Raw genomic sequence first — 288,358 nt, 5'->3', positions numbered from 1 at the left:
GGTGGTTCACCGTGTCAAAGGCTGCACTTAGGTCTAGGAGGATGATGGCTGAGGATCCTCTGGCATCGAGAATCTTTTGTGACTCCTCCACCACCGCTATTAGTGCAGTCTCAGTGCCCTGGCCGGGACGAAAGTCAGTCTGGGAGGAGTGCAGCAGTTTGAAGGTTTCAAGGTGCGCGGAAAGTACGTGGTTTACGTATTTTTCTGCGGCCTTGCTAATTCCAGGGAGTAAGGAAATGGGGCGATAGTTGCCCAGTTCCGTGGGATCTAGATGTTTTTTTTTTTTTAATAGTGCCCTCACCATGGCGTTTTTCCAGTCCCGGGGGACTATTCTTGAAGCTAGAGAAGCATTGATTAAATTGGCGATAGGAGTGATTGGGTCTTACCTCTGGAGCTACATGACTGGGGCTTACCTCTGGAGCTACATGATTGGGGCTTACCTCTGGATCTAGATGATTGGGTCTTACCTCTGAAGCTGCATGATTGGGGCTTACCTCTGGAGTTGCATGATTGGGGCTTACCTCTGGAGCTGCATGATTGGGGCTTACCTCTGGAGCTGCATGATTGGGTCTTACCTCTGGAGCTACATGATTGGGTCTTACCTCTGGATCTACATGATTGGGGCTTACCTCTGGATCTACATGATTGGGGCTTACCTCTGGATCTACATGATTGGGGCTTACATCTGGAGCTGCATGATTGGGGCTTACCTCTGGATCTACATGATTGGGTCTTACCTCTGGAGCTACATGATTGGGGCTTACCTCTGGAGCTGCATGATGGGGCTTACCTCTGGATCTACATGATTGGGTCTTACCTCTGGAGCTACATGATTGGGGCTTACCTCTGGAGCTGCATGATTGGGGCTTACCTCTGGAGCTGCATGATTGGGGCTTACCTCTGGAGCTGCAGGATTGGGGCTTACCTCTGGAGCTGCATGATTGGGGCTTACCTCTGGAGCTGCATGATAGGGGCTTACCTCTGGAGCTGCATGATTGGGGCTTACTTACACAGCTCTTTGAAATGTTAAGTAGTTTGTTTATAGGTTTTGACTGCCAGGAGCACAGTGAGATCAAACAGACCAGGCTTACTCATGAATAGTGATGCAAGGTTGGAAACTCAGATACAATAAAGCCTTCTGTACACATTAACTCCATAGTGCAGACAGTGATGTCACTGTAGAATATGTGTAGAACTTTAATTCACTAAATGATAAGTCCGGTACAATGCAATGCCTCACAGTTTCAAATGCATTTTCTGCTATGAGCATGGATGTTCTCTGTTGCAGCTACCATGTACTCCTTAATGCATGTGTTGTAGCTTTCCTCTGTGCTGCTGGGAGGGGGGGGGGAGCGGCTAAATGCTGTAGTCAGTACGTTTAGGATGTTTGGTGTTTATCCTCTCCAAAAACATTGCAAGTATGTAGAATTATATGTTTTCAACACAAATACCCTGAAAATTGGAAACCGTATCATCAGGAATAGAGGTAGCTGAGAGTTCACATATTTTGTAAGGTCTCAGCTACACACCGCATTAGCTATTTGTGATTGAAGACTTATTTGCAATAATACAATATACACTTTTGTTCAGGCCCTTGCTTTTGATTGGATGGATTTCCGGTCTATCTTCGTTCCTTTTCCCAGTGTTTGTCCTACCCATGGAGCACAGCTTCTTCACTATCATTGTGATTGGCAGCCATGACTCCATCCACTACTGATGTGAGGGGACTACTGTTGTGAGAAGTTGGCCTGATGTATGATGTCACTAGTTCTAGTGTACACCTTATATCAGTCCAAATACCCTTATGGTGATTGGTTGTAAAGTCAACCTTATAGACCAGCTATCCTAGTGGTAGCATGGACAAGAGCAGTCTTAGGCTAAACTCTGAATGGCATGTGAAGCCAGCTGTGATACCATATATAATCCCTTGAATACCAAATGAAAGGACACCACAACAGATATATATATAAAATAAAGTGTATTTATTCTAAGAAAACCCTCAGCACTCTTTATGAGATTAGAGGTAAGTACAACACAGTCTTATTAATGCATACAGTAAGTCACACAGGTAAGTAATACAGTTAGGCCCTAGGGGCCACGCAAACCATATACTAAGTAAGTGGTATAAGAACCACTGTCACGGAAATAGAATAGGCCTAGGCCTTGGGAATCGCTGGGGCTACACTAGACTACCACAGGATAGGAAGTGGGAGGCCCACGGGATTCGTATGCAGAGTGGAAACACTCACGCGTAATGCGTAAAAGTCACTAGCAATAGTACAGTTTAGAAATAGATAGATTTAGGACACTTCCGGAGTAGCTAGGAAGTCGACACTTGAAACTTAGACACTAGGATAGTCACTACCCTGATGAGCACCGGAGTACCCAAGTTACCTAGCCCACAGGCTGCGGGTGCATAGGGTTGAAGTTGCGTCGGGTTTCGTCGTCGACTCCTATGGATGCCTGAAGAAAAGATGCTGACAGGCAGTCAGTGAAGAGTGTCCGGTGGATCCCAAGGCTGGGATCAAGAAGAGAGGAGACCTGCAAGCAGAGGGGACAGAGTCAAGATCACTAGCCAGTGATCACGTGGAACCAGGAAGGAACCAGACGATGTCGTGAAGAGTTGCAGGTGAAGGTGAAGCTTGTCGCTGCAGCCAGGAGGACCAGGAAGCGTCAAGGACGACCAGGACCAGGAGGCGAGCTGTCCCACGAAGGCTCTTGCTGTCGGCGGCGTCGAAGTTGGACTAGGACTCACCAAGCCTTGGCAAGCGGAACCCACGCAGAATGGAGGACTTGCTTCTGTCGCAGACCAGGAAGGTCTGGGGTGCTTCTCTTTTGCAGAGAAGCGGGAGCCAGTCTGGAGGAGCCAAACCAGCGCAGAAGATTTCAGGGTGCGTCGTCACAAAGGCCACTAGCCAGCGGGCAAGCAACCGGACAACGCGGCAAGCAGGAAAATGCTGAAGGGCCCCACGCAGGACTCGTGGAGTGTGGGGGGCTGATCTTCGGTGCAGATGGTGCTTGGGGGTGGGGCTTCTCAATCCCCGGTGCACAACTTCGAGGGTGCCTCAGAAGCTGCGCTTGAAGATACTAGCCACTTTTCCCAGGTAGCCGGTCCCACGTCGCTCGTCGCCTCCACGGATCTCAGCTCTGCTGCAGATGTGGATGAGGGTCGGAGAAGTCTGGAAATCAAGGCTCTGGTCGGGCTCTGCAGTCGGTTCCTCGTAGAACGTTTCACAAAGCAAAGGGTAGTCTCTTGATGGTGCCTGTTTGCACAGGGTAGCCACTCCTTGGCCACAAGGGAGATTCTTCAGTCTTCTTCTTTCGTCGAATGTCGAAGGTCCAGAGTTTCTGTTCAGTTTTGCAGGTTCAGGATAATCTAAAGTCTTGAGGCCCAACTCCCACTCTTATACTAATCTGGGGGGCTGGGATACCTGCTAGGTCACGCCTTATGGGTGGGACCTGGGAGGGGGTGGTTACACCCACTTCCCTTTGTCCAGTTTCGCGCCAGAGCTGGGGCTGGAGTGCCCCAGCACCGGTTTGAACTGGACTATGCAAGGAACACCTTGTGTGCCCCAGGCATGTCTCATTCCTTTCAGCCCACCCTGCCCCAAGACACTAAAGGCTGTCTGGGGAGGTGCTAGCACCTCCCAAGGCAGGAAACCTATTGTCCAGGCCTCCCTAGCTGGGATCACTCCCAGCTGCAGGAGGTCAGACTTGTGTCGTGGCAGCAGCATCCATTTTGTGATGCTGAGGCTTTGGTCAGAGGTTACACAGCAAAGTAGGATTTTAACATGTCTCTCCCTCTAGAAGGGAGGGATAATATCCTCATCACCAGAAATGGTATGGGGGTATTATTCCAAAGTGTTAGACACCTTACACGACATGTTTTGATACAGCCCAACCATAGTTACCATAACCGTTTAAGATTATAAGGCACTTTAAGAGTATATGGTAGGCTATATCATAGAACAGCTATAAGGACATGGTTCCGAAAGCTGCAGACAGGCTCAGCTCATGCTAGAGCACCATCTCACATGTTACCAAGCACTCTGCCTCCAGGATTGTTAAGGCCTGCCATAGGAGTGACTGATAGGTACACATGTGTCTATATATAAGGTAGGTATAGGAATACTACACCTAAGCAAGGGGTGATTACACGACCTTGCCCCAGCTGAGTGATCAGCCAGTTGTGTCTGATTGGAAGGCCAGGCCAGGGGTGGCATAATACATGCTGCAGCCCCTGGGAGGCCTAGGGTACACCTATGCCCTGGGTACCTAGGGTACACTGTACAGGGTCCAATAAGGTGATCCTTACCAATTGGGAATGTACCTAGGGTACATGGAATCCATTTTAAAGAGAGAGCAGACAGCCTGAGACCCTGAATGGCAGGATCTCAGGCCAACTAAGTCGAAAAACCAGCTAGACACTAGGCAAAAAGTTGGGGGTAACCATAGTCAGATATCCACCTTCCTACACAACCCCCCCCCCCCAAACGAAAGGAGATAAGGCTGGCCTTTACAAGGTAAGCCTCTATTGCCTGAGTGGCCATATAAGGAAGAACCAGCACTGGCATGGTTACCCCCTGTCTCATGGCCCACTAAGCAATCCCTCATCCTAAAGATATCATAGGGTCTCCACCATAGGGAATCTCTACCTTTGGTGTGTCTTTGCAAAGAAAAAGGCTGGTGTTGAGATGGAGTACTGAAGTGAGTGTCCTCAAAGTGAGGCCTCAGCTTCCTCCAATCATCCTCCACCATGGATGCCTTTCTTTCTCTAACTGAGTTGCACTGTGCTCTCAGGGTCAGCCTCTGGCTACCTAAAGCTGGAGGCTGGGTCCCTTTTGTGGGCTTACTGGAGGGACAGGTCAGGTTTGGGGCCCTAAGGTCCCAGGTTTGCCTGTGCCCAACAGAATCCCTCTGGGGGAGGTCCCTAACTACCTGTGAAGGGGATCCCTCAGGAATGTTTTTACCCATCACCTGGCTAGGGCAACTAACCAGGCAATCCTCCTTCTTTTGAAGGGGGGGTTCTTGTGGACAGGGGCCCTCTTGGGGTCCACTGGCCTCCCTGACCTCTGCAGCCCTGGGCTGACTGAGGCAGGGTAGAGAGAGGCAGGCTACCTGCACCAGACTGGGTCCCACCTTGGAAGGGGCCACTGACATCAGAGGCTCTGCCAGGCCAGGCCTGGCTACCTCTGGGGCAGTTCCTTCACAAGGGGTGAGGTCAGATCCCTGAGGAGGCTGACCTTTTCCTAATGTCTGGGGGGGGGGAGACTTTTCTTCCTCCCCACTACTCTCTGTCTGTGTGGAGTGATCCATTGTTTCAGGCTTCACTACACCTATATCAGTCTGAGTGTGGGCTGAGACCATTACAGCCTTGCCAACCTTTTCAGGAAGGCACTCAGTTTGTGTTAGAGCTGTGACTGTCACACCTCCGTCAGTCCCTACAGGGAAGTCTGTCTGTGCCTGGGCTGTGGCTACCACTGCCCTTCCAACCTTTTCAGGGAGGAAAGCTACTTGGACAGGGGTTGTGACTGGCACAACCCCACTACCCTTTTTGGAAAGTCCTACCATTTTGGAATGGGTGTCTTGTTCAACTCCAGCCCAAGCTGAGAGTTCTAAGTCATTCCCCAGCAAGCAGTCCACAGGCAAGGTTGGAGACACTGCCACCCTTTTAGGGCCAGTGACACCTCCCCAGCTGAGACATACCTCTGCCATGGGATGACTGGTCTGTTTGCCATCAATGTTAGTTACCTGGTATGAGAAACCAGGCAAAAGCTGCTCAGAGGGAACTAGCCTATGGGCCACCATAGTGATGCTAGCTCCAGTGTCTCTGTAGGCCTCAGCTTTTCTACCATTGATGTAGGGTTCCTGTCTGTACCTACCCAAAGTGTTGGGACAGGCAGTGAAGTTGGCAAACCCCATGCCACCATCACAGACAAGAGTAGCTGCTGCAGGGGAATTGGCTAAGCCAGGATCCCCCTGTGTTCCCCAAGAAAACCCAACCAAATTTTTGGGGGCACTCCCACCACCTGGGGGATTACTGCTGACAGTAATAGGTGGTGTGACAGGAGTAGTTGGAGGAACAGTTTTGTTTTTAGCCTGTGGACAACTGCTGTCAGTTTTCCAATGCCCAGGTGTTTTACACACATGGCAGTAAGGCTTTTTAACTGTGGTAGAGGAGGGAGCTTGGGACCCACCACCCTGTGTGGAGTTTTGGGGCCCTGAGGAAGATTTCTCTTTTGCTTTATCCCCACCCTTATCTTGAGGCTTGGTGGTATCTTTCTTTTGGTCACCACCCTGATTTTTAGGCCTAATCCTGGTCCTGACCCATTTATCTGCCCTCTTTCCCAATTCTTGGGGAGAGGTCAAATCTGAGTCTACCAGGTGTTGATGGAGAAGCTGGTTCTGACAATTATTAAGGATCTGCTCCCTCATAATCAAGTTGTACAATCCTGTATAGTCCTGCACCTTGCTGCCAGTTAACCAACCTTCCAAAGCCTTAGTGGCACAATCCACAAAATCAGACCAGTCCTGTGTCTGTGTCTTCTGGGTGTCTCTGAACAACAACCTATATTGCTCAGTGGTTAAGCCAAACCCATCTATCAGAGCACTCTTCAGGACTTTGTAATTGTTTGCATCCTCATCACTGACTGTGAGGAGCTTGTCTCTACCTTTATCAGAAAAGGAGAGCCACAAGATAGCTGCCCACTGACTTTGGGGTACCTGCTGTACTTTGCAGGCCCTCTCCAAAGCAGTCATCCATTTGTGGATGTCATCCCCATTCTGATATGGGGGGACTATCTTGCTTAGGTTTCTATGATCATAAGACCTATCCCTATCTCTAGGAATGTTGCTGCCACCAGTGGGTTCTGACCCACACAATTTTTGCTCTCTAGCCAGAGCAAGCTTCTCCTTGGCAAGGGCAAGTTCTTCCCTCTGAATCCTCAGATTAGCCTCCCTCATTCTGGCTTCATGCTCCTTTCTCTCAGGGGAAGTCATTCCCCTGTGAGAGGAAGCAGTAGAGATGCTAGAGACATGGGAGTGGATGGATTCCCTTGAAGGGGATCTGTCCCTCCTGCTTCTCTGTGAAAGCCTACTTGTGGGTCTGTATGGGGGGACCCCATGCAAACTCCCATGTAAACTTAAGTTTGCCTGGCTAAGTCTTCCTACTTGGCTCTGGCCGTCTACCTCTTCCTCTGAAGTCCCATCTGACTCCTCTGTGGTGGGTAGACCCCCTTCTGTACCTAGGGTACCTGCCTGAGAGGCCCTAAGAGTATCATGCTCCTCTAGGAGCTGTCTTAACTGAAGGAGGGTAGGGTTTGCACCCTGTTTTATTCCTCTGGAGGTACACAAATGTCTCATCTCCTGGAATGTGAAGGTATCATACCTAGAGGGGGTCTTCTGCAGACCTGCCCCTCCTGAGAGAGCATCTACTTGATCTCCTCCCAGAGGCATGATCTAGTGAGGGTGTGGTGTGTGCACCTACCTACACTAGTTGTTTCTACTAAACCTCTCTAGTAGTTGTAGTCAGGGTGTGTTACTCCCTTCAACCTACAACTACTAAGTCCAGTAGGACTTAAGTATAATAAACTATGTTATATGTACCTAGACAATATCTGTGTGATCTTTCAATTTAGTATCTCAAGATTACAATGGTATTACAACAGCAAGCTCAGATCCCAACCGCTGCTCACCAATGTGAGAAGTTGGCCTGATGTATGATGTCACTAGTTCTAGTGTACACCTTATATCAGTCCAAATACCCTTATGGTGATTGGTTGTAAAGTCAACCTTATAGACCAGCTATCCTAGTGGTAGCATGGACAAGAGCAGTCTTAGGCTAAACTCTGAATGGCATGTGAAGCCAGCTGTGATACCATATATAATCCCTTGAATACCAAATGAAAGGACACCACAACAGATATATATGTAAAATAAAGTGTATTTATTCTAAGAAAACCCTCAGCACTCTTTATGAGATTAGAGGTAAGTACAACACAGTCTTATTAATGCATACAGTAAGTCACACAGGTAAGTAATACAGTTAGGCCCTAGGGGCCACGCAAACCATATACTAAGTAAGTGGTATAAGAACCACTGTCACGGAAATAGAATAGGCCTAGGCCTTGGGAATCGCTGGGGCTACACTAGACTACCACAGGATAGGAAGTGGGAGGCCCACGGGATTCGTATGCAGAGTGGAAACACTCACGCGTAATGCGTAAAAGTCACTAGCAATAGTACAGTTTAGAAATAGATAGATTTAGGACACTTCCGGAGTAGCTAGGAAGTCGACACTTGAAACTTAGACACTAGGATAGTCACTACCCTGATGAGCACCGGAGTACCCAAGTTACCTAGCCCACAGGCTGCGGGTGCATAGGGTTGAAGTTGCGTCGGGTTTCGTCGTCGACTCCTATGGATGCCTGAAGAAAAGATGCTGACAGGCAGTCAGTGAAGAGTGTCCGGTGGATCCCAAGGCTGGGATCAAGAAGAGAGGAGACCTGCAAGCAGAGGGGACAGAGTCAAGATCACTAGCCAGTGATCACGTGGAACCAGGAAGGAACCAGACGATGTCGTGAAGAGTTGCAGGTGAAGGTGAAGCTTGTCGCTGCAGCCAGGAGGACCAGGAAGCGTCGAGGACGACCAGGACCAGGAGGCGAGCTGTCCCACGAAGGCTCTTGCTGTCGGCGGTGTCGAAGTTGGACTAGGACTCACCAAGCCTTGGCAAGCGGAACCCACGCAGAATGGAGGACTTGCTTCTGTCGCAGACCAGGAAGGTCTGGGGTGCTTCTCTTTTGCAGAGAAGCGGGAGCCAGTCTGGAGGAGCCAAACCAGCGCAGAAGATTTCAGGGTGCGTCGTCACAAAGGCCACTAGCCAGCGGGCAAGCAACCGGACAACGCGGCAAGCAGGAAAATGCTGAAGGGCCCCACGCAGGACTGGTGGAGTGTGGGGGGCTGATCTTCGGTGCAGATGGTGCTTGGGGATGGGGCTTCTCAATCCCTGGTGCACAACTTCGAGGGTGCCTCAGAAGCTGCGCTTGAAGATACTAGCCACTTTTCCCAGGTAGCCGGTCCCACGTCGCTCGTCGCCTCCACGGATCTCAGCTCTGCTGCAGATGTGGATGAGGGTCGGAGAAGTCTGGAAATCAAGGCTCTGGTCGGGCTCTGCAGTCGGTTCCTCGTAGAACGTTTCACAAAGCAAAGGGTAGTCTCTTGATGGTGCCTGTTTGCACAGGGTAGCCACTCCTTGGCCACAAGGGAGATTCTTCAGTCTTCTTCTTTCGTCGAATGTCGAAGGTCCAGAGTTTCTGTTCAGTTTTGCAGGTTCAGGATAATCTAAAGTCTTGAGGCCCAACTCCCACTCTTATACTAATCTGGGGGGCTGGGATACCTGCTAGGTCACGCCTTATGGGTGGGACCTGGGAGGGGGTGGTTACACCCACTTCCCTTTGTCCAGTTTCACGCCAGAGCTGGGGCTGGAGTGCCCCAGCACCGGTTTGAACTGGACTATGCAAGGAACACCTTGTGTGCCCCAGGCATGTCTCATTCCTTTCAGCCCACCCTGCCCCAAGACACTAAAGGCTGTCTGGGGAGGTGCTAGCACCTCCCCAAGCAGGAAACCTATTGTCCAGGCCTCCCTGGCTGGGATCACTCCCAGCTGCAGGAGGTCAGACTTGTGTCGTGGCAGCAGCATCCATTTTGTGATGCTGAGGCTTTGGTCAAAGGTTACACAGCAAAGTAGGATTTTAACATGTCTCTCCCTCTAGAAGGGAGGGATAATATCCTCATCACCAGAAATGGTATGGGGGTATTATTCCAAAGTGTTAGACACCTTACACGACATGTTTTGATACAGCCCAACCATAGTTACCATAACCGTTTAAGATTATAAGGCACTTTAAGAGTATATGGTAGGCTATATCATAGAACAGCTATAAGGACATGGTTCCGAAAGCTGCAGACAGGCTCAGCTCATGCTAGAGCACCATCTCACATGTTACCAAGCACTCTGCCTCCAGGATTGTTAAGGCCTGCCATAGGAGTGACTGATAGGTACACATGTGTCTATATATAAGGTAGGTATAGGAATACTACACCTAAGCAAGGGGTGATTACACGACCTTGCCCCAGCTGAGTGATCAGCCAGTTGTGTCTGATTGGAAGGCCAGGCCAGGGGTGGCATAATACATGCTGCAGCCCCTGGGAGGCCTAGGGTACACCTATGCCCTGGGTACCTAGGGTACACTGTACAAGGTGCAATAAGGTGATCCTTACCAATTGGGAATGTACCTAGGGTACATGGAATCCATTTTAAAGAGAGAGCAGACAGCCTGAGACCCTGAATGGCAGGATCTCAGGCCAACTAAGTCGAAAAACCAGCTAGACACTAGGCAAAAAGTTGGGGGTAACCATAGTCAGATATCCACCTTCCTACAACTGTTTTCTTGTCATGCCCAACACTCCATGGGAGTTTCTTCGTAGCTTTATGCTCAACCTACATCTACAGTGCTCTGTCGCCTGGTTTGTAGTTGAAAACACAATTTAATACCTACGTTATGTGTGTAATGGTGGATGTTTCGTTTTATATATCATTGTTGGGGCTGGTCAGCTGCACATGACTACAGTCAGTGTGACCCTGCATGCATGCATGTCCTCTAATGCATGGAGCTTGACATACCCACAGTTACATAGCAGGCTGCCTGTAGGAAGGTAGGATCTGACTGCATGGTTACCCCCCCTTTTTGCCTGGTGGTTTGCTGGTTTTTGACTAGTCTGACTGGGATCCTGCTAATCAGGACCCCAGTCTATCTGCTTTCTCTCTAAAATGTTATGTCATGTACTTATGTACTCTCCAGATTGGATATTGGGGTACCCTTGTCAGTCCCTTCTATATAATACACATGTACCCAGAGCATACATACCCCAGAGGCCTCCCATGGGCTGAAGCATGTATTATGCCACCCACAAGAGGCCATGCAAAATGAAAGTACAGGTCTGCCATTGCAGCCTATATAAGCTGGTGCTTGCACCACTTACTTTAGATATAGGTTTACTATATCTATAGGTCACTACACTTAAAACTAATAAGTCACCCCTAAAGCAGACCTTGACAATCCTTAAGGCAGGGTGCTGGGTTTTACGTGAGTGGGTGCTCCTGTATGAGCAGAGCCCCTCTGCAGCCTTAGGAGACCATTCTCCCGGGTTGTCTGTGACAAAGCCACAAATATAGGTAGAGGTGCATTATAAGCTAGCGGTAAATGCTATCTCGAAAACGGCTGAAACAAAACATGTTGTATTTGGTATCAAACACCTTTGAATCATACCTCAACACCGGTAACCGGTGTGGGAGGTATGATTCCACCCTTCTGAAGCAAGCTTTGTGGGGTCACTGGTCTTTCCAGTCCCAGCCTTCTCGACCCGGGCAGCACAATATGGTTGCTGCCGACCAGAGACCCATTTCTGCCCTCCTGCTGCTGAGACAAGCTTGAGCATGGGAAGGCAGGACCATAGGCATCCTGTCTCAGGGAGGTGTGACCACCTACCAGACAGGATTTACTGTATTAGGGCTGGGTGAGTCACTTCCAAAGTACCTAAAAGTCTGCATCTGGGGCACAATTGGTGTCCCAGTGCATAGTCCAGTTTAAACCAGTCCTGGGAGCCGTTTGCTCCTGCTCTGGCGCGAAACTGGACAAAGGACAGGGGAGTATCCTCCCCTCTGTCCTGACCCTCCTCTGGGAGGGCCCCCTGAATCTGTCCAACCCTCTCCCAAAAGGGCTTACCTGGCTGTAGGACCCTAGATTTGACATGGACAAGATTCTGAACAAGAAACCACTGAACTGCGACCGTCTGGACACTCTGGACTTCGCTAGACTTTGACTTGTCCCAACTTCGTCTCCCTCTCTGTCCAAAGCATCGTCTGTGCCCTTGCCCCATACAGGCTCCATGCAGGACCTGTAGAGCATCAAGGACATCTGAAGTATCTCCCTTGGAGTGAAGGAGTCACTCCCCTGCATTCGCGGCACCGTAACGCAACTGACCGGTCTGCCAATCCTGAGATCCTGCGGACTCCAAAGGCTCCAGCAACACTGGAGGTGGGTTCCAATGCTCCTTAAGGTCGAGCTGCCCTCACACCCAGTTTGAGGCCAGCATCCCTCGTGTGGACCGCATAACCCGAACCCCTGTACACCGTGTACATTTGCAAGTGCATATGCTTGTTGGAGTTCCCCAACTTCGTGCATGGGCTGTTGATAGCCCCAGCCTCTGCGCACATTTTGTACAAAGGACTCCGGCCTCCTCGCACTCTGTGCCCTGCTAGCCGTTGTTTTGTGAAACTGCTAGAGGTCCCCTTGTGACTCCTGTGCCTTTCCATTACAGGGAAAATCCTGATTTTCTTTGGCTCTCCTGGTTGCTCCAGGCCTGCCCTGACTCCCCTTGCTGTGGTGAGTCCTCTGGTCCTTGCTGGGCCAGACCGTAACCTTCTTTGACGTCCTTTGTGGGTTGCCGTTGCCAAGGCTTGTGGCTCAGCACTCAATATCCTTCGCGGGACAGCTCGTATCCGGCTCCTCGTAGTTTTCGACATCTCCTGGTCCCCGTGGCTGCAGAGTCAAGGTCTCCTTCTTTGCACCTGAAGCACCCGACATCGGTGGACATTTGCCTACCGAGCCCCTGCTCACTCCTGAGTGACTCAGACTCTGTCCCCTCTGCTTTCAGGTTCCTGCCATCAAGAATCCACCTGTGGGTTCCACCGGACACTTTTCTTCTTTCCAGCAGTGGCATTTCTTTGAAGCATTTCTTTGAAGACTCCCATTGAGAATGACAGCGGTATCTGACGCCACTTCAGCCCTATGAACCCATCTTCCCTGGGATAGGTAACTCTAGTACTTCGGTATCCATGGGTGGGGTGGCTCTTCAACCTTCTATGTTCCAAAGAGTTTCCTCGTAATCCTCTGGCAAGGGTCCTTAAACTTTAAAATTGCAACCGCTACTCTCCCATTGAATTGTACTTAGCACACAGTTGTATTTTTATACTGCACCCATCCTCAGTGGGGTCCCTATTTACTCACGGTGGGTGGTTCCTTGGGATCCCAGCAATTCTACACACTCTAGACATTGTCTTGAGTCGACTAGTGGTTCTTATACCACTAAATTAGTAAATGGTTTGGTCTCCCCCTGGAGCCCACTGTGTATTTGTGCTACTTACGATTGTTTCTGTGCCATAGTATTGTGTGCTATGTGTTTACCTGCGTGTAGCAGGTACTGTCAGGTATTTAAGGTGTTATAATAAATATATATTCTTATAACTACTGTGTGGTTCTCCTTTCATTTAACCAATACAATAAGGTTGCATTCTGGTATAACAAGCTACTTAACATTCCTTCAAGACTAAGTCTGAAGGCTGCTCTCCACAGCTACTACTTGGTTAGCTTTCTACGGTTACATTTGACATCTTAAATCACCATAAGGGTTGTTTGAACTGGTGCAAGACGCCCACTTTAATTAGTGGACATCATATACCAGGCTAACTTCTCACACTGCCAAAACGTGAATATGGCTCCAATGATGTATTGCAGGCACCCATGTTACTTTCAACCTATAGAAATATTGTGGTTCTATGTTTAAAGGTGATGTTGCAGACACTGTAGTACTTTATAAAAATTTGACTGCAAGTATTTAAAGTTGGTGTTTATCCTTGATGTCGTGGTAGTGACTGGTAGACAGGTTGTTGTGATTCGATCCTAATTAATACTGTAGTGGGAATGATCAGAGACCTCTTTACCAGCCTGTTCATTTTATACTTAAAATACTGTTTTTGTATGTTTCATGTTCAAAAGATAAAAACTTCTAGGTTTCCTATTTGTCACAATTAGTGTCTTTTATTTTTAACTCAAATTTACTCAAGTTTTTTCCCCAATCCTCAAGGTAACCGAAAAGCAGTATATGAAGCAAGAACATCAAACTTCTTTCTAATGCTTTCAAGAGTAAACATGAAGTACTGCTCAAAGAAAGGCCTTCTCAAGGCGGGTAAACTCACAGGAATGATATTGGTGGCACCAAGGATACCTAAACCATCTTGGAAACGTTGATCCTGTGAAAAAAGTTATACATAGAACTTTAAAATTTTAAACCTGTAGATGCACCAGTGGTTGTGGCGTGATAAAGAGCTTGCATTGCACACATTCTGCTCTCAAAAAACATCTGCGCACAAAAAACAATGCTTGAATATGGCACTGTTGGACCCGGCCTCGTGGCGTGGTCCTGACTTCCCTGGGATTGGGCCCGTTCCCCGCCCTGGCCTCCACGGGCCACCCGTTCGAGCCGCACGAGGTCACATACACCTCGGGGCTCCACCATTTTGTTGCCTGCCGCGTGACCCTGCACACCAGCCCACATTACCCCGCTCAACCCGGCCTCGGCCCCAGCAAGGCCCAGACATTGAGGCACCAAGAACTGGCCAGGGGGTATCACGTGAACGCTTCCTCGCCCCTGGCGGAGGGCGGTATCGATGGGACCCCCAACCGTCCCCACACACCGAGGTGCGATCAGCCTCCATCTCTCCTGGGCCGGGCGCCTCTCCTGCTGGGCGTCTGGCCGCTCCCAACCCGGCCTCTCCGCCCCCCGGGCGCAAGGGTCCGGACATCAAAGGGCTCCAGGCCTATATCTGGGGCGACCCCACAACAGACCGGCAGTTGTATCCCGGAGTCGAGAGCCCTGCTGATCGAATCGCGGGCGGCCCTACGGAGAAGAACTCTTGCTTGAAACCACCACGAGCCCTGCAGACTGCGTCGCGGCTCCTTCTTGCTGAAACCTTGAAGCCACCCGGAACATCGGGGCCCTGCTGACGCTGACGCGGCCCAACCTCGCTGAAACCTCCCTCGGAGCCCTGCTGACGACGTCGTGGCTCGAGCTGAGCAGAAACCATCTTGAGAGCCCCGCTGACCTGGTCGCGGCTCTCCACGAACTGAACGCCAGAGCCCTGCTGACGCCGTCGCGGCTCGACCCCTCCGAGATCCGGAGGCCCTCCAGCTTGAGGATAAGAACTGGGTCCCAGGTACCCTCGTACCAAGCTCCTGCCAAAGACTGTCCCGCTACCCCTTCCCTTCTAAAGAGACACTGAGACTTTTGTGGATCCCTTGATCCCTTTCGTGTAAATATTGATCCCGTAACCTTTAAGTGCTGATAAAGAATTGCTCGTCTTGAGACAACCTCCTTGAGTCCTGTGTGGTGGTGTTACTGTGCTAGTACATGATAGGAGAAGGACCTCCCTGGAGGCTTCTCAGCAGCGCTCGGCTACTTCGTACAGTGTGGGGGCCCCTCTGGGTGGTCTCTCCAACTCCCCGAGGTCCGCCTTCCAACATTTGGTGGCCAGCGACGGGATCCGAGCCGAACGCAGTACGTACAAGCCAGTAACCCACTAGCTACCCATCCAGACAAACGGAAGTCATGAGCAACCAAGAAAACAACGCGACCACGGAGTTCCAGCCCGAACGGTTGGAGGAATACACGCACAAAGAATTGAAACAGTTCTGCAAGGACAAGGGCATTGCAACCACCGGCCTAGGTACCAAAGAAGAGATGCAGAAAGCCCTGAGGACCTGGCTAGAGGCCGAGGCAGGCCCCTCCCAGAACGAAGGTCCCCTGCCCCTGACTGAGGCCACACCAACCGCACCGACTCCGGCAACCGGAGGAAGAAACAGCCTAGAAACCGGCCTCTCCGCAGAGGAGATACGAGAACGGGAGAAGGTCCGGAACCACGAACTAGAGCTCACACGACTGCGGCTGGACGGCGAACTCCAGCTGGCGGAAAAGAAAATGGCCCTAGAGCAGCAACGGCTACAAGAGGAAATAGAAGAGAAGAGACGGCATCAAGAGTTGGAAGAAAAGAGACTGACCCTTGAGCACGAGCGAAGTCTCAAAGAGCTCGAGCTCAAGGCACAGAAAGGGGGGACCGACACCCCCAGTAATAGAGACGCCCTACCGCCTGCCGAAGCCAAGGTACATATCCCTAAAGATGTCGTCAAGGAGTACTATAAAAATGACGACATCCAACAATGGTTCAAGGCATACGAGGTGGCCATGACCTCCCATCGGGTGCCCCGAAAGGACTGGGGTGCCGGCCTGTGGGGTCGGTTCCTTAGTGAAGGTCGAGACACACTGCTCCAGCTGCCAGAAGAGGTGATGACCTCCTACGACCACATGAAGGAGGCCCTGCTCACCCGCTACGGGCTAACCGCGGAAATGTACCGCCAGCGGTTCAGAGACTGCAAGAAGATCCCTGGTACCACCTGGGTGGAATATGTGGACTTTTTCAGCCGGGCCCTAGAAGGGTGGATCAAGGGTAGCAAGGTCACCACCTACGGGCAGCTAGTCGACCTCATTGTTTGGGAACATCTCTCCAACAACTGCTTCGTGGAGCTAAGGCAACACCTCCTCGACAGCAAGATGACCGACCCACGAAAACTCGCCGTCGAGGCCGATCAATGGGTCAACACCCGAGTCCCCCGGAACTCGATGGGGGAGTACCAGAGGAACCCCACCGGACCTCCCCGCCAACGCGGTGGAGGGGGAGGGCCGAACCGGAACCGGGACCCCCCCGCCGGGGCCCCCCGGAGCCCACCTCGAGGGCCGCCTCAGCAACACCTCTCCCCGAGCCTAGCCCGAAGAGGGGCAACCCCAGCCAGAACCGGACCACGGCCCCCAATAACCTGCTACGGCTGTCAACAAACCGGGCACTATGCCAGCGATCCGGTCTGCCCCCTGAACCGAAGAAGCGGGGCCGGCGGACCCCCGCCCCGACAGCTGGCGGCCGCCGCCCTGGGGGAAGAAGAGGAAGAACCCCTCGACCGAGGAACCACCGAGTGGGAGCCGGCGGCCATGTCCCTGGTCTGCCTGGGCAGCCGAGAAATGGTGCCCCGCACACCCATCCCAAGCAACACCCAGAAATACCAGCAGCAGGTCACCATCAATGGACGACGTGCCGAAGCCCTTCGCGACACCGGCGCCAGTGTCACCGCTGTCCGCTGCCACCTGGTGACCCCCGAACAAATCCTACCCAATGTGCTGTGCCCCGTCCGGACGGCCGACAACAGCGAAAGCCTGTGCCAGATGGCCCTGGTCCCCTTCGAGTGGGGAGGGGTGACAGGCCTACTAAAAGTGACTGTCCGCGACGACGCACCAGTGGACTGCCTCCTGGGGAACGACCTAGAGAGTTCCCCCTGGGCTCAAGTGGAGCGACGAGAGCACCTCCGAATGCTGGGACTATCTGAATGGGCCTGCGCCATCACCCGGTCCATGGCCGCCCAGGCCCCCCGCTCGTCCCTGGCCTCCGGTTCCGCCAAGCCCGCGGGGCTCGCACCACCCCCCGCCTGCAGCGAGGGGGAGGCGGACACCGACACTGGACCTACTGAACCCTCCCCCGAAGAGATCGCTTCCCTCGGCGCCCTACCAGAACTTGCACAATGGCGCCACGAAGGGGGCCCCACCCGAGAGCAGTTCCAGCAAGAACAGCAGTCCTGTCCCTCTCTCGAAGGGGTCCGACAACAGGCGTCCGCACAAGCCAACGGTGACAAGACCGGCACCCACTGGGTCTACTGGGCCGAGGGCCTATTGTACAGTGAACAGAAAGTGGCAGAACTCGGGGCCAGCCGCGTGTTGGTGGTCCCCCTCCGCTTCCGGGAGTTCATTCTCAACCTGGCACATGACGTGCCCCTCGCCGGACACCTAGGGCAAGACAAAACTTACAGCCGTCTGGTGACCCACTTCTACTGGCCCCGGATGCGGAGAGACGTGGACAACCACTGCCGGTCCTGCCAGACCTGCCAAGCCAGCGGGAAGACGGGGGGTCGGGTCAAGGACCCCCTCCAGCCCTTTCCAGCCGTCAGCACCCCGTTCGAACGGGTCGGGATCGACATTGTGGGGCCCCTGGACCCCTGGACCGCCCTGGGCCACCGCTTCATCCTGGTCCTTGTGGACCACGCCACCAGGTACCCGGAGGCTGTCCCGCTGAGAACTGTAACGGCCCCCGTGGTGGGCCGGGCCTTAATGGGAATCTTCTCAAGAGTGGGATTTCCCCGCGAAGTGGTGAGCGACCGGGGCACAAACTTCATCTCCAAGTACATGCGGTCCCTGTGGCAGCAGTGCGGAGTCACGTACAAATTCCCCACCCCCTATCACCCTCAGGGGAACGGACTGGTCGAGCGCTTTAACAGAACCCTAAAGGGGATGATTCAGGGCCTGGAAGAGCCCCTCCGGCGGAGATGGGATGTCCTACTACCATGCCTCCTGTTCGCCTATCGGGAGGTCCCGCAGAAGTCCCTGGGGTTCAGCCCGTTTGAACTGTTGTATGGGCATCCGGTCCGCGGACCCCTCAGCCTGGTCAAGGAGGGCTGGGAGACGAAGCTCCAAGGCGCCCCTCCTGACGTCTACCGATACCTCCTGACCCTACGAAACCAGACCCGCAAGTTCCGAGCCCTGGCCGAAGCCAACCTCGAGGCCAGCCAGGAGGACATGAAGCGGTGGTACGATCGGAACACCTCTACAATCGAGTTCGAGCCAGGCCAGCGAGTCTGGGTCATGGCCCCTGTTGAGCCCTGCGCCCTCCAGGACAAGTGGACCGGGCCCTTCAAGGTGGTGGAGAAGAAGAGCCCCGTCACCTACCTAGTCGACCTGGAGTCTCCCCGGAACCCCCTCCGGGTTCTACACGCTAACCGGCTCAAACCCCACTTTGCCCGCACCGAACTGAGCCTGCTACTGGCGACCGACGAGGGGGGCGAGGACGACTCCGAGCCCCTACCCGACCTCTTGCAGAACGACGTCCACGACGGATCCATCAAGGGTGTCCAGCTCGCCTCCTCCCTGACCCCGGAACAGCGTAACGACTGTCAACAACTGCTGCAGGACTACGCAGCCCTCTTCTCCCTCACCCCGGGGGTGACCCACTGGTGCGTCCACGACGTCGACACCGGGGACAGTCCCCCCGTGCGACACCGAGCCTACAGGGTACCCGACCGAGTACGGGCATGCATCCAGGCCAAAGTAGCGAAGATGTTGGCTCTCGGGGTCATCGAGCCCTCCGACAGCCCGTGGGCCAGCCCTGTCGTCCTGGTACCGAAGGCCGCCGCACAAGGCCATCCCCCGGAGTTACGATTTTGTGTAGACTACCGAGCTCTGAATGCTGTGACCAAGACGGACGCCCATCCTATACCCCGGGCCGACGAACTCATCGACCGCTTGGGGTCCGCCCACTACCTGAGCACGCTGGACCTCACCGCCGGGTACTGGCAGATCCAGCTCACCCCCGGCGCCCAAGAAAGATCCGCCTTTTCCACCCCTGATGGGCATTACCACTTTCGGGTGATGCCCTTCGGCATGAAGAATGCCCCGGCCACCTTTCAGAGACTCGTAAACAAGGTTTTGGCCGGGCTCGAGGCCTTCAGCGCGGCCTATTTGGATGACATTGCCGTGTACAGCAACCACTGGGCTGAGCACCTGGGTCACCTCAAAGCAGTCCTGGCCGCCCTCCAAAGGGCCGGGCTCACGATCAAGGCCAGCAAATGCCAGATCGGCCAAGGATCGGTGACCTACCTGGGCCATCAGGTGGGAAGCGGTCAGGTGGCCCCCCTCCAGCCAAAAGTCGATGCCATCCAGGCATGGGAACCCCCCACTACCCAGACCGCTGTACGGGCCTTCCTGGGCCTCACCGGATACTACCGGCGGTTCATCCGGGACTATGGGAGCATTGTTGGGCCTCTCACGGAGCTCACCTCAAAGAAACAGCCCAAGAAAGTGCACTGGACTCCCCGCTGCCAATCAGCTTTCGAGGCTCTCAAGGCAGCGATGTGCACTGCCCCTGTGCTCCAGGCCCCTGACTACAGTAAAGAGTTTATCGTGCAGACAGACGCCTCCGAATATGGGATCGGGGCCGTCCTGTCTCAGGCTGATGAGAAGGGACTCGACCGACCAGTGGCCTTCATCAGCCGACGGCTGCTGCCCCGGGAGCAACGATGGAGCACCATCGAGCGCGAGGCCTTCGCAGTAGTGTGGGCCCTTAAGAAGCTCCGGCCCTATCTCTTCGGTACCCACTTTCGGGTCCAGACCGACCACCGGCCCTTGCGGTGGTTAATGCAAATGAGAGGCGAGAATCCCAAGCTGCTGCGGTGGTCCATTGCCCTGCAAGGGATGGACTTCTCTGTTGAGCACCGGCCCGGCAATGACCACGCCAACGCTGACGGCCTATCCCGCTTCTTCCGCCTTGACGAGGAGAATCCCCAAGGAGATGGGTGACTCTCCCTGCCTTCGGCTGAGGGGGACGCCTGTTGGACCCGGCCTCGTGGCGTGGTCCTGACTTCCCTGGGATTGGGCCCGTTCCCCACCCTGGCCTCCACGGGCCACCCGTTCGAGCCGCACGAGGTCACATACACCTCGGGGCTCCACCATTTTGTTGCCTGCCGCGTGACCCTGCACACCAGCCCACATGACCCCGCTCAACCCGGCCTCGGCCCCAGCAAGGCCCAGACATTGAGGCACCAAGAACTGGCCAGGGGGTATCACGTGAACGCTTCCTCGCCCCTGGCGGAGGGCGGTATCGATGGGACCCCCAACCGTCCCCACACACCGAGGTGCGATCGGCCTCCATCTGTCCTGGGACGGGCGCCTCTCCTGCTGGGCTTCTGGCCGCTCCCAACCCGGCCTCTCCGCCCCCCGGGCGCAAGGGTCCGGACATCAAAGGGCTCCAGGCCTATATCTGGGGCGACCCCACAACAGACCGGCAGTTGTATCCCGGAGTCGAGAGCCCTGCTGATCGAATCGCGGCCGACCCTACGGAGAAGAACTCTTGCTTGAAACCACCACGAGCCCTGCAGACTGCGTCGCGGCTCCTTCTTGCTGAAACCTTGAAGCCACCCGGAACATCGGGGCCCTGCTGACGCTGTCGCGGCCCAACCTCGCTGAAACCTCCCTCGGAGCCCTGCTGACGACGTCGTGGCTCGAGCTGAGCAGAAACCATCTTGAGAGCCCCGCTGACCTGGTCGCGGCTCTCCACGAACTGAACGCCAGAGCCCTGCTGACGCCGTCGCGGCTCGACCCCTCCGAGATCCGGAGGCCCTCCAGCTTGAGGATAAGAACTGGGTCCCAGGTACCCTCGTACCAAGCTCCTGCCAAAGACTGTCCCGCTACCCCTTCCCTTCTAAAGAGACACTGAGACTTTTGTGGATCCCTTGATCCCTTTCGTGTAAATATTGATCCCGTAACCTTTAAGTGCTGATAAAGAATTGCTCGTCTTGAGACAACCTCCTTGAGTCCTGTGTGGTGGTGTTACTGTGCTAGTACATGATAGGAGAAGGACCTCCCTGGAGGCTTCTCAGCAGCGCTCGGCTACTTCGTACAGTGTGGGGGCCCCTCTGGGCGGTCTCTCCGACTCCCCGAGGTCCGCCTTCCAACAGGCACACAGCGGTTACACTAAACAGTCAGAAGATTTGCTTACCAAACAGGCCAAACCCACTGAATGTGATTGGGCCAGTCCTATAAAGCAAACTCTAAGACATCAGATTTTACAAAGCAGCCACTAACCAGGGGGAAAACGGAGCATGCTTAACTGAGAGAAGAGAAACGTGACCCAGAAGAGGACAAATAAATACACTTGCCTTCAACAATAAGTTTTGTGTAGCGGCATCAAACACTGCAGGATTTGACATGCGGTCATAAAAACAATGCTGCACACGCATGTTAGGCAGCTTACATAGGATTTGGAAGCTGTAGGCTCTGTATTTGTGTATAAACAATAAGTTGTAAATTCACTGCAAATTATCCTTCAGAGAGGCATAAACAGACCAGAATGGAGAAGTGTCATATAAAAGTTCTGAATCTGACTGTGCTTTCTTTTGAGTGGCAGAAATATTCCACAAAGCACTGTTACAAATCTTTTATTAGAAATTAAACCATGAAGATACATTAGATAAACAACTCTGAAGAAAAAACATTTAAATGTGCTGGATGTGACTGTTGCAGTTAGAGAACCCAATTTGTTGGAGCATCAGAGAACTTCCACTTCAGTAAAATCACATACATGTTATGACTAACATGGCTTTCATGACAATGGGTATGCTATTTGTGCATCAGACATCTCAAATAGTGGTAATACCATACACCTGCACAGAGCCTCGCACGACATTTAGTAGCAGGAACAATCTGGGGACACATAATCAAACCCACACTGGGTTAAAGCAGTATAACTGTACTGAATGTGGAAAGGTCTTTACTAGTAATAAAAATCTAAAAGTACATCATCGACACCACACTGACGAAAAACCACATAAATGTACCGAATGTGACAAGGCATTTGTTAGTCTGTCAGGTCTATCAAGCCATCATCGAACCCACACAGGAGTAAAGCCACATAATTGTACCGAATGTGACAAGGCATTTGTTAAAAAGGCATCTTTATTGGTACATCATATGACCCACACAGGGGAAAAACCCTATCTTTGTGGTGAATGTGACAAAGCTTTTACATCGGCTAGTTGTCTAAAGAAACACCAAGAACGCCACCTAGGGCTTAAGCCATATAAATGTACTGAATGTGACAAGGCATTCATTAGTAAGGTATCCTTATTGTTGCATCATATGACCCATGCAGGAGAAAAGCCCTACCTTTGTAGTGAATGTGACAAAGCTTTTACATTGGCTAGGTCTCTAAAGAAACACCAAGACCACCACATAGGGCTAAAACCATATCTATGTACTGAATGTGACAAGGCATTCATCAGAAAGGCATCTTTATTGGCACATCATATGACCCACACAGGGGAAAACCCCTATCTTTGTAGTTAATGCGGCAAAGCTTTTAAGTTAGCTAGTTCTCTAAAGAAACACCAAGAACACCACATAGGGCTTAAACCGCATAAATGTACTGAATGTCACAAAACTGTGTTTGGAAAGCGTGCACTCTTAGCACATAAGAGAACACACTGTCGGAACATATATTCATGTTCTGAATGCCCGAAATCTTTTCATCTAAGGTGTCTTCTCTTGTCACATTTGAAAGTCCACACTGGCGAAAAGCCGTATACTTGTAGTGAATGTCACAAATCTTTCAGTTCAAGAGATAGTTTAAAGGGGCACGAAGCCATCCACACAGGATTAAAACCCTATAAATGCACTGAATGTGAAGAAGCTTTTATTAAAAAGACAGCCTTAAATGTGCACCAGAGAATCCGCACCAGGGAAAAACCATATAAATGTACTGAACGTGAAGAGGCTTTCCTTCAAATGAGGACATTATTGAAACATCAAATTACATGTCATGGGAAAGAGCCATTTAGGTGTACAGAATGTTGCAAGTCATTTACTACAAATTGCAGCTTAAAGAGACATCCGTCAATCCACACAGGGATAAGACCATATAAATGTGCTAAATATGACAAGACTTTCACGAGAAAGCCGTTGCTGGAGGCAGATTGGAGAACACATTCTGGGGAAAAGCCATATAAATGTACTGAATGTGATAAGGCATACTTCGGTAAGTCAGGCCTAGTGAACCATCAGGTTACCCATGCTGCAGAAAAGGGTAGCTGTAGGAGAGTAGGGTCTGCTTTCTATGTTCACCCCCACTTTTTGCTTTTTGCTTTACTGGTTTTCGACTTAGATGTGGCTGTGGGCCTGCTGATCAGACCCACAGCCCTGCTGTTCTCTCTCTAAATTAATACTATGCACCTTAGGTGCATAACCCATTTGGATAGGATCACCTTATTGGCCCCTGTACAGTGTACCCTAGGTACCCAGGGCATAGGTGTACCCTAGGCCTACCAGGGGCTGCAGCATGTATTGTGCCACCCCTGGCCTGGCCTTCCATTATGACACAACTGGCTGATCACTCAGCTGGGGCAAGGTCGTGTAAGCACCCCTTGCTTAGGTGTAGTATTCCTATACCTACCCTATATATAGACACATGTGTACCTATCAGTCACTCCTATGGCAGGCCTTGACAATCCTGGAGGCAGAGTGCTTGGTAACATGTGAGATGGGGCTCTAGCATGAGCTGAGCCTGTCTGCAGCTTTCGGAACCATGTCCTTATAGCTGTTCTATGATATCGCCTACCATATACTCTTAAAGTACCTTATAATCTTAGACGGTTATGGTAACTATGGTTTGGCTTTATCAAAACATGTCGTGTAAGGTGTCTAACACTCGGGAATAATGCCCCCATGCCATTTCTGGACATGAGAATATTATTCCCTCCTCCTAGAGGGAAAGACATGTTAAAATCATACTTCACTGTTAGCCTCTGACCAAAGCCTCAGCATCACAAAATGGATGCTGCTGCCACGACACAAGTCTGACCTCCTGCAGCTGGGAGTGATCCCAGCCAGGGAGGCTTGGACAATAGGTTTCCTGCTTGGGGAGGTGCCAGCACCTCTCCAGACAGCCTTTAGTGTATTGGGGCAGGGTGGGCTGAAAGGAATGAGACATGCCTGGGGCACACAAGGTGTTCCTCGCATAGTCCAGTTCAAACCGGTGCTGGGGCTCTCCAGCCCCAGCTCTGGCGCGAAACTGGACAAAGGGAAGTGGGTGTAACCACCCCCTCCCAGGTCCCACCCATAAGGCGTGACCTAGCAGGTAGCCCCAGCCCCCCAGATTAGTATAAGAGTGGGAGTTGGGCCTCAAGACTTTAGATTATCCTGAACCTGCAAAACTGAACAGAAACTCTGGACCTTCGACATTCGACGAAAGAAGAAGACTGAAGAATCTCCCTTGTGGCCAAGGAGTGGCTACCCTGTGCAAACAGGCACCATCAAGAGACTACCCTTTGCTTTGCGACCGTTCTACGAGGAACCGACTGCCGAGCCTGACCAGAGCCCTGGTTTCCAGACTTCTCCGACCCTCATCCACATCTGCAGCAGAGCTGAGATCCGTGGAGGCGACGAGCGACGTGGGACCGGCTACTTGGGAAAAGTGGCTAGTAACTTACAGCGCAGCTTCTGAGGCACCCTCGAAGTTGTGCACCGGGGATTGAGAAGCCCCACCCCCAAGCACCATCTGCACCGAAGATCAGCCCCCCACACTCCACGAGTCCTGCGTGGGGCCCTTCAGCATTTTCCTGCTTGCCGCGTTGTCCGGTTGCTTGCCCGCTGGCTAGTGGCCTTGGTGACGACGCTCCCTGAAATCTTCTGCGCTGGTTTGGCTCCTCCAGACTGGCTCCCGCTTCTCTGCAAAGAAGAAGCACCCCAGACCCTCCTGGTCTGCACCAGAAGCAAGTCCTTTGTTCTTCGTGGGTTCCGCTTGCCAAGGCTTGGTGAGTCCTAGTCCAACTTCGACGCCGCCGACAGCAAGAGCCTTCGTGGGACAGCTCGCCTCCTGGTCCTGGTCGCCCTCGACGCTTCCTGGTCCTCCTGGCTGCAGCGACAAGCTTCACCTTCACCTGCAACTCTTCACGACATCGCCTGGTTCCTTCCTGGTTCCACGTGATCACTGGCTAGTGATCTTGACTCTGTCCCCTCTGCTTGCAGGTATCTTCTCTTCTTGATCCCAGGCTTGGGATCCACCGGACACTCTTCACTGACTGCCTGTCAGCATCTTTTCTTCAGGCATCCATAGGAGTCGACGACGAAACCCGACGCAACTTCACCCCTATGCACCCGCAGCCTGTGGGCTAGGTAACTTGGGTACTCCGGTGCTCATCAGGATAGTGACTATCCTAGTGTCTAAGTTTCAAGTCTCAACTTCCTAGCTACTCCGGAAGTGTCCTAAAACTGTCTAATTCTAAACTGTACTATTGCTAGTGACTTTTACGCATTACGCGTGAGTGTTTCCACTCTGCACACGAATCCCGTGGGCCTCTCACTGCCTATCCTGTGGTAGTCTAGTGTAGCCCCAGCGATTCCCTAGGCCTAGGCCTACTCTATTTCCGTGACAGTGGTTCTTATACCACTTACTTAGTATATGGTTTGCGTGGCCCCTAGGGCCTAACTGTATTACTTACCTGTGTGACTTACTGTATGCATTAATAAGACTGTGTTGTACTTACCTCTAATCTCATAAAGAGTGCTGAGGGTTTTCTTAGAATAAATACACTTTATTTTATATATATATCTGTTGTGGTGTCCTTTCATTTGGTATTCAAGGGATTATATATGGTATCACAGCTGGCTTCACATGCCATTCAGAGTTTAGCCTAAGACTGCTCTTGTCCATGCTACCACTAGGATAGCTGGTCTATAAGGTTGACTTTACAACCAATCACCATAAGGGTATTTGGACTGATATAAGGTGTACACTATAACTAGTGACATCATACATCAGGCCAACTTCTCACATTGGTGAGCAGCGGTTGGGATCTGAGCTTGCTGTTGTAATACCATTGTAATCTTGAGATACTAAATTGAAAGATCACACAGATATTGTCTAGGTACATATAACATAGTTTATTATACTTAAGTCCTACTGGACTTAGTAGTTGTAGGTTGAAGGGAGTAACACACCCTGACTACAACTACTAGAGAGGTTTAGTAGAAACAACTAGTGTAGGTAGGTGCACACACCACACCCTCACTAGATCATGCCTCTGGGAGGAGATCAAGTTGATACTCTCTCAGGAGGGGCAGGTCTGCAGAAGACCCCCTCTAGGTATGATACCTTTACATTCCAGGAGATGAGACATTTGTGTACCTCCAGAGGAATAAAACAGGGTGCAAACCCTACCCTCCTTCAGTTAAAACAGCTCCTAGAGGAGCATGATACTCTTAGGGCCTCTCAGGCAGGTACCCTAGGTACAGAAGGGGGTCTACCCACCACAGAAGAGTCAGATGGGACTTCAGATGGGGAGGTAGATGGCCAGAGCCAAGTAGGAAGACTTAGCCAGGCCAACCTAAGTCTACATGGGAGTTTGCATGGGGTCCCCCCATACAGACCCACAAGTAGGCTTTCAGAAAGAAACAGGAGGGACAGATCCCCTTCAAGGGAATCAGTCCACTCCCATGTCTCTAGCATCTCTACTGCTTCCTCTCACAGGGGAATGACTTCCCCTGAGAGAAAGGAGCATGAAGCCAGAATGAGGGAGGCTAATCTAAGGATTCAGAGGGAAGAACTTGCCCTTGCCAAGGAGAAGCTTGCTCTGGCTAGAGAGCAAAAGTTAAGTGGGTCAGAACCCACTGGTGGCAGCAACATTCCTAGAGATAGAGACAGGCACTATGATAATAGAAACCTGAGCAAGATTGTCCCTCCCTACAAGTGTGGGGATGACATCCACAAATGGATAACTGCTTTGGAGAGGGCTTGCAAAGTACAGCAGGTACCCCAAAGTCAGTGGGCAGCTATCTTGTGGCTCTCCTTCTCTGAGAAAGGAAGAGACAAGCTCCTCACAGTTAGTGATGAGGATGCAGATAATTACACTGTCCTGAAGAGTGCTCTGATTGATGGGTTTGGCCTAACCACTGAACAATACAGGTTGTTGTTCAGGGATACCCAGAAGACACAGACTCAGGACTGGACTGACTTTGTAGATTGTGCCACTAAGGCTCTGGAAGGCTGGCTATTGGGAAGTAAGGTTAAGGACTATACAGGATTGTATAATTTGATCATGAGAGAACAAATACTTAACAACTGTCAAAACCAGCTATTGCATCAACACCTGATTGATTCTGATCTGACTTCTCCCCAAGAATTGGGAAAGAAGGCAGATAGATGGGTCAGGACTAGAGTTAAGCAGAAAAACCAGAACCAGGGCGGTGATCAGAAAAAGGCAGACCAGAAGGGTAATGAGCAGAAACAAAAAGACCAGAAGTCTTCACCAGGCCCCCAAAAGGCTCAGGGGGAGGGTGGTTCCAAAAAGGATAAGAAGAAAGAAGGCCAAAAGAAACCATGGTGCAACTATTGTAAGTCTACCTCACATTGGTTTAGTGAGTGCACCAAAAAGGATAAGCCCCCAGCCACCACTGCCCCTAAGGCAACTGTACCCCCTAGTTCAGCTGTAAGTGGTGGTTCCCAGCAAAAGGGTGTAGTAGGGTTAACCCTGGGAACTGAGGAGGATTCTGGCCTAGTCAGAGTACCTACTCAGGCTGTTCTGATCTGTGATGGGGACTTAGCTTTGTCCTCTACTGTAGGCCCCAGTAACCTGGGCAAGTACAGACAGACGCCTTTTATCAACCAAAGAATGGCTCAGGCCTACAGGGACACTGGGGCTAGTGTCACAATGGTGACACCTGCTTTTGTGGACCCTGGACAGATCATACTAGGTGAAAATTACCTAGTGACCAACGCTAGCAATGCCACTACCTCCCATAGTGTGGCTATTGTTAACTTCTCCTGGGGAGGGGTAACTGGCCTCAAGAAAGTTGTTGTTAGTTCAGACCTTCCTGTGGAGTGTTTACTGGGCAATGATCTTGAAACTTCAGTTTGGTCTGAAGTGGAGTATAGGACCCATGCAGAAATGCTGGGGATAGATGCACATGTCCTTGCTGTGACCAGGTCACAGGCCAAAAAGTGCAACACTGAACAAGTGCTGGATCCTGAAACTATGGACCAGTCACAACCCAAGAGAAAGAGCAGTAGGGTTAAGGCTGTGCCTTCCCCCCTGCCTCAGGTGGTGGATCAGCCCTCCCAGGAGGATGATTCTGAGAGCCCTGAAGGAACTGTCCTAGAAGAACTTGAACCTGATCAGGTTGAGTTTCTTGGGACAGGGGGACCTTCAAGGGCAGATCTGAGGCAGGCTCAATTAGACTGCCCCTCTCTTGAACCCCTCAGACAGCTGGCTGCTGCTGAGGCTGCAGGGAATGCTCAAGGTACCCATAGAGTCTATTGGGATGAAGGGCTACTGTACTCAGAGGCTAGAGACCCCAAGCCTGGTGCGTCCAGGAGGTTGGTCATACCACTGAAGTTCAGGGGCTTCCTTCTCACCTTGGCCCATGATATTCCCCTTGCAGGACATTTAGGCCAGAACAAGACTTGGGACAGGCTTGTCCCTCACTTTCACTGGCCCCATATGTCAGAAGATACCAAGGAGTTTTGTCGCTCCTGTGTCACCTGCCAAGCCAGTGGCAAATCAGGTGGCACCACAAAGGCCCCCCTCATACCACTACCTGTGGTGGGGGTTCCCTTTGAAAGAGTGGGCATAGATATTGTAGGACCAATGGACCCACAAACAGCATCTGGGCACAGATTCATACTGGTGATAGTGGACCATGCCACCAGGTACCCAGAAGCAATTCCCCTGAGGACCACAACAGCTCCTGTTGTGGCAAGGGCCCTGCTTGGAGTATTCTCCAGAGTGGGCTTTCCAAAGGAGGTCATTTCTGACAGAGGTACCAACTTCATGTCAGGATACTTGACTGCAATGTGGAAGGAGTGTGGTGTTAACTACAAATTCACCACACCCTATCACCCACAGTGCAATGGGCTTGTTGAGAGATTCAACAAGACCCTAAAGGGAATGATAAAAGGATTACCAGATAAGCTTAGGCGAAGATGGGACATCCTTTTACCCTGCCTTCTGTTTGCTTACAGAGAGGTCCCACAAAAGGGGGTTGGCTACAGCCCTTTTGAGCTTTTGTTTGGGCACCCTGTAAGAGGACCCCTGTGTTTGGTGAAGGAAGGATGGGAGAGACCTCTCAGACAACCCAAACTAGACATAGTGGATTATGTACTTGGTCTCCGCTCCAGGATGGCAGAGTATATGAAGAAGGCTTCTAAAAACCTTGAGGCAAGCCAAGAACTCCAAAAAGCTTGGCATGACCAAAAGGCTGTACTGACTGTTTACCAGCCAGGACAGAAAGTGTGGGTGTTGGAGCCAGTGGCCCCAGCAGCACTCCAAGACAAATGGTCTGGACCCCACACTATTGTTGAGAAAAAGGGAGAAGTCACCTACTTGGTGGACCTTGGGACTCCCAGAAGCCCCCACAGGGTGCTTCATGTCAACAGATTGAAGGCATATGTTGACAGGGCAGACATGGGGCTACTCATGGCTACAGATGAGGGGCAGGAGGAAGAGAGTGACCCTCTCCCAGACCTGTTGACTCAGAACCCTGATGATGGCTCAGTTGATGGTGTGGTCTTCTCTGACAGCCTCACTGTCCATCAGCAACAGGACTGCAGACAGGTTCTGCAATCCTACAGACATATGTTCTCTCTGACCCCAAGTCAGACAAACTGGTGCACCCATGAGGTGGACACTGGTGACAGTCTGCCTGTGAAGAGTAAAATCTACAGGCAACCTGACCATGTCAGGGACTGCATAAAAGTTGAGGTACAAAAGATGTTGGAGTTGGGAGTCATTGAACCTTCAGAGAGCCCCTGGGCTAGTCCTGTAGTTCTTGTGCCAAAACCTCACACCCAGGGTGGTAAGAGAGAGATGAGGTTTTGCGTAGACTACAGAGGTCTCAATGCTGTCACTAGGACAGATGCCCACCCAATACCTAGGGCAGATGAGCTCATTGACAGACTGGCAGCTGCTAAGTTTTTGAGCACATTTGACCTAACAGCAGGCTACTGGCAAATCAGACTAGCTGAGAGTGCAAAGGCCAAAACTGCTTTCTCGACCCCAGGAGGACATTATCAATTTGTGATAATGCCCTTTGGGTTGAAGAATGCACCTGCCACTTTCCAAAGGCTGGTGAATCAAGTCCTTACTGGGTTGGATGACTATTGTGCAGCTTATCTGGATGATATTGCTGTCTTTAGCTCCACCTGGGAGGATCACCTGGTCCACCTGAGGAATGTTTTAGAGGCCCTGCACAAGGCAGGCCTCACTATCAAGGCCACTAAGTGCCAGATAGGGCAGAGCAAGGTTGTATACCTGGGCCACCTAGTTGGTGGGGGTCAGGTTCAACCACTGGAGAGCAAGATCCAGACCATAAAGGACTGGGCTCCTCCAACTACCCAGACTCAGGTCAGAGCTTTCTTGGGCCTGACTGGGTACTACAGAAAATTCGTTAAGAATTATGGGTCCATAGTGACACCACTTAATGACTTGACCTCCAAGAAGATGCCAAAGAAAGTTCAGTGGACAGTAAGCTGTCAAAGAGCATTTGATGACCTGAAGCAGGCCATGTGCAGTGCACCTATTCTGAAAAGTCCAGACTACTCCAAAGAGTTCATTGTCCAGACAGATGCTTCTGAGTTAGGTGTGGGAGCTGTTCTTTCACAACTGAATGTAGATGGTCAAGACCAGCCCATTGCTTTTATAAGTAGAAGGCTGACCCCTAGAGAGAAACGTTGGTCAGCTATTGAGAGGGAGGCCTTTGCTGTGGTTTGGGCCCTGAAGAAGCTGAGGCCATACTTGTTTGGCACTCACTTCAAGATTCAGACAGACCATAAGCCCCTCTTGTGGCTAAATCAGATGAAGGGTGAAAATCCCAAACTTCTTAGGTGGTCCATTTCCCTACAGGGGATGGACTTCACAGTGGAACATAGACCTGGGACTGACCATGCCAATGCAGATGGACTCTCCAGATATTTCCACTTAGAACATGAAGACTCAACTGGTCAAGGTTAGTTTAATGTCCCTAAGTTTGGGGGGGGGTTGTGTAGGAGAGTAGGGTCTGCTTTCTATGTTCACCCCCACTTTTTGCTTTTTGCTTTACTGGTTTTCGACTTAGATGTGGCTGTGGGCCTGCTGATCAGACCCACAGCCCTGCTGTTCTCTCTCTAAATTAATACTATGCACCTTAGGTGCATAACCCATTTGGATAGGATCACCTTATTGGCCCCTGTACAGTGTACCCTAGGTACCCAGGGCATAGGTGTACCCTAGGCCTACCAGGGGCTGCAGCATGTATTGTGCCACCCCTGGCCTGGCCTTCCATTATGACACAACTGGCTGATCACTCAGCTGGGGCAAGGTCGTGTAAGCACCCCTTGCTTAGGTGTAGTATTCCTATACCTACCCTATATATAGACACATGTGTACCTATCAGTCACTCCTATGGCAGGCCTTGACAATCCTGGAGGCAGAGTGCTTGGTAACATGTGAGATGGGGCTCTAGCATGAGCTGAGCCTGTCTGCAGCTTTCGGAACCATGTCCTTATAGCTGTTCTATGATATCGCCTACCATATACTCTTAAAGTACCTTATAATCTTAGACGGTTATGGTAACTATGGTTTGGCTTTATCAAAACATGTCGTGTAAGGTGTCTAACACTCGGGAATAATGCCCCCATGCCATTTCTGGACATGAGAATATTATTCCCCCCTCCTAGAGGGAAAGACATGTTAAAATCATACTTCACTGTTAGCCTCTGACCAAAGCCTCAGCATCACAAAATGGATGCTGCTGCCACGACACAAGTCTGACCTCCTGCAGCTGGGAGTGATCCCAGCCAGGGAGGCTTGGACAATAGGTTTCCTGCTTGGGGAGGTGCCAGCACCTCTCCAGACAGCCTTTAGTGTATTGGGGCAGGGTGGGCTGAAAGGAATGAGACATGCCTGGGGCACACAAGGTGTTCCTCGCATAGTCCAGTTCAAACCGGTGCTGGGGCTCTCCAGCCCCAGCTCTGGCGCGAAACTGGACAAAGGGAAGTGGGTGTAACCACCCCCTCCCAGGTCCCACCCATAAGGCGTGACCTAGCAGGTAGCCCCAGCCCCCCAGATTAGTATAAGAGTGGGAGTTGGGCCTCAAGACTTTAGATTATCCTGAACCTGCAAAACTGAACAGAAACTCTGGACCTTCGACATTCGACGAAAGAAGAAGACTGAAGAATCTCCCTTGTGGCCAAGGAGTGGCTACCCTGTGCAAACAGGCACCATCAAGAGACTACCCTTTGCTTTGCGACCGTTCTACGAGGAACCGACTGCCGAGCCTGACCAGAGCCCTGGTTTCCAGACTTCTCCGACCCTCATCCACATCTGCAGCAGAGCTGAGATCCGTGGAGGCGACGAGCGACGTGGGACCGGCTACTTGGGAAAAGTGGCTAGTAACTTACAGCGCAGCTTCTGAGGCACCCTCGAAGTTGTGCACCGGGGATTGAGAAGCCCCACCCCCAAGCACCATCTGCACCGAAGATCAGCCCCCCACACTCCACGAGTCCTGCGTGGGGCCCTTCAGCATTTTCCTGCTTGCCGCGTTGTCCGGTTGCTTGCCCGCTGGCTAGTGGCCTTGGTGACGACGCTCCCTGAAATCTTCTGCGCTGGTTTGGCTCCTCCAGACTGGCTCCCGCTTCTCTGCAAAGAAGAAGCACCCCAGACCCTCCTGGTCTGCACCAGAAGCAAGTCCTTTGTTCTTCGTGGGTTCCGCTTGCCAAGGCTTGGTGAGTCCTAGTCCAACTTCGACGCCGCCGACAGCAAGAGCCTTCGTGGGACAGCTCGCCTCCTGGTCCTGGTCGCCCTCGACGCTTCCTGGTCCTCCTGGCTGCAGCGACAAGCTTCACCTTCACCTGCAACTCTTCACGACATCGCCTGGTTCCTTCCTGGTTCCACGTGATCACTGGCTAGTGATCTTGACTCTGTCCCCTCTGCTTGCAGGTATCTTCTCTTCTTGATCCCAGGCTTGGGATCCACCGGACACTCTTCACTGACTGCCTGTCAGCATCTTTTCTTCAGGCATCCATAGGAGTCGACGACGAAACCCGACGCAACTTCACCCCTATGCACCCGCAGCCTGTGGGCTAGGTAACTTGGGTACTCCGGTGCTCATCAGGATAGTGACTATCCTAGTGTCTAAGTTTCAAGTCTCAACTTCCTAGCTACTCCGGAAGTGTCCTAAAACTGTCTAATTCTAAACTGTACTATTGCTAGTGACTTTTACGCATTACGCGTGAGTGTTTCCACTCTGCACACGAATCCCGTGGGCCTCTCACTGCCTATCCTGTGGTAGTCTAGTGTAGCCCCAGCGATTCCCTAGGCCTAGGCCTACTCTATTTCCGTGACAGTGGTTCTTATACCACTTACTTAGTATATGGTTTGCGTGGCCCCTAGGGCCTAACTGTATTACTTACCTGTGTGACTTACTGTATGCATTAATAAGACTGTGTTGTACTTACCTCTAATCTCATAAAGAGTGCTGAGGGTTTTCTTAGAATAAATACACTTTATTTTATATATATATCTGTTGTGGTGTCCTTTCATTTGGTATTCAAGGGATTATATATGGTATCACAGCTGGCTTCACATGCCATTCAGAGTTTAGCCTAAGACTGCTCTTGTCCATGCTACCACTAGGATAGCTGGTCTATAAGGTTGACTTTACAACCAATCACCATAAGGGTATTTGGACTGATATAAGGTGTACACTATAACTAGTGACATCATACATCAGGCCAACTTCTCACAGTAGCCTAGTGTCGCATCAGGTAGTCCACACCAAGGAAAACCAGTATCCATGTACGAGATGTGACAAAGCCTTAATTACACGCAATGCTCTTAAGGGACATCAATGTAGCGACTGTTTTCCAGATCTCCACAGTGTGAAGCCTCTGGTCGACATGGCACAACAAGAAATGGTGCCAGCCACTAACTCTGTCCATGGGATTTGTTAACGTGGTTGTGACATGGTTAAACTTTCAACGACAACATGAGCACATAGAGAATTTTGATGGCCCCATGAAAGTGGCCAGGGAAAAGAGCCCAAAGTCACAGAAGCCTAATAGTGAATGTATGGGCCCTATATGCAAGCCATTTAAAGGGAGCTCGTTGTTGGGTTTATATAGTGCAGAACATTATCCTGAAAAGCCCCCAGGAATGAAGTATGGACCAATGTTTGCATCGTAGCTGCCAAGTGGCCCCATGTCATGTGACACCTTAAGCAAGTCCCGTCTTTTATCCAAGATTGCTGGGATGTCTATCCCCTTATTCATGATGGTAAAACAAACCTACAAATTCCCCATATTTGGATTGATCGTGGTTAAAATGCCACAAATGGACAATGGTGCCCCATATCAGATGGGGCCACTTGACCATTATGCTAACTTGGAAACCTCCACCCCCAACAAATGGAAAAATGAAATAAATGGTATGTTATCACACATGAATTATTGATCCATCCTCAAACACCCAGTAAGGCCAAAGATTACCTTCTAATGAAAAGCTAGTTGTATTCCTAAGACATTAGAGAAAATACGTAACCATTGGTATCACAACCGAAAAAACTCCACTACTTTAAACTTGGTCAAGCATTTAATGCTGGTTATTTGCTCTTTGGTTGTACAGGCCATACATCGCTGCAACCAACACGTGTTACGTCCCAACAGACTCAAGTCTCATGAGGAAGTTCAGTACAGAAGAACGTAGGACTAGGTGTACTCTGGCGCTGACAGACGTCTTAGGTTCATCATAGTCTTTGTTCCTCACTCACTTAGGAGACTTGCTGGACGTTGAGATTTTTCTACATTTTCTGGCCGAACTCGTTATCCTGACCATGCTGGTCTTACTTAACTGAAGTCTCATCAATAATGAATGATTACAGTTACCGCTGGATCCTGTTACTTTTACGGCAAAACGTAAGAAACGACCGCTACCATCAAAATGTGTTTATTAGCAACTGGTTCCACCAGAGTACATTGCAATTTTTATGTTCTTCTGAGTTGAACTTCCTCGTATGAGCTTTGAGAAACTCCATTAGGATGAAACACATGTTGGCTGTAGCAATATATGATCTGTACAACCAAAGAGCAAATTAACCAGTAGTAAGTGCCTAACCAAGTGTATATTTGTGGAGGATTCTGTTTGCGATACCAAGTATTTAGGAGTGCTCTGACGCTTATTCTCTCTGTTGTAAATAGCCATGGCCAAAAGATTGGGAAACGCCCTTAGGCAACACCAGAGTTTGACATGTATATGTTGCAATGACAAGCAAACTTTGATCTTGAATGTGAGGCAATTTTATGACCAATGCTGCCCCTTTTTTTTATATATATATACCCAAGACATTGCAATGGTGTACTACATAGCATTGTGTAAAATTGTCGATCTGCGACCAAGTAGGTCATTGAAGTAAGTAGACGCTCTATATTTTCTTATTAGTATATCTTTATTAAGATGAAAGGTAACTGCATCCTCAGCTTACTGGCCCACACATCAAGTGAAGGCAACCTCGTCAACATTCCAAGGCTGCCTCCCTGTCAACATTCTGAACATTACAACTGTACAGTGGAATGTGGGGGTGGCCGGAATGTACCATGTGATAAGTTATAACACATCTCCCTCCTCAAAGGAGATACATGCTAACACCAAGGGTAACTATGGTAGAGCAACAGGCCACGGTGTGGTACAAATGATGTAAAAGGGGGTCCCCTCATAACATAACCAACAACTTGAGAAGTAGAGTCATTACCCCATTTGAAATTCCTTGTGCCACCTTGGGGGATTGCGGTCCCTGAGTTCTCTACCCCTTTGTGCCCCCTCAGTACGGGAACTCTGGGCAAGATCCCGGACATCTTCCTCTTGGTCTGTTTCCCTCGGACCTACGGCCACCCGGTCCATACTCCATTTTTTGCCATCTTCCAGGATGACCACATTTCTTTTAACCTCCCTTATTTTCCCGGGGTCGTAGTACCTCTCCTCTTTTCCCCCTAGGTTCATTGGTTTCCTGATCATCACCTTTTGTCCCTCTCTGAAAGTTCTTTCTTGCACCCCCCATTTTCTGTCGTACCACTCTTTATACTTCTTTTGTCTGTTGTCAATTCTCTTACTGATCCCCTCTAGATCAATCACCACTGGTTCCTTGGGGATCATCCAGTTGGGGGAGAGTTTTGTTCCTGCCTTCCTCCCCCTCAATAGTTCAAACGGCGTATGTCCTGTGGAGAGGCTAGGTGTGGTGTGGTAGGACCAAAGCATGTCTCTCAACACCCCCTCAATAGGAGTCCCCGCTTTCACTGCTAGTTGTATGCACTCTTTCAGCATACGGTTAGCCCTCTCCACTTTCCCATTTGCTTTGGGACAGTACAATGGGGTGCGTATGTGTGTTATTGACATGTCTTTAAGATACTCCCTCATCTCCTCCGATACCAATTGGACGCCATTGTCCGTGATTAGGGTGGAGGGAATGCCCTCCTTCGAGAACACTTCGTTCAAAAATTCAATTAGCGATCTTGTGTTGATGTTACTCACAAACTTGTGTGTTATCCAGTTGGAATAGTAGTCTATGAGTACCAGAATGTACCATTGCTGTGGCCCCTTAGCTCTTATGGGGCCAGTGATGTCAAATCCCAATTTGTCCCATGGGGACCGTGGGACTTCCACAGGACTAAGTGGAGCACGCTTGATACATCTTGTTTTGTCACTTTCGCCACATGCGTAGCACTCCTTCACCTTGTCCTCCATGTGCGTATCCATTCCAGGGAACCAATATTCCGACCTCAGTCTCGCCTTGCATAGGCTCCTTCCCAGGTGCCCCTCATGTGCGAGGTCCATGATCTGTTCTCTTAGTCCCTCTGGTGGAACTATTCTGCCCGACTTGAGGAGGTATCCACCCTCTATGGACAGTTCATTTCGTACATTCCAGTACGGTTGAATGTCTTCTGGAAGAGTTTTGCATTTCATGGGCCATCCTTTGTTTACCCATTCTTTGACCTTGTTGATAATGCTATCTTGATCCATGTGGTAATCCCACTGATTTCTTGTCATTGCTGGGAGTTTGACCTCAAGGACCCCTTCACTGTTCCGGTCCTCCTCCTCAGGGCTTCCCACTGGGGATCTTGATAAAAAGTCTGCAACTTTGTTCTGTTGGCCTGGAACATACACTGTCTTGAAGTTGTAGCACTGCAATCCTAGAACCCATTTTGCAATGCGGGGGGTCATGTTTTCCATAACTTTGTTGCCGAACAAGAAGATTAAGGGTTTATGGTCCGTGCACACTTCAAATGGCAGACCCCACACATAGAAGCTAAAATGTCTAATCGCCCAATACACTGCCAATGCCTCCTTCTCTATAGTAGAGTAGTTAGACTCAGAGCCAGTTAGCGACCTTGATGCAAACGCCACCACTTTAGTCTCGCTGCCCCACCTTTGCGAGAGCATGGCGCCTATGCCTTTACCACTTGCATCCGTAGTGATTATGGTATCTTTCGCAACATCAAAGTTGCCTATGTATGGTGCTGTCATAATAGCTTCCTTTATGTTCTCAAACGCCTGTTCCTGATTCTTCTCCCACACAAATGGAATGTCTTTCCTCAAGGTCTCTCTTAGGGGATTTGCTAACATTGCAAAGTTCTTAATGAATTTGGCCATGTATTCCGCCAAGCCTAAGAACGATAGCACCTCCTCTTTGTTTGATGGCGTAGGTGCTCTTCGAACAGCTTCTACTAGATCGATTTTGGGTTTTATCCCCTCCTCCGAAATGGTATGCCCAAGGTAATCCACAGTGGTTACACCCACTTTGCATTTGCTCTCTTTCGTGGTAAACCCTACCTCCTTTAATCTGTTCAGTACTCTTTCGGCATTAAGATTATGTTCTTTCTCATTTGCTCCGTAAATAAGAATGTCGTCCTGAAAGCACATTGACTTGGGACAATCCTTCAAAACATGTTGCATCACCCTTTGGAATGCCGATGCTGCGGATGCCAGCCCGAAGGGCATTCTTAAGAATTTGTAGTTGCCAAATGGAGTGGTGAACGCTGTCAATGGTTGTGATTCAGGATGGAGTTTGATTTGGTGGTAGGCCGATGAGAGGTCCAGAACACTGAAAAATTTTGCCCCTTGCAGTGTGCTCAACATTTCATGTATCCTGGGTAAAGGGTGTCTGTCCACTACAATGTTGTCATTCAATGTCCTGAGATCCACACATAGACGGATGCTCTTTCCACCCTCCTTGCTCGTGATAACAATGGGCGCCAACCATGCCGCACATTCTATCTCCTGTATAACCCCTTGCTCAACCAGCTTCCTCAATTCAAGTCTCAAAGGTTCCCTCATAAGCAAAGGAATTGACCGTGTTTTGTGCACCACCGGTATCGCTCCCTCCTTCAATTCAATCTTATGCATATAATTTTTTAGTACCCCCAACTTGTCACTGAACACTTCAGGGAATTTTCCCACTAATTCGGATCCCACCACTGGGGGGTCAATCAACAACACCTGCTCCTGGTTGTTTGGGTCGAGTTTAATGCCCAATTCCTTTTGGTGTTTCCACCCCAATAAACTGGACCCCTCCTTTGTAACATATACCTTCCCTACAGTGTGCCTGTCTTTGAACGAGATTCTCATCCTTATCATCCCCTCCAGTGGTATGGGTACCCTATTGTAGCCCATGGGAGCAATGTCAGCTGTTTCTAGTATAAGATTGTGGTTAGCAAATTTCTCATTGAACCTGTCTTTATCAACCAGGGTGAATGGGGAACATGAGTCAGCAAATACTTTAAACCTTTCCCCATCCAGTCCTATTTCGCATGTGGGATACTGTGTTTGTTCATCTTTGCTTTCATCATCCACCTGAAAAATATAATTTTTTTCTTCCTCTTCATCCCTCTCTCTGTTTTCTACTACATGGACCTTACTTGAACTCACATTGCACACTTTAGAAAAATGTCCTTTCCTATTGCATTTCCTGCATATTACATTGCGGGCTGGACAGCGCCAATTGTTTGCTAAGTGATTATGATTACCGCACCTAAAACACTTCAGGCCTTCCCCTCTATTACCTACGTTCTCTTTGATTCTATTCTCAACTTTACATACTGCCTCCCTATTCACGCTGTCTTTCCCTGCTTCTTTTCCTGTTGCTCCCCCTGAAACTTTCATTTCTCTCATGCACTGTGCAGTATGTTCCAGCCCCTTAGCTATGCTAATAGCTTCCTCCAAGTCTGGATTTCTAGTAAGTAGTTCTTCCTGAACCTTCTCCTCATTGGTGCATCTCACCAATTGGTCTCTAATGAGTGAGTCAGTAAGTGGCCCGAACTCACACGTCGCTGCCATGCCCCTCAATACCGCTATGTACGATGACACCTTTTCTTCCTTTCTTTGTGCTCTTTTAAAGAATTTGTGTCTTTCCAACACAACATTTATTTTCACCTTAAAATGTGCTTCTAGTTTCCTTAAAGTATATTCATACACATCCACTCCCTCATCTTCTTCGCTCCCTTCCTCATCCACCTGTCTACCTGTAATATCCTCAAAAATTTTCCTACCGTGTATACCCAAATTATGCAACAGGATGGGTTGCTTCCTTAGGTTGGAAAAATTCCCACCTCCTATAGCTATTAGATATGACTTGAAAATGCCTACCCATCTTTTCCATGGTATTTCTGGCTCCCCTAGCTCATTTATAAATGGAGGCGGCTGACTCATCCCTGCACCTGCCATGATGATGAAAAAATATGGTAACCCCCGGTACAGGCAAACAAATATATTCTGTCAGACCCAGTGTATTGTACTATAAATGTAGATTAAACACAAAAAATGTTCCTCTTAATTTTCTTCTCTATATAAGCATTACCAAGAACCTGCAGTGGCCTGAAATCACTTTCTAACCTTTTTAACCTTACTTTCACCACAACAGTCCTCTTTTTGTGTTTGGTGTATTTCCCACCATTCCCCTTGATGTGCTCCGACGGGTCCTTCCTGTGGCAGCCTGAGGGAAAAAACGTGCCTTCGATGGATTCCTTCCTCCTGAGGAGAACGCTAGACCTGCAGCCTGCAACGTCCGTGTCTCTTTCCCCTAAACACGCACAGCTCTCAGATGAGAGGGATATCCTTTATTTCCATTCACAGCGACTGCACTCAGCACCCCACGTACAGCCGACCTCTCACCGCCGGATGCAGCTCCTGTCGATCGGCGCGCAGCGAACTCTGTGTGGGCGAGAAGGTTAGCAGCTGCAGCGTAGATCACGGGCATGGAACGGAAAGAAGGCAGGAGGTTACAGCTGAATGTCCCTCTTGTATACAGCTGAGACACTACGGTGTTTGGCCAGTTTGTGCTGTGGTGCACTCGCAACACACCACGCTGCCTCCGATGCCAGCGCTGCCTCAGAGAAAGTTTATATCAACAACCCATGCCTGCCGCTCCGTTTCAAAAGGACAATCACTTCACGCCCCCGATGTAATAAATCGCCGGTGCCCTCAACGATTAACCCGTGACTGGAACAGGCTGACGGCTGACATGAATTCGCCTTCTTCAACCTCTATTCACCAATGCACCGATATTCTGTGGTGGTATAACGCCACCGTAAGTCCTTACTCCTCTGTCTATTCTTTAGTTTTACTTGGGGTAAATTATATTCTGTCACTCCCCCGATTGTACTCCTCACCATAAGCGAAGCCAGCAGAGAAGCAACCTGAAGAAATCTTCTTCCATGAAATTTCTTCCTCTCCACTTCGTGCCAGTAAGTCAAAATCACTACAGGGGAGAATGCAGCACTGTCCCTGTCACAGCTCCGGTCATCCTCGTCGCCATCTGAAGTAAGTAGACGCTCTATATTTTCTTATTAGTATATCTTTATTAAGATGAAAGGTAACTGCATCCTCAGCTTACTGGCCCACACATCAAGTGAAGGCAACCTCGTCAACATTCCAAGGCTGCCTCCCTGTCAACATTCTGAACATTACAACTGTACAGTGGAATGTGGGGGTGGCCGGAATGTACCATGTGATAAGTTATAACAGTCATCACCATGAAAAAAAAACACAAGATGGTGGTTTGTGGAGTCTGGTAACAAAGAAAACTACAGGAGTATACCTCTCTTGGTTACGGTTCTCTTTGTTTTTCATAGGCATCCCTCTAAATAGATATTTGACAGCCTACTTTTGCATAAGACTAAATACGAAATGTGTACCATGGTTTTCGAAATTTCATTTAGGATATATTTATATATAATGTGTGTGTCTTTTAAACCACGTACACACTTCAACAAAAGGACTGTTTGAAAAGCAAGAAATGGGTTAAAACTGTGCATCAATCCCTGGGGCGTCTTACACGCAGTGGGTTCCCTGGGTACCTTATACTAGGGACTTAGAGGTAAGTCAGCCTATGCCATTTGGGTATAGTCAATGTAACATACATGTTTGGGGACAGGGCTCTGGCACAGAGGTCTCGTTAGCCGGCCTCAGTGCATTTTCAGAGTTGAGAAAACCTCAGCATTAGTCCAAACACTTGAGGGCGGCCATGCTTCAAAGAGGCATTTTCATACACTTGATCACTACTATTGCTTAGTATTGAACAGCTTGGTGATTTGAGCTTGTTCTCCAATAGGAGCAAAGGGACAGTTTGATGCTCTGCATTGTAAGCTGAATAAACAATGTTAACGAGACATGGGCATTGCATGTGGAACATTGAAAACACATTTTGCCTTGGTAATGGAGAATGTAAATCTAGAAATAATCGCTTCTATGTATTTACATATTTTTTAAAGGGAAGCTAACTCTTCCGGAAGCATAACGGAGTGGTGTTTAAAAGGGTCATGTGTGCCCTGCTCGGTTTGTACCATTTTAATTGTAAATACAGTAGTTCTTCATTCAAATCTTTTTTAAAGGTTAATTTGCTAATTAAATGTTATTATTACCTTTGACTTAGCCAGTTCAATTCTTATGATCTTGTGTCTTTAAAATTGGAATCGTTTGAAGTTAAAGTGATTCAGAAAGCATTTAAGGCTTTCCACTGCTCATAGAAGTGAGGCCTCATACACTCTCGGGGCTTGAAACAGAAGTACTGGCAGTACATTTCGGCCACACTAACTATGCAGCATAAAAATATGTGGCATTCCTGAAGGATCTGTGTTTGAGTTCACAGATTTTGCAAATAAAGAGAAGTATAATCTTTTTTTGGTTTAGTTTGAAAATATGATCTTGAATTTGAGGCAATTGCTGGAAGTGAACAATAATTGTGTCAAAAGTACCTCCGTGATAAGCCATTTTATTTTTCATGTAAAGCAGATTCAAAGTAGACTGTCACAGGCCCACGTGGTATATCTGTATAAATGACTATTACCGTTAAGGGGCATCCTGACGCTTGGGAAGGAGTTTACCAGATGCTAATCCTTAATAATTTGGCAAGCATTGGAAGACTCCACAGTGGGTCCTATCCTGGTCCAGAAGTTGGTCATGAGGTCAATGTTTGTTGCACTCCAAATCCTTGAGTAAGTCGAATAAAAAATACAATGGGACTTAGCCCCTTCCCGCCACTCTCATATACCTGGGAAGGAGTGACTGTTCCTCCCAATCTCGCTCCCAAAGTCAGTCTGTGTCGGAGGCAATCGGGCAACTTGTCCCGGCACCCAGTTTCCTGGGCCGTGTTTGAGACTGAGGTAGATCAAAGAGTTCTGTGAGGCCATGTTGCAGCTCTTTGGATTCCTTCTGGCTCAATCTGGTGCACCTCTGGGCCTCATGGACCCCCTCGCGCCTTCGCAGGGCCTCTACCGTGCCTGTGCGTACTTCACATTCCATGCTGGTTCCCAGAACGTCGACACTGCCCCCAACTCCCATCGATGCTGGAGGACAAAGCACCGGCTATGGAGCTGCGGAATCTGCACACGACCTGTAGCTAATCAGCTGCTGAGCCTCCGCTTCCAGGGGTGCAAAACCTTGAAAGTAATGACAGCGTGTTCAAGCTTCACCTACACCGGCTTCACACTTCATTGCTGGAACAGTATGATGTCACTGCAGAGCTGCACCAAGCCACCTCAAGGTGCGCAGAGGCACTGCCCGAAGGTTTCTGGCTCCAGTCTGGTGCCTGTGAAGTATTCAAAAGGTGAGGAATCTACGGGTAGATCGAGTCGCAACCAGAAAGAGCATTACCAAAGGCAAGTAACTTGTTCATCTCTGCAAATAATGATGTTTCTTTCCACAGTTCTCTATCCCTGAAGTGCATGCCATCTCACAGATCTACTCTATGTTCCTAAACCTCTGCATGATAATTTTGACCTTGACTTAAAACCTCCGACTGTTGCCCCACCCTTTTTTCAATTTGAATGAGCCGCGTCTTAACTCCCATTTTCTACAAGGCTCCTCTCTCCGAGTACAGCCTTCTGCAACCTCGCACTTAATCTCCTCCAGGTCATCTTCTAATCCCACTTACATGTGCTCACAAGCCCCCCCCCCCCCATGATCACATCCAACTACTAACACGAGGGTCAGTGTATGGAATGCATTTGAGTGCACACTACTCCCAACAATAACCACTAGCCTTAGGTTCTGGAGCAGCTCGCTGCCTGGCGTGAAGCGCCTCAATGCCTCGTCAGGGGTACTGAGCGTTCTATAAATCCAATAACACTATATAGCACTCGCAGTAAGAGAACAGATGTTCTAAAGAAAGAACAAATAGAAATGAAGAGCACATCTTCAGGTTAACTAGAGCCCCTTGGTAAAATAATTGATAAGCAGCTTATAGCACATACAATAGGAGAACAGAGGTTGATAAAGCAAGCACCACTACAAGCTCAAGGACAGACCATTCATGTCAGCCACACACACACACCCTACGGAGCACCTCTACACGCTCAAGGACAGCCTATTCATGTCAGCCACACACACCCTACGGAGCACCTCTACACGCTCAAGGACAGCCTATTCATGTCAGCCACACACACCCTACGGACCACCTCTACACGCTCAAGGACAGCCCATTCATGTCAGCCACACACACCCTACGGAGCACCACTACACGCTCAAGGACAGCCCATTCATGTTAGCCACACACACCCTACGGAGCACCTCTACACGCTCAAGGACAGCCTATTCATGTCAGCCACACACACACCGTACGGAGCACCTCTACACGCTCAAGGACAGCCTATTCATGTCAGCCACACACACACCGTACGGAGCACCTCTACACGCTCAAGGACAGCCTATTCATGTCAGCCACACACACACCGTACGGAGCACCTCTACACGCTCAAGGACAGCCCATTCATGTTAGCCACACACACCCTACGGAGCAGCACTACACGCTCAAGGACAGCCTATTCATGTTAGCCACACACACCCTACGGAGCAGCACTACACGCTCAAGGACAGCCTATTCATGTCAGCCATACACACCCTACGGAGCACCACTACACGCTCAAGGACAGCCTATTCATGTTAGCCACACACACCCTACGGAGCACCTCTACACGCTCAAGGACAGCCTATTCATGTCAGCCACACACACCCTACGGAGCACCTCTACACGCTCAAGGACAGCCTATTCATGTTAGCCACACACACCCTACGGAGCACCACTACACACTCAAGGACAGCCTATTCATGTTAGCCACACACACCCTACGGAGCACCACTACACGCTCAAGGACAGCCTATTCATGTTAGCCACACACACCCTACGGAGCACCTCTACACGCTCAAGGACAGCCTATTCATGTCAGCCACACACACCCTACGGAGCACCACTACACGCTCAAGGACAGCCTATTCATGTTAGCCACACACACCCTACGGAGCACCACTACACACTCAAGGACAGCCTATTCATGTCAGCCACACACACCCTACGGACCACCTCTACACGCTCAAGGACAGCCCATTCATGTCAGCCACACACACCCTACGGAGCACCACTACACGCTCAAGGACAGCCTAATCACGTTAGCCACACACACCCTACGGAGCAGCACTACACGTTTAAGGACAGCCCATTCATGTCAGCCACACACACCCTACGGAGCAGCACTACACGCTCAAGGACAGCCCATTCATGTTAGCCACACACACCCTACGGAGCACCTCTACACGCTCAAGGACAGCCCATTCATGTTAGCCACACACACCCTACGGAGCAGCACTACACGCTCAAGGACAGCCTATTCATGTTAGCCACACACACCCTACGGAGCACCACTACACGCTCAAGGACAGCCTATTCATGTCAGCCACACACACCCTACGGAGCACCTCTACACGCTCAAGGACAGCCCATTCATGTTAGCCACACACACCCTACGGAGCAGCACTACACGCTCAAAGACAGCCTATTCATGTCAGCCACACACACCCTACGGAGCACCACTACACGCTCAAGGACAGCCTATTCATGTCAGCCACACACGCCCTACGGAGCACCACTACACGCTCAAAGACAGCCTATTCATGTCAGCCACACACGCCCTACGGAGCACCACTACACGCTCAAAGACAGCCTATTCATGTCAGCCACACACACCCTACGGAGCACCACTACACGCTCAAGGACAGCCTATTCATGTCAGCCATACACACCCTACGGAGCACCACTACAAGCTCAAGGACAGCCTATTCATGTTAGCCACACACACCCTACGGAGCACCACTACACGCTCAAAGACAGCCTATTCATGTCAGCCACACACGCCCTACGGAGCACCACTACACGCTCAAAGACAGCCTATTCATGTCAGCCACACACGCCCTACGGAGCACCTCTACACGCTCAAGGACAGCCTATTCATGTCAGCCACACACACCCTACGGAGCACCACTACACGCTCAAGGACAGCCCATTCATGTCAGCCACACACACCCTACGGAGCACCTCTACACGCTCAAGGACAGCCCATTCATGTCAGCCACACACACCCTACGGAGCACCTCTACACGCTCATGGACAGCCCATTCATGTCAGCCACACACACCCTACGGAGCACCTCTACACGCTCAAGGACAGCCCATTCATGTCAGCCACACACACCCTACGGAGCACCTCTACACGCTCAAGGACAGCCTATTCATGTCAGCCACACACACCCTACGGAGCACCTCTACACGCTCAAGGACAGCCTATTCATGTCAGCCACACACACCCTACGGAGCACCTCTACACGCTCAAGGACAGCCTATTCATGTTAGCCACACACACCCTACAGAATAGTTGGACATGTATCCTTTTGTACAGTTAACCGCTGTGCAATACGTGTTGCAAGTAATCATCCAACTACCCGTGGACACGGGTTCAGAACACGTTTGTCACTTCGCGCATACATCTAGGAGTACATGGGCATGTATAGTATCAGACACATATGCACTTTTACAAGATACTTTCACATGCACAGCCTCACAAAATCAGGATACTAATGGCAGGGGTGTCTCCTCCCAACATGACAAAACAACACAAAGAAGGGGCTCGGGTGGAGGTGCTACACATAAATCATGACAAATGGTAACACTTTTATAAAATAAATTACATTATGCCTAATTCAATTGCTCTTAAGTGATCAAGTATAACCACAGCAACGCTGTGGGAACACGACCGGTAAAGCATCTACTGTGCTTTGTTTTATGCTCTGCTACAAAACAGACTTACTGCCTGCCAGTATTTTTGAAGGTATCCCAAAGGCCTTTTTGAGATTTTTTTCTTCAGTTGACCTCCCAATACAATTAGTGCTTTATTTCTTTCCATAAATGCGCATGAATGTTTTCATGTGTGCAGATACAGAAGGGGTCATGTAAGAACTCTCTTCCACTGCCATTGCGTGGAAAATCAGCAACATGTCATTCAATTAATTACTCACTACTAACATTACTCTTATCTCTACTTGTACCTAGTGTGGGTATACATGTTTTAGTTGTGAACACATCACACACCGGGAAAGCATACACTGTGGCACTACTTACACACTCAACTTCTAAAGAAAACATTGAATTCACTCACATAAAAGTCTTTGCAAACCCTGCTGCAGGCCCACAACGGGCGACACATCACTGTCTACCAAGGAGACCAACGCTCACTACACAAGATGGACGTGGCAGCCCACACCACACAAATCAAACACAAAACAAGGGGATAATCATAAGGATGTGGTCATCTTATGAAAAGGAAACTGATCTCGACACGTGGTGGGCGTGGCATCCCCAACTATTGCGATTGATCAGCTCTGAAGGCGGACACGCTTTAGCTTAAATAATTTGTACTATGTGGGCCTTACCATTATAAACATTCTGATGCACATATATTTCTGTACATTACACTTGTGCATCACCTGTTACAGCACCGAGCGTGTTTGTTCTCTTCACTGCACTGTGTTTTTCGTTGGTTGAAATGTATATATTTTCATCATGGATTAATACACGTGAAGAATCATTATTTGGAGTACATAACTAATCGTCTCGTGTTAGGGTCTACTGTTATTTGTACCCGAGTTGAGCCTCAGATCACCAGTGTTTTAGAAAAACGCAGACCAAAAAGTAGGTAAAGTCCCCATGCACTCTCAGCACAATAACCAGGGTACACAAGTAACAATATGCTTATTCAATGGTCATATTGAATCACAGGGCATAAAAGTAATCTGAGAGGTTGCACACACACAGAAAGGGTTTCCAGTCCAAACTGGAGGGATCTGGTTTCACATACAGCCACTAAAACAAGCATTGGAATAGCCAATAGGTCTTGCCAATAAGTGTTAGCAATGGTGTACACTAGTGTGGCTGCTATTCAGTGTGGCTAAAAGGCATTGGTGTAAAGGGGCATGGAGTGAAGTGTTCTAAAGTAGATTGGAGTGAAGTGTTATGGAGTGGCGTGGCATACAGTGTCGTAGAATGGAGTTGCATCGAGTGTTGTGTAGAGCAGAGTGGAGTGGCATAGAGGGTATTGCCAGGATTACAGTGTTGTAGAGTAGTGTTGTAGAACGGCATAGAGGGCTGTAGAGTGTAGTGACGTAGAGTCCAGTAGAGTGGCATAGAGTTGAGTGGTGCAGAGTAGACTACAGTGGCATAGAGTGCAGTCATGTGGAGTAGAGTGCAGGGTTATAGATCGTTGCAGTTGAATTGTGCAGAGGAAAGTGGTGCAGAGTCGAGTGGTGCAGAGAGCAGTGACGTAGAGTACAGAGCTGCAGAGTAAAATAAAGTGACGTAGAGCGCAATGATGTAGACTAACATTGCGTGCATGTTCAATATTTCTTTATTTCAACTGTTATTTTCTTTGAGAAAAACTTGAGGAATCTACACATATGAGCCCTTGGTGAATTTGGTATTGTGTCTACTTTTCAAAAATCTATAGCTTTCCTGAATCACGCACAGGTTTCACACCAAAAATGGGCTACCGTTTTCAAAAATGCCAAAACTGTGGCACAAAATGAGTTTTTTGATACAGATCACCATGTCCCAAATAGCTGGGAAGAGGATGTCTTTAGCACAGCAACACGTTTATTGATGCAATTTGTAGGAGAGAAAAAAAACACGTTTATCTAAAGCGGTTATTTTCCTATTTTCTCAAGAAACTCAAAATGTTGTTGTATCTTGCCTATTTCCTCAGTCCCCTCCGAGGGAATCCCAAAACCCCGGCTACCTCTAGAATCACCAGGATGTTGGAAAAAAGGATGCAAATTTGGCAGGGATACCTTACATGGAAAAAAGTTATGAAACCCTAAGTGCGAACTACTCCAAATAGCCACAAAAGGGCCCAGCACTGGCGGGGGAGCCCCAGCAGTTAAGGGGTTAAATGTCTTAGTGTTACACTGATGACAACCACAAATGTGTATCTCTCAGAGGCCTTACCAATGTATTTGTCATGATTCCACGTGCAGATGTCCAGCGAGTTCTTACAGCATTACCCTTTGTTAAGCTCTTTCTCTCTCTTTGGGGTATAGAAGCGTTTTATGAAACTCAAATGGCGACTCTCATGTTTGAGACTTCATCAAAGATACATGGGGCATATTTACAAGGACTTAACAACGCTGTAGCGTACATTTTTTTACGTTATGGCGGCTTTTATTTTACCGCCTTGTCTACATGCAGTTAGTGGCACTTTTCCAGTCTGAAGTTAATTTTCAAGCTTGCCACTTCTGTTCATGGGACTTAATGGCAATGAGATGCAAGGGGGGCGTTCCCGTGGAAAAACTGCCGCTAACTCCACCTCGTGATATTTAGAATGAAATTTCCATCCAGCGATAACCCCCCAAGACTGCTGCTAAGGCCAGTTGGAGGCAGTTTTTTAAGACCAGAGAATAGCTAGTCTTAAAATTGGTGGAAACACTTGAGGCCTCATTTCAGAGATTTTGGTGCTGAACAGCACTGCAAGGAATGTTGCTGGGCTGCCCTGCGACAAAAGAAAAGTGCAGGAATGCGAACTATCAATAAGATAGGGAGCTTTCCTGGGCCTCATTCATGAAAAGTGTTGTATCGCTGCGAAAAAACAGTGTTGCGAGACATTTTTTTACTGCACCCTTCTTGCGATACCATAAATGCACCGTATTCACTGTACAGGTGCTCCATGGCACAATTAAGGATAGATACATCTGGAATCCTGCATTGCTGCAGTTGTGTCACAAGCATGATGCAACTCCAGCAATGCATGGGGCCAGCTTATCCCTATGGCATTGCGTCACCCTTACGCCTTCCATGAGGCAGGCGTATGGTTCTGACGCGGTGTTGTTTTACCTAAATGTGAATGATTGGTTCTGTATTTGCTGTGTTTAACATCTCTATAAACGTATATAGATATATACTGTCTCTATGAGAGATAGAGCAAGTGTATATAATAACTTATAGGACAGGGATCTGTCTTACTCATGACACACGTGACATTTCTATGCATAACAGGGATCTGTCTGTCACAATGCACTTCAAGAGACATGTATATAAATTGTCTAACGTGATACATAACAATGAAATATGGTTTGATGTGATGTATTGAATATAATCTGTATGTGCCCACACCAAATGCAAGTGGACTGCATAAAAATAGGAATGTTTTTAATAATTACTATTGCATGAGATACCAAATTCCTTTTTGCACAAAAAACGTGATAATTAGGACATGTATGTGTCTACATGCATGGATTATAAACCAATATGCGTAATGGTAGCTATTAATAAGATACGGTTTAAATACAAAAGGTACACTGCGAATGTGTGGTAGTGTCGCAACCATATATCCTGGTCATCATTGATGGAAACACACACTGTTTCTCACCTGACACACAGGCCCACTTCAAAAATTTTAAAATTTTGGTTTGGTGTAATATATTTCACATCCTGTGAACGAACATAATGGATTGTTCTGGTGATTTAGTCTAAGAAGGAGACACACTCCGTTGCAATTCTCGAGCGAAGTCACGCAATCTGCGTCGCTCCCTCATTCAGAGTGAGAGATGCTCTTTTGCGCTGGTTCCCACCGGAACGCAGCCTTGCTCTACACGTAGCCTCCTCACACGAGGACGAACGTAGACGTGTTCAAGAGGAGGTTTCACTCGTCCCGAGACAATCCGGGATCTCGGAAGAAGCTTGGACAGGCCGTAGGTAAGACGCTGGTTCCTTTGGGTCCGCTGTGCTAATAATACATGAGGTATGCGGAACTTTAAACGAACGGAGGTTCTTTTTCCATTTATTTTTTAGATTCATCAAAGGCAAATAAATAGCCTTGGATGCGCATTTGGAGCAGTTAATTGGAGGCAGCAGACCCCGCTAAACACATTGTGGATTTAAAGAGACATTTACTCTTGGAACCCCGAGCGCCAGAGGGTAGTGTTGTTGTTTTTGTTCATTTAGGGACAGTTTGGTTGCAGTTTATTACGTAAGATGGAAGATGAGTTGTAACTAATTGAGAATCATCCTTCCAATGTAGATATATGGGCACAACGTACCTTGGACTAATCCAACCCACCGATCCAGAAGAATGACGTCTGATACAGCTACAGTCCCTGTAAGGGCGTAGCACAATGAAGTTTTCACTAAAGTTTTCTTTCTGGATTCAGGTGTAACAGGCTTAATTTATTTTTGATAGGTCATCCGTTGTGAACAAGCTGTCGTGCTGTCACAGAAGTCAGGGTGGAACTTCACAGAAGGTGAGCAGAGACATACTGTCTCTCCGCTCCCGTTCAACGGTCCAAACCTTGTCCAAACATTAAAGTACCTTCATTTTTTCTTACACAGGCCACACACAGATTGTTTTTAGTCCTGAAGAAGACCCCCCTTATACGTATAAACTTTCACAATAGTCTCTGGGGTCGAAACGTCGACGCCAATTATCAAGTGCAAATGATCACCCGGACCAATGGAATAACTAGATTAAATTCGAAACTGGGTTAATGCATAGTCAAAATACCTCACACTTTGTCTAAATGTGGTTTTTGGATTTATATTGATGTGTCTTGTGTATATTGTGTTGTGATTCATATATTTATTATTTTGAATTCACTTCACGTTATTTACTTTATATGTACTTGTATAGTGTTTATCTGTGTGTGCATATATTCATTCCTTTTGAATACACAATTTATATAGATTTTCTACAAGTCCACTAAGGGTTAGTCGCCCATACACCCAAAAACAAACTAACAGGGGGCAATGAAAGGCAGCACCATCCGGTTGCCTCTTCCGATCTAACAGTGGCGACCAGATTCCGTGTTCCCCTGCGAGTAACAGCGGATTAAGCTGCATACCTAAGAGCCTGGGCCAGAACCGCCCCCCGTGCCCCTGGCACCGACTGCCACCAATGGCCAATCTCAGTGACGTGAGCCAGTTAGTAGAGTCCCCCACCACTCTTGTGCGGTGCCCTCGGTGATCTAAGTCAGCCGCAGTGCAGGGATTGCTCAGGGCACAGTGTTCGTCACCCACAGGCGGTAACCTGGGCCCGACTCACCCCTGGTTCTCCTCTGCTACGTATCCCACCTTCGCCTCACCTGGACATTGACACTGGGGCTCAATGCGCTGGACTCCAAATCCTTGACTCAGCCAGCAGGAGCCTCACCCACGCTGTTTTTCACAAGCCTGGGTACAGCAGTCACTGCCAGGTCCACTGGGGAACCTCCCAATGCAGGTGATGCAACAGGGCCCCCCTTAGGCATGAAGTTGCAGCGCTCCCGCCACACAAGTTTGGCGCAGCTCAGAGGCATAACCCTTCACAGTGTCCAGCCAGCGCAACATCCTCTGGCCTGTAATGCAGAGATTCGCGGCCCACCATTGGTAATCTCCTCCATGCACCCCGGTGTAGTGGTGGTGCCTGGTATGCGATGCAGACCTCCGTACATTGGTGCACAGGAGCTCCTCTACGGTTCACAGCTTCAAGGTGCACCAGACGGTCTTCTCACACAGGTCTGCAACGTGTCTCCATGCGACCTGTCAGACCACCACCAGGTAAGGACGATCGCCGATGCCTCAATGTCTAGAGCTATACCCAGCATCTCCACAGTACCTCTGCTTCCCACTCCGGGTCACAGACGCAGGCCTCACCGAGGCCTCCGGGGACTGTACCAGTTTTCAAGGTTTTTGGCTGCCATGTTATTGCAAGGAGGGCGCTATGAAAAGTGATTCATCACTGATTTTTCCCAGCGATGCGCCTCGTTTCATAACTGTAGCCCTGAATCTGCATTTCTTCTTCCCCAGGGACTCTGGCTGGTCCTCCTGGCTGTTGGGTGGGGGGGTGAAGGTTGTTGATCTGTGCTGCACTTGGCCCTGGCTGCTCCATTCTCCATTCCATTTGTTTTATTTCCTATTTTTCATTGGAGGTGGACTTATAGGCTATTTTTGCCTCTAGAGGCATAAAAAAAAGTCACGTTGGGCTGAATAGTGTGAGTTTTTTTGCCGCTAGTGGGCCTTTCGTCACATTTCTCTTTCTAACGTCAAAACTTATATCGCCTTGACGTTAGTGTTAGCGGCAGTTTTCACCGTGGCTAGCTGTTACTATCGCCATGTAGCGATTTATTGTAAATACATCGCTATCAGAGGGATAGTTTTTGGTGATCGGCCGCATTTAAAAAACTGCAGCTAACTAATGCTCGTTAGCGGCAGTTCTTGTAAATATACCCCATGCTCAGTGAGTTTTGTTGCAGGGAATCTGCTCAGGGACAGAACTATGCTTGTGGCCATAGAACATCGGCTTGTAGGGACTGAGTCACCACACCACCTCAGTATCCATGAGCCTAAGTCAGACTAGCTATCGTGCCTCATATGCCTTCCTAACCTTAGCAGAGAAGCAAGTGAATTGGCACCCCAGAACACAACGCTCTCAACCCTCTCCGGTATCGTGGTAACAGGACACGCCCATTTGCTCTCTCACTCGTAGTCATCCGCAAAAAGATGTGACACGAAAAAAGTCTAAAATATTTATTTAAACTATGGTGTTCTAAAATGCAGTATTCGTGCCACAATTAGAAAACAAATGCATACCAAGAATACCGTTAGCATAGTTAATAAACTATATTCCATACAAAGCCTGGTCATATTATAAGACAGATTAGCCTAAACCCCCTTCCCCTTTTTCTACTGAAGCTAAATGATTATATATCAAAGATTTCTGGGTTTAGTGTCAGACCCCGTACCTCAGCATACACAGATGGACGTTCTATATCTCAGCTGAAGCAGCAATCTTGTCTCAGAACCTTCGCTCAGTGCTCGCGTTTAAACTCCTGTGCTCACAAACATCAGCTGCGCTCTCATGTTCTGTCTAGGTGCTAGTGCCTGACCAGAGAAAATACCAAGAGACATTATTCTTTGACCTGGTCTGTGGTGTTAAGACTAAATCCAAGGAAAAGAACAGAACACGAAAACATATGCAGGTTCCGTTTGAAAGTACAGTGTGGCACAAAAGCAAGCGTGTTTATATAGCAACGTGTGCGAAAGAAAATGCGGCCTACAGCATGCACAATAAGGCTAACATAAGGAAAACTACAATGGGCCACGCTGGAAGCACACAACAGTCTCGCAAGGAGGGTGAGGCTAGATGTGTCTGGAAGTCACTTTAGCAGCTGTCCACTGCACAGACTCTAGGCACAATGAAGCTTCAATCCAGCTCACAGGGACAAAAGGCAGACAAGTCTGAAATGAACTGACACTTTCATTAGCCTCACAGTTGAGATATAATTCATGCCACGTGGCATGCAGCCCAGAAGGGGCCTGCTAAATAGATTGGACAGCATCTCCCCCTTAAATACCAGTTGGGCTGGTCACTTCTTCCTGAGAAAAAACTGGGGTGGAGGGCCTCAACTTTTGATGGTGATTGATAGGGTGGGCCGCAGGCAGGGGTGACGTGGAGTGGGGCGGGGGGCCTCTTCCCACTAACACTTGGACCCTAGACCGGACGAGAAATTACAGCTAAGAAATGTTAGAACAAAGCATCTGAGGAAATTTGGCAAGATTGGGTAAGTGTGAGACGGTGCCGAGCATGACACGCCTGTTACCGGGGTTGACACGTCCGAGTAGCGGTGGTGGCTTACCTGTGGTAATCGCCTCGCGGAACCAGCGATGCAGCACAGCGGCCTCCGGAAAGGTAAACCCTCCCCCATGTCCTGGGGGAGGGTTTACCCCCATGTCCTCTGCCCATACAGGGTCAAGATACACAGAAATCAGAGACGGAAGGAGGAGGGATTGACCCCGGAAGTAGATCCCCAGAGGAAGAGAAAAAGACCGGATACGCCGACAGCGGGCATGAACAAGCCGGAGCGAGGAAGGAGTTGCGAGAGAGAGAAGACGTGAGAGAGGAGGTCGTGGAGTCGCGGAACGTAGAAGACGAGTCCCAGGACGAAGACGAGACGTGGTGCGAGGATTAGTGGTCCCCACAGGAGGAGGCTGGAGAGCGGCCGCATCTCAGGAGAGTTGCAGCTGAGCCGGTGAGTGACCGCAGACAGGGGAAAGAGGGAGCAGGGAGGCGGGAGGTAGACAGGTAAGAAAAGGGAGGGGGGGCCTGAGTGTATAAAACGGGGTTTTGTTTTGTGTGATTCCCTTTTCCTCACATTCCCATCTGACCCGATTGATTGTGAAATCGGACATCGAGGGAGATTCTAGCTCTTCAGCCCCTTTTATTTTCACAGTGCACAGTATTGCCCAGAACTATCCCATCACTACCTCCCTCCCCTCACCAGAACCACCTGTCCTATTTTATGACATTTCCCTAAGATACCGAACGGGTGTGGTGACGGAAAATGTATCACCCGCGAGCGTATCATTAAGGGGTGACTGACGGCCCCTTGTTCTCTTTTCTCCTATGAGCCTCCCTGAGAGAGCCATCAGCCCCAGTGAAGATCGAACAATCACGAAGCCCCGAGGAGACGAGGAACCGCTGGAGAGAAAGGAGACCCGGAAGACCACCGACAGTTCCCCAAAGACGATATCTAAGAAAAACACCAAAGTTTTGAATAAAACTCGCCGACTGGCCCACTATATACAGCCTCCGCATCTGTTTATCCGGCCCGCACTCCCACAAGTGGTGTCAGAAGTGGGATCAGCCAGAGACATGGAGGCTGTAATCGTCCGAATGGCCGAAAGCCAAGAGAGTCTGGGGAAAGCCATGGAGAAATTCCTCACGGTGGTAGAAGACAGGGGGAAACTGCAACAAGCTATCACAGAACAAGGCCAGACACATGACACCGCAATGGGGAAGCTCGAAGACGCCCTTGGACAACAAAGGGGCCCCGACTACCCTCCCACCAGTAATCCTGCAAAAATATTGTAAGTGGAGAAAACCCTGAATACTTCTTCAACAACTTCGAACGGATGGACCTGGCTGCAGCATGGCAAGCAGATAGGTGGGGACAATACCTAGGACTTTATTGTCCGGAGAGCTACAGGCATCCTATCAAGCGGCCAACATCATGGGAGTGACCCCATATGCGGACATCAAACAATGTATTATGGAACGCCTAGGTGTTGACGACGAGACATACAGATGAGGTTTAGACAGTTCAAAGAGGGTCTGCAAGAAACCCCCAGAGCCCTATATTATCATGTGAGGGATATGGCTGACCGTTGGTTGAAACCAGCCTCCCTCACAAAGGAAGATATCATGGCTAAAATATATTTGGAGCAGTACCTGTCCTCCCTCCATCCTCCCATTCAGAAATGGATCAGACAGCATGCGCATCTCACCCTAGAGACAGCCATGGAGATCGCTAGCACCTACAGCAGAGCACATGATGCACAAAAGGGACGAGAAGAAACCCCATGGAGAGCAGGGGTAAGCAGGGCTCATCATGCTCCCCGACCTCCGCTTGTCCGCAAACCCGACCCCGTTACAATCCTCCCAGGACCTCCTGTGTTCAGAGCCCCGGGACCTCCCGTGTTTAGAACCCCTGCACCCGGACCGCAATGTTATAACTGTGGAGTACTAGGTCACATAGCCCGCTTTTGTCCACAGAAGGAGGAACCAATGGAGATAGGCATTGCAAGGAATTATTGTTGTCTCTCCCAATGTAAACAACCTCCCCCTTATCGTTGTGGCGTGTCTGTAAATGGACAACCCATGACAGCCCTGGCCGATACAGGATGTCAACAAAGCGTTATGCGCCCCCATGACCTGGGACCTGAGATTGGGACAGTTGATTGTACAGTAAACATACAGTGCATCCATGGGGACACGAAGTTATACCCCACTACCCATGTTCGCATACAACACGCCATGGACCCAGGGTCTGATTTAAAAGTCGGTCTCATCCCACGACTACCAGAACAGGTCATACTGGGGAGTGATTACCCGCACCTACCTGAATTGCTTCTGGAATCAACGCCAAAGGAGGAGGAATGTTGGGCCGTTGCTCCCTTTTCCCGGGATGAGAACCCAGAATGGCCTCCCTCAAAAGTCAGGAAAACCAAAAACGGAAAGAAAAAGGAAAATCCGTGTCTGCCTTCCCCGCCATAAAAAAAAGAGAACCTGTGGGAGAATGACAGACACTTCCACACACCCCAGAGAGAGGACCCGGTCTTACAGGAAGCCTGGAACCAAGCCCTGAGCCAACAAGACCCACTACACGTATGTCCCTATTTCTTTATCAAGAATGGCCTATTATACAGAAAAGCAGAGACCGCTGGCACCCCTCAGTTGTTGGTCCCTACCCTGTTTCAGGATAAAGTACTCTATTTGGCCCATAGTCATTTATTGGGTGGGCATTTTGGGGAGGAAAAAACGGAGCAGTTGATAACGAAGAAGTTCTATTGGCCCGGTATTTATAGGCGAGTGAAAATGTACTGTCGTGAATGCCCCATATGTCAAAAAAACAGCAGGTATAGACCACCCAGAGCCCCATTACATCCTCTGCCCATCATAGACGAACCCTTTTGTAGGATCGGGATGGATATCATTGGACCCCTGTTGCCTTCACGTAGCGGGTGCCATTATGTATTGGTCCTAGTGGACTACGCTACCCGCTTTCCAGAAGCAATCGCTTTACGACAACCAGATGCCTCTAGCATCGCTAAAGCTATGATATAGTTTTTTTCCTGGATAGGCTTTCCGAAAGAGATCCTGACGGACCAAGGCACCCCATTCGTATCAAAACTGATGAAACAATTGTGCACCCAGTTGGATATCAAACAGATACGAACGGCGGCATATCATCCCCAAAAAGACGGTCTAGTCGAGCGCTACAACGCTACCCTTAAGACCACCTTGAAAAAACTCCTTGCCCTTGAGTCTAAACAGTGGTAGGACATGTTACCCCTAGCTTTATATGCAATCCGGTGCAAAATCCAGAAGAGTACAGGGTATTCCCCATTTGAACTACTTTATGGCCACCAGCCCCGTTCCTTGCTGGACATGGTTCGCGAGATATGGGAGACAGAGCCCAATAATACCACCCCACTAGTAGAGTACGTCACTAATCTGAAGACCCATTTGGGACAGATACGAACCATAGTCCGGAATAATATGGAGAAGGCACAGGAGGCACAAAAAGTACAATACGATAAAAAAGCCAAAGATAGGTCCTTTTCAGTAGGGGATGCAGTGTTACTTATGATGACCTCCTCAGACCATAAGCTGTTGGGACAATGGCAGGGTCCCTGCATCATACTGGAACAGGTGACGCCTGTCACCTACAGACTGGAGCTTGAAAGGAATCGAGGTACCTCCCAGGTATATCAGATTAATCTTCTAAAACAAATGGTAGGGACCCCTTCCTTCCTTAGTCGGGAACGTAGGGAAACACACCCCCTTATACTGGCAATGTACTGACAACGAGTTACCCTCCCACTTAAAAGGCGGTCTGATCGATACGTTGTTGCCCTTACAAAACATATTCTCTTTGAACCCTGGGAAAACCACGTTAGTGGAACACTCTATTAAAACTATTCCAGGGAAAAAGGACGTCTCCGCCCGTATCGCATACCAGAGGCTTGCAGGAACACCATCCGAGAAGAGGTGCAACAGATGTTACAGATGGGTATTATAGAACCCTCTTCAAGTGATTGGAAAACTGGACGGCTCGGTACGATTTTGCATCGACTTCCAGGAGGTTAATAAAATCTCTGAATTCAACACCTACCCCCTTCCCAGAGTGGACGAGATGATTGAACAGATAGGGAGGGCCAAATACATCAGTACCCTTGATTTGTGCAAAGGGTCCTGGCAAATTCCCCTAGGAGCCCAAGACCGAGAGAAAACAGCGTTTTCTACCCCTGACACCCTATTTCAATTCTTAATGTTACCCTTTGGGTTACACGGAGCACCGGCTACCTTTCAACGGGCCATGAATCTTATCCTACATCCCCATGAGAGGTACGCCCTGGCTTACATAGATGACATTGTCATTTACAGCGAATCATGGGAACAACATCTGATACATCTATACAAAGTGGTCCAGGCTTTGGGAGGTCATGGTCTTAAGATCAACCCTGCCAAAAGCCATTTAGCCGCACAGATAGTGAGGTATCGGGGTTACCTGTTGGGAGAAGGAGTCATACGAACCCAAAACAACAATTTGACCGCCATATCACAAATACCCTTTCCGTGTTCCACAAGAGCCCTGCGTTCCTTTCTACGGTTGCTCGGATATTATAGGAGGTTCATACCGCAATTTTCCCGGATTGCAGCCCCTCTCACGGACCTATTGAATAAACCGTAACGACTGAGGCTAGATTAAGAGACCCCAGCACCGAAGTTACCCGAGCATGAGACACTGAAGGCATCCTTGACCTCTGACACAGTGCTAGCCAGCCCTGATTACACCTTACCCTTCATCCTACAGACGGATGCCTCCGATAAGGGATTGGGGGCGGTCCGATCCCAGAGAAATCAACAGGGAGAAGAAAAGCCCATATTGTACATAAGTAGGAAACTATACCCCCGGGAGAGAAACTACGCAGTTATTGAAAAAGAAGCCGTGGCTATAAAATGGGCCATTGACTCTTTGAAGTATTACCTGGAGGGGTGGGAATTTAGCCTTTATATGGACCATGCACCTTAAGAATGGTTGGCACGCAACAAAGGAAATAACAAAAGAGTGTTGCGTTGGTTCTTATCCTTACAGATTCCAAACCAAGCACCGAAAAGGAACGGAACAGGCAAATGTAGACTTTCTATCCCGGTATCCTCATGGGAACACCCCTACTGGAAGGACAGCAAGGGAAAGGGGATGTGAGAGGGTGCCAAGCATGACACGCCTGTTACCGGGGTTGACACATCCAAGTAGCGGAGGTAGTTTACCCGTGGTAATCTCCTCGCAGAACCAGCGATTCAGCACAGCGGCCTCCGTAAAGGTAAACCCTCCCCCATGCCCTCTGCCCATACACACGAATCAGAGACTGAAGGAGGAGGGATTGATCCCGGAAGTAAATCCCCACAGGAAGAGAAAAAGACCGGATACATCGATAGCGGGAGCGAACAAGCTGGAGCGAGGAAGGAGTTGCGAGAGAGAGAAGACGTGAGAGAGGAGGTCGTGGAGTCGCGTAACGAAGAAGACGAGTCCCAGGACTGTGGTGTGAGGATTGGTGGTCCTCACAGGAGGAGGCTGGAGAGCGGCCGCAACGAGCCGATGAGTGACCGCAGACAGGGGAAAGAGGAAGCAGGGAGGCGGGAGGTAGACGGGTAAGAAAAGGGAAGGGAGGACCTGAGTGTATAAAACAGGGTTTTGTTTTATGTGATTCCCTTTTCCTCACATTCCCATCTGACCCGATTGATTGTGAAATCGGACATCGAGGGAGATCCTAGCTCTTCACCCCCTTTTATTTTCACAGTGCACAGTATTGCCCAGAACTGTCCCATCACTACCTCCCTCCCCTCGCCAGAACCACCTGTCCTATCTTCCGACATTTCCCTAAGACACCGAACGGGTGTGGTGACGGATACTGTATTGCCCGAGGGCGTATCATTGAGGGGGTAACTGACGGCTCCATGCTCTCTTTTCTCCTATGAGCCTCCCTGGGAGAGTCATCAGCCCCAGTGAAGATCGAACAACCGCGAAGCCCGGTGGAGACGAGGAACCGCTGGAGAGAAAGGAGACCCGGAAGACCGTCAACAGCCCCTCAAAGACGATATCTAAGAAAAACACGTTTTGAATAAAACTTGCCGACTGGCCCACTATATACAGCCTCCGCGTCGGTTTATCCGGCCCGCACTCCCACAGTAAGGTTTAATCCCAATAAAACAGAAAACTACGCGCTGCTCGTTATTACAGGCAGCCGTGTTGACCTCCTGAAGTTTCCAGATTTTCAAAAAAGTCACGGAAAGCAGCGCAGCAGGCAAACATGTGTGATAGGGAGGGAGCAGGAGAGCACCATATAGCACCTTATCTACAGAGATCTGGCTCTCTCCTCCCCTCTCCCTAGCACCGGCACAAGATTTTAGCCGCTGTGAGCCAGGCACACACCTTAGTGCCATAGTGCAAGAGTGTGTGCATGATTCTACCATAGGTTTTGTACTGTAAGGGTCTCCGTCAATGACAAAATACTATGCATAGACACTTTAAAATGTTCCTAGTTTGCATGTGGGCTGTATTGTTCAGCAGGCATGCAAAGTCAGAAAAGAAAGGAGAAATACAAACGTTTCTCCGTTTAACGCCTCCCTTCAAATGGCATTAACGTTTGCCGCTAACCCTTGTCTACTATTGTTTGTAGATAGGGTTTGCGTCAAAAGGCATGTGTGGTTGCATGGAAATGCCCATGTACCACCCAGGTAACGCCCCCTTGTAACTAAGTAACTCACAGCAGAGCTTCGTGCTGCTTTGTGTTACTTTTAGGGTGCTTTCCAGAATAAAGCAAGTTTTGCACTGGAAAGTAAATTAGGAAACAATGTGCTAGTTATCATTTTTGTTACGCTAACCCAGCGCAAAATGTTAGTAAATCTACCCCATGTATGAGTCATTATTCTTTTCTGCAGCATTTTGATTTTAAACCTGAACATTTCTGCAGCTCCTTCCTGCTGCAGCATCAGTGGATGATTTCCCATCAGACTCACTCAGGTCTCAGGTGATGTAACTTTACAGACTATGGATGTAAAAGTTTTTTTGTTGTTGTGAATTCTGATTGTTTGTAAGCGTGGTCAGTACCGATAAATGAATGTGCTTGAGTTATTGAAAGTATTTAACGAATGGGTCGGAATGACTTAATGTGCCCTGCTGTCTTTGATTAAAGGGGGGATTAGAGAGTGGGGCCCGCTTGGTAATAGTACCCCGAGTTGGTGTGGTGTCAGCATGACTGTACACATATTAGGGGGGTGACAGCAGTGTAGCCCCTCAACTCTACAGGTTTAACTAAATTAACCAAAACTAATGAGCCACCCTACATGTATTCTGACGTCAACCTTAAAGACTCTTTCCACAGATAATGCCTAGATGTGGACACTATAAAACGTTATCAATACTGCATTCAATTTATTTCTAAATCCCTCTATATTCAGGACTTGTCTTGTTTTAATTCTGAGACAACTGAAATAAAACTTACCTAGTGGAATTAACAACACAGGCCATATAAGTGACATGTAATCTATGGATATAGGAGTTCCATAATTATTTAAAAAGACCTTTTTACAGTAACGTTTTAAGAAAGGTGAGGTGCCGGTGACGAGGTTCATATTCCGGGTGCAGTGGGCCAAGCACACATGTAGGCCCCAATATCACTGCAATTGAGGTATAATAACATAATATGTGTATTTGTAAAGTGCACATTCACCCAAGGGTATCCTGGTGCTCAAAAACAGGTGTTTATTGTTTACCAACCCAATGGTATTCACTTTATCGACCTCAGAAGGATGGAAGGCTGAGTGGACCAGCTGGGATTTGAACCTGTAACAATGAGGTCAAGCACAGGCCCCTGCAGTGGACGCATTATGATAGCCATGAAGAGCAAGATCAGAGAGGAGTTATTTTATTTCTAGAACCAAGCCAAGCCCGGTGCAGGTAAGTGAAATCATACTTTTGCAGGTATAATGCAGTTCAATACAATTGGATTGCAGTTTGATGCAATTGGCTTGATTACAGGTAAGTCAACAGTCAAAATTACTTTACAGTTACTTTTGAAATTACTTTGTATGTTACTTTTCAGATTACTTTTAACTTACTTTTTCTACTCAGTGTGATATACCTAGATAGCACACTGGTACATCTCCTAGAGGAAAGGAAAGTAATTCAGTTTTTGTGTATTTGCAGATTTTCAAGGTTTCATACAAACCAACTCCATACTGAAGATTTTTCAAAGAAAAGCAGTCAATGCAATCCTATGGGAGGAAATGAAGTCATTTTTTTTTTTTAAACAAACAAGATCTTTATTATTATCGTAGGCCATACAACTCATCCACTGCCTACCTCCCGTCGGGCCGCTAGGGCCAAAGTACCAGTGCTAGGTGGTATGTGGGGGGAGGTAGCATACACAGCAAGCCGCCTACAACCCCATGAGGGGCCAGCCGCGTCAGGGGGGCAGTGGTGACAACACAAGGTGACTTAGATCTCGTTTTTTGTTATTTTTTCCTTTTAAAACAATTATATAACTGAGAAAGAACTAGGGAAGGGAAACCACTATCATCGAAGTGTGTGCTAGGGGGTGTGCGTCGCGACAGACCGTGTTAGCATACGCAGCAGGGATGGGGGCTGGGGGTGAACCGGGGGCGTCGTAGCTCATGTGATCACGTTGCGTCTACTATGGTGGGCCTAGACTCCGCCCCAGTGCTAGGGGCGCACCTGGTCAGTGCGAAGGATAAGTCTAATCCTTTAGGTGTTGTGGGTAGAGTGTCAGAGTCCGTGAGAGCTATTACCTTCCGAAAAGGGATTTAAGGGGGGGGCCGTGTGCGGTGATGGTGGCATCAAGTGTGTCCCTGTGGGTGGCCAGGCTTGGGTGAATTGAAAGAGTAGTTGGCTCCATTCCATTGCAAGCGGGTACTTTCTGCGCCCCCGCGTTTCCTCCTCTCTAATTGCCTCCTCCTCCGCTGCTGCCCATTTCCTTACAGCCCCTGCCCACGCCTCTCTAGATGGCCCCTGGGGGTCTCGCCATTTCATGGCGATGGCCCGTTTAGCTAGCAATAATGTAAGGGAAGCAAAGCGGGTGTGGGCTTTGAGCGGCTTGGGTTTGAGGAACAGTCCCAGGGCTACCGCCTCCCAGGAGCGCAGGTCTGGGAGCTTAGTTATCGCAGTGATAGATGTGAGGACGGCCGTCCAATACTGACCCAGTGACGGGCAGCTCCATAACATATGCTGGATCCGGGCATCCGGGGATCGGCATCGGGGGCACAGGGTAGGTACATCCGGGTAAAAACGTTGCAGGCGTGCAGGGGTTTGATACGCCCTATGTAAGATATTATATTGGACGTTTTTGAAGCGCGCGTTGCGGGACACCTTTTTGGGGAACTCGAGGGCTTTCTCCCATTCTGTATCATGCAATTGTCTCCCGATGTCCTCCTCCCATTGGGAGCGAAGGCGACCAGTGGTTGATTAAGAAGTTGTCTAATAGCCTTGTACAACCAACGAACGAGGTGGCGACCGGAGCCCATGTGGAGGATCGTGTGAATGACCGGGTGCGTCTCCGGCTCCCCTTTGGAGAGGTCCGCATAGGGCTGGAAGTGTGCTATCAACTGCCTGTGGAGTAGGAATTGCACCGGCGGTAGACCATACAAGTCCGTGAGGTGAGTAAAGGGCGCAAGCTGGCTGTCGGTAAATAACGCCTCGGCCTCTGTGATGTCGCACGCGGTCCAGGGGCCGAGCCGGGCCGAAGGGAAGTAGTTCTCCCGACATGGCCAGCCAACCAGGGGTAGCTTGGGAGAGTAGGCCGGCGCGTCCGGCACCTTTCGGTGAATCCGCAACATACAGCGTCTGGCCACGGAGACCTGAAGTGGGTAGGTGCGTCGCGGTTTGGAGCCTGGAAGTGGCAGTCGGCACAATTCCGGTACGGGGACCTGGCCTTGCTGCGTATAGGTTTCTCCCATATGGCGGCCAGCTGTCCAATACGACAGCCATTGGAGCTGCGCCGCCAGAAAGTAGGATTCAAAGGCTGGGGCCCCTAGGCCACTCTCCGTGGTGGTTAACTGCAGTGTGCGTAAGGCGATCCGAGGCCTGCCGGCTCCCCAGATAAGGGAACGTAGGAGTGTATCCAGGTCCCGAAAAAAGGCGTGTGGTGGGATCACCGGCAGGTTGGCGAAGTAATAGAGAAGGCGGGGAACCAGTATCAATTTTGCAAGCGCCACTCTACCTGTGGGCGCTAGCGGAAGGGCTGTCCAGAATCGCACTGCCGATCTGATCCCAGCCAACAGCGCGCGATGATTGCCATCAAACAGGTCGGCTGGATAGTGATAGAGCCGTACCCCCAAGTATCGGGGGGCTGTGGCACCCACCGACAGCGTTTTCTCGCCGAGGCGGACATCTTGCAGCTGGGGCCCGGGTGAAGAGGGTACACAATGGACTTGTCCCAGTTTACTCGCAGCCCGGAGGCCGCCGCGAAGTCCTGCAGCGCCGTCCAAATCGCAGTAAGGTCCGCTGTGGCATCTCGGATGTAGAGGAGCAGATCATCCACGTACAGGGAGACAATGTGTATCGTACCTGCTATCGGAATGCCCCAGTCAATTCCTCCCTCCTGCAGACGTATGGCAAGAGGTGCCATCGCGAAGATTAGAGGGGAAAGGGGGCAGCCCTGTCTGGTCCCGCGCTCGACCTGCAGCGGCGCGGAGATATATAGCCCTATCCTGACGCGAGTGGTAAGATTAGTATAGAGAAGTTGGGTATATCTAAGTAAATTGGGACCTATCCCCGCCCTCCGAAGAACTGCGAAGAGATACGGCCATGTGAGAGTGTCAAATGCCTTCTCAAGGTCCAAGATCAGGCACGCTGCGTTAGGATAGCTAGTAATCACCTGATCCTGGACATGGAATAGACGCCGCAGGTTTTGGGAGGTACAACGACCCGGGACAAACCCACATTGATCCATGTGAATCAGGGGTCGGAGGATCCCTTCATAGCGCTCTGCCAGAATTTTCCCCAATATCTTGCAATCAGCCGAAAGGAGCGTAATTGGGTGGTAAGATGATAGCGATTGTGGGTCCCGATGTGGCTTCACAAAGGACACGATGATTGACTCACGGAGAGAGCTAGGTAGTTCTCCCTTCTCAAACGCAGTTGCGTACATTGCGACAAGGCGCGGGGTCAGGAGGGAGGAGAAGGCGCTAAAATACTCTAGGGGTAGGCCGTCTATTCCTGGTGCTTTAAGACGTGCCATGGCCCAGAGAGCCTGCGAGACGTCCGACGCAGAAATCTTCGCTTCCAGGCTGGCATTGTCGGCTCTGAAGATGCGTGGAATTTGTAAGGGGTCTAAAAAGCGAGGAATGGCCTCCGGGTCGGTCGATTGTGGGGCCCGGTAGACAGTGCTATAGTACTGATAGAAAACCTGGAGGATATCTACCTGGGTCCGTACTACGTCCCCCGAGGGGCCAGTAATCTCCGTGATAGAGTGTATGCCCGCATCCTGCTTCACCAGCCAGGCCAGGAGCGTTCCCGCTTTATCTCTATCTCGGTGCACCCTGGCTGCATAAGCTCTGAAGTTATATTTCCGCAGGGTACTTAACGCTTCAGTGTAACGGCACCGTGCTGTAGCTACCTGTCGCGCTGACGCCGCATCCCTATCTTCGCGCTGGGTGAGTGTTGCCAGGTGTCTCTCCGTGTCCATGAGTGATCGTTCTAGTGTGCGCTTCACCCCTGCTATCTGTGTGATACACGCGCCTCGCACCACCACCTTGAACGCATCTCACTCTGCTAACCTTGACGAAGCCGTGCCGGTGTTATTGGTGAAGTAGTCTTGGATTGTGCGTGCATGATCGTGTTTAAAAGCCGGATCAGTAAGGCAATCGCGTGGGAGGCGCCATGTGGGAACCGGAGGAAGCGGCGGTCTCCAATGCAGTCGAATGACATGCGCATCGTGGTCAGACACTACCCTACCTAGATGATCTGTCTCATGTATTTTTGGGATGAGCGTCGGGGAACATAAAAACCGGTCCAGTCGGACCCGTAAATTATGGGGAATGGAATGGAAGGAGTACAGCCTTGTGTGAGGGTGATGTGCTCTCCACGCATCCTCCAACGCCCAATCCGTCACCCAACTCCGGAATTGCTCTGCGTGTCTCGAAGCCGGGGAGTGGCACGGGGGCGGGTGAGATCTATCAAGGGTGAGATCCAGTACTCCGTTATAGTCACCCCCTAGGATCCAGGGAATGGATGGGAACTGTGCCAATACCCCCGTCAGGACCTCCCAATATCGCTCTTGGTCGGTGTTCGGCGCGTAGATGCTGCCCAATAGTATCGCCTGCCCATCCAATATCCCATGTAGTGGCGCATATCTGCCTTCTGTATCTACCACCCTTCGAATTTCCTGAAACTGGGTGCCCGGGCGCAGCCAAATGAGCGCCCCCCGTGCGTAAGCAGAAAACGTTGTAGCACACAAGGTTCCCCTCCATTTCGCCTGTAATTTACCCACTTCTGTAGCCGTGACGTGAGTCTCTTGGAGAAACGCTATGTGCGCACGTTGACGTTTGATGTATGAGTAGATGGCATAGCATTTACGCGGCGTGTGTAGGCCCCTGGTGTTAAGCGTGAGGATGCTAAGTTCCATGTTAGGCATTGGATACGGTTCTGGTGAGTGCGTAGTGGCCTAGTGGAGACGCTCGCGGGGAGTGTGACGGCCCCCGGGTGTCCTTGGCCCGACTGAAACGGTGGTGTGGGGTGTCGTAGGCACCTCGGTGTGGTTTCCTTAGGGTAAGAACTATTATGGGTGGGGAAACACAAATAAGTAACCAAAACCATGATCGGGAAACCGTCCCAATACTTGGGACCCATCAGCAAAGCCAATGCGTCCAAACAGTCTCTCCCCACTCCAGGGATCGTAACCATCAGAACAAAACAATGGGGGTGACGGGCGCCGCCGAGGCTGGATCGCGCCGGGCATTCGTAGGAGTGTTATACGTCGCCTGACCGAGTTGACGGCCCAGGTGTAGAGGCGCTGGAGTTGTGTGAACTGTTCAGTTCATGTGGGTGCAGAATGTATGTCGTGCGGGTACCTGTGGGTCCATGTCTCTTCGGTACGGGTGTTTCTTCAGCCCATATCCGACTGTAGCATAGTGTCCGGGACTGTTAGGTGGGAGTGCGTGGATGTCCGATCGGGGAGGGCCCCTTCCTCCTCCTCTGAGTTGAAGATATGGGGTGCTCCATCCAGCTCCTCACCAGTAGCATCGGGTCCCGACGCCGCCACCGCCTGCACGGCCCTGTTTCTCTCCCTGAGGATCTGATCCGGGCTCGGAGAATGCTCTGTACGTTGGTCGCGTAGATCTCGGCCGCTCTGCCATCGCTGGGACTGTGATTTTCGTGCATTGCGCCTGCCGGGGCATGACCTGGTTCGTGTGTGAGGTCTGGCTGGGGTCTCCCACGGCCCCAGTCGGCAGTGGTGGTCCGCCCAGTCGGCGGCTTCCTCAGCAGCCATGAAAAAGTGAGTGGTGCCCTCGTGGACGACTTTGAGACGGGCCGGGAACAACAGAGAGTATTGTATGTTATTGTCCCCTAACCGGCGTTTCACCTCCAGGAATGATGAGCGCTGTTGTTGTACTGCCCTGGCATAGTCGGGGAACACCATAACGTGGCTGTTTACCACCTGAAGAGGGTCCGTGGTCCGAGCCGCTCGGATGGCCGCATCTCTGTCCTGAAATTGTAGGAATTTGGCGAGCATCGGCTGGGGCGGAGCCCCGGGGCGCGGTCTGCCCGATGGCACCCGATGAGCCCGCACTATGGTGAAAAAGGCCGTTTGTTCCGCCTGAGGGGTAAAGGATTTGATCCAGGTCTCCATATAGTCCCGTGGCGTCGCCCCTTCAATTCCTTCCGGGAGACCGATCACCCGAATGTTGCATCTTCGGGAGCGTCCCTCCAGGTCATCGAGGCGCTCCTCTATGGTGGCCTACCGATCCTGCAACGCCCGTATTACAGTCTTGTGGGCTGTCACCACTGGTGCGAGTTCCAAGATCGAGGTCTCCCCATCCCTCACCCGGTCCGCCAGCTTCCGATGGTCATCACGTATCAGGCTAATGTCTGTGGTAATGGACCCAAGGCGTTCCTCCATGGAGAGCCGAGAGAGCTCAATGGCCGCCAGCACCTGGTCAAGCTTGGCTGTGATGACCGGGTCCGATTGCATGGCCGTGGGCACCACCAGCACCCTGGCTTGTGGTCGGTGTTCCGGCGCCGTCTCCGGTATCGTGGTCTGCTGCGTCGATCGTGTTTTCCCCATGTCTAAACGGCAACCGGCGATCTCTCGCCGTAAGGGCGTGGTGAGGTGCGGGCGCGGGTCCTCCCCGGGGGCCACCACCGTCTCTGGTGGTCCCCTGGCCGTTCGTTTCGTGTATGGGATATAGTGTGTGCATATATCCCCTCCTCTGCCCCGCCAGGGGCCGCTTCGCCGGGTCGCCAGTCACCCCGCCGGCGACTCCCCCGTGGGAGTTGTTCAGTGGGAAAAAACGGGCACAAGCCCAAGGGCCGCAGGGCCTCACGGCATCAAGCGATCACCTCCCTCCGCCGTCTCCACCTCTTTATCCTTTCGTCACTGGTCACCGGGCACCGCCGGCACTAGGTTTAGGGAGGGGGACGGCCACGACCGCAGGGCGTCCCTCCGTGTGTTCTGGGATGGTGTCCCCAATCTCCGAATGCTATGTGGCTCCCGTCCACTTCGCCCCCGTGGGGGCACCGCTGTGGCCCGTCCTCCTCAGTGCGACCGTGGGCTCTGGCTGCAGGTCTTCGGTCCGCCGGCCCAGGGGGGGCGATCCGATGGTGACGTCAGGCAGCCGGGGGCCCCCCCTCACCTCACCTCCCTGGTTGATGTGCACGGACGTCGGGCCTATGGTCCCTTGGTAGGAGTCGGAGTTGCCCCGGTCTCGTGCCCCTCTCAGTGCTCGGCTGAAGCCTTAAATGCAGCGCTACTGACGTCGTGCGGCGGCCATGTTAGGGTCAGGCAGTGGACCTCGCAGCGCCCGGGCCCCTCCGCGGTTCCCCCACGGCCCAACGCCTCGCAGCTATCCGCGCCCATGGTAGCCCCAGGGGGCCGACACCCCCGCTCACCCCTCATGTCTTCTCCGGGGCCGCCTGGGGACGTCGCTGATGCTGGGCACTGGAGGGATCCCTCGTCGGGGCACGGTCAGGCCGGTCTGGGGGGCATCCGCCGCTTCTCCCGGGTTGGGGGGGTGTCCGTCCCCGTGTTGGTGCCTTCAGTGGTCCCCTCCAGGGGTGGTTGGCGCTGCCGGCCCGATCCTCGCGCCCCGCTGGGTACTACGGGACGGCCGCCGCCACCTTGCCCCGAAGGTCCTGGTCTTCTCGGGGGCGGCCGGCGCCGTTGGGACGCCTCTCCCGGGAGTTGTGATCGCCCAGGGTGGCCCTCCACCGTCCACCGCCGCTCCGGTGTTGCTGGCAGCGCTCACACCGCCATGGCGACGCTGTGTGTCGACCTTTGGGCTGCCCGGTCGCGGAGCCCTATCAGACTGCCTCCGCCATCGTGGCTTGCTTGACCACGCCCCATGAAGTTATTGGTTTACAGGTAAGTACTTGGTTGTGGAAGTTGGGTTTCTGGGGGTCAGAACCAGGGTTCCCCCAGGGTCAAGGATGCAATCTCAAAGCACCCTCGGCGGTACTGGGGCAGCCGAGTGCAGAGTGCTGAGGCGAATGTCATCCAATGGGGGATGGGGGGGCTCCGGTTGGTGGCTGCTCACAAGCAGGCCACAAGGTTGCGGGAGCAAAGCTCCTGGTGTTAGGCTCAGGGCAAAGGGCGATCGATTTAGCACATAAGGTGCACCCACAGGGGCGGTCAGGTGCAGGGTGCTGTTTTGGCGTCGGCTACCCTGTTATTTTCAATAGAAATTCTCTGGTTGCAACAAAGAATGCAGGCTCGGGACGAAGATCTTCTGGAGGCGACCACCGGTTGGAGAGGTAAGTTGGGATGCCTGGGGATGCTGCGACACCGTTGGTTGGGCCACCCAAGGCCGTGGGACATCTGGTGCAGGGGTCTCTTTAGGCGTTGGGTTTTTCTTACTAGCTCAGGTCGCGGTCAGGGGGATCCTCCATAAAGGGACTGCAGGTGTCAACTGGAGACTTGAGGCAGGTCAGGGACCACCAGATCTCAGGTCAGGATCGTTGGGGAGACCTCCTTGGGGTGTTGGGCCATTCGAACTGAGGCCGTGGGCGTCGGGTGCAGAGTACTGCAGACTCGCGGATTTGGCTGGAGCCAGAGTCTGTGGGTGAGCAAATCCAGTGCTCACTGGAGACAAAGTCTGGTTTGGGAAGGCAGGGCAGGTCCTCTGGGTTCTTGGGGGCTGCTGGCTGCAGGACACACCGGGACTTTGCTTTAGCAGATCGAGGTCGGGACAGGCCGGTAGGGCTGGGTACAAGTCAGTTGGTGTCCTCCTCTTCTTCTTCGTTACGCCTCTTCGGTCCTTCTTGTCTGAGGAGGCAAGGTTCAGGGTTGCCCCTAAATACTAAATTTAGGGGCATTACAGGTAGGTACAGGTCGGGACCAATGGGTCCCTTCCTTGCACCCCCTAGTATGCCACCCTCCAGTGGGAGGGGGCATAAGCCTCACTCTGCTTGGCATCTCTAAGATGCTCTTTGTGTGCATTTTTTCATTAAATCCCACACAGGCAACAGTGTGGGTTTAATGTTGAAGAGAAGTTTGATACCAATCTTCCCAGTTTTCAGTAAAGCTATTATGGTGCTGGGGATTTTGTAATGACAAACTCTCAGCACCATATACTCTTTATGGCATTACTGCACTTACAATGTCGAAGAATTGACTTAGACACTGTAGGGGTACAGGGTGCATGCACCTGTATCCTCACCACTGGTATAGTGCACCCAGCTAGAGGGGTGGCTTGGCTATGCCAGTGCAGTGGGTGGTAGGCATGGCACACAGGGATATGTGCCATGTCGACTCTTGACTTTGTTCCTCACCATAACACGCAGCCTGCAATGGCAGTGTGTGTTTGTAAAAGTACTGACCCTCTAAGGGTGGCATAATAAGTTAAAGGCCTCCCCTGGTCACAGAGCGCTTGGTACCTAGGGTACCTTTTGCAAGGGACTTATCTGTGGCCAGAGAGTGCCCATTGGGTTTTTGCATCAGTACAGTTTAGGGAATGAACATAGGTCCTGGGTACTTGGTTGGAAGTGCCCAGGACACACTCAGTCAAAGTACAACATCAGGCAAAAAGTGTGGGGGGGGGGGCAACCATGCAAAAAGGGGCACTTTCCTACACACATGAACACTGTATTGCTACACACACAGAAAATTAATTTGAGGGAACATTGCTCCTGTCCACTTGTTCCACATCTTGAACATCCTTCTCCCTCTTTGGTTCTACAATCTCCAGCACTCTCTAACTTCATAATTTACATCTCTAGCACATACTTTCTCCATCTCATTTTCCATCACATTGTCTCCCATCTCTAGCGCATTACCCTTCTCATCTCTCTTCCTTCTATTTCCAGCACAACCCTTCTTGATTTCATTGCATGCTGTCTCTAGCGCGTGCATTCTCATCTCACTGTCTCCTACTACTAGCACAGTCATGCAACATCTCATTGTCTCCTGTCTCTATCACGCACCTTCTCCATTTCATTGTCTCCTCTCTCTAGCACAGCCCTTTTCAATCTCATTGTCTCTTGTCTCTAGCTGGTTCCTTCTCATTTCATTGTCTCCTACGTCTAGCACAGACCTTCTCAATCTCATTGTATCCCAGCTCTATCGTACATCTTCTCTATCGCATTGTCATTTATCTCTACCACAGCGCTTCTCCATCTCATGGTCTTCACAGCACAGCAATTTATCTCAGTCTCTTACTTCTAGCACATCACTTATTGATCTCATTGTCTCCTCTCTCCAGTACAGCCCTTCTCGATCTCATGGTCTTTGACTTCTAGCACAGCCCTTATGGATCTCATATCGCCTCTCTCTAGCACAGCTGTTATCGATCTCATTGTTTTCTATTTCCAGCACAGCTCTTTTTGACTTTTGTGTCTAACTTCTAAGCACATCATTTATAGATCTCATTGTTTGCTTTTTCCAGAGCAGCGCTTCTCGATCTCATTGTGTTTTACTTTCAGCAAAGCCATTGTCAATATCATTGCCTCTTACTTCTCGCATAGCCCTTCTCGATCTTATTGTCTCCCACTTCTAGCACAGTTCTCATTGTGCTCTACTTCTAGCACAGCCCTTAGCGATCTCATTGTGTCCTACTTCTAGCACAGCCCTCCTCAATCTCATTGTCTCTTCCTTCTAGCTCAGCCTTTCTTGATCTCATTGCTTCCTACTTCTAGTACATCACTTATCGATCTCATGTCTCCTCTCTCTAGCACACCCGTTAGCAATCTCATTTTCTCCTCTCTTTAGCACAGCCCTTCTCTATTTAATTTCCTCTTACTTCTGGGACAGCCCTTTTCGATCTCATTGTTTCTTATTTCTAGCACAGCCCTTCTTAATCTCATTGTCTCTTTACTTCTTGCTCAGCCTTTCTGGATCTCATTGCCTCCTACTTCTAGTACATCACTTATCAATCTCATGTTTCCTCTTTCTAGCACACCCGTTAGCAATCCCATTTTTTCCTCTCTCTAGCACAGCCTTTCTCTATCTCATTTTCTCTTATTTGTAGCACAGCCCTTCTCAATCTCATTGTCTCTTACTTCTAGCTCAGCCTTTCTGGATCTCATTGCATTCTACTTCTAGTACATCACTTGTCGATCTCATGTCTCCTCTCTCTAGAACACCCTTTAGCAATCTCAATGTCTCCTTTATCTAGCACAGCCCTTCTCAACCTCACTGTCTCCTCTCTCTAGAGGAGCCCTTCTCGATCTTATTGTGTTTTACTTCTAGCACAGCCCTTCTCGATCTCATTCTCTAACTTTTAGGACAGTTTTTCTCGATCTTATTGTGTTCTACTTCTAGCACAGCTCTCGTCGATCTCATTCTCTTACTTTTGTCACAGCCCTTCTCGATTTCATTGTCTCCTACTTCCATCACGGCCCTTCTCGATTTTTCGTCATTTTGTAGGTGTGAGCATACAGACTGAAAAATGCACACGCAGACGTCATCATGCATGTGCACCTTCAAAATAATGCAGCTGTGTCTATGCACCTTTTTATTTGTTTGTTTTTTCTGGTCACCATCATCTTGCTGATGCCGTACAGCATTGCCAAGAGGCATTGGCAAAGTCAATATGTGCTAAAGGGGAGACCTTTGGCAATGTTCATTTTTACATTTGCTTTCAGAGAACAATGGTTTTAATTGGTTACATGGAGGCCTTTTGGCTACACCATTGTTGAAAGCATATTCCCAGAAAATAACTATTGTTTTGTATGAGTTGGCGGGTCTAGTACTAGAGAAGCACTTACACCTCAAGCAATTTGATGGTGAGCCCTCATCAAGGACAGGGCCATGTCACCTTCTGTAAGGCACATGCTCCCTTTGGGATGTCTGGAGGGTTAAAAACAACTCTTTACTGTTTTAAGCCAAAAATAAAGAAAGGATTAGGTCATTCCACATTGTACCTTTGTTTACCAATTACAACATACATAGTGGAGGGTGTTACCCACATGTACAATCCATTCATAAACAGCCAGACCAAAGTTTTCATTGATATTTTCGGTACATTTGCCATAATCCCCATATAAAAAAAAAACTTTCCTAGACACATCTGACCTTTGTGCACTGATCTTTTGCCCTCATTACACTATTCCATGTGCTTTTCAGTTCTCCAGCACTGTGAGCGAGGGCGCAGATGGGTGCTTGCCCCTCATTGTTGTGCGGCATTTCTTTTGGCCACCACCATTCCAAGTTTACGGAACAATCAGGGGTACTGTGATGCAGCTTCATCCACCCCAGATTGCCAGGATACATAGCATCACTTTGGGTTCCATTGGAACTCCAGGTACCCCCTCCAGGCAGTTCATTGTATTTCTTAGTATAGTCCCATACTGAGACCAGCTCCAGGATTGGTCCCATACTGAGACCAGCTCCAGGATTGGTTGGAGCAGGGTAACCCAGCGCTCATTTTCAGGCTGGGGCCCTGTGCCAGCAATCCCCAAGCTGCTTCACTGCCCGACGCTGCACAGCTCTGGTTTGCTCTTCCATTTAGGGCTGCTTATTACGTTGGAGGATTCCAAAGGTATTGTATTTAATAATACATGGAAGGGTTGGTCTACCGCACCATCTGACCTGATCCATATAAAGTCAGACTGTCCAGCTTTTTTGAGAGAGAAGGAAATACTTCAAACAGATGTTTACCACCGCTACTATTCAAATGGTACTTAAAGCCTTTAAATGTATTTTAATTTTACAGTTGATCCACTGGTTCACACCAGTTGGCTTATTTTTTAAATTTGTCATTAGGAAAAATATTTTGACAGGAATTTTAGGTGTCCCAACACAGTTAACAATGTGCTTACAGCCTGCCCATTGATCACATTGGTCTGCTTTCTTGTCACTCTCACTTGCCTGGAGTTTATTTGCTGACTTTCCTTCTTCTTGTGATTGTCCCACCCCTGAATCATAACTTCTTTACCATCCGTTTCATAGCTCATTCAGGGATTTTTATTTTCCTTCAGCACCTCATGAGCGCATGTGTTTCTTGCTTGCCCTTGTGTGCTGCTTCCCACCTCAAACAGCGTGCTCCGTGTCACTCCTTCCTACGCCACCCTAGACTCGCCCATAGCTTCCCTCTCCCAAGACTGTTTTATTGCTTCACCACCTCAGGCTTCTTTATAGCTCCACACACATTCACTCATTCCCCACCCCCAAACAGACCTTTATCTTTTCAATTGTTTTTTGTGGGAGGGGGGTGGAGGGGGGGGGGGGAGTCTGGAGGGTGGGGGAAGTTCGCTAGCTGACAATTGCTGCAGGGCCTTTCACTGTTCAAAGAGTGTTTACACGCACAAATAAGAGAATTTTTTTTTTTACTTTCTGCTCCAAGTGGCATTGGAATGGTGAAGAAAATTAAAATGGTATCTGTGTGGTGACGCATGTGTACGTCATCATGCTGGGCTGCGAAAAGACCATGAAGCATGTGAACATACATGTGATTGCAACTTTCTTCCTTTTCTTTGCCAACGCTGCATGGCATTGCCAGAAAGCCTTGGCAAAGACAAGGGGTAGAACAAGTGTTTTGATAACTATTGGGCTTTGAAATCTAGTGTGTTTTGTTATTGTTTATCTGGACCTTTGGTTTGAAATAAACGCCCCCTTAGATGGACTGTAGGACAGTGAGCAGAAACCACGCAAGCCTCATATGTGGTCTTCTTTTCTTGTATGAATGAAAACTGAGGCAGTGATTAAAAAATCTACAACCCTGCACGAACACCTCAGCACCAGAACCTGTGGGCCCTCCCGTGGGATCAACCTTCTCTGTGTACACGGATCCAGCTAACTAATGAGGAGTTTCACTCATGGGGAGGAGGTCTCATCAGATGACACGGGGAGGGTGCATATTTGCCGCTGTCTCAGGGCACTCGTTACCTACATCAGGTCGCAATGGGCATCATTAGCGCACAACACTCGCCAGATCCAAGGAACATCCTGGGGGGCAGGAGGAGTGCACCAGACTCCAGGCCCAAGGGGAGGACTAGGAAATCTGCAACAGTGCCCTCTGGTGGTTAATTACCTGAACCTAATGAAAGAGTTTAGAGCAGGAAACATCAAGAGTTTGTGAAGTAGAAGGAAAAGCAACAGAAGTACTGGGACTGGGACTGGGAAGGAAGGGACAAATTTTATTAACCCTTTCAACTACAATATCCATTCCATATATTATAGACAGAAGGACATGGAACAGTGTCAAACACTCATGGGAAGAAAAGGTGAAAGGGAACAATATGTAAAACAAGATTGAGAAAATCTTCCTATACAATGTGAACATAAGCTTGATTATAACAAGGGATAACGAAATGGTTACTTACCAGTAGGAGTAGTTTTGCAGATTGAGGAGTTTTCTTGATTCACATGCTGTGCATTATTCCGCCATCTAGTGCTTGGACCCAGAATTTGCTCAGTTTGCCTTTTAGGTCAAGCCTAGTAACAGCGCGCATGCGCTGCTTGCTCTGCGAGACTGCTGTAGTAGAGTATGGCAGAGAAGCGGCGCCCACACTCCTCCCATATTTTTCATTGGCTTGTGTCATTGTCTTTCGTAAATGCTGCCTTTGGAGTAGTTAATAGGCTTGTTAGTCCCTCCTTAGTACGGCCTTGTCTTCATTTGTACCCTCCCATGGCGACTTGCCCTTTTACTTCAGTTGTTACACAGGACCTGTTATTTAGTCTGTAAGCACAATGTATTTTATTGCGTTTCTCTTACTGCATGCCGGACATGTGCTGCTTCAGCTGAAATCGCTTGTGTTCTTTTAAGCAGCATGGCCACCCCGTAACACGGGCGCCTGCTTTCAATCACTTTAACCATCTATTATCTTGTGACTGTTACAACCACCAAAGTAAAATTGATTTAGAAATGATTTGCGAATTAAGTCATGTGAATTTCCAGGTAGCACATAATCCTGTGCTAATGGGCTGAAGCTGACAACAGCACATCTGTGTTACATGTCATCTGTACTAAAGCCACCTTACGGGTTGTTTTCAAAAGCCTGTTTTATTAACACCACCAACACCACCAATACCACTACCACCACCACCAATACCACTACCACCACCACCAATACCACTACCACCACCACCAATACCATCACCACCACCAATACCACCACCACCAATTCCACCACAGCCAATAGAACTACCAATACCACCACCTCCATCAATACCATCACCTTCATCAATACCACCACCACTGCCAATACCATCACCAACAGCACCACCAATACCACCACCAACACTACCACCAATACCTCTACCACTACCACCAATACCTCTACCACCACCACCAATACCACCACCAGTACCACCAATACCACCACCAACACCACTACCATCAACACCACCACCAACACCACCAACAATACCACTTCCACCAGTCAATACCACCACCACTACTGTTGCATGGATTCTGCTCATGCACAGAACTATGCGCAGGAAACCAGGACCTCAGTGAATTGCGGTGTACCAAAAACTCACCTCAGTACCCAGAACCCCTTATCAGACTAGCATCAGGGTCTCATTCGCTCTTCGTATCATCTCGAAGCTACCAATGATTAGACAACCCAGAACAAGCGACTTAGAGCACTCTCAGGAATGGTGGGAATCAGAAATACCTGTTTGTTATTATTCTCATATCAGTCCACAACAAGAGTAATCAGAGACACAGTAAAGTTTAAAACTTTTATTTTTATAAACTACGTGTCCTAAGATGTAGTACTTTGGCTAACATAAGCAGACAAATGATTAAAACTAAAACCATCAGCATTGTTACAATACCATAGAAAATGAAGGGAGAAATCATATTACAAATGACTGTGGAATACAACCACCCTCCCTTCGCTAGTAAGCTAGTATTATTAGACTAATAGAAGGTCTCTAGGTTTGAATGGGGAACCCCATACCGTAAATATCAGCTTAGGTGAATCACATCACAGGATCAGCTTTGCTCTGTGCCTGGAAAAGTTCTTCTCCAGAATGTGTGTCTAATGCATGCAAACTGCAATATTAAAGGCTCTCGAGTTTAAGATATTTGCAGCTGTGTGCGTGTTATGGCTAGAGCGTGGGCCGATCAACCTGAATTCAAAAGCATACATTGTTTGCTGGCCCTGACTGTTCCTGCACACAATGTTCAGACCAAGGTCGTGGTGCACGTCTAGGGATGTGAACAACAGACAGTTCTCATGTGAAGAAAAAGCAGACAAGCAGTGTTCATATAATAACATCTATCTGCAGTGTCGTGTGCAAAAGTGGCAAGATGGCGTTTCTAACTCCTAAGACGCTTATGCTAACATAGCAATGTGTGCCTCAAAAACTCCGCCTCCACTACACTACCACCAGCATCACCACCACCAATACCATCATTAGCACCAATACCACCAATACCACCACCACTACCAAAAGTAACAATACCAATACCACCGCCACCATTTCCACCACCAATACCACAACTAATACCACCGCCACCACCAATCCCACCACCAATACCAATACCGCCACAACCAATAACTTTACCACCACCAATACCGCCACCACCGATACCGAATGCAAACACCTCAGCGCCTCTCGCTCACTAGTAATAGCAGGGGCACTGTACGAGGTCAGAGCTGCAGCTCAGACCATCCGTCCCTCCCTCCATGCCTGCCATAAAGCACAGCCCGCCCTGCACTAGGAGGTGAAGCCGGGGCCCTACTACAGATGGAATGTTTTGTTATCAGGCCAAAGATAGCAATGACATTACGCAATACACACTGCACACTCAAATGACGGAGAGGGCAGGAAATAGCTTCCCCTCCCGCTCCTCCTCCTGAGCCACGACAGTGTAATCACGGAGTGAAAGGTGTTGGAGTGCTTTGCTAGTGTTAATAGCTCAGATCATATGTAACTCTCACTTCACACTTTGTGTCTGTGTAATTTACAACACTTACACATCTTCTTCACTGCACTATTTATCACTAGGCTGAAGACGTCACAGGCCGGTCTCTTCCTCTGATATTTACAATCTGACAATCGGTCGAGAAGACCCTTTATTGCAGTGCAATAGGTGTCGAATTTACGAGAATTTAAGCTATTAGTATTGTAAATGATAATGCCTTTTATTTATGTTTTAAAGCACAAAACATAAATAAAAGGCATAGTCATTTACAGTGCCAATAGCTGAAACTCGCGTGAATGCGAGACCTATTGCATTGCAAATGCTTGTTGTTTTTGGTCACGGGCATCGTCAACCACCATTTCTTGCTAGGTCCGTCCCTTGTGCGATGTCAGACAGTGCCCCGGAAGTTCCTGCGTGTGGTAGCCATTTTGGATTCTTTTTTCCCCTTTTTGTTGTGATTAAGGGTATTTACTTTCTTTTTCCCTGATTTAAGCATATGTTCTTTTCTTTACGTGATCCCTGGGGAGGCGGGTGGGGCACGTGTGAATCTAGAAAACTCTTCAAGTTGCAAAAATACTCTTACTCATAAGCGACCATTTAGTTTTGCAGCATGAATCTTTTTCTGGATTCACATACTGGGCATTAAATTATGTAGCGGTTTCGCCTTCCTTGGTATGGAAGGGGTAAGATGTGGAAGAATTTGCGAACAGGTGTTGAAGTACTTTCTGCCCCACCTGTGCCTCCTTTGTCATTTGTATATCCACACAGTAATGCTTGGTAAAGGTATGTGGGGAGAACCATGTAGCGGCTTTCCCATTGCGGAATAGCATACTTGAATTGCCTCCACAATCCCGTGTGCAATTGAACCTTTGCTGGACTTTGCGTAAGAGACGAAAAATGAATTCCCCTTATGGGATGGTTTGATCTTCTGTAGATAATATAGTAACGCTCTTCCTACATTCAGAGTGTGTAGGCTTCTTTCCATTCATGTTTGTGGGTTTTTAAAGAAAACTGCTGACTGAATGCTTGGATTCATGTGAAATTTGCTCACCACCTTACGTAGGAACTAGGGATCATCTCCTTGTGGATTTTCATGTACGGTTCCTCAGTAGTTAATACTTGTAGTTTACTTACTCTCCGTAGTGACGTTATTGTTATTAAGAAGGCAGTTTTTATTGTGCGATGCCGAAGTTCTGTTTTGTGCTTTGGTTGGTAAGGCTCTGTCATAAGCTGTGTCAGTACAGTGTCTAAACTCCACATAGAGATTGTAGCCTTCCTTGGAAGTGCGATTCTTTGGAACCTTCTAGAAATCTTTTGATGGCGTGATGTGAAAAAACTAAGCATGGGCAAAGTTTGTGGAGTTAGTGCAGAAAACACTCCACCGTGCTACTCTGAGCTCCACAAGCGGCAGAGTGCGTTAGATAAATGCTGTGCGCAATGATTTTCAGTGCCAGATGCTTGTCCGCACTGTGCAACCATCGCGAACGTAACCATGCACAGCGCAAGCGGGCGCTGCTTTCTTTCTGCCACTCGAGTAGATTCTTACTCAAGAGGCAGCGTTCTCAACGCGAATGGACAGTTTCTCAACACGAGGGGTCATGAGCATACGTGACCACTCGCAATGAGAAATCTGACACACCTGCGTTGAGAAATCTCGCCGGGAGGTTGATTTTCCACGCTCGCGATCGACAGCTTGATGTTGACAATTGCGAACCAGGAAAAATCTCGCCGGAAGGTGGATTCTCCTCTCTTGCGCTCACCAACTTGACATTGACGAATGCGAGCGAGAAAAAAAAATAACTCAGCAGAGCGGAGTTTTTGGGAACTACACGAGCTACGCGGAGTGATGAAAACTCCGCAAACTCCGCGAGCGGAGCGGAGTTCACCGCCCAGACTTAGAAAAAACTTGTACATGATGCTCCCCTGGTGTATGCTACAATTACCACCAGGTGCACCTCGAAGCTTAAATAGTTGCTTTGCACTGTCTAACAAGTATATTCCTACTGTTTCCCGAGTAGATATTTAATCTCGGGTATTGTTATCTTTACACCAATACGATACTTCTTCCACTTAGCAGCGTAACATTGTCTTGTGGTTGGTTTTCTTTTCCTTTCGTATCTCCATTGTTCTTGGTGGTAAATTTAGATGTCCAAATTCTGTGTACTCAGGCGTCGGGCTGCTAGGCGGAGTGCTGATGAATCTGGGTAGAATACTTGACCTCCTTGCATTTTGAGGAGGTCTTTTTCTTCCTTGAATTTGATCATCTGTCCCCTTGGACAGTCCGAGTAGGCTCGAGTATTAGGTTTGTCGCACCCACTGAGGGGCTATGGGGATTAGATTTGTTCCTGGATGCCTGTGTAGTAGAGGAATTGGGGGGTGGGGGAGATGTAGACAAATGTCCCCGACCAGTTTAGTGACGGGGCATTCCCCTCCGACAGGTGGCATTGAAACCTGGAGGCGAAGGTTTGGCATTTCCTGGTCTCTGCTGTTGTGAATAGGTCCATTTTTGGTGCCCCGCAGAGTCTGAATATTTTTTCTAGGCTCCTCTGTTTGATTTCCAATTCGTGTGAGCTGCTGTTCTTTCTGCTGAGCCAATCTGATTCCGTGTTGTCTTTCCCTGGCAGATGGATTGTTTGCACACTGACTGTCCTTGGTATAGCCCATTGCCAAGCTCCTGAGCTAGTTTGCTTAGAAAGAATGATTTTTTTCCTCCTTGCTTGTTCAGGTAAAACGCTGTTGTATTGTCAGTCTGGATCAACACTGTCCTTCCTGCAGTGTGTGCTTGGAAGGCTTTTAGTGTCCTTGATTCATGGGTCTGTGTAGACAGGCATCTTTTAGCCTATTGTTGCCATGTACTTCCCTTGATGTGGGAGTGGGATTACCCATTGCAGGGTTTCATCTTGAAATGCTGCCTGCGGATGAATTTGTTCATGAATCTGAGATCCTTTATTGGTCTCAATGCGAGATCTTGCTTAGGTACCAAGGAATAAGGTGAGTAGTTTCCTTTGTGGTGCTCCCTTGTTGGTACCTTCTCTACCGCCTGTTTTTGTAAAAGTTACTCCATCTCTTCCCTTAATTTCAAAATGTTGGTTTTTTGAAACGTTTGCTTCTTTGGTGGCAGTATGCTTGTTAGTTCTATACAATAGCGGTGGAACACTGTGTAAAACCCAATTGTCTGTGGTGAAATGTTCCCTTTCTTCTGAATAATGGGCTATTCTGTCTCACACTGGGGTTGTGGGGGCTGTTCTTTGTGTGTGCTCCTCCCCCTCTGGAGGATTGTCCTCAGGCTCTTCCTCTGCCACGAAAGGGCTTCCTTGGCAGTTGTAGCCATGATTGATATCCGGACTGCTGTCCGCTGCCTTGCATCTACTGTCACTGATGTTGTCCTGCAGAAAAACAAACCTTCCTGTGGATTTTCTGAGCTTGCTCCCTCCCCTTCTGAAGGTGCCTCTGTACTGTAGAGCACCGATTGCTTTTGCTGTTTTGTTGTCCTTTTCAATTTGCTGGAAGGACTCATTCACCTCATGGCCAACCAAAGCTTCTCCTGTGAAAGGCCTATTAATTTTAGTTGTTTGTACTTCTTGTTTAAAGCCTGAGATTCTGAGCCAGGCGTGCCATCTAAGGTCAGTACCTGTGCACATTTGTCTGCTGACCGTATCAGCTGCATCTAGGGACGACTTTAGACAGGTATTTGTAATGCTTTTCCCCTCTTGGGTGATAGATTTTGCCCTCTTTTTGTCCTCCTCAGAGTTTATTCATTATTTCCTCAAATTCGGCCCATTGTTGGTGACCATTTCTTTTGATGAGAGCATTTGAATTGGCCACACGCCAATGTGTTGCTGCCTCTCGCCATCTTCCTCCCACCAAATCCAGTCTTTTACTTTCCCTTTCGGGGTGGACCTGTGGAAGAATGTGAATTGCTCCTTCTCCTTGCTGTGATGATAATGATGGAATCTGCCACAGTGTTCCCCTGTCTATATTTGGGGTCTTTTGTGGAGAATCTGTACTTTTTCTCGACCCTTGGTGTGGCTCCTTTTGTTGAGGCTGGCTCCTTGAAGGCCTCTTTGCCCTGATCAAGTATACTTGGTAGCATTGGGAGGTCTCCAGGAGAAAGCATGAGTTTCCTTTCTCCTCCTCTAAGGGATCCTCAAAAGTGTCAGCTGCTCTTTCTATCAGGCTGTTATAAAAGGCAATGCCATCTGGTGGCGAGGCTTTCGAGGGGTAGGTACAAACCTCTTCTGGACTCTCCTTGTCGAGGTTGTTCCATTCTTCCTCGAAGGTCCCCGTTTCTTCTTCCGCCTCTTCTGGGATGTTGACTTCCTCTTCGACTTCCTCCTTGTGAGGTTTGGGGGTTGCCGGTGCCTTAAGGGCATTTTCTTCCTCTTTGGCATCCGAAGTTGTGGAAGGTTTTGTAAGAATTCTAAATTCCTTCAGTGTCTCAAATGTCTTTTTCTGGTGTAGCAGCACCGCCATTTATTCCTCTGACTTTTCTTTCCACCTCTTGGCCCTTTCGACTTCTTTCATCGGGGATATCCTCTTTCTTGGCACAGTGGTTTCTGCCTCCGAAGGTTTGGTGTTGTCCTTTGGGGACTCTCGCCCCAGCTGGTCTTCGTTGGTTTTGACGCTAGTAGGAAGCTGGCTCAGTATATTCTAGCATCCAAAAGAGGAGTGTAAGAGTGAAGTAAAACCAGGACGCCCTCCACTCATACATTTTAAAAAACAAAGGCCTGGTTAGAAGCAAACGCACATATATTCAATTTTAAAGAATTTTTCAATGAGCATCACATCGTACGTCTTCAGCAAGGCAACGCTGGCTATCTAATCATGCCCACCCATATGTGTTATTCAAATGAATAAAAAATCATCAACCGCCCACGTCAAGTCAGGAGCCCACCAGCCTATGGTCTCAGGACGGGCTAATAAAACAAATAAAATGTGAGGTGTGTCAGAAGATGCCTCACGTACTCAACATCCATGGAGCTACGGGTTGGTACTCACCAATTGACTCACTCGGTCATCATCAGCACTTTCCTGACAGGAAAGAACATGCTCTAACTCTAATTAATGTGAAAAATAAAAGAGCGAGGTGTGTCCATGAAAGTGATATCTATCTACCATCTAAGCCCTGTAGTGAAAAGGAGGCAAACTAAACTGTCCTCAAGTTAAGATTGAGTTACGGACACCTATCACACATATTCTTTCATTTTAAATGGTGTTTGCACTCATTTAAAAAATAATGGTATGTTTAGACCATTTTAACCTGAACGGCCGACATGTTTCATTGACAGACAATTTGTGGCAATTTCATCAGGGCACGGGGACTCAACTCCACCTCAAGAGTGCACCGGACCTGTAGGGGTTGATAAAAAATGAGAAGAAAGATTGAGCCAGAGACATAGAAAGGTAAATTTAAAATTCAGATTTACAACATCATACCTTGACAGCACCCGTTTCTATACTTTGATGTAAACAACATAGTTACCAGGTGGTAGCCAGGAGGAATCCTACCGGCAACTCACCGGACCTGGAGGGTAACAGCCCCCCAACCACCAAAATAACCAAAAATGCACAACTGGGAGTAAATATGTGCAGTTTCCACCTTAAGACCAGATCTTCCCTTTTTCAAATCAGAGAGCACTTATTTCAATATTATGTCGTAAACTCGTGGTGGGGGGCTACAGAAAGAAAGGATCCCCACCTGTTATGATCTAATCATTAAATGTTGTAGACTTGTAAAGCGCACAGCTGCCCCAGCAACGGGGCGTCCCGGCGCTGTAGACCGCTGGGGAACCCGTCCTGGCTATCCCTGTGAGATGGTCCCTTTCTGGGAATCTCCAAGGTGAAACCAGGCATCCCCGGCGTCTGTGGGGGGCCGTTGTAGAGATGAGGCAAGCTTAATGCCCAGAGTTGCCGAGTGTGTTCCTGGTTAGAGTAGGTACCGAGGCGAGAATTATCGAGTCCGTTTTGACCCTGGTCCACGACCCTGCCGCGTCGGGAATTGAACCCTGGTCCCTGGCCGATTCTCTGCTTACGGGTCTGCCGCCTCTAACTAGTGAGCCACACCTCCCCACTGATGATGTTGTAGAAGCCATCTTTCTTGTATGATAACAAATGCTGTAAGCTTCTAGGCCCTGCTAAGTTGACATGAAAAGCAGTGCACAAAATGCCCGTACTTTACCATTCGCTTCAGAGACACAGCTTTTGTAACACAAGGTTCGATCAAGAATAATACGTGACAGGGAGAGATGCTCATGTAGACACAGACATTTCAGCATAGCACATTTCGTAATATGTCTGGTCCTTTCTATTATGTTGCAACTATTAACTGGAAAAGCACCAGACCTATAACTTACATTACAGTGGAAAGTCCCAGAAGCAGACCTAGGTCACGCAGGCGGCAACAGTACTTTTCGGACCTTAAATGGTATAAAACTATCTAGGCCCTTGCAAATTGGTCAAATGAACTATGCTTAATTTATGCAACGTATGTTATGATGCTACATCCTCTGTGGTTTAGACCTATAAAAACTGTCAGGCACGTCACCTCTTTGGGCACTCAGTGACTTTGCTGGTGCCCCCGTGCTGCACGTTATTTCGTTGTTGGTTCTTCTAATAAACGCTGTTATCTTACCCTTGACTGAGGACCGTTTGTGTGGATTCATTTCTTGCTTATATTTCAGATTCCACAATGTAATCAAGTTTTCAGCCTGTATTTTCAATATGCATACATTTGGTGTTGTAAAATCGACTCACCGCCGAGCCGGGTACTAGCGTTTAGGATGAAATCAATGAGTCTCGCCTGTTATGATCTAATCATTAAAAAACAAAATGAGGTATAGTGTGCATAGAGTCCAGGAAGTACCCAAAGGTATGACAGAGGCTAAATTAGGTAAGTACTAACAGCTCTCTTTGTGGTAGTGTGGGCGAGCAGACACCAGCCGGTGTGTTAGGTATTTATTGTATTCACGCCATCAAGGACTGATACACACTCCGTGACAGAATCCAGACCAATTACATAAGTGTAAAATAGATATACTTAGGATTTATTTTAGAACCAAGCGAGACTTGGCACAGGTAATATAAACTTATAAATGCAAGACTGTTCAAGGTAATGCACTTGTGCTTGAAATTACAGTTGTTCCAGGTTTGTATCACTTTAAATGCAGTTTGTATCATAAAGTAAGTACTTTCAGATAGCGTTTGAGTTATTTGGGATTAATTTGAGTACGGAGGGTAGTATGCCTAGATACCTCACCTTAGGATCTCTCCATACAAGGTAAGTACGATTTTTTATACTTTTCTCCATACATTGACAGTTCTACACTTTTAGGCCCAGAACCTTGTAACATGGGTTCCTATGTGAGAACAATGGTTATCGGTTTTGGAGGTGAGTACTCGACTCACGAGGGTGAGCTTTGGGGGTTAGGACCAAGGTTGCCCAAGGTCTAGATGGGCACTCGAGTTGCACCACAAGCGGCACTTAGGAGGCCGGGTGCAGAGTGCAGTGGGTCCAATGTTGGCCAGGGGGCCTTCGGTTAGAGACTGCTGACAAGCAGGCCACTCAGTTGTAGGAGCCAAACTCCTGGGGTTAAGGTCAGCACTGCAGGGGCCAATGACCAGCACAGGAGCTACACCACTAGCGGCACTTGGGCGGCCGGGTGTAGGGTGCAAAACGGACATCATGGACCCTGTGCTTTCCAATGGAGACCTTCGGTTTCGGAAAGATGTTGCAGGCTCAGGCAGGGAACCTTCCTGAAGGCGACCACTGGCTGGAGAGGTAACTTGGGATCTTGGGGGATGCCTGGACACCGTCAGTTGGGCCACCCAAGGCCGTGGGGCATCTGGTGCAGGGGTGTCTTCTGGCGTCAGTTTTTCTTTCCAGCTCCAGTCGGGGGACCCTTCAAGTTGAGGCAGCCATCGTCGTTGGGAGTCTTGAGGGAGGTTTGGGATTACTGGATCCCAGGCCAGGACTACTGGGGAGACCTCCTTGGGGTGTTGGGATCACTGGATCCCAGGTCAGGACTGCTGGGGAGACCTCCTTGGGGTGTTGGGATCACTGGATCCCAGGTCAGGACTGCTGGGGGGACCTCCTGGGGGCGTTAGTCCACTCAAACTCTGGCCGTGGGCATCGGGTGCAAAATCGCAGACACCGTTATCCGGATTCTGGAGGGGAGTCTTTGGTTGACCAAATCTGGTGCTCAAGGGAGACAGTCTGTGGGAAGGTCACAGGGCAGGTCCTCCAGGCTCTGGGGGGTTGCTGTGTGGTAAATAAAATATCACGCTCTCAGACTTTTAAATATTATCAATAGGATCATGCATAAAGCAAGAGGCTGAGTCTGTGGTATCAGATTCATAAAGGGCTTTATTCCAATAACTCGAGTCAAAGGGAGAATATCACCATCACCAAAAAAGGATCTGGACGGGACTGAAAAGTATTCTCAATATTCTCAAAACATTATTCACAGAGTACAGTATATATACATTTCTCAATTGTACGTAAGCAAAAGAGCAAGAGAGAATGAGATAAGAGCATGTGGGCGTGTAAGTAGGCGTGAAGGTGGGCGTCCATGTGGGCGTCCACTTGATGATAATGGGTAATTTGTCATGTGTGGGTGGATACCTGGAGATGATTTCGCAATGTCAGCAGAAATACTTGGCAGAGATGCGCGCGCAGCAGCATGGCGTGTGATTGACGCGCAACTAGAGGGTGAAGGGGACTTGACATTTAGCTCTACATGTGGAGACAAAAAGTCTGGGGGGTCAAGTCAACCTAATCCCAAATCATATCTAACATCCTATGTTTAAAGAACTATGTTATCCACAAGGGAAGGGCTCTCGGACAAAATCTATTCTATACTGACTGTGAGTGCGTGCACAAGCGTCTAAGTGTCTATATGAGATGCAAGGGGCAGAAAACTTTCCATGGCAACAGGGCTATGAATTACTTGCATGAGAACAGAGAAGCCAAACCCTTTGCTTGGGAGCTAAAGGAAATGTTTACCTAAACTACTAGACAGGAATGCATCGGCTGAAGAGCAAAGTAGATCATTCGAAGGTGAAATACAGCTTCTTGGCAGGCAGGCGAAACTGGCCGAGGCAGGCACCGTTAGCTGCACAGGAAATAGGACAAAGTTCATGGATACAGATGCGAGCTCAAGCTGAAGCTTGTCAGAGACAGAGAGCAGGGAAAGGCTTTGAGGACAGAATCGGGCCTACTTCGCCTGAACTGTAAAAATGGAGTAACTGAGCCATATAAAGTCGGTGGCCTTTCATACTTAGGAATCGAATATCCAGCCCATTCATGGCGGATCTGACAGAGGACATGTTGACGGTGGACGCACATGTGTTTGCGTCTTCGAAACTGGAACTGGAGGGAACATACATGTACTTGTAACATGCATATAGAACCGTTGGGGTCCAAGATAGGGGACATAACTGATCAGGAAAATCCACATTTCCACATTCCCTCCTTGTCCCCTACTTGCCCGTCAAGAAACATCAATCTTCATTAATCCATCGATTTGCTCATGGAGCATCATTTCTTCTTCTTTCTTCTTCCGTGATCTTGAGCGAAAACCTTGATGTGGAATACACGATGTGGCACACAAACCACAAATCGCTGGTCCACATTGCAGACATAAACAGCAACTGAAGAGTATAAGAAGGCCAATACCTAGGAAGGATAGAACTCTCCATCCCCAGGCTGATATCACACTCCAAAACCACCCGGACCAAGTCCAAGTGCCTGGATTCTGGTGTATCTGGCTCACAATCTTATGAAGGCGAGTTATGGCTTTATATACAGATGGCGAATTTTCTGGTATGAAAAATGCAACAGCTTGATTTGATGACCCTACAAGCTCCGCCCCTATCGGCCAGGATAACGTCAAGGACAAGACTATTTTGAAGCACAACAATCCGCATAGCAGACTGCTCTTCTGTTAAATTGCCTAAGGCGGAAATAGTTTCGTTCACTACTGCTTCAAGGGTTCTGGTTAATCTACGTATCAACTTACTATTGGTAACTGTACCTATATAGGGAAAGAAACCTTTATTGAAATCTGTGTATTTTTCCCATGCTGCTTCAGTGTAATCGACAATTGGGAGATCTCTCTGCTGTCTATTGTGTACTAAATGAGTATTTCTATGATAATCAGGAGGAGCTAGGAAAACAGGTGGTAGGAGGAATGCTATGTAACAGGTACCATCCCAATCTAGAGGTAGGCGTATATATGCGGTCTGGCCACATATAAAGTAGGAATGACGAGAAGCTCTAAATGTAGACTCGCCTTGATCACTGAATTTTATTACAGTGGTGCATTTACTATGGCCCATGTGTATGGAGCCATTCTTTCTTATACATAATTCCCCTTTTACTGGGAATACGGACATGGCGGGCAAGATTGGTGTAGCTTCACATTCAACGTTCAGGATCATGAGGTTAAGTGTTAAATTACCTAATCCATATACTTCATTTCTTAGATCAGTTCCTGTTCTTTTGGGAAGTCCCTCCTTGTTAGGGTAGCAGACTTTAAGCAAAACTAAGTTCAGGTTTCCCCATACCCAGTTATCTTGATAAACTGCGGAATTCGAATCTAGGGAATTAATCAAACTAAACCATGCTCCACAGGAGCCATTGTGTGTGAACGGATAGAGAAAGAGGGGCAAAACTCCCTTATAGTTCTGATAGGGGGGGGGAGTCGGCCACAGACCCAGCAGTCTGTAGCATTGCTAGTCTGATGTGAATGGTGCAACATCTGAATAAAGGTATTGTTGCGTAAGGCAAGTCGATATGATAGCTCATAGGATGGCAGATCACTAAATGTGTGCTTTATGGTATCATTAGTGGAGGAGTATAAGAGTGAGGCAATAGGAGGAAAAATAGCATGTAGTATTAAGCTGATACATATTATCATGATGCACATAAGAGATTGAAAAATTACAGTCACTATACATCTATTTGCTTCTTATCTAGCTCTCTTATTTTTGCTTTATGTTATTGTCCAAGATCTTATGCGAGCCAGAACACATGTTCAACCGCTTCACCACCTAGTGGACTTAATTGATCAAACGAGTTCTGACTGAAAGTTTAGCTTTGTGGATACTTCTGGGGAGTCTCCTCTAGAAAATGGTGTTCAAAAATCAAAGTTCAAAGTCTTTTTCCTTTGTAAAAGAGTGGTGAAGGTGCACTTTGACTTTAACAGCCGTCCCCGTGGTCCAGAGCACTGACTTTGGCGCCTTTCATCCAGGAGCGATGGAGTATTCTTTGACCTGGGTGTTGTCAGGGAAGGCGGCAGCAACCTGCGAACAACAAGAGAGTAGTGCAGACATCAAGGAAGCCAGGTAATCTGTCAGCATCAGTAATCTTTTAACCTCTACATCTGTTTATTTGGATATAATCCATTTGGAGCACTTCAAAAGGGTGGTCAGGTGGATGGAATCCACCTTGTTCCATCGGAATGCCTTTACCTGCATTGAATTGGCAACAGATCATACATGTTCTGACCTTTTGTTTCGCTGCTGCACGCAGGTGCTTGTTGAACCATATATTCTGTAAGCTATCTATCATTGCTTTCTCTCCTAAGTGTGCAGGACTATGTGCGGTATTTATAATTATTTGTACCATTGAATCAGAAAGAAACCCTGATCAGTCAGTACCCCTCCTTGTTCCGACCATTTCTTTAATTCGTCCATAGTAGCATGTGTCTGTATGTCTTGTACATCCTTGGAAGGATCCCTAACTGTCATGGCTTTGGACACTTATTGAACCTGTAACTTTGTCATGTCTAGTGGGGTCTGAGCTGTCTGTTTAGCTGTTCGGTCTGCCAGATCATTGCCTTGGGAAATGGTATCTGTGGCTCTAGTATGTGCTTTACATTTTAGGATAGCTATGGCTGTTGGTAAATGTATTGCTTCCAGTAGGGCTTGAATATGGGGCCATGCTGTATCTTGGCCCCATGAGAGGTCAAGAAACCTCTTTCTCTCCACAGAATCGGTGTAAATTTTTATTCTCAGGTGCTTAGCTCTTATGCACGCTTGTGTCAGGGCGATGAGCTCTGCTGCTTGTGCTGACAATATGTCTATTCTTTTAGTCTCTATTATTACAGTATCAGTAGTCACTGCATATGCTGCCACTAATTCTCCCGCCCCTGTCCTCATGCATGAGCCGTCAACATATAGTGTTAGGTCGGGGTCTGGGAGTGCAACATCTGTCAAGTCTTGTCTGGGTTTAGTCACGGTATGTATTACTTCAAAACAGTCGTGTGGTGAAACGCTTTCTGTACTGGAGGGCAAAAGGGTAGCGGGATTCAGTATGTTGCATCGTCTGATCTCTGTGTGTGGTTGAAATAACGTCAGCTCATAATCTGTCAGTCTAGCTACAGTCAGGTGTTGTGTTTGTGTCCGGTTCAAGAGAACCTCTACTGCGTGTGGTACTTGTACTGTCAGGGGGTGGCCCAGCACTATCGAGTCACTTTGTCTTATGGCCAAGGCCGTTGCTGCAACTGATTTTTGGCACGCAGGCACAGCCTGTGCTACTGGGTCTAATGTACTAGAAAAATAAGCACAGGGCTCGTGTTTTCCTGCATGATCTTGTGTTAGGACAGATAGTGCTGTTCCATCCCGCTCTGTCACAGAAAGCATAAACGATTTGTTGTAATCAGGGTTTGCTAAAACTGGTGCTTGACATAAAGCTCTCTTTAATTCCTCAAATGCCACAGTGTGTTCTTGAGGACTTTAGTCTTTTTGTGTCTTGGGCTGTGAAAAACCAGAAATCAATTGAATACGTTCCGGTGCCCACAACTAATTCCCCTGAAAGATCACAATAAAACATGAGAAAAAGGGGAAAACACCATACCTATTTCCTCGACTTAATTTCTAAAGGGGCTAATTTCTAAGGGGCTTAATTTCTTAAGGGGCTAGCGGGAAGCGAACCTCCTCAGGGGCCAGCAGAAAGCCAATATTCTCCTCCTTCCCCCCCTTTTTGACAGGAGGAAATCTGAAACAGATTTCACTGCTGTCAAACACTATCAAACCCTGTGTCTTGTCAACACTATTAATCCCTGTGTGTAGCTACTGGGCGTAAGCAAAATTATAGGAGATACACAGCGTATGTGAAACGGCGAGAAATCCCTCAAATTAATGTACAAACCTCATAGTGTTAGCTCATAAGCTGGCCAAATGACATCTCATATGCAAATGTCCCTATTACATGAACCTACACCAACCTGAAGTCAACATTAATGCTAGGAGGCCCTAATAGGAATGCTAAATTACCTAAATATTCGGAAAACCAAGTTTAAGAACAGTTGTTAATGTTGATAATTAATAATTTATCTGCTAAAGAAATCAGTCATTGTGCAATAATTTCCACCTATACAATAAATAGCCTAATTCAAAAACAAGTCAACTTTTGGGGCCACCACTCACAAGAATGAGCTTACTAAAGCAAACTTTAAAAAGGAAATCCTGTCAGATATTTCCTCATTACCCTAAATACCGGGCCTCATATGTCACTCTGTGGTGGCAGTCCTTATTTAAAACAGGCCTTTCAAGAGTTAAGATGCTAGTGCACAGATCATAATTGTTCCTTAATGTCCAATCTGGAAACATATGACCGAGGCTGCCTGTCTATAAGAGAAAGGCAGTCATGTGATACATATTTTAGTCTTGCATAACTTTTCCTTCTTTTATTCATCTCCAATACCAATTAGACATACACTGATAACGTGTTGTCAGCTATTTTGACAGCATGATAATGGTAATACCATGTCTGTGAAATTTAGTAATTGCGAACAAGTTCCAGCCAAGCGCTGTGCAAAGATCGCCGTCGTCACGACTATCTCTGTACTTGTACAGGAGAGAACTTAGTATTAAACGCTAAACAGACTGGTCAATACAACACAAAAACAAAACATATATAAAATACATATGCCAAGCCATCAGTATACCAAGCACAGAAAGCATAGACAATTACACTAACATATATAAATGAGCAGCGATGAGCAATTACAGTACCTACAGCTCAGATGCGAACATTCTGGCCTGCTTAATTTGTCAGGCTTATAATCAATAACTGATTTACCTTCCCTATACACCTCCATCTGACAGTGGGTCATCCCAATGATGACCGTGTCAAGTCTGACACACAGGATCAGCAACAATAATCAAAAAATGAAGAACACACGAACCTGTCTCTTTTTTTTTTTTTTTTTTTTATAAAAATGAGCTATGCATCTGTGTACACAATGTACCCTCATGTCCTAGTCGAAGATGCATCTCACATCTTTCCTCACAGACCCGTAACCACTGGATCATTTATCCAATGCAACTGGTGGCAGCTTGTGGCCACAATTCAAAAATGTCTGAATTTGAAAATCGTTTTTATATAGGCACATAGCCCTTAAAATTCCAAGCAAGAGCAACATTTTACTTTCCGGCCAGAAGCAATATAACAATTGCTAAAAAATAAAACAAATATTCTCCATAGACATTTCCTCGGGGCACTTGTTTTGCACGGAACATACCAAGGGAATCTTTCTCGACTTACATTTCTCAGCTGCCCTGTCTTATCAGAGAAGTTAAAAATAGCCCCTCAGCGCGGCCTGAGCCTGGGCTGCCAGCCATCTTTTTTTTGTTTTTCCTACTCCTGGCCCCAAGGCTCTCCAGCTGCAGGCATTACACAGATGCGATGTCAGAGAAGCCTTCTAAGCAGTGACTCTGTCCTGCTCCTCTCACCGGCCCCCACCCACACTGGCTACAAGGTCAGAATCTGACTCCGATTTCTGTATCACATTCTGCTCTACACGGCCCCCACCTTCTCCTCACTCTGAAGCTGTCAAAGACAAAAAGACCACTCAATTCCATAAAAACTGCAATAATTCGCCGAATTGAAAAATTATTTTTATATACAATTTGCTCTCAGGGGGTCATAATCTTACCGTCTTGACCCAGCACATTGGCTCACTGGACCATCAAGAACACAAACCTGTATTCATGAACAATTTGCAAATTCGAAATACCCACAATTCTTTTTTCAAGCTAAACTTTTCACTAATTATTTTTTTCGTTAACACTTTGTACATTAGGGGTGTCATCAAATCACAGGAGTTGCTCCTTCTCTAGCCGCACCCCTCTCAATTTCCTATTGACAACGTAGTCAAATGTTGGACCATGTAAACACCAGCTATGCGCTGTTCATTTGGTGGGTGGCTCAAGAACCTTTGGGCTACTATATCATTATTATATGTATTATAACTGGTCTTTCTACCGGGGCCACTCTTGCTAGGTCCTCTGAAAGGACGTGATAAATACCAGCAACGTCAGTATTTCTTTTTCTGTCAGCCTGCGCTCATTTTACCAGCTCAAATTCCTCCTGTAACATCTCATCCTTGGCTTTTCCAGACTCCAGTCCACTCCTCTCTGCTTCGTGAAACACTTACTCTGACCTTCTATGTGACGCCTTGCGCCAAAAACTCAATGGCATCCTTCCAAGCTGGTCTACATTTTCTCTTTCATAAGAGTGTTTCGTTGTCCATCTACTTGTCCTGCTTTTACTCGTATAACTTCCTCAACTAACACGTTTTCTCGGGCTTTGTCTGAATCCTCCCTACTTTTCTCTTCTTTTCTGAGCGCTTTCTCTGTGCGTCTACGCAATTCTTTATGCCATAATTCAATGACATATTTCTGTTACAGTCTAGCTTTACTCTTTTCCATAACTCTTCTTCTACTTTCATAATGCATTCTGCATCCCAGGTCCCAGCTACGGGCCACCTCTGACTTTCTGGTAATTCTTTGGTGTAGTCCACCCATAAATCAAGAAATAATATGTCGTCTAAGCCATGTTTGTGATACATGAAGTGCCCTGGAGTGTCCCTAGGAGGAATAGGAACAGCTTCTTCGAGTACCCCTTTTCTAGTTGTGATCTGTCTTAATTTTGAAAAGAGAGGCATATTGACAACTGATCTGATACTTAATCTTGAACACACTTAATACAAAAAGCACAACAATGAACAATCATTTATACCACAATATGCAGGACATTTTAACACATTAAACATTAAACATTTTAACCTTTAAAAATGACCAACAATGATGACAGTCTGCATAACTAATCACCAAGCAGAATTCTTGACAATAACTAGATACTTCGGAATACTTGATATACTGCTAAACAGTACATATACACTGCTAAACAGTGCAGACCGGATTTGTGTACCCAAATCCGTCTTGACCGGCACAACCTATGTGCGCGTCAGCACGCCTCCCCGGCGATGGTACTCACCGGGTAGCTCAAAACGAAAGGCCTCGGAGAATGGACTGGACTCGACGACTGCGGACATCGGACCCTCTGGACATCGGGACTTCGAAAACCTGGTGGGCCTCTGTATACCTCGGACACAGCTCTCTCGCAGGTGGGCTCTGGGTAGGACAATCTGCGTTCCTCACCGCCTCGTATGGATGCCTGGTCGCAGTCTGTCCCCTTCATTGGCCTGAGGGAGTTGGCGGGAAGACCCGCGACATGCGCGCTTGAAGTCCATCACGGCCATGGAAGGGGGCAAAACTGGACCTTCATCTCCGGCGTGTGGGGAAAGAGACTAAACTATTCGGGCGCCATTCTGTGGTAAATAAAATATCACGCTCTCAGACTTTTAAATATTATCAATAGGATCATGCATAAAGCAAGAGGCTGAGTCTGTGGTATCAGATTCATAAAGGGCTTTATTCCAATAACTCGAGTCAAAGGGAGAATATCACCATCACCAAAAAAGGATCTGGACGGGACTGAAAAGTATTCTCAATATTCTCAAAACATTATTCACAGAGTACAGTATATATACATTTCTCAATTGTACGTAAGCAAAAGAGCAAGAGAGAATGAGATAAGAGCATGTGGGCGTGTAAGTAGGCGTGAAGGTGGGCGTCCATGTGGGCGTCCACTTGATGATAATGGGTAATTTGTCATGTGTGGGTGGATACCTGGAGATGATTTCGCAATGTCAGCAGAAATACTTGGCAGAGATGCGCGCGCAGCAGCATGGCGTGTGATTGACGCGCAACTAGAGGGTGAAGGGGACTTGACATTTAGCTCTACATGTGGAGACAAAAAGTCTGGGGGGTCAAGTCAACCTAATCCCAAATCATATCTAACATCCTATGTTTAAAGAACTATGTTATCCACAAGGGAAGGGCTCTCGGACAAAATCTATTCTATACTGACTGTGAGTGCGTGCACAAGCGTCTAAGTGTCTATATGAGATGCAAGGGGCAGAAAACTTTCCATGGCAACAGGGCTATGAATTACTTGCATGAGAACAGAGAAGCCAAACCCTTTGCTTGGGAGCTAAAGGAAATGTTTACCTAAACTACTAGACAGGAATGCATCGGCTGAAGAGCAAAGTAGATAATTCGAAGGTGAAATACAGCTTCTTGGCAGGCAGGCGAAACTGGCCGAGGCAGGCACCGTTAGCTGCACAGGAAATAGGACAAAGTTCATGGATACAGATGCGAGCTCAAGCTGAAGCTTGTCAGAGACAGAGAGCAGGGAAAGGCTTTGAGGACAGAATCGGGCCTACTTCGCCTGAACTGTAAAAATGGAGTAACTGAGCCATATAAAGTCGGTGGCCTTTCATACTTAGGAATCGAATATCCAGCCCATTCATGGCGGATCTGACAGAGGACATGTTGACGGTGGACGCACATGTGTTTGCGTCTTCGAAACTGGAACTGGAGGGAACATACATGTACTTGTAACATGCATATAGAACCGTTGGGGTCCAAGATAGGGGACATAACTGATCAGGAAAATCCACATTTCCACAGCTGGACTCGCCGAGGTTCTTGCTGTAGTCAGGTCATAAGCAGGACAGGCCGGTAGGGCTAGGGTCAAGGCAGTTGATGTCCTCTTCCTGGAACAGCACGACTCTTTGGTCCTTAATTCTTCCTCGAATTGGAGGAGGCAAGGTACAGGGTCACCCCTAAATACTAAATCTAGGGTCATTAAAGGGGTGTGCTGGTCAGAACCAATAGGTCCCTTCCTTGGGGTGAGTACACCCCCTTACTATGCCACCCTCCAGTGGGAGGGGGCATAAGCCTCTCCCTAATTGGCTGAGTCTTCTCATCTTCAAGATGGAGGGGGCTGAGATGTGTGCTTGACCTCACCTCCCCCACCTGAGGGGTGGGGTTGGCAAAGGGGGACACACCTCTCTTCCTAGCTTGGATTTCCCACCGATTCTCCCACACAAAGTGGGGGCCAGAACCAAGGGGAAAGTTGCTGGGGGAAGCAAAAGGCAGGGACAGTGTCCAAAGGTGGCAGGCCTTTGAAGCTTCCCCTTTCGAGGACCCAGACCATCCTGGAGGAGGAGGCTTAGCACCTCGTCCGAGGATGTGCATTGTTTCAGGCCCCCGAGAGCAGTAAGCTCTCGACCCAGGGGTCCAGAAACATGTCTGGTGGTGGTAAATGGTGGGCAGCCATTCAGAAACCACTCCAGGGCTGGTCGATTTTCAGGGGGCATCTCTGTAAGAAACTGGCTCTATATATACTGCACCAAAGTGAGGTACAGTGTGTATAGTGTCCAAGGGTCTCCAGAGGTTTGGCGGTGGTTAAAGTTAGTTAGAACCTTACTCTCTAAAGTGGTAGCTTGGTCGAGCAATAAGGCAGTATCAGAGGACAGTGTAAAGCATTTGTTGTACACACTCAGTCAGCAAATGGTCTCACACACTCAAGAACTGAACTCTAGGCCAATTGTTTTTGTATAAAAAATATACTGTTTTATTTCTAGAACCAAGAAAGCCTGGTACAGGTAATCATATAAATACTTAGCAGTAGTAAATTACTTGTATGAACACAGTTCAAAATTGTAGTATATCTTATACTGGTTTTGGTTACAGTTTTAAGTAAGCAGTTTGCAACACATTGCAGGTATAGTACATTCAAATGAATGGGCTTTTTAAGTAAAATGCAGTTAATTACTTTTCAGATTACTTTTACTAACACAGGGTTGGATCCTAGATTAAGCCCTGGGGCATTTCCTGAAAACAGGTGGGAGAAAAAGTGTCAATGTTATTCTATGAGGAAGAAGAGGTTATCAGTTTCCAGGTCGGTAATCGGTCTTTGGAGTTAGGGTCCTGGGGTAAGACTCAGGGGTCTCCCAGGGTCAGTGATGCACTGTTGTCGTACCCTCAGCTGCACTAGGGCGGCCGAGTGCAGAGTGTTGAGGTCCAATGTTATCCTATGGAGGATAGGGGGGCTCCTGTTGGTGGCTGCTGGCAAGCAGGCCACGGGTTGTGGGAGCAAAGCTCCTAGGATTAAGCTCAGGGCAAGTTGGGGACCAAGTTAGCACCCTCCGCAGCACTAGGGCGGCCGGGTGCAGGGTGCTGTTTTGAAGGCGGGTGACCTGTTGATTTCAATGGAGATTCTCCAGGACAAAGAAACACTGCAGGCTCGGGAAAGAGGATCTTCCAGGAGTGACCACCCCTTTGAGGGGTAAGTTGGGATGTAGAGGGTTGGTTAGGCACCGCTGGGTTGGGCACACAAGGCTATGGGGCATCGGGTGCAGGGGTGCCTTGGGACGTCGGATTTTCTTACCCGCTCTGGTCGCGGTAGAGGGGGTCCTCTGGATTGAGACTGCAGGCGTCAGGAGGCTTGAGGCAGGTCAGGGGTCGCCGGGTCTCGGGTCAGGATCACCGGGGGGACCTCCTCGTGGTGTTTTTCCACTCAAGCTCGGGCCAGGATCGGCGGGTGCAGAGTGGGCTGGATTCGCGGTTTCTGGCTGGCACCAGAAGCTGCAGTTCAAACACGTCTGGTGTTCACGGGAGAAACAGCTTGGAAAGTGAATGGAGGCAGGTCCTCCGGAGTTTTTGAGGTTGCTGGCCGCTGGACATGCCGGAGTTTTTGCAGGAGCAGGTTCGAGGGGAGACAGGCCTGTAGGGCTGGGGCAAAGTCAGTGGCTGTCATCCTCTTGTTAGCTCTGCACGGCTTCTCGTCCTTCTTCTTTTCTTCTTGTAGGTAAGCTGGATCTTAGGAAGGAAGATTCAGGGTGCCCCTAAATACTAAATTTAGGCGCTTTACAGGTAGGTAAAGGGCAGGGACCAATAAGTCCCTTCCCTGGGGTGGGTACACCCCCTATTCTGCCACTCTCCAGTGGGAGGGGGACAGGAGTCTATCCCTGGTTAGCTGGGTCCCCCCATCCTCAAGATGGCGGGGACTCGAGGTTGTGCTTCACCTCGCCTCGCCTCCCCCACCTTAGGGGTGGAGTTGGCAGAGGTGGGCACACCTCACTTGTTTTTCCTGCCGGTTCTCCCACCCAAAGTGGGGGGTAGAACCAGTGGGGACCAGTTTCTGAAAGCAGCAAATGGTCTGGAGAGGCTCACAAAGGCGGCATGCCTTTGAAGCTTCTCCTTCGTGAACCCTGCCCATCCTGGGGGAGGAGGCTTGGCACCTCGTCCCAGGATGTGCATTGTTTAAGGCCCCCGAGAGCAGCAGCCCTCGATCCAGGGATCCAAAAACATGTCTGGTGGTGGCATCCTAGGCAGCCACTCAGTCAGGTCACTGGTAGTTGGTCGTTTTTCAGGGGGCATCTCCAAGATGCCCTCTATGGTGCATTTTACATTAAATCCCACACTGGCATCAGTGCGGGTTTAATGTGCTGAGAAGTTTGATAAACTTCCATGTCTTCAGTGTAGTCATTATGGTGCTGTGGAGTTCGTAATGACAACCTCCCAGGACAAAATACTCTTAACGGCAGCACTGCACTTACAGGGCCCAGGAATGGACCTGGGTACTGTTGGGGTACAGGGCTCATGCACCTGTACCCTCACCACTGGCATAGGGCACCCAGGTAGAAGGGTGACTGATGTATGCCAGGGCAGTGGTTTGTGGGCATGGCACACAGGGATGTGTGCCATGTCGACTTTGTTTCTTTCTGCACCCAGACACTCAGCCTGCAAAGGCAGTGTGTGGGTGTCAGGGTACAGGGCCTCCTAGGGTGGCACAATACGTGCTGCAGCCCTTAGGGGCCTTCTCTGCTCACAGTGCCCTAGGTGCCTATGGTACCATTTACCAGGGGCTGACATGTGGCCAGAGATGCCAATTGGGTTTAGGCTTCAATGCAGTTTTAGCAAAGGAACACAGGCCCTGTGTACCTGATTGGCAGGAGCCCAGGGCACACTCAGTCAAAGCACATCTGCAATTCAGCAAAAAGTGGGGCATATCATGCAAGAAAGAGGGCACGTTCTCACAATCTCTAAGATGCCGTCCGAGTGCTTTTTACATAAAACCCAAAACTGTCATCAGTGTGGGTTTAATGTGCTGAGAAGTTTGCTACCAAATTTCCCAGTTTTTAGTAAAGCCATTATGGAGCTGTGAATTTTGTAATAACCAACTCCCAGACCATATATTCTTTATGGCTTTAGGACTCTAAGAATGGACTTAGACACTGTAGGGGTACGGGGCTCATGCCTCTGAACCCTCACCTTAGGGCTAGTCCACCCTGCTAGAGGGGTGACTTAACTAGGCCTTAGGCAGTGGATAGCATGTCAACTCTTCACTTTTCTCTGCACCAAAACACGCAGCCTGCAATGGCGCCTGTGTGTGTGTGTGTGTGCGTGTGTGTGTGTGTGTGTGTGTGTTTGTGTGTGTGTGTGAAGGTACAGGACCTCTAAGGGTGGCACAATATGTGCAGCAGCCCTTGGAGGCCTTCCCTGGTCACAGTGCCCTTGGTACCCATGGTATCTTTTACAATGGGCTTACCTGTGGCCAGGGACCCAGGGCACATTAAGTTAGGTTGCATCAGATGTCAGGCAAAAAAGTGGGGGGTAACCATGCGAAAAGGGGCACTTTCCTACAATGCCTTTCCCTCGTCCGTAATCCTGATACAAGATCCACGGGATTCTTTTGATGCCTGGGCTGCCTTCTAAACCTTCTTTTCGAGGCCCTTTGTTTTTGAGGGCTTTTTGTTACCTTTTCTGGTCTCTTCGGCATCCTCGGTAGTCTTCTTTGCAGCAGTCTTTTCTCAGCATCCCACTCAAGGATTTTGGTGTCCAAGCCTCTGTGAGCTGACTCTGCAGCCACAACCTGTTCATCTTCATCACTTGAGAGGCCCAAGTCCTTCAGCAATACCTGTCGTTTCTGGCTGCTGTACATTGCTGCTCAATTTTCCTCTCTCTGCATTAGTCAGGCCTTGAGAGTCTTTGATACGAATACAGCGCAGGCATCGCAGTCCTTGTCCCTACGGTCCCTTGGCAGGCAGAGGTTATATACCTCGTGCGGAACTTGTGTGAACTTAAAAGGGTTTGTTTCCATGACCCCTACCATGCCAAATTCTCAGTGCAGGTGCTTAGGGAGAGGTTCCGGCGGGGGTTTCCAATGGGTTTCCCGGACAGAGGTCCTTTTCCTTCTCCGATACCTTCTCGTTCATCGTTCTTTGTTTCATTTGCCAAAGAATACGAAATTTTAGGGGATCTTCTCCAAAAATTCAGAGCCTCATCCCTTGCTTCCACACCCAACGATGGAAAAGAGAATCTGAAGATAGCTACAATGCACAGGAACTTCCAGGGTGCTGTCTGACGTCACACATGGGACGGACATAGCACCAAATAGAGGTCTACGAGACCCACGACGAGGAAAAAAAAAAGAAAGTAAAATAGGAAACCAAGACTATTCTGGACCCAACTACTAGAAGGCGGAATAATGGACAGAATGTGAATCCAGAAATGGATTCATGCTCAAAACCAAATTTTTGGAAGATTCAGGCAGGTCATGCAAACAGAAGTGATTTAATATTGATGGATGGAACGGCTTCCCAGACCGGAGGTACGGAGTGTAGGACTGGGTACTACTGGTGTTATTCTTAGTCATAGTTGTTGGGTCTGGCTCTGGGGCAGGTTTGAAATAGGTTCCAAAACAGACATCTTAACGTTCTCAAGAAAACGACAGTAATTTGGAAGAATGCTCGATCCACAACCAATGATGACCAAGCCCTTTTCATACAGTCCAGGAATGTGGACTCACCGTAGACTCCTCAGGCCAAGACAGCAGACCTGCCCAATGATGTACTTGAAGCAAGGCCTCCAGAGACACCAAATATTCAGTTTTTGGGCTATTATCGAGTGCAATGTTACGTTTGGCAAGAATTGGATCCTATAAATTTGGATCTAAAAGTTTTAGCATATGCCTACGCATCTTTTATATAATTTCAAATTAAAAGCCAATGCAGTCAGGATGGGAAACTTTTTCTAAATGTTTCTGCTTTTGAAGTTAGATTTTGCGCCTTGTGGATCAACAAAGTTGTTTGCATCGATTTGGGGACATTACGTGTTATTGCCACACATGACATTTTGAAAATTGTTCAGATAGATCTCATCTTTGCACAAGGAGCACCACGTGGGAATTGTTGTTCCTTTAGTGTCATTAGTACCATACCTCCAGCTCACATTTAATTCGTGAGTGTTTGCTAGTTAATATTGTTTGAATATCAAGCTTGACTATTCCAATCTTGGCTGTAGGAGAGCTGGGGCTGGAAAGGTGTTTGACTCTACCTGTTCTTTCTGGAGACCAGTTATTAACTTTTTATTAAAATAGATTCAGCCAGGTTAACCAACTCCCCCAATGCAGGTAGACCCATCTAGTGAATAAACAGCTAGAGATTCTGCCGCTGCATCTCAGACTGAATCTTCATAGGTTAATTGTCTAACAGGCCCTCCAAGAGGAAAGGAAATGTGGCAAGAGTCCTCTTGTACGCCATCTCTTGGGGCATGAGGGCTTATTGATCGCAACAAAAATGTATGATGGTGTAAGACCTGGGGCGGTAACGTGACACGAGCGGTCGGGCCACCAAAGGTCTGTGTGTAAAGCAACCATACAACACGCACCTCACATGCGACGAGGAACACACACAATAAGTGACGCCACACTGTAGGAGTTATGTAAATACTCAAGTTTATCCCAGTAGATCACGTTAGATGCAGTTCATGAGGTAGCAGTACATTTCATAGGCTGATAATACATTAGCTAGCGTTGCACACATCAGTCAGGAGCTATAAAGGCTGTTCATACCATACATGCATTTCATGAGATAACAGTACTGCCTGGGGCACAACTACCAAACACGTAGCTGTACACGTGCTCTTCACCTTCCTGTCGCGTTTTGCGCGCTAACTGGTGACGACCTCAGAACGGGGCATCTAGCATGGAGAGCTACTCGCACGTAAGAACATTTAGCACTTCAAGGTAGAACAGGAGCAGCAGAGCGCTACTCGTAATCAATAGCGCCTAGCACTGCAGTAGGAAACATGAATAACGGAGCGCTACTCGTAATCAATAGCGCGTAACCTTTCAGTATGGCATATGAATAATAGAGCGCTACTCGGAATCAATAGCGCGTAACACTTCAATATGGCATATGAATCACAGAGCGCTACTCGGAATCAATAGCACGTAACACTTCAGTAGGGGATAGGAATCACAGAGCGCTACTCGTAATCAATAGCACGTAACACTTCAATATGGCATATGCATCACAGAGCGCTACTCGGAATCAATAGCACCTCACACTTCAATATGGCATTTGAATGACAGAGCGCTACTCATAATCAATAGCACCTCACACTTCAATATGGCATATGAATCACAGAGCGCTACTCGGAATCAATAGCACCTCACACTTCAATATGGCATATGCATCACAGAGCGCTACTCGTAATCAATAGCACCTCACACTTCAATATGGCATATGCATCACAGAGCGCTACTCGTAATCAATAGCGCGTAACATTTCAGTAGGGCATATGAATCACAGAGCGCTACTCGGAATCAATAGCGCGCAACATTTCAGTAGGGCATATGAATAATAGAGCGCTACTCGGAATCAATAGCACGTAACACTTCAGTATGGGATAAGAATAACAGAGCGCTACTCGGAATCAATAGCACGTAACACTTCAATATGGCATATGAATCACAGAGCGCTACTCGGAATCAATAGCACCTCAAACTTCAATATGGCATTTGAATCACAGAGCGCTACTCGTGCTCGAGTGCAGTCAGTGTCTACCACAGGGCTGTCCGCAGGGAGCACACGGGAATTGCGGAGCGAGTCTCTTGCTCCGGTGCAGTTCGTAGGCACCGCGCTTCAGGGCAGACACGGGGGCTACCAGGAAGGGATCCCTCGGCGGGGTCTCTCCGTCGCGATGACAGGGGGAACTCCCACGGAGAGGGAACCCGGGCCCAGGGTGCGGTGTGGCTCCCAACCAGCAGGGGGCGCACCGGGGGCGGTCCCAGCCTTCAGGCTTACCTCGATCTCCGCGCTGGAAGGCGTCCGTTCCCGCGATGTTGGGGCACTCGTTCTCGGCCTCGCGCACTTCTCCTCACGGCAGCGACGGGGCCCTGGGCTTCTCCACGGGCCTCACGACACGGCAGGGTACTTCTCCTGGCCTCAGGGTCGCGGCGGTGAGTGCGCTGGCTTGCACAACACGGGGGGTGCTAAAGTTAAGGATGGGGGTTCTGTGTTCAGCGGAGCCCGCTGCCGGGGGTCCCAGACCAGGGCAGGGAGCGCACGGGTCACAGCGCTAATACCTGGTCGATCCCCGGTGGTTCTCCAATCAGCTTCACATCAGAGTTCAGGGGTCAGTCTGGACACGCAGTCTCAGTGCTTTGGCTTGTAAGTCTAAAGTTCAGTCTGGACACGCAGTCTCAGTGCTTGGCTTGTAAGGTTAAAGTTCAGTCTGGACACGCAGTCTCAGTGCTTGGCTTGTAAGGTTAAAGTTCTTAGATGTCAGATAAGGTCTTGTTGGCGCAGATGTATCTGGCGCCCTTAAGGGGTTCTGTTGTAGGGGGGTAGGGATGGAGAAGGCGACTAGGTCCTTCCTAGTCAGGCTGGGCAGAGAGTCTCTGGGTCCTCCTACTGCTGGGCAAGATCAGTGGGTTTCACAGGGTCCCTCACTCACTTAAGAGGCAGCACCTAGATCCTGTCACTCTCAGAGGCATAAGTCCCTGGCTAGGCCCTACCGCCTACACTCCTGGTGGATTCTTCCAGCTCTGCTTCACCCCAATGGCCAACTACCCACAAAAAGTTCCCTCCCTCACTTAAGTAGCCCTAGGTCAGGTGACCTCTGGCCAAGGCGGCAAAAGAAAAACCACACCTCCCTTCTAGAAGGTTCCAGCACATTCCAGGAGCTTCCCCACTCTACCTATGGGACAAAAAAGGCGGGCTGGAGTCGCAACATTGTTGTGGGGTTCCAGCCAGCTCCTGGCAGCTAGGGTGCTACTATGAAAGACCACTCTGCAGTAGCAGGGGCCTGTGGCAGCCATCTTGGGAGAAGGGAGCACCTGCACCTTAACACTGATTGGCAATGAAAAGGCGCCCAGAGACCTAGTCCAACACAAAAATGAGGGTGGAAAAAATGAGGCACGATACAAAAATGGAAGGGGGAGACCACCCTAGGGCTGACAGGTCCAACAGATGGTATTCCCCAAGACAAAATCACGCTGTGCCTTCACAGCGCCGCCATTAGAATGAACACGTCTTTAGCGCGCATTGCTTCGGCACGCAAGTCGTTATAACCACTTGCCCTATGGGGCGCTGGATTTTGGAATAGATTAATTTACTATTCCAACTCCAGTCTGCGCAAACGTACAGAAGGTGTTGGACTTTTAATCCAACACCATTCCACCAAAGTGCCCCCCTAAAGGCAGACGTTATAACGACTTGCATGCTGAACAAATGCGTTTGTTCTATCGCTGGTGCTGTGAAGACACAGCAGATACCGGTTTCTTTCTAATGGACGCTTCGCGCAAAGACTCCCTCTGCCTGGCCTATCACAACACAGAAGGTGCTGGTAATTGTTCATCTGTGTTTCTTCGCGCTTCTTTTCTAAATGCCGCCTCCGCCTTCTCGATATAGCAGTCTGGACTGACTAGTGGATTTGATTTTCTACAGGAGTGGAGCCTTGGGATATTTGGGCTAAGGGCTGGTTCTGCCCATGCGTCGGGAGTGTCCCTCGCGTCTCTGGTTGTAGACAGCTCTGTCCTGTGCTACCACGTGATGCACTTTGGAACAGTTGTGGTACCAGAGCTGGTTTTATCATAACTGGATCCTAGTACAGTCATTCTGTAGAACAAGAAGAAAGACTCTCAAAGAAGCTGCTCACCGCCAGGCACAAGCGCAGAGAGGACAGATGCAGCTAGTGTAGTACTGGTGTCAAATCAGCACACAAACACTACACAAACCCACTTCAGCCCTAGTGCTACCACCTGTAAGAGGACATCCTCTGGATACTAGGCGGAGTTCCAGGGTGCAAGCCAAGCCCAGAAGTTATGAATGAGGGCAAAAAATAAGGGAATCCCTCCATCCCTTTATCAAGCGGATACTGTGAAATACTGGCAATCACTTGTAATGATATTTTAAAAACACGATTTGTAAACTGAATCATTTGAGTTTCTTAGTGAGTTCAAGATATTCTTCCCCCCCAAAAGATGCTCCATTTATTAAACACAGCAAACAGAGGCCAAGTAGGTTTAACAGTATAGTTGTGAAGCGGTATGGTTTCCTCGCTTCTTTCCAGATACCATACCAGATCACGCTCACCCGTGCAATACCTGTTGAGGCGCCTTATTCTAGGAAGATCATTCCTGCCCCAAGAATATACACAGACCATCTTCGGTATTCACTCGAGACACTGTTCCTGCGTACTCATTACTCTGGGAAGTCACAACTGAAACGTAACAGTAAGTATAGACAAAAAAATAAAACTTTACACAGCAGACATCTTGTTACCAATCCAAACCTGTACATTGAAGCAACTTTTTCCATATAACAAAATTACTATTTACATCTCGGGGTGGGGGGGCGGGGGGGGGAGGGGTTGTCATTGGAGCCAACATGTTGATTGTATATTGCACCTTCAGGTTCTCTACATATGACACAGAGAACCCCAATTCCAGCATACAAAAAATAAAACCCCAGGTAACAATTTCATGCCAGTGTCCCTGCCACGGAAACCTTGTGGTCTATTATGGAGCCGCCCCCTTTCCCCGCCAAATGTCTATAACCCACAACAGCCAAGAAGGTAGAGCGGGAGGGTGTGGACCACCATCAGGGCAGCTCCCACCAACTCTTGTATGGTTGGTAGGTTCATTGTCGACATTGCTAAGTTAGCATGAGCTTCGCTGCCATGATGCTGCTTTTGGCCACGTTACTACATGACTTTATTTTGCAAGACTCTGTGCCCCTTTTCACTTGAGAACGGTCTGCTGTTCCCGTTCTCGGGGATTTAGTCTGCACACGATGTACAAGGTTGATAAACAATGCCCATTGTTACTCTGTTCTGGTCAGTCCCTCGCACCTACACATAACACGACACACAGCTGCTCTACTGAAAGACGCGTGCTTTAATATTGCAGACCTGCGTGTTGTAGAGGCACTTGGAGAGAGATCTTTCCAGAGAGAAGAGCTGTGCTGTTCCTAAAATTTAAACCTTTCCTCTAGGCCTTGAGGTATGGGGTCTGCTGACAAAGCCTAGAGGTCTTCTTTTTTATAATAAACTATTTCCTATCACAGGGATGGTGGTTCGGTTCTGTAGTCCATTTTCCACTGTCTTTATAAAATGACATCCCCATTTGTATTCTATGGAATTGTAACAAAGCTAACGATATTGTGTTTATGCATTTTGCTGCTGGTAATGGCACGTGTACTCCACCATAGAGCACGTTAGTTAAAATAAACATTTTAAACTATACCGTGATTATTCTTATTGTGGACAAGTATGAGTGAGTGAGCGAAAGATTTGTCTTGCTACCGCGATTCCTGAGAGTCTGGGTGTTGTGTTCTGGGTTGTCTAATCATTGGTAGCTTCGTGATTATGTTGGAGAACGAATGAGACACTATAGCTAGTTGGTTTTGGGGATATTGGGTACTAAGGTGATAGGTTGGCACACCACTATACACTGAGGTCCTGGTTTCCTGCGCATAGTTCTGTATATGTGCAGAATCCCTGCAACATGGCGCTTCCAACGTTGTGTTTGGTTCTTATCTGCGAGATGCTCGAGTAGTGCTTGTCCACAATCCCTTCACTTCTGTTTCCGGACACGGTCGTGATGGTGTTTCCTCCTATATTGTGTACTTTTATTGATTTTTCAAGCTTGAAGTTTAGAAGGTCTTTTCATTTACTTGTTATACTCACTATCATGCTGCCACGCGTAAGATGTTATTCTCTATTTCTTGATCATGGCGGCAGTAGCTATTGCGCCGCCTAATAGAGCGCCAATCAAAGCTTATTTGACTCAACACGGAGTCCCTGATGCTGGTGTTGCGCTCATTTTTGTTGTTGAAGCGAATGCAGCTTATCCTTTCGAGGTGTTTTATTCTTGGGTCACATTTCCGGCAGTTGACCAGGTGGATGATCTCTCATGAATATGCTGCAACGGCCTGTAGGGTAACGCCCTTACATGTCTCTTGAAGTTCCGGTAATGGCTTGGCAACACCAAATTTGGTTCAATGGCGCCCCTCCCCCCTCCTCCGGTCCGTTTGGGTCCCTCATCAATAGATCGGGCCACACGGCCCGTTTTGGCTGGATATACACACCCGCGTTATGCAACTACTGCTACAATTGGGGAACTTTGTGTATTGCATACTTTGTTGATACGCGTGCATAGAGCTGTTGTTCACTTTGTCTCACGCAACTTCCAGGCAGGTCCGCTTGGAGCTGCAGTGCAACAGGCGGGGCCTGGTGCGGTGATCATCAGTCCTGTCATGATTAATTCTGTAAAGGGCAAGCGTCCCCAGAATAAAGACGAGCTTCCTTATTGGCTTGCCGAAAGGTTTGGGCAACTCGAGTCAGTCTTTCCCAATACTACTCCTGTGGAAAAGCACAAGATTTTGACAGTGAGCTTACCTAAAGACCTGGTTCCTGATTTAGCTGACTATACTACTTGGGGTAAAGTGTTTGAGGCAGTATATTCGATGTGCTTTGGCACCCCATCCATGACCGTACTCACGTCAATGATTAAACGTGTTCACGATGAGCATGGTGCCGAAGCAGCAGTGGAATTGGGTATGTGACTGGTGGGGGTGTTCAATGTAGTGATATGATCCTTGCTAATGTTAAGGGGAATGTCATGAGCTTTCAGGTGACTAACCCCTTAGAGGCCGTGGCTGACGTGGACAAGCCACGAGAATTACCGAAGATTATTGCAAAAACATATAAAACTATAGGGCGCAATAGTCTGGGGGTTAAGCCCTTCTCTCAAAGGCAGACGCAACCCCAGGCACGAAAACTCAATCTGATAAAGATGGGCGACCTTTCTTTTCTAAACAGAACTGGAAAAATTAAAATTAGGGGCAGCAGCAGCAGAAGCAGGGGTCGCGTGCAGGTTCACAGACTTCTGAGCATACCCGATAGATTTCAAGTCCCTGACCAACGCTCTCCTCGTTCTTTACAGGACACATAAGGCTCACAACTCGATGCAGGGGACCGTTAAGTTCGTGGCAAAGGACCATTGACGCAACAGGGACGGGATCAACCTCGACAGTTTGACGTTAAAGCCAAACAAGAGGAGCAGCCTCGGTTTCGTCCACCATTCCAAAAGAAGAAAGTTGCTGCTTTGACAGCAAAATATGCCTCAGACAGTGAAAACCCGACTACTGGATTGGACTTGGGTGGTGACTCTGCCCGACAGCGCAGCGGAAGTTACCATAGTGAGGGAGGCACAGCGTCCTGGTTTGGAGGCGACAGCAACTGACAACTTTCATTACTGTAGAAACAGCAGACACCCGAGTTGCCCCCCTAATAGACTGTATAACATTGTCTTTTATTATTATTTAAACTTATAACGCGCATCAGCTACCCGCAGTGGGTTTCCCGGTGCAAGGGATAGACTCAAGGAGAAAACAAACCTCTCAGACAGCACCGTGAATCAACTAAGGCGGCATGAAGATCATTGGAAAAGTAAAGTTTTCAGTTTTTTTCTAAAAATTAGAAAATTGGTTTCCGTTTTCAGAGTGGTGGGTAACGCGTTCCAATATTTAGGACCTAGATGGGAAAAGGCCCGTCCCCCCATCCTTACAAGCTTGAATCGAGGGACAACAAAGTCGCAATTGGCAGAGGATCTAAGTGTGCGACTAGGCTTGTAGGGTTGGACCAGACTTTGCAAGTATTTTGGGGCCGAGCCCTGCTTGATTTTAAAAAGATAGCATATGGCTTTGAAATTGATGCGGCTGGGGATCCTGAGCCAATGTAGATCGCGCAGAGCCTGTGTGGCCGATGATCTCATCGGGATATTGCAGAGAAGTCGGGCTGCCGAGTTCTGAACAACCTGGAGTTTGTTTACGGTGGCCACATCGGCGCCGAGATAGAGGACATTTCCGTAGTCCAGGCGAGATGTTACTAACGCCTGGACAACGGTTCTCCTGGTGGCAAGAGGCAGCATCCAAAGAATTTTCTGGAGCCATCGCAGGATGGCAAAGCATATGGCGGCCGCCTTTGTGGCCTGCTGTCTCATGGAGAGTTTGTCGTCTATAAGAAAACCGAGGTTGCGGACCACAGAAGATGGCTGAGGAAGGGGTCCCATCTCACTAGGCCAATGTTGAGGGCCCCATAGATCTTTATGCTTCCCTAAGATAAGAATTTCGGTTTTGTCACCGTTTAGTTTGAGGAGATGCCTTTGCATCCACTCAGCTATACGTGACAGTCCAATTTTCAGAGCCGATATATCGTTGCTCTTGCTGCTGGAAAGGGAGAAAACAATTTGGGTGTCATCGGCGTATGAAAAAATAGTCAGCCCCGCGTCCTCCGCAATGGAGGCCAGGAGTCTCACATAGATGTTAAACAACAAAGGGCTGAGTATGGACCCCTGAGGAACGCCACATGCCGATGGACAAGTGGAAGATGTGGCTTTCGCGGAAAAGACTTGGAAAGTGCGCTCACTTAAAAAGGAGGCAATCCAGGCCAAAGCCGGACCGTCCACTCCCAGGGATCGAAGAGAGTTCAAAAGAATGGAATGGGACACGGTATCGAACGCCGGGCTCAAATCCAAAAGGATGAGCGCAGATGTTTCCCCGCGGTCGATACCGTGTCTTAAACTCTCCGTCACCCCGAGAAGGGCGGTCTCTGTGGAGTAGTGAGCATGAAAGCCAGACTGGGATGGGTGTAAAAATCCCGAAGATTCCACTAGATGGTATAGTTGAGTGTTAACGTGCCTTTCCAGCACTTTGGAAAGTACAGGCAGCAAGGATATCGGTCTGAAATTGGCAAGATTGGACACATTTGCTCCAGCTTTTTTTAGGAGAGGAACGACCATTGCGTGCTTCCAATCCTGTAGCACATGGGACTCAAGTAATGAGGCATTTAGGAGTCTCATAAGAACCCGTCGAGGTTCAAGATCCAGCAATTTAAGGATTTTGGCAGGTACAGGATCACGAGGTGAGCCAGATCTTATACTGCTTAAGCAGGTGAAGAACGAGGTGTCATCAAACAATTGCCAGTGCGTTACCTTCACCGTAGGAGGAGGCTGTTCAGTCCCTGCGACCTGTCCCGAATGAAGTTCCTTTGCGTTCAAGGGAGTGCTCATAAAGTCGTATATGCGCTCAACCTTGGAAATGAAAAATTTCGCAATAGAGTTACACTGGGCCTTCTCTAAAACTGGAGGTGTCGGGATAGTGTCCGCTCCTGTTAATTTTTTGACGACGGAGAAAAGAGTGCGAGGACAGTTCTGAGCTTGTGTTACTGTATCCACAGTATAGGCAGCTCTCGCGATTTTACATTTTGAGTGGTATTCCTTTAGAGCCTCTTTATAAACAGTCTTCCGTGAGACTGAGTAAGAGTGCCTCCATTTCCGTTCTAGGGCCTTGCATTTGGTACGCAAGGCCTTCAGGTCGGTGGAAAACCATGGTGCCGGAAGGCAGTGTGACCTGGAATGTTTCGAAGAGTGCGGGAAAAGGGTAGTTACAGCGTTAGTAAGCCAGTGGGAATCAGCGGTGTTCAACTCCGCGACTGAAGCCTCGCATTCCTCAGGACGGGTATTCAAGAGGTGCTGGTTCAACTTATTAATATCAAGTTTACCCCAACAATGAGTTGGTGCACCCTTGTCGAGGCCACTATTTTCCTGGTTCTTGGTATGGAGTAAGAAGAAGTGGACTGCGAAATGATCGGACCACTCCAAAGGGCGAGCACTCTGAGAGCAATCAAAAGAGAGATTAGAGAGAATGGGGTCCAATTGGTGTCCAGCAGAGTGAGTGGGGCCAACATTGAGCAGGAAAAGGTTGAGAGCCTCCAGATCAGATAAAAAGCGTTTGCTGGTGGTACACTGTGGGTCTTCAAGATGCAGGTTAAGATCGCCAAGAATGGTAAAATTGGCTGCCCTGAGGAGTAGGGGAGCTATAGAATCAGCTAGTGAAGATACCCAAGGAAGAGCATTGCCAGGAGGGCGGTAGATCAGGAGGCCCGATAAAGTGAATTGGGGATTGAGGACTAATTTAAAAAGTGCGGTCTCACTTCCAGACATGGGAAGGGCTTCAAGCTTACATGTGTATGTAGACTTAAAAATTATGGCAATCCCCCCCCCTTTTCCGGAGTTTCTGTCCAATCTCACCATTAGATAGTTGTTAGGGACAGCAACGGCGGTGTCAGGACCGGAGCAATCCTGAAGCCAAGTTTCAGTAAGAAACAACGCGTCGGGCTGCTCTTCGACAATGAAGTCGTAGATGTGATGTTTGTGTTTCGGGAGGAATCGGCAATTAATACTCCAAAATTGGAGTGTAAAGCTGTTAAGATGTGTATGCAATCTCCTCCGTCTACCACGAGTGTGAGAACGACGTATTGCTTTACAATTGGACATTCTGCCAGTAAGAAAACTACAGCCAGCACATTCAAAATTATGAGTCGGGAGAGAGCAGACAGTACAGTTTGTATGAGGAGTGGGACGTAGGGATTCTAAAACTTCACCTGAATAGAAGAAACTACCACAAGAGCTAGTAGTAAGAGTCATGGCCCCTGGGCCCGGTCTGGCACGGATGGGCACAGGTTGTTTTAAAAGCGCGAATTGCGCGTGAAAGACCGGTTTCTGGCATTTCAGCCGTCTTCAGCCAGGCTTGCTGAAAAATTGAAGGTGACGGAGCATGTGATAACAGGGATTTTTTGGGAAAATCTTACCTCTTCTTACGACATTTTGTTGGCAGAGGCAGATTGCTCCCCCACCGTTTGATCTAGCCGCATCTAGAGGGGAGAACGTGACACTTCTGAGTTTTGCCCTTGCACCGGCAGTGTACCGTAACCAAGTGGGCTGGGATAAAGATTCTCCGGCACATGAGATTCCATCACAGTCTATGCCACAGCCTCTACCCCAGTGGTTCCCAAACTTTTTCGACCCGTGGCTCCCTTTATCTATTGGCAGTTGTCCGCGGATTCCCATTATGTCATTTTATTTTTCGGGTGGCGGGGATGTAAGTCCGGCCTCTGGAGTACTTCCATTTTTCTCCGCTTTTGTCCGGTGGTTGGTCACTTGCTTACCAGACATCCAATGGTTGCTCAAAAAACACAGGGGGTTCTGCATCACAAACAGACTGTGCTAAAGTGGCATGTACACAAAAACCCCAACAGTAAATAAACGAGCCAGTTACGGTTGCCACCTGACCAGTTTTCTACCAGCCCCACCGGTATTTTCAAGTCCCAGCTGGTCTCAAAAAAAAAAAAACCACCACCACCAAAATTGGTATTTTTATAACCTCTATGATCTGTTCATGCTTCAAACAGCAAATATCATTTGCGATCACCTTTTTATGTATTCTCGAGCTGTGTTGATGGATTCGTGAGTCACACGTGTAAGCGTATTTTACTATAGATGAGTAGGTGCTCATGAGCACACGTGTGCTACCACGTTCCAAAAGTTTTACATAGTGGTGAATATTTGAAAGAGTGGGGAGGGAGCGTAAGAAGGTTGTTGTCTTAATTTTTGAAGATAAGCAAACTGACCACATGGTATTTTGTTTTTATTGGCAGGAAAGATAACAGCGCACACAACATAGTCATGTCAAACACCCCCATACCTTCAGAAACACTCACAGCTGAGTGTGATAAAACCCCAATAGTTATGATTAGGAAACGATCTCTAATTTCTCAGCCATGCCAGCTCAAGGCTTCTAGGCCCAAGGTTATGATGACCCGTACAAAATTAATTTATTCCAATTTTTTCAGCAATGATCTGTCTATACAGAGCTATGTTCACTGGAAGGCCACCACCATTAATTTGAAATCTATTTGGGGTTCTAAGAACTGGCAGGTGCGGGGCACTGAAGCCTTACATCGTGCTTGCCTCATCCCTACACAAATATTACTTTTGAACAACTTGTTTTGGTTCAGCAACTGCAAAAAAGTTGAACTCCCCTGCCATTCCCTCTTTAGCTGAATATAACAATTGGTGCGCATACACAAATTTTACCATTGATGTATTACAAGCCCTATTACAAAATAACACCTTTAATGTCTCTGATATAGATCCGTCTGGGTGGCTAGTATGGCAGCCGAATTTGAATGCGTGCCAACTGTGTTTTTGTAACGCAACACCTGGTTATACACAGGATAGACGGGATCCACATTTTTCAAACTCACATTCAGTAAGCACGTTTCGGTTGGGAAATTATGTCAACATGCGTTACAACACTCTACACTATCCTCCGTTAAACACTTGTCGCTTTTGTCCAGTCAATTTGGCTGACTTTGTACTGGGACACAGGGTTCCTAGAACAAAGACATTCATTCACGCAGCTTACAATGAAATATGGAAACTTTTGCAAATGGAAGCAGCGTTCAGTTTGCGTCAAATTGAAAAAGCGAATTTGGAAAAGGTCCTTGCTGTAGTTGACAATAGTATTAACACACTGTCTTCACGCATTTATACCTTAGATAATATTGTTTCTTTTGTTATTGATATTGTACATGGACAAGGATGTATCCGTGTTATATCATGGTCAAAATCAATTACGTTCAGTGATGCAATTCGCATGGACTTTACAGACTCAAAATGGGTAAAGACCTGTGGGACTATCGAAATACTTCTGCTTTGTTTTTACCATTCAATCTGACTGAAAAACAACAGTGTATGTCCATGAAAGATGCAACGTACACTCTTTTACTCATTGAAAAATGAGACCCTTTGCCTTTCTCTGTTGCGTAATGGACTCTGCTGCTTGGTTAATTCATGGGGTTATATCTTTACCATTCTCGTTGTTTCAGTTCAACTCTTGCATGAAACATTACCCACTTGGCCGCTTTGAACCCCTAGGTAGCGCGTTTCTGCATGAGTCGTGGTCTTTGCCCTTCACTTACAGATGTCTACTGGAGGCTAAGGAAGTATACCTGACCGGAGAGGACTGTGATTCTACAGTAGGTAATTCCTTGGTTTGTAAACACAAAGTTGCACGGAGCTTGTAACTGTCAGCTCCTAACCTTGCTTGTGTTTTAAAAGGTAATCCAGTACCCGCGATAAATCCTGCCTTTACCCTGCTTACTAACAGTAGTTATCTTATTTTGAATAACAAAGACTGCTGCGGTTTACTGGCTGGAATCCTGTTTATAGGAACAGTTTCACAACACGTAACTTGCTCTAAAAATGTGCTTTTTCCTCCCCCGCGTGGGAAACTAGATAGCTCAATTTGGCCTTCCGGTCCAACTTTGAAAACAGAACAAATTGAGCAGACTTACAGCGCTTTTATTCCAACAAGAAGTCCCCCTCACTTCAGCGCACGAGACCTTCCACTTGCAGGTGGCTAGAACATCTAGCGAGATTCAGTCCCTTCTGAATACTAACCTCCCACTACATTTTGGGGAGCTTATACACCGAATATTCAATGAATCTGACACACGGCCTTGCACATTTTTTTAAAGCTGTTGGTTCTGGCCTTGTGACTTCTTTTCAGACAATATTTGGAGTAATACCAGCCTTCATTCATTCTATCTTTTCCAGTGTCTTTGGGGGATTCCCGTTATTACTGGCATTAGCAGGCGGAATCCTACTTCTACTGTGCCTGCTGCGCAACGGCTGCTCCTCTTGTAGTACTGCATAGACCAGGCCGCCTGCAACGGTTTTGTGATCGTATGCATGGATGCTTTGGTACATTGCCACTAGCAACGCTCCGCGTGATTTATGGATAATCCTTCCGCTTTGCCTACTTCACTTGAATGCAACCATTGGATTTGTGCCTCTCCAATACGTCATGTTCAGACCTGGATTTCGACCAGTTGATGGGTCCCTAAATGGCCCATGAGCCATAAAGGTCTGGGATTGGCCTTGTGGCGTGTGGGCTGCACTTGGAGTCTTGGCTCAATGGGATATCTTTGAGGCTGCACAGAATTTCCAGCATCAAAGTTACATCGAATATCACGCAAGTTATCCGGCGATGCTCATGGATGCTCATGGATGCTCATGGAGGCGCCAGACTGTGAGTAGCACGCTTGTTACAATCAGCTTACTGAATTGGATGGCATCCCTTTTTTCTACTAACGACAATGATGTCCTTTTGGAAGGTGTTGCATTCTTTTGCTCATACACCCTGATGGATTAACTTTGTTTAATGAAACAACATTTTTTAAGCTCCTATGCATCACAAGCATTTCGATTTTATCCCCAAATGGATTTTTTTTTGTTTTACAACAGAAAGCAATGTTTAACTGTTTTGTTCCTATGTATATATACTATGGCCTTACCAGGGGGAGGGTGTTGTATGGTTGGTAGGTTCATTGCTTTTTTAGCAGGAGCTTCGCTGCCATTAGTCTGCTTTTGCACACGTTACTACATGCCTTTATTTTGCAGGACCTTGTTTGTGCCATTTACATGAGAACTGTCTGTTTTTTCTGTTCTCTGGGGTCAAGTCTGCATACGATGTAGAAGGTCAATAAACAATGCCCCTTGTTATTCTGTTCTGGTCAGTCCCTCGCACCTAGACATAACATGACACAGCTGCACTACTGAAAGACGCGTGCGTTAATATTGCCAAGCTGCATGTTGTAGAGGCACTTGGAGAGGTCTTTCCAGAGAGATTAGTTGTGCTGTTCCTAAGATGTAAACCTTTTATCTAGGCCTGGAGGTATGGGGTCTGCTGACAAAGCCCAGAGGTCCTTTTGCCGCTGTCTTTCTAAAAGGACATCCCCGTTTGTATTTTATGGAATTGTAACAATGCTAACGATATTGTGTTTATGCATTTTGCTGCTGGTAATGGCATGTGTACTGCATCATAGAGCACGTTAGTTAAAATAAACATTTTAAACTATGCAGTGACCGATTACTCTTATTGTGGACAAGTGTGAGTGAGCGAAAGAGATTCCTGAGAGTTGGGAGTGTTGTGTTAAGGGTTGTCTAATCATTGGTAGCTTGGTTCTGTCGGAAAACGAATGAGACACTATAGCTGGTCGGTTTTAGGGATTTTGGGTACTAAGGTGATAGGTTGGTACACCACTATACACCGAGGTCCTGGTTTCCTGCGCATAGTTCTGTATAAGTGCAGAATCCATGCAACACAACCTGCCCTGCCAAGTCTCCCAAGAGAACATAATAGCCCTGTAAAGGAGGCTTCAGGTCACTATATTATCTTTTTTAGCTTCCTTTCTGCCACAGGGGTTACAGGTGAACACATGCCCGACAAAGAGCCTGCTACTGCCTGAATGGCCTGAAGCACTGTCTGGATGAACAAGTCCTGCCCTTTGTTAGAACTGTGCTCTCTGGACCAGAGTTCTCCCATACCCGGCTGCAAGAGGCCATGCCTAATGGGGATGCATCTCAACAGCTTTTGGAGCATCTGACTGATCTTCTCAAACTCATTCAGTGTAGTGTGTGATGCTCCATTAGGCCAGACCTAATGTGGCAGGATTTCCCACCAGAAAGTAGCAGTGTATGGCATCATCGCTCTCAGTTTGGACAAGGCCAAGAAGCAATCTTTAACTTTTTGCATCCCCCGGGGCGCATAGCGCTCCCCCATGTGCACCTCAAGGGTATCCAGGACCCACACTTGAGGCGGAACGGCAAGAACAAGGCACCCTCACCTGTACACGTGCAAAGTTAGGCCAAGTGCAGCCTAACATGGCACTCAAAAAAGAGGAACTTCCATCTGTCCATGGACTGGAGTGCCTCAATCCTGAATGAAAGTGAGGTGAAACCAGCAGATGTCAGCCGTGTGCTTGTCACAATTGCAGATACATTGACAACGAGTCAGCTGGGTCCTTGCCAGGGGTACCAAAAGATTGGGATGCCCCTCTGGGGCCGAGGCTCTATCCCCTCTGATCGGTCTTCGACTTATTGACCCTCAAGTCTACTCTATTGTGTTGGTGTACAGTGTCCCCCTGCTTAATACCCCTCCGTATCCCACTAGGACCCTCCCGCCAGTTCAGACACTCTAAAGGCAACATGAAGGCCAATGCGTGTGCCAGACAAACTCGAGTGGTCTCATAATGAGAGAAACATTTGGCAGTGTCTCTATTATTATGCTTCCAGACCTTGATAGTGGACAGTTACCTATTCAAGGGGAAAGAATTTTACCCTTACTTCACTGCCCTTCTATGAAGGTCGACGGCCCCTCGTGTCTAAACATCTGATCCCCGTTATATTCATGAGAACCTTCTTCATAAACGGACCACTCCCTCTCAAAGGCGCACATAGTTTTAAGTGCGAGAGCTTCAAAAACTAGGGTCAAATGTATGTAGCTTTCATTTTATGATTTCCCAATTGTGAATGTTTGCGATTCGCTATTAAGAAATCACAAACACCTATGTACTAATGTGTCTGACACATTTAGTGATTCCTAATGGAGCAGCAAATAACCAACCTCAATATTCATGAGGCAGGTCACAATTTGTTGCCCACTGGTAATCACTAAAAACACAGATGGTGGCCTGCAGGGGACAGCAGACCAACATGTCTGGGTTTGCTTTTAAATCAAGCTTTTTTTTTTTTTTTAATTGCATTCAGTTTTCCTTAAAGGACATGGATGCGTTACAACAACAATAAAAAAATCTACTTTTTAGTTTAATTTAAGAGTAGGCAGATGGTCCTACGGACCACTGCCTGCTCTTAAAAAAAGTTTTCACATGTATTCACAAAGGGAATAGTAGGCAGTAAAATGCAAATGTTTTGCAATCACATTTCAGTTGCAAAACATATATAGCATTACATATCGCTATTGGGAATGGATGCCTTTGACATCCCCCTTTCTAATAATGGATTGCTAACCCATTTTGGGATTCGATAATAGGATACCGAATCGCAGGATGTGTTTGGCTCATAGGAAAATGCATTATTTCGGTTGCAAGCAGCCCTATTCAGAGAATCGGGGCGTCTGCGACTGGAAAAAACCTATGTACAGGTGGCCCTAGGTCCTTGGGAATGGAGTCATCACTTTGTATCTAGGTTCTAAACCCTGCTGCCTTTAAACGAGACACGCCGTCAGTGTCTGTATTTTTCACCCCAGGACATGTCTAGCTGTAAAATGCACATTGTGTAATAGGCAAACTCTAATCAGGTCTTTCAACAAACACAGGACAAAGTGGCACTGGGCATTCAGGTTATTAATCACAGCTACTGCAGACACACTGTCTGATCAAAGCAATTCTCGACAACTACCGTCCCTAGTTGTGGAGTGTCACTACTGTGGCAAAGAGTTCAAGAAAGGGGATACTTCTTTTCAAGCCCAGGCTATCCAGTCTTTAGGCTGGGCCCTTAACCTCCTATAGACCCTGCTTTTCACACAATTCTACAAAGGATTCCTCTCTCTGTTTCCCCCCCCCTTCTATGTGGAAGAGTTATGGCTCTACTTATGTGCGTCATAGAAAGATTGGGTTTACTACATGCACCTAGCAATCAAGTTGGCTTTGAGGCGTTACAAGAGCTACCTAGACAGTGCCTGCTTAGGAGCACTGTAGGAAGCTGGCTCTATATAGCGGACCAAAAAGAGGTAAACAGTGTAGAGAGTCCGGGCAAACTCCAAGGGAATTAAAGAGGCACAAATGACACTTCAAATGCACTCTTTTGTGGTGGTGTGGGAGAGCAGTTAGGCACACCAGAGGGTAGTAATAAGGATTTATTGCACACACAAAGGCAGTAAGTGAGGCCACATTCAAAGAAATTCAACACCAATTTATAAAAATAACACATACTATTATATGGATTTAGATACCAAGATCATCAGCATCAGGCAAGTACTTTCCGAGTTATGAACTTTTACAGTTTTCAAAATTTGATTGTGCAATTTTTGGGTGCGGTAATATTATCCTATGTTGGAAAATCATGACTGCATTCGGACATTTAGCAGATACTTACGGACTGCTCTTCAGGACTTAAGGAGAGTATGTAAATGTATATGTATTTATATAGCGCCGAATCACCCCTAGGGGTATCTCAGCGCTGTACTCCTACCGCTGAAGGAACCCTTCCTGGCTTTTCCGTGTGAAGTGTCCACTCCTGGACACCCCCATGGTGAAGCCAGGCATCCCAGCGCTGTTGGGGCCGTTGTGGAGATTAAGCAAGCTATTGCCCAGAGTTGCAGCGTGGGGCCCGTGATTAGAATAGGCACTGAGGCGAGAATATCCGGTCCGAGGAATTTATAGCCAGAGACCCTGCCGCGGCAGGAATCGAACCCTGGTCCCGGACCAGTGCTCTGCATCGAGGCCTGCCGCTCTAACCATTGAGCCACATTTCTCCACTTGGGTAGTCCAAGGCCACACCAACAGGTGTCACAGAACCAGGTATCCAATTCACCTCAATAGGGGAAGGGTCCAGTCAGAAAGAGGCTCCTAGCTGGGATTGGGGCACCAATTGGGGGGGGGCTCATGGCAGGTATGGGGGGGCGTAAGGGAGGTAGAGACACAGGTGGTCCACTTCTCGGGCTGTTGGGCTCAGGTGCAGTGGTGCCTTTTGGCATTGGATCTGCTGATGGAGTCTCTCTTGGTTAGAGGGGTGGGGGGCCTGCAAAAAGAGGCTGCGTGCAGTGACTGAAGTCCAGTCTGGGCAAATCCAAGTATAAGCTTCGCTCTTGCTAGTCTGAGCACCTCGTTGGCACAGTCATCTCCCTTGGACTCAGGCTCTTGAGCGCGGGTGCATAGGTGCTTTGAGGTATTGGGAGGTGGCAGTCGCAGACTCACTCGGTCTTTAGTTTTGCTGGAGGGGTCCAAACAGGACAGCTGGGCCACTGTCCCTGAAGTCCCTCGGTCTTCCAAGCTGTTCAGACTGGAAACAACAAGCCTTCACTGCTGCAAGGGGTCTGTTACCCGAGGTATTAGTGCTGTGAGGCTCTGGTAGGTCCTGGCGTACCCACATTTAGGGAATGGGGGGCAGATCTGACCTGTAGGAGCACTGCTACCTTTTCCTGGGCGGCTGCTGCATCGGTAGTCCCCATAGGCAGCAGGTTGGTGTACCTCGTCTCACTTCTTTGGTGTCTGCGGCTGCAGGGGAGTAGCTCCTCTACTCCAAGGGTGTGTCTTTGGCAATTTGCCACTGGTTTCTTGAGGTCTGCACAATGGCAGGACTAGTCAGTTGCTCCACAAGTGACGGGTACAGCAGGCAGGCTGGCACCAAGTCAGTTGTGATCCTCGGTTCAGCAGTTGGATTCTTTGTCCTCTCCTTTTGGTCTGTAGAAATTTCAGGTTCTGATATCGGGGGTCCCATAAATACTCAATTTAAGGGCATGAAGAGGAGTGAGGGGCAGTAGCCAATGGGCTACTTACTTTCGTGGTCATTTCTCCCCCTAGATGACCACTTCCTTTGGGGAACAGGCATCACCCTGTCCCTGAATTTCTAATTCGATCACATGTAAGCTGGTGGCATCCTAAATTTGATGTTCACTTCAGGCTTGGTCACCTGAGAGGTGTACCGACCCTGGCAATGAACAAGCTTCCTGATTAGCTAAATGTACCCCCTGTCCTGGTGCCAAATGACAGGGCAGGAGGGTTAGGAGAGGGTCCACATCCTCTCCTGTGAGGGAAGCCAGATTTGCATACCAAAGGCGGTGGGCTCTTTGAAGCTCCCTGCCTTGGAATGCTAATTCACAGGTCATCCTATGGGCAAGCAGACTGTGTTCCTGACCTTTGAGAGCCCTGGGGGTGAGAAACTTTTCTGTGGCGACAGGCTGGCTAAGTCCAGTCAGCTAGCACTAGAAGTTGGTAGGTTTTCATGGGGCATCTCTAAGGTGCCCTCTGAATGCATGTATTAATAAATTGGTCACTAGAATCAGGGTAGGTATTTTAATATGATATGTTGATACCAAACACCATAGGTTTCAGTGAAGCCATTATGTAGCTGGAGAACTCGTTTTGACCAGTGCCCAGTGCATACCTTAAGATGGCCTCCCTGCTCACTTGCAATGCTTAGTAATAGAATGAGACAGCTCAGGGGCATATCTACTCATGCAAATATGTCCTCACATAAAATATACTGGACCATACCTTATGGCTCACAGGCATGCTGTAGGGGTGACATACATATATTAGATGCAGTGACTTTGGCATGACAACACAGGAGTGTCAGGTTGTGTTTTCACACATGGCTTGCACCATGGCACACGGCCTGCAATGGCAGTCTGTGTATGTGGGTCCCTTGGAGTGGCATAAGATATGCTGCAGCCCTTAGGGACCCTCTTAGGTACCCCTGCCCTGGGTACCTGGAGTACTATTTATCAGGGACTTGCAGGGGTGCTGAAGTCCTTGGCCGATTGTAGCACAACTAGACTTTACCTTGTTTTAGAGCAGGAGCACGGGCACAAATGTCTGGTCAGCAGGCTTAGGCGCACTGCCAATCGAAAATCAGCATCTAGTAGCTAAAAAAGGGGCAAAAAGTGGGGGGGATGGGCACAGCAACAAAAGTACAGTTCCTACAAGTACCACTGCAGGTAGAATAGTGGATAGGAGGGTAACCCGGATCTGAGTGGAGGAGATATTCCTCACAAAATCACATCTTCTACTAGGTGTTGGCATTGAATTAATTGAAGCTGAAAGTTAAAAGCAACAGGTGAGTATTGAACACAAGTTAATGCAGGGATCCCTGTGGTAATTCATAAAGATACAGAAAAGAGTTTTGAGGCAGAAGGTGGCAAAGACACGGATTGGGAGTGTGTGAAAGGACAGACTTGAGGTTCAGGAGTTGGTCTCATTTCCTGAAGGCGGGCAATAAAAAGGTATGGTCTGTGTTTGGACTAGCATGTAGATAAGGCACTGAAAAGCTGGCAATATCATCAGGTCAGTGACAAAATCAGCATCTTTTTTGCAGTCTTAAATCATCAAAGACCACCACTAGGATCGTCTCTTAAATGATATCTTCTGGACACCGCTTAGTCATGAGTCTCAAACCTGGTTATACGACTTTGAATGACAATGGAGTCCGTGAGACAGGGGTGTGTAAATCGACAGATCTTACAGATACAAAGAAGGAGGTACAGTTTGGAGCGATGCTCGAAAAGACCAAGTTATCGGTCACCTCTGACAAACCAAGTCCAATACAGAAAGCAATGATTTCAGCTGAGCGAACGGGCAAGGGTTTGGAGAGAATTCAGAATGTTCAAGACCAGCTTTCGAATGCTATTGAGCCATTGATGGACAGATCCTTCAGCACTGGTTTGCTGACACTGTAAAATTAGATGCTTTGATGTCATTACAAATTGTTAAAACTGTTAGATTCGAAAAGTAAGATTCTCATACGTTACTTTAGTTGCAACATAATATGGGGATGATTAGCGCCTGTACAATTAAATTTTTTTTTAAAAATCTATCTATTCTGCTACTGGTTCAATAATATTGTGCCACAAACAAGGACAGTGTTTTCTTGTTGATCAATATCGGCAGGAACTTAAGAACAAAATCCCAGAGTATTGCATAGTCTTGAGAATAAGGAAAATGGTTAGTCAATCTATTTAAAGTCCTAATGAGACTTATGAGCAATATATGCTCAGTCCATGATAAAGGAACAAAGGCCAGATGTAGAAGAGACTAGTGATGAGGCCTGATGCGATTGGCCTGGAGAATAGTGCGAGTCGGACCGAATGGTCCACAGTACTGAGCAATATCAACAGGTTGGCTTTGCTAGAAAAACATCTATCCTTGAAGTATGGCCTTCGCTATGCAGGGAAACTCAGAGCATGCATCGTTCCTTCCCATGGTAGTGACCAACATTCTTAACCTATATGAAAAGGGTGAAGGAGAAAAGAATCACATGTCAAACATTTGGTTGAAGCCAACCAGACAGCGCAGCGATTTGGTTTGCTAAAGACATCTTGGGGACATTCAGAGAGCTGACCTACAAAAGCATTTCATCCATTGCTGACCAGTGGCTTTTGGGTTTGTAACTTATTGTCTGGCTTTGTATTTGCTGGCTTTATTTGTTTAAGGCTGTCCAGCTTGAGTTTGCCCCTCCCGTTGCCCAAAAGTTGTTAACCGTATCCTTCCACAAACTCGATTTCTGTAATAAGGCCTTTAAATCTCGTTCTCATCTTGTCACATTTGCTGTGCATTCAAAGGCAGCAGTCACATGTCAATCAATCTTCCAGGGAGCCTGGTGCTTATTTTTCTTTCTCGGACTTCAAAGTGAGAGAATTTATGGGACAATCCTGCTGAGTTTCCACGGAAGAGGAGAGGACGTAGGATTTTTTTTTTCTAGCAGTCAACAACAAAAAAATATATATTGTTCTGATGTTCCAGAAAATATCAGAATTAGTACAGATGAAGCGCATTGTAATTTGGGTGGAATCAAATAATTTCAGTACACTAGGTGATGACAATGACATATTACAGTTTGCGTGCAGTAAAATCCTATTTCTATGCTGAGGTAATGGTCATTTCAATTGAAAATGCGCTGTCTGTAATGGCAGTGCGATACCACAGCATGCAAACTCTACACTGCGCTCTAGGCCCTTTCACTCTATGCCACACCACTCCATTCCATGACATGCCACACCACTCTACGGCCCTCCAGCCAAAGACACTCGCCTGCACTCCAATCCAATCTACCCCATCCCAATCCCCTCTTTCACAATCCAATCTCCCCCACTCCAATTTACACCACCAAACCCCAATCAACCCCTCTCCCATGATCTACCCCACTCCTTTAGCCTATTCTACCCCACTCTTACCCTAAGCTACCCTACTCTACTCACATCTACTCTGCTCAAACTATCCCACTCCGCTTCAAACTACCCTGCTCCAAACTCCACCACTGTGCTCTAAACTACCTTACTTTATTCTACCAGTCATTTACCCCACCCCACTCCAATGTAACTTACTCCACCCTGCTCCTCTCCAATCAACCTGCTCTGCTCCACTCCAATCCACCCCACCCCACCCCACTCCAATGTACCCCACTCTACACCTCCCATCTACCCTACTCCAGCCTAATCCACCCTTCTCCAATCCACCCTAATCTACTCACTACACTCCAGTCTACCCCATTCCACTCTTCCCCAATCTGTCTAAGTCCACTCCAATCCTCCCCACTATACCACTATCTACCATACTCCATTCCACTAACCAACTAAGCAAACTACCCTACTCCACTACTCTGATCTCCAACATACTACTCAAACCTACCCCACTCCAGTCCAATCTAACCCACCACACCCCAAACAACTCTACTCCAAACTACCCCACTCCAAACTATCCCAATCTATTCAACCCTACTAATATCCACCCAATCTACACCACGCCAATCTACCCAAAACTACCTTGATCTGACTCACTCTAATCTACCAACCTACCCCAATTCATTCTACCCCAATTCAATCTACCCCAGTCTACCCCAATTCAATCTACTCCACCCCAATCCAGTTCACCCCATTCCATTATACCTTAATCTACCCCACTGCAAGTCATGCCACTAAGTTTTAGCCATGCTGAACAGCAGCCACTATAGCATACAACATGGCTAAAACACCTTGCCAAAGCAAATAGCTCTCACATAGGTGAGACCTATTAGCTTTGACAATGCATGTTTAAAAGCACCCACATGAAGGATAAATGGAAAAATCAGTGCGCCTGGGCCTTAGTCCTGATATCACACATCTCACAAGTATTTTCATACATTCAGAGCACGGAGGAACCACAAGTCACATCCCCATCATGTCTTGTACATGCTTTATCAGTCCATCCCCTGGACTTGGATTGAGTTGGGGCTGGCGCCTGTACATACATCTCTTGTATATCAACGAGAAATAGCAATTCAACCAAAATCACATTTTGTTCAAAATGGAAATGGTCTGATCAGCAAGAATCCACCCGACTCATTCCAATCACCTCTGCTTCCCCTCGTAGTAAACTAAAAAGCTAACAACCATACTTTACGCAAGTATGAAGAGGCTTGTACAATGAGCCTCGCTCAAAAGCACTGTGGTTCGCTCATTCTGAAGTCGAATTACTTTTTGAACATAAGGATTATGTTACTTACCCAATAAGCATTTGTCCTTGGCATGTAGAGCTGAAGATTCACATGCTTTGTATACTCCTGCCATCTAGTGTTGTGTCCGGATGTTTGCAAGTTGTTTTTCTTCGAAGAAGTCTTTCCAGTCACGAGGTAAATAAAGTGACTCATCCTTTTGGTGATAGTGCGCATGGGCATCGACTCCATTGTTAGATTGATTTCCCATAAGAGGGTGAGAATGGAGTTAGTGAGTGTAGAAAAGAGATGTCCATGCATATATAATGTAAATGAGAACTGCAACAACTATAGGTGACCGGGGAGGTGGTAGGACGCATACGAGTCTACAGCTCTACATGCCAAGAACAGATGCTTACTGGGTAAGGCATGTATGCTTTAGATACACATGCTTTACATAGACTATACAGCAGTATTCTCCCAAAGCAATGGCCAACGAGTAGATGTTGCAGTTGTCTGAAAAAGAGTCTTCAGCACTGCCTGTCCTACATTGGCCTGTTGCTAATACATCCTCTCAATAGTGCTTGGTAACTGTGTGTGGTGTAGACCATGTTGCTGCTTTATATATGTCAGCTATTGGAATGTTACCTAAAAAGGCCATAGATGCACCTACTTTGCGAGTGGAATGCACTCTAGGGGGTATAAAGTTCTTTTAGCTTTTGCATAGCAAGTTTGAATGCATTCAACAATCGATCTTGAAATGCCAGATTTAGAGATGGGATTGCCTTTGTGAGGTGGAGCAAATGCAACAAACAGTTGCTTTGTTTTACAAAAATCTTTTATCCTTTCGATGCAAGACAGTAAGACTCCTCTGACATCAAGTGAGTGAAGAGCTCGTTCTGCTACAGAATCAGGCTGAGGGAAGAACATAGGTAGTTTAACTGATTGGTTAAGTTGAAAAGCCAAGACTACTTTAGGAAAGAATCTGGGATTGATGCGTAGAACTACCCTATCTTTATGGAGTTGAAAGAATGGCTCTAAGGCTAATACCTGTAACTCACCAACTCTCCTTAATGAAGTGATTGCAATGAGGAAGGCAACCTTCCATGAAAGGAACTGTAAAGGACAATGCGTAATGGTTCAAAGGGTGGACCCAGGAGTCTCGTAAGTACAATGTTAAGATTCCATACTGGTGCTGGAGGGATTCTTGGTGGTATTACTCTTTAATCCCACCATATAGGCTTTAATGACAGGAACTTTAAATAAAGATAAATGCTGTCTGTTCTGCAAATATGCAGCTACTGCTGCCAGGTGCAGTCGAATAGCTGCGAGGGCTAGCCCACACTGCTGTAAGTGCAGGAAGTAACAGATAATGTTCTGAACAGAAGCATCTAGGAGGAATAATGTTGTTGTGACAGTAGACAACAAATTGTTTCCTTTTCTGCATAGCAAGCTCTGGTCGTGGCTATTCTTGATTCCCTCAGAATAGTCATACAGTCTGGTGGCAAATTTAAATATCCAAACTCTATGACCTCACGAGGCAAATAATTAAGTTGAGCTCCTTGGGATTTGGGTGCTTGATTTTTCCATGGTTCTGAGTGGGGAGACTGGAGGCGAGATGCAGCTTTTGATGTGGAACTACTGACAGCTCTAACAGGGTGGTGTACCATAGTTGACGGGCCCATGTGGGAGCCTCTGGAATTAGTGAGAGTGATGTTTGCCTGAGTTTCTGAACCAGAAACGGAAGGAGTGGGAGAGGTGGAAAAGCGTAGGCAAATATCCCTGACCAATTCATCCATAGGGCATTGCCCTTAGAGGGGGGTGTGGGAACCTGGATGAGAAGTTTAGGTATTGTGTGTTGTCTATTGTGGCAAACAGATCTATGTGCGGGGAATCCCCATTGTTGGGAAGGAAACTTGGGGACTCGTGTATTTGCTGCCTTCTTCTGCTGAGGTCAGCAATTTGATTATTCACTCCTGAAAGGTGTTCTGCCAGAAGGGGAATTTTGTGATGGATTGCCCATTTCCAAATCGCCAGGGACAGACGTGGCAGTAGGAGTGTGTCTCTCCCTCCCTGTTTTTGTACATAGTACATTGCGGTCATGTTGTCTGTATGGATTAGGACAACTTTGCCTGTGAGATGAGACTGAAAAGCTTTCAGCGCTAGAAATACTGCTAGAAGCTCTAGATAGTGGACATGGAGACGTTTGTGTTTGTCGCTCCAGAGACCCTGAATAGTGTAATAATGATGTGCGCCCCAGCCCGAGAGAGATGCGTCTGCTGTTAGTATGATCTGTGGAACAAGGTCGATGAAAGGCAACCCTTTTGATAAATGTTGTGGGTTCCACCACTGAATAGAGCGATGGGTGCGGCTGTCTACCAACACTAGATCTGTTAATTGACCCTGTAACTGATTCCACTGATGTGCTAAGCATTCCTGTAGTGGACGCATGTGTAGTTTTGCATGAGTTCTGGCTGGCAAGGTTTGGTTGATTTGGAAGTGCAGCAACAGAGTTTGGATATTGCAAATTCTGGCTATATTGGGAGAGGCTAGAGTTGTGTGAGTGGAGAGTTGCCCCTAGATAAAATTGTATGTGTGAAGACTGTAGGTGAGATATCTACATGATGACTGTGAAACTCAATAGGTGGAGTAAGTGTAGCGTGGTCTGAGTGTGTTCGGAGCACTTTTGGGGTCTGCTGTCTTTGATGAGCCAGTCATCTAGGTACAGGAAATCGTGAATTTGTTGTCTTCAGAGATGAGCTGCCACTACTGCTAGACATTTGGTAAATTCTGGGAGCAGTAGTACTCCGAATGGAAGTACTTTGAACTGATCGTGTTTACCTGCTATCTGAAATCTGAGATATTTGCAATGAGCTGGATGCAGAGGAATGTGAAAGTATGCGCCTGAAGTCTAGTGTGGACATAAAATCGCCTTGTTGTAGAAGTGGAAGCACCTGTTGGAGCGTTACCATATGGAAGTGTTATGACAATATGTAGTAGTTTAACACTACGAGATCCAAAATTGGTCTTAAGGAGCTGTCCTTTTTGGGGATTAAAAAGTAGAGAGTACACCCCTGAACCTTGGTACTGTAATGGAACTGGTTCTATGGCTCCCTTTTCTAAGAGAGATAGCACTTCTTGTTTGAGTAACTAAGTAGTCCGACGACAGTTTGTGAGTGAGAGGTGGAATATTTGGAGGATTGGTGGTAAGCTCCTGGCAATAACCATGTCGGATAATGTCAATCACCCATTTGTCGGTTGTTATGGATCGCCAAATGGGGAGAAACTGTTGAAGTCTTTCCCCAACAGGTGTTAAGTGATCGGGCGAAGTGTGGGCAAGTCACTGTTTGTTACAGGGAAGGGGTGTTACGCGGTGTGACGCCTTTACCCCAACCTTTAGAATGGTTTCCTCTATATCCTCCTCTATAGAAACCTCTAGAGGTAAAGGATTGATTGCTGCCTTTATAAGAGGAAGCATTTTGGTCCGAGGATGTTGTTTTTGACCCTGCTCTGTAAAAGGAGCGGCAAAAGGAGCCTCTATTGGATGGGGCCTGGAGCGCTCCCATGGACATTGACACTTCTATATCTTTTTTCATTTTTTCCAAGGACTGGTCGACTACAGGACCAAACAGGTATGGTTTGTCAAAGGGGGTGTTTAAAATGGACTGTTGAACTTCAGGCTTAAATCCGGAAATCCCAAGCCATGCATGCCTACTGAGGAGAATATTGGTATTGATCTCCCTAGCTGCGGTGTCAGCTGCGTCTAGAGCACATCTGATTGAGGAGTTAGAGAGGAGTTCTCTCTCTTCAAGTAACTGGGTTGCCTTACCTGTGTGTTCTTCTTCTGGGAGGTATAGGAGCAGTTGCTCCATCTCATCCCAGTGTGCCCTGTTGTATCTAGCTAGTAGGCCCTGTGTGTTTGCGATGCGCCAGTGGTTAGCGGCTTGAACATCCACTTGTTTCCCCGAGGCATCTATAAGCTTAGATTCTCTCTCTGGTAGAGGTGCATCACCAGAGGTTTGTGAATTAGCTCTTGTGCAAGCATTGGACACTACTAGTGAGTCGAGAAGTAATTGTCCTCTGATAAAAACAGGATCTGATGGTGAGAGTTTCTATTTTTTTATCTACCCTTGGAGTTAAAATACATGCTCGTACAGGGTCTTTGAAGAGATCCTCTACATGCCTCAAGAGGCCTTTAAGCATAGGGAGTGTTTGACTTGACCGGTGTGTGGACTCAAGTGTTTCAAATAAAAAGTCTTCTTCTAAGGACTCTTTGAGTAAGGCCACCCCATGATACTCTGCTGCTCTAGCAAGGAGTTGTTCAGCCATATTATCATCTGGAGGTGATGGCTTTGCAGGGTAAAGGTCTGGGTCATTATCTAATGAAGGGTCAATGGTGTAATCGCTCCATGGGTCTACAGGTAAATGAGTGTTCTCATCAATATGACCCCCATCTTGATCTGTATGTGGAGATCCTCGAGGTGTTGTGTAAAGGATCGTCAATTGTTAACTATGGAGAAGATGTTGGAGGTGGAGAGGGTTGTGGGACAGGATAAGCAGGGCTGGTAGCCATGTCCTCTTTTTTTCAGTGAAATCTTAAAGACCGGGTCCTCTGAAGGTAGTTTGCGTTTTGCTGGTGTTTTAGCAGAAATAGGTCCCATTGTTTCGGATCCAATTTGGCCTTCAGAACGTCCAAAATTAGTACTGGAGGCTCAGAGAGGCTGTCCCTAGATTTCGGCATCGAAATAGATTTGTCCTTGGGAGCGGACGTTTTAGGTTCCGAAGCATGTTTTTGTTTCGGAGCAGAGGCTATCTGCTCCGAACTAGATTTGTCCTTCGAGCCCACCTGTTTTGGATCCGAAGGTGATTTTGGCCGATTCAGGCCCATGCTGGAAGGCTTGATTTGTTTCAGTGCTGAGCCGGAAGACGGGGCGTCGGAATCATTGTCTCAGTGCCGACCTTGGCCAGAAGGCAGGAGGTCGTGCCAAAGCCTTATACGATTTGGAAGAGGGTTTAGGGGGAAAGGGGTCTTTGGTACTCATAGCACCTTGCCCCGGAGTCGCATCTTCAGACTCTAGGTCGATGTCGAGCTCCGGATCGGACTCTGAATCGGAGAAGGCCTCTTCCTCTGCAGAGGACGCTTCGATCTCATCTTGCTTGGATTCTTCCCCGAAGGTATCCAGAGCGTGTTGAATACTTTGGCGTTGCATTTCTCGTCGTCGAGCCAGACAATTGCATAGTCTCTTCTTGGACCGAAACTGTTTACAAGCATCACAGTTGTCGTCCTTGTGCTCCGGAGAGAGGCACAAGTTACAAACTTGACGTAGGTCGGTGCAAGGGTACTTGGTGTGGCACCCTGGACAGAATTGGAATGGAATCTGTTCCATTGGCAGAAGGCTGGCCCGATGCAGCTAGGCTCGACGGCCGCTTACGATGTTTTAGTTTGAAGATGGAGAATTTGTTGACAGATTCGATACGCAGAGAATGATGAAACGTGTCCGAAAACAATACCGTTGAGGGTGCAGTGGATTGCGCACCCAGGGGAACCCGAAAAAAGGTTTCGAACCAGACCGCAGTACCACACGGCCGAACTCGATGGCAGAAAAAACAATCTAACAATGGAGTCGAAGCACATGCCCAAAATCATCGAAAGGAGGAGTCACTTTACCTCGCGACTGGAACGACTTCTTCAGAGAAAAACAACTTGCAAACATCCAGCCCAACACTAGATGGCAGGAATATGCAAAGCATGTGTACCTACAGCACCCATGCCTCGAACCTTATGTTACTTAGGTTAAAAGTGTATCCTTCTGTTTCTTTGCCTCCCCTCATCCCCCCTCCTAACAGATTAAAGAACAAGGTTGCACAGAAAACAGATACCCTCTGGAATGAGCACACTAGCGACAAAAGAGATTCACCTGAGAACACTTGGGAAAAGCAGAGAGAAAAATAATGTGCATTTTTCACCCGCCCACTCTAGGGCTGCACTCAGTAGGACACAAGAGTAAGTACCAGTATTTTTTAAGTGCTCAAAAATAAACGGAAGAGGGAAGATGAAATGGATAGGAAACATTTATTAACAGTCTCGAATATAAAAAAAATTCATCTATCTTGAAATTTAAATACAAAAATAAACAAGGCTCTTCGGTCTAGGAATCTCAGGAAAAGTCATCCTTTCACAGTCACAGCTAGCATCACGTTCTAATGTTGGAGAAACTTTATCTGCGGCAATGGAGTCTGGAATAGAAAACAACCCGCGCAGGGCGAACGCAGTGAGGTAGTTCAGAGGCACACAGCATAGAAGAGTAACCACATACTAGACCACTCTAATGAAGAGACAACCAGGTTTGTACTTTCAGACTTTTTAGCATCCAAGGAGAAGTGACTAGTTAAATCACATCAAACTAATCTCCCCTTACCAGTGCTCAGTCTCAAGAGACGGAGTCTCCTTCGATTGTTCCTCCGTGCGGGGCAGACACACATTCATTTTGCAAAGGCTCAGAAAAGTAAGACACAGCCACATACAAGTGCAAGGAAGGATGCATCAATTTGATCACACCATAATTTGCACCTGTTCTGCACAGGGTCTGGCGCTTGTGAACTGGAGACACCTATAAATACCCTTCCATCCCCCCCAGTGTCAACAATTGACCCGCACTATCCAATAAACTGGCACCAAGCTCTTGTGAAGGTGGGTGTCTACGATGCAGTAATCTGTGCCTTGGCTGCAAAGTCCACGCTGAGCTTCCGCATCACTTCGGCGTGGCTGAGCCCCGTTGTACCCTTCTTGGCAGACCCATAATTTTCTTTCACAAACTTTGCAAAGGGTGTGAGCTTGGTGCTAGAAGTAGAGCCATCCTTGCGTGTCGTTGGTAGAAGAACCAGCTGTCCCTGGCAAAGTGCGCAAACAAAACGCTGTGTGTCCAAGGATTTGGAATGGCGGCCGATCCTGCCAAAGGAAATAACATGTAAGACTTTGTTTCCAATAGACCAGGAGATGCAATGTCTAACAGTGCTAGGTTCGATTCACTGCAGGTGGTGAGCTTGATGGGTGGGGAAAGCTTGTATTATAACATTTTCAGTTCAAATGCATTTTTATTGATTTTTTTCCCTTTACACATCAATAATAAACTTTCCAAAAACAATCCTCTTCTCTTTCCGGCCATTCGTACACCCATACTGTCATCTCATTTTTTTGTTCTTTCCCTTTACAATGTAGTATATGTACCATTCACCCGTCATGTTCAAGATTGTGTTCATTTCTCTTCTGTCTCATTACAGCTTTGATTCATAACAATCTTTACTTTCTGTACCTCCTTAAGTACCTGATAACGTACCACAATATGGTGCTCCATTGCTTTCAGAAGGCTTTCTTCTCCCAGCCAACTGTTTTGTGCTAGCTTTTCCATGCCTAGCACCCACCACAACTTATCCATCCACATAGCATCCCTCTGCACTGTGAGAAGTTGGCCTGATGTATGATGTCACTAGTTATAGTGTACACCTTATATCAGTCCAAATACCCTTATGGTGATTGGTTGTAAAGTCAACCTTATAGACCAGCTATCCTAGTGGTAGCATGGACAAGAGCAGTCTTAGGCTAAACTCTGAATGGCATGTGAAGCCAGCTGTGATACCATATATAATCCCTTGAATACCAAATGAAAGGACACCACAACAGATATATATATAAAATAAAGTGTATTTATTCTAAGCAAACCCTCAGCACTCTTTATGAGATTAGAGGTAAGTACAACACAGTCTTATTAATGCATACAGTAAGTCACACAGGTAAGTAATACAGTTAGGCCCTAGGGGCCACGCAAACCATATACTAAGTAAGTGGTATAAGGACCACTGTCACGGAAATAGAGTAGGCCTAGGCCTAGGGAATCGCTGGGGCTACACTGCACTAGCAACAGTTAGGAAGTGGGAGGCCCACGGGATTCGTATGCAGAGTGGAAACACTCACGCGTAAAAGTCACTAGCAATAGTACAGTTTGGAAATAGATAGATTTAGGACACTTCCGGAGTAGCTAGGAAGTCGACACTTGAAACTTAGACACTAGGATAGTCACTATCCTGATGAGCACCGGAGTACCCAAGTTACCTAGCCCACAGGCTGCGGGTGCATAGGGTGGAAGTTGCGTCGGGTTTCGTCGTCGACTCCTATGGATGCCTGAAGGAAAGATGCTGACAGGCAGTCAGTGAAGAGTGTCCGGTGGATCCCAAGGCTGGGATCAAGAAGAGAAGAGACCTGCAAGCAGAGGGGACAGAGTCAAGATCACTAGCCAGTGATCACGTGGAACCAGGAAGGAACCAGACGATGTCGTGAAGAGCTGCAGGTGAAGGTGAAGCTTGTCGCTGCAGCCAGGAGGACCAGGAAGCGTCGAGGACGACCAGGACCAGGAGGCGAGCTGTCCCACGAAGGCTCTTGCTGTCGGCGGCGTCGAAGCTGGGCTAGGACTCACCAGGCCTTGGCAAGCGGAACCCACGAGGAACGGAGGACTTGCTTCATGATCAGACCAGGAAGGTCTGGGGTGCTTCTTCTTTGCAGGGAAGCAGGAGCCAGTCTGGAGGAGCCAAACCAGCGCAGAAGATTTCGGGATGCGTCGTCACAAAGGCCACTTAGCCAGCGGGCAAGCAACCGGACAGACGCGGCAAGCAGGAAAATGCTGAAGGGCCCCACGCAGGACTCGTTGAGTGTGGGGGGCTGGTCTTCGGTGCAGATGGTGCTTGGGGGTGGGGCTTCTCAATCCCCGGTGCACAACTTCGAGGGTGCCTCAGAAGCTGCGCTTGAAGATACTAGCCACTTTTCCCAGGTAGCCGGTCCCACGTCGCTCGTCGCCTCCACGGATCTCAGCTCTGCTGCAGATGTGGATCAGGGTCGGAGAAGTCTGGAAGTCAAGGCTCTGGTCGGGCTCTGCAGTCGGTTCCTCGTAGAACGTGGGCAAAGCAAAGGGTAGTCTCTTGATGGTGCCTGTTTGCACAGGGTAGCCACTCCTTGGCCACAAGGGAGATTCTTCAGTCTTCTTCTTTCGTCGAATGTCGAAGGTCCAGAGTTTCTGTTCAGTTTTGCAGGTTCAGGATAATCTAAAGTCTTGAGGCCCAACTCCCACTCTTATACTAATCTGGGGGGCTGGGATACCTGCTAGGTCACGCCTTATGGGTGGGACCTGGGAGGGGGTGGTTACACCCACTTCCCTTTATCCAGTTTCGCGCTGGGGCTGGAGTGCCCCAGCACCGGTTTGAACTGCCCTTTGCAAGGAACACCTTGTGTGCCCCAGGCATGTCTCATTCCTTTCAGCCCACCCTGCCCCAATACACTAAAGGCTGTCTGGGGAGGTGCTAGCACCTCCCCAAGCAGGAAACCTATTGTCCAGGCCTCCCTGGCTGGGATCACTCCCAGCAGCAGGAGGTCAGACTTGTGTCGTGGCAGCAGCATCCATTTTGTGATGCTGAGGCTTTGGTCAGAGGTTACACAGCAAAGTAGGATTTTAACATGTCTCTCCCTCTAGAAGGGAGGAATAATATCCTCATCACCAGAAATGGTATGGGGGTATTATTCCAAAGTGTTAGACACCTTACACGACATGTTTTGATACAGCCCAACCATAGTTACCATAACCGTTTAGGATTATAAGGCACTTTAAGAGTATATGGTAGGCTATATCATAGAACAGCTATAAGGACATGGTTCCGAAAGCTGCAGACAGGCTCAGCTCATGCTAGAGCACCATCTCACATGTTACCAAGCCCTCTGCCTCCAGGATTGTTAAGGCCTGCCATAGGAGTGACTGATAGGTACACATGTGTCTATATATAAGGTAGATATAGACATACTATATCTAAGCAAGGGGTGATTACACGACCTTGCCCCAGCTGAGTGATCAGCCAGTTGTGTCTGATTGGAAGGCCAGACCAGGGGTGGCATAATACATGCTGCAGCCCCTGGGAGGCCTAGGGTACACCTATGCCCTGGGTACCTAGGGTACACTGTACAGGGTCCAATAAGGTGATCCTTACCAATTGGTTATGTACCTAGGGTACATGGAGTCCATTTTACAGAGAGAGCAGACAGCCGGAGACCCTGAATGGCAGGATCTCAGGCCAACTAAGTCGAAAAACCAGCTAGACACTAGGCAAAAAGTTGGGGGTAACCATAGTCAGATATCCACCTTCCTACATGCACTACCATGGTTTCCCCTCAGGCACAGTATAGATTTTATTTGCAGACAGTAATATATGGGATATAGTTTTTGCTTTCGGGTGAACAGGGGGCAATCTGAGAGGGACTTTCAAGCATTATCGCCTCTGGACTTTCTGCTACGTGGGAACCGGATACTTCAATGGTTAGAGTTCTCTTTCCAGAATTACTGCAGGTTTTATGCCAAAGCACAACATGTGTGTCAGTGTACCATTATTTCCATATACCCCCACAACATAAAGCCTCTTGGATGGCCGGGTTGTTCCAGTTCTGCGATGTACTATTAATTTCCCCCGCATGGGAGGGGGCTACATTATCGACCTTTGTTTATAGTGTCCCCCATTGTATGTAATCAAGTACTATTCCCAATTCTTGTTCCAGGCCCTCTGTAATGGGTGATTTCCTTGCTGCTTTTCTGCTGTTAGGATGGCGTAGATAAGTGCTATGACATGTCTCTGATCTATTTTTCAAGGGGTAAGAGCTCTTGCTGCTCCCACTCTATCTTGGGAATGCAGGGTCCAGTGTCGCACTGGAGCGCGTCTATAGCGTTCCACTTCTGGGAGCCCATATTTATCCTTCATCTGTTCAGAGGATTTAATCTCTGCATAGCTGAGAACATCCCATAATGTTTTACAGCGCCCTTCTGCTCAATTTAGAAATGGATGTCTCCCACTCCCATGCAGGTACGCTCTTTTGGTTTGCAGTTCAACCGAAGAAATATGTAGGACCGGACCGAGGCGGAATGATCCGGAGAAGTCAAGGAATCCTCAAGAGAGATCCTCGAACTATAGAAGCCAAAGAATGCTCCTCTGAAATCTTGCTGCTTGCCGCTACAAATAATGAGAGCACGCACCAGTAAATACATGAGGCGGAGTCACGCCTAAGATGAAAGAGGAATCTATCCCTCGCATTTGGAATACCCTACATACATAGAAGGAAGAAGTACTTCTACTGTAGTAGTCTGTACAGAGACCCCCCATTCACCTCAGATTTCCTTGCAAATTAAAAGGTCCTGACGAAGGTGGTGATAATCTCAACCAACCGAAACGTGCGTTGACAGACTATAAGGGAAACCTACATATGACAATACACCAGTGGATAACCTTTAGATTAAATGTCACCACTGAATTCAGGATTGAGTGTATGTCAGCCTAAATAATAGGAGTCCCTATGATAATGTATCATTTTCTGTGTATGAATGTGTTGCATGTATGAGATGGTTATGTTTGGTTAGTATGACGGATGGTTGTGTATGGGGTCAAAGGTAATGCATTATATGATGATATTTATTGCAATGTAATTGTCACTTTGTGTTGCTCATTCATGAAATTGTTTGTGTATCAATAACAAGGAATCATTGTATTGTTTGTTTAAATTGTACTGATATACATTTAAAAAAAAAGTTTCCATACATATGAAAATTAACTTAAAAAAATTGATTTGTATATTCAAAAAATATATATATATATATATTTTTAATAACCAGTCTGGCTGAGTGTTGTATGGTGTACCTGCTTCTAGTATGAGCCTATTGGAGGCCACTCAGTAAAGAAACATAGGTCAGATAAGAGTTTTTTTGATAATTATTATTTCCCCCCTTACTCTTGGACCTTATATTTGACTTGGGGGGGGTACCTTTTCCTTACATAGGGACACTGTTTCCACATTACGGGGAACAGGGTGAGGGGAAAGGACGTGAAGCTGAAAATAACTCCTATTGAGTCCCACACGTTCCGACTGGTGCTGGTGATGGGGAAATATATCATTGCGGTTTACTATGTCATCTATCCTACTCATCGCAAGTCGCCTCCCTCAAGTGCATGGTCCACCGTGCACCAGGCTCTCAGTATCCCTTCTAACTCACTCAAGAAGATACCTCAAAGGAGAAGCCTGATGGAAATCGTCCTTTTTACAGAAGCAATCCACTCTAAAGCATATATTTTCCCAACTCACCAGTATAGGCTTTACGGCATAATTATTAAAATAGAGTTTTATATAGCGCGCAGCTACCTAATCAGGGCTTCCCGGCACCAAGGCATCGGATAGAGGCTAGCAGCAGAGACAGGATTAACACAAACAGGTGTTCAAGCTCCTTCAAAAGAGGGGCAGTTTCTCAGATGCTCGGGTAAGCTGTCCCTCAATTATGAGAAGGAGCGGCCTCCCATATAGTCCAGATTGACTCTGGGAACTGTGCACAGGAACCGGTTGCTCAAACATAGAACGCGAGTGGGCTGGTAGGGGACTACTGGTTCTTGAAGGCATCATGGACTGGTGCCTGACCTTGACTTATGCATGTAGCATAATGCCATGAACTGTACCCTCTTTTCCACTGTCAGCCAGTGAATCTCACGGAGGAGGCATGACAGAGGCACGTCTCTGGAGTAGATATAGCAGCCTAAGTTCTGGGCTCCTTGCAGACATCTGATGGAGGATATGCCCGTCGTCTAATCTTGATAGGATCAGGGCCTGAATAACTGTCCTTTGAGCTGGAAAGGGGAGCATCCAAATTATCTTTCTTAGCCATTTCCGAACCACAAAACAGGTGGCGGCTAGCTTAGTGACCTGAGGTTTCATTGGCAGATTCCTGTCCAGGCAAAATCCTAAGTTCTTAACTTTGGGGGCTGGTTCAGGAAGAGCCTGAGGCAAGTGTTGTGGGCCCCAAATAGGAGGTCGTTCCCCAGCATCATTACCGCCAATCAAGCGAGTTTGTGTGGTAAGGACTGACGGAAGTCTATTTAGCAGCTTATGGCGACCCAGCGTCCTGGCGCATCCACTGGTGTCAGCAGCGAACCAACAAGAATGCCTTCTTTCCCGGGCCTAAAAAGAGGACAGGAATTTTTAACAAAATTGTCACTATTTTCTCTTCCTCCAAATCTCTTTTGCGCAATAATATTCAGTGACTGCCAGTGGCCCATCTGTAGAGGTGAATGTGAATCACTTCCTCAGAGAAGGGAAACTTCTGGCTTGCCCAAATGTTTGTTTCAACTATAGATGATGGCCTTACGGATTCAATTTGAAAGAAAGACCACTTGAGAAAGAAATATAGGACAGGCACGGGCGAAACAGGTACTACAAACAAACAAGCAAAGGCAGGTGAAGCTCAGAGCAAAGTGGACAAACAGAGGATGACAGTGGGTAGGGGAACGAGACATGTCACTGAGTAGGGTGGGGGAAGGTGTGCGCGCGCGCACACACCCCCCGCACACACCCCACACACACACACACACACACAAACACCCACACACATCGAGCAGCAGAGAGAATACTCACGTAGTGGTACAGCGAGAGCACTGATAGGTAAACTTGTAATTGATTTCGTAGGAGTGACAGCGAGTGACCATTGGCAGCTCTGGATGAATGACAGTTGACTTCTTAGCATAGCATCTCCAAAACTGACCATGTCCGTCACGCACTGCATTGATCAGCCAAGTGGCCGCGTGGCAGACCTCATGAATGAGGGTGTCTCGCAGGCGATCTGGGGAATAGGGCACAAAGCAAAGCTTCAGTGGAGGTCAAAATTCTATACAGACCTAGCACTAGGCAGGAGACCAACATTAAACCAATGACTGCAAGATGAGCTTAGATCAGGATACAAGTGTCTGATACCCCCCAATGCAAGAGCCTGCCACTGCTTAAAGAAACACATAACTTCACCAGTTGGGTCTAAAACCCTTTAAGTGCACTGTCCCAGGATTTTACAATAAACAAAACAACCCTCACAGCTGCTCACTAGTTCAAGACCCCCGCCTGGACTGATGGGAACATCTGCAAGACGGGATGATGCAGGCATAGAGGGTCTCAGCATGTCTTTTCATAAATGCTACAGCAGCCTTCCAACAGGGGACCATCTTTGAGGATGCCTCGACTGACGGATGATTCAGTACACTTATATAGAGCATTCCTGTTCAGCAGAGTCTCTCGATACTGCTGATCACTGCAGGTTAGAAAGGGTGAGGATGTACCTGAAGCTCGACAGGCGCGGACGTGGCCCAGGAGGGTCTTGTAACCACAAATTTAAAGTCAAGGGTGCTGCCTCTAAGCAATCCTGGAGAAAGATAGCAGCTGCTTTTCAAGTCAGGGTAGACTGAAGCCAGTTGAGCAGGCATCTAAATTGAACTGCTATTTTGAACACGTAACAGATCCTGGATGAGCAACCAATAATAATACACCCTTGCTTCAGAGATGCTATGCCGGCAGTGGAGGTCACGGACTGGCCCAAAAGCATCTTCGTGGACTAGCTGAAGGCTGCGACTAAGTATATTTGGCACTCCCACTAAGGCCTTATGGTGAAGCGTAAACAAGGAACCTCAGATTTTAGAGTGCAGTAGAGAAAAACCGATGTGAACCCCTGCACTGACATGATCATCCAGATTCGCATTAACGGAAAAAATATATATATTTTTTTTGGTTACTTTTTGACAGGACTGAGCTAAAAATGTAACTGCATGATGTTAGCTATTACCATCCAGGACGATTAGGATTCAATCATTTTTGTTTCCATTCTCCTCAGTGGAGCAGCACCGCTCCTCATTCGTGCTTTGATGTCCACAATACAAACCGTGAGGGCGGGACGTTTTGTTCCAGCCCGGTTACTCAAGACAGCGTAGCAGATAGTTGGGATAGGTTTACACTCTGGTCTACAGAATGGCTTTTGCGGATACTACATAATGGAGCAGGCAAACATTGAAGGCGGTGAGAGGGGGTGAACCCGGTGGTATTCTACGGGTCAAAGACTTCTTCAGCGCTGGGACAGCAGTCAACCGGTTTGATTTTGGTCAGAATAAATTATAAATAGCTGACAGAGGGGGCGAGGAGAAAAGATCCCTCATTAAGCTATGGGTGTATAATGGCAGTCCTCAGCAAAGCTGGCCAAAATGGTAGAAGACTATCGTTAAGGCGTTTTGATCATTGCAGCACACCCGTGCGATGAACAGGTTGTTGGTGACATCTGAAATCGCACTTGTTGAAATAGCATACCGGACTGACTGGGCGCAGGTCAATAGTGTTGGTCAAGCAGATCCCTGGAGCTGACCGATCAAGTAACCTGGTAGGATAAACAGAGGGCAAACGTGCCCCCTGGGACCACTGACCCCCTTGGCCTGTAGTGTGCATTTCAGTCCGCATATTGTTTGGAGTTGTAGGAAGAGTAGAGGTTCGAGGTGTTGAATCCTCAGCTGAAGCGATCGGTGCTGCTCATTCCAGGAGGTCTTTGCTCAGTGTGGTGTAGCCTGATCAGGCTGGGGTCCCGTTAATAAATCTAACTGAGGAAAGAACAGGGGTAACCCTTCATGGATGGACCTGTGCACTGCAAATGGCCGAGGAGGGAAGGGGACAATGAAAAGTGCAGGGTCCAGAACAACTCCACTGCAGGAGGTCAGGCCAGATCCACTGCAGGAGGTCAGGCCAGATCCACTGCAGGCGGTCAGGCCAAATCCACTGCAGGCGGTCAGGCCAAATCCACTGCAGGCGGTCAGGCCAGACCCAGTGCAGGAGGTCAGGCCAGATCCAGTGCAGGAGGTCAGGCCAGATCCAGTGCAGGAGGTCAGGCCAGATCCAGTGCAGGAGGTCAGGCCAGATCCAGTGCAGGAGGTCAGGCCAGATCCAGTGCAGGAGGTCAGGCCAGATCCAGTGCAGGAGGTCAGACCAGATGCAGGGGAGATTTCCTCCAATGCACGTCGGCAGCTTTGACAATAAATAACATCCAATATGTACAAGTATGTGGTGGGCTAGGGCCCCAAGGGAGCCATGCTATTCTAACTGTACTTGCAAATCACAAAGGATAATAAATAGTGAAAACTAAATAGTGAAAGAGCGAGGAGGGCAAAAAAGCGGTGTAGGGCAAATATGACACTAGTGGGAGAGGGATATTTGAGGAGCCACCCGATTGGTTAAGAAGGGAAGTCTGCAATAGAAGCCACTTATTGTCAAGAGGCACCTCAAAGACTGCCGGCTTATAAACTATACCCACCAGTCTTAGTAAACCCTCCCAACATCTTCACACACCCAAGAGAACCCCCTCCCCATGGGCTTGCTCCCCCAGGAGGCTAGGGCTATAAGCAAAGGCTCTTGTGCTAGCTTTCTGCATGCACTCCCTCCAGCAGCCCCTACCCCAGCCCCCAACTCCATTGTCTTCCTTCAAACAGATGCGCTCTAGCACAACGCCCCAATTCAGGCCGCTTGAGCCAGTCAGGGCAGTTTATTTTACAGGTGTTTACACCAGACACATACAATACAGTTGTTTTTGTAGGAGCTGGCCTTGATTCTGGCAGCACCTGGCTCATAATTTCAGATTCTTAAAGCCCTGAATGGAAAAGAATTTCTAGAAGCTACCCCTCGTCAGCCCCATCAGCGTGGACGCTGAAATATACCGTGAGCTAGGAGGACCATCTAGGATCGATTAGGGAAGCGGTTAAGGATCTCGAGTCGACACATGCAGTTCAAATATCTACCTGCATTTCATCATGCTAGGGACAGTGCTGGAGATGCATGTAGTATGATGACGGTGTAAGCAAAATGGAACTAGTTTCATACAGTATGGATGGCAACAAAAACTGTACATTTGCCTACATTCCACATACGTAGTTCTCTCAGGCTGAGATGCAGCTGATCTCTGGGATTTCCTCCTCTTAGTTCATAAAATGTGGTGTTACCACGTAGACATTTAAAGATGTTCCCAAGTCGCCCTTTGGTGGCGAGAGGCGGAATCCTCAGGCATTGCCCTCGCCTGCTGCCCACCCTTCTATAATGTGCCCTGGAGAAGAATCTCCTCAGGAGTAAAGGCTGCTGCAGTGAAGGGATCAACAGCTCCTGCAAACAGGACGCAGGTTCTCACCGGCAGAGTCGCACACTTTCTCGGACAGCTCGATGCGGGCATAGCGCTGCACCTCCACGCCGCACTTCTTCTGACCGGTAACGCAATACCCAGCAGTTTTCCTCATCTTCTTATTCCAGGTTATGTCCATGTTCTCGGGAAGCTGCAAGTGGGAGAAGAAAAGGTTGGAATTAAGTTCAAAGCTAGAATTATAAACCCTGCTGGAAAAACATCTTTCCACAAACAGGGCTGCTGTGTATAGGTTCATATGCATGCACACCATGAATGTGAGGACCAGGTGATGCTTCCACTGCGGCATAATGAAGAGAACAGGAGGAAACCTATCTGTGAGCCCTTTCAAAAACCTCATCACAACCAGCGACTTCAACAAGGGCTGGTCAGGCAAAGGAAGAAAGGCCGAGAGCGCTGACAAACAACCTTTAGCAAAGTCTTGCTGGACATGGGACAACAAATGAAGCATCCGATAGCCTGGTCTGTAGAGAATCAATTGGACCATCTTTACATTAGGCCACCAATGTTGCCCAACGATCAGAATAAATAGATTTGGCAGATGGACAGAGTGTCTAGGCATAGCATCCACCACTTCAGTGGAGAGTCAGTCCCACTCAGTTGGTTCGGTTTAGGCTCCACACGAGGTGTAGGTTGCAGAGACTCTGGTGCAGGGCCCTCGCTGTTACTGAAACAGGAGGTCTTCGTGAAGAGGGTGTGGGTTCAGAGGCTATATGTTCATGTTCAGCAGCTTTGGGTACTTGGTTCTCCCGGCCCAACCCTGAAGAAGAGGACTAGAACCGGAGGCGGGAAAGGTAGCTGTGGGAATGCATGCAGGGAACCTGTGTCCCATCACAGCTGGAATGCGTCTTAGTGACTTTGCATGAGGTAATTCCATCTCCAAGGATTAAATGTGACATTCTGCTACTATCGGCACAGCGTGGGCCGGTAAAGGTTCGTAAAAGCAGGGTGGCAACCCCTGTAGGAAGAGAAGAGTTAAAGGTTTTCCTTGTAGTTGCTAAAGGGGTTGATCGCTACCATGTCGTCTGCCAAAAGAAGCCTGCTGCACAGGCTGGGATGACTGTCATCTTCTGTTAGCTAATCTCTTGCAAAATCCCCTAAACTTACTGTACTGTTAAAGGAAATGCTTGGCAGGGGACATGTGTCACGGATCATGCTTTGCCTCAACTGTTGCTAAATTGCTCAAGGGCCGAATCAACCTTCTCCCCAAACAAACAAGAGAAATCAACATGTATGTTCATCAAGGAAGCTAGGGCATCTCTGGAGAAACCAGTCAACCACATTCAGGTGTGCCCTCTAAGTACGACAGTGGTGCCAATAGTCCTGCCAACAGTCTATGATGCCCAAGCCAGCATGCAACACATACTTCACGGTGCCCTGGTCATCATCTATGGTCTGAGCTACAGATGCCATAAGGACATCCAAGATTGAGACAAATATCTCAGCCATGTCCCATAAAACATGGGTGGGCCTACTTAGGAGAGACAGCTCTGAAGGATATTAAGGCTTAACCAGCCAAAGGGAACATTATCCTACCCAAGGCATTAACAGGTTTGGTCTCTCAGGAGGAACAGTTGGAAAGTGTAGGAAACTGGCTCTATATATACTACACCAAAATGAGGTATAGTGTGTATAGAGTCCAGGTGACCCCAGAGGTAGGTAGAGGTTAAGGTTAGATAGAACCTTACTCTCCATTTGTGGTAGAGCTGTCGAGCAGTAAGGCAGTATCAGAGGACAGTGTTCAGCATTTGATGTACACACTCGGTCAGCAAATGAATTCACACACTCAAGAACTGAACTCAAGGCCAATTGTTTTTGTATAAAAAAAATATACTGTTTATATTTAGAACCAAGCAAGCCTGGCACAAGTAAGCATTAAATACTTTACAGTATTAAGTTGCTGATTGTAGAACAGTTTGAAAATGCAATAGGAATTGTACTTTGTTTGATTTACAGGGGATGCAGTAGGTTGCAACACTTAGCAAATACAGTACATTGAAATGAATAGGCTTTTTCACTAAATGACAGGTAAGTTACTTTTTACGTTATTTTTCGAACTCAGTGCTGGATACCTAGATTCAGCACTGGGACATTTCCTGGAAACAGGTATGAAAATAAGTTTTGGTTATTCGTGCGATTCTTAAAGAACATTTTTAGATTTCAAAACTCCACACTTAAAAAACTTTTGGGAAGAAAATTGTCAATGTTATCATATGGAGGAAAAACAGGTTATTCGTTCACAAGTAAGTTATCGACTGTGGGGGTTCAGGGGTTCGACTAAGGGGTTGTTGTACTCCGCTTTAGGTGTCCGTATATAGGTTTTCCTGATAGATGTCCTTATATAGGCACAATTCTCATTGCCCTTATATAGGCATAAGATGCCAGTCCTTATTTAGGCATTAGCCATGCTATCCAAATACAGGCATGGGCACCTACATCCGTCCACCCAAACGTCACACCGAGTTCTTAGAAACCAGACCCTTAAGCTGTTGGGAGTTCCCCTAGCACAGGATTATTGATTTCTCCAAGATCTCTTTTATTATGCATGACCACTATTCCTTAAGGGTTCATTCATTTACGTCAATGCTAACATTCCAAGGCACCTACCAGGTATAAATATACCTTTCCTTCCCAAAGCCAGTAGGAGGAGACCTCAGCTTTAGAGGAGCCCGTGTCCCGGCCTCATGCACTGACAAGAGACGCTGTCATGCCTGCTCGCAGAGAATCCAGCTTCCAGTGTTCTGACTCCCTTCGCGGGGTGTTAGAGTACGAGACCCGGAAAGAGATTCCCACCTCTCTCATTCTCAAGGTATGGAGCAGACTAGAACCTAGAGGGACTCTTGGCATACTAAACTTAGCATACCATCCTATAGCATACATCACCTACTTCTTACCTTGTACTACACTTAGGTTAGGTACACTGGGGTAGAATTAGTTCGAGAAGCATCTCATGAGTGCTCGCATTTTTAGCTTATGTTATTTATGTATATGGATATATGTGTCATAGCTAAAAGATAATGCTAGCACGGTATTATTTCTTCCTACTGCTTACGCTGTACATAATATATCTCGCATACTGTCTTACGATTGTAACAGCTCATATCTCTTACACGAGAAACAAGACTGTTCAATAAACCCTTTTATTGAAACGCCAGTCTATTCTTTGTGTAACTCTGAAGAAACTAAGCATGCACGATTAGCCGAGTGAAGCCGTTATCTGTTTCCACGATTCTAAAGGGAAACAAAGTTGTCCTGTTTATGTGGTTGCCAGAAACAAATCCCTTCTTGTTTACAAGGAGTTTCTAGTGGCCTCCGAGTTATCTGATACAAATTAAGTTTAATATACTCGATAGGGGCATACTGACCTCAGTCCTATGCCAAATCTATAGGGTATATTATTCCAATGCGCAGAGCCTATTAGGGAAATAGGTACTACACTACAGGGTCCCCCAGGGTCAGTGATGCACTCTTGTTGCACCCTCAGCGGCACTAGGGCGGCCAGGTGCAGAGTGTTGAGGCCCAATGGTATCCAATGGGGGATTGGGGGCCTCCGGTTGGTGGCTGCGGAGGAGCAGGACACTGGGTTGTGGGTGTAGGAGAGTAGTATCTGCTTATGGTTACCCCCACTTTTTTGCTGATGTATCAGTGTTTTCGACTTAGACTGACTGGGATCCTGCTGTCCAGGAGCCCAGTCTAGCTGCTTTCTCCTCTAAATTGATTGCATTTACTTTAGGTACACTCCAAATTGGATACTGGGGTACTATTATCAGTCCCTAGTATATGGTACACCATGTACCAAGGGCATAGGTACCCCAGAGGCCTCCCAGGGGCTGCAGCATGTATTGTGCCACCCCTGAGCGGCCATTCAAAATGACACCACAAGGTCTGCTACCGCAGACTGTGTAAGGTGGTGCATGCACCCCTTACTTCGATATAGGTTACCTATATCTATTCTAAATCACTGCACATATAAACCAATCAGTCACCCCAATGGCTGGCCTTATCAATCCTGAAGGCAGGGTGCTGGGTTTTATGGGAGAGGGTGCCCATGCATGGGAAGAGCCCCTCTGCAGCCTTAGGAGCCTATTTTCTGGGGTTGTCTCTGATGCAGCCAACCATTTAAGTGCGTTATAACCTCGCGGTAAATGCCAACTTTAAAATGGCTACTTAGAAACATGTCATGTTTGGTGTCAAACACCTTGGAATCATACCTCCCCGCCAGTAACTGGCGGAGGAGGTATGATTCCACCCTTCTAGAGGGACTTGTGTGAAACACCGGTACCAGCTTTCTCGACCTGGACATTACAAAACGGATGCTGCCAGCCACAGACATGAATCTGCCCTTCTGCTGCTGAGCCACGCTCGAGCAGAGGATGGCCTGACAATAGGTTTCCTGTCACAGGGAGGTGTGACCACCTCCCAGACAGGATTTAGTGTATTGGGGCTGGGTGGGTGCACTGAGAGTGCCAGAAAGTCTGCACTGGGGGCACATTTGGTGTCCCTGTGCATAGTCCAGCTCAAACCGGTTGCAGGAGCCCTTTCCTCCTGCACAAAACTGGACAAAGGACATGGGCATAGCCACCCCTCTGTCCTGACCCTCCCATAGGTGGGTCCTCAGAGTTTGTCCATCCCCTTCCTTGGGTATAAAGTAGGAACCCTGACCACATGACTTTAGATTTTACCTGGACTAAACTCTGCAAGCAGAAACCATGTACTTAGACCGTCTACACTTCGCTGGGCGACAGAAGAATCTCCCTTGGAGTAAAGGAGTTACTCCCCTGCAGCAGCAGGCACCTTAACGCATCTGACCGGTCTGCATCTCCCATGCTCCTGAGGACTCTGAAGATTTCTGCAACACAGGAGGTGGGTTACCGAGCATCTCGGAGGTCTATCTGCTCTCTTAGCAATCCTGAGACCAGTATCCCTCGTGGGGACCGTGCAACCCGAACCCCTGTGCACCGTGTACTTTTGCAGCAGCATATGCTTTTTGGAAATCCCTGAGGCTGTACTTTGGGCTACGTGTAGTCCTGACCCCGAGCAGTATTTCCACCGAAGATTTCCAGCCTACACTCCAAAAGTGTTCCGTGGGCTGGTATTTCGTGATTCAGCTCGCGGTCGCTTAGCAATCCCTGGTCCGTTGGCCTGTGGTTCCCTGTGAAGGTAACTTTGAATTTCCTGGGGCTTCCCTGGTTGCTCCAGACGTGCCCTGACTCCATTGCTTGGAGAGTCCACAGGACCTTGCTGGTCCTCACCGTAACTTGCTTCCTCTAACCGCGTGAGTTGCCGTTTCCAAGGCTTGTTGGTGTTCAATCCGGACACTGACCCTCCCGCACTCTACATCCTTCGTGAGACAGCTCACCTCCGGACTTTGATAGTCGTCGACATCTCCTGGTCCCCGTGGCTGCAGAGTCAAGCATCCTATCTTCTCACCTGAAGCACCGACATCGGTGGGCATTCGTCTACAGAGCCCCTGGTCCCCCTGAAGTGACCCAGATCGGTCTCCTCTGCTTTCAGGTTCTTCTCACCTCGGATCCAGACTTAGATTCCACCGGACTCCTCTCATCTTCCCGGCAGCAGCACTTCTTCGCATCATGCCATTGAAAACGACAAGGGTTTCCGACACCACTTGACCCCTATGCACCGGCTCCTCTGGGGTAGGTAACACGGGTACCTCTGTACTCACAAAGGTGTTGGCCTTAGAACCTTCTATGTTCCAAAGGGTTTGCTTGAAGTCCTCTCCGAAGTGTCCTTAAACTGTAATTTCCCAACCATGACTTTCCCATTGAGTTGTACCGAACTAGTGTCTGTGTTCTCACACTGCACCCGTCCTCCGTGGGTTCCCTGTGTCACTCCTTTGGGTGGTTCCTTTGGGTCACAGCGATTCTACATGCTCTAGGCACTATATCTAGTAAAGTCATTGTTACACCATTTTTTTTTTTTAGTATATGGTTCGATCTCCCCCTTGAGCCCGCTGTGTATTGTGCTATTTACAGTTGTTCTATTGATTCAGTATTGTGTGCCTTGTGCTACAATCTCAAAGACGTTAGTAGTGTGTGTGTTTAGTAATAAATACATATTTTATATAACACTTGCGTGGTTCTCCTTTCATTCGGTCATTCAGGAGGTTCTGATCTGGTAAAACAAGCTGCTTTACATTCCTTCGAGACTTAGCCTGAAGGCTGCTCTCCACAGCTACCACTAGGATAGCTTTCTATAAAGGTTGTCTTTGACCTAATCATCAATAAGGGTTGTTTGGACTGGTAGAAGGTGCCCACTTTTAATTAGAGGACAGCATATACCAGGCCAACTTCTCAGTGGGAGCAAAGCTCCTAGGGTTTAGCTCAGGGCAAATGGGGAAACAAAGTAGCACAAAAGGTGCACCCTCAGCGGCACTGGGGCGGCTGGGTGCAGAGTGCTGTTTCGACGGGCGCCCTGTTTTCAATGGAGAAGCTCCGGTTTGCAAAAGCACTGCAGGCAGGAAGACTAATAACTTCTGTGTGCGACCACCACTTCGAGAGGTAAGTTGGGAAGTTAAGGGTTGGTTAGGCACAGTTGGTTTGGGGTGCCTTTTGGGGTTGGATCTTCTTACATGCTCCGGGTCACGGTCAGGGGAGCCTTCTGGATTTAGGCTGCAGGCGTCTGCTGGAGGCTTTAGGAAGGTCAGGGGTCGCTGGATCTCAGGTCAGGATCGCCGGAGTGACCTCCACATGGTGTTTTTCCACTCGAGCTCGGGCTGGGTTCGGCAGGTGCAGAGTGGGTTGGATATGCGGTCTCCGGCTGCTGCCAGAGGTTGCAGTGGAACAAATCCAGTGTTGACGGGAGAAGCAGTCTTTGGAAGTGAAGGCAGGCAGGTCCTCCGGGGTTTTGGAGGTTGCTGGCTGCAGGACACACCGGGATTTCGCAGGAGCAGGTTGGAGGGGAGACAGGCCTATAGGGCTGGGGCCAAGTCAGCGGGTGTCTTCCTCTTGTTAGCTGGCTGCATGGCTGTTGGGTCCTTTTCTTCTTGTCATTTCTGGATCTGAAGAAGCAAGGTTCAGGGTGCCCCCTAAATACTAAATTTAGGTGCGTTACAGGTAGGTATAGGGCAGGGACCAATGGGTCCCTTCCCTGGGGTGGGTACACCCCCTATCATGCCACCCGCCTGTGGGAAGGGGGCAGGAGCCTGTCCCTGGTTGGTTGGGTCCCCCCCATCCTCAAGATAGTGTGGAATCAGTTGTGCTTCACCTCGCCTCCCCCATCTGAGGGGTGAATTGGCAGAGGTGGGCGCACCTCTTTCCCCCACTTGTTTTTCCCGCCGGCTCTCCCGCCCAAAGTGAGGGGTAGAACCAGTGGGGACCAGTTGCTGAAAGCAGCAAATGGTCTGGGGAGGCTCACAAAGGCGGCATGCCTTTGAAGCTTCTCCTTCGTGAACCCTGCCCATCCTGGGGGAGGGGGCTTGGCACCTCGTCCCAGGATGTGCATGGTTTCAGGCCCCCGAGAGCAGCAGGCTTTCGACCCAGGGGTCCAGAAACATGTCTGTTGGTGGCAGCCTAAGCAGCCACTCAGTCGGGTCACTGGAAGTTGGTCGAGTTGCAGGGGGCATCTCTAAGATGCCCTCAGTTGTGCATTTTACATTAAATCCCACACGGGTATCAGTGTGGATTTAATGTGCTGAGAAATTTGATACCAAACTTTCCAGTTTTCAGTGGAGCCTTTATGGTGTTGTGGAGTTCGTAATGACACTCCCAGCACCATATACTCTAAATGGCAGCACTGCACTTACAATGCCCAAGAATGGACTTGGGCACTGTAGGGGTACAGGGCTCATGCACCTGTTCCCTCACCACTGGCATAATGCACCCTGCTAGAGGGGTGACTGATCTATGTGGTTTGTGACATATGGGGTGTGCGACATATGTCACTCTTCACTTTGTTCTGCACCAAGTCACGCAGCCTGCAAAGGCAGTGTGGGAGTGTCAGGGTACAGGACCTATAAGGGTGGCACAATAAGTGCTGCAGCTTCTCTGGTCACAGTGCCCTGGGTACCTGTGGTACCATTTACCAGGGGCTGACATGTGGCCAGAGATGCCAATTGGGTTTAGGTTTCAATGCAATGTTAGGGAAGGAACATAGGCCCTGGGTACCGGATTAGCATAGCCCAGGGCACACTCAGTCCAAGAACATCAGCAATTCAGCATAATGTGGGGCATACCATCCAGAAAGAGGGCACTTTCTCACACAAAGGTATTAGGAATGGCATGACTCATCGATGCCTGTACCCCAACGGTTTTTAGGCATCAGAAAAGTTGGACCAGTGGAAACAAGATGAGGCTGACCGAAAATGAGAGAATTTTATTTGCACACCAAAGTGCACCAATCCAGCATCTTTTATATCCATCTAATGGGTTTTCACTCTTGAATGAGAAACATTTTAATACATGCGAGTGTGTGGTCACATGTGCATCTCACCACTACATACTCAACATAATAATTAGAAAATTATCAATTAATGCATTTTAAAATAACCGTTTTTTAATTCGTCCTGGTGTTCTATACATATTCAGTTATTCAAAGATAACATTCAAATTGGATTTTCTTCTGCTGCACAAATATTTCAATGGACTGAAAAACAGTGAGACATTGAGCCTGGGGATATTTAAAGGTTATGAATCTGTGGTTCGCTGTATCCTTCAAAATCCGTGCTCTGGTCCAAGCATTGTCGGATTGTGTTCATGCTCAGATTGCACTCTGCATCTCTACTCTGCAGTCTTTAGCTGTGGTAAACCCTCCACCAGGAAGATCCAAGCTCATGACCTCAACAACCTACTGACAACTCATGCACTACAAGCCTTGTGACCCTCACACAGATGTTACTGACCGGGGGAATTACTGGACGCATGCATTGTCCATATATTTTCCATCAGTTGGGACCGACTCCCAGATGGAACCGTAGTATGTTACACGTGAATTGGAGTGTGGCACCACTGTCATGTCGCTGGTTCTCCTGCACTCATACATAATTACAACTAGTCTTCCACTACACTCACGGCCAATCTACACCACTCCGCATTAGACCACTCATGAGTCTGCGTTCGTGGACTCCTCCATATACAGCAGCTGATGAGAATGAGCCTAGCTCTGCACCACTCAACCTGTAGAGACACTCGAGCAATCCAACAGAACACAGCAGCTCCTCGGATACCTCCACACAACAAGCAGGGTCACTCGCAGGAGGCTTGCTCGAACTCCCCTCAAATTCAATCCAATCTGGGACCGCCTAAAATGGATAATTTTCACGCAGCAAGAGACAGGATAAACAAAATGCAGATGGGAACTGCGAAAAAGTGCAGGAAAGACATGTTGATATAGCAGATAGGTATCAAGGAGAGTATGGAAGTGGAAAGAAAGGCAGATTGTTTGAAAAAAGATTCAAGTCTGGAAGGCTAGAGGTGGCCAAGCAGTGACAGGAGACCGATACGAGAGAGGACATGTACTCTGTGAACACATGGAGAGTCGAGGCTCAGCACGCATTAATGATGGCGGACTGTAAAAAAGGACCTTCAAATCGAAGATGGTGCTGTTGTAATGGGCGAAGAGCCTCTGGGTTAACTCCTGCTTCTTCTGCTTGAAGTTCTTCACATAAGCAGAGGTCGGGTTCGTGAGGTCTTGCAGGAAACAGTTGGGGACACGACAAGCAGCGCTCCTACAGGGAAGAGATTACAGGTTAAATAACGCAAAATCCTGCATTACAATGCACTGTTTGGAGATGCTCTGGGGTTACAAGAAACAAGGGAAATATGGACTCCCCAGGATCACTCTATTCAGGTGAGCGCTCTATTCTTGCACAGCGAATACCACCAAAATCTTACTAACCTGCAACGATGGTTTGCCAGTTTCAAGCCCTGTCTGGGCAAATGCTACCATGGCATGATCTGGAAGCTGAGAATTAATTACTGACCCAGTCAGCCATGTGTCAAAATCTCCACTGAGCTCTGCAGACAGCCTTTAGCATTACTGAGGGGGAGGGGGACAGGAAGGGGAGAGGATGGGAACAAAGCGGGAAGTGTTGAGAAGGGGTTACAGCAGAGACCAAGGATTTTGCCAACAAAACAACAATGTAGGGTGCTCGAGAAGCACAGTTTAGACTTAAATTTGATAAAAGGAATACTGGATTCTGTAAAGAGCAGTACAACCTCCATCGGCTTTCATACATCAGGAAGAGGACGTGGCTAAAAACTATGACAACATGCAATGTTCAGTTGTCCAAGTCACATGAAGCACCCACTGACTGATCCTCCTACCGTACACCTGACTTATTTTTATAGGCATTTATGTGTTCAGCACCTCAAACAAACACTAAGCGGAGGTCGACAACAAACACTAAGCGGAAGTCGACAACAAACACTAAGCGGAGGTCGACAACAAACACTAAGCGGAGGTCGACAACAAACACTAAGCGGAGGTCGACAACAAACACTAAGCGGAGGTCGACAACAAACACTAAGCGGAGGTCGACAACAAACACTAAGCTGGAACGCAGCAATCAAACACTCCTGTTAGGTACAGACGCTGTGAGCAAAACATCCCAAGATTATTAAAACAATCAGAGTCAGTGGTTTTGTGGATCACTGGCTTGTCGCCAGGGCCACTTCCCAGCACAGAGTTCACTACATGCAGTATCTAGGGTAGTCCATTTAGAAGGAGGCTGTTCACCGTCCAGTGGCCAATGGGAGCCCTTGTGCATAAAACACTGTATGCATTGGTCCTCGGAGCATACACTACAGCCCGTCCCAGAGCAGTCAAGACAAGGAAGCTAAAGATCAAGCAGCAGCGTATCATGAATACTCCTAACTATCTGAAGTATAACGATACCAAAGAGGGCTGCTTGAGGACAAGAGGACGCAAGGAGAGGGCAGGGAGGTGGCATGGACAAGAATCTTGTAGAGCTCAGGCAAGGACATGGAGTGAAGATGTAGGGCTCAAAATGTAGGTTTTGCACTCAATCATGACAGTCAGGCCCGTGGAATGATCAACAGGGTTCTACAGAGTGCGGACCTGCTCAGGACAGAGGCGGAGTGATAGGCAATGGACAGATTCAAATCCTACGGTAAGAAGTTGATGCAGGACGTTTGGTGCTGTTAAACTTCAGCGTCTAATGGGGTGGCTTGTAGACAGAACTTGGAAGACGGAACAAGCTGCAAATAGTGAAGTTGAACATTTTCCAAAGGATACGAAGGGGTGAGCGGATGGCAGAGTAGGATCTGCAGCAGTCCTGCTTCATTAGGATTACACCATTTATACAGACGCTCACAGAGTCCATCAGTAGGGGGTGAACTTGTGACTGTTAGGTAGGCAAGGTAAAAGAACAATAAGCCATCAAAGAAATGAACCCCAAGGATGTAAGCGGGGAGTGAGCTGAGCAAGGAGAGCGGGAGGTGGAACAGATCTGAAAGCAGCACACGAATACAATTCAAGGAGTTCCCTCCGAACATGGCCGAGTGTGTAATGCCCTGTGTGCAGTGGCCTTCGCTATCCAGTATAAGATTGAGGCAGTTTATCTCAAATGTGATGCGCAGGCAGCTCTCGCTCATTGTCGCCTCCGAGCACCCTGCCAGCGATCAGAACTTACATATATAAATCTTCAGCACAGGACCTGTGTGTAAAATAACTGCAGTCAAGAAAACCGTGGCAGTCGTGGGCACCACTGCTAGAGTGCTGCCCCTCAACTTTCAAACGCTCCGGTTACAGCATGGCAGCCCGGTACCTGCTGCACTACACAAGCATAGCTTCTATGAAGAACTCACCCTCATCAAGGAACAAAAGGTGTGAGGTGGGTGGAGCAGAAGACCATTCTTGCACATAAGGGGCAAACACTCATCCCTGGCCACATCCACTTTGCCACTCTGCACTTTTTAGGTTGAGCTTAGCGTTGCAGCGCATGCGCTGCTCGCTCTGCGAGGCATGCTGTAGTAGGGTTAGATGTTGAAGTGCTGTGGAAGCCCCCCCTCTATTTCCATTGGCTGTTGTCATTGCCCATGGTAAACGCTGGCTTCCGATTCTATGAGGAATCTTAGTCTCGCCTTGTTTCTGCCCTGTCTCCTTTTGTGGTCGCCCATCAGGACTGGATCTTTTACTTGCGGTGTTACACAGTCTCCTTCATTAGTCGGTAAGCACTATGTTTTTTCAGTCGCCTTTGGAATGGTGGCTGCGTGTTTATTTTTGCACTGCGCTTTCACTTCAACAATAGCTGCCGCCCCACCCCGCGACTGCTGTGTGGGGCGGCAGCTATTGTTAAAGTGAAATCGCAATGCAAAAATAAACAAGCGGCTGTCTTTGTGCAATGGCGACAGCTTGTTTTTATTACATTGGTGTCCGACAGCGGTAGCAGCAGGGAAGGGGCGTGTGAACCGCCGATTCCTCGTTCAATTCATTGAAGCTGCGGAACTGACTGGTCAGGCAGAGGGAACTCAAGCTCAGCTCCGCATCGGCATAAAGTCTCGGCACACCTGCTGACCGCCCCTCCACCATCCCTGCCGGCCATGGAGTGGAGAAGACCATCTCACGGAAAACTGCGAGCCCGCTTTCACCGAGGGTCAGAGGTGGTTGTAGGTGAGAACCCTCGTTTCTGTTTCTAGTTTTCTGTTTATGTCCTTTGATAACGATGACAGCACCCACATTACGCAGCAACCACCATTGGTAATGACAACGGCTCATACATCAAGCTTGTGGCAGCACCGGCCCTGTATTTTCAGACATTTACTGCTAAGGATTGTTTACAGTAATAAAGGCCGCTACATACTTGCTATCCTTCCTTCTCAGGCCCCCTTTAGCGAAGCTTAGCACAACTCAGGAGGAGACAGGCAGCCAGCTTTCACCGGAGATGAAAGAGGGCACGCGATTTAGCCTAGTGCTGCCTCCAGCAGCGCACTTCCGTGTTCCTAGGCATGTATTCTGCCCCTCCCAAGCATGCTGCCTGCTTGCTCTCCCTGTTCTTAGTTTGGACCGAGGGGGCCGGTATCCACCCATGCTCCAGCTGGCGTTTGCACCCGCTACAGGCAGGAGACAGTCATTGTCTAGAAAAAAAAAAAGAAAAAACACGCACCAGAACCTTAATACAGCCAGCCTTTACAGGCACGAGCGTTATGTTTTTAACTGAAAGCATATGCCGGAGAAAAAAAACATGTTGCCAGTTAAAGGTGCTACAGTTACTGCTCTCCACTAAGTATTAAGCAGTGCAGTTAGTATTTTCAAAAATAACAAGCATTTGCAATGCAATCGGTCTCGCCTTTGGGACCTCATATGTATTTAGCTATGCAGCACATTAGCCTGGGCGCTGAAACATCTACTGTTCTTTAAGATGGACGGAAAGTAAGCACCAAACTGCATGACACGCCAGGTATGGGAACACATTGAGGGAAATATTGCCTTTCAGCAGGAAATGGTATAGTCCAAAGCTCTGTTTTTTAATATAAAACCAGGGCCTTCGGTGGTCATATAACTGAAAGAACAAGATTTGGAAATAATAAATGACTAGTTGTGTATAATACTGAAATATAAAAAGATCATGCCGACTGGTTGTGGAACCAAAAACATATTGTCCGGAAAAGCAGAAATGCTAATATATTTAATATTTTACTACAAGCTATCCAAAAACACATCAACCAGAGAAGTGCCAGAGCACACAAAGTTTAATTGTAGCAAACAGACTCAGACGAATGTGCGCATAGAAGATAAAGTGCGAAAGTCTTGTTAACCATAAACAATTTATTTTTGTACAAATATGAATTAGTAATAAAGTGAGAGAGAGAGTGAAGGGAGAGAAATAAGGTATAGATAGGGAAAAAGAAAAAGTCACAGAAAGAAAGAGAGAAAGACATGCGAGGTGGGCTGGGAAGAGGGCACCTTGGAGGGCACCTTGGAGAAGAGCACTGGACTGCTAAGGATGCTTATTTTGTGGTATTCTGAGGACATGTGGGAAAGGATGAAAGAAGGAAGTTTCTGGTAAGATGCGTAGAGTTTGAGGCCTGAAACATGTCCGCAGGGTGGGGAGTGGTGATCCTGGAGAAGAACGTTTGAGTGCTAAGGACGCTTAACTTGAGTGTGGTTTAGAAGCTGAGGGGAAGGGTGAGGGGACTTCTTAAGAGATTTCTGCAGATTTAGGCTTTAGGTATGTTTGCTGTACTGGGGAGAAGTCACCGTGCAGCAGAGCTGTGGCCTGGTAAGGACAATTATTTTGTGGGACTGTGATGATTTGTACGAACGGATGAGGGGATGAAGCTTGCCCTTGTTCAGAAACCTCTATAGGTCCAGGTCTTAGATATGCCCTGTGGTGGGGAGAGGTCACCTTGGAGGAGAGCTTTGGACTGCTAAGGATGCACACCTTGTGGGCGATGGCGATGTGTGGGAGAGGATGAGGGGAAGAAGCTTGTGCTATAGTAGTATGTTTGCAGGTGCAGGCCTGACATATGCGAGCAGGGCTGGGGCGAGGTCTCTCTGCAGTAGAGTGCTGGACTGTTAAGGTCACATTATAATGAAAAAATAAGATAGGACCGATGCTTTTTCAAATTGTAAATCAACAAAACACATTGTCTTGAAAAAAAAAAAAATTGCTAATTAACTATGACCAAATAAAGGAGATTGTTGTTTTTTAAACCAATTTAAAACGCCATTGCCATAGCAGCATAAATGTCATTATAGTGTAAACTATCACAGAAACTGAAGGTTTTTTTAATGCAGTTTTTATGTGTGGCATCAGGGTACATGTGTTAATGTACTTATGTGGAAGTTTTTTTTAATTGTTTTATAGTTAAGTGTTAAAAACACAAGCTGAAAAAGCTGTGCTGCACGCACGTTTTGAAGAATGAGATTGTGTATAGGGAAAGGTAGAGAGGTGGAGATTAGTGAAGAAAGAGAAATAATGTTTAGAGAGAGAAAGAGAGATAGAGAGAGAGAAAAAGCGAGAGAAACCAAGACATGTAAGGTGGGCTGGGGAGAGGTCACCTGACAGAAGAGCTCTGGACTGCTAAGCTCGCTTATTTTGTGTTTGAGGATATGTAAGAGGAAGCTTGCGGTTCAGTAGTTTATGTGGAGTTTGAGGCCTCAAATATGTCCCCTGGGTAGGGAGTGGTCACCCTGGCGATGAATTCTGGACTGCTAAGGATCCCCACCTTGTGGGTGTTTGAGGGGAGGATGAGGGGAGAAAGGTTGGGCCATGGGAGGATGCTTGCAGGCCCAGTTTAATTATAAGAAACAAAAGCAGACCAATGTGCACCCAGCTTGATAAAATCTAAATTACTGCTTGATATAACAAAGCAGGCTGGTAACCAGACACACTATTTGAATACTGCCTCTTGTCCCAGCAGGTCTGTCTCCGTTGTGTAGCTCCCTTCTATTATGTATCATGAGGTGTGAACACTCCATAGTAAAGTGTGTGTAACATATACACGCATTGGCATAGCCAATAGGTTTCGCCTTTGGGTCCTTATAAGTGTTTAGCTAGAGTTCTTGACTTAGCCATCGAGTTTCAGCTATGAAGTAGAGCAGTGTGGCTGCCGGCAACTATGTCAGCCTGTTTTGAAACGAAAGAGAATGAGTAAGGAGTTGGGTGTGTGTGTGTGTGTTGATAGCAAGATGGAAGTTGAGGTCACTGAAGTAAGCAACAGCAAGAATTATTAAAAATGAAGGAGGGAATAAATAGTGTGTGTTATATTGAGAATAAATGTAGGGGATATAAATTGAAATAGAGGACGAGTGTTGGTAAATGTGAGATACAGAAAGAGAGAAGGTAGAAGAGTAGAGACAGAGGAAAAAGAGTAGTATTCCGGAAAAGCATGGTGAGAGGATTATTGGAAAGAGACAGAGGAGAGAAAGTGGAGGAAGAGAAAGGGTGATAGAAGAAGTGTGAAAGGGATAGAAATGAATATTACGGATATTGTGAATTGTAGGAAAATAAATGAAAATTAGGGAGAAAGGGAAAAAAGTGGAGGATAGAATGTGAAAAGTTGTTGTGAAACAAAATGCGAACGTATTGTTTCAAAATAAAATAAAAAGAATGTTTGAGAAATAAAAAAGTGTAGGTAATGTCAAATAAAAATCTGAAATACTAGAGAAGAAAGATGGTAGTTATGAAAGAGTGAAAGATCAGTGGGGTGAATATAGGAGCTTAGCGGACGGGCACTAATAAAAATGCCTTTTCATGCGCTTGTTTTCGCTATTAAGAAAAACCGCACACGTAAGCGGAGTCAAAAACTTTGTATGAATATAACCAGATTAAGTGATACACTTGTTATTAAATAACAAATCTTGCTCCCTAAAACAAAGGCTGCTCTGATTAGACAGTGATAACAGAGCTTGGTACGCAGAGACGACTACTTCTGGCCACCCTGCCTTTCAATGTTAACGCTTGCATAGTTATCGTCGTATCAAGATGATTGTAAAGACACTATACTTATTTGTGTCTTAGACTTTTCTCAGTTATTAGAATACAAACAGAAAACGTGCTCTTAATTTTAAGCCCTGAAGAAGTCTCTTTTGAGACGAAACACGTTGGCTAAATGAATTTTGAATAGTGGATTTAAACAACTTTGTATGTTCGTCAATAAAGGAATTTTTGAGATCATAAGAAAATTTGGGCCTGGCATATTCTTCAGATCATCATGGACAACTAATTTTTAATGAACTCTAAATATATATACAATTGATGGGTGCTGAATCCATGTTATTGTTGGAGCTTGGGCGGGGTTTGACACTTGCCTGTATATGGTTAAAAAAAAAATTGAATGTCTTGTGTGTTTCAGAGAAAATAATGCCATCAGCGTAGCGCGGCAATGAAAGTAACCAACTAACCAGTGCAACTAATTCATGGGATTTGAAAGCTTAATTCGCTTGGCAGGGTATTCTGTGATTCTTGTTCCTGTTTTATTTAGCTGTCAATTGATAAAGTTCACATTTGTGAAGGAAATAAAAGCTGTAGGCAGAGAGGGAAGAAGCTGTAGTATGGGCCGGGTTGGGAGGGGTTAAACAGCTTCAGCACTGCTTCCTGATAACGATCGGAACCGCAGCAGTAATAATGCACCAGACTGCATGCAGGGACTGCGTGCGCGTCCCTGCTCGTACCCGCCGCAATACTCCATGGGAGTGAACGTCTCAGGAAAGGTGGAACATGCACCCACCGTTAGCTATTTGCAGGCTACAATTTTTAAAGATGCACACAAAAGCCAATCTAAAGTGTGGGAGGAGTCAGACCCCACAAAGTACAGACAAGATCTAGACTAACAGAGCAAGCGCTGTATAGGGTCGCCCTAAAAAGGCAGCAAGTATGGTGCTGTGCCTTAGCAGACAACTCAGCATTGCTTTAGGAATGGGGATACTGCTAGTGATGTGCAGAGGCTGCTCTGAAACACTGCAATAGAAAACGAAAAGTTTCTTACCTGTCGGTGTAGTTTTGCAGCTTGAAGATCTTTCTGGATTCACTATGCTGTGCATTATTCCGCGATCTTGTGGTTGGGTCCGGATTCGTAGTCTTTTCTTTGTTTTTTTTTTTTTTTTTTTGTAGCCCAGGTGGGCGTCGACGTCCACCATTTGGTGCACCTCCCGTGACGTCGTCGTGCTTCCTGCGGAAGTCCCACCTTTGGGGCGCCATCTTCAGATTCTTTTTTCCCTGTTTTTTTTTTGTTTTTTTTTTTTAACCCTAGGCGATTGATTAATGCTTTTGTCCATATTTCTGTACGTTTCCATTTCTTTGATCCTATCCATTTCACCCCCTCTTCCTCCAGCCTCATCTTCCTGGCGGAGGTGGGTGGGTTCGCTAGTGAATCCAGAAAGATCTTCAAGCTGCAAAACTACACCAACAGGTAAGAAACTTTTCGTTTTGCAGCGTGAATCTTTCTGGATTCACTATGCTGTGCATAGACTTTGTAGCGGTTTTCCTATTTTTGTGGTGGCTGGGTGGAAGATGATCGCTGGTCGTTGAAAATGTGTTGTAGCACCTTCTGTCCGACCTGTGCTTCCTTATTCATTTGAATGTCCACGCAGTAGTGCTTTGTGAACGTGCACAGATGCCCAAGTTGCTGCGAGACAAATGTCTTGGATGGGCGTGTTTGCCAGGAAGGCAACTGTGGCCCCCTTCTTCCTTGTGGAGTGAGCTTGGGGCCCCTCCGTTAGCTCCTGTCCAGCCTGTTTGTGACAGAATTGAATAGTGAGGGCAATCCACCTAGCGATGGTGCCCTTGGTCACTGGTCTACCCATGAAGCTAGTAGCAAAGGACACAAACAGCTGCTTCGACTTCCTGAGTTCCTTGGTTCTTTCAATGTAGTGCATCACCGCTCTTCTGGCATCGAGGGTGTGCAGGGCCTTTTCTGCGTTTGTAGTCGGGTTTTGGAAGAAACTCGGTATCTGGATACTCTGATTCATGTGGAACGCCGACACTACCTTGGGCATGAAGTGTGGGTCCGTCCTCAGGACTACCCTGTCTTTGTGAATTTGAATGTAGGGCTCCTGTAGCGTTAGTGCTTGAAGCTCGCTCACCCTGCGTAGTGAGGTTATGGCCACTAGAAAGGCAGTTTTCATCGTCAACATTTGTAGAGTGGCCTTGTGAATGGGTTCGAACGGCGCCTTCATGAGCTCCGTCAGAACCACGTTTAAATTCCATGCCGGCGGCGGCAACCTTTTCGGGGGTGCCATTCTTTTGGCTCCCTCCATGAATCTCTTCACCACCTGCGAGGCGAAGAAACTTCCACCCTTCTCACCTCTGGTGTAGGCAACGATCGCTGCTAGGTGTACCCTTAGGGAGCTCGAGCAGAGGTTACTCTTTAGAAGGTGTGTGAGGTACCTCAGCACAGTTGAGTCTCTTGTCATTCTGTTTTGCAGGCCCTTTTTCCTGCACCACACCGTGAATCTCTTCCACTTTGCGCTGTAGCACTTTCTTGTAGTAGGTTTCCTTGCCTCCCGTAGCACTCGCATAGTGCTCTGAGGTAACCTTAGGTGTGCGAACTCTAGGTCTTCAGGAGCCATGCTGCTAGGTTGAGGGTCTCTGGCTCTGGGTGCAGGACCTCCCCGTTTTGCATTGAGAGCAGGTCTTTTCTCCTCTCGAACCTGTACGGATTGCCTTGCGCCATTTCTTGAATCTGTGAGAACCATGTCTGCCTCGCCCACTGTGGAGCCACCAGGATCAGAGTCATGTTGCTGGTTCTGCACTTGTCGAGCACTCTGTGCAACAGGGGTATCGGTGGAAAGGCGTAGGCAAATGTCCTCCACCAGCTTATCCATAGGGCATTTCCCTTGGATTGCTGATCTGGTTACCTGGACGCGAAGCTTTGGCATTTTGCATTGTGGCGTGTTGCAAATAGGTCTATTGTGGGAGTCCCCCATCTCCGGAAGATTTTCTCCGTTTCCTGGCCATTGAGCTCCCACTCGTGCGATGCTGAGGTCTGCCTGCTCAGCCAGTCTGCCTCCACATTGTCCTTCCCTGGTAGGTGAATTGCCAGTAGATCTATCTTGAGAGGTATGGCCCATCTCCAAATCTCCTGAGCTAGGGATGAGAGGGGAAACGACTGTGTCCCCCCCTTGTTTGTTGATGTAGAACATCGCCGTGGTGTTGTCTGTTTGTACCAACACCCTCTGGCCGAACAGGTGTCTCTGGAATGCCTTCAGGGCTAGCAGTATCGTTTTCAACTCGAGGTAGTTGATGTGGCGGACCGCGTCTGCTGGAGCCCATAGACCCCTCACTCTGAGGTTGTCCATGTGCGCTCCCCATCCCTTCTGCGATGCGTCCGTGGTAATGGTCACTGTTGGGCTTGGTGGTGTCAGGCTTCTCCCCGTTGTTATGTTGTCTCTGTTCCACCAAGTTATCTCCTCCTGCACTGCGTGCGTAACAACCACTAGATCCTCCCAACTTCCGTTTGCTTGTGACCATTGCTGTTGCAGCCATTCCTGGAATGGTCTCATGTGCAGGCGTACATTCGGCACCAGCTGGATACAGGACGCCATCATCCCCATCATCTTGCTCACCGCCCTCACTGTCAGAGCTCGCCCCTTCTGGTAGAGCTGCGTCTCCTTCAGTAGAGCATCTGTCCTCCTGTCGCTGGGCACTACTGTACTGTTGAGGGAGTTGATCTTTGCCCCCAGGAAAATCTTTACCTGTTCCGGTTCCAGCGATGATTTTCCCCAGTGGATGGAAAATCCCAGATTTGTGAGGGTGTCTGTTACGCGTTTTGCGTGCCTCTCGCACTTCTCGCGTGAGTTTGCCTTGACCAGCCAGTCGTCCAAGTAGGGGTATACGTGTATTCCCTGCTTTCGTAGGTGTGCCGCTACCGCCGACAGGCATTTTGTAAAGACCCTTGGCGCTGATTTTAATCCGAAGGCCAGGGTTGTGAACTGGTAGTGTTCCTGTTCGATGTTGAATCTTAGAAGGCCCTTGTGCCTTCTGTTTATTGGGATGTGAAGGTAGGCATCCTTGAGGTCCACGGTGACCATGAAGTCCCCTTCTCTTATCTGTGGTAGCACCTCCTGCAGTGAAGTCATTTTGAACCTCTGCGTTCTGATGAACTTGTTTAGGTAACGAGGTCCAGTATGGGTCTGAGGTCTCCGTCTACCTTCGGAACCACGAAGTAGTTTGAGTAGACCCCTTTGTTGCGTTCTCTGAACGGCACTGTCTCTATGGCTCTCTTTTCTAGGAGTTTCCGCGTTTCTTCTCTGAGTATTGCCAGTTCTTGGGCCGATCTCTGTCTTCCCTTCGGCTTCCTGTTTGGAGGTCTTTTCTCCAAGTCTACGCAGTATCCGTACTGCACGATGTTCCGTATCCACTTGTCTGTGGTTATACGCCGCCACTCCTGAAGGTAGAACCTCAGTCTTCCGCCTACTGGTGACGTATGCTCGTAGGCTCTTGAATCTTCTCTTCCCCCTGATGACACTTTTTTGCGCCTCACCCTTGGGGGCCTGACGAGGGTAGGCGTCTTCTTGCGTGCTGAGTCACTTCGAGGAGGGCTGATCGCCCCCTCTCCTCCTTTGGCCACGTCCGTTCCCTCTCCCGCGAAAGGACTGGCCCCGAGGTTGATATTGCCAGCTTTGCTTCTGCTGACTTTGTCCGTGACCTTCGCCCTGCTGACCTTGTTGGAACGCCTGGTGCGACGTCCCCTGTTGGCTTCCACCCCTACCGTAGGGTCTCCTCGAGGGATTTCCTCGTCTCATTCCCCTCAGCTGTAGGGCCCCCATGGACCTCGCTGTCTCGTTTTCCTTCTTGAGCTGGGTGAGCTTTTCGTCCACCGTTGCTCCGAACAGTGTCTCACCGTTGAAGGGGGTGCCAAGGATGTTGTTCTGCACTTCCGGTTTGAATCCCGAGATTCTTAGCCATGCATGCCTCCTCTCTGTGACCCCTATGGCCATGAGTCTTGCTGAAGTCTCTGCCCCATCCAACGCCGTCTTTATACAGGAGTTGGCGATGTTCTTGCCTTCATCTACCAGGTGAGAGGCTCTCTGGCGGTATTCTTCGGGGAGGTGCTTTACTAGCTCCCCCATCTCATCCCAGTGTTGGTATTGGTGTCTATTGAGGAGTGCATTCGAATTCGCCATGCGCCAGTGCATTGCGGCGTTCCTCTCGACCTTTCTGCCTGTGAGGTCGATCCTCCTGCTCTCTTTATCCGGAGGTGGGCCCGAAGTTGCTGGAACGTTGGCCCTTCTCCTGGCCGTGGAGGCTATGATGGAGTCTGCAGTGACGCTACCCTTGATGTAAGGTGGGTCCAGGGAGGAGTGCTTATATTTCTTCTCTGTCCTGGGCGTGATCGACCGGCAGGTGGCAGGCTCCTTGAAGGCTTCTCTCCCCTGGTTCATCACGCTTTGTAGCATGGGGAGGAACTGACTCCTAGTCTGGATGGGGAGCAGTGTTTCGACGAGAAAATCGGCTTTCGGCCTCTCCTCGTCGAGTTTGACGCCGAAGGCCATTGCTGCGCTCTTCACCACCATATTGTACACCCCGATGTCGTCGGGTGGCGAAGGCCTCGAGGGGTACGTGTCCACGGGCTCCTCCGGGTTTTCGGTGTCGAGGTCGTGCCATTCGACGTCGTTGCTGGTAGATGCCGCCGATTCGTAGAACGACTGTTGGTCTTCTTCCTCGGCTTCTCCCTCATAATAGGGCTCCTCTTCTTCTTCGAGATCCCTTGTCAGCCCTTCGGCGTCGAACTCGTCTTCGACCTCGACGACGTCCGCCGACGAACCCGTTGGAATCTTGAATTCCTTCATCCTGGCGTCGAACTCCTTCTTCCTTTGAAGGATGTTCTCCATTTCGGCCTCGAGCCGCCTCTTCTTTTTCTCCATTTCGGAGATGCTTTCGGCGTCGACCGCGGGTCTTTTCGACGAAGCTTGCGTCGACGTCGAACGTTCTTTCTGCGTCGATCGGCCCGTTTCATGGGATGATTTCGACGACCCTTGCCTTTCGGCGTCTTTCTGCACCAGGGAGTCCTTTTGTGAGGATCCGCTGGGCCTTTTGTCCGAAGTTCCCCCTTTGGACGTCGAAGTTTTCGGCGCCGGGGCTCCCTTCGTGGACCTTGACTCAGTTTTTCTCGAGTCACCCTCGTGTTTTCGAGGTGTTTTCTGATTTGCGCTCGACGATTCTCTTACCTAGTCTTCTTTTTTCTTGTCGGTCTCTGCGACCGTGAAGTTTTCGGCTGTCTCGGCGACGTTGTCCTCGTCGTCCGTGTCGAGGCCCAGCTCGTAGAGTGTCGGGGGTTTCCCTTTGCCATCCATGTTGGCGTTGGCTCTTCTCTGCCTCTCTCTCACCCTGAGTGTCTTCGGCGCGAAGGCTGAGCAGGCGTTGCAGTCGATACTCTGGTGATCCACCGGTAGGCAGAGGTTGCAGACCGGATGCTGGTCTTTCTGCGCGAACTTGTGGTGGCAGTTTGGGCAGAACTTGAATGGCGTCTTGTCCATTTCGCTCAGGGTCTCTGAGCGCGCATTCTCCAAGGCTGTCGAAGAAAAAGCTCGCTGGTCCTCTTTCTTCGCGCTCCTGATGAAATCTGTTCTATTCCTGATGTCTTCTCTTGATTCTATCGATGAAACTCGCTTTTCTTCCTTCTTCCTCCGAGTGAATTTCTGGAGCTTCCCGATGACGATCCAGACCCAACGGCGGAAAAAAGAATCTGAAGATGGCGCCCCAAAGGTGGGACTTCCGCAGGAAGCACGACGACGTCACAGGAGGTGCACCAAATGGTGGACGTCAACGCCCACCTGGGCTACAAAAAAAAAAAAAAAAAAAAACAAAGAAAAGACTACGAATCCGGACCCAACCACAAGATCGCGGAATAATGCACAGCATAGTGAATCCAGAAAGATTCACGCTGCAAAACAAGAAGATCATGACCCGGCATACAGTGCAGTACAGAGGTGAGAACGGGGAAAGCAACATAACATGGGCGGAGTGCGAGGACAACAACGGAGGACGGCAGGCAGGCAGGCCCCCGAACTGCATGTCAGATGTGGTCGTGTTCAGAAACACATGGGCTCTTCACCCGCAGATGCACTCTACTTGTATTTGGGACACAGCAAAGGGCTGCACTGTGTTCTAGTGTTTTCAGTCCTGTTAGGTGCATCGCACTAACAAATCACAATGGCGGCTTGCAGTTGACCATTTAGCTAGCTGAAAACCTGCCAGATCCCTATCAGGAATGAAGGGCTGGTCGGCAATCCACGGTACTCACCTGAAGCACTGCAGTGAAAGTTTACTTAAGGTGTTTTAGAAAAATGAAGGACAGCTTCATTTAGTTATCTAACAGTATGGTTTTTATAATGCACTTAAAACAAGCATTTGCAATGCAATAGGTCTCGCACTGGTGAAAGTTAGAGCTATTGACAATGTAAATGGCAATGTTTCCTACTTATGTTTTTTTTCTGCAGTCGAGTGGTTGTGGGCATGCATGAGCTGTTTGATGTTTACAATCAGCAGGTTTGAAAACATCTAAACAAAAAGCAAGCTAATAAAGCGGATGGTTCAGGAGGCAGAAAGTGAAACCAAAAAACCTGGATTAATCACAGCTTCCAAGCTTAAGTAAATTGTGTGATACCATGCCCTTCTCAGTTAAAGTGTCACTGCTGGAGGCGCAGTATGCAGGATATATGACATCACAGCAGGGAAGCTTTATGACCTCACGATACACGCCACTATGACGGCACAGGAGCCTTATTACAACACAGCAAGTCTTTATGACATCAGAACACATGGTATATCGACAGCTTGGGAGAGTTCTTCAAAGCTGGAGCTTTATGACGTCAATGCAGGGATGCTTAATCAGAGAGAAGCTTTGTGACATCACAACAGCTAGCAGCGTGACTTTACAGTATGGGCTATTGATAGGCAGTATGATGTCACTGGGTGGGCTCACAAGGCGATCTGTGACATCACAGCAGGAGGAATCCATTTCACCAGAAAGACGGGCATCCGCGGCATCACCACAGCAAGAAGAATCCATGGCACCAGAAAGGCGGCCCTTCGTGACATCACAGCAGCACGGGTGACACTGAATAAACAAGCATTGGCAAGGCCAATCGGTCTCGCCATATTCATTAGGTTAGCGGTTTATATTATATCATAAATAATCTAATTTGTTTTTGTGACATGTAAAAGTAGTGTGTAATAGAATCCATTTGATGGCTTAGTTTGTTTAAAAATAGTTTTATTATCACGGCAAACATTTGTAAGCATAAAAACAGTAAGTAATACAATATATTTAAGTAATCATTGTTACTTTATATAACTTTTATTGCACTTTGTAATTTTAGACTTATATTCAACAGGAAAATGAGGTCTTTTTCAGGATCATGGTATAGCATACATGTTTTTAAACTTGTAAGTAAATGAGGTCTGCAGTTTATAGTGGTAGCTCTTCGTAAAAGTGCTGCTGGGCGGTGAGGCATGGTGGGAGAGGGGCAGGGTGTGGGGTAGTAAACTCTGGCATTAAGCTGAACGGAGTGCATTGAATAAATAAATAAAACCAATTTCATTACGCGTGCTGCATCGCATTGCAGTGCGTGCAATGAAATTTGTTTTATTTATGTAATTAAGTGAACTCCTTTTGTCTTAATGCCGGAGTTCACTACCCCTCACCCTGCCCCTCCCCTGCCTACTGCCCTGCAATAGTCCCACAAGGAGGTCCACTGCAATTATGGGTTTTGTTTCTCTGTGCAACAAATGCAAGGACACCTGTCTGCTGAAAAAACAAGGCTCTGGTGACATTGTAGGGTGGAGGAGTGTTATACTTTCTTTAGTGCGGCGGCTATGAAAGCAGATATTAGAGGGTCTTTAGAAGAGGTGATGAGTGGCACGCTAACCTACTGAGCTGTATGAATTTTGATGTATAAAAAGGTGCAGCAGAGCTAAGGTGGCGAAGCCTTTTTAGCCAACTATGATAAACTATAATCCAATCCATAACCTGCTTCATGCACTGCATATAACCTCACGGGCCATCAAGGACGGGACATCACAACAATGATTCACATCACCAGGGACAACGTTCATGTTAACCCTGACTAAGGGAACAATTGAGCTTTTTCACACCGGTTTCCTGAAAGTGCAATTATAGGTTTTGTTTTGTTTCTGTGCAACAAATGCAAGAGCATCTGTAGCTGAAAAAAAAACATTATTGAAAAGTGTGTGTCCAGGTTTGTACGGAGGTCATATAGGTTGGCTACAGAGTAGATAGCAGACACACGCATATGCAGCAGGCACGCTAACCTACTGAGCTATATGCATATTTAACAGAGAAAAAAGAGCAGGTGGCACAGCCTTTTTAGTCCGAGGCAAAGTCACATTGGAGCATAAAACCGGAACTAGGTTAAGTTTCCCTGAGTAGCAAACAGCCACAGCTGAACGGGAAAAGAGAGGAGATATGAAATATATGCATGGAGCACGCACTACAACCCGGATGCTGTAGGCTCTTTAGTGCGTTGAGAATAGGTAAGAGGTGCTGCAAAGGAAGCCCCCAAGGCTGTGGTGCCAGTGTACGGTGGAGGAGGGGGATACTGCTGTTACTGCGTGGGTGTGAAGGCCTACATTAGAGGTTTTTATAAGGGGTGATGTGTGACATCCAGACCAACAAAAGGAAGCCTTCCCAAACATGTGGGCAAAGGTTTGTATGTGCTTATATAGGCACAGCTGGTTGGACGTTGCGACACTGTGCGTGGTGGCCTATATGGCTATATACGATGGAGCAACGATTTGAGTCCTTTTAAGTGGAGGTACGCTTTATAAATGATAATAAAGTGGGTTGTGTTCCTGTTTGTATGGAGGACACATGGGTTGGCTACAAAGGCAAAACAAGCATTTGCAATGCAATAGGTTTCGCATTTGCGGGAGTTTCAGCTATTGGCATTGTAAATGACAATGCCTTTTATTTATATGTTTAGAAATGCTGCAAGTGGTGTGTAAACACTTTGTACTTATAGTCCTTGCTTACGAGAAGCAAGGCTGGCAGTAAAAGAGTCGTAGTTACTGCCAGCGTTGCTTCTCGTAAGCAACGACTAAGTACAAAGTATGTGTTTATGCACCACTTGCGGGTTTTTAAAACACATAAATAAAAGGCATTGGAGTTTTATTGCAAATGCTTGTTATTTCTTTTTTTTTGCAGTTTATATAGAATGAACTCGGCCCAGAGCATTGGAGTGCTTTGCATGAGCAAGAGCTTACATTACATAAGCCAAGATTCCTTTTTGGTAAGGCAGTTATTTGGCCAGGAACACAAAATGGTGAGCAGATACCAGAACCTGGTTTCCGAGTTGCTAAGTCTGCAGTGGCTTTGGCCGTTAAGCCATATCTCCTAGAGTCTACTTCAACTATTGCGGGATGTCCACAACTTTTGTCAACCATTCGTCGGAGTGATGTCTGGGTAGGAGCCTATTGACCACTTTTAGCATTTGTACCGTAGGGTATGGTTGGCTGATGGTTGAAAATGTAATTAACAAATTTGCTAATGTACCGATATGGTTTTGTAGTCTATTTTTTTAACTGATTCATTAAATAGATGATAGCTTTGTTGAAATGTGCATAAGCTAAACGAATGTGGACAAGATATGTTTAAGATGTACATCCAAGCATGAAATGTTGGCAAATTACTATTAAATATATTTCAGACTCGTTGAGCTGTGCTTGCACTCAAAACCTGATAAAAGGCTGGATTGCAGTGCACCTCAATTAGGCAGCAATGTTAGTGCCTGTCACAAAAGCCAAAACAATACACGGCACTACATATTCCGAATCTAAGGAGATGAATAAATACATCTGCACGGCAGTCACTTTGACAAGGGCAGACTGAGTTCTCAGAGAGCTAGCAAAATCAGACTCCGGCGATTCTCACCTGTGCTGTTGCCGTCTGGCACAGACAGGTGGGACAGCAGTCCGCGTCACCGGCGTGCAGAGAGCATCAGCCCCTCGGATCAAGCCACGCCGGACTCCCATCATAGCAGCTGAGGCCAAGAAACACTTCCTTCGAGTGTAAACACGCTGGAGTGACTGCTGCAAAAGACTACACTGAGGAGCTCCGCCCCCTCAATTCAAGTAAACATTGCAGCTGTCTCCAATTACATTTATACACATTTTTGCAGATTTATATAGCGCAAACTCCACCCAAAGTATTGGAGCGCTTTACATGAGAATCAGATACATTAGACAAAGAAGCATTCTGCTATTTTCAGACACAGGTAGATTGAAGTGATTTGCCCAGAATCACAGACAGTTGAGCAGACGCAGAGATTCGAACCGGGTTCCCACATTCCAAATTCATCAGCTCAGGTCGTAATGCCACACCGTCTCCCAAACACCGACGCTCTGAAGTAAACGTTAGGTAACCATGATCCGCTCTAGGTTTGCTGAAAGGGGCTCTTCAAGTGACGGTGGATGAGGTGTGATCTTTTTGTCCAGGACAAATCTTCGATAGACTGGACACTGATTGTGTTTATAGACAGCAATGACTTCCTGCTAACACTGCCAGCCTTGAATTTACCAGCTTACACCAGACATCCCAAATTATGATCTTGTAAAAATGAAACTCCATCTTTATTTTGTCAGTTCGAATATAATATAAAGGGGATTATTATGTTGCCAGTCATGCATGTGTAACAGTTAATCATATATCATCGCTCTAGTTTCTTAGAAAATTCAAATGCTGTGTAATATCAGCTCCTTCCTTCATGATGGCGAATGCTTCACAAAATAGCGCGCAAAATCAGTTTACTATACTTTCCCCAGGTGTAAAACCGTACAATGGACGGAAAGGAGACAAATGAGAGCATTTTAGAATTTAAAGGACAGATAGGTGCTTAGGAACTTTTGAACCAATGAAAACTCTTATCTATGTCACTTCATGCTTTCCCAAGTGTCACTCAAATGAAATATCCCGGCACCCATGTCCCCCAGCTCTGGATGTATGCGAGAACATTTCTGTCAAGGTTGGTGCTAGCTCCAGAGTCAATGGTTAACTTTGTGACTATGATTCCTATTGGTCCGTAGCATCTGAGGTAAATCTGATATGGTGTGCAATTGCAACATGAATATCATCTGTGTGCACCAGAAAATGCCTTAAATAGTTCATTTAACTTATCTTGAAATGTAACATCCAATGGGTGCAAGCCAAATATTGAGAACTGACCTCAACTGGCATTGGTAGGTGTGTGGTTTGTGTTCTATGCGCTTATGCTGCGGAAAATCGGTGCCGCGTCACAAGGGGCCGCCAGCATAGTGGCATAACTTCACCAACATCATATTGGAGGCAGCATGTGTTGCTTCATCTTCTAGCAACATTAGAGGACGTGGCATCGCACAACCTTGACCTCTTTAGTGTGGCAAGGGCAGTTTTATTTCTTGAAAACTCAGGCTGCAGCACAGTAAACAAGTTTTTTTTTTTGCTGATTTACATAGCGCGAACTCGCCCCAAGGGTATTGGAGCGCTTTACATGTGCACCAGTTACGTTACAAAAGGACACATACATTTTTTTTAATTTTTGGTAGGCACGGTGAGATTAAGTGATTTGTCCAGAATCACACGATGTGGAGTCGACCCCAGGGCTCGAACCTTGGTTTCCAGCACCAAAGTCAGCAGCTTAGAATGCAGATTTATTAGCACGGTTTACCGCAAATTAAACTGAGATGTCAACACTGAGTCTACACTGGAGTCTATCCCGGATGGAAACGAGTCTCTGCGTCGGCTCAGCCTCCGGTGATTCTCGGCAAATCACTGAATCTCTTCGTGACTAAAACATGAACGTGTCCTTTGTAACTTGTGTTCATATAAAGCGCTCCAATGCCATCACTTTGAGTTCGCACTTTATAAACTGCGGAAATAAAAGTGAAAAGTGGTGTCCAAGCTTACCCCAGCCAAGTGCGCTAATGATGGCCTATATTTAACGTTTTTTAAAGTATCTACAATTTTAAAGGGTTATCGTAGTACACTAGTTTACCAGCAAGAAAGGCATTCTGAAGTGGATGCCTGCTTGTGCCCCGGGGGACCGCAGAGTGCATTCTGATAGAGAAGCACTCTAGTAGGTCCCTGCTTGTGCCCCAGGGGCACTGTAAAGTGCACGCGATGCCGAAGACCGCATGGCGCTGGAAATGATAAGGCAGGGACTGCGTGCGCGTCCCTGCTCCTACCCGCGGCAAAACTCCAGGGGAGGAAACTTTCATTTAAAATAAGTAGTTACCACAAATGGGTACATTTATATCAAGTAGTTCCACTGTTAATCTCACATGTGTCTTTTGTTCCGAAAATATGGGGCCCTCAAAGCGAAGAGTCGGTACCTCTTCAAACTGTTGCTGCTATGAAGATGCAGGCACTAGAATGGAGGCAGCACCCGCGTACCAACTTCACGAGAATAATTCTGTGATTATAAAATGGTTGCGAAATCCCTAATGCACAGTGCGTGGATGTTGTGAGGGCTGGCAGGGAGGAGCTCTGGAGAGAGCTCCGAGGCTGCTTTACATTTAAAGTGATAGCGCTTGTAGACTTCCCATGCACTTATGGGGGAGCGGAGGGAAAGCGAGAGGAAGGAAGGGTTTAAGGGTGGGTGCATGGTGGGAGGGTGTCTCGGTGACGGAAACAAAGATAAACCCCTTTAAGGGGGCTTGACTTGAAGCGAGGAGAGGTGGCTTAACATATAACGCTGCAGACTTTGGAGCTGGAGAGCAGTGTTCGATCCTCGGCTTGGGCTGTATTAATCATAAATAATTAAACAGATGGCTTGGGCTGTATTAATCATAAATAATTAAATGGAGATCTCAGATGAGAGTAGGGAGACAAATAAAAGAAGCATTGTCAGTGCAATAGTATGGGGGTGTGAGAAGGCATCTGAAAAAAGTATTCTGTGCAGTTGAGAGTGGGGAGAGACAAATAAACAAGCATTGGGGTGTGAGAAGGCATCGGAAGAAAGTAATCTGTGCAGTAAAGGGGCCAATAGCCGTGGAAGGACACAAATGAAGAGATGTCCATCATAAGGAGGGACTAACAATCCTAACAATCCTACAGCGAATCAGAAGTCACCATTTAAGGCACAAGCTAATGAAAAGATGATGGGTGGAGATGGTTGGAGAGTGGGCGGAGTTTCCATGCTATAGTGTATACTGCATGTCTCAATGAGACAGCGCAAGCGCTGCCTAGGCGAGACCTAAAAAGCTAAGTGATTCTCCTCAGCCCGTTATCGTTGGCATAATTACAGGGGACTTACACATTGTTTTAACGATACTAATTGAAAAGTAAAAGCATCAATGCTCAACTTGGAATGCTGCATGATTGTTCTTAAACTCGCATGGCAGGGTTTGCTCCAAATACGATACCAAAAATCTTTTGCCCATGACTCATCTCCCCGATCTCCTGTGCCGTTCCCAACACCATTTCACCACTCCCACTTGATCGCCCCACCACCCCTCCAAGGTCAAGACCTCTTTCCGCTGTATATTGATTTCCCACGCCTTTTTGTTCCAACTATGTACAAAGCACATTTCACTGCTTTATTTCATTCTTTTGCCCGCTCTGCTCGTTGGATAAGGCCTCCCCCCTTCCTACTCCTTGCTCACTCTCTGCCTCGGACCTGGATTTAATTCCCCCACCCACATGTATACAGACTTCAGGCCCGCTTGCCTCAGGCTTCCGGAAACAAAAGACTGCACGGCAACTAGTAAAATCCGGGGCTGTAGGGTCCTAGACTACAGACTATGTCAAATCCGGGGCTGTAGGGTCCTAGACTACAGACTATGTCAAGCTGCGCCGAGAGGGGAGGGCAAATGTGCTGACCCAGCTATCCACATAAAACTGGTCCTTTCAAGTCTCCCAGGTAGGCCAGTGCAATGATCTTTAAGTGAACATAACAGTATTACAAATAAACAACATTTGCAAACGTAATTGAGAAAGCATTCTGTTTTTTTCTCTCCATTTGTCATTGCTTTTCTGCTGGTAAAAATATACATTTTATGCTTACGAAATGCTCATTATCATATTCTCCCTTGCATAGAGAACATTTACTATGCCAATCTACAATACCTACTTTGCTGTGCACTGGACTGTTGCAGACCACACTTGGTGACCAACTTACTATCGGCCATACTGGGAGGCTACTCTGATGCTCGTCTAACTGAGAAATAATCCTATTTCTACTTACACTGCACCATTCATGTTATATATGTGTTTATATGTATGTGTATATATGTGTGTATGTGTATATACTTGTATGTATGTATATGTGTGTGCATATTTATGCCCGTGTGTGTATGAGGGGTAGCAAGCACTATAAAAATGCAAACCCTTCCCTCCTCTATCCCTCCACGATTCTTTTACAATCCAAATAACAGACTGACACGCCCACCGCTCAAATCAAATTAATTTCATTTCCCTGCACTAATTCACCACTAATCCTTCTTGGGTTCCAGTGTAGCGTGCTATTCGTCAAAAAGCGCTTCGATACCTCATTTGCGGTAGCAAGCACTATATAAATGCACACCTTTCCCTCTTTCATACCTCCTCTGCTCTTTTCAATCTAAACAGACTAACAAGTCCATGCTACTTGCCGAAATCCACTTCAACACCTCATCAGGGGTAGCAGGCACAATATGAACTAAAACCTTTCCCTCTTCTATCCCTCCACTATCCTTCTCAATCAAAATAACTGACTAACATATCCACAGCTCAAATTAATTTCATATTTCACCATACTAATTCACCACTAATCCATTTGGATTTGGGAATAGAATGCTACTCGCCAAAAAAGCACTTTAACACCTCAAAAGGGGTAGTAAGCGCTACATAAAATCAATTAAAATTACAATACAATACAGTACATAAGCTCCGGTTTCATTACACATAGTAACATTCTTTTTTGTCAGCTTGCCCATACAAATGCCAATCGCAATGTGCAAATATCACTCAGCTGCATAAAAGAAAAAATATTTGCAAGGCAATAGGTTTCGCACGAGAGAGTTTGAGCTATTGGCATTGTAAATGACAATGACTTATTTATGTGTTGGTTTTCAAAACGGAATAAAAGGCAATGTCATTTACAATACCAATAGCTTAAACTTTCGCAAATGCGAGACCTATTGCATTGGAAATGCTGGTTTGTTGTGCCACACAAATGGGGGAAATACTGTTTAGAATAGTGCACGCGAAATGTAATTTAATGGGATAACGACTTTACAACTGGCCCTCACCTACAATGGGCATGAGCCTCCCAGAACGGGAGTCGCAGGACATTCGCACTTGCACCCCCTCAAGGAGAGACCAAGATAATAGGGGTCAGGGTTTAAGAACCGACACAGCACGAGAGCTGCGTTAAGCAATTACCAAAAGTTTAACAGTGAGAAAGAAAAGCAACCTACCGGCTCTGAGTGGAAGGTGGCACCATGTCACTGATGCCTTTGATTGGGGGCGGCGACCACAACGGGAGCGGCGGGCTGTACTCCGCGTCCGCCTTCGGAAGAGACTTCGCTTTCAGTCGACTGTTTTTTTCCGGCTTTTTCGTAGATCCATTGCTGGTATCACGCAGTGGTTTATTATGTTCCAGCTCTAGTACAAAAAGTGAGAGAAGAGGTTGAAACAGGAGATTGAAGCTCTACGATGACTACATGAACCACTGTCTGCAAAAACCACAAGAACCCTCCAGCCCAAGAACCAAAGACAAAGCATCGCCTGAAGTCTGGACACGCTCCACAGCACATTTACAACCCCTTTCCCCCTCGAGCGGACCAGTATTTTGAGATGTACGTATTCTCTGCCCATCTTCTGCTGTAGGGAGGTGTAGTGGTTTGAGATATCCGATACAAATCGTTCTGAAAGTATCACATGTTAATGTGTAGTTGGTTTCAACTTTAAAGTCCATTATCCACTATGAATAGTGTAGGAAGCTGGATCTGTAAATACTATACCAAAATGAGGTATAGTGTGCACACAGTCCGGTGGAAGCCCAAAGGTAGGCAGAGGTAAAAGTAGATAGCACCTCACTATTTGTGGTAGTGTGAGCGAGCAGCAAGGATTTATCAGAAGGTAGTGTCAAGCATTTGTTGTACACACTCAGTCAGCAAATGATGTCACACACTCAAAGACTGAACTCAGACCAATTTTGTTTTTATCAAAAACAGTATTCACTTATTTTATTTCGAAAACCAAGTCAGGCCTGGCACACGTAAGTGAAATACATGCTTTGCAAAATATGATGCAGTTTTTACAGGAGAATGCAAGTTCAAATTCAGTTGTTTGGAATACAGGTAAGTCAAAGTATTGAAATTGCTGTACAGATTACTTTAGTTACTTTCAGATCGCTTTTTAGATTACTTTTCCTACTCCGTGTGATATGCCTAGATATCACACTGGCACATTTCCTATAGAAAAGATAAGTAAAAACAGTTTTGCACAATTGTACTTTTTAGGTTTCCATACAAATCAACTCCACACAGAACATTTTCTCATAGAAAAACAGTCAATAGGTTCCCATGGAGAGAAATGAAGTTAACGCTTACCGGGTAAGTACTCTGTCTTTGAGGTTGAGTTACTGGGGTTAGAACAAGGGTTTCCCCAGGGTCAAGGATGCACTCTCGTTACACCCTCAGCGGCACTAGGGCGGCCGGGTGCGGAGGTCCAATGTTATCCAATGGGGGATAGGGGCACTCTGGTTGGTGGCTGCTCACGAGCAAGCCACAGGGTTGTGGGAGCAAAGCACCTGGTGTTAGGCTCAGGGCAAAAGGGGGATCAGAGTTAGCACCCAAAGTACACCCGCAGCGGCGCAGAGACGGCTGGGTGCTGGTTTGGTGTCGGGTGCCCGGTTTTCTTCAATGGAAATTCTCCGGTTTCAACAAAGACTGCAGGCTCGGGCACAAAGATCTTCTGGAGGCGACCACCGGTTGGAGAGGTAAGTTGGGATGCCTGGGGATGCTGGGACAATGTCGGTTGGGCCACCCAAGGCCGTGGGGCTTCTGGTGCAGGGGTGTCTTGAGGTGTCCGGTTTCGCTGGGAGATTCGAGGCAGGTCAGAGATCACCAGATCTTGGGTCAGAATCGCCAGGGAGACGTCCTTGTGGTGTTGGGCCACTCAGGCTGTGGGAACAGAGTGAGGTTGCAGTCTGCAGAACACACCGGAGTTTCGCTTCTGCAGGTCTGAGGTGTCCAAGTCAGTGGGCGTCCTCCTCTTAGCTTCGGCATGGCTGTTCGGTCCTTTTCTTCTTCTTGGTCGTTGCTTGTCTTAGGCGGCAAGGTTTGGGGTGGCCGCCTAGGGGTTCGGGGTGGCCCCTAAATACTAAATTCAGGGGCGTTACAGTTAAGTAAAGGTTGGGACCAATGGTTCCCTTCCTTGGGGTGGGTACGCCCCCTATTTTTCCACCCTCCAGTGGGAGGGTGGCATATACTTCACTCTGGTTGGCTAGGGCCCCCCAGCTGCAAGATGGCGGTGACAGTTGTGCTTCACCTCGACTCCCCCACCTGAGGAGTGGGGTTGGCAAAGGTGGGCACACCTCTTCCTCACTTGGTTTTCCCACCGATTCCCCCGCCTAAAGTGGGCGTCAGACCTGGTGAGGGCCAGTACCTGAAAGCAGCAAGTGGCCTGGGGAAGCTCACAAAGGCGACAATCCTTTGAAGCTTCCCCTTCGTAGACCCTGCCCATCCTGGGGGAGGAGGCTTGGCACCTCTTCCCCGATGTGCATTGTTTCAGACCCCCAAGAGCAGCAGGCTCCTGACCCAGGGGTCCAGAAACATGTCTGGTGGTGGCAGCTGGGGAGCAGCCACTCAGCCTGGACAATAGTGTTGTGTCATTTTTCAGGGGGCATCTCTAAGATGCCCTCTGTGTGCCTTTTTCATTAAATCCCACACTGGCAAAAAAATATATATATATTGCTGTATTTTGGCTAATTTCGGAGTCCCCTCCAGGGGAATCCACAAACCCTGGGTACCTTTAGAATCCTTGTGATGTTGGAAGAAAAGGACGCAAATTTGGCGTGGATACCTTATGTGGTCAAAAGGTTACAGGGGCCTAAGCGCAAACTACCCCAAATAGCCAAAAAAGGGCTTAGCACAGGGGGAGAAAGGCCCAGCAGCGAAGGGGTTAATGAAGGTTTATTCTTGTATTTGTGTGTAATGTTTTGTGGTTCAACTCATCGAAAATACAGAGGCCGGGGTCCACAGCTTCCAGTAATGATTAATTGCGGGTCCCTGGTTTTCATAATGATTCATTGAGGGTTCCAGTAATGATTAAAAGTCAAAAAGGTTAAAACGACTGCTCTAGAACCCACCTGGAAGCAATCAGGGAACAGGAAATATTTACACACAGAGCCTTAAGTCTCATTTGTATGAATAGTTTTGCTTTCATCTCCCTGTTCAACTCATCTTGGAGGCAAGAGAGGACATGTCACCTCCCTCTGCTATAATCTACAACTGATCAAAGAGCCAGAAGACAGACTATGTTAAGGAACTGCAAAGCCCGATTTCTTAGCCTCATATGGTTCTCTCACCCACTCTTGACTTTAATTCCTATCCTAACCCTACTTGGGCTTTCTTTAGCGCCTAATGCAGCTTCACCCCACCAAAGTCCAACGAGTGCACATACAATATAGCTGCTTCAGTTACACCCTTCCTAAGACGCTCATTCAAAGCAACAGTCCGTCTTGTGCACCCCGCCCCCTACAAGTCATTCTTGCATCATTCAATCCCCAGATCACCAGTAACTACAAATTAATCACAAGAGTGAAAACACGAAGATCACAGCCTTTCAAAAGGAAACGCATCTCGATACCAACAATCGGACCACAGCAGGAAAGGCAGGCTCCATCATGAAATGGTTCCTCCAACTTTGGAAGAATTCACTTAACACAAAGAACTTCCTCCTGATCCTCTGATCAAACAGCAGCTGACCCAATGACTGCTTTCACATCTGGATGGACAGAGTCCCACAGGCAGCTCCGCAGTTACCCATCGCACCAGGCATCCGATCACAGCATCTAGGATCTCTCTGCTCAAGTCTTGCCAGATCACTGTAGGAGCTCCCCAAGGATCTCAAGGGCAGCATCTCTCCTGACCACCTCCACTGCTATTCCTGCTTAAGAGACAGGCACACAAGCTCCTTTCCTGAACGATGCAGCCTGTGCAGCTTGAAACTAAGGCCTAGAGATCAGCCCTCTCCAGTGGTGTGTAAAGCTTACACTGTGGTGTTACCTGGCAGGGAAACACCATGACGTTTTCTGGCATGTTACAATCAATCAGGCGTTTGTTAAGCGCAACTACTCACCCGTAAGGGTCTCAAGGTACTGGGGTGAAGGGGGGGAACGGGGTGCAGGTTCCATTCCATCAAGGAGGGGGTCCCTCAAAGAGCCAGGTTGAGGTTTCTTGCGAAGATGGAAAGCGATGTCTGCCTGTTGTGGAGCGGAAGGGCGTTCCAGGCTTTGCCCGCGAGGAAGGAGAAGGAGCGGCCTCTCGATCTGGTTCTTCTGGTGCAAGGGCGTAGGAGAGCTGGGCTGATCGTAGGGTCCTTTGGGGTGCGTGGAATTTGAGTCTGCTGTTCAGGTATTATGGTCCGGTGTCGTGAACATCTTGAAGGGGACTCTTGCCTCGATGGGGAGCCAATGGAGTGTGCGCAGGTGCTGGGAGATGTGGCAGTGCCAAAAAGGCGACAGCCATCGAAGGTCATGTCCATGAGGGTGCTCTGGACATCCCGGAGAAACTCGTGGACCTCTGCCAGGCGTAGTGACGAATCGCCACCGTGGTCGCCATTGCCCTGCCTAGCGAGTCCGTTGTGTCCAGTCCACATCGGATTGCATGCCGTGCCGCATCCCGCCCCTCGGCAAGAGCCTGGGCGAGCCGTGTCCGGGCCTCCTCCGTACACTGGGGCAGCACGTCCTCCACCGTATCCCACATTGTGAGAAAGTGCCATCTTTCTTGCATGGTATGCCCCCACTTTTTGCTGAATGTACTTTGACTGAGTGTGCCCTGGAATCCTGCCAATCAGGTGCCCAGGGCCCATGTTCCTTCCCTAAAACATACCAAACACAAATTGGCAAACCCTGGCCACATGTCAGCCCCTGGTAAATGGTACCCTAGGTACCCAGGGTCTTGTGACCAAGGAAGGCCTCTAAGAGCTGCAGCACTCCATGTGCCACCCTTAGAGGTCCTGTACCCTTACACACACACACACACACACACACACACACACCCACACTGCCTTTGCAGGCTGAGTGTTTGGGAGCAAGACAAAAACAAAGTCGACATGGCACACATCCCTGTGTGCCATGCCCATCACCTACACTGCCATGGCATACATCAGTCACCCCTCTAGCTGGGTGCCTTATGCCAATGGTGTGGGCACAGGAGCAGGAGCCCTGTGCCCCTACAGTGCCCAGGTCCATTCCTGAGCACTCTAAGTGCAGTGCTGCTATTTAAGAGTACATGGTGCTGAGAGCTAGTCAAACACGAGCTCCACAGCACCCCCAGGATGGGCAGGGGGAAGCTTCAAAGGCATGCCACCTCTGTGAGCTTCCCCAGGCCCCTGCAACCCCCCACTCTGGGGGGAAGCTTTGACCGGAAACCCCATACAAGGACAGGGGATGTGCCAGCCTGCCAACCCCACCCCTCAGGTGGGGGAGGCGAGGTGAAAAGCACATCTCCGGGCTCGCGTCATCTTGAAGATGGGGAGCCCTACCCTATCAGGACTAGGCTACTGCCCCCCTCCCACAGGAGAGAGGCAGGATAGGGGGTGTACCCACCCCAGGACAGGGACCCATTGGTCCCTGCACTTCACCTACCTGTAACGCCCCTAAATCTACTATTTAGGGGCACCCTGAACCTTCCTTCCCCAGATTCCAGATTCAAAACTACGAAGGGCAAGAAGAAAGAAGACCTGCTCTGCAGCTGCTGAAAAGAGGAAGACACCAACTGCTTTGGCCCCAGCCCTACCAGCCTGTCGACCCTCGAACCTGCTCCTGCTCCAACCCGGCATCTTTTGTGGCCAGCAACCTCACCAACCCCGGAGGACCTGGCTACCTTTTGGTTCTAAGCCCCTGGGACTCCCATGAGTAGAGGCTCTACTCAAAACCTATCTCTAATCCCTGGCAGCAGCCCGGAACCGCGAACCCAGCACACTCTGCACCAGCTAAGCCTAGCCAGTGCCGGAGTGAACAAAGACCCTGAGGACAACCCCACGACGACTGTGACCCCGAGTCCGGCACCCAAGGACCTCCCTCGACACTCCTGAAGAAGCCTGCAGCCTCAGAACAAGGTGCCCCCCCTACCGCGTTCAACAGAGGGTAAGATTTCCCGACACCAAAAGGCACCCCTGCACGCAGGGCCCCACGGCCCCCTGTGCCCAATCCCGGGGTACCTACCTATCCTCCAACTACCCAACTTACCTCTCGAAGTGGTGGTGGCACCTGAAGAGTCCTCGTCCCCGAGCTTGCAGTCTTTTTCTAAACCGGAGATTTCCCATTGAATTCAATTGAGCGCCCATAGACTCAAAAGCACTCTGCACCCAGCCGCCCGAGTGGCCCTGGCAGTGAAAACTCTACACCTACCTACTTCCCCACTTGCCCTGAGTAAGTGACCAGGAGCCCAGCTCCCACAGCCGCGTGGCTTGCCAGTCAGCAGCCACCAACCAAGGCCCCCCCCCCCATCCCTCATAGGATAACATTGGGCCTAACTCTCTCTGCACCCGGCCGCCCTAGAGCCGCTGAGGGTGAACCAACTGTACCTACCTGACCCTGAGGGACCCCTGAGTCTATGCCCAGAACCTCAACTCTGCCAGTCGAGTACTTACCCTTAAACCGCAAACTCTATTTTCCTCATAGGGTAACATTGACTGGCTTTTTCCTGAAATTTCTTCTAAGTGTGGACTTTTCAAATCTTAAAATATTCACCAAAAATCAGCCGAGTAACGAAAACTGAATTACTCACCTGCTCTTAGGTGAGCTCCCAGTGCTGGATCTTGGTGCCCACCACTGATATACTCACAACTGTACTTACCAGTAACCCAATTTTCTTCCATAGGAAACCATTGACTGTTTTTCTGTGAAATTTCTTCTAAGTGTCGATTTCTGCAATCTTTAAATATTCTTCAAAAATCGTATAATATCTGAAAACGTAATTACTTACCTGTTTTGGATAAAGGTCCCAGTACTGAGTCTAGGCACCCAGTACTGGATTACAAAAGTAACGAGAACATACTGTACCTGTAACCTGAATTTTCTTCCATAGGGAATCATTGACTGTTTTCTTGAAATATTTTCTACGTGTCAACTTTTAAAATAGCTAAATATTGTTTAAAAATCATTACAGTAATTAAGTCGACTTTCATCACTTGATTCTGAGAACTGACCCAGGACTGAATCTAGGATCCAGTCCTAGGATCCAGTCCTGGAATTCCAAAAGTAACCTAAAAAGTAATCTGTTGCAAATAACTTGAATTTACCATCAAGCTCAATGCATTGTTGTGTTTAAAAATAGAGTTGCCTACTGCAGCCACTTGTAACTGTTTACAAAAGTCTATTGCAAAAGTATTTATATGCAACATCTCCTGCTGAGAAAGTATATTTTAAACCCAAGTGTTGGTTCTAAAATAAAACAAGCATATATTTTTTATATATAAACCACTGGCCTAGAGTTCAGTTATTGAGAGTGTGAGACCATTTGCTGACTGAGTGTGTACAACAAATGCTTTACACTGTCCTCTGGTACTGCCTTACTGCTCGACCAAGCTACCACTTCAGAGAGTAAGGTTACATCTAACTTTAACCTGTCAAACCCTGGGGGACTGTGGACTCTGTACACCCTGTACCTATTAAGGAACAGTATATACAGAGCCACTTTCTCACACACATGGAGTGGGAGTAACTGTCCAAAAGACCGCAACCACAAACTAAGGGAGGAGAACAGTTTCTTCCCAAACTGTTCTAACCTTTTGGATTCCTGATCTGGGGGAGCGGACGGGAAGGAGGTCTGGGAAGTAGAGGTCTGGGAAGTAGAGGTCTGGATAACCCGGCTCTCGGGCGTGGGGTGCAACGACAGTAATCTGGCGTCGCCCGGTGCAGGGCGGTGGCGCCGGGCCACGTTCCGGTCCATAGGAGGGACTGTGGAGGGCTTGGACCAGGTGCCCTTCAGAACGTCCGACGGAGCCTCTGCTGCAGTTCAATGAAGCACTGAGGAGCTTGCTGACGGTTGAAGCACTTCAGTGAGGAGATTAGTCCTCACGACCACAGCAGGCAGCTCCAGCCTGAGGGCTTCAGCCGCCTTGCGCAGCACCACAGAAAATGTAGCACCTTCCTCCGAAGCCACGGACGGAGGAGAGATGAAGCCAGTGTCAGGGGAGGTATCAAGACCACTGGCATCCCCCAGTTAGTCTGCCCAGTCCTGAGATAGCTGCCACTGCCGTGCCAGAGGGCCCTCAGACCCCTCCCAGTCGTCACCGTCATCCGATTCCTGGTATACAGGCGGAATGATCGGAGCCGGGCGGAAGATGAACCTGTCACCCATCGGCGTCGGAATCTGCCCCGGGCGGCGCCGCTCTGACACCAGGCCCGGACCGGGACTAAACCGGGGAATGGCGTCGTCCGAAGCCGGCGCAGAGGGCGGCACCAGAGGGGTCGGTGCCGGCGGAGGGGTCATAAGGTTGACCGGGACCCAGGCCTGGATCCCACGGGGACCTGCGGCGTCGGGACAGGAGTCGACGCCGGGGCCGGAGCCACCGGCTCGCTAGGCCTCCCAGTCGAGCCTGCGGGGCCCGAAGGCGCACCGGCAGGAGTCAACGGCAGAGCCAGGCTCCTCATGGCCACGACCACCTCCTCGACCGGGACTTTGAGCGGTGCGGAGCAGACCGCCGGATCTCGAGCAGCTTGCAGGACCGCTCCCGCCTAGCCTTCGAGGTCAGCGTCTAAGTACTCAGACGACGTCATCCCAGCGATCATGACACCGACGACGGACGCAGAGCCGCAGACGACGCCTAGCGACGCGCAAGGGTAATGCGGACGAAAAATCTTTCCGGATCCAGCCTGACGCCTGGGGATATTCTAAGGTGAGGAATCGAACGTGTTTCTTTCAGATATATTCATTTTTTTTTTTTAGACGCAGGGAGATTAAGTGATTTGCCCAGAATCACAGAATGTTGAGCATCCCTGCAGAGACTAACCCGGTTACCCAGCTTCGACATCGACCGCTCTTTCAGTTAGGTTTTTTCGGGTTCAGGCATAGGTAGTGGTAGTGAGGAGTTTAGGTTCAAGGATAGGTAAGGGAAAGGGGTTGCAAAGGTTTTTAGGGTTCAGGGATAGGTAGCTGGAAGGGTAGGGATTGAAAGTGTTTTTAGGGTTCTGTGATGGGTAAAGATGCAGGGCAGTGAGGGGTTTTTAAACTTCAGAAATGGATGTGGTTGTAAGGGATTTTAGGGTTTAGGGATGAGTAAGGGGTATTTTGGGATGGGCTCGGGTACAGGACAGTAAAGAATGTTTACGGACCAAAGTAGCAAATACAATGGCAACAGAAGTGGGATCACCGGTCCCGATGGAACCCAGGTGGCTACTGCTCATGATTAGGCTTTCCTGTTTTCAGTTTCTATTTTTGGTAAATTCTGGTGGTGTATTTTCAGTGGTTACTCATTTTCGCGCCATAAAAAACAACTGAGACGTGTTTTACCGCTGTTTATGGAACGCTCTGTTTTTATTATTGCTCTTTCCATTTTTCTTCAGAAATTGTATACGGCTCTACATTTCAGAAGCTTAATACAGTCATGAAATACATTCCATTGTCCTTTGATTCTGCAGCTCAGGTTTAACAAGTATTTGCAATGCAAATGGTCTCACATTTATGCGAGTTTAAGCTATTGACATTGTAAATGACAAAGCCTTTTATTTATGTTTTAAAAACAAAAACAAAAATAAAAGGCATTGTTATTTGCAATGTCAATAGCTCAAACTCGCGTAAATGCGAGACCTTATTTTGTAATTAACGGTTTCATATCTTCCTGCGCGTTAATTATACCAGTATGTTTTTTTTTTAATTCTTAAAATGCAGTCCGTGTGACTATTGTGGGGCACAGTTCCAGCTCAATAAATACGAAAGTCCAATGAATCAATAATTGCCATAACATTTTTTTACATTTTTGGTTGATTCTTACAATGGATCTATTCAATTTAGAATTTTTATTGTCTTCATGGTAACTTATATTCAGCTGTTGATTTTTATTCTCCAACAACATCCTGAAGTGCCACAAATAATCATATTCTTGCTACAATACCTTCAACTAAATTTGACTGTATATAAAATTAATAATCAACATTGGAGCGCTTACCATCTAAGTTTTATTCCTAAACAAGCGGACCTCTGTGACAAAAGCAGTACCCACTGAGCATTGCAAATAAAATGCTGCTCTGTGATCCGCCTAGTACGTAGTCTTTGCAGCAGACATAGTAACCCTCCGCACTACCTTAGATGACTCCACACTGCCACCAGACAAAACTCCAATCTCTCTCCAGCAGGTATGTTAATTACCAGAGTTATCTTGGCACTTTTATAGTTGCCTGAAAACTGTTGAATACAAGGACCTCTGCAGTGCTTTTAAAACCGCTGCACTGCTACAAAACGGGCCCCCCAACCCTTCTAGCCAACCTGGAAACGTCTGATGCACAGTACAGCCAGGAAACCGGCCCCCAACCCTTCTAGCCCCCCTGGAAATGTCTGATGCACAGTACAGCCAAGAAACTGGCCCCCAGCCCTTCTAGCCCCCCTGGAAATGTCTGATGCACAGTACAGCCAAGAAACCGGCCCTCAACCCTTCTAGCCCACATGGAACATCCTGATGCTCAGTACAGCCAGGAAACCGGCCCCCAACCCTTTTAGTCCCCCTGGAAACTCCTGATGCACAGTACAGCCAGCCCGCTCTTGATGCAGAGGCTAATGCAGCGAGCATTATGATTGAGCATATTTTTAAATTATACTTAAATCTCTTACGCTAGCCTAGCTCAATTCATGCAAAACGGAATGACCAGTAACCGACAATGACCGATTTATTGATGCTTTTAAACAAAAGTGCCCTCTGCCGGTGCGCACCTCCTTTCTGCGCTGTCTTGTCTCATTACTTTCAATTAATGGCCTGACTCGGCGCACGCTCGTCTTAAGTTACAAACAACACTATTTTTAAATCATGTTTATTTCAAGTTGGAGCAGCTTTCAATAAAAAATAATGTTTCAATCAAATCTGTTTTTGGTAACGAACGCCAGATGTGGAGAGGAAATACACCAGAGCACGAGTGAGTGACATCATTATCTATCGAAACATTGTCATGTAATACCGAGGGGAGGGAGTCACTGTTACTTGGCCTCTTTATTGTGGGCTTTATTCGCAGATGTCAGGAGCCCTTTGGTGCATGAGGGGGTGTGAGCAGTAGGGGTCAGTGAGATTACCCTCCCCATGTGCCTGACAACACTCCCTGGCAGGAGTTAGTTTATTTTACTAGTAGGCTTTTTCATTCTTAAAATGCAGTGCGTGTAACTGCATTGTGGGACACAGTTTCAATTCAATGGTTACGAAACCTCGAACAGTGTGTGGCTTTACAGACAGAGCTGATACATTTGCAAATAGAGAAACACATTTGACACTCAGCGTCACCCTAACATTTTGTGATCTTCCGCAATTCGCAGTCTTAAAACCCATTCAGTGTGGCAACTCCAACAACATTACAGCGCTTGATAAAATCTCTTCTCACTAAAGAACCAGCGGGCCACTGCTTACTTTCCGCATTTGGCCTTTGATGTGCAAACAGCAGGCACGCAACAGCCATTGGACTCAAAGGACTTCAGCCCCGGACCCCTCAACCCGCCCCCCGTGTCGTGTGTGGCAGCCCGGAATGAGACCGCTTCCTGGGCACCTGAGCACTTCACAGGTCTTTAAAAGACCATTTGCATGCTAATGAAGCCTCACTGTTGTTTCACCCCTTCTAAGAGCCCCTGCAGCTCCACTCTGCCTATTGCTTAAAGATTCTGTCCCCTCCCCTGGAAATGTGGCTCTAGTTGCGCCTCTGGCAAGCAGCATGCTTCAAGCTTAAACCATATGTACCATGTACTAGCCTCGGTTCAGTTGTTTTAAAAGCTTGAGGTTAGCCACTAGGTCTATTACTTAGAAGCTTGCCTACAATGCGACTTTAAATTTGAAACATATTTAATTGCCGCGTTTCTTTCTCACCGCCAATATTTTCCTATTAATCGTGTATTACATGCCTTTTTAAAGCAAGATTTACCCTAAAACAGCAGTTTTTCCCTCGTTACGCAAATGGTCTTTTTAAAGACCTGTGAAGTACTCGGGTGGGCCGCAGTAAGACATCCGGCAGTCCACAACAGCTCCTCTCCCCTGGCCCCCACGTGATCCAAGCAGGGGGCCTGGTGTTGCTCTGGCCCTTGGGCCATTCACACCTCCCCATGTGCAAAAGCAGTGTTTTCCACTAACGCCTTCGCGCAAGCCCACCACATGCAGGCCGATGGTTCGTAATGCTTTGGCTCCATCAAGTGGCCAAAATGCGCAACAACTACAACTATGAAAATCAGTGACACTCGGTTTAACCTCTTCTGTGCCCATGACGAGATAGTCTCGTCATGAACCCCACCCACTAATGCAACGCCCGGCACAGGAGGGGGAAAGGGCGTGGCACTGAAGGGGTTAAACCACGTCAGCTGATTTACATCCGTTAGGGTACTGTCGGTCACATTAGGTTTAAACCGAATTCCGGACAGCCTACTTATGATCAAAGGAGCCACGGACTGGTACAGATACAACGAGATCTGGTTGGCTATGGCAGGCGGGGTGGCAAAACATAATATAGCCAGTTGCTGGGGGCGCAGGCGCCCCCACAATGGGACCAATGGCTGTGACACTTGGACTGGTGTCAGAGGAAACGATCTACAAGTCCAGGGGGATGTGTTAAAAAATGGAAGGTGTGGGGGCCTTGGCAGGAGTATCAAGCCATACGGGGTGGGGGCAGGCAGGGGGGAATAGTGTAATTGGTCCACTGTACAGCCAAGTTATCCTTCGATTATACGATGAAGTGTTCTCCTGCATACCAACTGAACACTGCTATGTATTGTATGAGACCTTGAGCAAAGTTAATAAAAATATAAAAAAAATAATGTTTACAGGATTTGTAAAGGAAGGTACTGGGTAGTAGAGAGTACTGAGGATATATATATGCTTTTATTTTGGCAGAATAAATCCTGGATTGTGTACCTGCATATGTCGGGCTCATTCTTTCTTGGAGTGGGCATTGGGTTTTGATATTATGCCAGTATGCTGGAGACTGGCTGACCGGCATGCCCTCCCGATCTGGTGTGACGCGCAAAGACCAGCACCTTTGGATGTTTGTATGCAACTACAGCGCGTCACCCCCCCAAGTGGTTTAAACAGCACAGGCTGTAATGTACCACACGGGGAGAGAGGCTGCAGCAGATGCTGCGGGGGACACACCAGGTACTGCAGGATAATCCCTGTGGTCGAGAGCGGATGTTTGCGAGTTGCCGAGACACGCCACTTGGTGTTTGGCAGTCCCTCACTGTATGGGCTGTCATTTTGGACTCGACTTACCAGCATGCCCCTGTTCTCAAAATAACACGGGAGGCATTACAGCCAATAGCAGAGGCGGGGAGTAACAACGTGTGGAAGGGAGTGGCCTGAGATCGCCACAGGACCTTTAAATAATCCCCAGGTGTGAGGCTCTATTGGGAAACAAGAACCGGCACTGAAGAAAGCACGAAGACTCGCTGAAACGCGTCTGCCTGGTGTTTCCTGGACTTTGCTTTTATTTTGGCAGAATAAATCCTGGATTGTGTACCTGCATATGTCGGGCTCATTCTTTCTTGGACTGGGCATTGGGTTTTGATATTATGCCAGTATGCTGGAGACTGGCTGACCGGCATGCCCTCCCGATCTGGTGTGACGCGCAAAGACCAGCACCTTTGGATGTTTGTATGCAACTACAGCGCGTCACCCCCCCCAAGTGGTTTAAACAGCACAGGCTGTAATGTACCACACGGGGAGAGAGGCTGCAGCAGATGCTGCGGGGGACACACCAGGTACTGCAGGATAATCCCTGTGGTCGAGAGCGGATGTTTGCGAGTTACCGAGACACGCCACCTGGTGTTTGGCAGTCCCTCACTGTATGGGCTGTCATTTTGGACTCGACTTACCAGCATGCCCCTGTTCTCAAAATAACACGGGAGGCATTACAGCCAATAGCAGAGGCGGGGAGTAACAACGTGTGGAAGGGAGTGGCCTGAGATCGCCACAGGACCTTTAAATAATCCCCAGGTGTGAGGCTCTATTGGGAAACAAGAACCGGCACTGAAGAAAGCACGAAGACTCGCTGAAACGCGTCTGCCTGGTGTTTCCTGGACTTTGCTTTTATTTTGGCAGAATAAATCCTGGATTGTGTACCTGCATATGTCGGGCTCATTCTTTCTTGGAGTGGGCATTGGGTTTTGAGATATATATATATATATATTTTTTTATTATCTACTGGCGGTCGCCAGTAGATAGTTCTAGTTAGGACCGTGTTTCCATAGGAAATCTGAAAATTCTATTTTGAATAACTTTGGCGCCGGTTCACGAATCCTCACGAATTTTTCAAAATAGGTGGGGCGCTCCGCTCCTACCATGAAAGCCTCGGGGTGATTAGTCAAGCGGGGGCCGAGAAAAAAGGGGGGTCCCAAAACGCGTTTTCCCCATGCATTTTTCCATGGGGACCTTTAGTCCAAGGTACAGCCCTAACGGCTGAACAGAATGACTTGAAATTTGGCAGAGAGGTAGTCCTCAGGTCAGGGATGTGCCTTTTGAATATCAATCAATCTGTTCAGTAGTTCCTGAGAAATTTTCAGTTAAAAGTACATATATATCTATAAGCGCGCACCGTGACGTGCACGAGCGCAATTCTGATTGGTTGTTAGATGTCAGTAAACATTCGAATCGGTCGAAATCAGGAAGTGTCGTCCGCCATTTTGTCTCTCGCAGTCTGAGGCAGTGAAAAACAAAGGTGGAGAACGTGAAAAGGGGGCAGGGTGGACAGTTCCTGACCCCCTAGCCTTTGTCAGGGGGTCACTGAAGGACCCCCAAGGGTGAAAAAAACTTTTTTTTTTTACAAAAAAGCGCGGGGTGCGCGCACCGTGCGCGCACGGCACGCACAACGCATCGTGGGCGCTCTGTGCGCGCACGGTGAAATACCTGAAAAAATATATATATTTTAATAAATACATAACTTCACATTTAAAAACCGTACAAATTCACTTAAAAAACCATAGGTTTCACACATGTTATAGTTAGCTGGACATTTCCCTCGTAAAAAAACAATGAAATTCCCCTGTTATAGTTAGTGCAGGCAACTATAACTCACGCGACCGCAATCCTCTGCTGATGACGTCAGATATTACATCACTGTATTTAGACACCTATTTACCCATGTCTTCTTCCATTAATCTTTAGCTATACATATATTACAAATATTTATTTTTCAGAAAGACACATATGTAATCAGTGATGTAATATCTGACGTCATCAGCAGAGGATTGCGGTCGCGCGAGTTAGTTGCCTGCACTAACTATAACATGTGTGAAACCTATGGTTTTTTAAGTGAATATATATATATATATATATATATATATATATATATATATATATATATATATATACACATATATACACACATATATATATATATATATATATATATATTCACTTAAAAAACCATAGGTTTCACACATGTTATAGTTAGCTGTACATTTCACTCGTAAAAAACAAATGAAATTCCACGTTATAGTTAGATCAGGTAACTATAACTTGCGCGACCGCAATCCACAATGTGTAATTTCAGATGTCATTATTGATGTCATGAGTGATGTCACTGACCATGTCATGAGTGATGTAATATGTGATGTCATCAGCAGTTTATTGTGGGCGCGCAAGTTATAGTTACCTGATCTAACTATAACGTGGAATTTCATTGGTTTTTTACGAGTGAAATGTACAGCTAACTATAACATGTGTGAAACCTATGGTTTTTTAAGTGAATATATATATATATATATATATATATATATATATATATATATATATATATATATATATATATATATATATATATATTCACTGAAAAAACCATAGGTTTCACACATGTTATAGTTAGCGGAAATTTTACTGATAAAAAACCAGTGAAATTCCCCCGTTATAGTTAGTGCAGACAACTATAACTCACGCGACCGCAATCCTCTGCTGATGCTAATACTGTATTTAGACACTTATTTGCCCATGTCTTCTTCCATACATTTTTAGCTATACATATATTACAAATATTTTTTTTTCATAAAGACACATATGTCATCAGCAGAAGATTGCGGTCGCGTGAGTTATAGTTGCCTGCACTAACTATAACGGGGGAATTTCACTGGTTTTTTATCAGTAAAATTTCCGCTAACTATAACATGTGTGAAACCTATGGTTTTTTCAGTGAATTTGCAAGGTTTTTTAAATGCTAATTCCTAACTATAACGTGTGTGAAACCTATGGTTTTTTCAGTGAATTTGTACGATTTTTTAAATGCTAAGTTACTTTACGCCATTTGAGGCGTGCGCGCCCACCTAACGCAGTTCGTTCCGTGCACGGTTTTTATCAACTTTAATAAGCCCTGTACATTTGGTGGCCTTCGGCCACCAAAAGCACAGGGGGTGGGGTCAATGTGCATAGTGTTTTTTTTATTTCGATTTTATAATTTCATGTTGCCAAAATTTAGTTTTTTTTACCTATTAATAAGCCCTGTAAATTTGGTGGCCTACGGCCACCAAAAGCACAGGGGGTGGGGTAAGTGTGGATAGTGTTTTTTTCCCTTATAATAAGCCCTGTACATTTGGTGGCCTACGGCCACCAAAAGCACAGGGGGTGGGGTAAGTGTGGATAGTGTTTTTTTCCCTTATAATAAGCCCTGAACATTTGGTGGCCTTCGGCCACCAAAAGCACAGGGGGTGGGGTAAGTGTGGATAGTGTTTTTTTCCCTTATGATAAGCCCTGAACATTTGGTGGCCTTCGGCCACCAAAAGCACAGGGGGTGGGGTAAGTGTGGATAGTGTTTTTTTTATTTTATTTTTTTTACCGTACGCTTACGGTAAGCGTATGGTAAGCGTACCCCGTGAAATTGCCGAAAAAAAAATAAAACCGTTTTTGCTCTTGGGGGATGTTTGTGGACTCCCTCAACATGACTATGTGGGAGGGAGTTGTCAAAACAGCCCCGTAACATGTTTTTGGCCATCATGTTTGATAAACAACACTCAGTGCGAGAGACAAAATGGCGGCCGCCGCTTCCTGGTTTCGGCCGATTCGAATGTTTACTAAGATCTAAGAGCCAATCAGAATCGCGCTCGCGCACGCCACCGTACGCTTACCGTAAGCGTACGGTGAGCGTACCGTAAGCGGGCTCAGATATATATATTGATTTAAAGGCTATTTTCTCATAATCTACTGAACAGATTTACACCAAACCTACAAAAGGCACTTCCTTGACCTAGGGACTACCTCTCTGCCAAATTTTGAGTAATTATGTTCAGCCGTTCGGGCTGTAGCTCGTTCTAAAGGTCCTATGGAAAAATGCATGGGAAAAACGCGTTTTGGGACCCCCCTTTTATCTCAGCCCCCGCTTGACGGATCCCCCCGAGACTTTCAGGGTAGGAGCGGAGCGTAGCGCCCCACCTATTTTGAGAAATTCGCGAGGATTCGTCGACCGGCGCCAAAGTTATTCAAAATAGAATGTTGAGGTTTTCCTATGGAAACGTGGTCCTAACTATAACTACCTACTGGCGACCGCCAGTAGGTAATATATATATATATATATATATATACACATATATACATACACACACATACATAAAAAAAACAGGTTTCCAGGATGTTTGTTACAAATTATCATTTTAAAAACCTTTGAAATTCACTGCACATTTCACTCGTACAAAACCATAGAATTTTGGACGTTATAGTTCGTAGAGCTAACTATAGCTCGCGCCCCCACAATGCACTGCTGATGACATCACATATAACATCACTCATGACATGGTCAGTGACATCACTGATATCACTGATGACATCTCAAATGACATCACTGATGACATCATCCACGTGATAATTTGATGCACCTCTTCACACCCTAATAGAACCTTTGATACACCCACTCTAAAATACTGACTACCATTTTCTAAACCATAGACAAATCAATAGCAGTTACTATATACCCACTGACTTTCTAGTTATACACACACATTCATTCACCCATACAGTAACTCATACATGCAGTCACTCATCAATATAGCACTATATGTACTCATACACCTATACAAACACTCATACACCGTCACTCATCCACAGAGTTATTGACACGCGTAGCTAGTCATGTAAAGAATCTATAACACTGCCGTTTACTCACCTATGCAGTTATACATTCAGTATCTAACCTATTCAAACAAATAGTAACATATACTGGCTCTCTTATACAATCACTGACACAAGCACACACTCATTTATACAGCCACTCTCACAATTACTCACTGTCGCATAGAGTCATTTATATACTCCAACACTCACATATATTGACTTTCACATAGGTAGTTACTCACACATATACCAGTGAGATTGAATATGCTACTTACCAGTATGCATCTGTTCTTGGCATGTATGGCTGCTGACATTCATATCTGTGCATAGATCGCCGCCTAGTGTTGGGTCCGGATGTTTGCACGTTGTTGTCCTGGAAGAGTCTTCGAAGTATCCTTGGATAGGTGACTCCTCCCCTGGACTACAGTGCGCATGGGCATCCTCTCCATCCTCAGATTGTTTTTCGCCATTGTGGCAGTGATGGAGTAGGTACAGAAAGTGATGACCATGCTATACAGTAATTCTGAGAGCTGCAGCTGCTACAGGCGCCGGGGAGGAGGGAGGGCGATATGAATGTCAGCAGCCCTACATGCCAAGAACAGATGCATACTGGTAAGTAGCATATTCAGTTCGAGGCATGTGGGCTGCTGAATTCATATCTGTGCATAGAATACATAGCAGTGCCCTCTATTAGCGGCGGCTACCAGTGCCAGCTGCAGCGGTCTGAAAAAGTGTTTTGAGAACAGCCTGTCCTACAGCTGCCTGCTGTTTTGACTGCACATCTACACAATAGTGTTTTGTAAATGTGTGTGTAGTGGACCATGTGGCTGCTCTGCATATATCATGCAGGGGAATATTTCCTAGAAAAGCCATGGAAGCCCCCAACTTACGTGTTGAGTGGGCTCGTGGTGGAATAGTTAATGTGCGTTTTGCCTTTTGATAACAGATTTGAATACATTTAACTATCCATCTGGCTATCCCTGCTTTGGAGATGGCGTTACCTTTGTGGTGCGGGGCAAAGGCAACGAACAGTTGTTTTGTCTTCCTGAAGGGTTTAGTCCTGTCGATGTAGTACATGAGGGCCCTCCGTACATCTAGTGTATGTAGTGCCCTTTCTGCGACAGTTTGTGGGTTTTGGAAGAAAACGGGCAGTTCAATAGTCTGATTCATGTGGAACTGCGATATTACTTTGGGCATGAATTTGGGGTTGGTACGTAGTACGACCCTGTTGGCGTGAACCTGTATAAATGGCTCTTGAACGGTTAGTGCCCGGAGTTCACTAACTCTTCTTAAGGAAGTGATCGCTACCAGGAAGGCTACTTTCCAGGTAAGGAATTGAATCTCGCATGAGTGTAGAGGTTCAAAGGGTGGACCCATCAGGCGTGTGAGGACCAAGTTGAGGTTCCACATTGGAGCCGGTGGGTGGCTTGGTGGAATGACTCGTTTGAGTCCCCCCAAGAATGCTTTGATGGCAGGCACTCTGAATAGTGAGAGGTGCTGCCTGGTTTGCAGATGGGCTGATATTGCGGTCAAATGGACACGTATAGAGGTGTACGCCAGATTGCATCGGTATAGGTGTAAGAGGTAACAGATGATGTTTGGGATGGATGCGTCCAGCGGGTTGATGTCATTATTACCGCAATAAATGACGAACCTTTTCCATTTGGCTGCATAGCAAGCTCTTGTAGTGGGTCTCTTGGCCTCCTTGATGATGTCCATACAGTCAGGTGGCAGGTTGAGATAGCCAAACTCTAGGACTTCAGGAGCCAGATCGCCAGGTTCAGCTGTTGCGGATCTGGGTGCTGAATCTCTCCATGGTTCTGCGTCAAATGCGCGGGTTTGATCCGCAGCCTTTGATGCGGCACCACGGAAAGTTCGAGGAAGGTGGTGTACCACGGCTGGCGTGCCCACGTGGGAGCAACTAGGACGAGTGTCATGGAGTGTTGTCTGAGTTTGCCAGCCACCAGCGGTATCAACGGCGCTGGGGGAAAAGCGTACGCAAATCTGCCGGACCAGTTCATCCATATCGCATTGCCCTGCGACTGCGGATGTGGGAACCTGGCGGCGAAGCTTTGGCATTTTGCATTTTCGCTTGTCGCGAATAGGTCGATCTCCGGATGACCCCACTGCTGGAAGTACGGTTGGAGTACTGATGGGTGTAACTCCCACTCGTGCATCTGGTGGCTGTGTCTGCTGAGCAGATCCGCCATCTGGTTGTCCTTGCCAGGGAGGTGTTCCGCCATGAGGAACATGTTCCTCTGAATGGCCCACTTCCACATGCTCTGAGCCAGATGAGACAACTGTGGAGAGTGTGTTCCTCCCTGCTTCTGTATGTAGTACATTGCGGTCATGTTGTCCGTCCGGATCAACACGACCTTGTTGCACAGATGTACTTTGAATGCCTTCATGGCCAGGAAGATTGCCATCAGTTCCAGAAGGTTGATGTGCATCTTCTTTTGTTGTGTCGTCCATAGTCCCTGCACTGTGTAGTGGAGTACATGAGCTCCCCATCCCTGGAGAGACGCGTCCGCGGTCAGTACTATCTGTGGGACAGGCTCTTGGAACGGTCGGCCCTTGCAAAGGTTTTGTGGATTCCACCAATGCAGAGAGTTGTATGCCCGACCGCTCACCAACACTAGGTCTTTTAACTTTCCTTGAGCCTGATTCCACTGACGTGCTAGGCACTCCTGAAGCGGGCGCATATGTAATCTCGCGTGCGGGACTATGAAGATGCAGGAGGCCATCATGCCTATTAACTGCATAAACACTCGCGCTGGAAGTGAGTGATTGGGTTTGAACTTGGAGATCAGCAGTTGTATGCTGTTGATCCTCACTAAATTTGGCTGAGCTGTGGCCGCCAGAGTGTCTATAGTCGCACCTAGGTACTGTTGTACGTGTGCGGGCTGGAGATGGGACTTTGGGTAATTTAGTGAGAATCCCAGACTGTGAAGAAGGTGAATGGTGCGGGACATGTGGCTGGCACATTGCTGGGCTGACTTCGCTTGAACGAGCCAGTCGTCCAGGTAGGGGTAGACGTGTATATGCTGCCTCCGTAGATGTGCTGCCACCGTAGCTAGGCACTTCGTGAAAACCCTGGGCGCTGTTGTCACGCCGAAGGGAAGGACTTTGAATTGATAGTGCTGCCCCTGAACAGTGAACCTGAGGTATTTTTTGTGTGAGGGGTGAATGGGTATGTGGAAATACGCATCCTTGAGGTCCAGCGTGGCTAGGAAGTCTCCCTGCTTGAGAAGCGGAAGGACTTGCTGTAGAGTGAGCATGTGAAAGTGCTCTGAAAGAATGTACTGGTTCAGGGGTCTCAGGTCTAATATAGGTCTGAGTGACCCGTCCTTTTTTGGAATTAAGAAGTAGAGGGAGTACACCCCCGTACCCTGCTCGTGGACGGGTACGACCTCTATAGCGCCTTTTAGAAGCATACTTTGCACCTCTTGCTGTAAGAGCGTTAAGTGCTCTGAGGACATAGGACGGTTTCTTGGTGGTATTGTGGGTGGAGTGGAGGTTAACTCCAGACAGTAACCGTATTTGACAATATCTTTGACCCACCTGTCCGTGGTGATGGAGTTCCACGTGGACAGGAACCTTTGTAGCCTTCCCCCGACAGGTGTTATGTGGTCGGGAGGAAGGGAGAGGGCGTCACTGCTTGTTCTTGGGGGGGGGACCTGGTGTTGCCGTAGCCGCGTCCTCTGCCCTTTGTACTGGAGCCACGATATCCACCTCGGGTGTTTTTATCGTAGGTGGTCTGTGTAATGCCTTTGTTATACGTTTGTTGTGACCCCTGTCCTCTACCTGCTCCCTTGTTTCCAGGGCGACGAAAGGAGCCGCTCCGAAAGGACTGAGTTTGGAGAGCGCCCATGGACTTTGCAGTGTCCGTGTCCTTTTTTATCTTCTCAAGGATGGTGTCAACCTCTGGCCCGAATAAATAGTCGGGGTTGACAGGCTGGTTGAGTATATTATTTTGTACCTCAGGCTTGAATCCTGAGATTCGTAACCAGGCATGGCGTCGCAGCATGACGCTTGTGTTTATGGCCCTGGCAGCCGTGTCTGCAGCATCTAGTGCACACTTGATGGAAGCATTTGTGAGTAGCTGTCCCTCTCTGATAAGAATTTCTGCACCTTCTTTGAATTGGTCAGGGAGATGTTGGAGTAGTTGCTCCATTGTGTCATAGTGCGCTCTATCATAGCGAGCGAGGAGCGCTTGAGTGTTGGCTATGCGCCATATGTTGGCAGCTTGGGCGGCAACTCGCTTGCCAGAGGTCTCTAGCACCTTGGACTCTTTGTCCGGGGGAGGAGCGTCACCTGTCGTTTGCGAGTATGCCCTTTTGCGAGCATTCGCTACGACAATGGAGTCTAGTGGTAATTGGCCTCTGATGTAAGTAGGATCCCCAGGTGCTGATCTGTATTTCTTATCAATCCTGGGGTTTATCACTCGTGCCCTGGTGGGTTCCTTGAAAATGTCCTTGGCTGGTTTGAGGACTCCCTTCAACATAGGCAGAGTCTTTACATGCCTTTCTGAGGATGCAAAAGTGTCCATAAGAAAGTCATCTTCGATGGTATCAGAGTGAAGCTGCACCCCATGGTTATTTGCAGCACGTTCAATAAGAGCGTTGAACGCTGCAGTATCCTCTGTGGGAGATGTTTTTGCCCCATAGAGTTGTGGGTCCTGTGCATCGAGAGGTGCACCTGGGTCTACAGGGTCGCCCCAAGTGTGATCAGGGTCCTGCTGGTCATCAGGGTCTGTGTCTCCATGGTAGGGGACTTGGTCATCCATGTAGTCCTCCAACGCATCCGTGTCGGAGCGTGTGGGGGAGAATAGTTGTGGATCCTGGTAGGATGAGTGGAAGGGTTCATAAAGGAGAGGTTCTGATTCTACAGGCAGCTTCCTTTTCAGTGGGATCCTGAAAGGGTCCAACGGTGGCTCCGAAGTTATCCTTCGCTCGTGGAGAATCATCCTGCCAGTGTTGGCGTCGATGACCCGTGATGGAGACGTCTCAGCAGGTGTAATTGTAGTCTGGGTGACCCGTGTCCTAAGTTGGAACATCTTCGGGATTGTGGACGGAGGCAAGCCAAAGGTGATGTTGGCTGGCACCGAAGAGGCTGCTGGAGCTTCGATCGGTCCGGAACCCGACGGGTCCTGGAGGGCAGTCTTGGGTTTGCTGCTTTGTGCCTTAACAGGTCGTACTTGGAGCGCCTTTGAGGCTTTGGCACCGACCAGGTTCGTAGAGGCGGCCGTGGACTTTTTCGGCGCCGGTGGGTCATCGAGTCGAGGTGCGGAGATGACCGTCGACGTCTTCGATGCTTGAGGCTTTGGTGTTGTCGAGGGAGCGGGACGCAGCAGGCGGTACGGCCCTCGGTGTCAGTGGCGTCGGTGCCGGGAGCCGAGCAGGTTTGTCGGCGCCGAAGGCCTTTTTCCGTATGTCGACTCCGACGTCGCCCGCTTGAAGTTCGGCACCGAAGTCTCTCTTGGTGCGGTCGGTGCCGACGCGTTTCGCTGGCGTCGAAGGCATGGAAGGCCTCGATCCGACCAGCGCCACTTTCGGTTTCGGTTTCGTTGGAACCGGGGCAGCTTTCGGTTTCGGTTTTAGGGAAGGGAAACCAGCTGGTTTAAGCAGTAATGGCTGCCGCTGAATGTCCGAGGCCGGGCCCGAGGGCGGGGCCGAAGAACTGCGGGATGGGTCTCGGGTAAGGCCCGAAGGCGATCCCTCGACCGGAGCCATAGTCTGTGGCACTGGGCTTTCTTCGGTCTGAACAGGTAGGCCTTGTTCATCATTGGAGCTACTCTCTTCGGCCCCTAAGGCCTCCTCGTCGTCTCCTACCTCGGTGTCGTCTTCACCTCTGTGGAAGAGCGATTAACGGGACTGGAGGGTAAGACTTCCAATTCTTCGACGTCTTCGGTCTCGTTGAAGATGTCTGCTGGGGCCGGTGCCGCGTGCTGCGCTTCGAGTCTCGCCGCTCGTCGATTCCGTAGAGTCTTCTTGGAACGGAACCGAGCACAGGCCATGCATGTCGATTCGTCGTGGTCCGGCGAAAGGCATTTGTTGCACACCGGATGGACGTCGATGTGGGGGTACTTCGCATTGCATACCGGACACCTCTTGAATGGCGTCCTCGATTCCATCGTCGAAGTCGATGGACAGGTAAATGCGAAAAAAGTTGGTGCTGAAAGTTAGTAAACTAACAGGGTAGTATCGAAAACCGATCGATAAACAGTACCGACGCGAACTAAAGGCCTTTTGGCCTCGACAAAGTATTTTCCTAACTTGAGCTAAGATAGCACATCCGAACCCAATGGCGGAAAAAAACAATCTGAGGATGGAGAGGATGCCCATGCGCACTGTAGTCCAGGGGAGGAGTCACCTATCCAAGGATACTTCGAAGACTCTTCCAGGACAACAACGTGCAAACATCCGGACCCAACACTAGGCGGCGATCTATGCACAGATATGAATTCAGCAGCCCACATGCCTCGAACATACATTCACTCTCCAACACAGTGATACACACACTCTCCGAAACAGCTATTTCCACAAGCACTATTTAACCCATACACCTAGTAAATTAGCCACTCACACATGTTGGCAGAAAGTTACACACTGCCCACCCACCTACACACACACAAACACTGAGCCACCCATACTAATACTTATGTTACCAATAAGTAAGCCATATAGACAGTCATGTACCTAATCATCAACCCATGCAGCAGCTTATACAACTGAGAGACTGATACAGACATTCAAACAGTTTAGCCACTAACCCATGCATTCAGTAAGAGACATTTAATCACTAACTTATTCAGTCAGTCACACACCTATTAAATCCTCAACCCAGACACTTATACACCAACTCATTCTTCAATACACCTTGGTATTAACATATATAAAATATATTTAAAGTTTACAAAAACACACATTCACTGGATGATGTCATCAGTGATGTCATCAATGATGTTACTGGCCATGTCATCAGTGATGTAATATGTGACGTCATCAGCAGTGCATTGCGGGGGCGCGAGTTATAGTTAGCTCTACTAACTATAACGTCCAAAATTCTATGGTTTTGTACGAGTGAAATGTGCAACTAACTATAACATCCCTGAAACCTATGTTTTTTTCAGTGAATATATATATATATATACACACACACACACACACACACACACACACACACTTTCACTGGAGAAAAAAAAGTTACTGTGACGTTAGTTAGGTGAATATCTACTCGACAACATTCACCTTTTGAACTAAAAAACAATTAAATTCGCCAGATAGTTAGCGGAGCTTACTTTAACTTGTGCCCCCAGTCAAACACTGCTTATGACCTCAAATATTACATCACATTCTCAAGCTCCTCCCGCATGCCAAGGCCCTCCACAACATCAAACCTGCATACCTCAACCACCACCTCTCCTACACTCTCACCAGACAACTCCACCCATCAAGCCTAGGCAAATATCCCACGGATCCTCAAGATCTTCAGCCGGTGGAAGAGCCTTCTCCTACCTCGCTGATGAGACCTGGAACTCTCAAACGCAATCGCCCTCACTGCCTCAATTCAGGGAGGACCTCAAGACCTGGCTCTTCGGCTGAACTGGCCATCCAGCTCTCAACTGAAATGCAGAATCCCCCAGCACCTTGAGACCCTAACGGGTGGTCATCCGCACTCCATGAGAACTCAACTTGATTGAATGACTCATCACATGCTCTGACCAAACTATAAAATCACTTTAACTGTTTTTGTAAGTGAATTTGTAGGTTTAAAAAGAGATCTTTTTATCACAATTACCTATAACATTACTTTAACCTTTGTTTTTTTTCTGTGAATTTCTAGTTTTTTTTTGTTTGTTTTTTAAATGTAACGTATACTCCCCTACCTCACACGGCCTTTTGCCATGCGCAGTAGGGGTTTGGCCGCAGGCGAGGCCCTGTGGCCAACACCCCACAGGCAGCCCAACCCCAAGCTGCACACTCCCTTTGGCCATGCAAAGCAGGGGGTTGGCAACAGGGCTTATCCTGCTGCCAGGGACTGTGGTCAAACCCCCTGCACAGTACCAGCACATAACCTTTTACATGCACAGTTGGCCTTCGGGCCCAAGAGACCCCCATCTAAAAGGGCGATAGATAGATTCACTGAAAAAAACATGGGTTTCAGGCACGTTATAGTTAGAGATTAGCATTTAAAAAAACCTTTGAAATTCACTGAAAAAACCATAGGATTTAGGGAAAGTTCTAGATAGGTGGACATTGCACTCGTACAAAACCAAAGAAAATCCCCCGTTATAGTAAGTTCAGCTAACTAAATCGCGCCCCCGCAATGCATCAGTGATGTCATTTGAGATGTCATCAGTGATGTCATCAGTAATGTCACTGACCATGTCATGAGTGGTGTAATATGCAACGTCATCAGCAGTGCACTGCGGGGGCGCGAGTTATAGTTAGCTGAACTAACTATAACAGAGAAAATTTCTATGGTTCTGTACGAGTGAAATGCCCATCTTACTATAACTTTCCCTAAAACCTATGGTTTTTTTCAGTGAATTTCTAAGGTTTTTTTAAATGCTAATTTCTAACTATGCCTACAGAGATGGGACATGTGAAGAAAGAAGAAAAAACACACAGAAAGAAGCAAAAGAAATGCAGAAAGAGGCAACAGAAGTCCACAAAGATGAAGAAAATTGCAGGAAGAAGCAAGATGTGCAGAAAGAACCAACAGCGGAAAAGAAAGAGGACTTGTTGCAAAATCATCCTGTGCCCACAACTTTTCTGACGGGTAGTGGTGGTAACTGACTGACTAACCAAGCCTAGAGCCAGTGCTATGCTAAAAGACACTTAGAATACAGTGAAAACACCTACATACACTAGGGAACACTATGCGTTGCGGTACCCCTTTGATTAGCATGACCTCCTCTGTAAAGCCCTAGTACATAATAGGACAGGGGGATTAAAACTACCTCTTAAAACCCGTAACGGGCACGTTTGCACAGTGAAGGGAGGGAGCGCAGGCCTGAGGCGACATGTGCAAATTCGCCCGTTGGTGTGTTTTAAGTTGTGGAATTAATTCCCCTTCCATCCTGATGGCCCCTGGGGGCCAACTAGCCCACCAGGTTCCTCCAGTAAGCGCCACAAAGCTGGGTTGCAGAGAGGTGTAAAAAGGGGCATGGCCTGGACCACCTCTCTGCAACGCAGCGCAGTGGCGCTAACTGGAAGAACCTGGTGGGCTAGTTGGCCCCCAGGGGCCCTCAGGATGGAAGGGGAATTAATTCCACAACTTAAAACACACCAACGGGCGAATTTGCACACGTCACCTCAGGCCCACCCCCTCCCTTCACTGTGCAAACGTGCCCCGTGGCGGGTTTTAAGAGGTAGTTTTATTTAATTGGAAGAACCTCTACCACAACACTGGCATCCACACCTTATAGCTACATGCTGCTCAAAAAAGTGGCTGATCCATCAATGAAGTGTTTTACATCAAGATAATTCTGCACAACATTTGTGGTACCTCCAACAATGTATGAATAACAGGAAGAGGAAAGCAGGCACATGTCCAGAAGACCATCCCACAATACTTTCAATCTGCAGAGGACTCTCTGTCGAACATTAAACTTACCCCCACCACCTGTTTTCAGATCAACATTCTTGCTGGCTGTAGAAGTTGGTGTCTGTGGCCGAGTTCGGTTCTTTATCCGTACCATTAAAGACTCAAACTCATCCTCGGAGCTGTCAGACTCATGAACAGTGAGAGACCGTGGCTCCCAACTCGCTGCTCTGTGTATGGCATGATTTGTTGCAGTCAACCTGTCCTTTGGGTCCAGCACTTTGTTTGGGAGCAGCCTGGCAGGAATGGGGCCTGCGGGGAAATCAGAACTGATTGGCCGATCGTCCTTTAGACTTTTCGTTTTAGCATTTCTTGCTTTGGCATTTCTCCGGTCCCGCAAAGTGCTTTTCACCACAATGGAACTGTCATCCGAACTATCATTCACAAACACTGGCGACGCCCACTCCTCTGGGGATGGAGGCCTTTTTACCACAGGTGGGACCAGTCCATGGATCTGGCCATTCTTCCCTCCTAAAAAGATAAAAGCAAAACATAAAAATGACAACAGTGCAGGCAGCGCTGATAGAGCTCTGACCAACAAGATGGATGAAAGAGCCTGGATGAACAAGTGAATAAACAAGTCACCTGCAGGACCAACCTGTAGGAAGCTGGACCTATATATACAAACTATACCAAAGTGAGGTATAGTGTGCACAGAGTTCAAAGGCTAAAGTAGATAATACTTACTCTCTTTTGTGGTAATGTGGTTGAGCAGTTTGGCTTATCAGAGGGCTTTAAGTATTTTTTGTACACACTCAGGCAAGAAATGGTTACATACACTCAAAGACTAAATCCAAGACCAATTGTTTTGTATAAAAAGTTATAACTTTGTTTTATTTTAGGACCAAGAGGAACACAGTTGCAGGTAACAGTTTCAAGAATAGCAATAATACTTTGAGATGCAATAGCAATTGTTCTGCAAGGCAGTAAAATGCTTTGCGCTACTCGAAATACTTTAGTATTGTCAATTAATAACAGTAGAACTTAGCAATTGAATGAAATGGAAATTTAAATTTAAAAAGGCAGAAATAAAATGCAATCCTATGGAAGGAAAACTGTTTTATGCATTTATAGGTAAGTACTTGACTTACACATTCAGTCTTCAGGGGTTTGGACTAACACTGGGCAAGGGTCAGACCAAGGTAGGTACTGCACCACCAGCGGCACTGGGGCAGCTGAGTGCAGAGGTCACTGGGCCCAATGTTAGTTAATGGAGACTGGGGCATCCACAAGAGGTGCGGTTTGCAAGTAAGTACCCGCGGTTTCAGGGCAGAGGCCCGGCGGTCGAAGCAAGCACGGAGGGGGCCACAAGGCAGCCTCAATCTTACACCACCAGTGGCACTGGGGCAGCCACGTGCAGGGTGCAAATCAACATCAAGCGTCCAATGCATTTCAATGAGTAATCTCAGTCGCACAAAGAGGCTACAGATTCAGACCAAGATACTGGCTGAAGGTGACCACCAGCATGTAAGTTGAGATGTCGAAGAAGGGCTGGGTACCTATGGATTTGCTCTCCAAAGTCTAGAGGCTGAAGCCGGGGTGCCCTTTGGTGTCTGATTTATTTTATCGGAGTCTAGGAGAACTCAGCCACCGATTGAGTAGAGGTCAGGATCACTGGGGAGACTTCACTGGACAGGTAAGCTACTCGAACTTGGGCTGTGGGCGTCTGGTGCAGAGTGGCAGGTATTGTGGTTCCAGTTGGATATGGAGTCATTGTAGTTGGATTCTTCTGGACATGGCCGCTGTCCTCGGGAGAGCTGAGTGCACAGTCTTCCACGGGCTGTGGAAGTCGCTGGCCACCGGACAGACGTCTTCTTCACAGGGTCTTTGGGCAGGAGACAGGCCGGTAGGGCATGGGCCATATCAGTGGTCTTCAAGCTTGGCTGCACAGCATCTTTATCATCCTTTCTTCTTAGGTTGCAGGAAACTCTGGATCAAGGTTCAGGGGTGCCCCTAAATATTGAATTTAGAGGAGTTACCAGTACTGGCAGCCAGTAGCTAATAGGCTACTTGCCTTTTTGGGTGACTACACCCTTTGTATGTCCCCTCCTTGATTGGGTAGAATCCTTTCATTCAAGATGGAGGTTTTTCTAAGGAGGGGGTCACCTCGGTCCAAGGCACCTTAGAGGTGTGCCTGGCAGAGAGGGGACACACAACTTGTGGGAAGCTGGTTTTGTATAGGATCTTGCCTGTAGGTGGTAACACGGAGCAGAGTCCAGGGGTTCCCCAAATGTGTAAAGGGCTCAATGTAAAACCCAAAGTGCTCTATTAGTAGTAGTGCGAGCGAGCAGCCTTAGGTGTAATACAGAGTGAAAGACACTTATTTAACAACTATGATCAATAATGGACACACGACTCAAAAAGGAGATCTAGGCCAATTTTAGAAAAATATACTTTTCATTTTATTTTAAGACCAAGATCTTCGCAATAAGGGTGGTAAGTTTTTAATTTAAAATACTTTTCACTTTGAAAAATCGAAACTTTACAGCACAGTCCAATGTTATCCTATGGGGAAAACAATAATGCGGTTTAACAGGTAACTACAACACTTACAATCCCAGTCTTCGGAGCCAAAAATCAGCAAGGGCAAAGGGTCAGGTGAGTACCAAAACTGCACCAGCACAGGGGCGGCCGGATGCAGAGGTCAAAATCAGATTTCGGCCCAAAGCTTTTCAAAGGAGACTGGGGGTGCCTGGAGCCACACTCCTTGCAGGTAAGTAGATCGGTTTCAGGGGCCAAGCTTTAGGGGTTAGGTTAAGCACCAGGGGCCACAAAGCAGCATCAAACATACACCACCAGCGGCACAGGGGCAGTCGGGTGCAGGGTGCAATTTCAATGTCAGGCTCCCAATGCTTTTCAATAGGGATTCTTCTTTTGGCAAACAGGCTGCAGGCGTGGCGCCGGAGGATCCGGAGAGACACCAATGACAGCAGAGGTAAGTAGAGATGTAAGGGGTTGTAGGGGCACCGTCTGTTGAGCTCACCGAGGCCCAGGGGCTTTGGGTGCAGGAGTGCTTTTCGACATCAGAGTCTTCTTACCGCAGCAGGTCAGGGGGAGCCTCTGGATTCACACTGCAGGCACCGATGTGGAGGGCAGGAGAGGTCAGCCACTACTGGACACCAGGTCAGGATCACTGGGGAGGCTTCACTGCACAGGTGAGCCACTCAAACGGAGGTCAAAGGCGTTGGTTGCAGAGTGGGCAGGAGATGCGGATCTGGGATCCTTGGAACTTGTTTCTTCTTTGACAGATCTGCTGTCCACTGGAGAATGGAGTCTTTTTTGTTTAAGGTAGCAGTCCTCCCAGGGTTTTCAGAGGTTGCTGGCTGCAAGACTGGTTCACAGAAGCTAGAGTCAGGACAGTAGAGCTGGGGCCAAGGCAGCCGTTGTCTTCAGTCTTCTCTGCAGGGTCTTCATCTTTCTTCTTAGGTAGTTGCAGATCTAGTTTCCAGTCTGGGGAGCCAGCTAAATACTAGATTTAGGGGCGTTTTAGGAGAGTAGTAGGTAGAGTCAATGGGCACCTTACCTGGGGTGACTAAACCCTCTAGTATGCCATCCTCCTGTGGGAGGGGGCATAGACCTAGCCCTGATTGGAGGGTTCTCCCCATCTTCAAGATGGCGGAAACTGAAAGACTTGCTTCACCTTGCCTCCCCCACCTTAGGGGTGGAGTTGGTAAAGGTGGGCACACCTCCTATTTTTCCAAGGTTTCCCACCGGCTATCCGGTGGGGGTGTAAACCAGGCACTGCCATGAGCGGCTAGCAGCAAAGGCTGGGGGACGCATTACAAAGGCAGCAGGCCTTTGAAGCTTCTCTCTTCAAGCAATTGCTCATCCTGGGGGAGAGGGTGCGACACCTCTACCCAGGATGTGAATTAAACTCCGGTCCCAGAGAGCAAAGGGAGGGGCAGGGGGCAGAAACATGGCTGGAGGTTGCTGGCTGCCTACAGCTGGTCAGAGATCCCACCAGGAGTGGTAGGTTTTCAGGGGGGCACCTTGGAGGTGCCCTCTGGGTACATGGTATAATAAATCCCACACGGTCATTAGTATGGATTTATTGAGAGAAGTAGTTTGGCACCAAACACTCCTGTGTTCAGTGTTTCAATGTTCAGTGAAGCAATCATGATGCTGTGAAACTCGAGTTCTCTGGTTTCCAGCCCATGCACTCTATGGCTTCCCTGGCACTTACAAAAATGCGAATGGACCTCAATATTTTAGGGGTATCGCTGCTCCTGCAGATATGCCCACACCTGCGTTATAGTGCACCATGCCTTTGGGTTGTGAGGCCTGCTAGAGGGGTAACAACTATGCCTTCAGGCAGTGCTGGTTAGCATGGCACCCAGACAGGGTGTCCTGTCGACTTTGTCATTTACTCCCTCACAGAGGCATGCAAGCTGCAAGGACAGTGGCGTGGTCCCGCTGAGGGTTGTCCAAGGGGACCCTCATCAGCTCCCAGGCCCTAGGTAGTCACAGTACCATTTACTAGGGACTTGCAGAGGGTAGAAGTACCAATAGGTGATTTGTTTTTAGTTCAGAAGCACTGGCACAGGGGACCTGGTTGGCAGGGACCCTGTGCACTACAATTGAAACCACACAAAAACCAGGAAAATACTGGGGGTGCTAACCATCCAAAAGAGGCACTTTCTCACACCTCTCCTGATGACTAATGTTACTGCCGACCTTCTCGCCAAAGGTGGGGCTCTGTCAAGGGGGGTTACTGGGGGGGGGGGGGGGGCGGTCAGGGTCATCTCCACTGGCTGGAGGGACCCTGGCTAGAATAACAAAGGGCAGGAAGCCTTTGCGGCTCACCACCCTGAATGCTGCTCCTGCATGGGGGTAGGTGTGAAGCACCTCCAACAAAGACTCTGTCCCTGAAGCACGAGAGCACAACAGCTCCCACCTCAGGGGTCAGAAACAGGTCTGACACAGGCTGGTGCAGACCAGTCAGCTGAACACAAGGGAGTTGGTTGATTTTCAGGGAGCATCTCTAAGATGCCCTCTGCGTGCATTCTACAATACACCCAACACTGGCATCACTGTGGGTTTATAGTGCTGAGAAGTTTGATACCAAACTCCTCAGTATTCAGTAAAGCCATCATGGATCTATGAAGTTTGTAATGACAAACTCAACGCACATGTGCTCAAAATGGCTTCACTACACTTCGAACGTCTAAGAATGGACTTAGACACTGTAGGGGCATATTGCTCAAGCAGCTATGCCATCACCTGGGGTATGGTGCACCATGCCTTAGGGCTGGGAGGCCTGCTAGAGGGGTGACTTGCCTAAGTCACCGGCAGTGGCTGTAGGCCTGGCACACAGGGGTGTGTGCCATTTCGACTCCGCTTTTGACTGCATCAAAACATAGTCTGCAATGGCAGTTTATGTGCATTAGGTGAGGGGTCTCTGAGGGTGGCATAATACATGCTGTAACCCTTAGAGATCCTCTCTGGTCACGAGGCCCTTGGTACCTTTTATAAGGAACGTGTGTGCCAATTGTGGAAACAGTGGTACAGTTTAGGCACGGAACACAGGCACTGGGCTCCTGATAGCAGGGAGCCAGTGCACATTTGTAGGACAGTGCCCCTTTTTGCATGGTTACCCCTCCTACACACACGTTTTGCCTGACACTTGATGCAGTTTGACTTGGTGAGCCCTGGGATCCTGCCAATCGGGTTCCCAGGGGCTGTGTTCTTTTTGAAAGCTGTACCTTTGTACCACCGATTGGCACTTTCCTGGCCACAGGTCAGCCCCTTGTAAAAGGCACCATAGGTACCCAGGGCACTGTGACCAGAGAAGGTCCCTAAGGGCTGCAGCACATATTGTGCCACCCTTAGAGGCCCTGTACCTTTACACCAACACACTGCCATTGCAGGCTGCGTTTTTTTTTCTTCTAAAAAAACAATTTTACGGTGGTTTTGAGCACCCTTAGGCAACTCACATAAGTATTACCAACACAGCAGGCTTCAATGATCCCAGCGTCACATGTACCCCAGAAAATATGCAAAGAAAAAAAAAAAGACCACCCCCCTGAGCCGTGGTCAGTAATGATACCCTTCAATGAGAGTCCTCCATTATCTCCCAGAGCCATATGACTGTATCTCTGCCTCCATAGTGGCTTCAGCGGATTGAGCTGGGGTAGCGGAGTACCGCGGTAACCCGCCCAGCTCAGATTTCTAAGTGTGGATTTGTTTTTGTATGAGAGAAAAGTAACCGTTTTAAACCAAAAGTGTTGTACTTCCCTCTGTATTCCAGGATCCATGGTGTGTGATATCTAGGCATATCACCCGAGTAGTCGATGTAATCCAGAAGTAACGCAAAAGTAAATTCTATGTATTTTAAACTGTTTTAAAAGCAAATTCAAACCTGTAACAACCGCATTTCCATTTGAAAGTACATTTTACCTACCTGTGCAAAGTCCCGTTTGGTTCTAGAAATAAAACATAAGTACACCTTTTTTATACTTACATATTTGTTTATGATTCTGCCTCAGAGTGTGTGTTATCAGTTCTTGATTGAGTGAATACAATAACTGCTTAACACACCCTCCTGATAAGCCAAACTTAGACCACACTACCACAAAGAGAGCTGTATATACAGAGCCAGCTTCCTACTACATTCAGTCAGAGTGCATCGGATATCAGGCAAAGTAAGAGCAAGAGGGTGAGTGTGGGGGTGTGTGTGGGGGGGGGGGTGAGGGGTGTAGGGGGACATGGTGGGGCTTGGAGGTGTGTGAGGGGCTGTGGAGGGTGCGTGCGGGGGGGGTGGGTGTGGGGAGCGGGGGTGGGAGGGTGTGGGGGGGGGGGGGTGGGGGTGTTAACTGCAACAGAGCCCCAGTTTCCTAAACAACCACATTGGCATCCAAACAATGGTCTTTGACTTGCTTTCTTCAAGGTAAAAAATAACAAAACCACCTACTTTTCAAATAAATATACACAGATAAGATACTGAATTCTTCTTCCAGGCGGTCTATAAGGCCTTTTTCGTAACAAACATATCAGCCTATGCAAAACTTGCCCACATGTGGCATTTTTGTACCAATGCTGGGAGTGTTTCCCCAACGTGAGCCTCATAGGAGCCAAGAGGTTTATAAAAACAGGATGTGTACCGCACAGTGGATCTGAAAACCTGTTTGCAACACAATGGTAACTACTCTCCCGTCACGATGAATCCATTTTCTTTGGACTTGTCATCAGGAGTGGCCTTTAAAAGGTTACAGATGTGTGCAAAGTGCATACAAAAGGCCTCAGTCACCATATAATGCTGCTGTCAACATCCACATGGAACACGAAAAAAGACCAAACCTACTCAGGTCAAAAACCATTCCCCAGGGGTTATTTGTACGATACCTATTCCAGCCATAACATGGAGTACAGCAGTCTTGGGGAGAGCGCTACAATGTCCTTGAGTAGGAACAAAGGCTAAGCTATACAATTTCTACAGTAGGAAGCAGGCAGGTAAATATAGCGCCAATGATCTGTGCTTTAAAGAGAATAATGCAGCAATCAGCAGCACCCTCAGAGGACTACCCAAACCCACAGAGCTGTGGATCCTGTCAGAGACCCTAAGCAGTTTAATTTATTGATTTAGACATATCTTCGTACAATAAACACAAGCATTTGCAATGCAATAGGTCTCGCATTTGCGAGATTTTGCGCTATTGGCATTGTAAATGACAATGCCTTTTATTTGTGAGTTTTGAAAACCTGCAAGCAAGGACTAGAAGTACAAAGTGCACATAACTAAAAGGCATTGTCATTTACAATGCCAATAGGTCAAAGTTTAGAAAATGCGAGACCTATTGCATTGTAAATGCTTGTTTTAAAGGGTGGGAGTGTACATGGGTTTGAAATTGCTTTTTTCGTCCTTTATACTAACGTACAGAGAAGGAGGTTCACACTGAATACTGAAAAATATTCTCTACTTGGAGGATAAAAGCACGTACAAACATCCTTTTGATAAACAGTTACACTGCATGTATGTAAACCCTGAACATTTACGCATGCCTAAAGAATTACTTAGGTTAGTGGTCCAACACATCAGCGAGTATTTCAGCTTCCCAGGACTATGTGTAGACTTTTGGGGAGAATTAAAAAGAAAATACACCAAAGTTCGGCGTAAAACGTACGGTCCTTTGACTTCAGCCAACCTTCCCCATGACTAAGGTTGCCCATGAAACTCACTGCACCTAGAAGCTTATTATATTACCTTGAGATGGTTTCGTAATTCTTTTTACCTTCATTTTTGGGCCAAATGCTACGCAACAGAGGAGTGAACATTTCCAATCGAGAAAAGGGCCAATCCAATTCTGAAGCAATCTTAGACAGTTTGTAAAAAAGTGGAAAACAGAAAGGCAGGAAGGGCTGCTGGCTGGTTAAGATTCGACAGAGGAATGGCCTTGATGGCGCGGTGAAGCGCTGCCTTCCCGAAAAAATATAAGTACCGGGATGGAGTTTAGGGATCGTGACATGAGTCGCTAGCAGCTACCAAAGACATGTCTTTGAAGCTTCCCCTTCCTGAACCTTGCCCATCCTGGGGGAGGAGGCTTGGCACCTTGTCCCAGGATGTGCATTGTTTCAGGCCACTGAGAGCAGCAGGCTCTCAACCCAGGGGTCCAGAAACATGTCTGTTTGTGGCAGCCTAAGCAGCCACTCAGTCCGGTCACTAGAAGTTGGTCGAGTTTCAGGGGGCATCTAAGATGCCCTCTGTTGTGCATTTTACATTAAATCCCACACTGGCATCAGTTTGGGTTTAATGTGCTGAGAAGTTTGATACAAAACTTCTCAGTCTTCAGTGTAGTCATTATGGTGTTGTGGAATTCGTAATGACAACCTCCCAGCACCATATACTCTTAATGGCAGCACTGCACTTACAGTGCCCAGGAATGGACTTGGGCACTGTAGGGGTACAAGGCTCATGCACACGTACCTTCACCACTGGCATAGGGCACCGAGCTACAGGGGTGACTGATGTGTGCCAGGGCAGTAGTTTGTGAGAATGGCACCCAGGGATGTATGCCATGTTGACTCTTCACTTTGTTCTGCACCAAGAAACAGCATGCAAAGGCAGTGTGAGAGTGTCAGGGTACAGGATCTCTAAGGGTGGCACAATAAGTGCTGCAGCCCTTAGAGGCCCTGGGTACCTGTGGTACCATTTACCAGGGGCTGACATGTGGCCAGAGATAACAATTGGATTTAGGCTTCAATGCAATTTGTTAGGGAAGGCACATAGGCCCTGGTACCTGATTAGCACAGGAGCCAGGGACACACACAGTCAAAGAACATCAGCAATTCAGCAAAAGGTGGGGGCATACCATGCAAGAAAGAGGGCACTTTCTCACAAGTTGTGACAGTGTACCCACCCTGTATCCAGGGACCATTCAATGTCAGAGACCCTCACCTGTTACAGCATGCATAAATCAAGGAAACCACGCGGAGATCAGGCAAGACCAAAACACTAACCATAATCCGGATATGTCTAACCTTTTGGGGTACCCCTTGCTGTGGCATACCCCTCTTTGCAGCAAAGCACAGATCTGTGGACACTAGGATTAGACAATCGGAGTAATCTGGCTGGCCCATTTCCATCCACACACATGCAAGTGACTGACCGTCTCAAGGTAACAAATGTTGGTTCTCATTCGGCATGCCTTCCCAGCAGGTCAGTTTATCAATGTTGCTTCACAAAACTTTACATAATATTTCTGTGACTTCTTCCAAAAAGACTAGAATTCTCAGACGCTGCCAGGGGCTGTGACCAAAGCTCGTTTCTCTGCCACATCCACTAAAACACTAAACTGTGCAACCCCACAAATCATTTGCAATCAGACCCCAGAAGAGAATACCCCATGAGTGATCTTCAACAGCAAAAGTCTAAACCCAAAACCCACCAGGAGTCTGCCTCCTCTTTCCCAAGTAGCACATGTGTGCCCCTTTCCAGTCACAGTCTTACAATGTCCTGACATTTGCCAAACTCTCCCTCAGGACAGGCATTCTGCAGAACATAGCAAGCCCCGTGCTTACACTGGTGTACCTTAGTAGGACAGCTCGGATCTGAACAACTCAGAACTCCAAATTAATGCTCCCTTTGTAACTGGTCAAACGTCTTCATATCATGAAGCCGCAACAAATCTATCACTATGAACAGCCCCACTCATTCCAGTGGCCTGGCCCATTCAGTCATTCAAGATCTATCAGTCCAACGTGCAACCACAGGGAGATCCTGAGAGTAAGCTTGCCTTGCTATGTGGTCATGGATGTAGATGTTGGCTATCTTGTTGTAGAAGAGGTTTGTAGGGTTTTCGCAGAGTTGCTGAGAGGGGATTTGTCATCTGGTTCTTGGTCCCAAGGAGAACCCTGAATTGTGGGGTTCTAAACGCGTCGATACTTTTCAAATCAAGGGAGTTGGCCGAGGGATTTTAGGGCACAGGGAGCCCGTGTTGAAATCTTGGTCCCTGTGGTAGGCCCATCTAAAAGCAGCACCCCAAACCCTAGGTTCAATTCACTGAGAGAGTATGCACAAATGGGACAATTAAATATTACGCCTTCACTTTTTGAATTTAAGACCTGGGACACCAACTTTTGTTACGAATTTAGATGTTTTTATGTTTAACAAATTCCTCCCAAAATGTTTTTGTAAGCTTTTGTCTGATATTTATATTATTTGAAGTTTAGAATATGGTGATATATGCACTTCCAAAGTTGTGGTGGCTTCAAAAAGTTTGTTTGAACCTTCACAATTGATTGAACCTTCACAATTGATTGGATGCTCCAAAGCATTTGACATGTTGAAAAAAAATGTTTTGATAATTTGATGGTAAAAAATATAAGTTGGGATAAATGTGAATTTTGTGACCACAATGATGAACTCAATGTGTTGATTATGGATGTCAGTAATGGTTTTATTTGTTGAGTTTCAGTTTACAGTGGCCTAACCTTACTGACAAGAAAAAGGCCCAACCCCTTGGAAATCAATATGGCAGGTGAAGTAGCAGTGGGTGCACGCGAAATGTCATACAATGGCACGTGGTCGTCACGGTGACCATGTCTGTTTAAGCATCCAGGGACGAGGTTTAGAGCTAGAGGTCATGGAGCTGGGTGCGGTCCAGGTGCGGACGGGGGCAGACCGGCTTGCCGTCGGCACAACAGCAGCACGTGTCTGCTGGCGCTGCAGCCTGCATTAATTGGGTGCTGGGGAGGGCAGGGCTTGTGTTGGCGGGAAGAATGGTGAGCAGGAAAACCTGGGCAGAAGCGGTGACAATAGATCAGGCTGGAACAAGCAGGAACTGGAGGCCAGAGGCAAGTGGCAGGCTAGGTGCCGAGGTGCCTACTTATGCGGTCGCACTGCGGCCTGCATGAAGTAGATCCTGTGGTGGGTGGGGCTTCTGTTGGTGGGAAGAAGGCGGGAAGAACGGTGAGCGGGAAAACCCGGGCAGCGGCAGAGTCATTGGATTCGGCTGGAATCTATACATTTTATTTACACAACACTCATAAAAGCAAACCAGCCATCTGCATAGTAAGGTGCCCCTTGCACACATAGCAGTAACTCCTCTGCTCACTCACTGGCTTTATTTTTAATTGCTGGCCAAGGTTGAAACACCTAATCCCCCTAGGAGCTACTCCCTCCCATAGGTAAACCCACGACCAGCAGATGGAATATTAAATCAAGCAAACAAAAAACACAGAGGTTGTTTACATAGGAAACACTGCTTTACATCAACCATCTGACACCACCCAAGGTGGAAGATTTCTCTAGAAAAGATCCAGCACTCTGGGTCACAGGAATACTTGTGGAATAGAACTGTACAATATGAACTTGGGCACAGTAACAGCGTCCAACTTGCTCAGCAGCATAATTGGACATGAACACAGTCAGCTAAAGTTTTAATATTGGAATACTTGGGGTATTTGTTCCATGTAATTTCTGTCCCCACACATATTTCTGCTTTGAAGTTGGGTCTGGACAGCATTGGAGCTACAGAAAACAAGGCTAAAAACACAAGCAGCAGAAAAGTAACAATCACAGATGGACATCTGGCAGCTGTTACCCCATCCTAAGAGGGGGCACGATCACTTACCCTTCTTGCTTGATGAGCCCTTCCTCTTACTTGTCAAATCAAAACTGAATTCTTCATCCGACTCAATGATGAAGTCTTTCAAACTACAGAGGAGAAAAAAAAAAGTATGAAATCTTTAAAGTGCCAAAATATGATGAAATGCAACCTTTTAGATATGATTTAATGAAAATAATAAACTGGTATTGGTGAGGTTCTGCAGGAGAAAGATAACTTTTTTATATTAAAAATGTAAACAATCATTAAAATGTTCTTACCAGCAGTTCCACACATTGATCATATTAAAGTTATAGGACCAGATGTATGTAGATAGCATTTTGCGATTCCCTAATTGCGAATCACAAGGATTCAAAATTAAATGTATGAAGGTGTATAGTACACCTTTTGCGATTCCAAGGGGGTCGCAAATGATCTACCTCATGAATATTAATGAGGTAGGTCGCAATTTGCGATCCCTAAGAATCGCAAAAATCACGGGGATGGCAGCCTGCTGAGATCAGCAGACCAGGTCTGTGATTGCTTTTCGATAAAGCAATCTTTTTTTTTTTTTTTTGTAAAGCAGCCCGTTTTCCTTAAAGGAAAATGAGATGTTTTACAAAACGAAAAATGAAGTTTCCTTTTCATTTTTTTGAGAGCAGGCAGTGGGACCACTGCCTGCTCTTAAAAAATGCTTTAACAAACATTCACAAAGAGGAAGAGGTCCCTTGGGGAGGGGCCCCTTCCCATTTCTGAATGGTTTACCAACTACTTGAAATAGGCGGTAAAATGCAATAGCGGTCACAAAACATTCATACATACTGATGTGATTCAGTATTAGGAAGGGATGCCCTAAACACGCCCCTTTCTAATACCGAATCACAAACCCATTTTGCGATTCGGTAGCAGGTTACCAAAACTAGGTTTGCAGCATCGGAAAAGCAATTTGTGCATTCGCAAACAGGCAGATTTTGCGAATCTGCCAGTTTGCGAATGCAAAAATGATTGACACATCAGGCCCATAGTTCAATAACACAGCATAGATCAATGAAAATTGGCATGGTTTGTGAGCTACACACTTTAAATTCAAGTAAAAATCCTCTATATTCCTTATCGCCCAGGGCTTCCATACTCCTAGTTCAACGTAGGTACAGGAGGGCGAACACAGGCCCACAACTCACAATGTGTGCAGCAATAAATCCTTATTCGGCCAAATACTAATTTTTATGAAAAAAAAGTATTTTATATCTGCCGCTACCCATACAAAGGAAAAATATGACATTCACAAAAGAACACAATTACCCTTGAGGTCGTAGCTGTAAGGTTTCAATGGCGATTCTCTGGTCCACTCTCTCCTTGCGTTAGCGATGCAGCTTATTCCCCATTCACTGTTGGCAACCTGCAGGGAATGCCCTACTAGAAGTCTGTGTTGCAAGAGTCCACCGACTCTTAAAGTCAAAACTGTCCTAGGACCACAGCGATCTGAGCAGCGAATTCCCCCGGGGCTGATAGGCCTGAAACAAGTCTAACCTGCTCTGGTAGGACTGAAGCCTACAGACTCCTGGAGGGTGTCCGATCAGTGGGAACTGCAGAGGGTCAGGTGAGTTGGCTGCACACAGATACTGCAGGGGTGGGGAAGTTGGATTCCAAAACTCTGCTCCTCAATCCCAAACTAGGGTGAAGGTGTTCCAACGGCAATCTCACTTGCTTTACAGGGTCGGACCAGTCGCAGTTCTCATTGCTACAGCCCCATCAACATGGCACAAGTATTCACAGCAGCCCCTCCTTGCATATAGGGTTGCCACACAGCTGCCACACAAGGCTTCAGCCATTATCAAACAGCAGTCTTCACAATGGTGGCTCCTCCTGGCATACGGGGTTGCTGCAAGAGTACCGTGCAGGCTTCGGCCCTTCTGACTCAGCACTCTTTTCTAAGGCTATATTCATGGCGGCTCCTGGCACACAGGGGTGGCCGCAAAGGTACCATACAGGCTTTGGCCCTTTTTACTCAACACTTTTTTCTAAGGCTATATTCATGGCTGCCCTCCCCTGGCACACAGGGGTTGCAGACTCAGTCCTGAACACAGGCAAAGACCCAATCGGTGCAGCAGCCAATTCTGCACACCTTGCACAGGGAGTTCACTAGGCTGGGCTCCCCACTGGACCTCGCTCCCTCCAACGCTCTCCTCTTCCTCACAGGGCACACTGGTCTTGGCTTGCAATCAGGCGCTGGTGCTCCAGGCCAGGAGGTCTTGGTTTCCCGGGGTGATGTCCACTCGCCCTGCAGAGACAAGCCGGCCTTGGTACCCAGTCCTGGTCACAGACATAAGTCTTGCAGACCATACCCATCTCACACAGCCCACCTGGATTCTTTGCAGATGATCATTTGTGGGGTCACCCCCCTTCTTCTCGGTTTCCTCTTCCTCTTTGCAGCCTGTCAAAACAGGAGCGTCTCTGAAGTGAATAGTCCCAAAACACAGGCCAGGGGAGTGAGTAGAGTTGATACCTTCATGTCAGCCATAGTGATGTGTATTCAAAGGATACCCCAGGGATCCAAGCCCTACTCTTATAATTCACTTAATAGCGTCATCTCCTTCCGGAGACGTACCCAGCCAGGAACCGCGAACCCTGCACACTCTGCACCCGCCAAGCCTGGCCTGTGCTGGAGTGGACAAAGACCCAGAGGACGTTCCCCCAGGCGACTGTAACCCCGAACCCGGCACCCAAGGACCCACCTAGATGCTCCTGATGACGCCTGCAGCCTCAGAACCAGGAAACCCCCCCTAACCGTGATCAACAGAGGGTAAGATTTCCCGACACCTAAAGGCACCCCGGCGCCCTCACTCCTGGGTACCTACCTGTCCTCCAACTACCCAACTTACCTCTCGAAGTGGTGGTCACACCTGAAGAATCTTCGTCCCGAGCTTGCAGCCTTTGTTCGTCATTGAGCTTTCCCATTGAAATCCATTGAGTGCCCGTAGGCTCAAAAGCACCCTGCACCCAGCCGCCCGAGTGGCCCTGGCAGTGCAACTTCTACTCCTACCCAATGTTGCCTCTAATTTTTTCCCTGTGTGTGGCAGTGTAGGGTCTATGTGCGCTGCAGCCATGGCTATGTGCGCCAGGAACCAGACAGCGCGTGTGGGTGCAGCACCACATATCTCTCCAAACTTATGCTTAAACAAGTGAATAGACTGCATTTCCACACATACAGCGCCACATTAAGAGTCTTAAGGCAGGTTTGCAATTTAGATACACAAGCCATGACATGAACTGGTTACACAGGCAAGTACACTTCGGGTTTAGAAAAGCACAAGACTCCAATGCTGGGACCATCATAAGATTTTACTGCTGTAGGTGTAATGTTACTTGTTGTATTATATATCGGGATGCACAGACAGAAAGAAGCACCAAAATACCAGCCGGGCGGCACACCGGGCGAAGCAGAGAGATTTCTAACTTACCTGTTACCTAGAAGAAATGCAGCAAGTCCAAAAGAACGACGTGTGCTTTACACGTCGTGCTTTTGGACTTTGGGCAGCCAACTTCCACTAGGCACAGCCAGGGCCGCCTTTAACAGTGGTGGCGGCCTGTGCGACAATGTTGGTTGGCGCCCTCCCAATGGCCACCTCTACCACGGATTCCCTCACTAGCACCCTTGAATAGCGGCCCTCAAGTCTCCAGAACCACTGTCTCTCTGATTTATTTAGTTTTATAGCACCACTCATAGCAGTGCAAGGTGTCAGAGCACTTAACACCACACACACATTGCACAGAGACAACCATAGGTGTGTAAATCAGTGTATAGGAAGTGTTACATCAGACAGGACTATAAGGTGCAGTGTAGGAGTAACATGTCATCGATACTAGTAGGCAATATAGTTTAAGAGTGCTTATGCTGGAAAAGTACAAATTCAGAATTTAAAATGTAACACCATTGTTAGAGGTTCTCTTAAAAAAAAAGAAAAAAAAAAGAATTGTTTATTTTACCCAAATGAACCCTTTTGGCAAGATTAGGATAATGAAAGACAGGGCAAAAAGTACATTTTGCTCTAACATAATACTTGCAGTTAACACGCCGCTGTTTGAGGACAGTTAATAGCGGACTACTCTATATCAGGATTTTGTCTTACAAACCACAAGTAACAAAATGAGCTCTCTTACAGAAGCAGTAACTCACTGACCTATGTACATTACATGCACTTTGTGATCTGCATGGTACATGTTCTTAGCAGCACTGCGCGACTTCCACTAGACTAACCTCGATCTCTTTCCAGGAAGACGATTAATCACCGAAGCTCTCTACACATTTTAATTGATGCCTGAAAATTGCTGGAGGCCAGGAACACACAGGTGCTTTAAAAAGGTTAATATACTTGCAAAAATGATGCCTCCACCCCAAGTCAGTGCCCTGTGTGGTGGCACCGATCTGGAGCCGGCCCTAGGCACAGCTTTCAGCCAAAGTGTTTGTCTGCATGGAAAAACGTCTGCCATTCCCTGCATCCAGCTCTTCACACGCGGAAAACACCCTCGTTATATGTATAGTCAGCTGCATGCAGCGGCCTTGGCCTATCTCCATGTACAGCTCACAATCTGGCAGAGACCTGTACCGCTGGTGAGGGGCTGGTGACATGATTAATGTGGCGGCAAAATAGAGGCGGGAGACGCGCGCCTATTCACGGCAAGATAGAGGCGGGAGACAACGCCTATTCACGTCTTTTCTTTTGCACTTGCTGCATTGCTTTTTAATGGGCCGTGGCCTGTTGGTGGCCCTTTGTGAAAATATTTGTTAATTGCAGCACCGTCATGCGCTGCAATTAACTTATTTTCACAATGGCTCACAATCAGCGCCAGCTGCGCTCCATTAAAAGAAGAAGTGCAGTAAGTCCAAAAGCACGACGTGTAAAGCACACATCGTGCTTTCGGACTTGCTGCATTTCTTCTCTTAATGGAGCGCGGCTGGCGCTGATTGTGAGCCATTGTGAAAATATGTTTGTTAATTGCAGCGCATGACGGTGCTGCAATTAACAAATATTTTCACAAAGGGCCACCAACAGCCCACAGCCACGACCTATAAGGAAAGAAGTGCTGGATGTTCCCCCAAACAGAAAAATTACTGTTTTAGCGCCGCTCGAGTCTTAAAAGCGGCAGCGCGAAAGCGTTAACAGGATGTGTGCGCGCTTCCCTCGGGACACTGCGCGCTCGGGGGTTAGTGAGGTGTGCGCGCGCGCACACACCTTACAGGGAACACTGCTTCTACCTACTTCCCCGTTTGCCCTGAGCAAGTCACCAGGAGCCCAGCTCCCACAGCCGCGTGGCCTGCTAGTCAGCCGCCACCAACCAAGGGCCCCCTGCCTCCCATAGGATAACATTGGGCCTAACTCGCTCTGCACCCGGCTGCCCCTGTGCAGCCGAGGGTGTAACTGTACTTATCTGACCCTGGGAGACCCCTGAGTCTATGTCAAGAACCTCAACTCTGCCAGTCGAGTATTTACCCAAAAGCCGATAACTCACTTTCTTCCACAGGGTAATATGGACTGGCTTCTTCTGAAATTTCTTCTAAGTGTGCAGTTTCTAAACTTTAAAATATTCACCTAAAATCAACAGAGTAACGAAAATAGAAATACCCACCTGCTATTAGGAGGGATCCCAGTGCTGGATATTGGTGCCCAGCACTGACCCTGAAAAGTACTCACAACCGTACTTACTACTAACTCAATTTTATTCCTTAGGAAACCATTGACTGTTTTCCTGTGAAATTTCTTTTAAGTGTCGATTTTGCAAACTTAAAAATATTCGTTAAAAATCGCATGTATAACTTAAACGCAGTTTCTCAACTGCTTACAGGTGGTACACTAGTCCTGGATCCAGGATCCAACACTGACCTAGAAAAGTAACCATAACCCCACTTACCTGCTAAGTGAATTTCCTCCCATAGGATAACATTGGTAATGTGATCAGAAAAAGTTTTTAAGAGTCAACTTTTAAAACAGCAAAATATTGCTTAAAAATCACAACAGTAACTAAAACGTATTTACTCACTTGTTTCCAAGAACTGTCCCACGACTGAATCTAGGATCCAGTCCTGGAGTTAGAAAAGTAATCCTGAAAGTAATGAATTGCATTTAACTTAAAATTCCCATTGAGCTCAATGTATTGCGTTTGAAATTTTGTTGCCCATTGCAACAAACTAACTATTACATTCCAAGTCAATTGCCTCTTGCAAAGTATTTAACTAAAGCATCTCATTCTGAGAAAGTGTATTTTGATACCTATTGTTGGTTATAAAATAAAACAACCATATATTTTTATATACAAACCATTGGCCTAGAGTTCAGTTATTGAGTGTGTGGAACCATTTGCTGACTGAGTGTGTACAACAAATGCATTACACTGTCCTCTGATACTGCCTTGCTGCTCGACCAAGCTGCCACTTTAGAGAATAAGGTTATATCTAACTTTAACCTCTGCCAAACCTCTGGGACTGTGGACTCTGTACACCCTGTACCTATTTGGGAACAGTATATACAGAGCCACTCTCTCACACCCCCTGCAGGGGAAAGCTCATGCTTTGAGGCCAGAAACAATGCCTGCTCCAGAGGAAGGTGTTCACACCCCCTCCAGCAGGAGGACTAGTGATTTAGCAAATCAAGGCCAGAGGCTTCAAAGCCTCTACTGCCTTTAATGTGCGACCCCGGCTCCCCCCACCCTGCAACCTGGGAATGAGACCCTGGCCTCCCCCCCCCCCATTCCAGGGACTCACCTGTCCAGTAACTCATGCTGTGGACGATCGGGCCCACCAGAGGAACAGCGCAACATGAGGAGGTCCCCGAGGCTCTAAAATAGCAGCCCCTTCTCTCTGGTGGGTTTCAGGACGCTAGACCCTCCAGGAGCCCCCCTGCACCAATACCTCGACTACCAGGGCACTTGCGCCCACCAAGGCTCGTTTGTGTCTAGTCCGTACACCACCGCCACTGCATGTCGAGGGACTACAAGAGAGACTAGCTCCACAACGAGAGTGGCCCTACTGTATTTCTTTTCCCTCCTCTGCAGGTATACCTAGAACCGTGAGAGCCTCCAACGCTGAAGTGGCCCACCAGCCAGCACATCTGCACCTGAGCTCCATCTGCGTCTTATGCCTGTGTCTCTGCGGCCTAGGAGTCCTCACGAGCTAAGCCACCACCTTTAGGTTCGGACAGGCTTGTGCCCAAGTTCCCCTTTGTAGACTGTTATTATAGGTCTTATTAAACTTTGACAGCTGACAGACCTCGAGGCTACCCAGCACCTCTGCACCCGAACACACTAGAACAAACCGAACTGCTGGTGATACTTTGTACCTTGTCCCCACCCGAAGCACCTTAAGTCCTAAAGTGTACCCTCTACAGCAGTTTGCAAATACCTGTATGCAGCACATCTTTTCATTCCATAGGATAACATTAACACGTTCAAGAATCATACCTAGAGCAGCGTGGCCAACGGAGACGGCTTTCGCCGAGCTCTGGCCGAAAGCTTTATCCGTTAGTTAATCCGGCGACCCGCGGGCCGGAAGAACATCAGTGTTTACTCCCTGGGTGCTGAAAAGTGCTCTGGCGCGGACAGAAGCAGAATCGGAGGTCCCGGCCGACACTTAGGGCCGAATGTCGGACCGAGCTGGTGAGCCTGCTCGCAATCCAAGATGGCACGAGGAGGGCCTGATTCGGCCTGGGAAACCTTTGGCCGCGGAGCGGGGCTGTGAGTCAGTGGCTGCATTGAGACTACACAAGGGAGGTGTGCTGCCCTCAGTCTCCGCCCCGGGTGAAAGAGGGGTACCGCTGTTTCCGGAGGGGCTAGCCTCGGTGAAGAGGAGCCTCGACCACGGTCTGCGCGGACGCCCCGAGGAGCTCTGGAGGCATCTGAGGCCCCGAGAGCAGAGCTGGCCTGCGGAACGACTTCGGGAGGTACGACGACCTCCGTGGCTGATGCCCTGAGCGGCGCCCCAAGGCCTGACAGACCGCGCCGGAGACGGGGTTCTTGGCGCCCACCTGCTGTGAGGCGAGGCCCCGGGAGGTGGCTGGAGACCTCGGGCCATCAGCATCCGGCACTCTGGCGGCGAGTGCCTGCGGCGAGACCGGCGAACGCTGTGTGTGGCGACGGGGGAGGCCGCTGTCCCACCTGTGGCAGAAGACTAAGAACAACCGAAGGTGCGGTGGGAGCTGGGTCGGAGGTGACCTTGATTGAAGTCTGGGCACGGCACGGCGCCACACACCACGAGGACTCTGGGACGCTGGCGGAATAAAAGGGTCTTGACTGTGGGGTGCCCTAACAGATACACACTCGCAGCGGAGTTCCTTGAGGACCGGAGAGTGGCTTGAGACGGACGTGGGGTGCCCTCTCCTAACCTCCCACCCCAACTGGGGCTCGCTGAATCAAGTGAAAGGTCAAGATCATCAGGGAGCGTAGGAGGATTCAGAAAGAGTTGGGTACACTTGCTTGAGTGAGCTGAGCACTACCCCGGGGGTACTCCCCTAACAGGAGAAGGCCCTACATACCCCTGCCCAGAAATGACGATCATGGGTAAAGATAGAGACCAAAAACCGCCGCAACAGGGCAAGATGGACCGTTATACGAAGGTCATCACCACCACCTCCAGAGGAACGCCCGTTCAGACAGACACCCATCTCCAGGCGATCCACGCCTCCAGAACGGCACTCGAGGGGAAAATTGGCGCAGTGGGCACAGAGGTGACACTCTTGCGACAGGACCTGCGGAACTTGACAGATAGGGTCACTGGGTCAGAGACTAGGCTGGAAGAGGGGGAAGATACGCTAAAGGATCTACGTCGAGGCATGACGGAGCTACAATCGTCACATAAAGACCTACAGTGGCGAGTAGACGATGCGGAAAACAGAGCACGCCTCAACAACCTCAGGTTTGTGAGCTTTAGAGAAGGAATTGAGGGAACGAACATGTCTGAGTTTCTTCATTCTTGGCTTCTACGCATCTTCCCGAAAGACAAATTTTCCACCTGTTTTATTATAGAGCAAGCTCACAGGGCGTTGATGGCCCGACGACCTGTAGGAGCACAGCCACGACCAGTAATAGCGCACTTTTTGAACTTTCTGTACAGAGACATGATTCTCAGGGAAGCCAGGAAACTAGGGGAGATCCGGCACGAAAATGCACGCACAATGATCATCCCAACTACAGTAGAGAGGTGCAGAAACCGAGACGCACCTTTGACTCCGTGAAGGCCAAAACGTGTGCGCATAAGATCCAATATATGCTCCTCTTCCATGCAAAGCTGAAAGTGATGTTCTTGGGCAGATCACATTTCTTCCAGACCCCGAAGGAGGCATGGCAATGGCTGAAAGAACGACCCACAGTACTGGAACGGCCAGAGATACTACCGCGTCGCAATATGTCATTAGTGGGAGATGCCGGGCCCACAAAGAACGCTGAGACATCGACAGGCTTGCAAAGAACGACTTCTGGAGGCGAGCCCCTATGCACCAAAAGACACTGGCAGACCTCGAAGGCGCAGCGGCCACTCTTTGGACTCTAGTCTCTCTGAGGGCTCCCGCATTCTTCACCTTTCCGAACATCCTGATCCAGACACAGAGGCTGAAAACAGGGACTCTACCCCCGGAGAGGGGGAGGACGAGAGTCCCTCCTTACACCCCTTGGCGGCTGAAATAATAGCAATGGAACAAGACGCAGTAACAGACGCTCTGGCCTCACAGGGAGAACCACCGGATTCGCATTCGTGACCAGGGACCTGAGAGGTTGTCCGTGGACACAGACAAACTCCGGAGCATGCAAGCTGGACACCCCCCCCCCCCCCCTCTTTTTCTTTCCTTTTATTCACCTGCTCCATCTGCCGGAACCTGCGGAGTGTTCGTAGACATCCACGGAATCGTAGGAGAGAGGCTTGGAGTGGCTATAGACTTGGCCTCCCTGCAGCCCTTTCTATCATTTTCACACACTATTGTTTTTTTCTTCCTTCTGTCTATTCTCCTTTTTTATTTCAGTGTCTCCTCTTTTATTGACCTTCACTGTTAGAGGAGGCTCCCTCTCAGAGGACTTTGGGAATGCTGCAGGTGTTGGAACTTGTGGCGTAAGTTGGGCTTGGGAGGGCGACAGACCACCACTACCCTAAGGCTCATTCTCTAGCGACTGGCGGGGATGAGACATCGAGGAGGAGGGAGGTGGGGGGCAGAGGATGGGAAGGTTTCAACAGCTCCTATTGTTGGGTTTATTTTGTTATGGTTCACGCAGTCACGGCGACTAACAATCACCTACTTCCCCCGCACGAGGTATAACAATCATCCATGCTCATGGGTCCACTATCTGATCATAAGCTTCCCGCGGATGGGATGGAGACGGACTCTTACACGATACTCACCTGGAACACAAACGGCCTAGGGGACAAAATCGAGAGGGTTGGTGACCTCATACGTAAAACAGGTCCCTCCAGACATGGTCCTCTTACAGGAGACCCACCTCAAGGGCACAAAATGTGGGTTCCTAGCGAGAGGGGCCTACACAGTGCTAGCACACGCAGGCTATTCCACGGGCTCCCGGGGGGTGGCCATCCTGATTACAAAGTCCCGCCCCGTACAAGGTAACGCGTACATGGACGGACCCCCAGGGAACATACGTGGGAGTGACAGGCATATGAGGGAGACGGAAGGTCACTATTGTGTCGGTCTATGACCTCCCCAAAGCTACAGGCAAGGACTCTTCATGGGGTGACGGATATCTTATTGGAGACACCGGGTACGTTACACATCATAGGGGGCGATTTCAACGATGTAATGTCCATTCCTATGGACCGCTCGGGGGACCGTGCTGATGCACCTCCAACTACACAGCTGGCTCGGATGACAGATACCCTTGGTTGGTGGATGCGTGGCGACGATTACTTCTAGACACACTTCAGTACTCATACTATTCTGGGGCACACAGGGTTCATTCACGACTGGACTACGTCTTTCTTCCAAGAAGTGTTTTGGTACCATCTATGAGGCAGAGTACCTGGCACGTGGAATCTGACCACTCACCCCTGCTTGTTAATGGAGGATGGAGGCCCCGGGCGAGACAGGGGAATTTGAGGCTATCGGCTTGGGACCTGCAGAAAAAAAGGTGTTACAGGGGCTCTGGGCTGACACGAAAGTGTATTTTGCCGAAAATGTGGGTTTGGTGCAGTCGGGCGTTATATTGTGGGAGGCCTACAAGACAGTGCTCCGCGATAGGGCCCAAAACCGAATAGCCTGGGAGAAGTGGAAGGCACAGGAGGAGCTCACCCCTCTGGAAACCCAAATTCTGGCGCTAGAACACAGCTATCTCGCAGGTAAGGACTCACAGGTCCTCTGACAATTGACAGATACGCAACAGCGCTACAGAGTCCTGGCTACAGAGGAGGGTAAAAAGCAGGCGACGCTTCATGGGCTATATGATGTGGGAGATAAGTCTGGCAAACTCTTGGCTGAGTCGCAAGGAAGCGGAAGCTCGATGGATAGAAAGCGTAGATGATCACCAGTGGCAGATTTCAAAAGGGAGACGCACAAATAGTACGGACGTTCGCCGCCTATTTTAAAGATTTTTATGAAGCCCGGGAGCTGGGTACACCGGTGGAGGGTTCAGCATACCTAGACACTATCCAGACCCCAACCTTAGATGGTAATGAGAGGGAGGCGCTGGAAGCGGACATAAAGGTGGACGAACTAAAAGATGCAATAACTAAATTGCGTCCTGGGAAATCCCCGGGTCTGAACGGATTCCCAGCTGAATTTTATAGGAAAGGGGCAGACCTCCTGGCGGTGCATCTCTTAGCACTATTCCGAGACGCGGCACAGGATGGCATTCTCCCCCTAGATCTCAGTATGGCCACAATTATCCCCATCCATAAACCGGGAAAACCCCCTGAGGTTTGTGCATCCTATCGTCAATCTCACTCCTCAACATAGAGGTCAAACTCCTGGCGACAGTCTTAGCCCTCCGTCTACGCAAAGTAATCTCGGGCTTGGTGCATCGCGACCAGACTGGTTTCCTACCAGACCGGACGACCAGACAGAACTTACCCACAATTGGCTCATGGAGCTGCAGGACCGTGACTATTCCCACATGTTCCTCCTTAGACGCTAAAAAAGCGTTTGACCCTATACATTGGCCCTTTTTGGAGGCTGCTTTAGTCAAGTTTGGCATTGGACCCAAGTTCCGAAAATGGGTCGGACTCCTCTATGCAGACCCCTGAGCTCGGGTTAAAGTGAATGGACTGTTGTCGGATGACTTCCCCATCAGACGGGGAACCCGGCAGGGATGCCCATTGTTCCCCCCCACCCCCTACTATTTGCCAACACAATCGAAATAGTGGCGTGCGAGATCCGACAGAAAAGGGAGATTCAGGGGTTTTAAATTACACGGACGGACACTGGGGAAGAAAAATATCTTGCTATATGCGGACGATATCTTGTTATATGTTGCCCGACTGGATGACACGGTCCCCGCCCTGTTTGAGCTTCTGGGCAAATATGGGTCCTTCTCGGGCTATGCCAAAAACTGGCATAAATCGGTCATATATAGCTCAAGAGCCAGAGAGGCGTGGCCTCCCCTTCCTGGGGCCCTCCAGGTAGCGCAGATGGGATTTACGTATCTGGGGATCTATCTAACCACGGATAAAAACCTCTCGTATCAAAATAATATCCAGCGGGTCATAACTAATTTTGCAGCTGGCGCACTGAGGTGGAAAGCACTCCCCCGCATGATCCGTGCTGCGATATTCAAAATGATCGCCCTGCCCAGCTTCCTATATGCCCTCCAAAACGAGTACTTTCCCCTCCCTAGGCAGACGTTCCGGGTTATTGACGCGGAAGTGCGCTCCCTGCTGTGGCTTGGGAAGCAACCAAGGATTGCCCCAAGTACGCTGCAGCGGATCCAATATAATGGAGGGATATCCTTGCCCGACTTCGAGGCCTATTATTGGGCGGAGCATTTGACGCCGGTGAATGAATGGATCCATGTATAGGCTAGAGAGGGACACGTTCATGCCTATATTTTCTATATGGGGGGGGTCGAGTTAGGGGACGACTACTCCCGGCCATGCGAATGACATTGGAAGTATGGGACAGGGCGACCAAGGTAATGGGCTGGGCGCGCAAACCAACTAAACAGACACCGATCTGGCACTGCACCCAGTTGAGGGAACTCCACAAACTAAGGGGGTTGGGATGCCATTGGCATTTCCAATTTAGGCGACGTGGTGGCGAAGGGAGAACTCAACTTTCAGGACACTTGCAACGGAGTTTGGGCTGCACACTACTCAAATTTTTTTAATAGGAGCACTTGAGACATGCCTGGACAGCCGAAAGCTCACTCTCTCCTTCCCTGTCAGAATATGCCCCGCTGGAGGGACGCCTATTGCAGGAGCAGATACCCAACAAGGCAGTCTCTCTAACGTACAGGACACTGAATAACAACATGCCCGACAGACTGGGAAACCAAGGGAAGCATGGGAACAGAACCTGGTCATGCTAAAAACAGTGGACTGGGAGGCGGCCCTGATGCACCACAGGGAAGTAGCGTTTAAATCCCGCCTCCTACTCATCCAATACAAGATATTGCACAGGGTGTATTACGACAGGGACCGGCTCCACCGCATGGGCCGAGCCAGCGAACCGCACTGCCTGCGTTGCAGACAGCCACAGGGGGACTTCTATCATACTATCTGGGACTGCCCCGTCATGCACACATACTGGGTACACGTATTAGGAGAATTGAGTAAAGTGCTGGACGAAACATTACCTCGCAATCCTAAATTTGTACTGTTGGGCATACCCGGAGATGTTGACTTGGGTCACCCGCAGCTTATTTGTGTACTACTGGCATTGGTGGAAGCGAAACAAGACGTGGCCCTCACGTGGGGGGGCGTCGCTACCTCCCCAATTAGGAGAATGGAGGAGGGGGATGGACATGCATATGGCGGCAGAGAGGGTTACATACAAAGCGAGAGGGTGCCCGCGGAAGTTCCGTAAGGTGTGGGGGAAATGGAGAAAATATTATGGATTGGATACAGGGTTGGGAGCAGACTAGCATAATACGGTTTTTGGACCTAACCGGGCTCTGGATGAGAGGACCACTTGGTCTATGTCTCCGACTCCCGGGGAAGACAAGGATGATGGGGAGGATTCTGCTAGATCTGAGTCCGGCGAGGAGACTGTCTCCCTGGTTCATGGAATGAGGGGGATGCGGTATCTTTTGATATGGACAATGTGTGGGTGCTCCGACGCGGTTGTGACTAAATGTTACAGGCTAGCTGTTTTGTATTGGTTAAAAATGCAAATTTAAAAAATATATATATATAAATATATATATATATTTTTTTTAAATGAATCATACCTAGAAGACAGCTTTGTTATTCAACTGTTTTACTGTGTAAAATGATAATCTCTAATACTTACCGGATACCGAAGATCTGGTGTCTAAATACTATATAAGATAGTGTTATTTTTCTAAATAGGCCTCAGGTTTCCTATTGAGTGTGTGTTTCATTTATTGACTGTGTTCAACAAATGCGCAACACTCCCTCTGATGTGCCTAAACTGTTCAACCACACCACCACAAATAAAACACTTTGGGATTGTTAAAGCAAGCCCCTGTAAGCCAATAAGGGCCCCCTTGACGTTCTGCATAGTGCAACTCGCTTTGGTATACTACATAGAAAGCCAGCTTCCTACACGCCTGCAGACCGCTGATCTACAAAAACAGCCTTATAGTAAAGAGAGGAAGTTCACTGCAATAACCGCTTGAGCTTCGGTGTCAATATAAATTTATAAATGACCAACAAGGAGATCATTTACAGGAATTACTACATAGTCATTTATATCTTTTTTGTAAGTCTATAACAAAAAAAAAGACAAAATAAATCTGAGTACTCCGAGAGACAAGTCAAAGTGTTAATATGATGCCTTCGTCTTGAATAGGTGAGGCTTTGGGTAAAACTACCCATTGTTATCGAATCGGCCAATACATTTCTAAGCATGGACTTTCTCAATTTATTTGAATTCTTCCTTTACTTTGTACATGATTAAGGTCTCATTCTTGCTGGTTTTCTACACCAGGACTACTAATTGCAATTTCTCTTCATTTTATTTTCAAAGCTCATTAATTGAATTCTCTGGCTCGTACGCCTTTTGTATGGTTTGCTTCGTCTCCTGGGGTACTGTATAGATGTAATCTAGATTCCTTTTTGTATAGACCTACAACTAAAATAGAAGCCACTGTGAACTAGTTTCAGTAATTGGCGACCTTTTTGGCTCTACAAATAGAACCAGCACATTTTATTTACATTGCAAAACCACTTTATAATAATGCAGTTATCAAGAACACGTTAAAAAAAAAAAAGAAAGAAAAAAAGCACAAAATAAAAAAGTCAACCTGACTTTAGAAGTGTTCCTTTCACATTTGTGCGACGGCATGAAGTTATTTTTGTAAAGAGCGCATGCAGTGAGGCTTCCACTTCATATCACAAACCTCATACATGCCACCGTCATACGCGTCATGATTCATAAATAACTGCCTGTAACTTAACACCAGCTTCATTAGTGCCCAATATACGTGTATTTTACAGCATTATATTTATATTTGTTGAGTAATTATGAGAAAATGTTGATAAATGCATGGATTACCTTTCAAAGGTAAACTATAAGACTTCTGTGCGTTCACATACACGTTTCCTTAAATTCTAATACATAGCAAAGACCGTAGGAAGTTCCTTTTGTAAACACTTTCTTTCATGCGTTTTCATTTGTGTTCTTTCTATAACCATACATGTTTGAGAATGCATCTTACATTGAACATCAAGTCCGATGAGGCCTTGGTGTTGCCTTAGCCATTATCTGCAGTTACTTTTGAAAATATCCGGTTTATTCTGTTACGGTGCGAGGGCAAACGCGAGAACATTTAACAGGCTTGTTCGTGCGATAGAAATAGTTTAGCCGAAGACAAGGAAGAAGGGGGGAGGTTAGCAAAGTATTGAAACCCTCAATCATGTTGCATTTCTTTGTGTTATTCTATTTATTGATTACAATTGCTGCTACTACATTTTTTGTTTTAATATTTAATATCTATTCATGTACCTTGAACTGAAAAGTAGAGTTTGATATTAAAATCGAGTAATTTAAAGTATTCCTAGAGTATATCCTGGAGAGTTCATTGATGGTGAAGAGAGGTTTGGAACCTGCGGTTCATTCCCGTTAGTTTTGCAGGACTGTTGGTCGCCTGGAAAATAACCCATTTAAATTAAGTAGTGATATCTGGCAGCAGCCTAAGGGCTCTCCTTCTCAAAATGTGTATTTTGACCAATTCTGCACTTACTACATGTTTAAGAGTCCCCATAGTCGGGCAGTAGTCTTGGCTAGAAAATAGGTGAGTTTCCCATCTCATGGGGGATATTAAAGGGGGTGTGACATCACTACACAACGTCGTTCATTCCACCTCCCCCTCCTCCATTTCTTTAGGCCTGGCTTCAATTGTATTAACATCATACTCCATAAAGCTGGCTTCCCTTCCTGTTGCATTGCGCTCCTGCACTCTTGAAGGTCAGGGGAGGGGGGCAAAGGTCATTTAATTTCCCAAGCTGTAAAATTAAAGCGTGCAATGCTGAGGAGTCCCCCCTCTGGGGGAATGCACTGCTCTTTAGAATCACTCCTGCTCGGGTCTCCGTCCCACATGGCTCCGCCACCACGTCACCCGGATCAGCACGCTTCCGGACCCAGCCCAGCTGCCTCTACTAGGCACCACTTCTTGGATACAAAAGCTGGAGTACTCACTCATCCATCAAATGCTTCGGCTCTGGACAGCCGGACTTCGGGGTCTTCAACTGCGTCAAAACTACAAGAGAAAGGAAACTCAATGAGCAGTGTGGAAAAAGCCAAGAGCCGCACTGTGTACACTCAACACATCAAGCACCAGGAGACTTCTAGCTACAGCAGGTGCACAACATACCGGTCCACACCGGATCCTCACGGAGAAATGTTTTGGTTTAATTAAATCGTATTGCATCATTGCTAGATCACTTTCCCATTCCTTGGAAGGCCCCCAAAACGCTCCAAGTTTAAAGAACTGCACCGTTTGGAGTGACCAGCTGCAGGAAGGGGTTGGCTGAAGTGTCCGCTATGAATTGAGTGCTTTGTAGTTGTGTGAGGTTTGGACTCTAGCACTACACTGGATGCATCGACAGAGCACAGGTTGACTTGTACCGAACATGAGGTATGGCTTTGTGGTCGTGAAGACCAACTAGACTGCCCTGTGGTCTCCACAGTACTTGAGACGTGATTTTGGGAAGAGCCGGATGTACTAAATGAAGAACTTCCAAGGAATACTTTGCTAGAAACCTTAAAGAAAGTGCCCCACAGAGAAACCAGGTGGGGCCTGCTGTACTTACCCGCTTTCTAGAGGATCTCGCCAGTGAATGATGTCACAATTACTCAAAACCCAAACACAGCGCAAAGGAAAAGTCTGGAATACCCTTTCTTGGCGATTATTAGAGAAAAACTAATAGAGAAAATAGGGACTTCAAATCCATTTCTTACCACACTTGGGGGGGGGGGGGGGGGACTGGGTTTTCTTCCTCAGAAGTGCAGACAACACTATCCTCAATCAAAACTTCAACCACAGTAAATCTAGACTGCATTGGCTACTCTTAGAAGCTTAGATACAGTCCTCTGCTTGCTCAGATAAGGGTACCGACCCCCGAAATCGCAGCTAACTGCACCCGCTTCCTTCCACTAGATACTTGGCATATCGTCTCCCTCCCTCTTCCTACGTCACTATCGCGCTCTCTTCTCTTTCCATGAGAAGTAGACCCCTTCTGACTATGTCAGCCAATGTGGCAGCTGTAGCACCGCGTATGTCGATATCCGGTCTCCCTTCATGAATTTCCGGGTATGGGGCTTACAAACGGTCTCTTTCATGGGACTCGATAAACTGTACTGCCTTTGCTTCTTGCCTGTGCTATTTTGCCCATTTTATTTTTTATTGCTGTATTTTCTGCATTCCAAAAAAGTCTAATAAAATGGGGAACAATGGGTCCTTCCGGTACAACTATATGAATGGTATTTACACATTCAAGGTAAATAAAACATATGTCAGGGGCCTGTTTAATGTCAAGAAAACGTAGAACACCATCTCAGGGAATTGGATTACCTTTCACATTAAAATTCCAGGCTAAACATTCTGAGCACAATAATAGATCCAATGGAGTGAGCGACTCAAGTCTTCACAGGATATAATGAAGCATATTCTTGTTCCACAAAGAGGCTGCGAGCGCGAGAAAGTGAGGCAGCAGAGGGCTGATGTAGTTTAGCCCAAGTGAGGGTCTCCCATAATAACCAGGCTGTCTGGCTGCTCGCTTAAGACCCCTAACAGACAGCACGGTGCCATTCTGTCCTATGTGCCAATAGTCTCAGGAGGCAGCTAGCTCCGTCCAGATGTCACCAACAAGACATCAGGACGGTGTCAATGGCGCTTCAAAGTCTAGAAACCCTTCGTATGGCATCAACGTAACAAGCATTGGCATAGCCAATAGGTCTCGCCTTTGGGACCTTATAAGTGTTTAGCCATGCAATAGTTAGTGTTGTTACACCAAGGATATTGTGCTGCATAACTAAATACTTATAAGGACCCAAAAGCGAGACCTATTGGCTATGCCAATGCTTGTTTCTAATTGTCACATATGAAAGCACCTTCAAATAAGTGAGATCAGGATGTGTGTGACACTACAGTTTTGCTCCATATATAATAAGAACTTAGCCCACATATAACATGCCTCCTAGCTCACTGATGGCATTGATATCAGGGGGCGTGGCAGGATGCTTCTCAGTTCATGCTGAAAAACCTTCACTTCCAAGAAATACTTCTCAACACAGGGTTAGAATCTGCTGTGCTCTGATGAAACCCTTCCGCTTGTTAAAGAAATACAATTTCTTGCAATCTGAAGAACCCTCATTATACTCGAACATGATGTTTATTGCATAATTTACACACCAAATATTTCCAGGGCTTGGGAGCCCACCCGGGGCTGTGCTCCGGCTCTCCCTGTCCATGTGTTAGCTCGCCCACCTCCAGCAGAAGAGATGAGGGAATACACATGAGTGAAGGGTGCAGGAGGTGGGGGGGAGGGGGGGCTGTTGATAGTTCACTAGTGAGACAAAGAAGGGAGAAGGTGGACGAATTGACAGGGTGGGAAGAGTGACGGGTGGAGGGAGAGATGAGGAGATGAAGGAGGGAAGGGAGAGGGACGGTAAATGTAGAATATGTTGCGTTTTAGCACGTGCTCTCTCCAAATATTCTTTATAGCTCCTTTTAATGGGTGTTACTACTACCCAAAGTAATGGAACCTAATGTATCGACATTGGAAGGATGAGCAGCTGAGACAGTCATGCCAGATGCACATTTTAAGCTTCAGTAATTAGCCAGTTGTCAAAACGGAGTACTTACCTCACTGTGCTGCCTCGACGGCTGAGAAAAAAGAAGAGCTGTGGGAAAGAGGATGAGGAGAAAGGGAGGACTGAGAAAAGGTGCAGGTTGGAGAAGCGCTGAGGGCAGGATAAGGGGAGAGGGAGGGCCGAGACCAAGTGAAGGCTAGAGAAGCGCTGAGGGCAGGATGGGGGGGGGGGATGAGGCAAAGTCAAGGTTGGAGAAGAGATGAGGGCAGGAGGATGAGGGGTGAGGGAGGGCTGAGGCCAAGTGAAGGTTGGAGAAGCACTGAGGGCCGGTGGAGGAGGGGAGAAACTAAGGGCTGAGGCAGAGTGAAGGCTGGAGAAGCGCCGAGGGAAGGAGGTGGATGGAGGCTGGGGTGGGCTGAGGCAAAGTGAAGGCTGGAGAAGCACTGAGGGCAGGAGGATGGGGGAGGGGCTGAGGAAAAGTGGAGGTAGGAGAAGCGCCAAGAGCAGGTGGAGGAGGGGGGGGACTGAGGCAAAGTGAAGGGTGATGAAACGCTGATGGCAGGAGGAGGGAAGGAGGGCGAGGTAGAGTGAATGCTCGAGAAGTGCTGAGAGCAGTAGGATGAGGGGGAGGGTGGGAGGGCTGAGGCAAAGTGAAGGCTGGAGAAGCACTGAGGGCAGGAGGATGAGGGGGAGTGAGGGCTGGGGACAAGTGAAGAATGGGGAAGCGCTGAGGTCAAGAGGATGAGGGGAAAGTGGGGTGAGGCAGAGGGAAGACTGGATAAGCTGTGAGGGCCAGAGGGGAAGAGGGGAGAGGGCTGAAGCAAAGTGAAGGCTGGAGAAGCACTGAGGGCAGGAGGATGAGGGGGAGTGAGGGCTGGGGACAAGTGAAGAATGGGGAAGCGCTGAGGTCAAGAGGATGAGGGGAAAGTGGGGTGAGGCAGAGGGAAGACTGGATAAGCTGTGAGGGCCAGAGGGGAAGAGGAGAGAGGGCTGAAGCAAAGTGAAGGCTGGAGAAGCACTGAGGACAGGAGGATGAGGGTGGAGGGAGGGCTGAGTTAAAGGGGAGGCTGGAGAAGCGCTGAGAGCAGGAAGATGGGGGGTGGGCTGAGGAAAAGTGAAGGCTGGGGAAGCGCTGAGGGCAGGAGGATGAGGGGAGAGGGGGGTCAGGCAGAGTGAAACTGGAGGAGCGCTGCAGGCCAAAGGGGAAGAGGAGGCAGGGCTGAGGCAAAGTGAAGGCTGGAAAAGCACTGAGGGCAGTAGAAGGAGAAGGCAGGGAGGTTTGTGGAGAGAATAAAGTGATTCTATAAATGTGGTTCAGGTAGAGGCGGAAGACGAGGAGATGCGCGGTTAAGAGAAGAAGATGAGCGAGAAGGAAACCCGGACTGGTGGAGGAAGACAGAGAAAGGAAGTCATATGTTCTGTAGTTTGAGGACAAGAAAAACAAGGGAAGGACTGTTTGCCGATTAAATGCATTCAAGCAAATTTGTGACGTGGCGGAGCGTGGCGTGCGCGCTTGGCGGGGGCGCGCTTTACAGGCAGGGGGAGCAGACCCTTTGAAGTAAGATGCCAAACGGATTGCATGGCGGCACGATGCACGTGATTGTGCGCGTGCTCGCCATGCAATCCGCTTTTGGGAGCACTTTTGGGAGCCCCTTACTAGAGTCTCGCATAGCGATTGCTATCGCAATAGCTAGGCGAGACCTAAAAACAGCCAGGCCACAGATGCAGAGTCAAACACCTCTAAAGAGTATTTTATCAACAAGGGAACAATGCATCTATTGAGACGACAATGAAGGATCGCACAGGAGCGCCAGGAGCAGGGGTCGCTTTCACAGCCGGTGCGGAGCCGGTCCGGCCCCTGGATGGGTGGAGGTGTCAGACTGGATGCGCGTGAATGCATCTACAGCGATGAATCGTCACTGTCCGTGCAGTGAGGACAGAACACAAACGACCCCCTTGCTTCCGGTTCCTCACATTTCAAAGGATAGGTTAAGGTTTCCATCACCTCAACAAAGGACTGAGAGCGGTCCCTATGTAAGAGGGGCAGTGATGTGACAGACATCGAGAAATGGGTGGTCGTGCGACAGACATGCTGGATGTTAAGACGGCTACAGACCCGGCTCGAGCAGATGTATTGGTGGAAAGGTCCACCGACAGGGATTTCCTGAACTGAGTGTTGAGCCTCATGGCGCTGGCCAGGACAGTGCAGAGTTAGAGGATTGTATTCAAAGATACCTCTTCAGACAGCGCACCTTTAAAGGCAGGAATTCTAATACTGGAGTTAAAGTCGGGAGAGAACGGGCTTTTGCAGAAGACGGGCCATTAAAGAGGTTTGCAGAAGGCAAAAGGGAAAGAATTGAACTCGAGTCATTTACAACCAATTACCAAAGAGACCTGGTGACCACCAAGTGTGCATACAGCACAAGCAGCTACAGCTTGGACACACGGACAACACTGAAGAGGCCGGTATCAGCGAGGTAAGTGATGCTTCTGCAATCTAAAGCAACTGAAAGTATTCACGGTGTAAAAATCATTAAACTTGAGGCAACCCACGTTCTCTCTCGCCTGGCAACCAAGGCAGAGGTTGACATCCACAAAGAGGGTGAGTGGAGCTGGCTGCTGCAGGAGTGAACACACCATGACCATAACTGGGAGCTGGCACGGTAGCACAGCAGGATGTGCAAGACGAGCCTCTAATCTAATGACACTTTCAGAGTCGCCGTTCCCTCATCTTGGTCTAGTCGCACTCCCCCCCCCCCCATCTGGCTCTGGCTCTAGGCGCCTTCCCTCATCTGGCCCTAGGCGCACTCCCTCGTCTGGATCTGGCCCTAGGCGCCCTCCCTCGTCTGGGTCGGGCTCTGGGCGCCCTCCCTCATCTGGGTCGGGCTCTGGGCGCCCTCCCTCATCTGGGTCGGGCTCTGGGCGCCCTCCCTCATCTGGGTCGGGCTCTGGGCGCCCTCCCTCATCTGGGTCGGGCTCTGGGCGCCCTCCCTCATCTGGGTCGGGCTCTGGGCGCCCTCCCTCATCTGGGTCGGGCTCTGGGCGCCCTCCCTCATCTGGGTCGGGCTCTGGGCGCCCTCCCTCATCTGGGTCTGGCTCTGGGCGCCCTCCCTCATCTGGGTCTGGCTCTAGGCGCCCTCCCTCATCTGGGTCTGACTCTAGGCGCCCTCCCTCATCTGGGTCTGACTCTAGGCGCCCTCCCTCATCTGGGTCTGACTCTAGGCGCCCTCCCTCATCTGGGTCTGACTCTAGGCGCCCTCCCTCATCTGGGTCTGACTCTAGGCGCCCTCCCTCATCTGGGTCTGACTCTAGGCGCCCTCCCTCATCTGGGTCTGACTCTAGGCGCCCTCCCTCATCTGGGTCTGACTCTAGGCGCCCTCCCTCATCTGGGTCTGGCTCTAGGCGCCCTCCCTCATCTGGGTGTGGCTCTAGGCGCCCTCCCTCATCTGGGTGTGGCTCTAGGCGCCCTCCCTCATCTGGGTGTGGCTCTAGGCGCCCTCCCTCATCTGGGTGTGGCTCTAGGCGCCCTCCCTCATCTGGGTCTGGCTCTAGGCGCCCTCCCTCATCTGGGTCTGGCTCTAGGCGCCCTCCCTCATCTGGCTCTAGGCGCCCTCCCTCATCTGGCTCTAGGCGCCCTCCCTCATCTGGCTCTAGGCGCCCTCCCTCATCTGGCTCTAGGCGCCCTCCCTCATCTGGCTCTAGGCGCCCTCCCTCATCTGGCTCTAGGCGCCCTCCCTCATCTGGCTCTAGTCAAAGGAGAGTCTCACAGCGCCTTCATCTCATCCTCCCTGCCCAGAGCCTCTCAAAGCCACACTGCGGTCTACATGAAGTGCTTAACATTGCTAAAGAGACTCCTTGAATGGGCCCAAACAAGGTGGAACTTGAATCTGCTGGAAACTGGACTGCGCTGTGGCTAGTCCCGTGTTTGGCTTCAAGCAAACAGGAGTATCTTAAAGGGCAGACACTGAGCGATCAAAGTTCCCAGCCCTAAACTACCACTGAGCACTAGATGGAACCCATGGTTCAAGTTAAACAAGAGGAAGTAGATGAGTGAGACGAGCAACTGAGGCACAGTCTGACTCTCCTAGACCAAACTCCTTGAAGAACAAGTTACTTACCTTCGGTAACGATGTATCTGTAAGAAACATTAGTTAGTTAGATTCCTCACCTTAGAATATCCCCAGGCGTCAGACTGGATCCGGAAGATTTTTCGTCAGCAATACCCCTTGCGCGTCGCTAGGCGTCGCCTGCGGCTCCGCGTCCGTCGTCGTGCGCCGGAATGACGTCGGAGTACTTAGACGCCGCCCTTGCGCGCTGACGTCAGTTCTTGTACATAGCTTTCCGCGCCAGGAACGCAGAGCCATGCAAAGACCGACACTGGTGCCAAAAATAAAATCTAGGGGCCTGAAAAGGATAACCTTAACCCTAGATGTCAGTTCGCAGAACGGGGAGGATGGGTGGGTCGGTGAGGAATCTAACTAACTAATGTTTCTTACAGATACATCGTTACCGAAGGTAAGTAACTTGTTCATCTGAAAGAAACACGTTAGTTAGATTCCTCACCTTAGAATAGATACCCAAGCAATACCATCCCCGGTGGTGGGTCTGCGAACCAAGATCACACCAGAAAGTCCTGGAGGACAGAACGGCCAAAGAAGCCATCCCTCCGGACTTGGCTGTCAAGGCAATAATGCCTGGCAAACGTGTGTAACGAAGCCCACGTCGCCGCCTGACAGATGTCCTGCAAAGGGACTCCCCGTCCCAAGGCAGTAGTAGCCGCTGTGGCCCGAGTAGAATGGGCGCGCAGCCCAACAGGAGGGTCCTTTTTAGCCAAGGAATAGCACATTTTGATACACAAAACGACCCACCGAGAGATGGTCCGTTTGTGCACAGCTTTCCCCTTCTTAGCGCCCACGTACTCAACAAAAAGTTGGTCGTCCACCCGGAACTGCTTTGTGCGGTCCAGATAAAAGGAGAGCGCACGTTTTGGGTCCAGACGGTGGAGCCTCTCTTCCTCTTTGGAAGGATGCGGAGGCGGAAAGAAGGTGGGCAAGGTGACAGACTGCCCAAGGTGAAATGGAGTCACCACTTTAGGAAGAAAGGAGGGACGAGGCCGAAGGACAACCTTGTCCGGATGAACAGACAGAAAAGGAGGCTTTGAAGATAAAGCCTGGAGCTCACTCACCCGTCTAGCCGAGGTGATGGCTACCAGAAAAGCAGTCTTAAGAGTCAGAAGACGAAGAGGACAATTGTGAAGAGGCTCGAAGGGAGCGCACATCAGGAATGTCAAGACCAGATTCAAGTCCCACTGAGGCATTACAAAAGGGACAGGAGGGAACGTGTGAGTAATGCCTTTGAGAAAGCGTGTAACCACAGGGGACTTGAAAAGAGAAGGCTGATCAGGAAGCCGCAAGAAGGTGGAGATGGCAGCAAGATAACCTTTCAGGGTGCCCAGGGCAGAGCCCTGCCGGGCCAAAGAAAGAAGAAAGAGAAGGACCTCAGAAAGAGGGGCGGAAAGGGGATCCACAGCCTTTGCTGTGCACCATGCCACAAATTTGTTCCACCGGCAGGCGTATACCGTCTTTGTGGAGGGACGCCTGGCTGCCAGAATGATATCACAGACTTCAGGAGGCAAGTCAAATGGCATCAACTGCCGCCGCTCAATCTCCACGCATGGAGGTGGAGGCTGGACAGGTTCGGGTGGAGGACCGTCCCCTGCTGCTGCGACAGAAGATCCTCCCGAAGGGGCAGACGTATCGGGGGATCGGTCAACATACTGAGTAGCTCGGGATACCAGTATCTTCGTGCCCAATCCGGAGCCACCAAGATGACTTGGGCCCGGTCGTGCCTGATCTTCTTCAGCACTCTGGGCAGAAGTGGTATAGGCGGAAAGGCGTACAACAGACCGCAACTCCACTCGTGACGAAAAGCGCCGCCGAGCGAGTGCCGCCTTGGAAATTCCAACGCGCAGAACTGCTGACATTGCGCGTTCTCTTCGGTGGCGAATAGATCTAACCAAGGCTCACCCCACTGCTGAAAGAGACCTTGCGCCACCTCGGAGTTCAGACGCCATTCGTGATCCATCATGCACCGGCGGCTGAGTTCGTCCGCTCTGGCGTTCAGAGAGCCCGCCAGATGTTGAACCACTAGGGTGACGCCCTGGTGTTCCAGCCACGTCCAGAGGCGCAGAGCCTCCTGACAAAGGGTCCACGACCCCACCCCGCCCTGTTTGTTGCAATACCACATGGCGGTGGTGTTGTCCGTGAACACCTGCACGACACTGCCCCTGACAGAGGGAAGGAAGGCTTTCAGTGCAAGTCGGATCGCTCTCAACTCCAACAGGTTGATGTGGAGACGAGACTCCGCCGGAGACCAGAGGCCTCTGATCTCCGCCTCTCCCATATGGCCACCCCATCCCAGGAGGGACGCATCCGTCACGACGACATGCTCCGGTTGGGGAAGGGAGAGGCTCTTGCCCTTGACCCAATCGCGGTCCGTGAGCCACCACTGCAACTGTTGTGCAGCGCCCTCCGAGATCAAGACATGGTCGGACAGGTTGCCGTGATGCTGGGCCCACTGAAACTTCAGGTCCCACTGCAGAGCCCGCATGCGCCGCCTGGCGTGATGCACTAGTAGGATGCAGGAGGCCATCAGCCCCAGAAGCCGCAACACTAGCCTGACCGAAACCCAGGATAGAGGCCGAAAGATGGGAATCAGGGCCTGTATATCCCGGACCCGCTGTTTCGGTGGATGGACCCGGAACTGCGCCGAATCGAGAACCGCTCCGATGAAGAGGAGCGTCTGCGAGGGACTCAGGTGTGACTTCGGCACGTTGATGGAAAACCCCAGCAAATGCAGGAGATCCGCCGTAGTCTGGAGGTGGGAGACGACTGCCTGGGGCGAGCCCGCCTTCAACAACCAGTCGTCGAGATAGGGGAAGACTGGAACCCCCGATCTGCGCAGATGAGCTGCGACCACTGCCATCACTTTCGTGAACACCCGAGGGGCACTGGTGAGGCCGAAGGGGAGCACGGTAAACTGAAAGTGCTCTTGGCCCACCGTGAACCGCAGGTAACGCCGGTGGGCCGGCAGGACGGGGATATGGAAATATGCGTCCTGCAAGTCCAACGCTACCATCCAGTCTCCGGGGTCTAGGGCAGCTAGAACCCGAGCCAACGTTAACATCTTGAACCTTTCCTTCGGAGGAAGGCATTGACGTTCCGGAGGTCCAAGATAGGGCGTAGGCCCCCTTTGCCCTTCTTGGGAACCAGAAAGTAGTGGGAATAACAACCACGACCTACTTCTGGACTCGGAACGCGCTCGATGGCCCCCTTGGCCAAGAGGGCCGAAACTTCCTCGCGGAGAAGATTCAAATGATCCCCCGAGATACGGTGGTGCTGCGGTGGCATGGCTGGAGGGGTCGTCTCGAAGGGGAGGGAGTAGCCCCTTCGGACGATTTGCAGCACCCACCTGTCCGATGTAATGGACCGCCAGTGGAGCAGGTGATGGCGAACTCTGCCGCCCACTGGCGTGGAATGGGCCTGAAAGCTCGGACTAGGAAGGCTTTGAGGCGGATGCTGCCGGGGTGGATGTGGGCTGACCGCGTCGTCCTCCAGATCCGCCACGGCGGAAACCACGTCCGCGACCGCGCGCAGGCTGGTTCTGCGGCTGGTGGCTTGGCGTACGTGAGGAGGCGCCCCTTCCTTGGCCACGAAAGGGGTGAAAAGCGGAGGTTTTCGCCCGCGGAGCCGAGAGGCCCAAGGACTTGGCCGTAGCCCGGGAGTCCTTAAAGCGGTTCAGCGCACTGTCCGCCTTCTCACCAAACAGGCGAGTGCCATCAAAGGGCATGTCCATGAGGGTTGTCTGGACATCCCCAGAAAATGACGTGGACCGCATCCAGGCGTGGCGGCGGAGCGCCACCGTGGTGGAAATCGCCCTACCCAGCGAGTCCGTTGTGTCAAGCCCACATCGTATGGCGTGCCGTGCCGCATCCCTCCCATCGGCCAAAGCCTGGGTAAGACGTGTCCGGACCTCCTCCGGACACAGGGGCAGCACGTCCTCCACCGTATCCCACAGAGAATGGGAATAACGGTCCAAGAGACAGGCGGTGTTCAAAGACCGCAGGCCCAAACTAAGGGACGAGAACAGTTTCTTGCCAAACTGCTCGAGTCTCTTGGAATCCCGGTCCGGCGGAGCGGTCGGGAAGGAGGATTGGGAGGTAGAGGCCTGGATAACCAGACTCTCGGGGGTGGGGTGTTGGGACAGGAAACTGGGGTCGCCCGGAGCAGGGCGGTGGCGCCTGGCAACGTTCCTATCCACAGGAGGAACTGTGGAGGGCTTGGACCAGGTGCCCTGCAGAACGTCAGTGAGGGCCTCATTGAACGGCAGCAGAGGCTCAGTGGAGCTTGCTGCGGTTTGAAGCACCTCAGTGAGGATGTTAGTCCTCACAGCCACGGCAGGCAGCTCGAGCCCAAGGGCCGCAGCCGCCTTGCGCAGCACCACAGAAAATGCTGCACCCTCCTCCGAAGCCACAGTCGGAGGAGAAGTGAATCCAGTGTCCGGCGAGGTGTCCAGCCCACTGGCCTCCCCCAGTTCATCTGCCCAGTCCTGTGAAAGCTGTGACTGAACAGCCAGAGGGTCCTCGAACCCCTCCCAGTCGCCCCCGTCTTCCGATGCCTGATAAACAGGAGAAGTGATCGGAACCGGACTGTAGAGATGATAGGTCTCAAGCGGCGCCGGACACGGCGTCGATCGACGCCGTTGCGGCGCCGGGTCCGGAATAGGACGAAACTGGGGTTGGATGCCGTCCGGAGTCGGCGCCGGAGCAGTCGGCGTAGGCGGCTGCGCCGGCGGCGGCGTCGGTGGTTCAGTCGCCGGCGCCGGTGGAGGAGTGACTAGGTCAACCGGCGTCGACAGGGGCCCAGGCATGGGCCCCGCGGGGACCTGCGGCGTCGAGACCGGAGTCGTCGACGGCGCCGGGGCCGGAGCCGCCGGCAGGCAAGGTCGCCCAGTCGAGTCCGCGGGGCCCGAAAGCGCCAGCGGGCGTCGACGGCGGGGCCAGGCTCCTCATGGCCGAGAGGAAGGCACTGACCTCCGCCGGCGTCGCGTCAATCCCAGGGACCGGAGGGTATGGGGACTTGCGCGGCTCCTGCGGAGCCGCGGGGGTGGAACCACCCGGACCCTCGGCCGAGTCACGCGACCGGCGAGGAGTCCGAAGAGCGGTGCCGCCTCTTGGACTTCTTAGAGCGTTTGGACTTACCCGACGACTTGGAGCCCGACGATCGATGGTGGCGTCGGCTAGGGCTCCGCGAGCGATCCTTGGACCTCCTCCTGGACCGGGATCGCGCACGACGCGGAGCCGAGTGGCGAAGCTCGAGAAGCTTGCGGGACCGCTCCCGCCTAGCCTTCGAAGTCAGGGCCTGGCAATCGGAGCACGACTCCGCGTCGTGGTCGGGGCCTAAACAGTAGAGGCACCGGCGGTGGGGATCGGTCACCGACATCAGTCGATGGCAATCCTCGCAAGCCTTGAACCCAGGCATCCTACCGGCACCAGTTGTCGACAGACGAGGATCAAAAGTGATCAAAAAGGATTTAGTCAAAAAAGACTAAAAAGGGGTAGCTCTCCCGGATCTGCGCTTACTGGCGCGGAAAAAAGAAGAACTGACGTCAGCACGCGAGGGCGGCGTCCAAGTACTCCGACGACGTCATTCCGGCACACGACGCCGACGACGGACGCGGAGCCGCAGACGACGCCTAGCGACGCGCAAGGGGTATTGCTGACGAAAAATCTTCCGGATCCAGTCTGACGCCTGGGGATATTCTAAGGTGAGGAATCTAACTAACGTGTTTCTTTCAGATAGACACAACCAAGAGACACTAAAGAGCAACACAGGACCTCCGAGATTAGAACGCCAAGTGCATGAAGGTCACCGCATCTGGGAAGGACGTCCCCCACAGTGACCCCAATCATGGCAACGAGCAGACTCTGGGCATCGCTCTCAAGGGTGAGAACGCTGGACTCAATGGTGCAATCAAAGCCCAAGGCAAACACACCAGGCAGATCCTCTGCATGCTATTGTCAGACAAGACTTCTCACAAACTCTGGTTGCTTTTTCCCCTTGTTTTGTTAACCTTGCTTTAAGAGTCTAAAGATATTTTGCAAAAATATCTGCGTGGAGAAAAGAGAATTCTAAAAAAAAGAAAAAGAAAAAAAAAACCCACACCACAGGGCAGCCAAAGATTTATAACTTCATTGCAAGGATTATTATTTCCATTGCATATTCTTGGTCTTTGAAAGATTTACTTGCAGTACCAGACAATCTGGATGATGGCAGCGTTCCTCATAACAAAGGAAAACGCTATCCTTTTAAACCATAGTGCCAGGTGATGAGACCAGCCTTCCACCAGAAAGCCACACAACTTACCAGAAGCTGTAAAGCTAAAATACATGTGCAAAAAGACAAGGCAATTTGATTTGTAGACTTCACCACACATAAAATACATAAGTTCCTCACCAAATGAAGAAAACAATATGATCCTGGCCAGAGTCGAGCGCCTCTTCCTCTCCACAACCCTCACTAAGTTAGCCAACTAACCTCGTTTCATAAACATCAGCAACGCATGCAGAACCAAATCTCCTCCCATCATAGACAGTCACATGACATGTAGGCGCCAACAGGTGAAGAATGTCTCCACAAGTCTCGATCTAGACATCCCACAATTACAATGCACAGCACGCCCCGCAAGACCAGCCTGGCACAGCGAGGCGACCATGCCTCCCAAAGCCACGGCACGCCTGCCCTAATTAGAAAGAGTATGGGTGGTCTCATCAACCACATTTGCACCACAGTAGATGCATTCAATCAAATGACGTGCCTTACTCTGCAAAAGCAATTGCCCCTTCAGCATCACCATCTCTCTCAGAGGAACATCATATATGAGAATACAAGGTCAGCCTCTGAATAACCAATATCCAAGATTAACATCCATCCATCGTCAAAGCATTTCAATAGCAGCCCCTACTAGCCAGAACATATCAGCAAGCACCCGCACTACAGTGAAAACAGGTTTCCAGACACCAAATCACCTCCCATTTCATCACTTGAGAAAGAACAAGTTCAGCCAAACCACGAGTCATAATTCAGAGAAATGACCACCATTCCACCCAGTCATAAACCACCACGGTGAAACCGGAGGAGATCTGCCTGTACAGACAAAAGATTAGATACACAGATGATGTAATCCCTAAATGAAGAGACCAAGCCCCAGAGCCACAGCACTCAACACAGCCCCGCCAATCACAAATCCTGGACAAGAACAGAAACAATCCCAAAAATGACCGGGAGCAGACAACACATCCCCCAACAGAATCACAAACTGACGTGTGCTTCACCCTGAACTTCAGGACTTTCTGGCAATTTGATAACTTACACGTTTCAAACTCATCATCACTTGAATCAGAGATGACAACAGGAGCCCTGAGGAAGAAAAGAAAAGACCAATTAAAAAAGCCACACATCCACTGCTCCCCAAAGGCCATAACACTTTAACAACCGTATCAGACAAAGCACCACAGGGCCAAGGCTGAAGCCTCCACACAAGCAGAACTGTACATTATGTGGAAGGAAATGGATGCAGTCAGGGTTAGCAGTGAACAGAAAAACTGAGCTCAGAGTTGAAAGAAAAGGAGCAGTGACCATCATTCCAGAAGACTCACCTCGCATGCTTCTTCTCTGAGCCATTTTTGCCTTTCCCACTTCGCCTTCCATCTGAAATTAGAAAAACGAGTGTCACAATGCAAGCAGCAAACTTCACCTAGAGCCACAGGGGGCTCATGCATAAGCCTTAGTCAGTAAAGGTATGGGACAACAACGATTGTAACAGTACAAGGATGCAAAAAAGGACCTGGGCGAGAACGCGCCCCTCGCTCAACTTTAAAGGGTTGGGTGCACTCACCAGCATTGCCAAATCTTAGATACTAGGAGGTCGTAATACAAGAGTCTTTAAGATGGACCACACTTGGATCTGCATACGCAATCAGAGGCGCTCAATAGATCCATAAACGCCCAATGGGTGGAAACGCCCATGGCATATTTATATTTGGCCACAATAGGGTGGCAATTGAGGCACTGTTCAATTGTCCCAAGCCCCTTTCCAAAGACTCCTGATCCGGTTGGTTGACATTTCCTGGCCTCCACGATGGCGCATGCAGTGTGAATCCAGAGGCCCCCTGACCGCGAACAGCTCCGGTAAGAAGACTCAGACGTCAAAAGGCACCTCTGCACCGAAGCCCTTGATCCATGCTGAGCTGAACCGACGGTGTCCCTACATCTCTACTTACCTCTGCCGTCGATGGTCTTCCTTCTTGTAACCTACGGTGCGAGGCCTGCAGTCCGTTTCCGAAATGAAGGATCCTCATTGAAAAGCATTGGGCTCCCCACGCTGACATTGCACCAGGCACCCGGCAATCCTGGTTCTGCTGATGGTGTACGTTTGGTGCTGTTTTTACATTGAGCCCTGTACAATTTTAAAGAACCCCTGGTCTCTGCACGGTATAACCACCTAGTGGTATACCATGTACAGTGCAAGCTTCCGACAAGATGGCAGGGCCTAAACGGAGGTGGCACGGTGGGCAAAATAATGATGCACTGGAATGCAGCCTTAGTAGTTACTAGTGGCTGAGACTCCTTCAGGCATTTCATTGATCCTTTTTTGTATACTTTAGAGTTCCTATTGGTGGGATGGGTATGTCCAGCTGGGGGTCCCCTGCACACTGTCACTGGAATTAAGCTATACTTGGGTGATGAGCCCTAAAAAGGAGGAAACTGCTCCAGAGTTGCTTGTGTTCCATTACTGGGAGGACCGGGTCCTGCAATTAGGGCTGGAATGGTTCAGGCCATTGGGATTCTGGAGTTCCTCATATCAGTTACCATCTGTAAATGGTTGGCAATTACATCTCACGGATCATGGGATAGCTATCAAAATGACTTCCAAATAAGGCATTTAGTGTGTGAGGTATTTATAGGAGGCAAGTACGGGGTATGTGAATCCAAAAGGCTGCGGGCCAGTTGAACCAGAGCACGGCCTAGGTTAAGGTTAAAGCACAATGGGCTGCGAGCGTTGTCCGCTAGCAGCTGTGATACTATATGATCTGGTGTGGGTTGTAGCTCCAGGATCCAAGTCAGTACCACAGTATAGCCTGTGTGGGTCCAACTGGCAACGAGGCGCACCAGAGAGCTGATTTCTAGCCAAATAGACGCAGAATGGCTTCACAAAACTGTTAGAATTGCTGCAGAATCACTGATGGACTCGGAAATTCAGGTTGGCTCGGAACAAGAGTTGAAATAAGTTCCGAAGGGGATCGGCTTCAGAAGAGAGGCCGAGAAGCACTATCGCACCATCGAATGTCTTCTCTGGAGCGAGAGTGTAGGGAACGAGTTGAGTCCCGCTTAGATTTTTTACGTGTCTTCTTCGACTTAAACCAAAAATTGGTGTGTGGCGAAGATCAGACAAGAGCGACTTCAGCAGAGGGTACTTCAACCTCAACATGTCACAGAGTGGGGTCTTTCGGTGTTTGGCAATGTAGAGTTTGGCTTTGCGTTCTCAGATGGCCTTGGGTTTCATCAAGGCGCAGTCACTGCAGCCCTTGGCGTCGTGTTCCAACCCCGGGCACCACAGACAAACCTGATGGGTTTCTATCAAAGAAACTTGCTTGCAACCGTCCACCAGGATGTAAACCACGTAGTTTCACGGTTTGACATTCACTCACACTGGATCTTCTTAAGAACATTTTTGACAAAATAGTCTGAGGCATAGGGTAGCTTTGGATCCACGGCTGGTGATGCAGAAAGAAAGGAATGGATGTAAGCGCACATGAGTGGCACTTATATAACTTCGCGTATCCCTCCGGGACCGAAAATACTTCATCACAGAGTCACACGATGCCACCTATCAGCACGCAGGGGGTACTGCTACAGATTTTCCAGATGTAGTCTGACTCCAGGGGACTATTCAAAAGATGAGGAATCCGCAGTTAGAAATATCTATCAGAAATAAATAAATTGTCGTATGTGAAGATGTGCACTGAGGTTGGTTGCATGTTTGTGATATGTCCTAAGTTCAGTGCAATTTCTTTTCAGCCGCAGAAATTGTCCAACAGGGAGGTTGTCCCGAAGAGCGCGTGGATGGAAACTATTGTAGTTGAGTAGCGCATTACAAGCCATTGATTTTTGATACAGTACTGTACAAATCCTACCATCTCGTGTATATAATCTCAAATCAAGGAATGGTAGTGTCTCCTTGCTTCTTCACATACGACAATATCCAACACGGTTCATACGAAACGCAAACAAGAGAGCGATCAACAATAACAGAGAAGCCTTGCTTGAAACATGTCAAACCTCCTTCTAATCCGTCTGGTGTGTGTCAGTACCTTCAGCCATCAATTCAAACTGGCATATTTTAAATAAAGGTAAAAAGTCTTGTGAAAAACAGCTGTTTGCTTTTAAACAAAGCAGGAACCTTGGCAACATCCTAGTGCACTCTCGGCCGAGAGCCACACATGATACTAGCCAACAATGGACTATACATACAGGTATACCTGTCCAAGGCCACTTTCCGTGTGGCTCCTGTGTAGTCTCATCTTACTACACGTACATCACAATTGGATTTAGGATTGAAGACACCCTGGGCACTAACGAGTCACACAAATTGCAATACGGAGGCTGTTGTATATCTCATACAGAGCCCCTGTAAATTGTACTACGTGGGTATGACCACTCGTAGAGTTAAAACCAGGATTATTGAACATAAGTTCAATAAAGCACAAGAAATCCAATACAAAACTAGCCAGACATTATTTGCATGTTGGCCATACTGAACAAGATCTACGCTGGGTGGTACTGGACAAACCACACTATCACAAGAACATGGGTCCTCTTGAGACGATATTGATTCATAGAGAACAGCGCTGGGTGTTTAGATTGGGCAGCCATCTTAATGGCCTGAATGATGATATACCCTGGTGTGCATTGGTCTCTCATTAACATACCATATATTCATATTGATAAGGGCTCACACGCTATTCGGCTGCAAAGCGTCATCTATGTTGGCTTATTTATTTTTTCTAAACACATAGCTATGCCTCATAATAAATATTATCAACCAAAAATAGAGAAAATATACTTGATTTCTATTTACCCGGCCGCTTTTAATCTGAGCTTTGCTCTCTGTACAGGTTGCTGCCCATTCTGTGACTTTGGGTAGTGTTATCTATACTTCTACTAGTGTTTTATTTGAATAGGACACTGGTTGCACTTGGCGATTTGGGACCGTGACAATTTTCGTCCCTTTTACCTTGTGCGCATGAGTATTGCACATCCTTTTAGTTTGGATTATCACAACCACTAATGGCGCTCGGAGCGTTGTTTACCCCGTTACCATGACAATCACACGCATGCGAATCATGACGTAGGACGTATGTCGTCGTCCAGACCGGAGTCAATTCCGGATAAATAGATGATTCGAACGCAGAGTCCGGTTCTTCCCTCAGAGTCCTGAAAGAAACGCCACATAACTAGCAGGTGAGCGGATGGCACACACGTCTAACTATAGATAATGGGCCCGATTCACAGAACTAACTTAAGACAAAATCCTAAATTTACTACCATTTTCGTATTCACAGAAGGCACTTACTCATTTTGGTATTCACAGAAGACACTTACTCACTTCCGTATTCACAGAAGTTAGGACTCCTAACTTTAGGACTCCTAAATGCCTTCTGTGAATACCGAAAGTCTTAAAATTAGGACCCTGCAGCTCCATTCCCATTAATGTGTGTAGTATTTCATGTTTTTTTTTTTTTTTGAAAACTTTCTTTATTGGCATTTATAGATAGAATAACACACGGGCACAGGCGATATCGGCAGTAGCACATAGGGTTACATTTCAAGTGCACCCGTGCACAGTCCATAGTCCATACAATCGTGTAGCCTTCTGGCCCTTCAAGCCGTTCGTCGCTGTCCTGAGTGGGGCTGCAGATGTGTGCCCGGGCCAGCCTCTGGGTGCACTCTACTGGAGCGCGCCATAATCGCCTCGCCGTAGGGGTGCCAAGCAGTAGGACTACCCCCCCCTGTGAGGGGCGTCGCAGGGGCTATGGAAGTGCAGCCATTAAGTAACCATGAACTAACTGGGGGCGGAGAAACCGGGGAAAGGGAGGGGTGCACTGTGTCGCCTTTCGGGAGTACTGGGAGCTGCGCGCTCATACGCTGGACCATCGTGTGGGAAAGGACCGGGGTAGTCGCGCACGCGGAGATGAGGAGGGGGGGCAGGGGGGGCGGGGGCATCCAAAACGGCCTACGAGGGCTCTGGTCGTGGGGCCCGGGGGGACAACCTCTGCGAGACCCCAGGGTGTGTGGTATTTCATGTTGCTGTGATATTGCGGTACATCCCATTTTATTATGGCAAGCACTCGGCTGGAGAGGGAGACCTAATGTCTATTTAAAAGTTTGAGTTCGGAGTCGCTGCCCAACCCGTACTACCTCGCTGACAAGCCTTTCACTCTCGCCCTTGCTACCCTTAGAGTCAAGCGAGGAAAGTATTTACTTCATCCAATTTTCAGAGCCATAGTAGGGCAGACACAGCAGATGAGAGGCAAACAACCCTTGATGGTTGTGGCCCACTTGCTCTGCGGTCCCTTGAATGGGGTCCGACAGGGACGGCTTCTTGCCTCCACTAACTTTGCTTACTTTACATTTCCCCACATAGCATCTGTGGTGCACTAGATCTGTTCAACGGACCGCAGAGACATCCGCTCAAGGACAGTTACACAAATATCACACAGCTCCACCTCTGGTTACCTACCATTCTCTGCACGCCCTGTGTCGCTTGCCTCCAGGGTTTCCTTGGTCCGGCCCAGCCTCCCGAGCTGCGATGGGACACTTTTGGATCCAGTCAGGCCTTTCTGCCTTTGCTTGGTGGGGCTGCATTTGTTCTCTTTCAATGAGACATCGCTGTCTGAGTCGGAACCGGACAGGTCCAGCCGATGGGAGCAGGACACAAAGACTGGACTCTCCGCATCCTCCAGGTCAAGGCTCAGGACAGGCTGGGAGCGGCTGAACAAAGGCTTCTTGTTTTTCTTAATGCTCTCCTTCAACTGAAAGAAAGAATATTTAAAAAAACAGAAAGAAACTTAAAATAACATGCAAATAAAATCCCTAACCCTGCACATCATATTCCACACCCCACTCCCTTACACACATTACTGCTAGTCTTCCAACTCAGAACTACTTCTATAAATCTGTTTTAAGGTCGAGCCAGAGCGGCGCACGTGCTGCTCTATGAGCCATGCTGTATTAGAGTATAGTGAAGCTCCACCCATTCTCCTCCTATATTGTTCATTGGCTTGTCTCATTGTCCTTTGTAAATGCTGGCTTCCGATTCATTAGTAGGCCTGTTAGTCCTACCTTAGTCCCGCCTTATCTTCATTTGTAACCTCCCATGAGGACTGGCCCTTTTACTTCTGTTGGTACACGGTATGTCTTATTTAGTCTGTAAGCACTATTTCCTTTAATGAGTTTTTCCTACTGCAGGCACGACATGCTTCACTGCAACATTCAGCGAGCCATGTGCGCCATCACGTTCCAAAGAGCCTGGGACAAACTTGGCAGTAACCATATTTAATATGCTTTGCTCAAACCAGGAAGATGGTGGTCAGCAGGGGGGTTGGTGAGGGCGGGTGGGTTCATGGTGTCAGCTATGGCAAGATTCATTACTGCTGACTGCCCACCACCCATTCACCCTATTGGGGATCATGCGATGCATTTCGGGACAAGTAAGGGCTTTTTGATACACCCACACCATCAACCAGGCCTTCACCCCGCTATGCTACTGAGAAATAACATGGGCACCACCTTCACCCCTCCATTCGATAGACATGGACAGACAGGGAAGCACAATGCTGAAAGCCCATAATTAACACCTGTAAACTCTAGGTGCATAGCTACCAACCAGACCCCCAACGAGGAACACGGACAGGAATCGTTAATTGCCCGTAACCCTAATTTACTGTGACTATGTGACAGGCACAACTCCTGCATGCGGGCTCAGGTACTCAAGTAATCCTTCCACGCTTTCACTGCTTTCAATATTATGGACTCTTGCTCGTATCAGACATAGTGGGCAACTTCGGGTCCACCACTAGGTCCCAGCCCTCCTTCTCATTGGGTACCTGCTACAAACACCTAAAATTTCAACTAGGTCACCGGAAGCTCTAGACACGTTAGACTCCATTCAGGCCGCTATTAAAATGTGTAAGACTTTGCTGGAAAACCAAATAAATGTAGTGGCCATTGAAGTCAACCTACTGAGGGAAGATCACAAAGCTTGCAGGCAGGGTTTCTCATGCAGAGGGCCTCAGAGCGCTTTACAATAGAGTACATTACATAAGGAACTCCAAGTAGCGTGGTAGAGGTGATAAAAGTAAGACAACTACATTTACTCATGGTGAGGGTTATATATTTACAAGTTCACAAAAAAAACTCTGGTCCTTTGATGCACTCGAGGAGCAATTCAACGTCCACAAAGGACAATTCCTAACATATAGAACTTTAAAACAAGTTTTCTGTGAGAAGTTGGCCTGGTATATGCTGTCCACTAGTTAAAGTGGGCGTCTTGCACTAGTCCAGACGACCCTTATTGATGATTAGGTTAAAGACAACCTTTATTGAAAGCTATCCTAGGGGTAGCTGTGGAGAACAGCCTTCAGGATAAGTCTCGAAGGAACGTACAGCAGCTTGGTTTACCAGATAACCTCCAGAATGACCAAATGAACGTAGAACCACACAAGGAATATATAAAATAGAAGTATTTATTACTTAAACACTCTCTAACCTCTTTATGGAGATTAGAAAACAAGGCACACAATATTAAACCACTAGAAAGACAGTAAATAGCACAATACACAGTGGGCTCCAGGGGGAGACCAAACAATATACTAAGAAAGTGGTATAACAACCACGACTTGACTAGACAGTGCGTAGAGCACGTAGAATTGCTGGGACACCAAGAAACCACCCAAAGTAGTGACAGAGGGGATCCACGGACGGCGGGAGCAGTGTGAGAACATAGACGCGAGCTCCGTACAACTCTATGCGAAAGTCGTGGTTGGAATTTTAAAGATTAAGGACACTTCAGAGAGGACTTCAAGCAAACCCTTTGGAGTCTAGAAGGTTTTAAGGCCAGCACCCTTGAGAGTACCAAGATACCCATGTTACGTATCCCAGAGGAGCCGGGTGCATAGGGGTCAAGTGGTGTCAGAAACGCTCGTAGATTTCAATGGCGTGATGCGAAGAAGTGCTGCTGCCGGGAAGATGAGACGTGTCCGGTGTAATCCAAGCCTGGATCGGAGCGGAGAAGAACCTGAAAGCAGCGGGGACAGAGTCTGGGTCACTTCACAGTGACCAGGGGCACGATAGATGAATGCCCACCGATGTTGAGTGTTTCAGGTGAGAAGAGGAAGCTAGACTCTGCAGCCACGGGGACCAGGAAACGTCGACCAAAGTCCGAAGGTGAGCTGTCCCACAAAGGATGTTGAGTGCCAGGGGTTAGTGTCTGGATTGAACACCAACAAGCCTTGGCAACTGCAACTCACTAGAGCAGAGGAAAGATGCTTCGGTGAGGACCAGCAAGGTCCTGGGGACTCTCCAAGCTATGGAGAGTCTGGGCACGTCTGAAGCAACCAGGAAAGCTCACAAAGTCAAAGTTACCCTCACAGGGACCCACAGGTCAACGGACAAGGGATCGCCACGGGATCTCGAGCTGAATCACAAAATACCAGCCCACGGAACACTCGTGGAGTGTAGGCCGGAAACCTTCAGTGGAAATATTGCTCCGGGTCACCACAAAGCACATGCTGCTGCAAGTGTATGCAGTGCACAGGGGTTCGGGTTGCACGGCCCACACGAGGGATACAGGCCTCAGAATTGCTGAGAGCACAGATCAACCTCAGAGACCACGGGAACCCACCTCCTGTGTTGAAGAAATCTTCGGAGTCCTCAGGAGCTTCGGAGATGCAAACCAGTCATATGCGTTTCAGGTGCCTGCCTTGCAGGGGAGTAACTCCTTTACTCCAAGGGAGATTTTTCAGTCATGCAGCGCCGTGCATAGTCGAAGTACTTGGTTTCTGTGGCAGAGTTTAGTCCAGGTAAATCTAACGTCCTGTAGTCAGGGGTTTCTACTTTATACCCAACGAAGGGGTGGGACAAACTCTGGGGACCCACCTATGGGAGGGTCAGGACAGAGGGGTGGCTACACCCATGTCCTTTGTCCAGTTTTGTGCCAGAGCAGGAGCAAATAGCTTGAGCAGGACTATGCACAGCGACACCAAATGTGCCCCCACTGCAGACACCAAAGCACTCTCCGAGTGCACCCACCCAGCCCCAATACACTAAAGCCTGTCTGGGAGGTGGTGACACCTCCCTGTGACAGGAAACTATTGTCCAGCCTTTCCCTGCCGGAGTTTCGTCCAGCAGCAGGAGAGCAGACTCGTGTCTGCGGCTGGCAGCATCCATTTTGTGATGCCAGGGTCGAGAAAGCTGGTACCGGGTGTACTGGTGTGGTCATGTTTCTCCCTCTATGAGGGTGGAATCATACCTCCCCCGCCAGTTACTGGCAGGGAGGTATGATTCCAAGGGATTTGACATCAAACACGACATGCTTCTTTGCAGTCATTTTAAAGTTAGCATTTACAGCGAGGTTATAATGCACTTAAGTATATATGGTTGGCTGCATCACAAACAACCCCGGAATAGAGGTTCCGAAGGCTGCAGAGGGGCTCTGCTCATGCATGGGCACCCTCTCACATAAAACCCAGCACCCTGCCTTAATGATTGATAAGGCCTGCCATGAGGGTGACTGAAAGGTGTATATGTGCAGTGATATAGGATATAGTGAACCTATATCTAAGTAAGGAGCGCATGCACCACCTTACACAGGCTGCTGTAGCAGACCTGTGGTGTCATTTTGAATGGTCTCCCAGGGGTGGCAGAATACATGCTGCAGCCCCTGAGAGGCCTCTGGGGTACCTATGCCCTGGGTACATAGTATACCATATACTAGGGACTTATAAGGGTACCGCAGAATCCAATCTGGAGTGTAACCAAAGTACATGCAATCAATTTAGGGAGAAAGCAGATAGACTGGGGTCCTGATTAGCAGGAGCCCAGTCAGACTAGTCAAAACCAGCAAAACACAATGAAAAAAGTGGGGGTAACCATGCAGATTCCACCTTCCTACACTTCCCATACTGCATGCAACATTGCATTAACAGACGCAAACTCACACGGTCATGCAATCACGCCAAGTGGTTGTAGGCTTATCAATTTCCTATTCAGGGTCTTGAGTGAACACTTTCAGATCTCTCTGGCTAGACTTTGGGATAAGTGGGATACTGAACGTGAGAAAATGTTAAAGAATGAATAAAGGCACTGGCCTACCAGACTACAGTCTCTAGAAATGGCAGATTTAAACTTATCCAGTCTAATAGACTCCATTGATCCCATGTTTCACTAGCTAAAGTGAACAAATTCTTTCCGGGGGCAAATACTGGTTGACCTTGCCATAGCTCACCTGCTGACCCATTACACATGCTATGATCCTGCCCATCCAGATCCCATTTCTGGTCAACAGTCACCTCACAATTACCGCAGGTTATAGGATAAGCGGCCATACATAAATGAGAGGTCTGATCCGCGGAATCTTTCAAACCCACAGAGAAAATAAATTAGTAGCGTGATTTCAAGACCTAGCATTACTCCTCTCAAAACACACTACCACGCGTCACTGGAAGGTCACCGTACCCCACCTGCATGGAGGCATTCACTATTGGTCTGGGCCAAGGCAGAGAGCAAAGGTCTGAACACAGAAGCCAGATTTTTCCGAAAACATTCTTGTCTCAAGGTTGGGACGTACTTTTGTTACACTTCCAGGCTGAAACTAACGATGAGGCACTGCCACCCTAACAAACCTCATTTAAAAAAGTGGCAGCATCATCACCTGAGGTGGCTTGGAGTGACTACCTACTGACCCTGATTGAGCCCTAATGCTATTTCATTCCTCTGCAATCCCAATAAAACAGTGCGCAAGGCTCTCGTACCAGGGTATCGAGTAACGTACTCAGGGGTCTGTATTTGAACAATACCATCGTGTTTTTTTCAATAAAACTGGGCACATCTCTGTAGACTTTGCTCCACTCTCATCATACTGTCATCCCATGCCTGCTAAGTGTTACAGTTTTGTATTGGTTTTTCTATCTCTCCATACATGCATTACAACATGACATGAAACTTCTGAATCAAAGTTTTAACCTAGAGACTTCTTATGCCAGTTCGTGATTTTGTTGCATTTGAAATCTATATATTGCTGTACAAGTTAAATAATAAAAAAAAGTTCCACAAAGAAATATTTTTTAAACGAGAGCCTCAACTCTGCACATCTTCCCCCAAGCACTCAACTGCCTTGCATGCGAAGGCCCAGGCCTCTAAAACTAATACAAATGTAACCCCAGGCCTGCAGGTCTAGTGACTTGAACAAGCTACTCGACCTCACTATAATGCTTTTGACCCATAAACTAGACTCAAATTGTGTTACCCTCTGCAAATAGTTTCTTTCGCTGAGCCCCTTTTTTAGGTCTCGCCCGACCCAGCGCATGCGCTGGTCTGGCGGGATTTATTGAGAGGGCTCCAAAAAGTGCTACCAGGCCAGCCTGGAGCTACAGTGTATGTGCGCGGGCGCCGCGCTTTACCGCGATTACTTTCACTTTAGCGGCCGCACGGCCGCTTTGATGTTTGATCGTGATGGCGATCACTTTAGCTTTGCATAGTCAATAGGTCTCGCTTTTGGGACCTTATAAGTATTTAGTTATGCAACTGTGGCATGGCTAAACACTTATAAGGTCCCAAAGGCGAGACCTATTGGCTATGCCAATGCTTGTCTTCATTATTACATGAAAGCACCTTCAAATATGTATAATATGAAAGCAGCCTGTGTACAGGGTACTCATGACCCAACTTCTCCGTTAGATCACTAACACCAATGTTATCAGGGGAGGGGCAGAAATGTTTCTCAGTTCAGGTTTTAAAACTCTGACTTATAACAAATATGTAAAGCATATTAGGAAGCACACTGTCATTTACAGTTAGCACGCTTTCCATTTAAATCACCACGTTTCCCACTAATATGCAGTTCTACTGATAAAACTATACTGCGTACAAATAATTTCTTGTAAAAATAAGATCTTTAAATATTTATCATTTTCAAATCACCAGGTAAAGTGTTCTGATTTGTTTAGAACCTATTACAGGTTTGTCACTTCTGATTTACAAAACAAGCGCTTTCCTAATTGTTGATACATTTTGAAATATTTTTACCTTCCATTTGCAAGCTATTTGAATGTTGTGTGTTAGTAAGAAAAACTAACATCCTCCAGCCTTTTTTGTTCACAAAGATTGTCAGACAATTCACTTTGCAAAATCCTTTAAATTTGCAGCCCGCGAAAGAACAGTAAACACTAATCGCCAGGATGAAATAAACAGCAATTTGTGATAAGACATAAGCCGACATTTGACCTCTGTCTTTGAACGCACAAAAAATGTGACTAAATAAAAAGATTTAAAGATACTTTCATTGCTCGTTCACTTTCCAGATGAGTGGGACACCTGCTCTTTTCAGCTCTGGCACTCTCGCCAGAAAAGACTAACCAGACCTACGAATAGCTCTCCCTGGTGAAATATGACTCGCCATGGCGAGTAGATTTTGAGGCCAGATGCCTAAACAATATACATAGCATAACCACCACCGTTACTCCCCCACAAAAACACAGCTTACTTCACCCACCACATCTTCCCAGAAACAGACAATATCTAAAGAGTATACATCATACACACCAGTGTTCCTCCTAAACACAGAGCCTACTGAACTCAACCCATCATTGCACTCGCAACCCTAACTCTGACCGCTGGATATCTCAGAGGGCCGAGAAGGACCCCTCCATACACCCAGCATCAAACTTAACCAGGAGGGGTCCTGGCTTTTGACAAACATCATACAACAGACTTGGGTACAGGAGCGCTCATGTGTAACTGGGTTAAAGTGCCTGTCCTGTCCTCCTCCACAATGACCAGCTCTACTCCCTTCACAAGCAAAGACCCAAGTGTTCCCCTCTGTATCCTTTACTCACTCCACCACAGTGGCTCTTGTTTTTTACGTCTGCATGCTCCCTTTTGTGGCAGTATTTATCCCACCACCACCACTGTCGGTCAAGTGTTTATTTTGCCGAAACTCCCACTTTCCATTATATCTTCTATTTTTCCTTCCTTCACTCATCACTACCCCAGTAGTTATCCATGCGCTTGTTAACACCGTACACTTACCGCGCCCCCATCATCGCTGCTCCTGTATTTCCTGCTCAGCTGTATTACTGTTCCCACCCATCATTGTTGCACCAGTCTTTATGCCATCATCTTCGGTAGTCTGGTGATGACTCCTAAATGATCTTCCCTCCTCCGTTACATACTGCCTCCACAATCATCACTCATTTTCACTCCCTTCACCGTCGCCTCTTCTCCTCCACTAGTATCAAGCTGCCCATGATCCAAGTCTCAACTGAGATTAACATATGGGCAGACTCCACCCAGAGACGCAGTTCAATCAGCAGATCTTACACACCCGAGACCAACAGCCAATGAACCTACCTCTACCGCAGTTCATATTTTTGGTCTAATAGCTGTAAAACCAGAAGCTGTGCCCTCGCCAACCTTTGCTGTGATCAAATGATAAACTGCTACCTCTGTTGGTATAACTGACCCTGAAGTGGTCAGTGGCAGAGTAACACTCAGATTTTTCAAAGAAGTCTCATCTCACCTCTCACTGGCACTCGCCCAAGTGGGAGATGCCACTGTACCATCAAAGATAGCAAAATACTATTAATAGCTGTTGAGAACTAAAAGAGGGAGACAAGGGAAATAAAATGGGGGTTACAAGATGGAAAACCAGGTAAATGTGGGACAAGGAGAGGGGAACATGAGAGGTAAAGACTGGTTATAGCCGGCAAACAAGAGCATGACAAGTAAGAAAACCAGGAGAAAATAACTGGGAGACCAGGCAGGGGCATGGGGACTAAAAATGGGTGAAGGATGGAGGAGACAAGGGGGAAAACTGTAGAACATATGGTCAAGGAGAGGGATGGGGGCAAGATAAGAAATGAAACGTAGGACACAAGAGGGAAACTGGCAGACAACTAGGGATAAAAAGAAGGAGGTGGAAGAGGGACAACATCTGCTTTGTATAGAGTGGACCACAAAATACTCCTCCAGACTCAAGCACAGTTTGGGAATAAATTACGTTTTACTAAAACGGTCCAAATCAACATACCCATGTCAATGGCTTAAAATTGGAAAAGTCTCTCCAAACCGACCACTGTGGCCAGAGGTATAGCCAAGGACTCGATATTGACAAGATATTTCCCAATATATAAACTTGACCACACAGAGCCCTTCTGATCAATCCAAGGCTTCAGTATAATCACTCTTATACCTCAGAATATCTGCGGGTGAAGATCACAGGAGCTTATTCCCCACACAACCAAGATTCAAAAAGTGATAAAAGATTGATCAACTACAGGACATAAAATTTAATTTATCTTAATGTACTCAAAAACCTACTACCAGCTGAACAGTATTGGATACATGACTGCATACTACTAAATCCCTAGAAACCATACTAGACCAGAAACGCCAACAGCAAGAATATGGCCAACAAGGCTTTGTCAATTCAGACTTATCCGCAACTACAAACCTAACTACCACCAAATGACTTATACTTCATGCACCTGTCAGCAAAAGCTTCGATCAACCTTCCCTTGCACCTCTGGGCCACTCCATCCCTCGAGAAATTCAGGAAAGGACTCAACACCTGGCTGTTCCAACGAACAGTTCGCCAAGAAGCAAGCAGCAACTCCGGCGCCTAGAGACCCTCACAGGCGATTTGCTGCGTTTTACAAATCCTTTGAATGTTTGAAATCGTCCCTCTCTTAACTGTGGAAATGCTCTCCTAAATAGACTACCAAAGAAAAGGCTTACACCTCAAAAAGAGGTTTTGCATGATGCTGCCAGGTAAGTGACAAACTCGTGAAAAACGATCATAGCACACCAGCCCTCTCCTCTTCAAAACAACTCACAAATGAGGCAATGTGCCTTTGCAAAACTGTTTAACCTATAATGTGCTAAATCTGAATACCTCCAAGTAGCTCTCGCTGAAACTGCCCATATCTGGGGGCTGATGTATGGTTAGGATCAAAGCTAACCTTTGGCTCAAAAGAAAATTGTTGTGTTTAGTTGGGTGGAAGAGAAGTTAGGGTTGGAATGTGGAACCTGGGATGGTTACATTGGTGGAGAGAAGGGGGGGGGGGGGTGTATTTTTTCAAACCACAGACTGTGGGACTTTCCCCTAGCTGCCTTTGCCGGATGTGTATTTTATGTTTAAAGTAAAAGGTATTTCCACTTGACCTCTTGGGGTCTGTGTCGTACTTTCTCTACACTTTTCACTGGCGACGAGCGGAGAGAAGAGACACGTGTCATCACAGCCGGTAGGATGGCATTTTGATCTTTTTCAGCGAAAGGTGTTCGTGAGAAACATCGTACAGATGAGGAACCCCTACTGCCTCTTGATTATCGGAGTTGAGGGGATTTGCGGCCCTTCCAAGACTGGAGCTGTTTTCGGAGAGAAGAGGATCAGCGTGTCGAGCCAGATGTCAGTTGAAGCGCATAGCTTTGTGTTCCAGGTACCATTACGGTATTGCCAGCTGGCAAAGTCAACGACGCAGATATGTGCCTTCATCTTCAGTGAGTGGTACTCAGGAGTACTGCGCCCTAGCAACGCAAGCAACGTGCCGCGCAACAGCAGCATTGTAGAATACGTGCCGCCATATTAGTGTACTAGATGTATACAGTTGAGGCTGGTCAGGCAGTTCAAAGCATTACTATGGCACAGTATTGGATACGTTAAAGGTACTGTTTTATTGCGTTTTGTCGCTCATGGGAGTTGATGCGCGCTGTGCAGATACTGGCTGCAGCTTAGAAGCCCATAACATCTGCATTCTAGTGCCCTTAGTGTGGATCACTGCAATCTGCACACCACTTTACCCGGCTAGTGCCGTGAGGCGGGATAAAGCTGCATGGAATTTGCACACCTTGGAAGCATTATCACAGTGATTTTTCACAGAAATGTATTATTCTCCATCTGGCATGTTGGGTGTGTACGATGCAACAAAGTGATTCCCCCACCTGCTTTTCTTTCATGTCCTGGTTTACCTCCTGTGGACTGGGGAGCAATGGAAAGAAGGATTGGAAGCGAATTTGGAAAAAGAAAAGGAATGTCATTATGGAACACCACAAATTTTATAACAGGCATCAATTGCCTGGAGAGTCAGTAGAAAATGTTGCGAGTGACCTCAGTGTATTGGCCTTCAAATGTGACTTCAAGGCGTTTGAAGATGAGGTCATATGTGATCAAGTTGTGGAGAAGTCCAATAGCAAGACGGTTCAGGAAAAGTTGTTGGCAGTGGAAAATCTAACATTGGATATGGCTATTGAAATAGCGAGTGGGATTGGATCAACCACTAAGTTCATGGAACAAATGTCCATAAGTATGCAAGTGCCTGCCCTGGAATGTGACGGCAAAACAAAGAAGAAGAGGTCCAAGAATGAGGAAAGGCAAATACAGTGGGAGTGTCAACGATGTCGTAAAACCCATTTAGGAAACTCATCCGGTTGTCCTGCTACTTATAAGATATGTGGGAAATGCAAGAGGAGGGGATATTTCATGAAAGTGAGTAAAGCTAAATGGAGTAAGGATGTGAAGTCCTTGAAGAGTGTAAACACATGGGGTGATGGTCAAAACCTGTCTTGTCAAACCGATTCCGATGAAGGAAGTGTGGTATTTATCGTGGGTGAAGAGCAACAAAAAGAAGGCCAGACGATGTCTGAGAATGGAAAGGTAGCAGTATTGGGTGGTCCTGTCTTCAAGAAGCCTTGGTGTATGATAGATGTGAACGGTGTCACCATTAGTATGATGGCTGAACCAGGGTCTTTGTTCACAATGAAAGATGGATGAGTGGAAAAGGTTTCAGAACGTGCATGCAGATGACAAAGTCAAAAGTGAAACCAGTAGCATATGGAGGTAAGCCATCAATGGGGTAGGTGAGTTTGATGCCACTAAGCTTTAAAGGGGGTGTGGCCCCGGCAACAGTGTATGTGGTTATGGAAGGTTCAAGTTTGCTGAGTTGATTGGACCAGAAAAATCTTGGAATTATGTTAGATCCCAAAAGCCCAGAACAAGCGATGTTACGCACTGAGAACATTGGGGTGTTGACTGTTGGGAAATGTGTGTGGGAGGGCACTTTTTCCGAAGTGTTTGCCAACAGGTTATGAAAAATCATGGGGTTCACGTACCAGATCAGTTTGAAAGTAGGTGCTGAGCTGATGGTGCATAAGGCAAGACATTTTCCTTTCGCCATGAAGGATAAATTAAATAACGAACTGGAGAAACTAGTTCAGCAAGGCATGAAAGATCAAAATGGCTTTCTCCTGTAGTACTAGCTAGGAAGGCTGATGATCATTGAGAATGTGTAGTGATGTGAGTGATCTGAATGAAAGAATATGGGTCGTTAGGAATCTTCTACCCAGCATTTCAGAAATGTTGACCGCTCGAGGGGGCAAGGATTTTCACTACATTGGACATCTCCTCTGCATACCATCAAGACTCTCGACATTTAACATCGTTCCTTACTCAGGATGGTGCTTACAGGTGTAAGCAGATGCCTTTTGGATTGGCTTTACCTCATCTGTGTTTGAGCATGGGGTGGAAGCCATGTTTAAGGGCATTGAAAATGTGAGGTGCTTCAAGATGACATACTAGTTTTTGGAGCCGATGATGAGGAGCATGACAAAACCCTAGCATCAGTGTTGTCCATTCTGAAGGAAAAAGGGGTCACTTTGAAACGAAGTAAATGCCAATTTGCAGTAACCAGTGAGGAGTATTTAGGTCAAATTGTCTGGCAGAGGGGTGGAACCAATGGAGAGTTTGGAGATGGCAACTAAAGAGTTTCCTGCACTGCAAAATTAAGACAAATTGCAGTCTTTCTTTGGCATGTTTGAATTTAATGCGTATTTTGTACCAAAACGTGCAGAAAGGACAAAAACGATGAGTATTATTTTTAAAAAGAGTTAAAGAATTCAATTGACTGAGGAGGTGAACATGGAGTTTGTTTTTTTTTTTAAAATAAAAGAGGAGATAGTGGAGGCTCTCTCTCAAGTCTTGACGCTCTTGATCTGTGCATCATTGTAACAGATGCTAGTTGATATGGATTGGGAGGAGTAATGTTGCATGCATGGAATGGTAAGGACATGGCAGTGGTTTTTGCTTTGAATGCTCTTCGTGGTGCAGAGAGTTCATATTCTGTGATTGAGAGAGAAGCGTTGGCAGGGAGTGAACCACTTTAGAAAATATATATACGGGGTTTGAAGTTCACCTTGCGGATGGATCACAAACCTCTGGTTTATTTTCCACCAAATGAGCTGGCAAAGCAATTCCGAGAATAGCCAAGTGACACTACATGTTGCGAGAGTTTCAGTTCAAAGTAGAATATATACCAGGGGTGAAAAATGTCTTTGTGGACTGTTTGTCACGGTTACCGTTAGTGTAGATGCTAGTGAAGAGAAGGACGATGATTTTTGTGTTAAAGCATGTACTTTAGCTGATGAGATGGGTTGCATAGGTGAAGAAGAGTGGAAAGAAGCTGTAAGTTTGGATACGGTGTTGCAAGAGTTAACGTGCATAAATAAAGGGTGGCCCAAAGGACAAGTTGAGGATTTGTTGAAAGTATACAAACTTTTTTGGACAATTAAGGGTTTCCAAAGGTGTTTGAGACCTGCAGATTTGTCGGTCGTGCCTCATGGAGTACAGGTAAAGTTGTTCAAATTGGTACATTAGGGCCATGTGGGAATGAGGGGGCTGAAAAGAAGGATAAGGGACACTTTTTGCTAGCCAGGAATGGATAGGCAAGTGGAGCGTTGGGTAAGAGATTGTGTAGCGTGTGCCCCGAGTGACAAGTCAGACGCAACATTGCCAAGTCCTGTGGAGGCTTTTCCAGCGCGAAAGAAACCTTGAATGAAACTGGGCATGGATATTATGGAGTCCATGAACTTGCTTAAGGAGAGCTCTAGATATGGCATTGTCTTAGTTGATTACTATTCTCGATCACACGAGGGGAAATTTGTGAAGACAGCTAATTCTTTGGAAGTGATAAAATTTTTGCAAACATTGTTCTGCAGGAAGGGGCTCCAACCGAATTGATAACTGAGAATGGTGCTCAGTTGTGTCAGAGGATTTTAGCAAATTTGTGAACCATTGGGGTGTGGAGCATGAGACTACTTCTCTGTACCATCCCAGGAGTAATTGTTTGGCAGAGGGGTGCAACAGAGTGATAAAGGACAACATGCAACTTTCTTTAGTGAACGGTCTGAATTAGAACAGATTCAGAGGATTTGGTATGGGCAATATGCACCAATCCTAATGCAGTCACCAGGTTGTCACCTGTTGCATTACTCAAGGATAAGTTGCCTGCAACCAAATTGGAGCATCTTCGACGTGTGGCGTAGAGGTATCAGAAGGAAAAAAAAACACTAATTTAGGAAAAGCATGAGGCTACACAAGGAAAGGACGATTGAGGTTTAAAGAGGGTGATTAGGTCAGAGTCATATTGCCTGGCATAATGGCAAAAGGGCAGTCAAAGCTTTCTTATCCCCCCCCCCCCAAAAAAAGGGGGGGTGTATGTTCAATTGAAAGACGGCAAATGGTAGAGCAAAGAAGTTGTCAGTGCAAAGTCGTCCTTCGTTGTCGGTGCTAAGAAACCCCCAGAGCATCCAGGTGGGAAGTGTTCCCATGAATAGGGTGATCCTAAGCCTTGGTGTGTCAGGGGAAATGAGTCGACGCACAAGAACCATTAGGGAGAAGAGTCCGACTATATGGTTTGCATCCCCCTGTTGTGTTCTGAAGGGTATGTTTGGTTTGGTTTTATTTCTGTTTAAGGTGGAAGATGGGTTGGGTTGGGGTCAACTATCCAGCACTTACGTGGCACATCGTTCCTTCCTGCTGTTCCTGACGGCGGATTTCTTTGCCTGCTCCTGTTGCCCTGCTCCCTGCAGCCGTCCCGTTCTCCCGCCGCTGCGTGACAACCATCGCGGCCGCAGTGGGGAGACGGGACCACACGCCCCAGCAGCCCTAGCGGACACAACCACCTGGCCAATAGGAGCGCGCCAGGAGGCGTTTAAATTTTCGGCGCTGCTCCCGCGTCGCGGGACCGCGCGCGGGTAGCGCCGGGAGAAGCCCGGGACAAGGGCGGGACCGTCTGTGGCCGTCCAGGGCCGACAGAGGCTGGGCAGGGCCACCCCCTATGGTCTTCCGATTACATGGACTTGCAGTATAGGTAAGACTGGGTGGAAAATTAACTATTTGCGCTTGTGTCTGTGAGCTCTGGGTTTTCTAGGAGGATGGGGAAAACTGTGCCTATTAGTGGACCCATCCGGCCTAATACCAGACAGAATACATCTACTAATACTCCTCTCCCAAGTCTAACAGCCATAGACCGCATGCTTCAGAAAACCATCGGGGTTGTTGCATCAGCAATAGAGAACACAGAAAGACGCCTCTCACTCCCTATTGGCTGTGCCCTTCCTGTATTGCCGGTTGATTCATCTACTACTATGGCTAGTTCTTGCGATTCCATGTTGTTGACCTCCTATATTGGCAGGGGTGGGGAATTCCTATCTCCCGACGCCCGAGACATCTAGATTTCTTACAAGGGCAAGAGGATTTAATTTCTAACTTGTCCAAAGGACAAGTTGACAGGCTTATGGTAATCTGATACACAGCTGTTTAACCCTCTTGGTCACAGCCAGTTAATAAGGAGCTCTGGGGAGTTTATTGGCAGTGAAAGGGTCAATTCGAAAGCTGGGGCCTGCACTTTAATTTCACCAGAGCAGAACAACAACATGATTGAGCTGAGCTCAAAGTTGCAACTCCATATAAAAAATCCACAGCGCTGTCGAGTCATTTTGCTTTCTCCCCGAGACTTCCAGACCCTCTTCTGGCCCTTTCCTTTTCTTCCAGCATAAGATGCAGCCCCAGAACACACACAACTGGAATGTAAGAGGCTGGGCCTCTTGACTCCTGCTCTGACTTTAACCTTGTGACCCCCCTGCCTTTTATTGTGTGCTTCACCCTTAAGCCTCAAATCGGCCCCAAGATCCCTCCTCGCCTCCGGGGGCCTACAGTAAAGCCCATGCTTTCTCTTCTCTTGCAGCCCCTGCACAACCCTCCTTTGCACTTTGCTTTTTCTGTACACCTTATTTCACCCGGTACCTGTACTTGCTAACCGCGCTCCCCTTGGCCTCTCATATCCAACCTCATCCAGGGCTTACATTAAAGCTCATTAGTTTACCCATGGGGAATTCATGCAATCCTCAGGCGCACCATCATTTCTCTCCTTGCACTGGGCCTCTCCTCTCACTTTGTGCTTGCACCAGGGGCATCTGAACACGCCACTGTAGCAGCAACAGCAGGATGGATGGATGAGTGCCAGGATGGATGGATGGATGAGTGCAAGGATGGATGGATGGATGAGTGCAAGGATGGATGGATGAGTGCAAGGGTGAATGGATGGATGTGGTGAAAGTGGATAGATGTGTGTGGATGGATGAGTGTAAGGGTGAATGGATGGATGGGGTGAAAGTGGACGGATGAGTGAAAGGATGGGTGGATGGCTGGCTGGGTGGCTGGCTGGATGGGTGGCTGGTTGGATGGGTGGCTGGTTGGATGGGTGGCTGGTTGGATGGGTGGCTGGTTGGATGGGTGGCTGGTTGGATGGGTGGCTGGTTGGAAGGATGGGTGGCTGGTTGGAAGGATGGGTGGCTGGGTGGAAGGATGGGTGGCTGGGTGGAAGGATGGGTGGCTGGGTGGAAGGATGGGTGGCTGGGTGGAAGGATGGGTGGCTGGGTGGAAGGATGGGTGGCTGGGTGGAAGGATGGGTGGCTGGGTGGAAGGATGGATGGCTGGGTGGAAGGATGGATGGCTGGGTGGAAGGATGGATGGCTGGGTGGAAGGATGGATGGCTGGGTGGAAGGATGGATGGGTGGAAGGATGGATGGCTGGTTGGAAGGATGGCTGGGTGGAGGGAGGGATGGCTGGGTGGAGGGAGGGATGGATGGCTGGGTGGATGGATGGCTGGGTGGATGGCTGGGTGGGTGGATGGATGGCTGGGTGGATGGCTGGGTGGATGGCTGGGTGGATGGATGGCTGGAGGGATGGCTGGAGGGATGGATGGCTGGGTGGAGGGAGGGAGGGCTGGGTGGAGGGAGGGAGGGATGGATGGCTGGGTGGAGGGAGGGAGGGATGGATGGCTGGGTGGAGGGAGAGAGGGAGGGATGGCTGGGTGGAGGGAGAGAGGGAGGGATGGCTGGGTGGAGGGAGAGAGGGATGGATGGCTGGGTGGGTGGAGGGAGAGATGGATGGCTGGGTGGGTGGAGGGAGAGAGGGATGGATGGCTGGGTGGAGGGAGGGATGGCTGGAGGGAGGGATGGAGGGAGGGAGGGAGGAAGGGAGGGAGGAAGGGAGGGAGGAAGGGAGGGAGGAAGGGAGGGAGGGATGGATATCTGAAGGGATGGATGGATGGATATCTGAAGGGATGGATGGATATCTGAAGGGATGGATGGATATCTGAAGGGATGGATGGATATCTGAAGGGATGGATGAATATCTGAAGGGATGGATGGATATCTGAAGGGATGGATGGATGGATATCTGAAGGGATGGATGGGTGGAGCTTGAATGATAGATTTGGAGCTGGAAGGATAGGTTTGGCCAGGGGTGTTGTGCACCACTCACTTTAGCAGCTACAGCAGGGTGGAGCTCTTGATGAGCCTTTTCTGTCTGGAGTTCGGCAGACAAAGGCCCATAATTAACGTGTAAGGATGAGTGAGTGAAAAGATGGATGCGAGTGAAAGGGTGGATGAGTGACAGGGATGTTGGATGGACGATGGATGTGTTGATGAAGGAAAGGGTGAAAAGATAGATGGGTTGCAGGGTGGATGGATCAGTAAGCGAAAAGATGGATGAGTGAAAGGGTAAATTGATGGATGAGAGGAAGAATGGGCGAGCGAAAGGATGGACAGATGGCTATGTTTGGGGATGGATGGGTAGATTGGAATATGGATGGGCGGATGGATGGATGGATTGACAAGCAGAATGGTGAAAGGCTGATTAAAGAATGAATGGAAGCTAATGTAAAGGTGAAATGTTAGATATCAGTGGGTGAATGAAATGATGAATGTGTAGATCTGCAGAAAAGAGGCAAAATACGGAAATCACTAGTTTTCAAATCCTTCTATACTATGAGCCTGACATAACCAGAGAGGCTATTATCCGAGCTCTTCTATGATTGCTGCCATTATTTGACGGTGCACATCAAGGCACCAAAGGGACAAGTGGATTTTGTACAGGACGTGTAGATTTATGAAGCTCCCTGTCCCATGGACAAGTAGATATTTTACTAAATTCCACACCCCTGATTGGATTACCAGGCCCTCATAAAATCTCTGAGCCTTTAACAGTGACTCATATTGCACAATCTGATTTGTCGCCCAGGGTAAGCAGACTCTCGACCACACCGGTTCTTCAGGGACAGGACTCAGTACAGAATTTCAACCACCTAATGACATTATTGATTTAGATGGTAATATTACTAATTTGTCGCCTAATGTTTCACAGTCGGCCACGACCCATGTTGCTACTTCACTGGTTAGAACTAGAGGGCAAAAGGCCAAAAGCAAGTTAAAGCACATCGAGAAAGATCAGTCTGCATATAAGCATAGGGGTAAAACCTGCAGGAATTATCCTAAAAAGGCAGGCAACCTTTTTGGCCGGAAGGGGGCATTACCTGTAACTCAGTCAAATGTTCCTGATGCTCAGTGCGATGATATTGTACATATGGTTGGCAAGGATGGCTTTTGGGAGAAAATGGAAATTTTATTTTCGACACGCATAGGGCCTATTTTAGAGAAAATTTGTGATTTAGAAGTACGGATGGACTCCATTGAACAACATATAACACAAATTCCCCACTTAATTAAGATTACCCAATCTTTACTGGTTGCCCCGCAAACGGAACCCACTATAAATAAACCCGCATCTAGAGCTGATTCACACATGACTGTGGGTGTTAAGGACAAATCAAGAGGTCCAGTTATACACCATTTAGCCCCTAGTACTTTACCTCATAGCACCAACAATAATAGTTGTAATTTAACCGTTGGGGGAAGTCACGAAGGGAATGGTATAGCTTCGCTGGAAAAAGTTGCCACCCCTAAGGAAGGCACCGAGAAGCTAGGAGGCTCAATAACAGATCAGTCAAGGGGCACACGTCAATCTGAAGATTTTAAAAGTAATAATGTTCCTTCTGTCATGAATTTGCCACCCGAGTGCGGAGCATATGTCGCAGTTTTGTGTAATGTTCCCAGATTACGGAAAGGGCAACTTGAAACAAATGTTTCTCTTAAAAATAAAACCCTTTATTGGTTAAGTAAAAATTGTGGGTTCTCAATCTTAGATGCAGACCAGATCTTGCTTACTCAAAGAGTGGGTTGGATAGGTCCTACATCCAAAGGTTTTGAAGGGGACTGTGTTATAATCAATTTTGGATCACCTTTTTGGGTTCATAAAGTTTTATCTAGAGCCCCCCCGCCTTCCAGTTGGGAATATAATACTACCCTCTTGCCACTTGCCTATTTCTACAAATTCCCTGTTTTCAATAACTCAGTTTTTGGTCATAGGGTACCTCGCGTTAGGAACAAGTGGCTGCCTATGGAACCAGCTGCTAGTTCTGTGTTTTCCCCCTTACCACTCTATAACAGGTTCCAATGTCTGACACAAATGGAGGATAATGATTGAAATGGAACTTTAATAGGTAATACAGTGGGAAATACAGATAAGGGGATTACGGTGAACCCTAACATATTTATGAGGCAAAGTGAAGTCATTATTAACCGTCAGGATCTTATTATGATGAATGGGTTACCGGTTATAAATGACTCTAGTATGCCTGACACCTTAACAGCTAGCATACTTAGAGAGCCTATCACGAATATAGAAGTACCTACAAATAGGCATAATGACAAGATCGCCAAGATTCAAGAAGGGTATTCATTAACAACCTGGAACATCGCAGGTCTTGGAAATAAATTAGGTACTCCCTTCTGGCTAGATTTTATTAACCACGGAAGTGACATAATTTGCTTCCAAGAAACATGGAGTACAGATTGCGTCACTGTGGAAGGGTATACCTCATATTGTGTTAATGCGATACCCTCTTCAATGGGTAGAGCCAAGGGTGGACTATTGTTGCTCATCTCAACTAAATTGATTGGATGTAAAATTATTTCTTATTCCTCCATTGACAGTTATAGTCAAGTTTTGCGCCTATCATTCCCTGTTGGAAAGGATTTGGTTCTAATTAATTTTTATAATAATAATTTTCGCAGGGATAGGGGAGCTTGCTTAGTTTCACTGGAAAAAGAATTGGATAAGGTATTAAATATTTCACCTAAGCTGACTGTTGTTGTGTGGGTAGGTGATTTTAATATCCAAGCTTGTCCCACCACATTTATTAATTCTTGTGGTTATATGAAGTCTTACTCAACCACCGCAGGAACCAAGGATGATATGCTACATTTTCCACATTGTGATTACGGCATGACCCTTAATGCTCTAATGGCCAAACTTGACCTTGAGCTATTGGATTGCACCGAGAGAAAGGGCCATATTAAATGTCCATCATTTACTGGCCGAGATGCAAACAGTAATATTGATCACATCTTATTAACTAGGAATAGTCCATATGTGGACCTTTGGATAACTGAACAGGTGGTTAGCGACCACAATAGTATTTCCATAGTCCTGTTGGCATGGGGTAACAAACTGACTAATAATAATTATACAATTACAGATATTCTCCCTTTCAGGCCGAACGGTACGAGAATTAAATGGGATGGTGTAGACCCATATAAGATCCAATCGGTTGTGGTAAATAGCTGTAGAGACAGTATTAATTACTGTCTAAGGGATGAGGTTACCTCTGGCAAACTATGTATGGAATTCTCTAATATTAATAGGGTAGTAAGCGATATTTTAACTCGGAAATCCAAAGGCCTAAAACATGTTGGTAAGAAGTGGTTCAACTCTGAATGTACGGAGATATTAACTAACTTAAAGGCAGTTTTAAAGTCCAAGCCCCGTGACCAAATCTTAGTCCGTAAATTACGATATGCCTATAAACAAGCTGTCCTTGCCCATAAAAAGGCGATGAGAACAGATGCTTGGGATAAGCTAGGCTTCGCAAGTGACACTGGAAATGTAAAACTTTTTTGGGAAATTATAAATAGTCCCTTTTTAAAGGATGATCATATCCCTGAGCTGACGTCCTATGTTAATTGCACGGAGTGGATAGAACATTTTTCTAATATTTTTAATCCAGATAAGGTTTTTTTAGATCAGTTTTTATCAAATGATTCTATTTGGCCATTTATGCCATTAATGATTGACGTCGATGAGGTGCGTGAAGGGATGGTAAATAGTAAAGGGGGCAAGGCACCAGGTCCGGATGGTGTCCCGATCGACTTATATAAAGCCGAAATAGATCTCTGGGCACCAATCCTGACAAGAATTTTCAACTGAGGGGAATTTTCCAAAATCATAGGCTGAATCATTGATTGTCCCTCTACATAAGAAGGGATCACGATCTGAAGCAAGTAACTACCGTCCTATTTCATTGTTAGATTCCTCTATTAAAGTACTAAGTAGGGTACTTTTAAAAAGATTGGAAGACTGGGCTGCAGATTCAAATGTACTGACCCCAGTTCAATATGGGTTCAGGAAAGGCATTGGGACTATCGAGCAATGCCTTAATTTGGATTTGCTTATCAACAAATATACCACAGTGAAAGGAGGTAACTTGTTTTTATGCTTCGCTGACTTGAGCAGCGCATTTGATCTGGTGGACCACTCGCTCCTTTGGTCAGTACTGCTCGACCTTGGAGCACCGGAGGAGATTGTATTCTTTCTAGCAAGGTTATATGAAAAACTTTCTTGCAGTGTACGCTACGGGCCCACTGGCGAGCGAACTCCCTTCTTTACCGTGCGCAGAGGCATAAGGCAAGGATGTGTTATGGCACCCTTTTTATTCTCTCTCTTTATTAATCAAATTGCATCCATTTTAAACAATATCTCAGCCGACGCCCCCAAAATTGACAATATGGTCGTTTCAGTATTGTTATACGCGGACGACGCTGTCCTAATTTCCCGCACCCCTTTGGGTCTACAACGTCTCATCGACTCTTTCACTCATTTTATAAATGGCAGGAAATTGTTGATTAATAAATCTAAGACTTTCACAATGACGTGCGGTAAAAAATTGAAGTCACCATGCTCCTTTTTCCTAGAAGGTTCAAAGATCCAAGCTGTTAAGACATTCTGCTATTTAGGTATTAATTTTGATGGCAACGGCAAATGGACTAACGAGCAAGTAAATATTGGACATAAAGTAAATAGGAATTCTAATGGTATTTTTCGTTTTGCAACGAAAATAGGGGACTATAGAATAAAGGACATGGTCACCATATATAATGCGAGATGCGTTTCTTCAGCTCTATATGGAGCTGGATTATGGGTTTATTCCTCTACTGCCCAACTCCAGATAAATGAAAACAGCTTCCTTAAACGATTGTTATGTGTCCCGGCTGCAGCTTCCACAGACTTGATTCATCAGGAAACTGGCCTCAATTATATTTCTGATCTGGCCGCAGTACGCCCCCTATTACTATGGCGTGCAATATGGCACAAAAAGGAAACTGCGTTCACACAGTCTGTAATTAAAGACTGCCTTAAGTTAGATCTATGTCATCGTATTCCGTGGTTAAATTACATTACTTCTTGATATAATACTTTGTTTGGAATTAATATTCATTCAGAGTATATAATACCTCTTTCAAAGAAGGAAATTAAAGACACCTTTATATTGTATAAGATGGAAGAAAGAAGTCAACTACTTCGAACTCAAAAAACTTCTGTATTTTATAGGCAGCTTAGCCTTAAGAGTGGGCTTCAGTCGTACTTGGTGGATGTGACTAATAAATCGCACCGTTTTGTTTTAGTACGTTTAAGACTAGGCATTGTACACCATCTAGTATCCTTCCCTGTAATAGGGGCAGGTTCTAAATCAAACTGCCCATGTGATAACGTCTCTAAACAAAGTTGTTGCCATTTCCTGCTATTTTGTAAGTTTTATGTTTTCTTAAGGAAGTTTTATTTGAAACCTATCCTTTTAAAATATAATATCCGTTTAACAGCTGACGCTATGAACTTATTATGTTCCCTCCAAAGCCCAGACGTCTGCTTCTATGTTGCATCTTTTATTTTGAAGTGTAGAGCTGCCAGGAAATCCATAATTTTATGATTTGAGAAATGTGTTCTATAATGGCTATCATGTATATGTGTATAAGTTACTATGATTATATGGTGGTGCTCTAGATAGCCTCATGTTTCCACATGCTAACTCACACATAGTTGTAATAAACTAGTGTAAGGTTATCCTGTTACGTTTGAACTGGTGCATTAGTTTCACTATGGCATGGGGGTGTCTTTTATCATGTCATGGATTTCATATTCAGGCACACGTCACTTTATTTTTGGTATGGAATGATTCCTAGATCATGGAATTCTTGTTCCTTGAGTAATAATATACTAATGTAAATATGTATGCCTAAATTTTGTACTATGCACATATCACTATTAGCAAGTGGAGTTTATAATTCGTTTGATTCTAAGTTTACCTGGCAACATCTAATAATTTATAAGCGACATTTGTCGGATTTTTATTTTTATTTTTACTGATGTGTATTTATGTATGGTTCTTTATCAGTCCGTGCGAGATACTGGTCCCGGTTCAGTGATCTATCATTAGTTTGTAATTAAATCAAATATATGTCATAAACTTTTAATATGTATTATTATGTGTGTTCAGCTTATGTGGTTGTATTTATACTAACCGAATAAAAGCTTTTTGACTTGACTTGTGTTTAGCCGACGGTTGTGTATTTTATGTTTGAAGTAAAATGTATTTCCACTTTACCTCTTGTGGCCAGGGTTATTCTTTTTGTACATTTTTCACAAATATTTTAGGAAAAGTGCACCCTCTGCCTGTGCTTTGTCGAGCAGGTACTCAACATTTAGAACTTCCTATCTGTAGCCATCAGACAGTTCAAATCGTTCAACTTATTTGAACGTTCTCTGAAATGTCACTTGCTTGACAAACTCCTCAATGCTTCAAATCACCTCATTATTTTATCTTTGTTTATTGTAACCAATACATCTAGATCAATGTTTCCCCACACTTCTCAGTTACACTTTTGTGACCCACCCAACTTTAACATGAGGAGCGATTTTTGAACGCAGCTAAAGCAGTATGTGGTAGTGCACTATTTACAGACAGAACATTTTCTATTGAAGCAGCCACTAACTTTACTGAAAACACTATATAACGCAGGTGATGTGTGGAAATCAGGTTTCCGAGAATATTTATCATTTGTGCATCATCAAATAAAGCATCTTGGTGTGTTTTGTTCCTATTAAAATAGGTTTCCAGCATGGTTCAGAATTACAAATAAAAGTTTTGTTTTTAATTTTCCTAACAGCCCAATGAATACAGTTTATGTACAGGTATCGATAGTTTTCTGTATGTTGCAAAAAAAAAAAAAAAAATACATAACACTTGGTTATATTGGAGCATGTTTGTCACTAAATTACCTTTAAAAACTCCACCCACTTTGCATCAGAAGAAAGAAAAGCAAATACCAATCCTATAAGCAGAAACTTGTCAGAAAACACATGACCATTGCCTGTGATGCACCAAATGTTAAAGTCAAGTACAAAATTTAAAGGCATCTTTAATCATTGCTCGGACTTTCTGGACTCAACAAAATTCTGCTGTGACCCGCCAGAGGGTCGCGACCTACAACTTGGGGAACCCTGCATACACCATGTTTTAATCGGTATAAACTTGAGGCGCTCCGAGGCCCTCTGGGGTGTTGCTCATGCACTACAACCAGATACATAAAGCATTTCATCTCTTGGCAATGATGCATGACCGGACGCCCCCGTGAGATGCGGGGGGGGGGGGCAACAGATGAACTGGGGGAGTGAGGTCAAGGGTCGAGCTAGTCTCCGAGATCAAGGCGACCCGTGGCCTTTAAAGAGCCCAGCAGACGCCCCCGCGCCTCCCACCGCCCCCTCCCTGGAGCCCGACCGGCCCCGCCGCCCTCGGCCCCTCCTCACCCGCGCCTCCTCCCTCCGCAGGTCCGTGCTCTGGTCCCAGCCCAGCCGCTGGGAGAGCCGGGCGAAGAGGTCCTTGGTCTCGGGGTCCATTCTGCGGGCGGGCGGGGCTGGATAGAGTCTGTGCGTGAAGGGCTGGGGCTTCGAGGAGCTAGGCTGGTAAGGGGAGCAGTTAGAAGAGCTGGCCTGAGGTGGGGGGCTTCGAGGAGCTAGCCTGGTGGGGGAGTGGGGGGTTCAAGGAGCTGTCTTGTTAGGGTAGCTTTAAGGGCCTGGCCCGGGTTGGCTTCGAGGAGACGGGCCTTGCACTGCGGTGGGGGCTTGGGGGTGCGGCGTGGTCAGAGCAGGTGCCGCGCCAGCGCTAGCCCCCGCTACAGACATAAAACATTTCAAAATTAGCGCCAGCAGCGAACCGGAAGTGCATCGCCTCACTTCCGGCAGCAAAGGTAGTACTTCCGGGGTATGCCTGATAAACACCGTCTTGGGGTTTCTTTTACTCGCCGTCTCACGGCCGCTGGTGGAGTCAGGAAACGGGGTGGTGTTCCACCCGTGTGTCACCCCCGTCGCGACTCCAGCCCTGCATATCACGACAGTGACGCTGTAAACACTCCCCCCGCTGCCATTTTAGCGGCATAGCTGCCAAGGTTTCAGATTGCTTTGTGTGACATTTTCATAATTTTAGTGTAATTAATTATGAGTGATATTTCACCGACTGTGAGTGACACTTTTTCGCGAGCAAAATCAAGAAATGAAGACGAGGGAAACATATATATATATATTAAATTACACCCATTTGAGCAACGAGAAAGTCTTAAGAAGATTTTAAAACTGCTGCGAAGCACTAGAAATGGAAGGTATTAGTGGACTTGTGAATGACATTTAACTGCTAACTGTGTGACATTTAGAGTGACACTTTCTGATGAGTAAAAACCATGTAATGAGGTGCGCGGATAAAGATAAATATCAGAACTTATCCACAAGAAGTTCTAATAATATCTTGCAACTGGAGCAAAACCCCTGAAATGGAAGTTTACACTTGTGCTCATAGTGACAGGGCATTGGAGGCAGCCCATGCCTGGGGGACACTAGCAGTACTATTGAAAGCTGCCGACTCTAGTGGGGATGAGGACTTGGAGAATGGGGAGGTACAGAGTCAATCCCCTACTGTATCGGGTTAGAGGGGTGCCGGGGGGATAGGGCGCTGCCTCACTTGGGTTCTCCGTGGTCCTGTGCTAGGGTAGAATGCGGGGTACACTACAAGGAACTGAGTGCCTTGCCATATATTCAGCCTAATGAGTCATGCCGGAGGAGTTGTGGGAAGGGGGTGGAGGGACGGGGGAGGGGATGTATCAGAGTATAGCTGATTGATTTAGGATTAGTTATATTGATTATGCACTGGACCTGTTGAGTGAGGGCTCTACTATTCATATGCCTGTAATATGACCTCGCATGACGATTTTATGGTGGACTTACTAGAGACTATATTGCAGGGTTTATAGGGGGAGCGATAATTTAGAGAGTATGTCAATGGGTACCAGCGGGCATGGTTGTACTAGGACCGTTGTTCATTTGGGTTTTTAAGGCAGTGTTGATTGCTGACTGTACTGTGCTTGCATGATCTTAAATGTTAATAAACATATTTTACATAATTTTTTTGTTTAAAAATGGAAGTTTACACTTGCTTTATAACGAAGTATGTCTGCAAATGTTGTGGTAGGCTAGCTTATACTGTGTGTAATACAATTTTAAAACAATGTGAAGATTCCTGTACCTACAGTCGCAGGCTGGGTCCTCGTAGCACTATAATATAGAAGTAACTATCCACTACTGAGCCAAGAAGGACAAACTTCTGTTCCTCTCTGGTTACAGCTATTCTGCGCTGGAGATTGCCTGACAATTTATCGCAGTTACAACAGAAATACAATTCGTCCTGTGTGTGAAGAAATAAACTGCTAGGCTCAGTCTGAAATGAATGGTGTGCACTAACTGACATTGCGATCTAGTATTAATCAAATGCTGCAGAGATCAACTTGACAGTACAGAGTCTGTAGACCGAGAATGCATGAATGACTCGCCTGACTACTGCTGGTAAACAGGCGCTGGGGAGTGTATGCCATTCCATGACATAGTATTATAGAATACCATCACAAGATGGCAGTGATATTACACACTATGATAACAGGGCGTTCTATATATGAACCGTTTCCTCTATTCTGTTCGTTGTTTAATCAATATATCATCACAATCACAAACTGATGTGAGATTATACATTGAGCTGTGTGCCGTTTCCGAAATACAATTAAATTTAAGAATCGTAGAGTTAAATTATATACATTACGGACATCACTAAAGAATTTGATTTCTCGAAAGATCTACCTTCTCGATCTATTTAAAAAATTCTATCTTGACGCCTTTTTCACTATCCCGTAAATATCTAGATTAGTTGGTATGTAGACAGCGGACATGTTGTCATATACCAAAGGATATGTCCACACCATTAAGAAATGGAGGTGTGCAAACGTTTATCCATATAATATTATAAAACATCATTACAAGATGGCGGTGATACTATACACCATTATAATATGTGGTCCATATACACGATCGCGTTTAATTAATTTCCTCACGCGTTAAGTGTGTATTATTATAACCCTTTAACCGTGGAAGACAAGGTGAGACCTTTATTCATCAAATAGCTGGTTTGGCATACTAATCGAATTGTAGATCTGTAGAACAAAGTATATAAACTGTGGCAGTGATATGGTACTGAGAGCAAATACACAATTTAAAGATGGCGGCCCTGTATTTGGACACTATTATATGGCGTCTATACACACGATCGCGTTTACTATTTCTCACGTGTTAAGTGTGTATCAATGTATCGGTGGTACCATATAAGACTAGGTGAGATTATTACTTATCAAGAGGTGTGGTTCTGACACACCAATTGAACTCTAGAACTGCGGAAATAACCAAATAAATTGCGGCAATAATACGGTATTGAGAGTGAACACACCATCCAAAGATGGCGGCTATATATTTTGACTACCTTCGTTCATCAAATAGCTGGTTTGACATACTAATTGAATTGTAGATCTGTAGAATTAAGTATACAAATTGTGGCAGTAATATGGTATTGAGAACAAATACTCCATTTAAAGATGGCGGCTCTGCATTTTGACTATTACAATATGGCGTCTATACACACGATCGCGTTTACTATTTCTCACGTGCTAAAGTGTGTATCAATATATCGGTGTTACTATGTAAAACTAGGTGAGATTATTACTCATCAAGACGTGTGGTTTTGAACTCCAGAACTGTGGATATAATCGAATAAATTGCGGCGATCATACAGTATTGAGAGTAAACACACCATTTAAAGATGGCGGCCATGTTATTTTGACGATCTGAGACAATTATCACTCACCTCAGGTGTGTACCTGTCTAGGGTATTTAAGGTGGTCCGTGAAACGCAGATCATTACTGCATGGACCCTAGCATGGAGGGAATCGGCTCCTGGAATTTTTGGTAAGCGCTACAGACCTTGAAGAGATTCAGTCTTGTTAACTAGAATTCTACTTTTATATTACCTTCTCAGATCGAACCTTGGATACTTTGAACAAATATTCTGATAATTTAAGACTCTGCTCTGTCACAAATTGTATAACTAGAATTACTTCTATACTTGAAATCTAATAGATATCCATTGATCTTGTGATCAATCTGAAGATAAAAAAGATAAAAAATAATAAATAAAAAATAAAAAGGAAGAAATATGAGATGGTAGCACATGTCTAGGCTTATTTAGTCATGAAAACTATGACTTTTATGCTGAGATTCAGTTCTTAGCTAGTAGTAACAATACCCTTAATTCGGGTTTTTTCATCTTCCCTAGAATCTACAGAAATAAACCGTATAATGGGTGTATTACGATTGAAGAACAAGAAATTACAACATTACCACAACATTTAAATGTAGAACAATCAGGTAGGTAGGCACTTTATGCAATATGTGTTTTGCTGAATGAAGTACTTTAATAAAATCCCTTGTTTAGTAATAATATGGGATACATGTATTTTCCTCTCTATATTAGGATAGCCAACTTGGTGTTAATTACGAGAAGAATATTGTGCAGTCGATATTTCTAGGGAGTTTGCATTTGGTAATCAATTATCTGAATAACGGGAAGAGACTCAAGCAACGCAGAATAATAAAGGTACTTGCTGGCTTGCGATATAGCTTAAAATAAATCTAACCTATTTATTAATATATTACTTGATAGGTAGGCTAACACATATGTATATATTCTCTCTCTCATTTGCAAAAAGGTGCTTGATACAATACGGCATATTAGAAGAAGACTTACTAACTTACCCCAATGTGGAGGAGAATAGAAAGTTATCCGTCCCATATCTAAAAACCAACTCGTATTTGGTAAGAATTAGTGGAATGTTAGAGACTTTGATAAGAAATGCTGAGATACAACATAGAATTGAGTGCCCTATTGAAAAAATAGATTTAACCACAGCATTTGTTCATATGCCTTCACTTGAACCCTTAGTTAGACTTTTATTACCTTTGACTAGAAGATAAAATATTTGTAAAGAAATGTTAATGTCTTTTCTTTGGCAGGTGTAGATTTCTAAAGTATTTGTTTGACGATTAGAATAATATGTATAGAGAGTGACAGAACAACACCGGGTGTACTTTTAACAATATTGTATATAGGAAATGCATATATATGTATTAAGAAGAGCACATCATGTTTTTATGATATGTATGTGTTTAGTGATATGTTTTTGTAAACTATGTGTAGATAAAAATATTTTGTATCTATCTATTGTAGCCCTGAAGAAGTCCTTTTGGACGAAACGCGTCGGCTACATTGTATGTACCTTTGCTATTTGTGAAGAAAAGAAGAACCTAATAAAGAAAGAATCTTTTAAAATAACACCTGCTGTATGGACAGTCATACTTTACATTCATTGTATAATTTTATGGAGTGCTGGATCACAGTGAATTACTTTCTTTACATGAAGTTGAAGGCACGGAGTCAACTTAGTACTGCACTACTTTTATAATATTCAAGAAATGTATTGCATTTGTCAGTATCTCATTGTTAATTGATCCAATTTTCGAGTGCATTGCTACATGCATTACATTAGCTTCAATTCCCATAATGTGGTAAATAATTTCATTACCGGGACTTAATTTGATACAGAAAATTAATAAAACAGCTCAGTAAAATAAGAGGCAGAATCCGTGGTATTAGAGGTTCGGAACGGGCTTTATTCCTAATGGACAATTCGAATTGGGGACTTCAAGTTCCATCACCGCGGAGGTTCAGGAAGTGAAGAGCAATACATTATTGACAAGTAATCACTTTTATAGAATAGACATTACAGTGAAGCAGATGCAGGAGGCGTAACAATTGATAATAGAGATAAAACCATACATGCGTAACAAAAATGGGTGTAACTGGGTGTAACTAGAAAACGTCATTTAGGTGTGATGTCACAAATGGGTGTATCTATGAAATAATTTCGCAATGTCAGCAGAAATACTTGGCAGAGATGCGCGCGCAGCAGCATGACATGTGATTGACGTGCAACTAGGGGGTGAAGGGGACTTGACGTTTAGCTCTACATGTGGAGACAGAAGTCTGGGGGGTCAAGTCAACCTAATCCCAAATCATATCTAACATCCTATGTTTAAAGAACTTATGTTATCCAAAAGGGAAGGTCTCTCGAACGGAATCTATTCTATACTGACTGTGAGTGCGTGTACAAGCGTCTAAGTGTCTACATGAGATGCAAGGGCAGAAATCTTCCATAGTGACAGGGCTATGAATTACTTGCATAAAGACAGAGAAGCCGGGCCCTTTGCTCAGTAGCTGGAAGAATGTTTACTTAAACTACTAGACAGGAATGCATTGGATGAGGAGCGGAGCAGATAATCTTGAAGGTGAAATACAGTTTTCTTGGCAGGCAGGCAGATCGGCCGAGTCAGGCACCGTTAGCCGCGCAGGGAGTAGGACAAAGTTCATGGATACAGACGTGAGCTCAGGCTGGAGCTGTCAGAGGTAAAAAGCAGGGAAAAGCTTGATGGCAGAATCAGGGCCTACTCGCCTGGACTGTAAAATGGAGTGAGTGGACCACATAAAGTCGGTGGCCTTTCATACTTAGGAATGGAATATCCGATCCATTCATGGCGGATCTGAAAGAGGACATGTTGACGATGGACGCACATATGTTTGCGTCATCATAACTGGAACTGGAGTGAATGTACATGTACTTGTGATTTATACATGGGGACGTTAGGGTCTAGGATAGGGGACATAACTGGTCACAAAAATCTATATTTCCACATTCCCTCCTTGTCCCCTACTGACCCTTAGGAGATATCAATCTTCATTAATCCATTGATCTGTTCATATAGCATCATTTGTTCTTCTTTCTTCTTCCGGAATCTTGAATGAAAACTTGGTGGTGGAATACACGAAGTGGCGCATAGACCACAAATCGCTGGTCCACATTGTAGGCATAAGCAGCAACTGAATAGTATGAGAAAGCCAATACCTAGGAAGGATAGAACTCTCCATCCCCAGGCTGACAACACGCTCCAAAACCACCCGGACCAAGTCCAAGTGCCTGGATTCTGGTGTATCTGGCTTACGATCTTGTGAAGGCGAGTTATAGCTTTATATACAGATGGCGAATTTTCTGGGATGAATATGCAGCAGCTTGACCCGATGACCCTACAGGCTCCGCCCCTATCGGCCAGGATGACGTCAAGGACAAGACGATTTTGAAGGACAACAATCCTCATCGCAGATTGCTCCTCTGTCAAGTTGCCTAAGGCGGAGATAGTTTCATTCACTACGGCTTCAAGAGTCCTGGTTAATCTACGTATCAGCTTACTATTGGTAACTGTACCTATATAGGGAAAGAGTCCTTTATTAAAATCTGTATATTTTTCCCATGCCGTCTCGGTGTAATCGACAATTGGGAGATCTCTTCGTTCTCTATTGTGTACTAAATGAATATTTCTATGGTAATCAGGAGGAGCTAGAAAAACAGGTGGCAAAAGGAATCCGATGTAACAGGTACCATCCCAATCTAGCGGCAGACGTATATATGCAGTCTGACCACATATGAAGTAGGAATGGCGAGAAGCTCTAAATGAAGACTTGCCTTGATCACTGAATTCTATTACAGTGGTGCATTTACTATGGCCCATATGTATGGAACCATTCTTTCTTACACACAATTCACCTTTAACTGGAAACACTGACATAGCGGGCGAAATTGGTGCAGCTTCGTTTTCAACATTCAGGATCATGAGATTAAGCGTAAAATTACCTAATCCATATACTTCATTTTCTAGATCAGTTCCTGTTCTTTTGGGACGACCCTCCTTGTCAGGGTAGCAGACTTTGAGTAAAATTAGGCTCAGGTCTCCCCATACCCAATTGTCTTGATAAACTACTGAGTTTGAATCTAAGGAATTGATTAGACTAAACCATGCTCCACAAGAGCCATTGTGTGTAAACGGATATGGAAAGAGGGGCAGGATTCCCTTATAGTTCTGATAGGGAGGGAGTCGGCCACATATCCAACAATTGGTAGGATTACTAGTCTGATGGGAATGATGTAACATACTAATGAAAGTGTTATTGCGCAGCGCAAATCTATAGGACAACTCATGCGGCGGTAATTCACTAAAGGAGTGTTCAACAGTAACATTGTAAGCATGTTTAGAAATAGGATAATACATATGCAACAATATACTCGCAGAAATGATAAGAAGACTTAAGAAAAACAAAATCAATAATGTCATTGTGCAATGACTACGGAATGATTTACAATAGGCATGTCTTTTCAACTGTATTTGTCGATATTTTTCTCTATTCAGGTCTAGGGGATACATGTCAGAGACAAATTCAACCGATTCACCTTGGAGAGGACTTAAACAATCAAATCGTCTGACTTACTAGACCTCAGTTTTAATTTATAGAGTTCATTGTTACTTTGTTCAACCAAAGGAAGCTTTGAATCAGTCTGTAAGGAAGTGTCAGGTGTAAAGTTCACATCTGAAGGTAGTCCATGAAATTTCTTAATATGACTTGAGTGTAACCAGCCTTTGCGGCCTTCGATCTTCACGGCTGTCCTTGTAGTGAGCAACACAAGTTGAGGCGATTTCCACCTGGGATCCAGCTGAGTCTTTCGGTCAAAGTTTCTTATTAATACTAGGTCCCCCGGAACTATGTCATGGGGTTTCACCTCGGTGTTGTCAGGAAAGGCTGCAGCTACCTGTGAACGACAAGATTGTAGTGCAGACATCAAGGAAGCTAGGTAATCTGTCAGCATATTACAGTCAACATCAGTTATTTTACGGGGTATAGGCGTCCCCCACATATTTGGTGGTCTACCAAAGATCACCTCATAAGGGGATAGCCCTGTTCGAGAGTGTGCTACCATTCTCATGTAAAAGAGTGCAACTGGTAAGGCTACTACCCAATCGACACCTTTCTCTCTACATATTTTGGACAATCTAATTTTCAGAGTTTGATTATGTCGTTCCACGAGACCTGCTGCCTCGGGGTGTCGGACACAATGAAACTTCCATCGATATCCTAGCAAAAGTGAAACGTGTTTCATTAGTTCAGATGAGAACGGCTGGCCGTTATCTGAATAGATAACACGTGGTAAACCATACCGTGGGAAGAATTCTCGAACTAACTGTTTGGCAGTAGTCGGGGCAGTGTAATCTGAAACTGGGTAAGCTTCGGTCCAACGGGAAAGAGCACAGACAACTACGAGAACATATTTGAATCCTCGACATCGTTCCATCTGGATATAATCCATCTGGAGGACTTCAAAAGGGTGATCAGGAGGCTGAAATCCACCCTGTTCTACGGGAATGCTTTTACCTGGGTTAAACTGACAACATATCATACAGGTACGGACTTTCTGTTTAGCTGCTGCTCGTAAATGTTTGTTGAACCAAATGTGTTGAATACTGTCTAGCATAGCTTTCTCTCCTAGATGCGCTGGACTGTGTATTGTATTTATGATTACTTGGACCATAGAGTCAGGAAGAAACCATACAGATTTTTCTTTCGTCATCCATCCCTGGTCCGTTGGGATCCCTCCTTATTCAGTCCATTTCTTTATCTCGTCTGGTGTAGCATGTGTCTGTATGTCAATTACGTCAAGAGCGGGGTCCTTAATCATCATACAAGGTGTTGGTGTCGGAACTATTGTCTTTGTCATGTCAGTTGTGTGAGTTTGAGCAGTCTGTTTAGCTGTTCTGTCAGCTAAATCATTGCCTTGAGAAATGACATCAGTAACTTTCGTATGAGCTTTGCATTTCATAATCGATATTGCAGTGGGTAGATGTATTGCATCTAATAAAGCATGAATGAGGGGTCCATTCATGGCGGATCTGAAAGAGGACATGTTGACGGTGGACGCACATATGTTTGCGTCTTCATAACTGGAACTGGAGTGAATGTACATGTACTTGTGATTTATACATGGGGACGTTAGGGTCTAGGATAGGGGACATAACTGGTCACAAAAATCTATATTTCCACAATAATAAAAACATCTCTGCATTTTTCATAGTCATTGTTTTTTAATGTTTCCTCACCAGTGCTTTGGTATTTGTAGTTCATTCAGGGCCCCTGTTCTCTCCTAAACAATCTAATTTTCAGAGTTTGATTATGTCGTTCCACGAGACCTGCTGCCTCGGGGTGTCGGACACAATGAAACTTCCATCGATATCCTAGCAAAAGTGAAACGTGTTTCATTAGTTCAGATGAGAACGGCTGGCCGTTATCTGAATAGATAACACGTGGTAAACCATACCGTGGGAAGAATTCTCGAACTAACTGTTTGGCAGTAGTCGGGGCAGTGTAATCTGAAACTGGGTAAGCTTCGGTCCAACGGGAAAGAGCACAGACAACTACGAGAACATATTTGAATCCTCGACATCGTTCCATCTGGATATAATCCATCTGGAGGACTTCAAAAGGGTGATCAGGAGGCTGAAATCCACCCTGTTCTACGGGAATGCTTTTACCTGGGTTAAACTGACAACATATCATACAGGTACGGACTTTCTGTTTAGCTGCTGCTCGTAAATGTTTGTTGAACCAAATGTGTTGAATACTGTCTAGCATAGCTTTCTCTCCTAGATGCGCTGGACTGTGTATTGTATTTATGATTACTTGGACCATAGAGTCAGGAAGAAACCATACAGATTTTTCTTTCGTCATCCATCCCTGGTCCGTTGGGATCCCTCCTAATTCAGTCCATTTCTTTATCTCGTCTGGTGTAGCATGTGTCTGTATGTCAATTACGTCAAGAGCGGGGTCCTTAATCATCATACAAGGTGTTGGTGTCGGAACTATTGTCTTTGTCATGTCAGTTGTGTGAGTTTGAGCAGTCTGTTTAGCTGTTCTGTCAGCTAAATCATTGCCTTGAGAAATGACATCAGTAACTTTCGTATGAGCTTTGCATTTCATAATCGATATTGCAGTGGGTAGATGTATTGCATCTAATAAAGCATGAATGAGGGGTCCGTGCTGAATGTGGGCACCATGAGAAGTTAAATAACCTCTCTCTCGCCACAGCACGCCGAAGTCATGAACGACTCCGAATGCATAACGTGAATCTGTGTATATGTTGACTTTCTTATTTGAAGCTTGGATACAGGCTTGTGTCAGAGCGATGAGCTCTGCTGCTTGAGCTGACAAAGTATTTATGCAATTTGTTTCAATGACTTCAGTATCTGTTGTGACTGCATACGCGGCCACTAACTCTCCTGTACTTGTTCTCATACATGAACCATCTACATACAACGTTAGGTCTGGATCTGACAATGGGACATCTGTCAAGTCTTGTCTGGGTTTCGTTGTGATAGTAATAACTTTACTACAATCATGTGCTAGTGGGTCTGTTCCGTTTACTGGTAAAAGTGTGGCAGGATTTAATATACTACATCGTCTGATTTCTATGTGTGGCTGAAACAATGTCAATTCATAACCGGTAAGTCTCGCTATAGTCAAATGTTGTGTTTGCGTTCGGTTCAAAAGAACCTCTACTGCATGTGGTACTTGTACTGTCAATGGATGTCCTAACACTAT

The 288,358-nt window shown here is 47.8% G+C and overlaps 1 protein-coding gene and 1 long non-coding RNA gene across 3 annotated transcripts; one reads left to right on the top strand and one right to left on the bottom strand.

Moving 5' to 3' along the window:
- Nucleotides 1-132,825: 132,825 nt before the first annotated feature.
- Nucleotides 132,826-277,609, bottom strand: LOC146829744 (germ cell nuclear acidic protein-like). Its single transcript, XM_085608468.1, has 12 exons — nucleotides 277,210-277,609; nucleotides 252,580-252,871; nucleotides 247,436-247,487; nucleotides 247,150-247,196; nucleotides 233,104-233,164; nucleotides 216,329-216,411; nucleotides 204,273-204,731; nucleotides 176,630-176,816; nucleotides 153,352-153,496; nucleotides 143,806-143,947; nucleotides 140,244-140,448; nucleotides 132,826-133,715 (listed from the first exon to the last, which is right to left on the bottom strand). The coding sequence occupies exons 1-12, from the start codon at nucleotides 277,297-277,299 to the stop codon at nucleotides 133,466-133,468; spliced, it is 2,013 nt and encodes a 670-aa protein (XP_085464594.1). The 5' UTR covers nucleotides 277,300-277,609; the 3' UTR covers nucleotides 132,826-133,465.
- A 90-nt stretch (nucleotides 277,610-277,699) lies between these two features.
- Nucleotides 277,700-282,132, top strand: LOC146829743 (uncharacterized). Of its 2 annotated transcripts, none has more exons than XR_014962291.1 (5): nucleotides 277,700-278,057; nucleotides 281,102-281,193; nucleotides 281,300-281,422; nucleotides 281,535-281,640; nucleotides 282,053-282,132. It is a non-coding gene; the product is annotated as an uncharacterized LOC146829743 (long non-coding RNA). The 2 variants fall into 2 exon arrangements; XR_014962292.1 differs by having other exon boundaries at nucleotides 277,701-277,847.
- The last annotated feature ends 6,226 nt before the right edge of the window (nucleotides 282,133-288,358 follow it).

This window comes from Triturus cristatus, chromosome 5_2 (assembly GCF_964204655.1).
Source record: "Triturus cristatus chromosome 5_2, aTriCri1.1, whole genome shotgun sequence".
In the NCBI taxonomy this organism is placed as follows: domain Eukaryota; kingdom Metazoa; phylum Chordata; class Amphibia; order Caudata; family Salamandridae; genus Triturus; species Triturus cristatus.
Note: the sequence above shows the minus strand (reverse complement) of the source record. Positions and strands in the feature narration are given on the sequence as shown.

Bases quoted from the DNA above. Each gene is read 5' to 3' on its own strand.
- LOC146829744 (XM_085608468.1), bottom strand. From the start codon at position 277,299: ATGGACCCCGAGACCAAGGACCTCTTCGCCCGGCTCTCCCAGCGGCTG. The intron at 252,872-277,209 runs GTGAGGAGGGGC...TCTTTCTTTCAG, and splicing joins TGCGGAGGGAGGAGGCGCGG to TTGAAGGAGAGCATTAAGAA. The intron at 143,948-153,351 runs GTCCTTTTTTAC...TCCCACTTGCAG, and splicing joins GCACCATCTTCGATTTGAAG to CTTCCCGAGAACATGGACAT.